Genomic DNA, 220,548 nt, shown 5'->3' on the forward strand with positions numbered 1-220,548 from the left:
AAATCTTAAAAATCAAGCCTGTATCCCCAACATCTCATAAGTCTTCATTATTGTACTTGAAGCAACTCCAAATCTCCATTTAGACTTGAATCCTGATGTTCCTGTGGCCTGTCAAAGTGAAATAGAAACTTATAAAATGATACTGGGAGAGGATGAGGGAACACCACTAGAATCAATAAACAAGGAAGCATTCTGAATTAACCCAAAGTGATACACAAACAGGGCCAAAAGAGGACTAAAAGTACAGTGTTGACATGCAAAGGGTTGCCTTCTGCCATTCCTAAGGAAGGGAAAACATGCCTACCATTTAGAATTTAGAATGATTGATAATTAACTTTGGTTAGCTAATACTTATTCTCAGTGGACCTCAAGGCTGTGCCGTTCACAGAATGTTTTGCGTCAATCATCCCCTTGTGAAATCAGTGGAGTGCCACTGGAAAGGCTTAATTTTTCTTAGAAATGCAATCTTGCCCTGAGGGGTACAAGCCTTTGACCAGTGGAGGGGGGTGGTCAATGGGAAGGCCATGGAATGGCTGGATGGGTCAAATGTACTAGAACCAGAAGAATTAATCATTTCAGTACGGAAAATTGGCTTTTGAGTTTGCCTCCCCAACAGTAAATCAGCTTTTTCTAACCTGGTAACTTCCAGCGTTTACTGGATTAAGAACCCTGTTATTTCCAATCTGCAGGACCAAAGGCAGATGTGGCTGCACAGTATGGGACTTGTAGTCCAATGTGTCTGGAAAGTGCCTGGTTTTCAGAAGGCTGCATTAGACTTTACTATGACTAAGTGACAATAAGACACAGCTCACAATGAAAAAAATGGCCTGTTTTTATTACACTTAAACTGACATTCAGATCCCCTGTTAACTGAAGTTCAAATATTCATTAACTGGGAAGCACAAGACCTTGACGAAATAATAGTGGCCTCCTAAGTCTTGGGATACAACATAAGCAGAATTAAGTGGTTATTATCTGATCCTGGTCCAATAATAGGATGTGTGGAAGAGAGGAAAACCAGAACAGGTTTCCTTTGCTTGCTAATTATGCATTAGCAGACATTATGCTAATCTATGATTTATTTAACTATGGTTTATTCACGATGCTGAGGTTCACACGTGTTAAGCCAAAACTAAACCAACCCCACTGTAACTATGTGTGTGTGAAGCCATTCTTACTGTAGGACATCATCAAAACATAGTTAAGTATTTTGAAAGCCTAATGATTTGAACAAATGTTTAATGTCTTTATTTAAGTCCTCCTATGGGATTTAAGGAAGGTTAATTTTGGGTAAGCTATGAGTTGATATAATTTTGTATACACACAATTATGTCTTTGCATGTCTGTCTGCCTGTCAATCTATCATCTACCTATCATCTGTCTAATAAAAATGTAAGGAATGTGTACATTTTACAGAACTGGGTGTTCAGATCTCAGTATCAGAATTTTGACCATTTAAAGAGACAGCTTAATTGGCACCACAGAGATTCCAAGCTTTCATTTCTTTTTATTTCTTTGGCTACCAAGACAGGTTCCAAAGTTTGGGACTGTGTTGCCTTTCTCAACTGACCTACTGAATTCCGGATCCTTAAAAGAACCAGGAAGTGAATGAAGATGCATTAACAGAGTTATAGGCAATTCTTTGGCAGGGCTCTTACCAGCTTGCCACAAGGGGAATCTTAATCCAAAGAGATGGGAAAGGGAGTACCTGGTGCTTGAATACAGGATGTTGGGAGGTTTATCAGCTCCTCATGCCAGATAGAGAATATACATCCCCAGCCCAAACAAAATCTACATGTTCTCAAGGGAGACTGGGCTTTATCATAGAAGCATAGAGAGGCTCTAAATTTTTATATTTACTCCATCTTCCCTTAAGGCAGGAGGCATGCTGGCCAGGGAATTCTGGGAGTTTAAGTCCATGCATCTTAAAGTTCCCAAGGTTGAGAAACACTACCTTGAGCTGTCAGAGCAGAGAGATGCAGATGTTACATCATGCCATGCCTCCATGTAGGGGGTTTTACACGACTTCCATCAATCCCCTTGTAAACTGGCATGACATAATGGAACACCATAATGGAAATGTTATATTCAGTCCATCTTCCCTTGAGAGCTAAGGGAAGGTGGACTGAATATAACATTTTGACAGCATTTCTACAGTAGAGAGCTCTTCCTGCAACCAGTCAGTGACCTGGATAGCTCATAAAGCTAACCCATTATATATAGAAACCTGTAAAATGTGAAGATCTGTGAGTTTAATTCCCTGCAGATCAGTGTTTCTCAAACTTGGCTGGGGAATTCTGGGAGTTGAAGTCCACATGTCTTAAAGTTGCCAAGTTTGAGAAACCCTGCGGTAGATGTTCAACCCCAGAGAATAACATCTGGCTATCCCTGAGTCTCAATGAGGATGAAACCAGTCCCATGGTGCCTCCTGGTGGTCAATGTAGGTGAAAATAAACATAGGGAGTTAGCCTCATTTCTCTTTTCTTTGCTAGACATAGGAAGATGCTAAATCCTTTAAAATCAGGCAGAACAGCAGAAACCAGTGTTTCTCAACCTTGGGGACTTTAAGATGTGTGGACTTCAACTCCCAGAATTCCCCAGTCAGGGAATTGAAGTCCACACATCTTAGAATTCCCACAGTTGAGAAACACGGGCAGAAGCTGTGGACCAAGGCAGTGAAAAGAGGGCTCTATGTTGCTATCCAGAGCCTGTGATTAGAGTACAATATGGATGTGCAAAGATCCTATAGGATGTCCAACTAATTGAGACAGAGTGAATATCTGTTTCAAAGGAATTCTAGTCCTGAATAATTTTACCTTCTTATAATGCTTTCCTGAACCATCTCCTCAAAATCTTAAGTTCGGTAGCATCTTTTCTGACAAACACATTTTATGAAGAGGTATGAGCTAATAATCGATGCACCTGAACACACATGCACAACCAATAAGTCATGATTCATAAATCACATTAAAGCAGAAACCATAGCTTACAAACCACAATGGTTGGATTCACACATACTAATGCCAAACCAAACAAGCCATGTCATGGTTAGTCCACATCAAGAAAAAAAACTAGTTCTTACTGTCTTCTAATGAAACTGTGTGGTTTCTGACTATTACGTGACTAAAGGCACATTTTAAAAAATCAGCACAGATTTAATGCATCAGAAGGAATAGAATCAGTGCAAATGTAGTAACTGTTTGCCTTTTTCAGGACAGAAACTGAGAGTGCTGAAGAAGTCATGACATTTGTTGTTGCGCTTTAAATTGCGGGGAAAATTGCCAAAATGACAAGTTCATAGCAAACAGCCCCATCTGGTGGTAGATTGCTTTTTAATTGGCCCATGCTAGAAAACCTTCAGCAAAGGATCGTTACCTTGTCGTGGTGCTGGAGCTTGAGCACCTCAATGATGCCATGAGTTAAACCGTGAAGGGCCACCCAAGACGGGAAGGTCATGACAGAGAGGTCAGACTAAATGCGATCCCTGGGGAAGGTAATGGCAACCCACCCCAGTATCCTTGCCGTGAAAACTAAATGGATCAGTACAACCAGAGATATGTCGGTATACCATCGGAAGATGAGACCCCCAGGTCGGAAGATGGTCAAAATGCTACTGGGGAGGAACAGAGGATGAGTTCAACTAGCCCCAGATGTGATGACGCAGCTAGCTCAAAGCCGAAAGGACAGCTAGCAGCCGACGGTGCTGGTGGTGAACGGCGAATCCGATGTTCTAAGGATCAACACCCCATTGGAACCTGGAATGTAAGATCTATGAGCCAGGGCAAATTGGATGTGGTTATTGGTGAGATGTCAAGGTTAAAGATAGACATTTTGGGTGTCAGTGAACTGAAATGGACTGGAATGGGCCACTTCACATCAAATGACCACCAGATCTACTACTGTGGACAAGAGGACCACAGAAGAAATGGAGTAGCCTTCATAATTAACAGTAAGATGGCTAAAGCAGTGCTTGGATACAATCCAAAAGACGATAGAATGATCTCAATTCGAATTCAGGGCAAGCCATCTAACATCACAGTGATCCAAATATACGCCCCAACCACAAATGCTGAAGAAGCTGAAGTAGAGCAGTTCTATGAGGATCTGCAGCACCTACTGGACAACACGCCTAAAAGAGATGTTATTTTCATCACGGGAGACTGGAATGCTAAGGTGGGCAGTCAAATGACACCTGGAATTACAGGTAAGCATGGCCTGGGAGAACAAAACGAAGCAGGACACAGGCTGATAGAATTTTGCCAAGACAACTCACTCTGCATAACAAACACTCTCTTCCAACAACCTAAGAGACGGCTTTATACATGGACTTCACCAGATGGACAACACCGAAATCAGATCGACTACATCCTTTGCAGACAAAGGTGGCGGACATCTATACAGTCGGTAAAAACAAGACCTGGAGCTGACTGTAGTTCAGATCACGAACTTCTTCTTGCACAATTTAGGAGCAGACTAAAGAGATTAGGGAAGACCCACAGATCAGCTAGATATGAGCTCACTAATATTCCTAAGGAATATGCAGTGGAGGTGAAGAATCGATTTAAGGGACTGGACTTAGTAGATAGGGTCCCGGAAGAACTATGGACAGAAGTTCGCAACATTGTTCAGGAGGCGGCAACAAAATACATCCCAAAGAAAGAGAAAACCAAGAAGGCAAAAGGGCTGTCTGCTGAGACACTAGAAGTAGCCCAAGAAAGAAGGAAAGCAAGAGGCAACAGTGATAGGGGGAGATATGCCCAATTAAATGCAAAATTCCAGAGGTTAGCCAGAAGAGATAAGGAATTATTTTTAAACAAGCAATGTGCAGAAGTGGAAGAAGACAATAGAATAGGAAGGACAAGAGACCTCTTCCAGAAAATTAGAAACATTGGAGGTAAATTCCAGGCAAAAATGGGTATGATCAAAAACAAAGATGGCAAGGACCTAACAGAAGAAGAAGAGATCAAGAGAAGGTGGTAAGAATATACAGAAGACCTGTATAGGAAGGATAACAATATCGGGGATAGCTTTGACGGTGCGGTCAGTGAGCTAGAGCCAGACATCCTAAAGAGTGAGGTTGAATGGGCCTTAAGAAGCATTGCTAATAACAAGGCAGCAGGAGACGACGGCATCCCAGCTGAACTGTTCAAAATCTTGCAAGATGATGCTGTCAAGGTCATGCATGCTATATGCCAGCAAATTTGGAAAACACAAGAATGGCCATCAGATCGGAAAAAATCAACTTATATCCCCATACCAAAAAAGGGAAACACTAAAGAATGTTCAAACTATCAAACAGTGGCACTCATTTCACATGCCAGTAAGGTAATGCTCAAGATCCTGCAAGGTAGACTTCGGCAATTCATGGAGCGAGAATTGCCAGATGTACAAGCTGGGTTTAGAAAAGGCAGAGGAACTAGGGACCAAATTGCCAATATCCGCTGGATAATGGAAAAAGCCAGGGAGTTTCAGAAAAACATCTCTTTCTGTTTTATTGACTATTCTAAAGCCTTTGACTGTGCGGACCATAACAAATTGTGGCAAGTTCTTAGTGGTATGGGGATACCAAGTCATCTTGTATGCCTCCTGAAGAATCTGTATAACGACCAAGTAGCAACAGTAAGAACAGACCACGGAACAACGGACTGGTTTAAGATTGGGAAAGGAGTATGGCAGGGCTGTATACTCTCACCCTACCTATTCAACTTGTATGCAGAACACATCATGCGACATGCTGGGCTTGAGGAATCCAAGGCTGGAGTTAAAATCACTGGAGGAAACATTAACAATCTCAGATATGCAGATGATACCACTTTAATGGCTGAAAGCGAAGAGGAACTGAGGAGCCTTATGAGGAAGGTGAAAGAAGAAAGTGCAAAAGCTGGCTTTCAGCTAAACCTCAAAAAAACCAAGATTATGGCAACCAGCTTGATTGATAACTGGCAAATAGAGGGAGAAAATGTAGAAGCAGTGAAAGACTTTGTATTCTAGGTGTGAAGATTATTGCAGATGCTGACTGCAGTCAAGAAATCGGAAGACGCTTAATCCTTGGGAGAAGAGCAATGACAAATCTCAATAAAATAGTTAAGAGCAGAGACATCACACTGACAACAAAGGTCTGCATAGTTAAAGCAATGGTGTTCCCCGTAGTAACATATGGCTGCAAGAGCTGGACCATAAGGAAGGCTGAGAGAAGGAAGATCGATGCTTTTGAACTGTGGTGTTGGAGGAAAATTCTGAGAGTGCCTTGGACTGCAAGAAGATCAAACCAGTCCATCCTCCAGGAATAAAGCCAGACTGCTCACTTGAGGGAATGATATTAAAGACAAAACTAAAATACTTTGGCCACACAATGAGAAGACAGGACACCCTGGAGAAGATCCTGATGCTAGGGAGAGTGGAAGGCAAAAGGAAGAGGGGCCGACCAAGGGCAAGGTGGATGGATGATATTCTAGAGGTGACAGACCCGTCCCTGGGGGAGCTGGGGGTGTTGACAACCGACAGGAAGCTCTGGCGTGGGTTGGTCCATGAAGTCACAAAGAGTCGGAAGCGACTAAATGAATAAACAACAAAAATGCTAGAAAACAAACATATTTGTATCTGACTTTCAAGGCACTTAACGGAAGGAACAAATTATAGTTAAGGAGTAAGGCATTTGCTTTCATGCTGATGTGGCCAGATTTAGTAATACCTGGATTATGTATTAGTTAAAGCTAATTTTTTAATTCTACTATTTTTAGATTTTTTAAATTTTTATTCTGCTATTCAATTAAAAAGCTTCCAGAGTAGGTTACTTTTAGGCTGTAAACTGGATCCAAACAATACTATATAATAAATTACAATTACTTTAGTTAAAGAGTGGTGTGCAATGGGGGATGTGTGAGATGGCTGAGTGGATTCATTTACTGGATTTCTGTGGTTTAGTGGGTCATATTCTTAACCCATGAAAAAAATGGAAGTCATGTCCACCGACTTGCAATGTAAAGATAAAAATGAGGTGCTTGGGAGGCAGGGTGCATAGCACAGAAGCAGCCAGATCATCTTCAAAAAGTCTAAACAAAGACATGGCTAATACTTTAAGGAAATCTCTTTCTTTTCTCTGAAGGAATTTCTCATTCTGTCTTCATCTTGTGCAACTCTGAATCTTACATATCTTGATATTTCTCAAATAATAATAATAATAATAATAATAATGCATTAAACCTGTATGCTGCCCAACTCTCAGTGACATTATCATCATCATCATCATCATCAAGTCCTAAGGAAAACTCAGCATGGCAGGTGCTAATCTTGGCTGATCTCAACAAGCTAGCTGAGATCCAGTCAGAAGACATCTGGAAGATGGCACTAATTGCATATGGCCTCCAGGGAAGAAACATGGATGAGCCCATAATGTCATGAGTTGTTGAACCTGACTTGAAGAAGGCTTTCTCAACCAGCTACCCAGCCTTGGCTGATCTTGACGAAGTTCAGCAGGATCAGACCAGCTTAGGACTTGGATGGGAGATGCCCAAGAACTATAGAATAGACTGGGAAAGCTTTATTTTTACCTTTATTTATATTATTTATTATTGTATTTTTATACTGGGTATTTTATGGTGGTTGTTTTTAATTGATTATTGTAAACCGCCCAGAGTCCCCTGACAGGAAGAGATGGGCAGGGACAAATGATGGATGGATGGATGGATGGATGGATGGATGTGAAAAAGCATCCCAGAATGCAGCAGTGGCAAATCCCTTCCATACTGCTGCCAAGGAATCAACATGGGAGCACCATGCTGCTACGAAGCCACCAGATTAAGTTCAGTGTCAGGTAATCTGTAGGTCATATTGTTTGCTGAAAAGAGTCAACATTCTACATCAGTGTTTCTCAACCTAGTCAACTTTAAGACCTGTGGACTTCAATTCTGGGAGTTGAAGTCCACAGGTCTTAAAGTTGCCCAGGATGAGAAACACTACTCTACATCAATAGACTGTGATTTTTCCAACAGCTTTCCTAATTAGAGCTTAAATTTTCCTCTGGAGATTGTACTGCAAGAGAGTTCATCACAGAATAGCAAACAATGATCAATTAAACATCAGTGTTACAGCTTCCGCCACTGATAATGCACTCCCATAAGAAGGTACACAGTCCCTGGAAACTTTCTTCGCTTCATGCTCGGTAATGGAACTTCTCCACGATCCCTTTACTAGTGTGCTTGAGGGGGAAATGAAGTCCGCTTGGGAGACTCGGAAGTGACGCATACGACTCCCAGAATGCTCTGGCCTTCCTTTTTCCCGGCGGTAGCGGCCGTCTTAAGGTGAGCTATATGGCGCTGCGCCGCGCCTTCGGTTTTATCCGTAGTCGTGGACCGCCATCCGGTGATGAGCCCCACTGAAGTTGGCCCATACGGAGAAGGGAGGGGTTAAGATGGACGACCGCTGCGGTATTTTCATGTTTTAGAGCGGGGAAGAGGGAAAATGGACGAGTGAAAACCGGGGGAGGGGGTATTGTGGAAAAGTGCCCCGGATGGAGGGGCGATGGAGGAAACCATTCCGTTTGGCTGATGGGGGGGCATTTTTGCAAATCATTTTTCCCCCTAAGGGGGAGGTCTCCTCACAGTTTTGCAAAAGTAGAGAGGGTGGGGGGCAGGCATAGTTTTGAAGAAGGGACGTTGGGATCCCTAGGGCGACGTTAGGGCGCTGGGGTGCCCGAGGTGTGGCTGAGTTACAGCTGTTCAGTATTGCTCCTCATGGATTCTGCCGCCTGGAGCTCCTGAAAGTTGCCGTTTAGGAACGGGGAAAGCTACAATTTTCTCCTCCTCCCGCAGTGGAAAAGGGACAAAGATGCATGAATACAATCTGGAGCTTACAGGAGTCGTTGCTCCTGTTGCTTCTGGGGAGTTGAGGATTGGGTCTTTCTCAAGTGATGATTTGCAGGGCTGATGGATTATAAATGCTGCGGTCTTCATGGCAGAAAGTAGATTTCAAGGAAATCTGGGTGAGAAAAAGAGCAGAATTGAACTTGTTCTTTGGAATTGGTGTCTTTTGCAATGCAGATCTCTCCAAGTGTTGAACTAATTGATTTTGTAGTTCGAAATAGGACTGGTTAGTGGTGTTGGGAGAACAGAGGGAACGTAAACTTTTTGTGTAAACCTTTTGTGTAGTCATACGGTCTGCTAAATCTGAGTTACTCAAGGGCAGGTGTGATGTTTGCATAACAGGCTGCAGAGAGAGAGACTGTTTTATAGTTAGTGTAATAGATTGGGTCACAAAACATGCTAAGACATTCATTCATTCATTAAAAAGGTTTATATGGCCTCCCAACTCACTCATGGTGACCCCTGGTGCTTACAAAAATAAAACCCCAAATACAAAACCCACTACACCCCACCCGCCTGGTGGCAACAGCACATTGAAACAAGCCATTTTATGGGCTCCGCATCAACCTGGGATTCCCAGCCCCACTGGCCAAACCATGTCTTCAGGGCCTTTCGGAAGAGTATTAAGGTGGGGGCCAATCTTATCTCTGCAGGGATGATGTTCCATAGGGAGGGAGCCACCATGGAGAAGGCCCCCCTTCTTGGACCCACTAGATGGACCTTCTTAAAGTGGGGGGGACCCATAACATACCCCACCTCTCCGATCTGATGGGAGGAATGGATCTAATATTCAGATAGGAGGTCACAAAGAAATCTTATGAGTGTTGAATTTTTGACTGAGAACCAAAGAAAAATCTTGGAAGAAAACTGGCAGAGAACCAGCATGTTGTCAAGAAAATTACATGGATGGATCCATCAAATCCCCAGAATCCAAGTTTAATTTGCAGGCTGTCCCTAGTGTAATGTGCTGATCAAGCTGTGTTATAATTTTAATGATATTTTGCATTGGCTCAGCATTTAAAATAAGGGCAGAAGAACAAGGGTAACTATTTATCATTGTCTTAAAAACGTCATTGTTGCATTTTAATTCATTGCATTTAATTAAATATTCTGATTCTAGGGTAATCAAATTGAGATATAACAAAGACTGAAATCTGTTTCACATTGTGTGTGAGTTGTTAGGGGGGAAGAGGGCTGTGTGGGGTGCTTCTTGTGGTAAAAACAGGCTGCACTGATGACTTTCTTAGGACACCTTTGGATGTAAATAATGAAAACACTATGAATTCTGAGCAGCTTTTTTCCTAACAGCGCAAGAAGGCATAGATAATTTACTATTTCAAGTCTGAAATACGATTTTTCCAAATTTTGCTTAGGTGAGCTCTGAAAATGGTCCGCTACTCACTCGATCCAGAGAATCCCACAAAGTGTAAGTAGCATTCTGAAGAGTGTATTTCAAAGGTTTCAGTCACAGGACAAAAGAAGTTTTATTTTTTGCTTGTTTTCTTATTGCAGCATGCAAGTCAAGGGGTTCCACTCTTCGCGTCCATTTCAAGGTATGTTAATTGGCTCTTCCCCCTGACAGTGAGGAATGGAAGGAAGTGTATATTTTGATGGGAGTACATTGTGTTAGATTGCGTTCAGTCTCAGCAGTAGTTCCATTCTCTCACGTGCCAGAAGGCGCTGTGGAGATCCCTCCTGTCCATGGAGACTCTTCACTAATCGGCAGCCCTGGCTTTTGTCCCCCAGAGACATCATTGGTGGGCAAGCTCCATAACAGATGAGATTCTCCACTACAGATACTGGACTTGTGTATTTGGAAGGTGACAAAAGGGGCAGGGCTACCACAGCAGTGGCTCTTCCTCCCCTTCTGCCTCTCTTTTGGCCATTGCTTTTATTACGTGCACCTTCCTTCCATCCTTTATTACTTGCACCTTCCATCTTCCACTACTATTGTTATTTGGGGGGGAAAAGTCTTTGTTTGTCTTAATACTATAGTACCTTTATTGATTTTCCCATGGTCGGGCAGCCTATCAATGATGATTCTTGCTCTGTTTGAAATTCTTGGTACCAACTAATGTGGGGAATAATTGTTTATTTGAGGGGCAGTGGGGAAGTATGTCTTAACTGCAGTGATGACCATCTTAGGACACCTTTGGATTTCTCATGAAAACAACTAAGTGGATCTGAGCAGTTGCTTCCCTAAATAATTTTGCAATTAATTTGCAAAACTAGTTTGGGGCTTCAAGGTTATAATCCATGTGCCTTTTTGAAAAATAGACAATTATGCAGTTATCATAGTATCTATCATAGAGTGTTTATTTGCAAATGATATATCGTGAAGTTGGAATGGACCATGGTGGGCATCTAGTCCAACCCTCTGCTCAGTGCAAGATCCACTAGAACATCTCTGACTGATAACCCTCCAGCCTCTCTTTGAAGACCTCCAGCAAAGGAGAGTTCACTGCTTCATGGGGCAGCCTGTTCCACTGGCTGACAGCTGGTACAGTCAGAAAGTCCTTCCTGACATCTAGCCTGAACCTCTTTCCTTGTAGTTTTAATTCGGTGGTTCTGGCCTGCCGTCTGGAGCAGTATTGAATACAGATAGTCCTTGTTTAGTGACACAGTTGGGACTGGCAACTTGTTTGTTAAGTGAAGTGGTCGCTAAGTGAAACCATAACTGTTTATGATCTTACTTCAGCTTTCCTTTGCTTTACAGACCTATGAAGGTTGTAAATGTGAGGACTGGTTGCAAAGTTACTTTTTATCGCTGTTGTAACTCTGAATGTCGCTAAATGAGGCAGTCACTAAATGAGGACTATCTGTATGTCAACTCCTTTTACCCTTTCCATTTTCTTTAGAACACGCGTGAGACTGCCCAAGCTATCAAGGGTATGCACATCCGGAAAGCCACCAAATACTTAAAGGATGTGACTCTGAAGAAGCAGTGTGTTCCATTCCGGCGTTACAATGGTGGAGTTGGCAGATGTGCACAGGTATGGGTCTCAAAAATTCGGGTGTGTGTCTGCCTGTGCAGGTCTGAGTTAATAATTTCAGGAGAAATTCTCAAAGGGCGTTAATTTCAAGTTGTAGTGATGAGAATATCAGTAAAGTTAACTGAAAAGGCTGACAATTATTGGTATCTTGTTTAGTTTCAAAGAGTTCACGAAAGAACTTGTAGGAAATAGAAGGTATTTATTTGGTGCATGTGGTAAAACTTTCTCTGGACTGCATTGTCCCTTGTTTGCAGACTTTCATTGTTTACAGCTGGGTTGCTGAGCTGGAAAGATAAAGGCAGATATATTATTTGGATTTTATATAAAACCTTAGTATCGTTTATCTCTTGCTAGAGTAACTGTGAACGCAAAACATGAATGCTCTTGAGTAGATTCTCTAGTTATAAAGCTGTTTGGATGTGATGTATTTAGAATCCTTTCCATTTTCCCCTACACATTTTTAGGGTTGCTGTGATGACTTTCTTAGGACACCTTTGGATTAACCATGAAAATAACATTGATTCTGAGCAACCTGTAAAAGCAGAAAGCATGAGAATGTGTTTATTGAAAAGAAAATTTACACTAAATTTGTCATCTTTCAGGCCAAGCAGTGGGGATGGACCCAGGGCCGTTGGCCAAAAAAGAGTGCTGAGTTCCTCCTGCATATGCTCAAAAATGCTGAGAGCAATGCTGAGCTGAAGGTAAAATTAAATGCAGGTCATTATGCCACTTTTCATGTAACGCTAACTATGTTGTGACAGCTGGGATTTTTTATAAACCAAAAGCAAACGGATGCAAATATGATTTAGTATTCTATGTGGACTGAGTTGCTAATGTGTGTTCTCAGCTCTAATGGAGATCCACTTCGTTTTGCATCAAGGTTCATTGGGGACCTGATAGCAAGGAAGAACATAGTTATAATCCATTCTCTGGGGGGCAAGGAGAATTCAAGAAGGAGGATATTGTTTTTCAGGTCTTTCTCAGTTCTGGTATCTTGAGATTCTTTCTAACTGCAGTGCTTGAAGCTAGGAGATCTACTTAGATTTTTGCTTAATGGAGCAAGTGAGATAATTCCAGAAGAGGATTGCAACCATGTTGAATGGGAAACAAAGGGATATATTTTGTTTGGTGAGCTAGGTGATAGAGAAGGAAAGATGTATGTGGCGTAGAACTGACCTTAAGGGAAGGATTGCCAAACATGAAATTGAGGGAAAATTGGCTTCCAGATTTTGGAGAAAAGCATGATCATAGGGACCTTTGGAATCACTGGTATAAATGACCCTAAGCTATCACAGACTATAACTAAAATGTATCATTGAAAGAATTTCATTCCTTTCTGTAGGTAATTGTGACTGCTTTGAGAAAAGGTATGATTTAGTCTGAACTAGGGGAACTGTTGCTAATGGTTGTAAAGAGAACTTTCCAAAATGTTTTTCCCCAGGGTCTGGATGTTGATTCGCTGGTAATTGAGCACATCCAGGTTAACAAAGCCCCGAAAATGCGCAGGCGCACTTACCGAGCTCATGGGCGCATCAATCCTTACATGAGTTCTCCCTGCCACATTGAGATGATCCTCACAGAAAAGGAGCAGATTGTCCCTAAACCAGAAGAAGAAGTTGCTCAGAAGAAGAAGGTGAGAACCATCCTACCCAAGAACCTTTTCTCAGCGTGCGAAAAACCAAAGGTCACTTTGGTATACTCAGTAATTAAATAAAGCCGTTTAAATACATTATTAATACAATTTTATACATGTTGACTCAGGTGAATCTATTAGATGGGCCATAATTTATTGTCCACATGTTTGGACTTGCAGATATTTTTCAGTCAACAAAATGTTGCTGTGTATAGACAAAATGTGTGTGCAGTGCAGTTGGATTCATTGTTCCAAAGGTCTGAAGGTTCACAAATGTAGTGGTTATGAAGTCTAGTAGAAATGTAAAAGTATCCTCTCTCTAATTTTATACATTGATATCAAAAAGAATTTAATTTCCATTTTTTAAATTCTTCAGCATATTCAGGGCATGAGCCTTGGTTTAGGATTTTGGCCTGTAACAAGAATCAAAAGCCAGGGATCCTCCTTTGCATATGAACACATGATACGTGGAACTGTCCTGGTCTGTGTGTGTTCTAAGGCTGGGCAGGAAAGACCAAATGGGATTGGTTGACTGCATGCTTGCTTGCTTGCTTGTTGTAAGCCAGCAGTGTGAGGAATTCTGGCTTGATGTGATACCGAAATGCATTACGTGGCTGCCTTGATGGCTACTGTTACGGTGATAAGCTTTTGCAAATGCATATGATTGTGGTGAATTGGTACCGATTTGTTGTATTATCTATTTTCCAGATATCCCAGAAGAAATTGAAGAAGCAGAAATTAATGGCTCGGGAATAAACAGTGATGCAATTTACAAATAAAACTACAGTTTGATTTAACACACATCTCTTTATGACTTACTTCTTTGCGATATCTTTTCAGACAAGATTATACTTCACAGATTTCAAGCACACTTTTAATTGAGCTTACCTGAAATGTCATGACGTAGATAAATGTAACAGATTTTTCAAATATACCTGCACTGAAACGGTATAAAATACTGTTTTCCTGCTTCTGGGATTGCTCCTAAATGTGATAAATTGGCTGGTGAGTTGGTTGTTAGAATATTTGGCCAAACACTTATCGTTTATTTCCTTGTGATAGAGCGCCAATATTTCATGAAACTAGAACTGTTATAATAGCACAATCCTGGAGGTGAGGAATGGGTACTTCAGCCTTCCCATAAGAGTGGTAGAGTGTTTTTCTTTCCAGCTACATGGAATGCAGTATTTGCTACTGGATCTGAATGGCTGGATTTATGAATCATGCTCGGCTACGAGTTACTGACTAAGCCACCAAGCTTTATTCACACGTTATGCTTAGTGGTTAGTCCTGGTTTGCAAACTACAGTGGCTCCAAATCAAGTTTTCCTTTAAAAAATACTGCATTGGATCCAGCAGCAACTGTTCCACCAGGAGATACAACCCAAGAGTGTTGTTCAGAACAGCGCAGAGGGTTTCTCCCCTTCAAAGTTTTTTCTCACATCAGAAGCTGCCAGCTGAAGTCCAGCCTGTGAGTAGATCATTGCCAGTCTTCCCCAGGGCCTGCCATAGACAACCCTGTGGGTGGTTAATAGTCTAAAATTGCTCTTCGCTCCTTGAAAACTTCGGCCAAGACTGCTGTTGTATATATCCTAAGAGAAGGATTTGTTGGAGGACTTCTGAACAGGCGTGTACAAACACATTTTTTTTGCAGCAATGTTTTTTGAGCAACCTCAACAGTCCTCCCAGAGACGATAAATAATGCAAGAGAATCTGACTGGGATATGCAAGTAGCATGTTCAAAAGATAAAATTAACAGGACTATTAGAGATTATTTATTTGTTAATAAACGTGCAGGATTTGTTTTAGTACATTCCAGAGTTTCAAATGTCCTTCAGGTTTAAGACTTAAATGATGGCTCCTTTCAACACTAGCTGCAACCCCAAAGACTCATAAACGCATTGTGGCATGTGTATGGCCATTGATGGATATGTTGCTTCGCTAGCACTACTGAATCGGGGATGCAATAATACGGATGCAGACAAGAATAGCTTTTTGTTGCCTTCTAATGGCCAGCTGACTTTTTGTATCCCAGATGTGTGAGCCATAGATTTGCGGCTCAAAAGACAGCGTGTTTCTCCCATGTGGAACTTGGTCTAAATCAGTATTTTTCAAATGCTAGCTGGGGAATTCTGGGAGTTGAAGTCCACACATTTTAAAGTTGCCCAGATTGAAAAACACTGGTCTTAAATTAACAAAATGGACATGGGGCTGCAGGGATGTTGTTGAAGCTTTGCTATAACATTTGAACAGGACTGCTATACTGTGGATAACTCAAAATAGCTATAAAAGCTGCAGCCAGCTACAGTGACTAATGTGAAGAACCTAAGGAAGGGATCCAGTTTTCAAATACAATTTTCTTACTGGGAGTCTAAAAAAAACCCTGCTTTACATTCTCTTATAAGAATTGAATGTGTCTATAAATACTGTATGGTGATCAGTAGAAATGCCAGAGGTGGGAACATTCTGTTGCACTTCTGTGTTGAGTGAAGCTGCCTCTGGATTTCCTTGTGTAATTCATAAAGATGGGGTAATCCTCAGAGCTCAAAACTGAAATACTTCGGCCACATAATGAGAAGACAGGACCCCTGGAGAAGATGCTGATTCTGGGGAGAGTGGAGGGCAAAAGGAAGAGGGGCCGACCAAAGGCAAGATGGATGGATGATATTCTAGAGGTGACGGACTCGTCCCTGGGGGAGCTGGGAGTGTTGACGACCGACAGGAAGCTCTGGCGTGGGCTGGTCCATGAAGTCACGAAGAGTCGGAAGCAACTAAACAAATAAACAACAACAATCCTCAGAGCAGGGAAGCATGCCTAAAAAGAAAATGGGATATCACACTTGAGGAATATGCACAGTGATATCCTTACGGTGCCACCTTTTAAATACGTAATTCATATAAATATACCAGAATCTTAAGAATTGGGAGGGGTTGTAAATGCCATTAATTCTACCTCCGTGTAAGAATCCATGAGAAAAGGCTGTCTATCTGATTACGTCCAGCAAAAATGGAGGCACTGTTATTCTTAGAAGTTTTCTGTAGCATTCAAAATCTGCTTTCTTGTCACTTAATCCATGATCTATGTGTCCTGTACACTGGGATGACAGAACAAGTGTTTCCTTTCTGTGCAACATCTTTTCAGGATTGCAAGAGTGGAAAAATTACCCCCTTGAACCAACTCACAAATCTTATTGATGGTCCTCACTGTTCTCTTAACATGTTTCAGTTTTTCTCAATCCATCTTAAAATACAGTGCCCAGAACTGGACATGGCACTTGAGGTGGTTTGATCGATGTAGTGTGGACAACACAGCTTCAAATTTGTGTTACAAGCATGACAGAGTGGAGAGAACTGGGCAACTCAGACGCATGCAGGATCAGTTTGCATTGCAGGAAATTTGTGTCAAGGTCTTCCTGAATGGATTGAACCAAGGTAGTGCTTCAGAATGCCCTGGGCATATAAAATGCCCTGGGTACATCCTAGGATCTATACTAGATTGAGAGAAAAAAGGAGATTCTGAAGATCTTTTCTTTTTTTCCTAGTTCTTTGTCTGCATAGAGCAACATGTTTTACTGGCTGTAAGTACAGATAGTCCTCGCTTAATGACCACAGTTGGGACCAGAATTTCAGCTGCTAAGCAAAGCTGTCATTAAGTGAATCAGACCTGATTTTACGACCTTTTTTGCGGTGGTGGTAGTGAAGCGAATCACCGTGGGTGTTAAGTGAACCACATGGTCATTAAGCAAATCACACGGTTCCCCATTGATTTTGCTTTCCAGAAGCCATCTGGGAAGGTCGAAAATGGCAATCATGTGACCACATGATGCTGCGACAGTCATAAATGTGAACTAGTTGTCAAGCACCCAAATTGTGATCATGCGACTGTGGGGATGCTGCGATGGTTGTAAGTATGAGGACCAGTCGTAAGTTGGTTTTTCCAGCACTGTTATAAGTCCAAACTGTCACTAAATGAATGGTTGTTAAGTGAGGACTACCTGTAGGAAGAACTACAAAATAAATTTGCATCTGTTAAGCTTCATTTGCAGCTATTCTAAATTCCAAGCCTCCTCTGCCATTATTCTAGGCTCCAAACACAGCAGGAAGAAACCAAGAGCTATATTCGTCATTTTCCCCGTAAGTGCATGAGATTTTTGCTCAGAACGACCACTTTAACAGGCTGAAAACCACTGATTTCGCTCTTTCAGCAGCAGCATGGCGTGCATTATTTTTTTTTCGGGTTTTTAAGGAGAAGCCCTTGCTCGCTGCACAAAAATACTGAGACACCCCAGATAGGAGGAGGCTTAGCCGGCACAGGCAAGGAAAAAAACGTGGGCTACAGCCCGAGGAAGAAGGCAATGGCAAACCACTTCTGAAAGACCTTGCCAAGAAAACTGCAGGGACTAGTCCAGGCAGTCACCAAGAGTCAAAAAGCTGACATACAAAAATGTCCCCTAATTGTTACTGGCTGCAAAGCCAACCGCCTTGAGCCCTCGCAGGGGCCCGAGCTCCCTCTGCCTCTCGTGTCATGGCGCCCGCCGCAGGAGGAGAAGCGGCAGGGCGGCCTCTGTCCCTTACGTCTCGCGCCGCCTGCTCTCCCATTGGTAGAGTTTCTTTTCCGCCTTTCCCGGAAGTGAAGCGGCTTCCCTCTCCCCGCGGGAGACGTTGGAGATTTGCGCAGGTAAGTGCGGCGCGAGGCCGTGGGGCTCCCGCGGGGCAGGTGCGCGGACCGAGCCGCCGTTCCTTCTTCCTAGCGCCTTCTGGCTAATTCCTCTCTCCCCGAAGGCAACACGAAGCCCCAAACTCATTTGCGTATTTTTTTGAAACTGTCACCTTAAATGTATGGGGGAGTGCGAGGCTTTCCTTTAAGACAGAGGTTGCCTTCAACCACTGGAAAGACCCCAGTTAGAAAGCTCATCCCTGCTGGTATTATATAGCCTTTCAATTAATAATCCATTAATAATGGTTCATTAATGGTTCATTAATGAACTATGTCATTAGTTCATTAATAATGGATGATTATAAGGCTAGGTAGAGAAAGGGTGTTAGTGGCAATGCTGTCACGAACTCACTCATTTTGTTTGGTGAGGAGCATAACTTGCTGATGTGATGGACTACAGTTTTCAGAATCTGGACCAGTGTTTTTCAACTTTGGCAACTTTAAGATGCTGGCTGGGGAATTCTGGGAGTTGAAGTCCACCCATCTTAAAATTGCCAAGGTTGAAAAACACTGATGACTTTTTTCCCCTGGATGTTGGTGGGAAGCTAATGACAGTAAAGGTTAAGCCTTCCTTGATTCCTGGTGAAAATGTAGGCATGCCCATAGAGTTTTACTGGCAACAGTATGGAAGTTATTTTCCAATTATCTTCTTCCAGGATGTTTTTTCTACTTCCTAGTTTAGCCTACAGCCCTGGGGGTTTCCTGGTGGTCTCCCATCCAAAGACTAAGCAGGCCAGGTTCTTCTTGGCTTTTTTGAAATCTGGCTTGAGTAGAGAAGAGTTTCACTTACTGTGATGCTAGTATGTGTTTGATTTATTTCATGATTCTCTCCTCCAGTTTTTCCCCAGAACAAAAACCTTGTGAGGTAGGCTGAACTGAGAGAGAGAATGACTGCCTAGCATGACAAATGGGTGAACTTGAATCTGGGTCTCCCAGGCGCCAATCTAACATCTTGGCTGCTCTTCCACAATAGCAGTGCAGTGATAAAATACAGCATAAATAAATGCGTTGATATTTGTTTAACCTAGGAGTTATTATAAGACACTGGAAGGACCTTTCTGTATTTGATTTGTAGCAATGGATTGATGATACACAGTGATTGTCAGCTTTTGAATTACTCCTTTTTGAGGACTTTTTTGCACTTGAGTCAATGGTTTTATTTATGATAAAATTTCCAGACTCATTTTCTTTTCTTTATAAACAATTATGCATGTACGGTACATTTTTCATCTTCTTTAGTATGATATAATGAAATAACATTTTAAAATCGAGAGATTACCCATGGAGTAAGCATGCTTCTAAGTGATTATCTCAGGTTTGGTATAGTTAACTAATTAAAACTGCAATTCTCTTTTCATGTAGCTGGTACGTGGCTCAGCTTTAGATAAAACACCTAGCAAACATGAATATGAGCAAGCTGTAATTAAATGAGTGCGTTGTCTCAGTGCAGCAAAGGTCATTGTTGTTTTCAGCAAAATGCAAATAAAAGGAGTATTCTGACACTCTGTAACAGTGTCTTATACAATATATTTGCATTTAAATATATGAAAAGCAAAACATTTGAACTAGTTACGATCTAGAACCCCAAAATGGAAGAAGAAACTATTCATGATCATTTAGAACAAAAACAGCAGTTGTTTTCCTTGGGGAGAAGTTACAGTTAGAGAGAAGTGCCTGTTTTTAAAAAAACTGGGTCACTACTGTCACTGGGTCACTACTGTCCCTTTACAAAGCATTGATTGACAGGTCAGCAACCTCCTAGAATAAACTATAACTAATCTAAAATAGGTCATGGGTTGCCAGAATCCAACTCTGTAATCCCTACTTCAGACTTAATCATTTTATGCCATACCAATAATGCAGCCAAAGGCCCTGTGTGTGCATGAAGTCAAGAAGGCCGACACAACTGCACAATTGAAGCCCTGCACCTTTTTACATGAATTACATAAAAATCACGTTAAAAAATCACCCGGTCACCTCCCCAGAGATGCCCCTGTAATGGCCTGAAAACATAGTCAATAGAATTCAAGATATTTGTGTTGAGATGTAGATGCTATAGTTTCTGCATTTGCAAATGAAGTTGAATTTATTATTATTATTGTTTTAATAACAATGTCCCATCTACTATTTCATATACAATTGAGACAAGCTGAATTCAAGCCAGTGGAGCTCTTGGATAAAAATATATTACAAAGTGCTCTGTATTTCTAATTATATTAGGCAATGAAAATATGACTTCTGTTTGGGATTAGATTTCTCTCACCAAATTATGAGAATATATTTATGGTTTTACCCATATTCACTAGTCTGTGCACTTTTAATGAACACTAATGCACCCCATTAGCTTTGCTACTTTGTTGTTGTTCTGTAATAACTGACAACAATTGTCAGAACAAGAGAATGTGGTATTTAAAAGGTTTGCTGGGTCACCCCAGTTTATGCTGATCCTGGGATGTGAATGCATGCTGAATTGCTTTCCCCGGTCTGGTGCAGCCCAAATGGGTAGGACCAACTTACAGAATCCCCCAGCCAGCATGGCTGCCACCTAGGGGGTTACAGGAATTGAAGTTCAACCTATGTATAATGCTTCCAGTTGGAGAAAGCTGTCATCCAAACAGAGTTGGAAAGTGTGCCCTCCCCACAACCCGAATTGGAGAGGATACACCTAGTCTACAGAATGGTTTCAACTTACGGTGTTCTGTTCACTCTTCCAGCACATTTTTAAAGCCACGCTCAGAAGAACCATGGTTTGTGTTCCCTGCATCGTCATTCCAATTCTGCTGTGGGTCTATAAAAGGTTCCTGGAGCCGTATCTCTATCCCTTCATCTCTCCTCTCATTAAACGCATTTGGCCGACGAAAGCAGTGCAGGAAACGCCAAAGCAAGACCAATGGAACAGCTCTGGAAATGGGTGTGATTCTTTTGAGCAGGATTCTTCCAATGATCAGCCAGAACTTTATAAAGTAAGCATTACCCAGGCAAAACGTGTGTGTGTGTTTTGAAACAGATAAGCGATTCATGTGGCTTTGCTAGTTATAAACAAATCTTGCTTATGTGATGCTCTCATTTTGACACACCAGCTTCTCTGTTTCCCATCCTCCTGCACGAGCCATGCATTCCCTGGAGTAAAATACTATATCCTGGAATAGTCATGGGAAGAAAAGGAAGCTATTCGTTTTGAATTTTACTCTGGGATGATTTTTAAGCTTGAAGGTCTTGGCAGCAGTCTCACTCCCTACCCCGTGGTCTTTGCTCTGATGTTCCCATCTTGTGTATATTTACCTATGAATATTCCCCTTGGAACAGAATAAAGATTGCCTCTAAGTCAAGGAAACAAAAATGCTGCAGAGGATTGGAAAAAGCTTGGCTTTGCAGCGGATGTGGTTGCAGCTCTGCACACGCTTGGATGCTTAACTGTCCTGTTTAAAATGCTTGTGTGAAAGCAAATACCACTGTGCTTTAGGGTGAGGTCTAGCAACATGGGGCCTGTAGGTGCCAGGATGTCTGGCTGTGCCTAAACAGTGCTCGAAGTCTCCAAAATAATACTATTAATAATTAATAATAATTAGTATTAATAACAATTAATTATTAAATAATATTAATAATTAATAGTCCGTGGAGTGGGCTGAGCCACTGTTAAATTTTCTTTGTCAAAAACCAGCTGAGCCACATTTTTTTGCCATTTTGTAAAAGGGTTGGGTTTTAGTGTTTGAAGGGACAAAATGAGAACCATAAGCTTTGCTGAAGTTGAAGGTGCTCAGTGTACTCTGCCCCATCACCCCCGGCTCACTTTTCCTTTGGGGAGCTTAAAAGATAAATTTTTTAAGCCGGCCAGGCCCCCCCACACACACACACACACGCTGAAAAATTGTCCCTATCTGCTCAGGTGACATCACTAGGCATGCCTTGTGTGATCCATAAAGACTACCCCCCCCCAAATGTTTTCTATGTCTACAAGGAGGTTACCTTCTCTGGTTTTAATATATTTCCATTGGTGGGCATGTGTGGCTGCAGGTAAAGTGGCTTAAAGGTATTAAAAAAGCAGTATGTGATAAGAAAGTTATAACACTAATCAGTGATGAATCCAACCCATCTCCCCCCCAAGGCTGTCTTACACATGATCTGAAAGGGACTTGATCCTTCTAGGACCAAGAAAAACATCTTAGGGCTAACTAGTCACCATTCTGGTTTTTCTCATTCAAAGCTCTGACAGAATGAATGTGCATTTAAAAATCTCTTTCTTTTCCCCTCCCTCCCTGTCTTTCAGACCAAAAGCAATGGCATTGCAAATGGATTTTCTGGAAGTGGGCCCAAAGAAGACTCTGACAAAAAGACAGATTAGTTATGCTTCTGCTGTGGGGTCAAGGCTGTTATAAGAAATGAACTGACAGTGTTGTTCCCACTTGGGTATTTTACTGATTGCACATTTACCTGAATGGAAATCTGGAGTATGTATAGATACCCATCCACTCACTCAAGGGAGACTTGGAATAATTCTAGCTCTGTCACTGAAAAAAAAATTAATATATTGTCTTGCTGTTGTTGAAATTCTGGGTGGCTGGAACCGTTTCCAGTGCAGTGCAACTAAAGAGTGTTAGCAATTTTAGTCTCCGTATTTTATTAAAACCGTCAATGTCAAGCTTGCCGCTTGTTTCAAAAACTTTCCTGAAACTCTGTGTACGTGGCTACTCATAGGTTGGTCTTTTAAAAACTAAAAAAAAGCACTGTAAATATTTGAACACTAATAGTAAATATAATGGTAGTTACTAGCTTGCTGTTTCTAAATTCACTTTTGCAGAGCTGTCCTAACCGATTGTTTGCTGGTTCTTCACGGTGGTAGAGAACAAACTTTTGAAAAGCAGCTTTTACTCATTGAGGAGACAATGCCAATACAGTAGAACAAAGGGGAAATGTCCTTTTTTGGTGTTTTTGAGCTTCTAAAGGTTGAAAAAAGCTAAACCCAATGAACAACTCTTTATGCAAATTCCTGTATTTTGGTAAATAATAACCACCTGCCTAACATTTAGAATAACTCCCAAATCTGTAATACCAAATAAACCTGTTTATTGTTGTATTACTTTCTCTGCAATGTAAATTTTCATGTTGGTGCATTCTAAGATCCATGTATGTTTTCCACACAGTAACAGGGAAGTTGCATTTCTCACGTGAACTAAAGATAACACCTTAAAACAGTGTTTCTCAGCCTTGGCAGCTTAAGATAGCTGGACTTGAACTCCCAGAATTCCCCAGCCTGTGCTGGCTGGGGAATTCTGGGAGTTCAAGTCCATACATCTTAAAGTGACCAAGGTTGAGAAACACTGCCTTAGAATATGCCCAAGAATCCTTTTCAATTCAAGGCATTTTTCTGGAGAATGGGTGGGTGATGTGGGAAAAAGTCTCTGGGGTAGAGAGCTTATTATTTACTTGAGAGTTCCATTTTAGTGAATCAGGAGACTCTTTAACTGACTTAGAATTTGAATAAAGTGTGAAAGCAATATATATATTATGTGCTGAGTCAGCAATGATTCCCCCCCTTCCTTCGGACACCAAAATTAGACACTGATTTTAGGTTACACCCCCCACCCTCCAAAATTAAGAGGAGACAATTGGGTTGAATTTAAATAACTCCCCTTCCTGCAGTTGTACTGTTCTTTTTTTTTTTTCAGGCTTGTTGTCCATCTTGTACTGTTGTACCAATAATGGCATAAGAGCACAAATCTCCTATTTGTGCATGCAATGGATATTATTTTTCTTTATTAAATGTATATGCCTCCTGATACCCAATGACTCTGGGCACTGTGTTGAATAGTGCCATGCAAAATAATTAGGTTAGCTGCAGATGTAACAGGCATTTCTGGAACTGGAAAAGTGGGCCAGGCGGAGGTGGGGGTGAGTTAAGAAATGGCAAATTTGTACAGCATATGGCTTTTCGGTCTCCCAAGTGAAAGATGATGTCAAGTAGGTAAAGCAGCTTCTCTGCTGAAATAAGAAACATTTACTAGCTCCAGTGGAGCAGCTTCATATTCTGAAAACAGGACCTTCTTTCCACTCACAAATATTCCTTCCTTGAGATTGATGAGATACACTCGGAATAATCTGGAAGTAACAGGCAACAGGCCTTAGAAACTGGCACAAACATGAAGCTGTTTCTGAAAGGAATATGATTCTGAGCTTTTTCTAATGATTGCAGTCCCAACTGTTGTTATTTTAACCTGACTTTTTAAAATATATAACTCAAGGCGGCGAACATACCTAATTCTTCTGCCTATTTTCTCCACAAGAGTCCTGTGAGGTGGGTTGGGCTGAGAGAGCGGGACTGGCCCAAAGTGTTCAAACCACCTGCCTTTCAAGACATGACTACCTCTATGGCAACATACAAGGGCAAAAGCAGCAGCTCAAAATCGCACCCAGAGAGAAAGCGTCTCCCTTCCTCAGCTGGAAAAGCCCAAGGGAGGATGCGGGCAAGATAAACCATAATGCGGCTTAGATTCATGTGTTGTGTAAAGTAAGCCAATTGCAAACAGTGGTTTACGGGTTGCTTGTTGGGGGAATCCAGACGATGGCTTGGCACGACGGGTGAACACTGGGGAGAGGAGGAAAGACGTGGCCGCCCTGAGACTGGCCTTGGCCTGATCCCGCCGGCCTATTATGTTCTGGGTTGTGTTCAGATTTGTGGGCAAATTACTCGTCTTTTAGCCGCATCAAGTTGCCCCTCTGTGAAATGAGCTTCACTTGAGACAGAAAACGGTACGTCTGAAGGGGTGGGCTCGCGGTCGCTGACCAGCAGGTAAAAAAAAGGAAGGGAGGAAAATCCAACCCCTATCTGCGCAGTCAATGCTCACGAGGACTTCATTTCCCGGCCTGCCGCTTCGGTTCCACGCCTCTGGGCGGGGCCTTGGAGCACGTGATCCCCCAGGACTCCGCCCCTTCCCGAGAAGGGAAAGTGGTGACGACGTGAAAAGATGGAGATCGCCGACGGAGGGCGTGACTAGAAACGGGTGCGCGCAGAGGGGGGATCTGAGCGTCGGGGGCGCGCGCGGCCGCGAGCCAGAGGTGGGGACGCACGACAGGTCCCTGAGGAGACCCGGCGGGACGCGGAGGGAGGGGGGAGGGTGCACCGCCTTTTTCTTCCCCCGGGAAACCGGAGCCGGTGAGTCGCTGCCGCCGGAGGGGCTTGTGAGCGGGGTGGGTGTCCTCTTTCTGCCCCGCTGGCCGTGAAAAGGTGGGGCGGGGGAACCCGGGCAATAGGGGAAAGGCAGCGAGTCAGAGGGACCGGGGCTAGCAAATGCCTGCAGCGAGGGAAGGAGTCCCGGTGCCTCCCTGGCGGTTCCCCAACGCCTCTGGAGGGCTCCACGGTGGGGAATGTTCTGTGATAACCCCTCCCCCCCGGGTTCCCACGAGCTCAGCGGTGTTTATGTGAGTCCAGGCAGAGTCTTTGGCCAACCTGGGTTTAGGGCTTCGTGTGCTACGTGAACTTAAACCGTGGTGAAGGAAACCCTGACTTAGCACGTGTGGACGCAGCCCCTGTTTCACCCAGCAGTGCCCAGGGCCCTAAGCAAGCTCCCCGTCCCGTGCAGGGCAGCCCAGGCGGGGTTTACACCCTGCATGATCCAAAATGTGCGTTTGGCTTGACTTGGGGTGTTGGGTCAAGCCAGGCAACTCTTTATTCATCAAACCATGGTGAAACCACTATTTAACTGGGTTTACTGATAGAATTTGCATTTCAGGTAAGGTAGCTTGATGTCATTGCTGTAATCCGTTCTGTTGTGATTTGCTCTCATGGGATTGCTCAGGGCTGTTCTGCTTCTGAAAGGCTAAATATAGCAGGAATTTAAACATAATCAGGAGCTAGGAATCTGAGAATCTTTGGGGAGGGCCACAGAATCCATATCAAAGAAAGCTAAATTGCAAACTGAATTTGGAACTGAAAGTCACAGCTAAGGCAAGCATGGCTGGGCTGCAAGGCAAGTTAGCCTGTTTCACATAATGTGCTAAAACGTAATTGGTTTGCTTGGTTTGGGGTTAACATAATTGTGTGAAGTTGGCAACTATGGGATGTAAATCATTTAGACTTAGATTTTCAAATCTGGTCACTAGGTTAGTGTGCTTTGTAAACCCAGTTAATTCCAATTGTGAATTCAAATGCTAGTTTCATTGTCCATGATACATCCACCTGGAGCTGGGAACTCATATATCAACCCCAAGAATAGAATAACTGCTGTTGGAATCATGGCCTTGTTTTATGCTAATTCTTTTATGTATTCTATATGTAAATGGAGCCCCAGAGAAAAGAGATTTTTGTGGCAAAGGTTAGGTTCATACACCTCAAAAGCTATGATATGATATGTAAATATAATCCATTACTGCAGTCATATTGGCTAAAATGTGATTCAGTTCAATGAGTCAAAAATTAAACAATTGAATTAATTCTGGAAACTTGAATTAGTTTGTATGAATACAGTTGTTTTATTGAGTCATTGAGGTTGTGGGAGATTTAATTTCTCATCTTGGTATGCAAATCAACTTAGTTAAGTCCAGGTTAGAGAGCCAGTTTGGTGTAGTGGCTAAGGCATCAGTCTAGATACCGGGAGACCATGTGTTCTAATCCTGCCCTAGGCAAGAAGCCAGCTGGGTAACATTGGGCCAGTCATTCTCTCTCAGCCCTAGGAAGGGGGCAATGGCAAACCACTTCTGAAAAACCTTGCCAAGAAAACTGCAGGTACTTGTCCAGGCCGTCTCCGAGAATCGGACACAATTGAACGGATTAAAAAAAAAAAGCAAGTTAATGTGAATGCAATATGTAGCCATGGTTAAGCAGAGAAATCATCCTTTTGCTTCCTTCTTAAATGTAGTTGGGAGAAGATCCCTTATATCAGAATCAGGTCTTGGGTGGAAAGGTTGCCTACTTCTGTACCACGGAAGAAGTGGGCAGCCTGCATATGGCCTTGAACCTCCAAGAGTTTGTCACGTACAAATAGGTACATGTATGTTAAACCCCTGGTTGGCTTACCTTACCTTCCTGTTCGTGTTACCCATCCCTCCCCAGTCAGGTGAGAATTCCATCTCATCCCTCTGATGATGCCACTTTCATGAGCCGTATAACCCTAAGCTGTTCCAGTATTGATTTTTTTTTTTTAAAATATGGCTCCTGATTGCCAAAAAGTTGTATGCCCCATGTTCAGTCATTTCCTGCCTTGTGGCTATCTTGAATTATATGTCAACACATGTATGTAACATTTTCTGTTCTGTAGTATTTCTTCTGTTTCCCTTAATAGTGGGAAGAAACAATAATTATACTGCTGAGTTGTATAATTCTTCTTGATCACCTAATGCTTTTTCTGGATGATTAGTGAAGTATTCCTCATATAGGCTTGCAAATATAGAACAGCCTTCATACGCTCATGAACTAAAAAGTTGCTTTAACCAGTAAATGCTTTTTAATTTTTTGTACATTTCTTTCTATGCTACTTGTTCATTTCTGTTGTTGATCCTTTTTTAAGATTCTTTCTGGAAATCTTTATTTTAAATTTTAAACTTGAGGTTTAATATGAATCTTCAGGTCTCTATATACTTCTCACTTAGGAGAATGCGGTGTGACTCTTATGTTCTCACATTCTTATTTCATTATCTGTTCTGAAGAGAGGTTATACAAGGACAGAATTAGTTGAGTCATTTGACCGTTTAAATAGAAAAGATATCTGATTTTACATGATTACTTTGGATGTTGCATCTGTGAGACTAGAAATCTTCTTTTGCAATTATTGTTGTGAATTGTCTAAAAATAGCATTGGATCTTGGATTAATGATTTCATCCTTTAACTAGGAGTGCTGGTATGCAGGACAGTGTATAATGCAATGCCTTAGAATTTCATACTGTACCAATAGCAGTATGAAATTGATTAAACAAAACAACATTCAGCTATTTTCACAGTGACCTGGGTATCCATTTTTCAGCTACTGCAGTGTTACTTCCACTGATGGCTGAAAATGAATTGATTCCATCAGTGTAGAATTAATTTCTACTGTAGTTGCACCGAAAATTAAAGCAAGGGATTCAGAAATGTATAGAATGTGCCTTTTCTTAGTACATTCATGTAATGCCTTCTTTCTCAGAAACCTAATAGTGCGTATGGCAAGATAGTTTCCACACTTTACCCCTTGAGCAGCACTGTCGCAATCTGACTTCTTCAGAGGATATTGTGAGGGTCATATTCCTACACTAGGAGCTTCCAATTGTGTATGACACAGTGATTAGGATTACTGGAAGAAATCTAATAACTAAAATGTAGGAATGATAAAGCCAGAGGCGAAACTGAGGCACATTGTTAAGGGGAGTAAATACAAGCTTTGCATTGTATAATGTCTACAGTTTGTACATTGAGTAGGAAATACCTTCTAAACTTTTGTCAGCTGTATTAGAAACAATGCTTGTTGCATAATGTGAGAATCTGCAAGCTGTGTTAATTAGTTTTTCTCCTTTCTGCTGGCTCCTTGATCTCAGAGGCTGCAAACAGTATTTTCTTTGAGACATGAGAGTCAACTTATTGTCATAGTCTTTATATCTTTGGAATAAGGTTTTAAGAACTACATGCAATTTGAGAATGCTTTTCAATATTCCCCTTAATAAAAATTAAAGCAGGCTTATATAATATGTACGGTTAAAACCTCTGTCTTTTCTAGCATTGTCCTAACAGTCTGGACTAAGAAATAGAAGCATTTTTATTTCTAATGTTCTTCTTACTACCAAGTTAGTACATAGTATACATTTATTTTAGGGAAAGGAAACTGCTTAGTTCATGTTCAAATGTGTCTTGAATTGTTACACAAATACTCTCTACATTTCAGTTCCAATATAAAGCCTTAAATATATAATAATTTAATTATGTGCCATCGATTCCTCACACACTAAATGTGTATAGAACACCTCTTTTCAAATTGTTAAAACAGCTGTGTCTTTCTCCCAAGGCTGCTTTGGACATCTGTTTTTCACTGTCTTCACATGTAAAACCATTTCACTCTGTATGTATCAGAGCATCTCTGATACTCTGATATTCATCATTTGTATTGTGTGTTTTTAAAATAATTTATTGTCCCAATGTCCTATATTTTATAGACTTTCATATTTTTGTGATTTTGTGCAACAGTGCTGCATTCTGCTATGCCATACAAAATAAGTAAAATACCCATAGTATTCTAGCTAAAGAGGAAAGTGGTGATAAAAAAGATACCTGGGTAAAGAATAAAGTCCAGCACCAGTAGATGCTGGTAAAGGCATGGTCCAAAGGGGAGGGAGGGAGGGATGGTAGACATTCATTCATTCATTCATTCATTCATTCTAGAAAGTGACATTGACACAAGCTAGGCTGCTTGTTACCAAGCTCTTCCTAATATCTTACACCTTCTCATTTGTTCAAGCACTCTTCCTTGGACAAGCTAATACTAGCTGTCTCCACACATCACACTCAGCCATGATAAACTGTGGTTTGTTAAATAAACACACAACTGTTTCAGTTCACAACACAAATCCCATTATAGTTTAATTCACAGTATGTGGGCATAACTTATTACCTTCCTTGCTGCCCTGAAAGTTGTCAACTAAACCATGGAAATCATGTCAGACCTCCAGGGTCCTTGTTCCCTCTAAGGACTGGAACTTGGTGGTGTACAGATGTTCACTAAATGTTCATTCCTCACTTGCTGCAGATAAATTTTTGGAGACCAAAAATTGGATAATCCCCCCTCCCCCCATCTAGTCATTCTGGCAGAAATGACATCCACAGGCCCTGCAACTGGTTGCCAAGGATACTTCACTGGCATTTATGTGGCTTCCTAGCCAAAATACTCTACATGACGTCTTGTTGCAGCACCATGTTTTCTATCCTAAATAAAACAACACCCCAGAGGAAGGAAATGGGTTCATGACAGGAAGTATTGATTGATTCAGCATGGCACTTTTATTTAAGGATGGTTTGTTCAGGAGTATCACTCTAACCTGACTATCATCTCAACCATCTCAACCATGAAGAAACTTCTGCAGGTGAAACTTGAAAGTTGTGCAAATCCGTTGACAAGTATATGAAACACTCCTTTTTAAATCATTTAAGCAGCTGCTACTTTTTCCAGATTTCTGTTGCTTCTTCAGAAGCTGCTCCCTGCTCTGTCTGTGCCTGATGCTCAATGGCTTTGCTGGGGGAAAAATGAAACCGCTTCCTAAGCAGCTATTTAGGCCTGTGAAAGTCATGACTGCTTGAATTATTTGAAAGAAGGTGACTTTGTAGATGCCCCTGTGAATTTGTGGAGGGTTCTTGTTATCATAACAAGTTGTCTTAGATTTGGAATGATTTTTTTTTTTCATTGTTTTAAACTTTGGGCTTTTCTCTTACTATAGTGGATCAGTCACTTTTTTTCCTGCTTTGAAGGAAAAGATAACAAAACCCAAGCCCCCTTTTTCTTCTGACTTTACTGATAGAGAAACAGTGGAGAAGGAGGCAAGGACAGGGCCGCAACTAGCGGGGGGCAACCGGGGCATGTGCCCTGGGCGCTGCGCTGGGGGGGGCGCCAAAATGAGCACTGGTGGGGTGCCAAAATGGGCACGGAATCCATGTTTGCCCTGGGTGACACAGACCCTAGTTGCAGCCCTGGGCAAGGATCCCTTAATACCCATGTTTCTCAACCTTGGGAACTTTAAAATGCGTGGACTTCAGCTCCCAGAATTCCCCAGCCAGCCGTGCTGGCTGGGGAATTCTGGGAGTTGAAGTCCATACATCTTAAATTTGCTAAGGCTGAGAAACACTGCTTTAATATGATGCAGGTTGTATTTTAGTTTGCATTTCCCAGTCTGTGCCAAGCTGGCTGTGAGATCATAGGGCTTTTATCTTATATGTATGGAGGGTACCAAGTTGGGAAATGTTGATTTAAATAATGCTGTAAAGACTTTTGAATCAGAGATTTCTCAGTGAAAAGACCAGTAATGGATACATTTTCTTGAAAGTTAGCTTGCCTACCACCCTTCTTAATCTTGCCCCGTGTTGGGAAGCTTTGAGTAATTTGGTCTATGGCAGTGGTTCTCAACTGCTCATATCTGACACCCTGCCTGTCACTTTGTCTACGAATCTGGTTCCCAGCAAAATAGAAACAGAAAGCCCCCCACCCACTTTTTTTTTTATCGTATGGCATAGCAGTTTGGTGTTCATGCTGCTTTTATTCTTGCTGGGAAATCCTTGTGAGGTCCAGCAGCCAGATGTGTAGACTGTTTAGCTGTGACAAGTCACGTTGCCTGGGGTGCACCACGAGGAGGCTGGACTGCATTGCGCTGAGTTGGGCTGAGAGAGAGTGACTGGCCCAAGGTCACCCAGCCGGCTTTCAGGCCTAAGGCGGGACTAGAGCTCTCATACCACGCCTGATTGGCTCTTGGGCTGAGAGAGGGGGACTGGCCCCAGGTCACCCAGCTGGCTTTCATGCCCAAGGCGGGACTAGAACTCTCCTACTACACCTGATTGGCTCTTGGGCTGAGAGAGAGTGACTGGCCCAAGGTCACCCAGCCAGCTTTCAGGCCTAAGGCGGGACTAGAGCTCTCATACCACGCCTGATTGGCTCTTGGGCTGAGAGAGGGGGACTGGCCCCAGGTCACCCAGCTGGCTTTCATGCCCAAGGCGGGACTAGAACTCTTCTACTACACCTGATTGGCTCTTGGGCTGAGAGAGAGTGACTGGCCCAAGGTCACCCAGCCAGCTTTCAGGCCTAAGGCGGGACTAGAGCTCTCATACCACGCCTGATTGGCTCTTGGGCTGAGAGAGGGGGACTGGCCCCAGGTCACCCAGCTGGCTTTCATGCCCAAGGCGGGACTAGAACTCTCAGACTCCAGGTTTCTAGCCCAGCACCTTAACCACTAGGCCAAACTGGCTCTCAAAAGCCGCCTGCATGGTGTGTAAAACATGTAAGCTAATAATAGGTACAGCTGGGCTTGGCTGCCTGTTCTGTGTTTACTGTTCTCCCACTCTTTCTGTTAGCTTTATCTGTAGTTGTCTGATACGGCAGGGAAACGTAAGCAATGTGATCCTCTGTGGCTTCAGAGGGCTACCCTTCATAGCTGAGATTCTTGAATAGCTCACATCCTGCGATACCGTTCGTTAAAAGTTGATTTCAGTTGGATAATGAGGCTCTGACTTTCTTCTTTAAAGATACTTTATGAGAGCTTATATAAAAGTAGCCTGTATGTAGGGGATATAATTTGGATTTGAACTGACTGATGAGAATCTGCGTGGCTTGTAGTTCATTGGGGAAGCCTTGGTGCTTTGAGAATTTCTGTTTCAAAGCAGAGTTACTCCATAGGATTGTTTTGGGGATGGCGGAGGCTCTGCGGTCCTTGTAGAAAAGGCAAAATATGCAGATAAAGTGAGCAGGTAATGCATACTTTTACATTGACTGTAGGAAGAAGAGGAACATTTTTTGGTTTCAATTTTCTGTAATCATCAGTCGCCAGATTTTCTTTCAAATGTTTTCTCACATTAGCAGATGTTGGTAATCTTTTCTCCTGCTGGCACCTTTGTTGCTCAACAAGAAGCGTGTTTTTCATAGCTCTGTAGATGTTCTCTGTATATCACCACTTTAGTTCTTGGTTCAAAACTTGGGATCTGCTTGATGATGCCCGTAAGTCTTGTGAAACTAGAGAGGATCTTCCTGCTATCATGGTAAGCGTTCATGCCAAATAATTATAGAAAGCATATAAAATGCTAGCACCCAAAAGCATTCTGTCCTATTCTAAACAACAATTAAGTTTGTGCTGGACAGGAGTAGACTTGCATGGCATTGTACTTAAATGTTATCAAGATTTGGAACGCAAAGTGGAGTAGGCTTAACAACTGGAGGCAGGAAGACGGTTCGTTATTTATTTGCTTGCTTGCTTGCTTGATTTCTATAGCCGCCCATCTCAACAAGTGACTCTGGGTGGCAATTAGAAATCAAGACCTAAGTCCATCCTTAGCCTGACTCTGTATGAAGGGTTGCCTGATTCTGTGTGAAGAAAATTCCAGATGGGAATGCGCCCTCTCCCCCAGCAGTCCTTACCTTATGTTTTGTTTAATCCTTTTGGTTACTCCTGCACATCATAAAGTCATTGCTTTTCTGAAAAGTTAGTCTTTGACTGCAATTTTTCCTATTTTTTTGTTCTAATTTTCCTGGCTTTACTCAGGCTGTTCATCATGGCTGTTGACTGCCTTTGTCATGTCAGGCTCCTGTGCAGGAATGCAGCAGATCTTAGAGAGTTTCAGGTTCTTGACTTCCCCGGTACCCTCCTTCATATCAAGATAGAAGCCTCAAAGTATAATGCCGTTGCTGCGTGAGCTGCATTGGGTGCTGGTTTGCTTCCGGGTCCAATTCAAGGTGTTGGTTATTACCTTTAAAGCCCTACATGGCATGGGTCCAGGCTATCTGAGGGACCGCCTCTTCCCCATTGCAACAGCCCATCCCACCTGGTCGTGCAGAGAGAGCATGCTACGGACCCCGTCTGCAAGAGAATTCCGTCTGGTGGGGTCCAGGAGGCGGGCCTTCTCTACAGCAGCTCCCGCCCTTTGGAACATCCTTCCCCCAGAAGTGAGGTTGGCCCCCTCCCTCCTGGACTTCAGAAAACAGCTGAAGACCTGGTTTTGCCATCAGGCTGGGAGTGCGGGGAGGAGTAGCCATTCATGGGGTTGGCTGATTCCCTAGTCCGTCCTTCGACCAGCCTTACCGGCTTATGAGGTGAACTAGATCTGCCATTACTTTGATTATGTCTTTATATCTTTATTGATTAATAGTATTATTTATGATTTTTATTGAATTTTAAACTGTTTTTATTGTGAACCACCCAGGATCCCTCCTTGTGGGGGAGATGGGCAGTGATAAAAATGTTACAAACAAATAAATAATGCCTAAGGAGACTGGAATTCTTCAAGTCTGCATTCAAAACTGAACAATAGCAGTTGAGTGTCTACCAGGTTTCTCTTTTCTTACACTAGTTTTAGGTTCTTGGGTGTTTGTGGAAGGAAAATATTAAAGTCTTTGCATTCTTTTTTTCCCTCCTGTAAAACAAAAACTTGGTTTATTCCAGACTGCTCTTCATCTTTTAATAATAGGTATCTCAGTGGAACAGTCGAAGTATGGTGTTTATGGCTTCTCCATCTCTGGAGGTTTTTAAGAAAGGCTGGACAGCGACTCCTTAATTTAATAGGTTGAATTGGTTGAATCTCTTTTCCTGCGCATTGCAGTAGGTTGGACTAGGTGATTCTTTCATTTTTATATTAGAATAGGAAGTTGTACAATAGTCTCTGAGAAACTGGATTAAGACCTTTTGAGCCATTGTGCCAAAATATGAAATGCAGTTAGGGAACATGGGAAAGAGATCATGTCATATCTATTTTAGTGAGATTTGACCACTTGGATGTTACTACAGTAATAGAAAGGTTTTTGTTTCTCATTAACATCTGTGCGGGGAGAGCACATGCATTTGCATTTCTAGCAGCATTTTGTGGGATATTAGGATAATCAATGAAAGATGGAATTAGTAGCATTTCAGTAATACCTATGCATCATTTTTTTCAGAGTTTAACATTCTCCTTGACTGACCTACCCTGAACAGTATTGCTGAAATAGATGATAAAATAGGCTCTGTAGTAATGGTAGTTTTATTAATTCACCATAACTCCAAATAAGAGCTTATGTGTATGCATCAATCTGTGTCCCGTGTGTCTGAATATTTTCACAGATACGTTGGAAGATTGTGGCACCCAGAGGGCATGTCATAATGAATTTATTGAACTTTGACATTAATGATTTTTTGACTGTAGATGAGAAGTTGACTTTTGGGGGTAATTTGTCTCTTTGGCTTGTGACAGATGACAGTGAACAGAAAGCAGATCAAACAGAAGTTTTAAGACAGGTATCTTGATTCTCATTTGAACAATTTTATGGTTGAAAGTCAAAGTGATATTGTGAATGTTTTATACGGCTATATTTATTTTCTCTGCATGCTGTTTGCTGCATACTGTTTCCAATGTATTCTGATAATGTCATGGTGGATTATAGAGTAGCCTAAAAATATCCTAAATATTTTAAAAATATTGTAGGCTTAGGAAAGTAAAAATGTATGACATATAGAAATACAGAAGATAATTATTAGCCCACACAAGTTAAAACACTATTGCCCTTTGGAATAAGTTACCCCCGGAGGTAAGACAGGCCCCCACTCTCCTGACCTTCAGGAAGGGGTTAAAACCTGGTTATGCCACCTTGCTTGGGGTGGGAGGGGGGATAGCCATTCATGGAGGTGATTGGCACCGTGATGGTGCCAGCAGTAAGATCTTGATTTGCCATCTTGGATTTATATTTTATATTTGTATGTTTATAGATATATTTATATGTATATTGTATCTTTTTAGTGATATGTTATTTTTATTATTTGTAAACTGCCCAGAGTCATTGTATATGAGTTGGGTGGTAGAGAAGTTCGATTAATAATAATAATAATAATAATAATAATAATAATAATAATAATATAATAATAATAATAATAATCAGACTTAAAGAGCCTGTTTATTCCAGTGGCACCATTAAAGGAATGGAAATCCAGAATATTCAAGCAAAGAGGAAACCAAGTATTTTCAGTCAAATATGAACACAAACTTCATACTGAAGATTAACATTAAGAAAAAAAAATCTGATGCTTAGCCCTTTACCCCTGCCAGAATCATCTGTTAAGTTATCAGTAAAAGTAATGCTCACATTTGCAGATCTGTAAAAACAGTATTCAAGATAAATATGTCAGAGTTGTAGCTGATACGATGAATCTAAGAGGCCTAAGAGCTCTCTGCATCAGTGTGATGTTGCAGTAATTGCACGTAATGTTAGGCTGGTGTTGCAGATAAGCCTTGCTCTCTTTTTCAAAATATTTTTATCGTAAGAAAAAAGAAAGGAAACAAATCTGCATCACTAATATACATCCCTTACATCCAAAACAGAACTGGTGTTACATATATTGATATAATGTTATATACTTATGAACGTTTTAGTTTTTTTAGCAGTAAGAATTTAGGGGAAATTAAGCATCCAAAATAGTGTATGGAATCCAGAATGCTAAATGGATATAAACTCCTAGAACAGCAGGTTTTTGGATGTAGTGGTCTTTACAAATTTAGCCTCTGATTCTTAGTGTATAGTTTGGATTCAATTGGGTTCAAATATACGGTATACAGTATATTTAATTTACAGTTCTTGTTGTACATTTTAAACTAAACTCTTTGCAGCTTCTCTTTTTTCTTTTTTTTGGCCTGAGTTTGTATTCCTTGGTATCATGAAGCAAAGAGGAGACCTAAAAGATGCAGGATGTTAATCAACACATTTCAATCACAGGGCTTTTTTTCAGAGATGTTGAATCACTTTATTTAAGAAATTGTTCATCTTCCATGTAGGCAGCCTGTTGTGCACCAACTAATTTTGCAGAGCACCTTAGCAAACAGGTTTGAGATTGTAAAATTAAGATTTTTGGATTGCAGTCTAAAGCAACTGGTGAGCACTCAATTGCCTGTCCATGTCCTATGCTATCTGAGAGGATTCCTCTGTCGGACTGAGTCCATTGTCTCAAAGAACAGTGTCACAATTTTGAAATGTGTTAAGTAAATAAAATAAGCCAGCCCTTGTTATTTTCACTGTATTTGAATTGTCTCCCTCCCTCCATTCTTCATTTCTTACTTAAATGTCCAAATTGTAATTGCTGCAGGAATCACGAAAGAGTGAGGGTTCAGTAATCCTGGGAAAAGACACAGCTGTTTTAAAGAGTTGCACATAGGTGCTACGATCATGCCTTCATGTGCTCCTAAGTAACTTTTTGGAACAGTATTTGAAAGTGTGGAGTCCTTGGTGCTCTGTGAGCCTGGTTTCATTGCCAGACTAGGCAACATCTCCAGTGTGAAGAGGGAGTGGGCCTTGCTCTCTGTTTATATAGATTGGCTTGCCCTACTTGTGTTGGTGGGGGTGTTGTTCTCTCCTTGGGAGTTCCTTGATTGGGCTGTTGTTTGCTGTTTGGTTGATTGACTGAGTTAATAGTTCCTTGATTAGGGTGTTGTATACTGTTCGATTGTTCGTCTGGTGTTAATCCTAGTGTTGATTTTTGCATATCTGGGTGTTGATTGCTGGCAAGGGAGTGTACTGGTCTTTTGGCTTTCCTACTGTCTCTTTTGAATGGTGTATAAATGTTATTTACCTCTATGTGTCTGCTGATGGCTGCTTTGTCTGAGTGCCAGGCTTCCAGGAATTCTCTGGCGTTTTTGGATTTGGCTTGGTTTAGGATGCTCCCAGTTTCCCAGTTGAAAGTATGGTTGAGTCTGTCCATGTGTTGTGAGATTAAGGAGTTCTCATCATGTCTTCTGACTGCTAGTTGGTGTTTGTGGATGCGCTCTGCTAGTCTTCTGCCTGTCTGTCCTACACAGTGGCTGTTATGGTCTTTGCACTGTATGTTGTAAATAACTCCTCTTTTTTCTTCTTGGGCTATTGGGTCTTTTGGGTTACTTAATATGTTTTGAAGAGTTTTAGTTGGTTTACGTGCTACAGTGATGCCATGTGGTTGTAACAGTCTGTTGGTGGTTTCTGAGATGTTTCTGATGTATGGCAGTGTTATCCTTTTCATAGCTTCTATTGGTTGGGTTGTAGTGGGTTGGGTGGTGAGGCACTTTTTGATAAAGTTGATCAGGTATCTGAGTATTTGAAACATTAGATAGCCCTAGCATTAAAACTGTTACTTAAGTCATAGTTGGTGTATGTTTTGGTTATGGTGGCAAAGGCACAAAACTTCTAATTTGTTTACTGTATTTGTAAATAAATTTTTTAGTCTTACCCATGCCTATGAAAATTAATTCCTGATAGCAATAAGTAGGATTTTTTTTTAATGCCAGTGCTATATGATAGATATAGTTGAAAAAACATTTTAAAAGGCGGCGGTAGCACACCATTTCTTTATTGTTTCAAAGAAAACTCATGGAGTTGAGTGCAATTTGCAGAAGTGTTTTCTTTTTTAGCTTTTTGAAATGGCCATATTGGTGGAATTAATTGTCTTCTAGATTAGAGATAGGATTCAGGTTTGTACATTCTCATGTAATTTTCTACCAGGCTGCTGAGGTCTACCAGCCTGAGCTAGATACAGAATGGTGGCTAAAGGGATGCAGTTGATTTTTTGTGGAATCCCTTGAGTCATAGACTTGAGATAATTTCATATTTACAAATCTATACAACAGATTAGGGATTACTACAGAAAACCAGTATTGCCCAGAATTGCCAAGATTAGTTAAATGCAAACAATTAACACTTGCTTACTTAAAGCAAAGAAGATTGATTATGTGCCATTAAGTCAGTGTCAGGTCCAAGCAATCACACAGATAGACCTTCTCCAGGATGATTGGTCCCTATCTTGGTCCTTCAGATCTTCCAGTGATCCACTTACCATCCTCTTCTATCTCCTTCCCACTTTCCCAGTATTATAGACTTCTCCAGAGAGGTAGATCTTCACATAATATGTCCAAAATACAATAATTTGAGCGTGGTCATTTGTGCCTCAAGTGAGAACTCTGGATTGATTTGTTCTGTGGTCCATTTGTTTTGTTTTCTTGGCCATCCACGGTATTCCCAGGAGTTTTTTCCAACACCCAACTTCAGAAGCATCAATATTCTTTCTATCTTACTTCTTCGGGGTCTAACCTTTGTTCAGATAGAATCTTACAGGGAAAACCATTGCTTGCATGATTCTGATCACTGTAAATATAGACATGTAAGAGCATCTAAGGCCTGCATTGCTACTCTACCAAGTGCTAGTCTGCAGCATATTTTTTTTACCACAAATTCCTTTGCTTTTTTTTTTATCCTAAATGGCAGAAGCTATCCACTACTTCAGTATCTTCATTGTCAGTTCTAAGGCTAGTGGCTATTCCTGTTGTTATTAATTTGATTATAATGAATTTTAGTTCCATTTTTTCATTGTGCTCCTTCACTTCCAGATCATCTGCAGTTTCTATCAGAGTAGTGTCATCAGCATTGCCCAGGTTATTGAGGTTTCTTCCTTCAGTTTTAAAACCACACTCAACTTCTTCCAATCCAGCTTCTAGATAAAATGTCTAGTACATAGACATTCATTGTTTTATCTTGCAGTTTTACTTGCTGCTGTAAAAGAGTTGGAAGCACCAGCTACTCTAGGATAGACCTCCCGGAGGTATGCTCCTAGACCCCAGTCTATTTTTCTACTCACCCCTGATCTAGATGATAATGAAATGTAAGTAGGTGCAGGAAACCAGAAGTATTATATTTATTCAGAAGCAAGCATGCACAGTTTTTTCTGGGCTGAGGATGTGCTGGGGCCCACATTCAAAAAGTAGAGGATAAAGCCAGGAAAAATAAATAAATTTAATTCAAATTAAATACAGTACAATCAATATGATCACTCTCTACTCTTAAATTTTATAATATCTGTTGTCATATTAAAATACAATATGCTAATCATGTTTGTAGCTCTCCTGTGGATGTACCCAAGGTTTTGGGGCCCATAAGTAGCGCTGCAGCCTCAGCTGATGCAACTTCATTGTACAGTATGAGAGATGTAGGTGCTGCAGTGGATGTACCTTTTAAATTAGCTTCTAAAATTCCTTTATAGACCTTGGCAAAAGGTCTTTGACACTTTCATATCAGTGGCTGATGGTAATGTTTGTATTAGCATTAAACTGCTTGTAACAGGATGCATTGGTGTGTAAAGAAAAGTTACTCATTAACTGACTAGCAGTTCTGGATGGATTGTGACAATGATTCTTTGCGCACATATATTTTTTAAAATGATTAACAATGAAAGCTTGACATTGCTGTTTGGTTAACTTCATAATACCCATCTTACTGTTGTTGTCATATTCTCTTCTAGGGGAAGACTGAAATTCACCAAACAAGACAATCTGAAATTCTGAAGGTAAAAAGCTTTTTGGGTATCTAAAAAATTAAATGATATTCAAATAGGATGTTTTAGTATGAGGAACGTCTGTATGTTGTTACATTGAAACCTAGGCATAAAATAGTGTGTGGTTACCTGCTGAAATGAAACATTTGGTTTCTGGCTCTCTTTGGGCTTCCCAAATTTACTGTTGGTTTTGAGCTCCAAATAGCCAGGCCACCCTTTTGACCCATACCACGCTGTACATCATACTTCACAAAAAGCAAATAAGTGAATTTCCCATCCATATTCTCCCCAAAATAATTTTTTCTGTTAATTTAATCAGTTGGAATAGTATTAGGTTTAATGTTATGCTTTGCAAGAGGTGTGCCAGGATGTTGTTGTTTGTAAGGTTTGTGTACACACTTATGATTAATTTGCATCCCAAAGTAGTTTAGAGATCTTCCTCATTGTTCCAGATACGTTCTTGAACTTCAGATATTTGCTTCCTTCTGTACCTCACCCAAAACACGATGAGAAAAATACAGCAATTCTTGCTTATCTCTTGTATCACATTTAAAAAAAGAAGCAAAGCTTTATCCCTTCAGCTTTATTACTGCACAGAAACTCACTTTGGTTCTTTGCTTTCCTTTACGTGGAAGAGCATTTGAGAATCACATAGACCATAACTGTAGTCCATGCTGGCACAATGGCATTGGAATAATTCAGAACAGAGTGTCTAAATAATATATTTTTAGTTGAAAATCACCGGCTTTGTGCCTTGATTTTTTTGTTTGTTTGTTTGTTTCTCTTTCCAAGAGAATTTGTGTTGGTGAACTCCGAGGACCAATAAGCCTTCATTAAATATTTATTGAACATAATAGTATTGAATCTTCTTCCTTGGATGATCTCAACTGGACACTGAGATTAAAACCTGGATGTTTGCTTCTATGATTTAACAGATAACAGTCATGCTCTCAAAATTGACATTATGTTAAATACACAAGTGTTTTAGAATTACAATCCGTGTGTTTGGTTTGGATATAAAATCCATATGACAGTGTTCTAGGAATTCTTTGGGGGGTTGCATTTCCATCAATTTCATGCTTTCAGGAACTTCAGATATTTTAAAGGATAATTCAAGAAACGTCTCTAAGTCTGCCAGCTAGCTAATCTAGTTAAGTGCTTGCATATCCCAGAGGCATGGATTCTTGACCGATGGGTAAAGAGATTAATTGTATGATCTCTGTCTCTCTTTTTTAATCCACACATTTTCTAAATTCCAATTAAATATGACAAGCTTTTGTTCTCTTTTATGTTAGAGTATTTATAAATGACAGCCAAGAATCTCTGTTGTGAATAGAAGAAGGAGGTGTTATTAGTGAGAAGGCAGCACACTCGACTCTGCCGGTGAGATGCTAATTTCATCTGGCATGTACCATCTCTGAATAAAATACATTTTTTCTACATACTTGTTTTGTTCATTAACAGTGCAGTCCTGTTTCTACCTTCTCAGAGGTATAGTACATTAAATTAAATGAGACTTATTCCCAGACTCTTACCTGTAGGCCAACCTTCCCCAACCCAAATATTTTGGGATTATGAGACCCTAAATCCCCTGATAACATGGTTGTTAATCATGCTGCTTGTAAACCCACATTATTTGGAGAAAACCAGGTTAGGGGAAAGTACTGAACAGAACTGAAGCATAAGACAAAGATAATAATCCAAGGAACTATGAGTATTCTTGGGTATCTCAAGCAGTGCCCTCCAGAGTAAAAGGAGAGGTTCTTCTTCTATTGCCAGTGGCTGTGCTTTACTTTTCAACCACAGTTGAAAGATTCTGCAAGATTTCCTGCAGGCCCACAGGCATGCTAGAAAAAATTCTTTGAATCCTAGTTAAAAAGTACACTCGCCTGAATGTTAGCTGCTCATTTTCCAGTGGTTTTCTGTTACAAAAATTGGCCACATTAACATGCAAAGATAAACCAGGTTTCCTGGCTTAAGTAGCATAGCTCCTCACTGAAATTTCACCAAGAACAGTTAGCTTATTGTGATGCTGGAACGCGGATCTCAGTTTGTTCCTTCCAAACCAACACAGATTTGTAAGTCAGTAATAAACCCTAGGAAAAAGAAAGCTAGGGAATAAAAATAGTGGCCAGTTGGTTATTGGAGAATGGATTATAGAGTTCTGTGTATTAAATGTTCCTTTCTGCTCTTGGTTTTTGAGAGTAAATTCAGTAGGCTTTGAGCTAAAAAGTAGCTTTTCTGATGGTAGGATCCTGTGTTCTTGAGCAAGCTTTACTTTATGGCAGTGTTTGTTTCTCAACCTTAGCAACATTAAGATGTGTGGACTTCCCCATGCTGGCTGGGGAATTCTGGGAGTTGAAGTCCACACATCTTAAAGTTGCCAAGGTTGAGAAACATTGGTTTATGGTATTTAAATGATGTTTCAGTGATTATTGTCTTACTACTACTCCTTCCACTGTCATCTTAATTTTTAATTCATAGAATCATAGAGTTGGAAGAGGCCATTTAAGCCAATGAATGCAAACCTCTGTTTAGTGCAGGAGTCCAAATTGCATTCATGACAGATGGCTGTTGAGCTGTTCTTAAGTCTGGAAGTTTTTTCCTAACATTAAATTGGTATTTGCCTTCCTGTAACTTGAATCCCTCATTCTTTGTCTTGCTCTTTGGAATGAGAGAGAATTAGTCTTGACCTTTTTCTGTGTGACATCTCTTCAGGTATTTGAATAGTGCTATCATATGCCACTCGGTAACCATATCTCAAGACTAAATGTACCAAGATCTTTCAATCTTTATTTGTAAGACTTGGTTTTTAGTCCCTTGATCGTCTTTGTTGCCTTACAGGTAGTCCTCGCTTACTGACTGCCTCGTTTAGCAACTGTTTAAAGTTACAACAGTGTTAAAAAGCAGCTTTGTGACCAATCCTTGCATTTATGACCATCACAGCATCCTGCAGTCCTGTGATCGTCATTTGCACGCTTCCCAACTGGCTTGCGACAAGCAGAGTTAATGGAGAATGCAGAAATAAAATCTCAAGTCACAGTCATGTGATATTTTTCCATCAAGTTCTTTCACACTGCTATAATCTGTGGATTTGGGTCTCTGATTTGGTGATCTGCGTTTGTTGTTTTATCATGGTTATTTCTATAGCTCTTTGCATGTATTTCCATGCATATGTGATGCTGTCACTGTATTTTAAATTCCCTCAATCTCTTTGTAGGCTTTTCGTCAGTGACGTGAAACTGGACTGGATTAATGAGAAGATGGGAGCAGCAAGCAGCAGCATTAGTGACCTTCCGGAAAATGAATATTTAAAAAGACTGTCAGGCCGAGAGGCGATCTCTGAGAATGACCCATTTTGGAATCAGTTGCTGTCTTTTAGCTTTAATACCCCAACAAATAGGTAAGTGTTACACATTTAATAATGACATTTAGTAATGACATTCTTGGGTTTTCTAGCTAGTTAAACGAAAAGCCAGTGTTTTTGTTTAAAGGGGAGGTTTCATAGCTCTCTGTTTGCCGATGAGCCTCCTGTAAGACTGCTCAGCATAAACTTATCCAGAGGCCATGGTGTCTTTCACATGCCTTCCTTCTTTTTCTCTTGTAGGAAGTAGGGTTCTGGCATTGCTCTTTGGCACATGGGAAAGAAGGTTGATGAAGTAATGGGTGGGGAAGAATCCTGCTGCATCTCCTCATGGTGGTGCTTGGTCTTTAAAGAGGCAGAACCCTTCTTGGATAAAGGCCTTGTAACTAGCTGGTCAGAGCAGTGGCATTATTCTTTCTCCTGTTCGTGGCAATTCAGGTCATCACCAAAGAGGTTTTGGTTAATTGATATGCTTACCAAATATACTTGCCCTAAATTAAGTTGGTGGATATCTTTGCAAACCCTTTTGGACAGGCAGTAATGGCACTCTCAGATAATTTAACTAGGAGTAGTTGAATAAGTTAACTAACATTAGAATGAACATTGCCTGCTTTTCTTGGGTATTCAAGAGGTTCTCCTCTACATCAAGGCTTGCAATAACTTTCTTCATCCCAGGAGATGACGGTCAGTCAAGGAGGTGAGGTTGCAGAATTTCCATTATTGCATTTCCCTGAAAGAACAGTACCTATGCCTGTTCTTCACATTCGCTTTCTTTACATTAAATTATGATGAATGTGGAGAAATGTGTGTGGAAGTTTTTTTTTTTTCCTTCCTTGCTAGAACCCAGGTTGATCCAATGAATGGTTAGTGGAAGGTTTTGGACTGATAAAAGGAAGTATTTCTTTACTCAATGCATAGTAAGTCTGTGAACGTCCTGATGCAAAATCATTTTGTGTGATCACTGAAGTGTGTAGGAAGGGTGTTGTTTATTAAAGTGCAGCCTGCAGATTGATGGTTTCTTGGAAGCAAGCCTGCAGCTCTTCAATTCCACACACCCCCACATTTCAGGATGCCAGCTGTGTGTTTTAGGTGTTAACTAAAGCCAGTCCCTTTAGATCCTCCCTGCCTGAGTGTTAAAGTTACTTTTTTTCTCCTTCTGGGGCTATTACCTTTTTAAATGTGTGAGTTTAATGTTACTGAACTATTTGCTCTTAGTTTTGACTGTTTCCTGCTTTCCTGATAATTTTTCTTGATATGGGAAGCTTTCATCCTATTTCTTAATATTTCTTATTACTCTGTGAACAAGCAAATATCATTTGTATTCAGTTCAGGGTCAGCATGTCTCAGTGCTCAATCAGTATTTAACAATACTTTTTAAAGTATAACTTGAGAGTAAGAAAGAGTCAGAAAAATGTCTTGAACGCTAGATGGTGCTGATGTATGGCAGCTGAGCAATTTAGTTTTGTAGTGGATGTTTCAGTTGCACAGTTAAGATACCTCAAAAGTAAATTGTTCCCTTGATGAAATGCCACAATGTTTTCAAGCGTTGCAGTCATATGTGTGTATGTTTTGCTGCTTGTACTCAAGCTGGGGTATCTCCTCAGCACACACACTTCTAATGAAATAGATACATGTGCTCTTTCTTATCTCTCCTGGTTTAGCAGCCAGCCATGCTTTGGCATCTGAATGGTTTGCAGACCTGTTCTGCAGGCAGACCACAGTTTGTCCTCACCCTGGAAGTGTTAGAGGGAGGGGAAGGATGGGAACATACAAATAAAAGGTTTATTCACCTGGCACTAAACCGGAGTTGGCACTCAACCTGTGACTCTACAGGGTTTTTTTCTTGCATGCTCTTAAAATTGCAACAACCAACCAGCCAGAAATGGGTGCCCAGTATCCCTCTGTTTTTCATAGGGAGGTGGGGGGGGGTAAGATATGTGAGCCTTCCCCTTCCTCCACCCACATACAGACTTTGATGATGTTACAGCTGCATCCACAGCAGTCTCAGCTGCTTCCTGAAAGAAGTGTGGCCTCTGGGTGCCAAACTGTTACTCACCCTTTCGCTGAATCAGGGTTTGGCATTCCATCTGAATCACCCTATTTCGTTGTTCTGTTTCCCTGAAAACTTCCAAAGTTTTGCTGTAAATGATTGTATTTGCCATGCTGCATGCTGCATGGTATGTATGGGAGCCATTCTTGCTGAGCAAGCTTGTTTAAACCATGATAGTTTCCCAACATAACCCTAAGCCTAACCAAATCTTCCTGACCATAAGCAAACTTTCTTAGTGCCTCCTGGAGATACCAAGCCTTATAACAGTAATCATTCATTTGTTCGTTTTTTAGATTAATCTTTTGCCTTTGTATTGGGTGCTACTTTGTGTATGCTGTTCTTAATTCCTGTCACATTGCTTTTTGTCTCAGGTGGACCTGTGACATTGCTAATAAGTTGACCAAATGACTTGACCAAATATACAGTTTATTAAAGAAGGCAAGATAAAAATATAATACAATAATAATAAATAGGAGGAGGAGAAAGAACAGGAGGAGGAAAGAGGAAGAAGAAATAGCTATTTTACCCAGTGTGTTTGTATGAATCAGTACAATAGAAGCAGGGTAGGACTCCTATGTAATAGTGGCTTAGTTTTTCCATCCATCCATGGTATCATGGATGCTACTGATAGGATGAATTTCCTCCTCCTTCCTGCAGTTCCTGACACTCCAGTTTTGCTTTGGAGGGTTCAAGTGCATGAATAGGGATATACCCTGAAGGCAAAAAAACAGGTACCCTCACAAGATTAAAACTCTGCTTGCACAGGATTAAGAGATTCTTGACAACTGACTTGCTGATAAGAGTTCATACTCAGTTTTTTGTTTTGTGACAGGTCCCTTTTTTAGATATTAATTGATTCACTGCGTCAAGATACCAAGTCCTTTCTCAAACAGGGATGGCCAGGATTCATTTAATTCCCACTTGCAATTCAACTGTGGCTGATACTGTAGGAGAATCTTTCCTTCAAGTAAATACCAGGGTTTGGTGATGGTGGGGAGCTTCCCTCACACTTTCTTCTGTATTACTTTTATGAAAGCAGCATACCATTTTTAACACAGAATTGCAATTTTTGAAGCGGTCTCTTACTACCTTGTGCATTGAGCTGAGCTTCTGCTTATTTGCCCCTCTTTAGTGGAGACAAATGTTTCCTGCAGGCTCTCCTGATGCTAGCGTGCATCATGTGTGGACCTTGCAGCCAAAGCTTTAAGTGGATATGGGCAAGAAGTTTTCTTTATTGTTATCCCCCTACTTCCCTTCTGAAGGCAGCATATGTTAACAGCGCATGAAGGGTGGGAGGAAGGATGTACGTTGCTTCCCCCTGTCCTGTAGTTAATGTATTTGCTGCCCTGAATCCCCAAGAACTCCTGGGTCTTGATTCCTTTCATGGCATATTTGCTCTTGCACAGGTGTGTGTTGTTTTCTTGCTGGAAAGTATCAAACCTAAAGCAGAATTTGCTAAAAAAAAAACAACCCACTATGCTTCTCTTAATACGTACTCTTCACTTTGCTCTTTCCCCCCAGTTTTTACAGATGGGGTGGTTGAAGAACAGTATGTCTGACCTCTTAATGGAAAATCATAAAAGTAGCTACGTTTCACGTTGCTTTAATACAGGAGTTTTTAAAGAAAGTGTATGCAATAAATTATTGGTAGCTCTTATACACTTCATTGTTATTTTCCTGCGGATAGTCTATTACAGTCTATATATTTTCATATGACTGTAGGGAATAGGGTAATTATTGTATGTGTGTGTGTGAGAGAGAGAGAGAGAGAGATCATAAAGTAAGTGTAAGTAAAGCAATACAACATTCATGGAAGTTATTTTGAAAGGCACATTTTCTTATTTAAGGCTAAAAGTGAGATAAGACTAGGATTAAGTTGAGATGCTTAAGTTATTTGTTTTTACATACATAACATTTAATAAAAGTCCTTTATTAAGGGGGTTACATAAAACAAAAAATAGGTATTTAGGTTCACCTTTTTCTGTGGTGATGTCTGCTCCTGTCTTAAAGCAACTGACTACCATGTGGACAATCGCCACACATTTTGATGCCTTTAGACTGCTTGGGTGGCTGTTGGCTTGGCTTATGAGCTGTGTAGAGATTGCAGGGAGTTCAAGTGTGACTTCTGGACAAAAGGATTCAGAACTATTTCCTTTACGACAGTGCACAGATAATAGAAAAGTTAGTTGTGCCTACTTATCTTAGAAGACAGAAATGATTGACTAGGTATGGATGAGGAAATGCATTTTTCCTGCCTGGATAGTGGGAGATGGAGAAGGCAATTTTTTCTCCTTTTGAGTGAAAAAGCTAATAGGAAGGAGTGGTCCCTGCCCTGTAATAGTGGGAATGAACCAGGAAAAGGACAAGGCTTTTGAAATGAGGAGAGGGTAGAAGAACGTAGATCTTGGCATTCGTTATTTATATGGATTTGTATAGAAATGGCCGCAACTTCAGTAAAATTGTGTCTGGTGACGTTTTGTTGCAAAGAGGGAAAGAATATTTAATTTGGGGGGGGTTGATAATTGATAAACCTTGGTCATTTATTGGTCGCAGATTTACTTTGACATTACCTGGCAGGTGTGAGCTTGTTCAAACCTGTGTTCCAAAGTCCGTCAATTCATTCTGGGAAATGTGGCTTCAAATTGCAAGGCAAGGTAAAATGTTGGTGTCAGTTTTTAACTGTTGCTTAATTTAACCTCATTTTGTCAGTTTAGTCATTTACTGCAAGTAAATGTTGGGAAACATTTAATGTTAAGAAACTCTAGGATTATAGCTATCATAAACTGTGCAAAGATTTCCCAAGAACAGCACCAAATGCCCATCAGTTAGCCAAAGAATTACTTTATCACAAAGAATGCAATCTTGTATTTTATATATATAAAACAGAGAACACATAGTCTTTGGAAACTATCTTTTAGGCCCCCCTCACTTTGGCGAACAAGAATGACTTCTCTGTGGATGAATATCGGGATCCTTTCCATTCTATTTCTGTGCATGTTGGCAGGACACTTTTATCTTACCCTCCAGTCATGTTGATTATGAGAAGATAGGCATTTTTAGCTCTTTGTTGTCCAAGAAGGAGGAAGCCATGACATTATTTTTCCAGTAGGAGAAGAGACTAGCAGCTCAGGACTGTGTTGTCAACTGGGCAAATGATTAATCTGTCTTCCATGCTAGTTACCTGGGAGGAATGCTGTGGTGTTTGTTTCTCAATGTCTTCTTCTGTCAATGTTGGTAGTTATAGGAATGACTGTGTAGCAAATACCAAGCATTTATTTATTTATTAGTTAATCAAATTTATCACTGCCCATCTCCCCCCAAGGAGGGACTCTGGGGGCTTTACAATAAAACACAATTAAAACAATGCAATAGAAAACTATAGAATAAATATAATACATAATAAAATATAAATATGATGGGAACCCAATGGCTAAAAGTTCTCTATAAACCCACAAGTAAAACAGGGCCATTCTAGGGAGCTAGCCATTCCCAGAAGTGACTGTTCTCCCTCCCACCCCAGGCATGGTGGCAAAACCAGGTCTTCAGCTGTTTTCTGAAGTCCAGGAGGGAGGGGGCCAACCTCACTTCCAGGGGAAGGATGTTCCAAAGGGCAGGAGCTGCTGCAGAGAAGGCTCGCCTCCTGGACCCTGCCAGATGGAATTCTCTTACAGACGGGGTCTGTAGCATGCCCTCTCTGCATGTCCGGGTGGGATGGGTTGATGTAATGGGGGTGAGACGGTCCCTTAGGTAACCTCGACCCATGCCATGTAGGGCTTTAAAGGTGATAGCCAACACCTTGAATTGGACCCGGAAGCAAACCGGCACCCAGTGCAGCTTGTGGAGCAAAGGAGTAATATGTGCTGATCTCGAAGCACCTAAAATCACTCACACAGTTGCATTTTGGACCAGCTGTAGCTTCTGGATACTCTTCAAGGGTAGCCCCATGTAGAGCGCATTGCAGTAGTCTATATGAGAGATGACCAGGACATGAGTGACTGTTCGAAGGGCCTCTCGCTCCAGGAAGAGGCGTAACTGGCACACAACACAAAGTTGCACAAAGGCCCTCCTAGCCACAACTGCCACCTGCTCTTTGAGCAGGAGTTGTGAGTCCAAGAGGACCCCCAAATTACCTACCGGGTCTGTCTGGGGCTGTGCGACCCCATCCAGAACTAAAGATGACAGTTTCCCAGATACTGAGGAGCCATTAATCCACAGCCACTCCGTCTTACCAGGGTTCAGCCGCAGCCTGTTGTCCCCCATCGAGGCACCCACAGCCCCCAGACACTCGGAAAGGGTGGTCACGGCATCACTTACTTCACCCGGGATGGAGATGTATAATTGAGTATCATCAGCATATTGATGATACCTCATCCCATAGTGACAGATGATCTTGCCCGGTGGTTTCATGTAGCTGTTAAAAAGGAGCAGAGAGAGTACCGAGCCCTGCAGCACCCCACAGAGTAAGGGCTGTGGGCTGGATCTCTCATTCCCTATCAACACCAACTGGGACCAGCCCCAGAGGAAGGAGGTGAACCAGCGCAGAACCATGCTGTCCACCCCCAACTCCCTAAGTCGGTCCAGAAGGATACCATGGTCGATGGTATCGAAAGCCGCTGAGAGGTCAAGAAGAGCAAGGATGGAGTATCTTTTGTCTTTAGTGCAACCAGACAATAAGAGAAAATTGAAGCAGGGCTCACAGAGTAGGGGGCAAGCAGGAGAATAGCTGTTCAATACAACACAGAATGAAGGTTATTTCACATATCACTTTCTTGATCATGAATGCTGTAATATGACTTGGTCATCATAGATAATTATACATTAACCTAACTTTCCTCCAACTAAAATTTTCCGTTGGAGCTAATTCATAGCTGATAGTCTTCCAAGTATGAAAGTTACTTGGATGTTACATGTCCTTTCATGATAGAGATAGATGAGCAGGCAAGCAAGATATTTTCAAGTTCACCAGCAGTTCTGCAGGCCTCTCCTTCTTGGTTATGGATGGAATCCTAGTTTTCAAAGTAACTCTTAGATGGGATGTATTTTCATCTGAGCAAAAGATGAAATGTCAGCAAAATTGACATGATGTGATAAAAGCATGTTGACTCCCATTATACAAATCCTTTGGTAGCACTCATTTTTTAGGTTGTTTGGCAGTTCACTGCTGATTCCCTGCATTGTGGTTAATACAAGGAAGTGAACAACTGAAGTTTACAATCAAGAAGGCTCCATTTAGACTTCTTGTGCTGCTCATGGATATATGTATTGTACCCTTATATCAGTCTTGGCCCCTCACAACTATATAGACATGTCCATGTGGTTTTCTTGGCAATAGTTTTGGAAGTGGCTTGCCGCTGCCTTCTTCCTGGGGAGGCAAAAAAGGTTAACAAAATAATGATTAAATACTTTATATGTGTCTATGGTCTTTTGCATTAGGGCAGCCTATTGGAGAGGATATTTACGCTTCCTGCAGTAAGGTACTGCTTACGTGTCATTCATTGTTAAGGTTAAGTCCATAGTGTCTTTGGTCTTTAAGTCTTGGATTGTTTTTTTAAGTCAGCTATGTCTCTGCTAAATACACTTCTGTGCTTGGAAAATACCATATCGCCCCTGTTGCCGTTAATTTTTTTCAAAATCAGAAAGCGGTTTGAAGTTTAACAGTGCCATACTATGGGCTAATGAAAAGGATCTGTACTGAAGGAACTTGTGTCTTGAGCTTGGTACTCAGTCATTTTAATTGAGCAGTACCTTTGTAGGGGTTGTGACGCACAGGAAACGTAATAAATATGAAGTGTTAGTTTGCTGCTTTCATGTCACTTCATGAATCTTTGTAGATGACATATGGGTTTATTTTCTGTGCAAATAGGTAAAATAGTTCATTGACTGTCTTTGTAGCTCTCCCAGAAATCAAACACATTTTCCAGCCGTTTTTCTCCTTTACAAAATGTAGTCATTATTATTGCATGACAGTTGACTCTGCATTTTGTTGGAAAGTTTGCCTTTGGTTCCCAAATAGAGTTGTGTGTTGGCATCGCCCTGAAGGGATTAGTTACACAGCTCTTAACAGTGGGAGTGTATTTTATCTTAATTGTCCACATATACTGTGATTTACATGTGTGTAAGCAACTCGTTCATAAGTTGCTTTTGTTGTTGTTTATTCGTTTAGTCGCTTCCGACTCTTCGTGACTTCATGGACCAGCCCACGCCAGAGCTTCCTGTCGGTCGTCAACACCCCCAGCTCCCCCAGGGACAAGTCCGTCACCTCTAGAATATCATCCGTCCACCTTGCCCTTGGCCGGCCCCTCTTCCTTTTGCCCTCCACTCTCCCTAGCATCAGCATCTTCTCCAGGGTGTCCTGTCTTCTCATTATGTGGCCAAAGTATTTCAGTTTTGCCTTTAATATCATTCCCTCAAGTGAGCAGTCTGGCTTTATTTCCTGGAGGATGGACTGGTCTGATCTTCTTGCAGTCCAAGGCACTCTCAGAATTTTCCTCCAACACCACAGTTCAAAAGCATCTATCTTCCTTCTCTCAGCCTTCCTTATGGTCCAGCTCTCGCAGCCATATGTTACTACAGGGAACACCATTGCTTTAACTATGCGGACCCTTGTTGTCAGTGTGAGGTCTCTGCTCTTGACTATTGAGATTTGTCATTGCTCTTCTCTCAAGGATTAAGCATCTTCTGATTTCCTGACTGCAGTCAGCATCTGCAGTAATCTTCGCACCTAGGAATACAAAGTCTTTCACTGCTTCTACATTTTCTCCCTCTATTTGCCAGTTATCAATCAAGCTGGTTGCCATAATCTTGGTTTTTTTGAGGTTTAGCTGCAAGCCAGCTTTTGCACTTTCTTCTTTTACCTTCATGATAAGGCTCCTCAGTTCCTCTTCGCTTTCAGCCATCAAAGTGGTATCATCTGCATATCTGAGATTGTTAATGTTTCTTCCAGTAATTTTAACTCCAGCCTTGGATTCCTCAAGCCCAGCATGTCGCATGATGTGTTCTGCGTACAAGTTGAATAGGTAGGGTGAGAGTATACAGCCCTGCCGTATTCCTTTCCCAATCTTAAACCAGTCCGTTGTTCCGTGGTCTGTTCTTACTGTTGCTAGTTGGTCGTTATACAGATTCTTCAGGAGGCAGACAAGATGATTTGGTATCCCCATACCGCTGAGAACTTGCCACAATTTGTTATGGTCCACACAGTCAAAGGCTTTAGAATAGTCAATAAAACAGAAAGAGATGTTTTTCTGAAACTCCCTGGCTTTTTCCATTCTCCAGCAGATATTGGCAATTTGGTCCCTAGTTCCTCTGCCTTTTCTAAACCTAGCTTGTACATCTGGCAATTCTCGCTCCATGAATTGCCGAAGTCTACCTTGCAAAATCTTGAGCATTACCTTACTGGCATGTGAAATGAGTGCCACTGTTTGATAGTTTGAACATCCTTTAGTGTTTCCCTTTTTTGGTATGGGGATATAAGTTGATTTTTTCCAGTCTGATGGCCATTCTTGTGTTTTCCAAATTTGCTGGCATATAGCATGCATTACCTTGATAGCATCATCTTGCAAGATTTTGAACAGTTCAGCTGGGATGCCGTCGTCTCCTGTTGCCTTGTTATTAGCAATGCTTCTTAAGGCCCATTCAACCTCACTCTTCAGGATGTCTGGCTCTAGCTCACTGACCACACCGTCAAAGCTATCCCCGATATTGTTATCCTTCCTATACAGGTCTTCTGTATATTCTTGCCACCTTTTCTTGATCTGTTCTTCTTCTGTTAGGTCCTTGCCATCTTTGTTTTTGATCATGCCCATTTTTGCCTGGAATTTACCTCCAATGTTTCTAATTTTCTGGAAGAGGTCTCTTGTCCTTCCTATTCTATTGTCTTCTTCCACTTCCGCGCATTGCTTGTTTAAAAATAATTCCTTATCTCTTCTGGCTAACCTCTGGAATTTTGCATTTAATTGGGCATATCTCCCCCTATCACTGTTGCCTTTTGCTTTCCTTCTTTCTCGGGCTACTTCTAGTGTCTCAGCAGAGAGCCATTTTGCCTTCTTGGTTTTCTCTTTCTTTGGGATGTATTTTGTTGCCGCCTCTTGAACAATGTTGCGAACTTCTGTCCATAGTTCTTCTAGGACCCTATCTACTAAGTCCAGTCCCTTAAATCTATTCTTCACCTCCACTGCATATTCCTTAGGGGTATTAGTGAGCTCATATCTAGCTGATCTGTGGGTCTTCCCTAATCTCTTTAGTCTGCTCCTAAATTGTGCAAGAAGAAGTTCGTGATCTGAACTACAGTCAGCTCCAGGTCTTGTTTTTACCGACTGTATAGATGCCCGCCACCTTTGTCTGCAAAGGATGTAGTCGATCTGATTTCGGTGTTGTCCATCTGGTGAAGTCCATGTATAAAGCCGCCTCTTAGGTTGTTGGAAGAGAGTGTTTGTTATGCAGAGTGAGTTGTCTTGGCAAAATTCTATCAGCCTATGTCCTGCTTCGTTTTGTTCTCCCAGGCCATGCTTACCTGTAATTCCAGGTGTCATTTGACTGCCCACCTTAGCATTCCAGTCTCCTGTGATGAAAATAACATCTCTTTTAGGCGTGTTGTCCAGTAGGTGCTGCAGATCCTCATAGAACTGCTCTACTTCAGCTTCTTCAGCATCTGTGGTTGGGATGTATATTTGGATCACTGTGCTGTTAGATGGCTTGCCCTGAATTCAAATTGAGATCATTCTATCATTTTTTGGATTGTATCCAAGCACTGCTTTAGCCACTTTACTATTAATTATGAAGGCTACTCCATTTCTTCTGTGGTCCTCTTGTCCACAGTAGTAGATCTGGTGGTCATTTGATGTGAAGTGGCCCATTCCAGTCCATTTCAGTTCACTGACGCCCAAAATGTCTATCTTTAATCTTGACATCTCACCAATAACCACATCCAATTTGCCCTGGCTCATAGATCTTACATTCCAGGCTCCAATGGTGTGTTGATCCTTAGAACATCGGATTTGCCGTTCACCACCAGCACTGTCGGCCGCTAGCCGTCCTTTCGGCTTTGAGCTAGCTGCGTCATCACGTCTGGGGCTAGTTGAACTCATCCTCTGTTCCTCCCCAGTAGCATTTTGACCATCTTCCGACCTGGGGGTCTCATCTTCCGATGGTATACCGACATATCTCTGGTTGTACTGATCCATTTAGTTTTCACGGCAAGAATACTGGGGTGGGTTGCCGTTACCTTCCCCAGGGATTGCATTTAGTCTGACCTCTCTGTCATGACCTTCTCGTCTTGGGTGGCCCTTCACGGTTTAGCTCATGGCATCGTTGAGGTGCTCAAGCTCCAGCACCACGACAAGGTAACGATCCTTTGCTGAAGTCATTACTTGCTGAGTAATTTGGGCCATCCATTTTTGAAACTGCTCTATAAATCTTTATATTCATGTAGACATGTATGATAACTCCTTTTATTTACAATGCTGCTGCTGTTTTGCTTTTTTATCTTCGTTTTTTAAATTCTGTGCTCTCTTTCCCTGTTCTGTTTAATCAAATAAAGTCCCCCTCAACATTATGGGAAGTATTATGATTATACCTTATTGGAAGCTATCATAATGACATGCTTTCATCTTGATAACTTTTACTTAAGTATCATACTTTGGTTAAAGAATGAATAAAAACAGTTTTTCTTCTTTAAGTATAACATTTGTTTTAACCTAAAAATAATTCAATATGCCAGCAATGAATATGGGAGAATCTGGAACATGTTAGAATGTATAAGACTCTAGGAAGGGAGTCTGGATATATGGCCTGGATATATCTTGTAGCCAGATGCACTAAATAATATTTTACTGTCTGTATCCAAGCCATTGATTGGGTTCAGATATGATATTGAGCTCTGATTTGTTTAACTACAGTTTATTGAACAAATTAAACATACTAAGCCATAATAGTTTGCAACCATGTTATGGCTTATTGTATTGTGTGAATCAGGCCATTGCTTGAAATAATATTCAGAAACTGAGGCAATCTTTATTAAAGGTATAATGCAATCATCATACAGTTTTAAAAAGTCATTTATTTAATTGCTCATTATATTGCTTTTCTCCATGAAAATGCGTGTTCTTTTCCTAGCTTTCTATGACTGTCCTTGTTAATACATATCTTATAAAATGTTTGTAATACTATTATTATTAAAAATATAATTTCAACCATGGTATTTAGAAACTGTGCTTACCTGGTTATCAGTGACAATAAAGCAGCACAATATTTGGGTAATCAGCTAATCTAGGACAAGCATCTACTTTGCCAGCAGGCTACTTGTGGCTTGCCACCACCAGCTAGCATCTCCCATGCTAAAGGATTAGTTCCCAGCCCTGTTGCATTACCCAAGTTGGTGCACAATGTACTTTCTCATGAGTCAGTTTGTCTTCAAAATCAAGTTGGAAATTACCTTCCTGTAAAGACTGCAATGTTGAGTGCTCTTGCCAAGGTCTTCTGAGCCAGAAAATATTGGATGGAGAAGTCTGCTGGCAAATAGCCCTACGGGTTTGAGTTCCTATATCCCTGTGGGTCCACCAGAAACGACACTTGTTTCTGATTCTTAAAAGACAGGAAAGCTATTTTGTTCTGAAGTATACCCAGAGATGCTTGTTAGCTGAATTATTCTGGGTTGGAATATGTCTTGATCACCAGGAGCCAGCTAGAGTGTTTTAAAATGTGGAGTGAATTAGGGAAGTCCTGATTTTTACATTGAGGAGACTGTGATGTGTGCTCATTCTTTTTTCTTTTCTTTTCTTCTTTCTTTCTCCTTTTTCTTACTGTTTGTTTTTAATTATAGATGTCTGCTTCTTGAGTTAAGAAAAAGGACCACCTAGGAGATGAAGCTTTAACACTACTTGTGTGTAATCAATAGGATGTTTTAGACTTCCTGGCTTTGTATTCATATCCCATCCCACTGCTTCTGCCCCGTGTGTGTGTTTATGTGAGAGAGAAAAAGAATAATCTTTGACATGGAGTGACTCCTCTCAGATGGGTTTGCATGATCAGAGACTTCTATTATTTTTGGTGGTAATTCTAGATTTATTGAAGTTATTCAGTGTGAGCTACTGTGGTCTCTCAGTGACTTGCAGTACATGTGCTCAGCAGACTCAAGGATGCATTCTTTTTCTAGTGATATGACATGTTATTTTTAACCCACCAAGTGAGATATGGGCTGCTTGCTATGCTTTGCAGCCTTCCCACTTGCCTGAACATTTCTGGAGAGGCAGAAAAAATGGCATAGCCTAAGCCCTTGGCATCCTGCCTTTCACTTTGGGAAATGGCAAGTTGTGAAGCTCTGCCTGAAGCAATGATCCATTGGGCAAGTCCAACAGCATCGGTCAAGTGGTAGACTGTAAATCAACGTAAAGCAGGAAAAACGTTTACATTAAATTGGTTTAAATTGTTTTAATAATATAGAATATATAAAGATGTCAGTTCTACTTTTTGAAAACTTGCTTGCCAAAATAGAGGACAATATTGGAGCAGATATAACTGCTTATTAGAAACAGCCTTATTTTGTTCTGTGTTGCTGTTTTTTTTTCCTCTCCCAGAAGCAGAAACAAATGCCTGATATTTTTTTTTCCATGTTACACTTGATAGTTGAACTTTTAGAGGAGTGGCATAGAAATAAATATCACTGAAATTAGACCCAAGCAATTTCTTTTGCTCCTGTAGTAAAATTAATGGAGTTGGTACCATCTCTTGTAAGCTTAACAATAGCCATAGCCAGTGTCTTCACAAACTACATTTCTGCAACTATTTTTTGGTTTGTTTTTAATCGTATGGCATAGCAGTTCGGTGTTCATGCTGCTTTTCTTGCTGGGAAATCCTTGTGAGGTCCAGCAGCCAGATGTGCAGACTATTTAGCCGTGACAAGTCACGTTGCCCAGGGTGCACCACGAGGAGGCTGGACTACATTGCACCGAGTTGGGCTGAGAGAAAGTGACTGGCCCAAGGTCACTCAGCCGGCTTTCATGCCTAGGGCGGGACTAGAACTCTCCTACTTTGCCCGATTGGCTCTTGGGCTGAGAGAGAGTGACTGGCCCAAGGTCACCCAGCTGGCTTTCAGGCCTAAAGCGGGACTAGAACTCTCCTACCATGCCTCATTGGCGCTTGGGCTGAGAGAAAGTGACTGGCCCAAGGTCACCCAGCCAGCTTTCAGGCCTAAGGCGGGACTAGAACTCACAGAGTCCTGGTTTCTAGCCCAGAATCTTAACCACTAGGCCAAATTGGCTCTCAGTGTGCAACTATAATGTGCTGTGAAAGCACTTAACAGGATAGGTTAAGTACAACAATCATAAAAATAATCTACCATTAAAACCTAGAATATTCTTCAACAATTGTACTTCCTTTAGAACATAGCAAAAATTTTAAAGACACTTGTAAGATACCACTAAGTCAGTTAAAATTATTCACTAGCAATAGATCAGTATTCTACCCAATGGTTGCTTCAGCAGCTGCTAAGAAACTCAGCTATAAAGTAGCCTTTCCATAGCCTAGGGTAAGCTAGCAGCCCTGAATTCTAGCAGCCGCAACCTCCAGTCAACACTGTCGATGTGTCTAAGTAAAAGTCCCATTTTTGTTGCTGGCTTCTCACTTAGAAACAGTTTTCAGGCACTGTACAAAAATAAGATAATAAAAAATTGTAAGCTCCAACGTTCTTTCAGAAACCAACATGCATACAGTATGTAGGGGAATCAAAGGATGAAGAGGAAGGCCAACTGATTATTTATTATATTACATTTATATGTCATGGTTTCTTTAAAAGGTAAAGGAGGCATACTTTTTTTTAACCCATAACAACAATCTTCTGAAGTAGGTTGGGACTGCGGAGCACTGATTGGTCCAAAATGTCCAGTGAGCTCCATGGTCAAGTATAGATTTGGGTTTCCCAGTCTAACATCATAATCACTAGACTCCACTGGTCCTCTCACAAAAAGATATGTTTGTAAACACAAACACGGATTTCCAAAATTCTCCAGGGAAAACTACTTACGATTCATGCAAAATATCCTATTCTTCTAAAACATATATAGCCATTTACCTGGCTTGACTAGGACAGTTGGGTTCAAAGTCTGACCCTTTTCATCTGCTTGCAGAACGTATTATGAGATATGTAGGCTCTGGTTATGGTTGGGCCTGCTAGGCAGAGACCTGATGAGCAATAGACACAGCAATAGTAGTGTTGGCAGCATGAAGTCTTTTTGCTGAACAAAACAAGGACCTTTTGCTTATGATGAACTGATACAGAGAGAGAGAACAAATTGGTTGAGAGATATATGAAAATCTGCATCCTGCGGCTGGCTCTGTCTAACCCTATTTCTATATTATTTCAGGAAGGTCAGAGGCCAATGAGCTGCTGGCCACCACCCAACAAATACCATGTGAGCTACTGTGAAGACTTATCATGTACAATATAGTCAGAAAGCAGTGTAAAATATATCAATGTAGGAGTACAACTTGTCCCCTATAGTATTTCTATTTGGTATTCTTAGAAATTTGCATTGCTTTACAGCTCATAAAGTCCTCCCTGATGTTGAACAACAAACCCCCCAAAGTGTGTAACACTTGACTGTTAATCTACAGACGGAACAGTAGATTGCAGATCTGTGAGAGGTATGAAGTTATGGTAGTGTTTCAGTTGTCATACCTTTGGCATATTCATTCCCAGAAATCATAGCTGATACGTTTTCAGAAATGTCTGAGAGCCAAAATGGAGGTTCCACTGACACACATGCATAGGTGCTGGCTAACACAAGCCATTTTATGGCTATACATATGGTCTGTCTGGGGAACATGAGCAGGTGGGAGGCATAAGGGGTTTTAGATCTTCTGCCTAATACTCTGTGATGCCCCTTCTTGTTTGCAGGCGGGGTGTGTGTGTGTCTGTTTTTGTTTTTTTCTAGCTTGAAAAACAAATTGGAATAGCTAGAGAGCATTTGCAGGGAATAATTACTGGGTAGAAAGGGATGTCTAATCCCTCTCTGTTCTTATATTAATGTAATCCGTAGCTCTGTCTTGAGGCTGACTGGATGTCTATGTGTGTGTCTGTGTGAGAGTATATGTTTTTCTGTATCATAGCACAGTGTGCCCTTATTCTCTATTTTTGACACTACTCTAGCTTCCTTGAAGTATGGTAACTTGAAAAATCAGTTTGTTGAATCTTATTCCCATAATGCTTTGCCTTGAGGATGAGTGGAACAGCCAGACCACCCTGAAATGCATTGGCTTTCTTGTGTGGATCCCTAGAGAGGTTTGAACCTCAGCCTGCATGTCAAGTATATCTACCAGCATGGAATCCTGTTGAGAACATGGAGGGATGATATATAATTATCCCATGAGTAGGCAGACTGGGAATGTACAAAAACATCATTGCATGAGTAGATACTTGAGCTTCAGGATGGCTCTCAAGTGGATTTCCGCTGTATGCGTACTCTGACCTTTTGCGGTGGTTTTGATTGCACAAAGTGGGTGGCAAACAGCTTACCCTAATCTTGGGAAGAAACAGCTTCTCGGCACTGGCGTTCTTCTGACCTCTACTTGCTGGAAGCACTAACAACAGCAAGTAATGCTGTTTATAGCAGGGAAGACCCTAACATATTCTGGACAGTAATTTCCAAAATAACTAAGGGTTCTTTCCACATTTGCATGAAACAGGTTGATTTCAGGTAAAAAATACAAGATATGTGAAGGCAAAACATGAAATATGAAGAATGGTGTTGCATGTCATAATGGGAAAAATATAAATATTATATGCAGCTTCTTGGATCACTTAAGAAAAATGGCCATTGGTGACCATGATTTTATTTCCTGATGACTGCTTGCACGTTACAAGAGATACCCCTTTCTGCTTAATTCTCCATGTGTTGATGAACATGAAGGGAAGACAGGTCCCTCATTTTGTGCTGGGTGAGAAAACCAGAGCAACCTACTTTCCCAAGGCTTCTGGCCCATCTTGAGAATTTGGGTAGAGGGCATTGGTCTTGCCTTTAGAAGTATTTGGAAGCAGCTTGAGAATATACTCCCATGAAAATAAATGATCTTCCCCTCTGAAGTTTGAATTCTGTTGTTAGGAATCTGTTGTTCGGAAACTGAGTATTGGGGGCATCATATAAAAATGAAAGATTGGTCTCTGACATCAGCAAATAATGAGTGGTTACCAGAATTGGCTAAAATTTGGACTTCTGCTCAATAGGTAATGTTGTTGCTGTTTGCACAGTTGTTGTTTTACAATCACAATTTTTTTAGCAATTTCAGATTTGATGAAATAAGATACAATTGTTTGCAGTTTTTTACCACGTGTTTAAACATTAGCAAAGCATCTTACTGTTATTTGTAATTGTGAGGGAGATGGGCGGTGATAAAATTTGATAAATAAATAGTATTCTAGGGCCCTTATTTCTATTTCTGAAGTGTTTTCATTGTTTTCAAGATAGAATCTAAAGCAACCATTATCCATTAGCCCATTGCTGTCATGAAAAATGTTGTGGGTCTTTGATTATAAGCTTATGGGCAGGCCCTGTCATATGCTTAACTTTTGTGCAGGACCTAAACCTTGCGGACGTACATTTCTGCGGATAGAATAATTTATTGCAAACTTGCAGAATCCTAAAACCAACAAGCACACAGAAGCAGTGATTTTGGTCAAACAAGCAATGCTTTTAGCCACAGTGGTTTATCTATATTAAATGGTATTGACTCTACTGAGCAACAAGGATGGCAACCTTAAAACCAATCCTTTAGAATAAAACCTTGGTGTAGATGAGGGACTGATCAACTCACTTCTAAACTGTGTTGAAATGGGCAAAACTAGCACTCAGACAGACAATGATGATGGTGGTGGTCAGGTTAATAATGATGTGACTGTCACTCTTCTGCCTATATTGCAGAATGACCAGAGCATAAATTCACTTTAAACATGGTCAAAGCGATACTGTATAAGTTGTTATTCTCCATATCTAAAATGTGTCCTAATAGACTGCCTGCTTGGTATATTTGGGTGTAATTTTTAAGAACCTGGTAATGGTATCAATGGGGGTAGGGAGTGGAGACAAGATGGTGAACATGGTGTCATGATCTAAGCCCTGCTCCTTTTGTATGTGGACCAATGTTGCCTGCACATACAAAAGGGGTGGGGCTTGGCTCATGCTGCTACATAGCTAGGTTCATGCAACACACAGAACTCTAAACCTCAGATAGTGAAACACAGTTGTTGGGTTCATGCAGTTTCTGGACCCAAACAAATAAATAGCTTATGTGTTGGCCTCATTCCCACCATATACTAAGTGTGTGGCAAAGTTCCTCCAGCAGTACACCACAAGCTGTCCAAGCCAATTTTAACCACTCCAATAATGTTCAAGTCCAGTGATATTCCTATATTCCTTTCTTACTTGGTCTTACTGACAAACTATTTGGCCAATATAAGTGACTATCCCTTGTTGCTTTTTACAACGTGAAGACCCTGTGGTGTGATCCTATTGTAATTAGGTAAATGGCAATCCCTAGTTCAGCACAGCTGATCTTGAAAGCAGGATACAATCTGTTCATGTGGGAGACCATTGAGAAATGCCAGGCGTATGGGCTCGAACAGGAAGTTGGAAAAGACAACAGCAAATCAAAGTCTGTGTTGTTGGCAAGAAAACTACATGTCCAGAAGCTTTTTAAGTAGCAAAAATAAGCTGTTTGATTACAGCCCCTTTTATTTTGGTTACATGATATTATCTAGCATCCAAAATGGTATTATATTGGCCTTGTTTCTGTTTATGCTTATGTCAAAGGACATAAGCCAGTTTTTTTATTGTCACTTACCTTGAGCCTTTTAGTGAGAAAGGACGTATTTTAGTGAGAAAGAACGAACTCATCAGTATGTTCAAGGCTTCATTGTTTATTTATTTATGAAATTTGTCTGACCACCTGACACCATCTGTATTGTAGGTGGCTTACAGAGCCTGTATATTTAAAACTGTACAAATCAGAATAAAATGATTAAAATTGGGTGTACGGATACAAAGCTATGAAATCACAATTGTGAGAGAGGCAGATAGACAGATAGATGGAATCCATACAGTCATGCTGATTCTTGGAGACTGCCTGGATAGGTCCTGGCTGTTCTCTCGACAAGGTTTTTTGGAAGTGGTTGGGCATAAGGTGGGATTAGAACTCACAGTCTCCCGGTTCCTAGCCTGGTGCCTTAATCTTATTGCCTATATATATGTATTCCTTAACACCTATTTAAAGTGATATAATCAGTACCTTAAGGAATAGTAAAAGTGGCATTGCTAATTTAATTAAACCCCAAAAGGCCCTCTGGAAGGTCTGTGTTTTCTGCTGCTTTTGGAAGGCTGTGAGGGTGTGGCTACCTGCATTTAAGGGGCAAGCTATTCCGGGGGGGGGGGGTTGCTACAGAGAATGCCCACCGTTAGGCCCCCTCAAACCATACCTCCTGGTAGGTGGGATCTTAGCAGATCCTTTCTACTTGTGAGGGAGGTGAGTAGTTTTCCTTTAAAAAAAGCTGTGTACCTGATTGATGGTGAATTTCCACCAACTCAAGAGTGCCACCTCTAATAAACATTTTTCTTTTGTTTTCAGTGCCGAGTTAAAAGTTTTGGAAGAAGCTTCTGTGTCAGTCTGCAAGTCTTTAGGTATGATGCTGCATTCAACTTAGCATTTCTTTCCATGCTGTTCATATTGTCAGTTTTCCTAGTAAACTGCACTGCTTCTCTATAACTCTTTGTATTTGTGATGCATTTAATATCTCCCATCTGTGGCCTGTACACGAGATTTTAAAAACCACACTTTGTTTTCAGGGCTTGAAGTAGTCATATTGTGCCCGCATGTGCTATTTGAACAAAAAGTTTTCACAGGTTTTTTGTTTATATTGCATGCTGTCACAGGAAGTGGCTTGGGTGCAGTTATATTAAGTTCTAGTGGAACAGGTTGTTTTTCTTCTTTCTCTTTTAAAAAAGGATTTTAATGCATTTATTCAAAAGATAGTATGTGTAGGAGGTAAAAGCAGAAATGGAACATGAAATTTGCTCAGTAATTGGTGTCAAATGCATCTTCAAAATGTTGAATTTTGACCCTGTCTAAAATCTACATTGAATTTAAACTTGAACAAAACAGTTGGCTTTCTGAACTGTGCTACAGTATATTGATTCAGGTCGATAGTTTTTGAGAGACTGTGACTTCGTCTAAACTTTGTGAAACTGTCTGAAATGCCAGAAGTAAACATAGGAAATGAGGGGGTTACTATCAAAAGGGCAGCTCCGTCTTGAATTTTCCCTTTTCCCCATTTAGAGCATATCATCTCATCCATTTGAGATGTGGCATCGTGATGCTTGTCTGATGGCTAAACATCTCCTGGTATGCTTGCCCATCAGTCTATGGATTTTTTTCCTTTTTGTAACTTAATCTTGAGCAAATTTACAAAGAAAGAGGTATATTCTTTGTTAAGTTTGAGTGCAATTCCTTGGTAAGAGTACATAGGCTCACAGTCTTCACACTTTAGACTAGAAATAAGCATTGTAAAATCTGAAACATTATCTAACATGTCCTGCTCTTCTTCCTAGTGGAGAATAATCCTCGGACAGGAAATCTTGCCTCGCTGATAAAAGTCTTCCTTTCCAGAACCAAAGAACTAAAAATTTCAGCAGAATGTCAGAAGTAAGTATGTTATTTTACTTGCTGATTTTCGTTACCGAAAAACACGAATACCAAACCCAACCCTGGTTGAAACACACACAGTTGCTGCTGAGGGAGCTTGCTGATGGGCTGGATAATCACTACAAGTGCACAGCTAGCTGCATTTTATGGAATTCTGAGTCCCTGTTTAATGCTCTCAGAGATCCTTCCATCAAAATTGCTTGGAGGAGGTGATAGGTTTCCTATTTACTTACTTACTTACTTACTTACTTATTTTCTATCCCGCCTTTATTATTTTTATAAATACCTCAAGGCGGCGAACGTACCTAATACTCCTTCCTCCTCCTATTTTCCCCACAACAACAGCCCTGTGAGGTAGGTTGGGCTGAGAGAGAGCAACTGGCCCAAGGTCACCCAGCTAGCTTTCATGCCTAAGGCGGGACTAGAACTCTGACCCTCCTGGTTTCTAGCCTGGTACCTTAACCACTAGGCCAAACTGGTCTCTACGGTTTTGTGGCAGGAAGCATGAACGTGGGGTAACATTTTCTAAAACCAAGAAAGGCAAAGTAAGTATCCCCATTCACAATTTCCATTTTTTTAAGAAAAAAGGGGGGGCAAATGCTTGATTCTGTCCATCTGTCTGACATAGCCAGATGTACTTTACATAGTTCCCCCATCTTCTGCAGCCCTTGCTTTCTAAAAATGTAGTTGCTGGCCTCCAAACGTTTATCCCTTTGACTAGTATTACAGCATGTTCTCACTCTGTTAATTAGCCTGAATGAGCCATGCTGGTGACATCAGTAACCTAAAGAGTTAGACAATAGAGTTGGATTCCGGCCCACGGGACATTTTCTGTCTGATAATTCCAAAGAAGGGAGGTGACTCAGTAAGTTTTTTGACAGATGATGGATTATAGAAAGCCACTTGCAAGTGACAAGCTGGCAACACTGCAACATTATGAAATTATACCCACACTTAATATTTTTAGTTTGGGACTGTAGCTAGCAAGAATCCCCTTCACTCATTGTCTGGAATTCAATACTTTCCTGTTCAGTAAAACATCTTGCATGTTTTGGGGACAAGGTATGAAAAGAGTGCAGAACATTTTGGGGTTAGCAAAAGGAGTTGGCGCTTGGCAGTCCCATTGTAAGCATTCTCATAAATCAGTTGCTGTCTGTAAAGGTCAAAACCAATGACAGGGAAATCTCCATTTCTCACAGCAGGAAAAGCCTGTTTGTAAACCAGGCAGGGGTGCAGAGGTCTTCAGAAGTGTGGCTACATGGCATGGGCTAGAAAAGGCAGGAGGAGAAAGCCCAGGACTTCAACCTGGGGACTGACACATACAGAAGGCAAGATTTGAGGATGTTGTTAGATAGATCACTTCTTTGCCTATGTGGCTTCCTAATTTTATGCAGTAAATCTGCTTCTCTGATCTTCTGCCATCTGCTTGAGAATGTGAAGAGAGCAATTTTCATACCTGGTACAAAGTCTTGGCAGGGTCCCTTTAAAAAATGGCTGCCATAGTTGAGGAAGCTGGCCAGAAAATGCCTATTTACCAGAAGACAGACGTGCTGCCCCCGAGACATTTGCTTCCACCACTTAGCTTACCTTTTGTCTTTTATTTCTTTTTAAAAGGCAAACGCTCCCCACTCCCAGTGGCTTACGGTGTAAATATAGAAGCATTAAAAACCATATATAAATAGGTACACACCAACACAAGCATGCACATTACAGTGCATTCACATTGAAAAAAACAGCATCAGCCCTTAAAAACCTAATAAAAAGATAGGCCTTAAGCTTTCTCCCAGCCTGCAGCAGCTTCAGTTCCAAAAGTAGTTTGCTCAACAATGAAAGTTACGCCATGGGAAAAATAGACATTACTGTTGAAGAGGTAAGAATATGGGGACTAGCAGCCCTGCGGTCAACAGATTTGTTAATATAAATTAAAATAGGTATTAAGCTCTTTCCTTCCTTGTCTCCAAGGCAGAGCTATTTCCTTGTTTGCTGAGGCTGGAAAAGAAAAAAATCTGTTCTAGTGCTTCAGTCCTACATTGTATAGTTTGTGATTCGAAGCTGTTGAAACTTAGAAGGGTTTAAGATAACAATGTGACAAATTTATAAATAAATTTAAATCCAGTGCTTTATCTCTTACATTATGACAGAAAAAGAGACATTACATTTCCCCTTCCTGCCCCAGCAGAATGGGAAGATCTTTTGGTAAACTTTGTGTTTTGATAGGTTAACCAAAGTAATGGTTGCGTTTTAAACATATTCTGCCTTTTGGGGGAAAAGAAGGAAATTTAAGGCACAGACGTCCATTTTGCAGTTCAGAACAATTAATTAGACTGAAGCTAATTTCCTTAGCAATTAGTTGAGACAAATTAAAACTACCTAAGCATATTCAGTAACATTGCAATTCTTACTATTGCCCATGCTAATACTTTATTGGGTAGGAGCACTCAGGGTTTTTTAGGCTCAGAAGATCTTGGTTTTAACTCGAGGTGAGGTGATGTAATGTAATTAATACCTTGAATGCATTTCTTGCTATATGTTTGATTGGTACATATGTTTCTCTTCCAGCCATCTCTTCATCTGGCAGGCTCAGAACGCTCTGTTTATTATTTGCTGCCTGCTGAAAGTGTTGATCTGTCAGATGTCAGAGGAGGAGCTGCAGCTTCATTTTAGCTATGAGGAAAAAACACCAGGCTCTTACGGTAAATATTGAACCTTTCTAATGGAATAAATGGCATCACACCTTAGCTGAAAGGTTTAACTTACTGCAGAGTGTTTGTTCTTATGTTTCCCAGTTTGGTGTTTCACAATACATGGTTAATATATCATTTTATCATAAATATAGTTGTACGCAAAAGGTGAAGCATACCTGGTCAGAATGGATGTTTCAGTGACTCCCTGCAGCAGTGTTTCTCAACCTTGGCCACTTTAAGATGTGCGGACTTCAACTCCCAGAATTCCCCAGCCAGCACAGCTGGCTGGGGAATTCTGGGAGTTGAAGTCCGCACATCTTGAAGTGGCCAAGGTTGAGAAACACTGCCCTACAGGGTACCTCGAGATATGAAGAAATTGAAACAGGAAAGTTTGGTATTTCAGCAAAACAGTGATCTGAAACATAGCTCCAACTCTACCATGAAATGCTTACAGAAAAGAAAGATCAAGGTTTTAGAATGGCCTTCACAGTCCCCAGGCTTGAGTATTACTGCAAATCTGTGGGAGGTCTCAAACATTCAGCACATGCAAGGAGACCCAAGAGTATTTCAGAGCTGGAAGAGTTCTACAAGGAAGTTTGTGGGGGGGGGGTGTCCAAAAGAAAAAATAAAAGGATTCTTAGCTGGCTGTAGGAAATGTTTCGCACTTGTTACTTTTGACATGGGGCGTTACTAAGCACTGATTAAAAGAGTGTTCACACTTCTGCATCTGCCATAGACATGGTTTTCTTACTTTGAGCCTGTGGACAACTGCTCATAAATAGTATGTGTTTAACTTTGCAGAAATATGTTTCACTTTGTACGAAGTAGAGGTTGTGTGAGCTTCTGTTAGAGATTCTTTCAAATATATAATTTGACTAGGGGTGCCCACGCTTTTGCATATAATTGCATATATAAAAAGTGAAGTACAATTTATCTCCATTATAGCTCAACTCTTGCTATCCTGACAACAGTAATACAGTAATGCTTTCTGTATTTTGCATTGCCTTCTTCCAGTCTAGGCACAGCCTTAGGATTTCTGAGTGGTCTCCCATCCATCTGCTAATGAATCTGCTGCTACTTAGCTTTGAGATAGGCTAGGTGTTACTGCCTCCTGCAGGGTAGCATTCTTGGTAGGCCTAATTTTAGAGCAACATATTTATTTACAAGAGAAATATATTAGCAGATTGTGGGCAGGTCCCAAGATCAACAAAAATAAGTAAAACATTATCTTACTGGGGAAATCTCTACCAGACCTTAAATCAGATGAATGTTTGGGTATGCTCAATTGGCATGAGTGATTGGCTGACTATAAGGGAAGTAAATGAGAACCAGAATAGGGAGGCTGGAGTAGAGTGGAACTCCATGCTGTGTTGTTTGCGTACTGATCTCCTTACCAGTTGGGTGACCATCAGTCTGGGTAGATTTTTCACAATCCATTCATCTGCAGATAAAATTAAGCATTTCTTTTGGAGGTACGTGTATGTCTGTGCAATAGTATATTTGAGGGAGAAGCAAGCTTTTGGGGCCTATTTATGTCCTGGCAGAGAAAAAAGAAAGTATCTATCATGTTCTGGATTCAGTTCAGCGCTGGCCAGCAACTCTATCGAAAGAAAGGACTTCTTCAGACGCCAGATAATTTAGCTCTGGAAGCTGCTGCCACAAAGTGTGGTAAGAGCTAGCCGGTGAATTAGATGCGTTCAAAAGAGCATTCGAGGAACTGATAGAAGATATGCCTATTAGAAGCTGTTAGTTACGACGGCTGGGTGGAACCACCAAGATCAAAACCAATAAGCCTTTGTATATCAGTCGCTGAAGAGCAGCTGTCTCCACAACTGTCCTGTGTCTTCAGGAAGACCTGGCTGGCTGCTGCTAGAAGCAGGCTGCTGCGTTAGATGGCTGTTGGCCAGACCCAGCAGGACCGTCCTGTAGGATCATCTGTGGGGCCAAGCTTACCATCAGACCTTGTCCCGCTGTATGCCCTGCCTAGAGATTGCCTACCTTTAGTTTTCCAATCCAGTGAGGTGTCCTGCTCCTCTCAACAAAACATTTGCGTGAGCTCTGGGGGCAGTGGTTCCTTCTTTTGGCCTTCCCAAATTGTAAAATCATCCAGTTTCCCCTTTGAGCAATTGCCGATAAATATGAAGAGAACCTGGGAAGTTAGTAATTCTTTGCTAAAAGCTTACTAGCCTCCTGTAGCGGCCTGCAGTTAGTTGCCTGCTTGGATGTTTATATACAATGAAGGCCCAAGGCAACAGTAAGAAAAACAAGACAGTTGCTTTGTGATTTCCAATACTGTGTTTTATTCCAGATGCCTTCTTTTATTTCCTTTATCACGGAAAACTTTAAATATAGTAGACAGGCTAGAGATCTTACTCCCACCCCATTGAGCGTGACTATGCTTGTTCATATCTGACTCCATCTGTTCATTTATAGATTGGCTCGTTAAGCCAGTCTTTGACTCTTGCTCAAATCACAGCACAGAGGAGATCCTTTAATGTAAAGTGAGCATCCTTTGGATGCCAAGATGCCTTATTTATTAGCATCCTGAAAACACAACAGGAGATCTTTTTTTTTTTTTCCTTGTCATTTAAAGAGATGTTGGTAGAAGGATGTCACAGTCAAGTCACTGAAGCCAGTATATTCCACTGGATTTTTGTGGTCATTCCCACTTGGTTTCTTTAGGAAAGAGAGCGTGGAACATGGAAGTGTTTTTCTCATGTTTCTCAACCGCAAAGTTAGTGCCGTTACTTTTTGCCTTTCAACGTTTCTAGGAAGACAGTTGTGTGCAGCAGAGAATGTGGCTCTGGAAAATTATATTGGGAGAGGTTTGAAAAGAAAGGTGCAAGAATATATTTTTAAGCATTAGAATATAAAAAGTGGGAGGGAGTCTACTTCCTATAACTCCTGTAATAATGCAACTTAAGGAATTATGAAGCAGATGGTAGAAAAATAATACAAATGAAAAAAGTACTTAAGCCAAAAATCTGGCATTCAGGAAAAAGAATTTTTCACCAATGGCAGCATGTCAGCAAATGGAAATCTTTGGACTGTGCTTTAACACTGCCAAATAGAAAACTTGCATGTGGTGCAGGATCTAAAGCAGAATCCATGATATGGGGCCTCAGATTTCCTTTCTGCGTACTAGGTTCTTCCCACGTTGAGAATAGATTTTCTTAATCTTAGTGAGACAGTGAATGTCAAAGACTAAAACACCAAACAGGGTGGTTTTGATAGGAAAACACACAAGAGTTGACTTCCACTGAAAACAGGTGCACCACTTATGGCTTCTGAGATTGCGTGCAGAACTTGACGTTGGGGCATCTTTTTCACGTTAAATAGTAGCTACATCTTTCGCACAGGAATGACCCTGCCATCAATCACCATGTTTTAATAACATCAAGGTTGATTCCTGCAAAACAATATTTTGTTGGGTGCTTTCTTGTTGGAAAGTCTTTCAAAGCTCAGCTGGGATAGAACCACAGAAGAAAGGCGGCTGAGTGGGATGGCAAACAGGCATATATTAAGTCTGTTCTTAGGGAGCAAATGTGAGTCCCAGTTTCGTTTTCATTTCTGAAGCTGTAAAACATTTGGGAGTGGAAACTTGAAGGCTAGTTCATCAGTAGAAGCCCTTTAGAAGGAATCTTGAACCCCAGAGGAGAGGTGGAGGAGGACTTAGGAAGAAGGCTGTTTGGGATAAACCCAAGCATTCTAATGAAAGAAGAAAATTCCAGGCTGGGTTGTATGTCAGATGAGATTCGTTAACTTAAAATTTGTCCTTAATTTTGGGAATCTGCTAAGCAGACTCCCCAAGCTGGCATCCTCCACATGTGTTGGGATTACCACTTGCAGAATTCCCAGCCCGCATGACACACAAGCCTGTTCCCCCTCCCTAATTTATAACTTACAATAACTGTTTTTCTTTACCTCATCTACTAGCTCTAATCAGTGTTACATTCCAAAGGTGGGAGAGTCATTAACTCCCCCCCCAGTCATTAAGAAATATTTATATTCTTTTGTTCCAGACAAGTGAACACTTAGAGAATCATTCCTGTTATTCGAAACAGCAAAACTTTCAGTGCTAAGTTGGTTGAAGAAAGTGACATTTATTTGCCTTGTTTAATAAACAATATAACATCTTTTAAAAAGAAAAAGGTGCTTGTGTGTGGTCTATTGGTTTGGAGCGGGATCCAGAAGCCAGGAAATTGGAATTCCTCTTTGGTGTGATCTCTGCTGCACTGTGATCTTCTGCCAGCTGATTGTTTCCTGTTTTAGTTTACCCTTCTATAAAATTGGAATAATTTCCTCTATTTGGGATGTTGCAAAGCTTGGATAATGATGGCATATAACCGTCCCTTTGTGCTAGGACCTAATCCTATAAACTCACTTGCACTGAAAAGCTCCCCCAAAGTGTGTAAATATTGTGGATGCAAATGACTGACATGTCCCCAAGTAACCAAAATGGAAAGGGGGGAAAAATAGGACCTTGTTGCTTTTGGATGAAGTGAGGCAGACAAACAAAAGCAATTGGATTTTAAGGCTTTTGCTTAATGGCTGGGTTGGAGAGAAAGGTGCTTCTCAGGAGCTTATTTTGTCAGCTGCGCAATGCTGACCATTTTGTGCAGAAGGGCTAAGCTGAAATAATTGCTAATTGCGTCTCAGTTGGCCAGTTGTACCCACTAAGATCACTTGAGCTGAAAGTCTTCAACCTTCTGATGCCTCAGACCTGCTTGGCAAAACGAAACAGAGAATCTACTTTATTTTTGAATAACAGACATTTTTTCTGCATATACTATACCTTTTCTTTTTCTTCAATTTCACTCATCCTTACCACCTTAACAAAAACTTAACTAACGACCACTTCTGTTTTGGGACATATGCTAGTTATAGTTGTGATGAACAGATGAAAATTGGTCAGTTTGTATATCCCAAATGCAATACAAATTTAGCCTAATGCACCCCCTTTTAAATTTCCATATCCACATTGTATTTTCATTTTTCCCTCAAAACATTACAAAAGAAATTTATTCTCAACTGTTGGTGTTTCGGACTTGGGAAGACAAACTTTACTGCTTTGAATCATTTGTTCTCATCTAAGTCTCTCGACACTGTATGCTGAGATCCATAACCTGAAATCAGGGTATGCCACAACCTGTTTTTCTCTAGATTTACACCAAAATGCAAGGGATTCAATATTGTCTGATACCCATATGGACCACTTTACTTCTTTGAGTATAAGTACTGCAATATTTAAGTCTGAATAAACTATACTTAAATTATTATAGCCTGAATAAACTACAAACCAGCTGTTTGACAGCTGGTTTGGAATTGTAGTGACTGGGAACAAGATCCGATTCTGCCTTGGGCAAATTTTCTTGGATAAGTTAGTTTTGATTCTTTATTCTGAAGAGTGAGAATAATACTTGCTTGAATGGGAGCTGAATGACAAAACAAAAAGAATTGTAGATTACCTTGCTGCCTCATTTTCTTCATTTTCTTCTTCCTTTTCTACCAAAAATGTCTTCACTAGTTCCTTTCCTTCCTTAAAGTTTAATTTATGTATGATACAGGCTTTTAACCAATTTCTAGATAATCTAGAACTATTTTTTGCCATTTATGAGATGTAATAGTAACAATCTGAAGACATGGAATTTTTAATTTGATTCAAATTCCTGGCCTATATTTCAACCTGCTGTTTTTGAGCCATTTTTAAAAATACCAAACCGTGGAGAATTTGAACTTCAGTAAATGGGAATCTGGATGAAATTTGTCCCATTTGCCTCTAAAAGATTGGAAGCAAGAATACTGTACTAATGTTGAAATATCCAACAGCATTTCCTTGTTTTCTTTTAGGAACTGAATGTGAAGATCTTATGGAAGAATTACTATGCTGCCTCATTCAGCTAATTGTTGAGGTTCCGCTTTTGTAAGTAGATTTCTTATCTTCTGTTTCCACTTGAGTTCCCTCCAGATTGCATTGGGATTGGGATTGCAGTAATAACAACATTGGGATTGCAGTACCAATAATCCCCAGGTGTTATGGCCCTATTAAAAATAAGGGAAAATTCTTGAGCTCCTGGAGAAAAAGCAGGATATAAATCTAACAAAATAAAAACTGGCCCTGCTAACTGAGAATTCAGGATATCTGGAGGTGGTAGGGATAGCTGTTTTACATAATAATGGTTATAGGATATGTATTTTAACTCCTTTTTTCTAAGAAGTACTCCTCATTATTCCAGAATTCCATAATGTTAACACTAGTTAACATTATAATAGCCAGATTTATACTAGTCAGACAAAAACGTAGAACAAATTACATTTCTGTTGGATCTGCTAAAGGTTTGCAATGTCAGGAGCTGTTTCTGGATGTTTAGGCTGTGTTCAAAGGAGAATTAGATACCCAGATCAAAAGATACCCAGAAGGAGCAGGTTAGGGAACAAGAATAAAAGATAGTGTTAATGTGCCCCACCTGATACCAATCAGGTAAATTGAAGTGCTTTAATATTGAAGTTTTAAATATTGTTTGCATGTGCCTCAGGATTAGCACGATCTTTATTTTACTATACTGTCCTGGGAAAAGCTAAGTACATGGAAATGAATCTGGCCTTAGTAGGACTTTGGCCATGTCAGCCTAAGGAGTCACTTGATCTTCTTTCTATCTCAGGCTGAATTTTCTTAGCCTACAGTAAACTGGCCTGATAGCTACTTTTGATTTTTGTTGCCTCCTCATATAAGGACATATAACTGCACAAATTTCTACCAAGAAATGGGCAGAACTTGTTTTGGGGTTCTTATTTTTCTGAGTCAGCATTGAGATTTCATATTTCTCTTGCAGTTTTTTAATATTTTATACTGCTGATTGCCCATTCACTTGGATGCTGTATAAGCATTTGGCATTCTGATAAAAGCACAGTTGTGTGTGTTTGGTTTTTTTTAAGCACTGCTCTCTTGAAACCTAATTCTGTCATCAGTTTGTTAATTTGGGGGCAGATGCTGTCTAATGAATTTGTGACATGATTTAGAGAAGCCATTCTGGTTATGCAAAGAGGCATTGTTTGTACTTTCTGCAAGAGTGGTAACTTCTGTCTGTGGCAGATTGCTGGGAGATGCTGGGAGGTAAAAGGGCTGAGTAATATAGACACATTCATAAATGTGGCAGCGCAGGAGAATATGGAGGTGAGCCGTAGCTAGACACTCAATTGAAAACAGTCTGCAACCAGAGTCAGCTCCTATAAAAATCAGTTGCCAGGATCCTGAATTCTATAAAACTGGTTTCAGAAGCCTATGTTTAGATGATTTTTGGCCAGGAGTGACTCATCCTGTCAAAAAAAGTCTCCATTGCAGAACAATGTATTTTAAATGCAGTTTTGATGTGGAATATGAGGCAGTTGTTCAAAGGCAGGCATCAAGTCTTGTGTGTCTTCCTTAAATTCACAAATCACATTAAGCCATTGGCTGGTTTGTTAATCGAATCTGTGTCTTGCATGTGGACAAAGTAATCGTGGCTTGCTTGGCCAATTCCTGAGGCTCTTTTCCTTCTATTTTAGCTACTCTTGCCATAGATCTTGATGGATTCATTAAGAGTTTTGAACAGCACACAAAACCAAACTAGGAATATGTCACTATTTGCACATCGTGCTAAGCTATAGTTATAGTCACTAAGTCAGTCACTAGCTAGGATTTATTGCACTAAAGCAAACCATTGTTTATGCTAAGTGAAAAGCAGACAAAACACATGATGGTTACCTGTTGGATTCATATGACAAATGAAACTAGCAGGAAATTGTCCTTTCTGCTTCTCATGTTGGGATAGGCTCTGCCTCAAAGCTGAAAGTGAATTTTGATCCATAATTAAATTCACACCAGCAAAACTTGTGTGTTGGATTGCTGTCCAAGTGGTCCAAATGAACACTTTTCTCTAATTAAAATGCCCAAAGAGGGGTCTTTTCTTAGTCTGAGACTGAGATTAAGACTGGACAGTGTCCAGGAAGCCATCTAACATATAGAATAATTAAATGACAAAATTGGGGAAGCTATCACAAATATGATGTGCACATTCTGGATTGTACCAAATAGTTTAATGTATTACGTTTGAATTTGAGGTAACAGCTATGATGGTTTGTTATTTCATATATTTAGTTTAATATCTGAAGTATATTATAGTATAATGTATCTTTAAGTGTAATTGGCAATTCAAAACATGCATAAGAGTCCTTAAAATGTCAGAGACCATAGCAGCTTTTGTTTGACTTATTTATATCTCCTTGATATCTGAACATGTATACAGGCATGTTTGTCACTTTCACTTCAGCCAGCCAGAATTATGATTAATTAATGGAGAGGGGGACCATTGGAGAACAGAACTCCCAATTTTTCAAGATTCATAGCCCACAGAGCTAAATTGAAGAACATTAATAGATCTCTGTCCCAGAAAATAACAGCTAATTTTTAAAAACTGTATCTGCCAACAGCTTGAAACTTTGGAAATCTATACAATAAATGCAAAATTGCTTTAGCACAAACTCCCTTAAGCGTAGATGCCCTTCCTCTCTCAGAAGGAGAGGGGATTAGAAGCTTCCCATTAGAATGAATAGCAAGCCATAGTTTGTTGTATCAAAATTCAACTTACCATGTTTACCACATGGTACTGCATGCCACGATCAGATGCAGCCACAAGCTGTATTTTTTCATTAACCCAAACAGGAAAGTTCCAATTTCCTCACTTGTTTAAAAACAAAGAGGAAGATAAAAGTATGCAAGTTAAATTTGCTCTTGCTCATAAGAGCAAACTATAGTTTGACATACCGTTTGAAGGCACCCAGTCGGTATGAGTAAATCCTGCTGCTGAACGAGATGTTTCTATTTGTTTTATCGAATGACTGACTTGGTATAAGAGTGGAAACATTTGTGTTTTGCCTCATAGAATAATCCATTGAATGTAATTTTGTGTGACTTACACATTTTAAAAATTTTTTTATGGATGAATATAAATATAGGTGGGATGAGAAATAGAAGTATTGAGTGTCTGAGGTTTGTCTGCAGGCCATGGAATGACTCATAAGCAAGACATCTTAATTCCTTTTTGTAGCTGCTGAATCCACTCCCTTCCTTTCTATGGAGGTGGGAGAATTAACTGGGAATATTTCCTGTTCTTTCTTTCAAAAAGAGGATGGCAGAAGAGGTCACTGTTGGGCTTTTGCTTTCAATTATTTTTTAGAAGTAAATTGAGAAGCTTCCTAAACATTTCTTAACAACCATAACTAGTGTATTCTTTGCATGCATGTTTGCAATTAGTGGGTGTTAATTTGGGGAGAGTTGCCAAGAGGAAAGATCACGTTCACCCGAAGTTCACCAAATACTTGGCTTTGCCTTTCAGTATTCTGAACTGGCTTATCCTCTTTGGCAACTTGTCTTTCACCTTTCTGGCCAACCCTCGGGAAGTGTGGCAATCAAGCCCTCTTCCTTTATTATTTGAATGTTGAAGCTTGAATCAGTCTCTTCTGGCAATGTTCCTAAATTAGCGAACTTTTAACCCTTAATGCTTCCGGTGAAATTTTACTTGGTAGCAGATGAAGAGTAAGAAGTGGCCATTGTTCAAAAAGCTGACGTGGGACAAGTCTATAGGTCAGTGATTCCCAGCAAGGGTACCCAAATATTGTTATCCTGCAATTCTTATCAGCGCAAAACATCTGGGCATCCAAAGCTGTGAACCACTGCCATAAACATTGCAGAGCGTTGATGCCATTTTGGTATCGCGTATCAGCGAGGCTGAAAAGTCTAAGATAAAAAGTACTGAGCGCACAATTTACTCAAATCAAGAACCAGATAAGTCCTATACAAGGTGCAAAAAAGGGCAGCCAAATTGATTAAAGGGCTTGCTTCTGAGGCAAGACTATAGTGTTTAGAATTCCTTTTTTTCTTTAGAGCAAAGGTAAGTAAGAGGAGGCATGGTGGACCCAGATAAAATCCAAACTTGGATTTCAAACCTCTTGAAGCTAAATACGCAGAGATTCAGGACTTCTTCACAAAGGGCAGAGCTCAGCTTCCAAGACACATGGAATGGGGGAGCCATTTAGATGGTTTTAAAGGGAAACAGGACAAATTCATGGAGGACAGGGCTCTCAGCGGCTTCTTGAACACCTCCAGCATCGTAAACTTGCCTGCTTTGAATACCAGATGCTAGGATGCAGTCGAGGGAGCGGTTACTGCTCCCCCACTCCTACTTCTGAACTTCCTGGAGCCGATGGTTAGCCGCTGTGGGATATGCTGGGCCAAATCAGCCACAAATGAAAAGCACAAATTGACAAATGCCCTTCGTAATATTGAAAGTACTATAATCTATTTTATATTGTTAAGGTTTTAGATTATGAAACACTTCTATGGGTGTCATATTTTCTCTAAGTGTAATTTTTTTTTGTGGGGTGGGGGGAGGGCCAGTTTGGGGTAGGGGTCAAGGCACCGGGCTAGAAACCGAGAGACTGTGAGTTCTAGTCCTGCCTGAGGCACAAAGCCAGCTGGGTGACCTTGGGCCAGTCCCCCTCTCTCATCCCCAGGAAGGAGGCAATGGCAACCCACTTCGGAAAAAACCTTGCCAAGAAAACTTTAGTGAGTAGGCCAGGTGACTGCCAGGAGTCAAGACTGACTTGAGGGCACAATAAATAAATAACTCACTAACTCTAACTAACAGGGCCCTTTATTGTCTTCAATAACTCACTGGCAATGGCTCTGGATTTTTGGTTGGGGTCTTTTCAGCTCTGCCTAGAAACACCAAGGATTAAGCTAGGTGAACCCCCCTGCACCCTCCACATCCTGGTTGCTTGTGTATGAAGGCTGGTGACTATTCAAAAGCAATGGGAAGCAATAACAAAGGTAGACATGTAAGGTTATTGAATGGTGTGTTCTTGTTGATTGATTGATTACTTGCAATCAAGTCATGGCTGACCTTTAGCGACCACATAGATAGGTTTTTCTCCAGCGGGATCTGTCCCCAACCTGGTCCTTCAGGTCTTCCAAGGGTGCCCCCATTGCCACTGTAATTGGGTCCATCCATCTGCTGCTGGTCTTCCTCTTCTTTTTTTTCCCCTCCCAGGGTGTTCTTAACTCATTTCTTACTTGTAAATACATGTGGAAGAGAGTCTGTGAATTCATGCTGATGAGATTTGGGGGCTTTTCTTTGTCAGGGACTCCTTTGAGCCAGGTTCATTGCAAACATTATGGCAAATATTTGCAGATAATAGGGAAAAAGGCAGTTAGTAAATATATATTCATTGGTGTTAATTAATGCTTTATGTCTTCATTTGTTGCAGAGACATTACATACAGCATTTCGCTGGAAGCTGTGACAACTCTTGTCGTTTTTCTCTCCTGTCAGCTTTTCCACAAGGAAATTCTGCGGAAGAGCATCATTCATAAGTACCTTATGCATGGCCGATGGTAGGTCAGACTATAGTGCTACTTTGTAAGTAGGTAGTTTTAATTACTGGAGTTTAATGAGCATAGCACTTGCATTTACCCTGGAAAAGCAAATGCTTTTATTTAGCTATAAGTTAATTTGTGCTCCTGAAAGATCTCCCAAGCTGATAACAAACTGACTCTCTGGGCAATAAGAACTATTTTTACCTCACCTAAACAACAGGTTGTTAAATAAATATGCTGAGATGAAACTATTGTATACAGTTCCACTTCATAGATGTGGGATATGTAGTGAATTTGAATGGCTCTGCATTTTTAGAGCAAGTTTTAGAAATTCGTTATTTATAGCAGGAGCAGGAAGCCCATGGTTCTCTAGATGTTTTAGACGTTAGCACTCATCAGCCTGAGCCAGCATGGCCAGTGGCAAGAGATTGTGGGAACTGTACTTCAAATATTTAAGAGGCACCAGGTTGCTTAAGCCTCAAGTTTCAGTTTGCAGTAAGGTATTTATCATTTCCCTTTCTGAGACTCTCTGGAGAAAGGGCATTTCAGTTTTTAGAGTTTACTAGAACCAGGATGAGAGCAGGCTGTCCCATATATGCAAATTGGTTCTGTCTCCAGTGCTGTGTCCCCGTGAGTCCTTTGTATCACTTTCCCATGTAACAGAACAAATGGCGGCAAACTTTTTTTATGTTCCAAAGTGGTTTCTGTATATAAAAAGGTCATGGGAAACTTGTGCTTATTTTCAGAGTTTGCAAACTAGCACCCCCTTTTAGCATCCTAGTTAAAAAAAATTAAATAACACAAGCCTTCTTCAAATTCAGAAGAATCAAGAGTGTCTAGTAGGCATCAAATGAGAGATTCCAGTTTGAGATGTATCTCTTGGTGATCTGTTTTCACTTTGAAAAAAGTACTTTTAAACTTTTGCATTTTAGATAGCTTTGCAAAATAGAGGGAAATGAAAGGGATGATTTGAGTTCATCCTAGTGCAGTCACAAATCCACCTAAACTTTCGGCTCTTTTGTATTGCCAGTCTCTCATACACCAGCAGACTAGTGAAAACCTTGTTATATAACTTCATCCGACAAGAAAGAAGGCCTCCTCCAGGTTCCCTTGTCTTTCAGCCAGAGTCAGAAGGAGGGGGACTGCTTTATGGAATTGCATCAGGAGTAGCAAGTGAGTCTGAATTGTGCTACTGTTGCCTGTATCTATGACTATCAAACATTCAATGCTTTCATTCGTGTGTGTGTGTGTGGGTGTTTTGGGAGATGTCATATGTCTAAGCTAGGTATACACTTTTTTCCCCTTTCAAAAGAAATAGAATTGGCACCTTTTATTACCCCCTGGAATCTGTATCTGTATGTAATTTCACTCCTTTCCTACTAGCCATGGAGGCGGCTACGACAGCTAACCCTCAAGAAGTTTCAAAGAGCAGAGTTAACAGGTATTTATAGGTTCAGTCCCATAGATCCTGAACTCTTCAACGGCGATACCAAGTGAGATTTTCAAGCCTGTGATTCTGGACATGTCAAGTATCCTACTTGCGTTGCTTGTTCATCTCCTTGGTAAATCCCATGAAAAGATACTGTAATTCATCTCAAGAGCCATCCTTTTGTGAGCATTTGATAGTCGGTTTTGTTTCATTGCAGTAGCAGCTGCCTGTCCAGTTGTATGTTACTTTCTATACAGTGTCAGCACATGCCTAGTCTGATACACTGATATAAAATGTATGGACCGGCCTTCCCTTCAGTTGTGATAGAAATCACATTTTGGTCTACCCAGCCTCTTTGGGTATTTATTTTTCAGTATGAATCAATTCCATGTCTGTAGGGAATGCTAACAAGCCCTAACCACAGTGCTATGTGTGTGGTACAAAGACCTTCATATGTATTTTATTTCCTCTTTTTCTCCTCCCTCTGTGTAACTCTCCTGCAACAAAAAAACAATTAAACCAAATTGTCTGCACTTCCTCTCTGCTAAAGACCCCACAATGAACTAAATGCTAATCCTAAACACATTTGCATCCTTAATGTTTTTCTCAAGGCAATAGAAAGCAGCAAAGAAGAGTCCTGGATGAACTGAGATGCAAGTATTATGCATCTGTAGGTCTAGATTATTGGGTTTAAGTCAGGTTTACAAAAAATGCCCTGTAGCTTTGGAATAATAATAATAATAATAATAATAATAATAATAATAATAATAATTTTATATGCCACCCGACTCCCAGCAACTCTGGGCTGTTTTAATTTCAAGTAGATAGTTGAAGAACATAATGACATTTTGTTTGGGCTAGTTAGGTGCCATTGAGTTGAGTCTAACTACTAGTAACTGCATTAACAAATGTGTGCCATCTCAATCAATCAGCAATAGCCTACAGATCTTCCAAGTACTCTCTCTCTCCAATAATCTCTTTGATCCTCCTCCATCCATTTTATCTGTTGTCTCCCCATTCTTTTATTGCCTTCAAGCCTGCCAGGCATAATCACCATTCACTTGCATCATATGCCCACAACATGTGAGTTTTTGCTTGCAGATTATCATCTCAGGGAATCAGTCTGATTGATTGGTTCTTGATGCAGTTGATGATACGCTTGGTAACAGTCACCAAACACAAGGTTTGAAAGTGTCAGCCATCTGGTTTAGTGTTCACCTGTCAGAACTGTACATTACTGTTAGAAACTTCATTGCTGTCGTTCTATTTTTTTGTCATTGAAATGTCCTTGTTCTTTATGAATTTTTCTGAGTTTGTCATTGCAGCATTATTAGTATTCTATTAATCCAAATGAATATTACTGCCTAATCAATTGGGTGTTGACTTCAATTATCTGGGATTTTGCCAAGGACCTAGAAGTCAGTGAGGTATCACTATGAAATGCATGCTGTTCCAAGTAGGCTGATCTTCGCAAAATTAATGGTATCAAGGGCAGTAACTTCAAAATTTCTAAATATTTGGTGAATCCTTTTGGTATTGCATCAAGAGCTCCAGATACAATTGGTATTACAATCCATTTTTTCCTCTATAGTTTTCAATCTTGAAGTGCAAACCACAATATTTTTTTTTATTTTCTCCAGTTGTTTTTCATCAGTTTGACTATTTCCACATCTTCTTTTCTATAACAGTCTGAGGTCTTTATTGTTATTGTTATATCTGTCTATTAACTGAAGTTCATGGAATTACCTTCTCCCCAAAATTTAAATTCCTCTTAATGGGTTGTGCTCCAGGTCCACATATAAAAGTGTGGTAGATAACATCTTTATGGTCTTTTAAGGCTAGCAAAATTTCTTTAATCAATCAGGCTCACTATATAATTTGAATACTGGGTTTCGTAGTAATGTGTTTGAGTTTTTAATGGTCTTTGTGGTTGCGTTTTGAAAATCTCCAAGAAAACTTCTTTTATGAGATCAGTGCATACATTAAAAAAAGAAGTTATTTCCTGGAAGAGTTGGTTCCCAGATGGATAAAGATTTGGGAGATGGTTCTGCAGGCTTCTCTGTTATCACTGGAAAAACCTGCCTTCTTACCAGACAGCCAGGCATACTCCACCCTAATGTACACTGGAATATTTTGGTTCTAAATGGGAAATAGTTCAGTTGCTGGAATTTTTGTAACTCTATGCATTCTTTTCAATAAATCTTGCTAAAGAGAGTCTGTGAGAATCGTGCTTGGAAAGAATCACTTTCAGTTTTAGGCAGCTCCCAAATAGTTTGACATTTACTATTATTCATATCCTATTTTTCCTTCAAGAATCTCTTCCCAATTGCTCCTTGAAGGATCTGGTCTAGGAATACATTATTCTTTAGCTCCCTAGTTTTAGCATAATATTTTAGAAATTGTAGCATAAAAGCTAAATGTTCTCATCTGTTTATTCACAGCTGGGTTTTTCTCTTCCACCAAGGTGCTTCTTGTGAATTTGCAATGGTATTTAGGATGACCTTACCTGTATTGGAGAAGCCCTTCAGGGTTTGGGGGCTGCAAGGATCTGTGCCTGAAATTGGCAAACTTTTCAGGTACCAAGAGTCATTGCACAATCTTGCACAATTGTGCTGGTGCCAAAAGAAAAAATAAATTATTAAAATGGGCAAACTTTCAACAGAATTTCCATGAATGTATTTCCTTGTAAAGAACAATACAGTAATGCAGGAGTCTTCTAAAGTACCATGAATCTAAAATCTCATGATGTTTGGCAATCATTTAAGATTTCAACCATTTCTAATTTTCTTTTAAAATGTTTCTGGAATGCTGTAGCAACTAGGGATGCCCCATTGGCTATTCCTTTCCTGGGCAAACCTGCAGAATTGATATCTGGTGCTGGATTAAGGAGGAAAAGGTACAGGGTAGACTGTTTTTAAGAGCTGGGTTTGAAGTAAAGAAGCTTGAGAGATGTGGCCATAATGAAGTAAGTCTCCCATCCCCTTTAATCATTAGGTAACATTGTGTGCAAGGAAGCTTGTAATCTACTCATGTAAAGTGCTATCTTTTGTAAAAAGAAATTCAGGAAGTACTTTGCTCAGCTGTGTTCCAACTGAATTTCAGGTTAACTTACAAGAAAAGTTTAAATTTGACCATGACAGTGTGTTTGATTCTCCTCATGGAGGCAGTAAAAGAGCATGTCTTTGTCCTTTGGAATAAAACTTCACTGAGAGACATATGAAAGGTCTTCATGCATTTCAAGTATAGAAACTGTGGGTAATCCTGCTTGCGGTTCCCCACTTCTGCTAGGTGAAGGGGTGTAGGGTCAGCAGGTGCTGTTTTTCTGTTGCTGTGCCCGCTCTTTGAAACAAAAGCCAAGCTATTTTGGAGATGCTTTGGGGCATGAATTAGCACCATCAGTTGCTGATCAGTTCATGTGCAGTTGGGGGTTAGCAATTTTTTTTATTTGTATTTATTTTTATAACTATACTGTGGATGTTCAGTGTTTATTTCTGGATGTATCGTAAACTACCAATACTTTGATTGCAGCTTGTATAAGTCAAATAAATAAAATCTAATGAATTTGGAAATGGATGGGGAGGACTGTCTTTACTTCTGCCCTCCTGGGTATATCTCACGGTATCAGGGACTCATTTGTACTTGCTTCTTTCCTTTTCCAAGCCTGGCACCATGCTTCTGCCATTTTTCTCAAAGGGTTCAAAATGATATATCTAGCAGACAGCGGTCTGGGTTCTCTACCTGCCTATGCGATTTCAAGCCCTGGATCACTTAGGAAAATCCTCCATGAGACGCAACAGTGGGTTTTCTCTTTCTGGGATGGAAATTGTGGTTCTTGTGAATGCCAGATGGCATCACAACTCATGGGTTTTGCAGGTAAAATCCTGTGGCACTCTGGGCACACCAGTCCAATGAAAAAATGTATTCTGCTTTTTCTAATCTCAGCTCAGGCTATGCTCCCTGCATAGTTAAAAATTTCCCTTTCTTTGAAGAGTAACTTACCTTTTTTCCTACCTCAAAGTAACTAAAGGTTCTAGAAAAAAAAATTGTTTTATTTTTTCCACAGAAAATGTTTCAACTTACCTCACAGATGATGCACATTTTTCTACACAAATAGCAGTGTCCTGCATCAACTGATATTTGGCAGTTTTTTTCAGGAAAAGAAATTATTCCTGTGCTGACTTTTTTTAAGAAATCCGATTTTTTTTCTAGTTCAGAATTTTCTAAAAAAAACAACAACCCTGCTGCTGCTTCAAAGTGACAAAACTCCCTCCCCCACCCCCGTCAGTGAAATTTCATGGATAGCTTGATCGGTGATGGGTTGACTGCATATTTAAATTGAATGTTTTAAGATTTCTTGTAGGGAAAAGTGTTTAATACTGAATAGAAATGGCAGTGTTTCTGTTAAGGTAGATATTGTAATTAAATACATGAAACAGTGCTTTGAAAATGATATTGGTGAACATACTTTTAACTTGTGTAAGGTAGTGACATATGCTGTAAAACTGTAGGTAACAATTAGTGCTGGCCCAAAATGGGAGTGAAACCCCTTTTTTCAGTGGGGTTTTTTTTAAGCTAACAAAAAGAAGTCAACATTTTGCCTCCATGCTGATTTTGTATTGTGATGACTTTGGAGCCTCAAGTGTTTATGCAAGCAGGGTATATAGGTGACAATAATTTACTTTTGAATAATAACTTGATGTAGTCAAATCCAACTGGCCACACCATGTGGCTTTGTTATCATGCTTGCAGGTGATTAGCTAGATCATTTATTTATTTTTATTTATTTTTCAAATTTTGCCACCGCCCATCTCCCCTGAGAAGAGGGACTCTGGGCGGTTCATATTGCCAGCAGGAAGATCCAAACTGGGGATAGGGGTCAGGATTGCTCCAAAGCAGATGCAAAAATAGGAAAAACAAAAATGAAAAGAAGAAGGTAAGACAAGAACATCTTAGGCCTCCTAAAACTTATTTTTTCCACAAAAATTCAAGCCGGACCTTTTAAAAGAGTGTACACTTGTTCTTATCTTGAAAGAGAACCAGACTCCCAATGTTGGGATGCTAACCAAGGGACATGAGTAAGTGGTTTCCTTGTGGTCTGAAGGCTGGTAAGCTGCATGAAATCCTTTTGGAATTTTCAACCTCGAAATGATTTGGGTGACTTTTTTCGTTGGACATGTTAGCCAACATATGCTATAAACTTAGGTTTATCTTCCCAATAGTATGAATATTGTCTAGCATATTCACGTGCCTTTTTTCCCGTTATCCTGTAGATGCAGTTCCCCACTAATCCAGCTGTCTGCTCTTTGGAGTGGTGCACATCCCACTTTATAGCCCAGACCTTGTGAGTTTGCTTATAGGCTTGCCAACTTTGTACATCCCATGTCTTTGGCATGGACATGTTATAAACATTCAAGCTGAATCAGAGATTCCTGGAAATACTCAACTGGCGACATGGAGTTACTGCCACAGGAAAGTGTTTCTCAGCAGCTTCCACATGGGCAGTGTTACTTTTTAACAGCCCCTCCCCACGTGTGTGCGCGCGCACGCACACACATTCCCTAAGACCAAGATCGCAATAAGTATTAAGAAAAGTGTTCAGATAGAATTGGGGCAACAGCTGTGACAAGGAAGGGAATTTATCTTAATTTGCCTCTTTGGATGTGAAGGTTTGAGGGAAGTTTTCTTCTTTTCCTCTTTTCATTTTTGTTTGTTTACACACACAAAGGCCAGGTTAAGCATGTAAGAAAGTCTCTGGCTTCGACATTTATTTCTTTTAATTTAGGTCAAGCTGTTAGCAGGATTATAATAAGCAACGTTATTTTTTCACCGAAAGTTTTAAAAGAACCAGCTCTAATGAAATGTGTTCTGCCAAGCTAGAGTTTCCAACACAAGGGTTGTTTTTTTTAATAGAACCTCTGATAAATGGCTGTTTTTCCTTTTGAACAAGCCACCAAAAACATTTTTTCTTCTGTGAACGTTTGCCCAGCCAAATTATCATAAGACTAAAGCAGTGTTTCTGCACTTAACAAAATAGCAGTATCTGGATGAAGCTAACTACTTAGTTGTGAGAGATTAAATTTGATCACCTCCTTTCCAGATTGGTCATTATAGAGAAATACTGTAGATCTGGGGTTTTATGTGGCAACAACTAAGTTGGACAAGTTGACCTGTTGGTTTGTTCAGTGACATTTTTGGGGTGAATGGCTTGGAGCAAAATGACACCATGATGGGAACAATATAAGGTAGTTTCACAGCTTGTGGTATGGTACTAAAGGAGACCTGTCTCCTACTGAGACATCCTTAAGACATTTTTCCTGAGTTACAGCTGTCCTTATACTTTGGCCTCTGACTCATCTGGCCAGTACTAGTACCTTCCTTTGGGAAAACTGAGTGAAATCAACATTAAATTCCTTATCGTTAAGTGAAAAAGCCCAGTTGTGGGCCTCTGACACAAGGTTTTATTGAAGAACTGGACAAAGTATTCTGTTGCTTAGCCAGTGTCCTAATGTTCTGGCTAAAAGGAGGCTTTTTTGTTTCATTGTCCTGGTCGTTTTCAATTTTCATCTTCTAGCTACTGAACTGAACTCTATTACTCCTGCTGAATAGTAAACCTGGTTAGGATCATGTACTTTATCTTCTTGCACTTCGAGGCTTTTTCTCTTCACATCCAATTCAAGCTCCTTTTCTGTATGTAAATCTCTTCCTATTCTAGGCCTCAAGAATCTGGCTTCCATCAAGGATACGATTTTTCCATCTATATGGGTACACAGTGGGCTCTTCAGACAAGGGAAAGTTTGCACTGAAGGTCTTCTGCAAATAAAGCATTGCTGCCCTGCAAGCTTGTGTTCTCATTAAAGTCGTCCAGCGTTCAAGCCTTTTCCCTCAGACTTTTTACTAAGTGTCTTTTTGGATTGAATCCTGCCATTCTTATTTAGCTTTCTTTCCTTTGCCCTTTGCCCCTCCTTGTACATGGAACTTCCTTCCTCTTTTGTCTGACTTGCATCCTTTATTTCCTTTTAAAGAGGGCCTGAAATGTCAGCCCTCCTGACAGTTCACCTTGTTCTTTCCTACTTGGTTACTTTTTTCTTGAGTTGCTTAGTCAGAGCAAATGTACACAGACTGCAGCAGCTTCTGTCAGGCTCGCATTTGTGAGATTCTTCCAAGTTTTACAAATGAGCGAATCATGTTTCAGCCAGCCAAGCTGTGTGGTAACCCATGGTGTTATATACATGCATACCCATCCCTCAGTTCCTTCTGGAGTGTGCCATGTTATGCAAAGTGCAGAAAAGGAGTAGGAAGTAGTAATAACTTAAAGCTATAAGATCAGAAAAAGAAAAGGAAGTAAGCTAAGTCTAGTTTACAACAACACCATTCACTGCACTGTACTTCTTGTTATCTTTCTATCTTTGCAAACCACCCTTGGTTCCACTGTGTCTGTACACTGCCTCATGCGTTACTTTTTGTTCTCTAAACGTCTCACTTCTCCCTTTTTGATGATCTCATCATTCAACTATGACTATCTCAGTCTTGCTCTTCCTCTTGACCCATTTACTCTTCCATCGTATATTGTTTTGCAATTTGGATTTCATTCATACTCTCTCTAAGATCAAAACGCCTTGGCGTACTTTTTTGAACAGTCATTCACTTTTGTACGGTCATTCAGTGCACATTCATTCTTGATGCTATCTCTCCTTGTTTTAGCACACATACTTCGTAAGTACCCTGCTTTCACTGCATTCTTTTATGTTGCTCTGTGACATCCCTCTCTCTCCCTTCCATATAACCAATTAGCAGAAGCACACTTTTACCTATAGTCATTTTAATTTATTTTGACAAATGTTCACTGTTTGCAACAGACCGCGTGCTACCCAGGACCTTTCTGCCAGCAAAATCCCTCTGCAGGTTCTCTCCCTCTTTTAAACTTAACCATTCCTTGCTCTGATTATATTCTTTGCAACTTGTCCTCTCTATGCACAGTATACATGCATCCTTTGTCATATTTGCCATTGGCATAACTCGACACACTCTGGGGTACATTGTAACATAATTCCTTTTATTCTGTTCTAAGCAGCTTCCCCATCTTCTTTCCTTATGACCACTTTCCATTTGTTCTCTTGGGAGATTAATCTTTTATTTTTTCCTGCAGGAGTCATATTTTCTTTTCCTATACTTCCTAAAGCATTTGGTTTCATTTCATTTACTTCCTTTGCTTCCATGACCATGTCTTAATTATTTTTGGCTCTCTGAGTGTCCTCTCTTGTCCAGTTTCTACTCTCTATACATTATTCCCCTGGATTGCCCTAATTCAAAATTTTGCTTCATGTTTCCCAGAGCTCATTCTGGGTTCTTCCATTAGGTAGTGTTCTGAAACCCACTAAAGATATGCATGATGATCAAAACAATGTATGGGACTGGGAGATGATGGAAGAATTCTTGGATATCACAGGATCCTCTTTTAAAATAGGGAGCAAGGTATCTTGCTTCAGAAAACATTATCTTACTCCTACTTGTTGGTGTGATCCAGATTAATGCAACTAAATGTGTTTCAGTTACAAAAACGAATAGATTGGAACCACTCTGTTGTTACTGATATGGCTGTGGGCACTCTCTGTCTGCAGGCAGCCTTAGGAAAACCATCACAGTGTGGAACATTTCATCCTTTGTTGCCTTGTAGCTGAACCATGTATTTGGGATGGATTGTATCATTCATTTTGTATTTTAGTCCCAGGAGGTTAATTCCAGACAAACCCATCAAACCCTGTCTTTTAGTTTCCAAACTTTCTTGGCCCTGAATTGCACCCCTCCTTACTGGTAGATACACCACCTATGTACAAACATCAGTTAGCAAAAAGAGCCCTGTGATATAGATCATAGTGTAGCTGCAGAGGCTGGATCAAAATATATTGGCCCGTTCCATTGGAGACCACAGCATTCCTTTTAGATTAGTCAAGTGGGCAGATGAACTCTGGGTGTTGCTACGATGGGAATTTGAATTCATAAGCCAGAGAGAAATGGCAGCGTAACCTTCCTGATGCTGCAGATGAGGCCTTCGGGGGAAGCCGATAAGTTTCTTGGAAAAGCCAGTGAGAGATCATTTTCCTTCCTTGGCCTTCCCTTTGACTGAGAATGTCTGACAAGATTGAGCAAGAGTTTTTCTCCAGATTGCCCTTTAACATTGTCGTCTTTGGTACCCTCCATTGAACCCCTGGGCAATGAAGAAAAAGGCCAGGCAAACCCTACAGATACTGTATATCCCGGCTCTTTGCTTCAACATTATCGACGAAACTGTGAGGGAGGGCACCTAGAATGGCAAAAGATGCTTTAGGTCTGTTGCTTTTCTTAGAATAATCCTGAAGTGATTTTTCAGATAATTCTATTAATAGTTTTCTCTTTATTTCCAAGATGAAGATTCTGGGTTGCTGATACTGCTTACTGAGAGTCCAAGTATTTTGATGCCTGGTCGTCTGTTTTGGTGAAAAATACATAGGGAGGCATTATTTAGAATATGCGCTAGCTAGACCTCAGGAATTTATGCTTAGCAGTTAAGGTCTAAATGGAAGCTAGGGACCAACCACTCTAGCTTAGCTTTCCCAACATTATAATTTGACTGTCCCATTTGTCCCATTTATTTTTTTTAAAAAAAATTCTGGACTCTGCTCTCTTTTTAATGTGTTTTTGACCAGGGACAGCAAAATCACTCTAACTTGTAATAGCTCACCAAACCCCAATAAAACTTAAGCTTAAAGCCAATATATACTAGTTACTTAGAACTTATATCTGAGATGTTTCCAGCCTGGCAATTTTGGTGTATTTCTGTAATTCTGGGTCTGTGAGGTAATTGGCTGAGGGAGACGACTGTAAAACTCTACAAACCCTTAGAGATGTTCACAGAACCCAGGGTTCCCTCTTGAACAAGCTGGTCTGTTGAATGAAAAATTTCCTGATGATTCAGGAAAAATACTTGGCTCTTCCCTTGTTCTGAACAGCACTTAATGGCCTGTTGGCAAATAGTGAGTAATGGTAACCTTGTTTTGAGCTTACAGATGGATTTTGCATCAATTGTGTGCCGCAGACTTTGGCTGTCTTTGGAGACAGAAAGCTACAATGTTTAGAGCAGGATTTCTCAACCTTGGCAACTTGAAGATGCATGGACTTCAACTCCCAGAATTCCCCAGCCAACCATGCTGGCTGGGGAATTCTGGGAGTTGAAGTCCACACATCTTCAAGCTGCCAAGGTTGAGAAGCACTGGTTTAGAGTGTTCTACTTGGATAAGGAAGATTTGGGTATGTATTCCATCTCAGCAGTAAGGTCACTTTTGGCCAGTTGCATGTGCACACCTGAGATTCTGTATATAACATCGTGCTTGGTGAGGGGGAAAAGTGACATGACCTGTAAAGATTAATTTGGGCTCCTTGGAAAAAGGTGGAGTACGAAATTCAGATAATACATTTGGATAATACTTTCAGATGGAACAAGGCTTGTCTCAGTTTCATTCGGAGTCCCATAAGCTATCTGCCTTTAGAAAGGTTCTTGTGGCTCTTTCACCAATAATTTAACTAGGCAGAAAAAAAGGTAACAATTTCCTTGGCAAACATTTAACCAGGCCAGTATATGTTAATAGGAGGTGAAATCTTCAAAGTACTGACTGTAAAAGGGACCTTGCTTGCTCAAATTGCTGTATGAATGCAACTGCTTTTTCTTACTTGAAAAGAAATAATTTTTTTTAAAGACATCTGTTGGAAAGGAAGATAGGATCCTCCTGGATTTAGTTTTTCAGGCTGCTTGACTAAATAGGTACCAGGAGCTCTTCTTGCAACGTCACATTAAAGGCAGGTGTTACTCAGAGACTCAGTAGGGCTGACTTCTGGAAAGACACGCAGAACTTCTGCTTGAAGCCTGTAGTTCTAAACACACTAACCGGGATGTAACTTCTGTTGAACACAATGAGATGTTTTAAATAAACACGTGTTGGAATTGCACTACTAATGATAAGGACAGAGCTAAGTCAGCTTTATTCCAAGTATCATGTTGCCAAGGAGGTCAGGGCATCCTTCAATGTATCTTTGTAACCTCCTGATCTAGAGCACAGAAGTTGTGTTTCCCAATATTCACCAAAATTACTTTCCTGAGTGTGCAGTCAGTCCAAAGTCCAAGGATGCCCCTGTTTCGTTTCCAGTTATTCCATCACTCCAAGAAATAGTTATTTTTATAAGAATAACTAACATTATACTTTTTCAGAAGAGATGGTCTTTTCACACATCATTCTCCCTCAGCTCAACCTGCCTCACAGAGTCGTGGTGGTGGTGGAGGAAATGAGAGGAAGGAGTGCTGTGTTGCTCCCTTGAATCCTGTATAAAAGAAACTTATAAATCAGATAAACAAGGAACTGCAAATGGAGCTTCCGGGTGAGGAATGGAGAGCTAAGATATCTCTGCTACAGCTAAAACCAAAGGACCAGTAGACAGACCAGTTCCACAGAATCTTTCCAGATAAGGAGAGGACAGGAGGTCACCCACTTGTTCTCCTGATATGCTCCTCACAAGGAGACTGCAGGACAGCGGTCTCCTGCAGGCAAATGATCGCCATTTGCAACCTTCCCTGCCGCCTTCCCCAGGAAGTCACTGGGGAAGCCAACAGGGAACATCGCAGGTTGCTGGGCTAAGTCTCCCCCACCCACACACCCTCCACAACCCCTCTGTGCTTGTGCCACACTGGCCACTCATGCACCCCCGCTTGCCCTTCCTGACCTGCGCCTCCCCACCCCACACAGCACTTGTTGCACACCTCTGCACACCCTTCCCAACCTGCGCTGCTCCCTCTGCACACCCCTCCCAACCTGTGTGGCGCCTTTCACACACTCCCTCGTAAACTCCCCCACCCAGTAGCAACCACTTACCTGCCTACTGGCCTGGGAGTTACAACTTCCTGCTAGCTTCCCCACTGATTTTGGTTATGGGGAGCTGGCAGGACTTCCACATTGCTTACAACTGCATCACTTAGTGATGGAAATTCCAGTCCCAGTTGTTGTCGTAAGTTGACTACCTGTAGAGGGAACTAAAGATTCCAGGCAGAAAGAGAAAAGGGGGGGGGGAAGTGAAAAGCCTGTCTCTTGTCTTTGGTCAGCACTGGAACTTGCAAAATGACAGAAAACGTTATGATGTTTGAAATATTTCAGGAGATCTTTGAAGAATGGGATCAAAAAATAGAAGCTTCAGTCTCAGCAATGATGCACGTTTCTATGAATAGACTATATCCAAAAGGTATTAAAGAAGAAATCATTGATGTGAAAGAGAACATCTTGGAAGATTTACAAAATAAAGAGATGAAACAATTTTTTGCCTGGTGCAGAAATATCAGAATATAAAAAAAAATGTAGAGATACTGGAAAATAATAAAAGGACTGTAAGATAGAGAAAACAATTAAAATGGAAATACAAATGACAAGCCAAGAGATTGGCCTGGATAAGGACTTTTTACTGGACTTACAAAAGAAGGTGGTTAAAGCCTTGAAGAAGCCTTTGAGATGGGAAAAAGAAAAATTGAAGAGGGATCAAATCCTATGATAGCATCTGAATGAACTAAAGATTAGGACTGTTAGAAGCAAAAGGAAGGAGGACAAAGTTGGTTTGTTTGATCAAGGCTAAAATAAGACATGTTTGTATAAATTTGGGATCCCTGTATGGGCTTTTTGCTGACAGCAGGACTGAAATGTTAATGATTTATGGATTTGGATATGGATAAGGGATGCGGTATGGGAAGAAGAGATACTTGCATGCAACGTTATAGAGGGTGATGAATTATTAAGCCTGTTCGTACTTGTTGTGATGAAGATTGGAAGTTACTCCTTCAAATGTTTCTTTTTTTCTCTTTTTTTCTTTTTTTCTGTACACCTTTTATTCTTTTTTCTTTATTCTCTCCTCTCTCTGAGTTTAGCTTGCATTTTCTTTTACTGTTGCTGTCAAAACTTTCAATAAAAAATTATTTAAAAAATAAGGACTTGCAAACATAGCTGTAAACATCTGTTTTAAGGTTCTCTGTTAGTCACACAGGCCTTTAAAGTTGGATGTAATATGAATATAGGGCAAAGAATAAAGAAGAGAAGAATTCCATACTTTTAAAATACTTAGAATTCTGAAGGGGAGAGAAAGCTTTTTGCAAATACAAGACATCTTGAGATGTCTTTCTCATGGGAAATGGCACTTCCACTTATCCAGTTCTTGTGATTTGCCTCATACCATTCTATTACACAGATTCTCCTTATTCAGTATTCTTAGGGGTTTTTTTTAATTGGCAAGGGAATGCATTGCATTTATGAGAGGGGGAAAAGGTCCTGTTGTGCGAGCCAAGTTCCATATAGCAATCTCTAGATCCAACTCATTTTCTGTATTTTATTCATTTGTTTGATTTGTAGATGCAGTTTGCAAATGTTTCATTTTGCATTGTTTGACTTGCTGATGCTTTATTTTACCTAATGCATTTTTTCAGGTGGTAGGAAGGTAGAGCGAAGAAGGAAAAAGATGACATGTATTATATCTTAGCAGGAAAGAGAGAAAGAACACAATTGATGGATCAAAATGTAGGGATTTTGTTGGGAATCTCCAGTCCTGCTCTGTGCCAGCTTCTCTTTTCCCCATCCTGTTTAGTTTCCAAAATTAATTTAAAGAAACGCTGTTTCCATATGAGAAAAGCATTGCAACCATACCAGTTAGAAGCCTCGGTTATAAAGGTAGTATTTTGGAACAGTGTCTGATGCCTTTGCAGCTCTATTTTCATTCTACCTGTCTTCCTTTTACTTGCTTCCATTCTCTTTTTGCTCAAACTTAAATACCCCCCTTAATTGCTCAAAAGGTGTTTACTAAAGTGTAAACAAAAGCACCCTTGATATGACCATAGTTTTGCTTGGCTATGTTTTGAGAGTTTTGTTCTGAGGTTAAACGTTTTTATTTTGTAATTATTTCAATTTTAAGGCTGCCCAACTTCACAGCCCACTCTGGGCGTCTTACAGATAAAAATTAAAAGGAAACAAAATATATCAAGAAGAAAAAGACAGCTAACTGGAAAGTTCCACTGCAGTCATCAAGTGCTTCAGGGAAATATATTTGCTTCATCTTTCTGGATCATGTTTGTGGTTTTGGAAAACTTGCTTTGTTGAAGAACATAGAGAATGGTCTGGACACACCAAATGGTTTAATATTTCAGAAGCTGAGCAGATGGGCTTGATCCGCAGGTTGAGATGGAGGCCACTAGGAATCTCATGGAAGAGTAGGAGGTATATAAAATGGGTATATATAACAAGTTTTCTTCTATTGCATGCATTTTTTGTTTATTTACATTCTCTGTTTAGGATTTAGCACGTTATTCTATGGAGTGCATTCACATGTGGGTAGTTGCTGCTTTTTCAACTTACACTAGACTTATTTCAGGCGGCTGGAGTACCCCCAGAGGTGCCTTATTGGAAGAATACAAACTCTGTTGTCACAACACAAACATTCATATTTCATGACTGAATAAGAATGGCAGTCCCAATACATTATTTGTAGGGTACATATTCATGGACTCCTTTTGATGTTCTTTTTTAAAAGGCTGATCACTTCCAGCTTCTGCAGCTTAATATAAGAATGCATCGCCTCTGCAAATCCCTCTTGGTAAAAATATATCTGGTTAAAGGACATAAGAATAGCCCTGTGGGATCAGGGCAACTCACACAGTGGTGTTTTTTGAGTGATCCTAAGCAGGAAATGGATATATACCTCCCTCCTGCCATTGGTCTTCTGAAACCGATGGAGGCTTTCTGCTTGTCCTTCATGAAAGTATCAGTGTTTTTAAAGCCATCCACAACTTGTAATGTGACCAGAAAGATTGAACCTGACAGTCTGTCCCAGTGTTCTCAACCTTGGCAGCTCGAAGATGTGTGGACTTCAACTCTCAGAATTCCCCAGCCAGCCATGCTGGCTGGGGAATTCTGGGAGTTGAAGTCTACACTTCTTCGAGTTGCCAAGGTTGAGAAACACTGGTCTATCCAAATGTGATTGCATTTGCTCCCTCTCTTTCCCCAAAGTTTCTTCCTACTACAAAATTGCTATTGTCTTAAGCAAGTATGCCCAACAGTATTTTGTAGGATAGGATGGAAGTAATAGAGGTGCCAGAGCTGTTGAGAAAAAAATGGTGCTTTCTGGAGAGGCGGAGTAAAAAGTCTTTCTATATAGTTCCCTTACATATCCTCTGTATTTCTGCAGAATTCTTTGCATACTTCTAACAAATCTGCTTCACTGAATGTGTTCAAGTGAAGTGTAGATAGCCATCTGGTGTAAATCCTGCCCTGAAGGGTTGAACTCTATGATCTAAATGACCTCTTCTACTGTATGCTTGTATGATGTGATTAACTGGTATGATGTGTCTTGCTTAAATCCTCCTTGCTTGATCTCCAGCAACTGTTCCTATCTTATATGGCAATAGATGAAGGAGCTCATTCATTTTTCTTCATAGTTATAATTTAAGTTGTTTTTATTGGACTTATCCTTGCATAGCAGCAGATTTGTGTCTGTTGTCCTATGTTTTGTAGCCAACTACAGCATTTATATAATTGCATTTAATAAAGCAACGTTTTTTTTAAATCAGTGTAGTTCAGTTGCAGCCATTGGACCAAAATGTTTTTTCCTATATTCCTGTTTGATGTAAAGTTTTGTTTGCATAGCTGGGCTTGTACTGTTAGTTTTATTCTTAATCCCTGTTGCCAGTATCCATTAGCATTATGTTTTGCCTTCTGAAAGTCACATGAGCTTATGGAATATTTTCAGCAGTGCTTTGATTTGCCAGAACTTTGCATGACTGAAAATTAAAGAGCTGCATTTATGGAATGTGCGATCTTTGGAAAGTTCTGTTATGAGGGCATCTTAAACTATAAATTAATGGATTTTAAATTCAGTGAAAATTAAATAGATTTTAGAATAAGCCTTTGCCAACTAATGCAGATGGAAGATTTCAGAATGAAGCTTGTAACTTATGCTTGGCATGTAAAGATTGCAATTATGATTTTCTTATTACTTCATTCTAGTTAGGTGAAAGATGAAAAAGATAACTTTCTGAGTTGTAATTTACATTTCTCCTTAGTAGCATGTATAGTACAGACCATAACTTCCTCTGTAACATGTTTCTACATCTTTAGACAGTAACCCAGTTCTATCTCTGTACAGAAATGAGAGTTTCAGTTTCCGGATCGAACATCAGGTTGCTTATAAGTAGGTATGCTTTTGTTACTAGGGCTCTGCAGAGTTACAATTGATTGGAGTGGCCTATAAAACCTGCAAGTCATAAATAGATGTCCTAAACCCATATAGAAAAGTAAGTTTTATTATTCTATTTTGTCAATACATCCAAGAAATACCATCCTGCTTGTAAAATGATTTCAGCCAAAGGACTTACTTGCTTAATAAAGGTATTTCTTGCGTTGGCTTCCTATTGCCTAACTGCCAAGGTTATTCACGCTAAGTTGAATAACAACACAATATGAAATTGGAAAAAAACAAAGTAAAGCCAAACATGTATAGAAAAAGTTTTTAAAACAAAGTAGGCACAGAGGACCCCTGGGCATTGTTGCAGAAGGAGTTCGTCTTGGCACATGTAGTTGATTGGAGTAGCAACTGGGCAGCTGAACTGATTTCCTTCTGAGAGGATGTGTTTGCATACATGGTATATAAAATTTGTTTAACAGAGAAATGTAGTTGGCTAATTTTTTTTTTAAGTTTCTTCCTCTTGAGGTCATTAGCGTCTCAGAAGAGCTTCTCTTAAAAGGCTTTAGAAAATGGCCAAAATGTCATCCTAATAAGAAACCTGCCTATATCCTCCAACATTTAATGGTGTTTACATTATGAAGCTTGAAATTATGTGTTAAAAGTGACAGGATGAACCACTCCTTTCGGCATATGTGATTTTAGGAGCAAAAGGGATTGCCTTTGCAGAAGAGAGTGAGAGAGGGGGGGAAAAAAACAGCTAGAAACAGAGTTGGCTGGTTAGCAAATATGTCCAGTCAGTCAGGAAGCAAGCATGCCAAGGCTCAGAAGCTGGAACCTCGGTCTAGCCTTGCTGGTGCCACTGATGTGCAGGGGTCGGTCACAAGACCTCACTATCTTAACTCACCCTGTCAGCTCTCCGCTCAAGCTCTGGAAACCGCATGCCAGAGGATGCATGATCCAGACAATTTGGCAGAGATACTGGCTTATCCGTTCTCTTGCATGATGTTAACTGAAACTGACAATAGTTATGTGCACATAAGGAATAAATGTTGAGAGTGGAATGACACTGATTATTTTCTCCTACTAACTATGTAAAAATATTGTGGAAAAGCAAACTCTTTGCTCAAGAAGCCTTGACAGCGTTCATTTAGGGAAATACAGTAGAAGTGACCTTCACACATTCTAAAAAGTGCAGGTTTATTACAGTGAAAATGTTTGTGTGTGTGTGTGTTTAGATCAGCTCCTGCCATCTACTGGTTTCCAGTTGTGCTGTACAAGTTGGGGAAGGCTGGTTTAAACTTTCCAAGGGAAGACCTGAGGCATTGGACAGGACCAGAAAGATTGGATCGTGGAGTTTTCTGGGTAACTTCAGGCTGGTCATGTTTCTCAGCCCAACCTCACAAAATTATTATGAGGATACAGTGAGAGAGATCCTAATGTGCAACTCCTTGAGCTTCTACAAGAAAGATGGGATATAAATGTAATGCATAAAAAAACTTAGACTGCTGTCAATTTGAAATTACGTTGTGTGTCAGAATCCAAGATAGGCAGAGTACGGCTTAGATTAAGCCAGATTATTTCCTTCCCTTGTGTTATGAGGAAATAGTCGTTATTTCTGTCTGTCCAACCCATGGCAATCTTGGCCAGTCCTCCTTCATTCTGCCCATTTAATTGATACAAGTGAGCAGAAGTGAGGGACATGCATTCTAGTGGCTGGTGTGATGCCATATGTGGGACAAGAATAAGTCTGGGAAATTTTATTTTCCGGAGGGAAATATAATCATTCTTGGAAAAATTACATTCCTCAGATCTGTTGAGAGAGGCAGACTTGGTTGAACTGGATAAGAGAAACTGCAGGATTCTTTTTTTATCTCAGATGTGGAAGTCATAGTGCTTAGCTTGTGCTTGAGCTCAGAAATGCAATTATTAGTGACTTCTCTCAATTGATAGCTTAATCAGGGGGCAACAAACCACTGTGTAATACCATGCAGTGGGATGGATGCCTATAAATAGAACAGCTCAGAATGTTTGCAAGAGTTCAGCTTTGTCACTTGAGATCTTACACTTTGGTGTTTTCACCCAAATCTCTTGAGATTTCAGGTAAGAACTCTGAAAACTTGAGAGATTTGGCAACTTCCCGAGGTCTGGGGTGTTAATTTCAAAAATAAAACTTAATTGGGGGGTTCTGTGGACAGTTTCAAATAGATGTCACACATATTGTGTGCATAGGTGCTGTTTGCTGACCCTGTGGACTAAGTTGAATCTGCTCTTTGTGTCTCCCACCTGATTTAGTAGTTTAGGCAGTCATTGGCTATCTGATGGAACAGCCACCTTTCTGGCAGGTGTGCTGTTCCTCAGAGTTGGCTGGCTCCTACTTCTAATTGCCTAAGTAAACCTGTAGTAAAGGTAAAGGTTTCCCTTGACGTAATGTTCTGTTTTGTTGAAGGAACATACGTAGTTTTCCAAGCATGAAGGTAAGCTTAGGCAAGAGGGAGGGAACCATGTAGATTAATAAAGAGACCAAGATAAAAGAAACAGAAAAGAACCTTGGAGTTCAAGGATCTAGCCCCTGTTCTGTGCAAAATCTTTCCTGCAGGGTGGATGTCATTCTGGACAATTCCTTTTTACTCCAAAAAAGCCCTTGGTGGTGGTTTTAGCATTCCTTACAATTCTCAGGTCACTTGATGAGGTTTCTTGACAATATCCATACTTCTGGAGCATTTTATTGTACCTTCCCTCTTCTCTTTCAGCTTTTCAGAGAATTCTTCTCAAGAATACAGATTATTTCCATCTTTGTACACTTTCTGCTTACTGCAATGCTTTGCAGTTGTGCTTTTAGTAATTCAGGTAGCCTGTGCGAAACTTAGAGACATCCTTATAAATAAAGATGAGTCTAGAGGCTGTTGTTTTTCCTTGTAGCATGTCAGTTTACTGTTTTTTTCCTAAAGTAAAAAAAAATGCACATAAAAACACACAACTCAGATACAAGCTGGAGGAAATGCTTCAGAAATTATGCAAGCATGGCACCTCTCCGTTCTTTATGAAAGCAGTCCAACTTTTTCCAGCCTCCATTTGAAAAAAGGGTGCTATGACCATAAAAGTTGCATTTCTTTTAACGAATGGATTCCACATAGGCAGAAAAATAAGATGGGTAGCCTGGTGGATTCCAGGGAGGCTGCAGCAGGAATGTTGCCTAATCCTGCTGTAACTGACATGTCAGCTCAAAGCATAGTTTTAACCAAATTAGACTTCTAATGCTAGACATAATTCTTCAAGAATAAGCCAAGTTTCAAAATCATGGGTCAAGTTCTTTGTAAATGTGGACTGGTCTCAGGATCATTTAAGGTCAACAAAAGTTTCCCCATTAGTATAGAAACAGTGATATAACACGTTTTAAGACAGGGAAAGAAGCTTGTAGAGATGGCCAGGTACCACTTTCTCAAAATAATAATTAAAAAAAATCCCCTTCACTCTGCCTCCCTTTCCATCCGAGAATCACTGGACCTACCCAACGCCATCTCAGTCTCAGGTTTGGCATAATCAAACTGAAATGCTGTTGCTATTTAAGGCTTGTAATAATTACATTTAAATCTCGTCCTCTTGGCTTGAAAACTGTTCATGTGCTAATATCTCAAAGCAAAGCCAATCTACAAGCATTCAATTATTTAAAACTCTCTTAATTTTGCCAGACTTCGTGTAACCAGAAACGATCCTGTCACAATTAGTTTTCTGCTGTCCTTTTTCTGGATTGCCAACTGGTGTTGGTCAGTTATCTTTGTTGAATGCCCTGGTTTAAGCTTGCACATTTAACACCGTACAGAGCTGTAAAACACTGTAAAAGCTGTTGGAAAACTTAGGACTTCTTTTGAAAACAGTGCAATATTGCTGTTAGCCTTTGTAGCTTCTTCAGCGTTGGTACTAGAGTAACAACAATTTTATATGCCTAAGTATTTATGAGGAAGAATTCACATATCATCCCACCTTGTAATTATGATACCTGGATGATGAGAGAGAGAAAAAAATGGCCTTCCTTGATATATCTATGCTCCTATTTGTTCCCTTGCCGGGGGAGTCCACGTGCCTCAAGCAGTTGGACAAATTGGCTTCAATGACGGCACGCTGTGTGCCCGTGAATGCCTTTTCAGTCTCTTTGATCTTCGCAAAACTGTTTGCCACCAGAAGGAGCGTAACCCAGAGGGAAACCTTCAAGGATTGACATAGCCAGGAAACTTGGCTCCTGTTCCTTTTCTGACATCTTGCCATCTCATTTCCTTCTCCTCCTCGATTTCTTTCCTGGCGTGTTAGCAAGTTGTACATTTGTGTATGTGTTTAAATGGTGTGTGTGTGTGTGTCTTTGTACAGCGCCACTGATAGTCATGGTGCTGGGTACAGAATACAAGAGAATTGGTCTCTCCCTCAAGGAACGTCAATGCAAATTTTAGCACATGAGAAACGAGGAACGGAAGCCAGAGCAAACAAGGAAAGGAAAGGTGAAGCTTCAGTTAGGTAGTCAGAGAAAATTGCTCCACCTGAAGGCCTTCTCAAATCTAAAAGGCCCACAAAAATGGTAACCATACAAAAATGTGCTTTAAAATCTTTAGTGACCTTGTCTTTAAAACAAAACCAAGCCAAGCCTCTCCCCCTCCCAATTTCTCAAAAACTTCTGCCCCCAAATCCTGCCGCCCTTTCCCTTTTCACAGGAGACAAATGATTCTGCCAAAGTGAAGGGAGGGATTTTTAGCACATTTTTAATCTCTTCCAGCATCCCGTTTCCCACAGTGGCCAGCCAGTTGCTTCCATTTTCGAACGCAGTGGTTTGGCAACTGGGTCAGCTTTTGATACACAACTATGGGCCAGCTTTGTATGCAGTGCAATTAAGTATTTCATGGTTACACAATTTTCCAAAGAAGTCATCATTTATCATGTCTAATTCTAGCAGTCTCTAAAATACTGTTTTCAGCCATGAACATTTTATATATAAAATTTGATCTCTAGTTGGAATCGATTATCTGTGGGTCCTGGAAATAAGGTGGTCAGAATTGACCGTTGCAGTAAGAGAGTGAAGGTAAGATAAGGATGTGTGTTCAGAATGATAGCCTTAAAGAAAAATTGTGGGACTTTTAATAGTTTACCCTAGGTTGGTCCGATATATTTGTTGAACATTCAGTTGGTATGTTGTTCTTGGTTCAGGAAAATGTGCTACAGATAGTCCTTGACTTACGACGTTCATTTAATGATGGTCCGAAGTTACAACAGCCTCGGAATGGGTGCTTTACAGCCTTTGAAGTGCTTCCGAACATTGCAAAACATTGTACCACCCCCGCAGTCACATGATTGCATTTTGGGCACTTGGCAGCCCGCTCACATTTACGACCAGTTGGCACATCCCACAATCATGTTTTGCAACTTTTTTGCTGTTTTCCGGCAAAAAATGCCCATTGGGGAAGCTGAATTCCCTTAACGACTGTGGTGATTCACTTAAAAACCGCCGTAAAAATGGTTGTAAAATTGGGTCCAGTCATGCAGTGACTCAGCTTATGGCCGCAATGACTTAGGGTGGAAATCCCGTCCCAATTATGGTCGTAAGTCAAGGACTACCTGTATAACCTTAAAAAACCACACAGATTCTAGCATGTGTATTTTTGCAGAATCAGTCAGGTAAGAACTTCTAGACCAGACATTAGCAGGTGCCTGAACTGAGGAAATAGATGGAGAATAAGAATCCCTTTTTAGCTTTCTTCGTGCAGAATTTACATTTTGAAGGGAGATGTTGTCATGCTTCTAAATTCAACGCTTGCATCTCTGTTGTCTGTATAATTAATAAACTGCCAATGCTATGCCTATGGACTGTGTGATGAGTCCGTTCTAGGATGGCATAGTTATCCTTGGAGGTTGGATTCAGTTTTTCATCTCCTAGGCATGAGCTCATTTTCACCCATTTGCATGGCAGTCTCCCCCTCCACTGAGTTTACATGAAAAGTTACCATACATACTTCTCACGTACACATTTTGTATGCATTTTTTCTGATGTGTACCTTTCACAAATTTCTTGCAATATAATGTTAGAGAGGGGCTCATGCTGCTGTCCAAAGTGTTTGATTTCCATTTCTCAAAGCCCTTTGCCCTTCATAAAATACAGCTTGCTTTTCTGCACGTGAGGAAAAGACATGAAACTGATAGGCTGAGCAGTATGTTTAATATACCATGAAGACCTTACTAAAAACCTGTGTAACAAGAGTGTGTGTTGGCTTCTGATAGGATGGGGTGACACGGCTTTGCAATCTGCACTGTGATCACGGCATCCAGAGAGTTGCTTTATGTTCATCTCTTGCCGTGTAATGGGAAAGCAATATGGTACTTGGTGGGCTTCTTTCTTCATTTCCAGATTTGCAGTTTGGAATTGAGCATCTTAATTCAAGGGAGGCAGGGCTGAGCTTGTAGCTGTGCTATGTAATGAACACAGAAACATAATTCAGCTTTTTTGGAGGGCCATATTAGGTTAATTTTGAAGCTATAAAGACCACGTTTGCATGTTTTTCTGTGAAAAGAACTAGTGTGTTGTGAAGAAGGGTAGTTTTCTGGATGAGAAAACATGCCAACCAATTATTGTTCCAAAATCTTTCTTCTGTTCCATAGCTACACTGTTCCATATCTATAGATATGCTGTTCCATACAGTTAGGTAAAGGTAAAGGTTTCCCTTGACGTTAAGTCCCGTTGTGTCCGACTCTCGGGGGCGGTGTTCATCTCCGTTTCAAAGCTGAAGAGCTGGCCTTTGTCTGTAGACAATTCTGTGGTCATGTGGCTGGTATGACTAAACAGAATGCTGTTACCTGCCCACCGAAGCGGTACCTATTAATCTACTCACATTTGCATGTTTTTGAACTGCTAGGTTGGCAGGAGCTGGGACTAGCAATGGAGCTCACCCCGTCACACAGATTCGAACTGCCGACCTTCTGATCAGCAAGCTCAGCAGCTCAGCGGTTTAACCTGCAGCGGTACCACGTCCCACTTCCATACAGTTACAATTGCAAATTAAAAAGTAAAAAATAATTAATATATTAAATTCAAAATGCAAATTCAAAATGTAAAAGTACCAAGGTAGAGCTGAGTGTTTGAAAAAAAAAAAAACTTGTGTGGCTTATTCTAAGGCAATGGATGTATTTTTGAGAATCCCAGGCATACCTCAATATGTTTCATGTAGTCTCCTATAGTCACCAGGTTGTCTTGCTCCATTTGTGATCAGTTACGAACTAAGTAGATTTATTTCTTGATTTGTATCCTACCCTTTTAAGGAGAGTGGGGCAACATGCGTGGAAAGCATTGCAACAAAATAGGTATAATAACTGGCAGATAGAGGGAGAAAACGTAGAGGCAGTGACAGACTTCGTATTTCTAGGCGCAGAGATTACTGCAGACACTGACTGCAGCCAGGAAATCAGAAGACGTTTAATTCTTGGGAGGAGAGCAATGACAAATCTCGATAAAATAGTTAAGAACAGAGACCTCACACTGACAACAAAGGCCCACATAGTCAAAGCAATGGTGTTCCCCGTAGTAACATATGGCTGCGAGAGCTGGACCATAAGGAAGGCTGAGCGAAGGAAGATCGATGCTTTTGAACTGTGGTGTTGGAGGAAAATTCTGAGAGTGCCTTGGACTGCAAGAAGATCAAACCAGTCCATCCTCCAGGAAATAAAGCCAGACTGATCGCTTGAGGAAATGATATTAAAGGCAAAACTGAAATACTTTGGCCACATAATGAGAAGACAGGACACCCTGGAGAAGATGCTGATGCTAGGGGGAGAGGAGGGCAAAAGAAAGAGGGGCCGACCAAGGGCAAGGTGGACGGATGATATTCTAGAGGTGACGGACTCGTCCCTCGGGGAGCTGGGGGTGTTGACGACCGACAGGAAGCTCTGGCGTGGGCTGGTCCATGAAGTCACGAAGAGTTGGAAGTGACTGGACGAATAAACAACAACAAACTAAAAACGTCATACCACATTTATGTTCTCTAAGGAAATGTATTCTCACTTCATCTGTTCAGTCGCATCTGACTTTTAGAGGCTTTACAGATTAGTTCTTTCCATTCTTTCTGATGTTTTACAACTTCATTTAATGTTTCTAGGTTTAAACCAGCATCTTGCTTGACGGTGTCTATCTAGCATGTTCTTTACAAGCCTCATTTTCCAGCACTTCCAACCATTTCTAGCATAATTGATTTTAAATGCGTGACGTGACCAAAATAAGACAGATTTAGTTTGGGAACCTTTGCTTCCAGTGATACTTCTGGCTTGATGCTGTCTGCAGATAAGTTTGTTCATTATTTTTGCTGTCTAAGGTTTGCACAGTGGCCCTCTCCAAACCCATAATTCGAAGGAATCCAGTTTTCTTCTTTCTCTTTTTTCTGTCCATGCCCTGTGATTGACCTACATTTTTCAGTTAACCTGGAAGAGAGACTGCTTAGACAAGCTAGTTCTTCCTACTTACTCTTGCCAGCTGTGCATTCACAAACTTCCAGCTATAACTCCAATTAGATAATTATTTCCCTCCTTTGCACGACATTTAATCCATTAATATGTAACCCTCCTTTGCTGGTGCCTAAACTAAGCAATGCCAGGGGTGGAGGAGGAAAGAGAGGTTGGAGGGCCATAAAACTTGCCCAGTGAAAGCAAGCCCTTGGTGAGTCAAATTGCAGGGACCTCTCATTAATTAATTTTCATTAATTAATTTCATGGTCTGGTGTACCTAGTGGGACTGAGTTCTTTTGAAATTTGTGTGCCGTTCCGTAATCCAGTCAACATTTACAACGTGGCTTTGAGTGTCTCTTCCTCTTCTAAAACCAGCCTGTACCTTGGGCAGCTCTATTTCCATGACTGGAGCCAATCATTGTGTGATTTTCAAGGAAGTTTTCTAGTGTGTAATAGCAGGGCTATTGTGCGGTAGTCAAAGCAGTCGCACTGTGGCTTTGGAATGAACACTAACATTTTCCAGTCTTTTGGCCATTCATTAATGACCCACATTCTTTGACATGGTTTTGTAATTGCGGCTTTTGGTCCTGATTGAAGCAATTCTGATAGAATGCCACTGGTTCCAGGGGCTTTCCTCTTTGGCAGCTGTTTCAGTGCCCGTATTATCTCTTCTTCCAATATATTTGGCTCTGCTACGGATTTCTGTTTGTTACGCGACTGAAGAACTTTACTATTAATATACAATTCTTCAGTCTATTTCTTCCGCCTATTTTTGTTTTGCTTCTGATAATTCAGTTCTTCCCCATCTCTGCCCCTTATTTTTCTTTTTTGTGCAGTTAATTTTTTTGCGTCTGAGTTTTTTTTATTAGGACAAAAAGATTTTAGTATGTCCTTTTTGGTTTCTCCCCTCCATTTCTTCGTAATGCTCATTCCAGTAATTCTTTGTCTTTTCGAGCTTGATGTTGAAATTCCACATTTAGCCACTTTGCTTCATCTCGGTTACTTATGGCTTTAGTTTTCTTCTTTGTTTAGCAGTTTGGATGGTTTCTTCTAACAACCATTTCCTTGCACTGGGTTGGGTTTTTTTTTTTTTTTTTTTTGTATGGGACATCTTCACAGCTGGTTCATTGGTACAGGTAGTCCTTGGGTTATATCCATTCATTCAGTGACTGTTCAAAGTTACAACATCACTGAAAAAATGAACTTATGTCCAGTCCTCCCACTTACGACCGTTGTGGTGTCCCTGCAGCCATGTGATCAAAATTCAGGCGCTTAGCGACCCGCCCACATTTATAACCCTTGCAATGTCCTGCAGTCACATTCTCCTGCCCTGCGTGAACTGCCTCCACTTCAACTCCCCACACACACATATCTCCCCCATCTCTGCCCTTTTGCCCACCCTGCACAGCGTGGCTGAAATGAAGAGGCCCTGGCTGGCCAGGGGAGCCAGGGGGAGAGTGGCCAAGAACTGGCTCTTTTCCTGGCCTGTGCCAGCCAGTTACTCTGAGGACAGCCCTGATGGTTGGACTCTTTCTGCTCTTTCTGCTAAAGAATTTCTAGGCTGCTGGCAGTGGTGAAATACAGCAGCCTCTGCATATTGGCCATGCTGTGCAGGGCAGAGATGCGGGGGAGATAAGCAGGTGGGGGAAGTTGAAGCTGGGGCAGTTTACACAGGGCAGAAGTGTGAGGTCCTTGCCTACCAACTGTGTAGTCCTCACTTAACAACTGCAGCTGGGCTGCTGGGACTGCTGTTGCTAAGCAAAGCAATCACATGAAGTTTCGCTTAATGGCCACTTCACTTAGCAACGGAAATGGTGGTCCCAATTAGGGTTGTAACCCGAGGACTACCCATAATGTTTTTCATTTCTTCCCACAGTTCATCTGGTTGTTTTTCCAGGAAGTTAAGCAAGTTGAATCTGTTCCTTCCTTCAACTGCGTATGGACATACAATTTCGTTGATACCGTATTTCCTGAGTGCTATGTTGTTTTTGATGTTGCAGAATTTGAAACGGACTTTGGCTGCAAGTGGTTGATGATCCACACCACAGTCTATATCAAGTAGAGATTTAATAGAAATAATAGTTTTTCCATTGTTGGCTGCATAAGATGTAGTTAATTTGGTTGCAGCACAGTCCATTTGTTTATGTCCATGTGTACAAGAGGCAATTGGATTAAAGGAATCATGTTTTGATGGTCCTTAGCTGTTTTTCTTGACAGAACTGCATGAAGCAGTCACCTGTTTAGTTTCTTTCTCCCAAGCCAAGTGCGCCAACAATTTCTGCTTCTTTGTCTCCAATTTTGGTATTGAAATCTCCAATTAAATATACTATATCTCTTTAGCATTTGGTGTAGCACTTCTTGAACGTCAGCATAGAACTGTTCTATTTCTTCTTCAGACCCATCTGTTGTTGGGGCATAAATTTGGAAATTTTTAATTTGGCATTCAGCCTGGATTCAAATAGGCATTGTTTTGTCATTTACTGCTCAGAAACATCACACTGATTTGGTAATTTTCTTGTTTCTTCTCTGGGATACTCCATTCTTCTGATGTTGTCATTCCCAGAATACTGTACTGAGTGAAAGATGTGGTGGTGCTGTGGGTTAAACTGCTGAGCTGCTGAGCTTGCCGATCGGAAGGTCGGTGGTTGGAATCCACATGACGGGGTGAGCTCCCCGTTGCTAGTCCCAGCTCCTGCCAACCTAGCAGTTTGAAAACATGCCAATGTGAGTAGATTAATAGGTACCGCTTCGGCGGGCAGGTAACGGCATTCTGTTTAGTCATGCCGACCACATGACCACGGAAGTGTCTACGGACAAAGGCCAGCTCTTCGGCTTTGAAACGGAGATGAGCACCACCCCCTAGAGTCGGACACGACTGGACTTAATGTCAAGGGAAACCTTTACCTAATCCAGTTACTCTCCCTAATCCTGAGAATGCCTATCTTGGCCTTGTTCTTTCTTTCTTGACAATAACCAGTTTTCCATGCTTCATGCTTCATACATTCCACATGCCAGTCTTGTTCATTTTCTTCCAGTGCAGACGATTTCTTTTGTCATAGACTTCATCAACTTTCTGGAACTCCAAAGGGATTTCCTCTTCTGCATCATCATTTCTAGGCCACTCCTAGCATTGCTACTTCCCTAGTAACATGTGTGATACCTGATAGCCTGGGGGTCCCACTTTCCAGTACCCCCTTTGAGCTTTTCTTCAAGAACCTTTCCATAAAGCTTTGGTGATAATACTGGAGGAGGTCACCAGGTGAGGAAATATTATTCTAACCTATATGGAAAGAAAAAACTTATACACTATATTAGAAATGGCTGGTAAAGTCATCTGAATAGAGCAGTGTTTTTCAACCTTAGCAACTTTAAGATGTGTGGACTTCAACTCCCAGAATTCCCCAGCTAGCCTTGCTTAGAATATATGCTAAGTCATATATTGACTTAGAAATCTTAACCAGTAGCACTGAGGTGACTACATCCTATCATGCAGACCAATTTTAATTTAACTCATGCTTCTAGATTTGCTCAGATAGCCACTAGGTGGTTAAAAGTGTCATGCTGACACAGCTTCACTTCTAGCTGTTGAATCCGTATTGTACTATCATAGGAGAATTGGTAAGGGATCTTTTCTTCATCCTTTTTAACAGGTACGGTATCCCCACATAATACTGTGACTTGCTTGTGGATATAGGTTGCATGCCTACTTAATTACTTATTTAACATGCAATTACATATGCTCTTAATGTTCAGATGAATTCCATATTGGCTCTTGGTTATTACTGATCAAGCTGCTCGGCTGTATTAGGATATGTCTAGTCTCAACTTGTATAGAGCAAGTTTTCTTTGAGTTGAGCTTCATTCCTGGTGACTACTTGGACTCATCCATGTAATTTTATTGGCAATAATACCAAAGAGGTTTGCTGCTGGCTTATTTCAAGAAGTTTTTTTTAACTTTACTAGTTCTTAATTTTTACAAAATTTCATTTAAGCTCAGCAAGTATTAAACCAAGTATTCAAGTATTAAACCAAGTTGACTTGAGAAGTCTAAAGCAGATATTTTTCTCTTTTCATTTAGCTGGCCTGTGGACAGTCTTTACACTAGGAGGTGTGGGAAGCAAGCGAGCTCCTCAGCAGGAAGTGTTGTCACCTCTTGCTAATCAAAGTCTATTGTTGCTGCTTGTGTTAGTAAATCTGACTGATGCGCCAGATACACCCAACCCTTATAAACAAGCTGTTGTGTCATTCAAGAACACACAAGGTATGTATATGCTTAAAAGTGCCAATTTACTGGAAATTTTCCAGAAAGAAATTTTGTCACTCTGGATTGAACCAAGAAGCCAGATATACAATGTCGACTTGCCTATGGGTTTATTGGCAAAGCATGAATTATTGAAGGGTGAATCTATGTTAAAATACTTCTGTCTCCTGACTTCTACCAATTTGAGCTAAATTATGGCTTGGTTAAAGGAAAGCATCACAAAAAGTAAGAGTCCAGGGCTATTCTGACTTCTTCACTGAACTACTCTTTGCTTGGTTGTATGTAAGAAATTGTAGTGTCTGTCTGCTCTGGAAGAGTTGCTGTCTCTCTTTTGAAGTAGGTGTATCTGGTGTGATCTGGATCCTCATTTATTAATGCAGGCTCAAGTTGCCTCCATAGCTAGGAGCGTCACTTGCTAGCTATGATGGCTTCTATACTCTGGTCACAGTGATTCATACATTGGTGACTTGGAATTTGGGCCATTACCATGTGCTATATGTAGGTCTATCTCTGATTCAGAAGCTGCAGCTAGTGAAAAATGCTGTGGCTGTTGCAGAACAGGATAGTCCACCATGAATTCACGGCACTCATTTGAAAGAACTGCATTTGCTGCCTATATGTGACAAAGAAAAATCCAAGATTCTTGTAGTGACACCACCACCCAGTGTGGCTTTTTACCTGGATATCTGATAGATGGCAGTTAACAGAGGGGATACACTCTTGAAATTTGCCAGTTATTAGGTATGTGTCAACCCAAGAGGAATTGGGTTTTCAATGCAGGTGTCACTGTCCTGTTGTTATTGCACAAAGTCTTTTAGCATCAATTCAAGACCTATTTGTTGATGTTGTCATGGTTCTGTTTGATGGTTCTAATATATGTAATTTTGCCCAGTTTAACTGCAGTGCACTTTAAGATTACTTTTGAAGAAAAGAAGGCTACTTTTTTTTTTAATTAAGTCACAATGTGGGGATAATTGTGTCATAAGTCATATATTGGAAATGTACATAAAGAGTTCCATTTATATGTTGATTTAAGGATGATGATTTAGAAGCATGTTACATACAGTATGTTCTGGAGGCACTCACTGAGCTATGTGAATGTGACTTCTCTTGGGGCGTGCAGGTCAAGGACTGCATCTTGTAAATAAAGCACATGGTCTTCAAAATTAAACCTTGCTTGTAAGATAAATGAAGAGTGAGCATACCCTGAGAAAAGTTGGTGGTTTGGAAAAGACTCTTAAGACTTACCCCACATGTTGATTTTCCCCATAAATTTCCTTCCCCTTTTAGATTTTTTTTCTCTATCTGGATATCAAAATGGGAATTAAGCTCTGCTGGTGGGGAATGGTTGAACAGCAGGCAGTTTGCAGGGGACGGTCATTGGTTGCAGGAATTTCCCCACCCTCTCAGTTTTATTTCTCCTACCAGCGCCCTTTCTGTCTGTGCATTCATCATAGTTTAGTAAATAAGAGAAATATTGCTGAAATAACATGTAGTTCCTCCCTGGCCTGAATCAGGCCATTGGTCTTTCTAGTCACAAGCTGCCTTCTCTAGCTTGGATCAGCTGTTCCAGATAATCAGCATGCTCACTCCTTGATAGCCTTTAACCAAACAGAACAGAAACTGAGTCTGTGCAGCCCTGCTTCATGTAAAATCTCACTGGGTGATTCACAGTTCTTTGTTGTTTAGAAGGTTATAAAATTGTTTCAATGAAAACAGATTAGATTCTGTATTCTAAATCACTCTTCAACTCTGTTAACACAAAGTGATTTGCAACCACATCAGTACCTCCTATGAATACAGAGCCAATAAATAATAAGTAACTCCCTAAACTAATGGTGACGGTCAGAGCCTCTGAAAAGGGCAAGGCTGAAGCTTCTTGGTCTGCAGGTTGAAGGCTACTGAGTCACACCATGAAGGCTAACTTCAGTTTATTTGACCAGATGGGAAGAAGGGTAGAAAATCAGTGAAACAGATTGTATTTACACTATATTTGATGTTGTTTGTTTCCTTCCAGATAGCACAGCTTTGTCTTCACCAAATCCTCATGCTTTCCAGATCAATTTTAATAGTTTATACACCACATTATGTGAACAGCAGAACTCTGACCACGCAACCCTCCTCTTGTATACTCTTTTGCATCAGAACAGCAATGTTCGAACATATATGTTGGCCCGAACAGATATGGAAAACCTGGTAAATATTTTGTTCTGTGTGCGGCTGATCAAGTACAAAAATTTAACGGAAAGTCTTACTTGTGAAATGTTGGTTCTTGAATTGCTGAGAGAACTAGACACCAGAGAGGAACTGCTTCCCTGAAGTTAAATAATGCAAATGAAGTGGTTATAGCTATTCTAATGGTAGCAGCTGATGGATTTTAGAGTAGGTGAGGATTTGGGGATGCTGGGTATGTCCAGTGGTTAAGGAGTTTGGTTATGACTGGACCTGAGTCTTGATCTCCCCATTCTCAGCCATAGAAGCTCACTTGGTAACTTTGGGCCACCCACCTCACAGGAATGGAGATCCCCATGTAAGCCACCTTGAGCTCCTGGAAGAAATACGGGATGTAAATCTAGCAAATAACTCTCATGATCTACTCTTTCTATACAGTTTTATTCTGCACGTTTGAACACACTCTTAAAACCGTTGCTCTTCTCTCCTTTTTGGGGACGCAATACACACAAAGGTGCATACACAGCAAATCATGATCTGTATTAATTAATGGGAATTTTCAGGCAAGAGCAGACTCCTGAATTGTATCTCACTAATAAATAAGAACTCTACCTAGTCACTTCAGTAAGTATAGCTACAGGAGTGTGGGTAGCATCCCGATGCTCTTGTTTTCAGTAAATAGAATAATCCAGGGGTTCTCAGAGTTCCTGGGGTGGGGAGGGTCTTGAACATCTTGGAAGGAGTATCTCAGTATTATTTTTAAAACTAATTTATGAGGCTACCTAACTCGCCATGACTCTGGGTGTGTACAAGTTAAAGCAGAACCCAGTGCACTAAAACAGATCGATGATGGCTATAACCAGAGAAAGTTAAACAGGCTTGCACAGGTAAAACAGGGAGCAGGGCCCTGAACGATTCTGGGGAGATGGCTTAAGTTGTGGATCTAGCCATCTATCAAAAACATCCACCAATCATAGTTTATGTATTTTATTCACAATCCCATTTATCATTTTAGCAAGACACAGTCTCAGAAAGTTTAAGAATCCCTGTACTTACCTATGGCTAATATAAAGACAAAATAAGTCAGGTTACATGCTTGGAAGGCAGCAAATAATTTAAAGATTTAATAAAGCACTATGTCTGTTTATTCAGTTTATAAGGCCACCCAGCTCCATCATGACTCTGGGTAACATACAATATTAAAGCAAGACACAACAAGACAAGACACAAACAAATGTCCAGAGAAAAATAATACAAACTTTAGCAAACTAGTCAGCACACAACATGTTTATGAGGTTGAAAGGTCAGTACTCAAGAAGCATTTCAGTTACAGGAGAAAAGTAGGTAGGCCCAAATAAATTGCATAGTTGTTACTCCTTGACTCCCCAGGAGTAGCCAAATCACATCTCCCCATAGCCTCCTAAAAGCACTTAGCAAAAAGGTCCATTCACAACAACCTGTAAGAGACATAAACTACGGCTACCCACCTAGCCCTGGTAAATTGAATAGTGTGGGGGTTGGTTCTTGAGACTGGATGTATTTAAAAAGGGAGAAACTGGATGTTTGTGGAAGAAGGTTTAGTATTTAATCTTGCTTGCAGTCTGTTTTCATGCTGAGATTACAATAGGGGAAAAAAAATCCTTAGTAAATTCCCTGCCTCCCCCCAAATAGGTGACATATCAGTGTAGCCACAGAATTCAGGATATCGGGGGTTTGCCTGTTTGATGTAGACCCTCATGACGACTTCCCCCTTACCAGTGAAGAGCAGCTTGTCAAAGGAAAAAATACATTGTGAGGTCAGCAGCTCTCTTTCCAGAGAAAACTGGTGTACCCATCAATGCAAACCTAAGTGATCAAGTTTCCTTTTTGCCCCTCCTTATTCATTTGTATATTTGCTCCATGATTTTACACAGAAAAGTGATTCAAACCCATCCCCGCACCCATATTTATTTTTATAATCCTTCCTGCTAAGTATCCCAGACAAAATGTGCTGGGTCATTTCCTGGTTTCTGAGGCATACTTTATATTTTGCCAGTTTGGCTTTCTCTGGCTTACTTTTTAAAAATGATTGCAAATGTAGGTTCATTACAGGTTGTCCTCATTTAGTGACCATCATTGGGACCGCAACTTGGTTGTTAAGCAAAGCGGTTGCTAAGTGAAACCGTGACTGTACTTATGATCTTCCTTCGGCTTTCCTTTACTTTACAGACCTCCAAAGCTCATAAATGCAAGGATTGGCTGCAAAGTACTTTTTTATCACCGTCAGAACTGTAAACGGTCACTATACAAGGCAGTTGCTAAACAAGAACTACCTGTATGTCTTTGGCAGAGCTACACTTGGTGTTGCTCAGGTTTCTCCTGAACTTTATTTTGAATGGAACCATCCTTATCTATTCTTAGCTATCATCCTTTCCAATTAACTTCCAAAGAAATATATCCATGAACAATTATTATGTCCACCCTCCCTTACATACACAGGGAATGAGCAAATTCCTCTATAATCCAACTCTATGACTGTCATAATTAGGGGACAACAGTCTGCTGAGAAAGAGAATAAAGAAGGAATGATGCTTGCAAGGTGGCTGATAGTTGGGGGTCTGGCTGATGTGGTACACCTGCGGACCTTTTGCAGCACACTAGTGTGGTTGAAAACTGCTATTCTAAGTAATAATATTGGTGAAACATTAAATTTTATGCACGTTGATAGACAGACATATTGAATTAGCTGTACTGTATGGTGGAGATACAAATTGAGATTTAGATATTTAGAGAGTTATGCTTCTTAGCACTACAGTAAATAATTTTTTATTACTAGGAACTGAATTATAAATTTCCACAGGAATTTATTTACCTTGGTTTGATTTTTTTTCCTGGCAGTTGAAAAAATATTTTGTCCTTTGTTAGTTGACGTTTGGTGCATATGTGTTTTTAGATAAAACCAGGAGAATATTAAAGCCTTCATTTTTGTTCTGGGCATCCTAATATTATTTTACATATGTTTCTAATTTTTTCCTCCTTGAGGTTCTGCCAATTCTTGAGATTCTGTATCATGTCGAAGAAAGGAATTCGCATCACGTTTATATGGCACTGATAATTTTGTTAATCCTTACTGAAGATGATGGCTTCAATCAATCCATTCATGAAGTTGTAAGTTATGTGTATTCAGAAGGCATGTATGATAAATTGAACACAAAATAATCAGCAAAAGTCCATCTTAATGAAGATGAATTTAATTTTTTAACCCATGTGCATGAGAAGGATGTCTATTTTCTCGATACAGCTGTTTTTTATGAATTCTCATTTACTTTTGCTTCTTGTAACTTTTATTCCATGTCCACTTTTTAGGATGTATTAGTTACTTTTTAACAGCATTAGTTAAATAAATATCAAAAGTAAAGAAATTTCGCAAGCTTTTGCCCAACCCTGCATTATGACTGCAATTGTAAATGCAATGATACAGAGTTGATTGTTCCACTGAAAAATTAGTCATGACCAGCTTAAATTCTTTTGATTTCAAAGTCCACTTTGTATCATTTACTAAATGTGAGACCAGCTTTTTTATATTTGGTTTCTTTAAAACCTTGTTGAGGTGAAATCAGAGAGCACTGACCCTCTTTTTACATATATTGCATTTTAGTTTGAAATAAAACTGAAAATATAGAGAACTAAGAACACCATTGAAATAACAATACAGGTAGAAGGATTACTCAAGGAAAAGAATTGGAAATTAATAGCACTAATCCAGAGCAACTATAAAAAACCTTATTGATTGTAAAACCTTTGGATTTATGGAACTAATGTCATAGTCCTTATATATTCCAGCCATGTCTTCTGCTTTTATTGTTTAATGGAATAATTGATCAGGCAATAGGATGCTCTGTCACACTTTGCTTAGGTGCTCCTCATTGTGGGAATGAGTAGAAAGCGATCAGAAGTTTCAATACCCTATCCGTTTTAAAGGAAGAAGAAAGAATAAATACGTATTTATTTATGCAGGTTGAGTGGAAGAACACTGGGGTGAAAGTTCGTACGGTGTATGTATCGAAGCTGCTTCTTTTATATCCCTTTTTGGAAAGGCTAGGAATGAGTGAGTCCTCTCCAGAAGCTGCTTTGTTTGCTTTAAGCAGCTTTGAAAGGAATCAGCTTTTGTCCTGTGGTCAAAGATAGAAAAAATAAAAATAATCCATTATTCAGGTTGGATTTTCCATCCCCCCTTTCTGCTATACACCCTCCTATTTGGTTGCCTGTTAAGAGTCCTTGAATGTGTTTTCCTCTTGTGGCTTTACATCCCCCATTTATTGATTGATAGTTCAGATTAATTTTAGTAAGTACCATTTTACAAATCACTGATTATATGGGCTCTTACTTCAGCTTCCTCAAGGAAGCCACAGAAGCTTTCTTACGTGCTCAGATTCTTCTTTGAAATAAAATGTGGCTTCAGGTTCTTTGTAAAGATTTGAAAATACAAGTTCTTCCTGTCAGTGGCTGCACACAACCAATGATCCAAGCCCCTGTTTGTTTGTTTGTTTGTTTCATTTATTTACTGTGGCTGATGTGCTGCTCCAGTGAAAAATGATGCTGAGTACCTTACAGCTCCAAATCTACTATGCAAATTAAAAGCAGAAATACAACACAGATAGAACAAAAATAACCAAATCTAGCCAACAATAATTACCATAACTCTCTTCTCCAGGAAGGAGTATCTCATACCATCTCTTCAAAATCTCCTGGAAGAGCAGGGTCTCTGCTTTCCAAAATCCTGGCACTGTTGGCTGGAGCCTTACTGTATTAATATTGGGAATGATCAATGTTATTTAAAATATAGTAGAGCTTAATTTTCCTTGAAGAGGGCTTCTTTGTTGCAATTCTCATCCTAGAAGTGGATCAATCAATAAGCAGGAGTCAAATTAGTAGGAGGAAATAATTTGAATCAGGCAAGCTGATTCTCTACTCTGCTGGATGCATCCACTAGTTAAGGTACTTTAGCAAACAATAGTTGCTGTGTAAAAATAACACTGTGTCTTTAAAAGCACATTGATGGTCTGAGATGAACATGACATAACTATCCTGTCTTCCATAAGATCATTAACTCTTCCTCCTTTGCTTACCTTTCCAGAATCATGTTAACTAAGTTGCAGAGAAAATGCTATATCCTTCCCTCCTGAAATGTTTCAAGGGAAGGGAGGAGTATGCTACAGACATTACGCATGAGCAGAAGGTAGCTCATAGTGCGCTGGTGATTCATTAGTTTAGTGTCTGGCATTCTTGAAAAAACTGAGAGCAGCACATTTCTAATGTTCATCTGTTAAGCAGGAGTGCACAGTCAGGATGGATTAACAAGAGTTAGTCAAATGTTTAGTTAAACACATATGAGAGTTTGTGGAGAGTTCCTGTTTATATCCTCTTGCTCAATGAATGTAAAATCTGTTGGTGAATTACAGTCTTATAGTAGATGAAAGTAAGCCATACAAGAGTGAACTCAGCTTTTCCTTTACTGTAATTTTCCTGTAACTCTTGCACGTGAAGCAAATACGTACTGGTTCTTTACCTTCAGAGCTGTTTATTATCATGGTGTCTTTTTGGACCTGGAATTAACTTGTAACACTGGGAATGAGAGAGGATTGGTGGCGTCTACAAGGAAGGGCTGAGACATCAGAAAAATTGAAGCCCTCACAGAAAGATGGCTGAGATCCAAGTCTGCTGAGTTGTATGGTAGACCCTCAGGGTACCAGGAAGTTGTAAGGAGGCCTGGCAGAAATTGGCAAACAGTCAGTTCCAAGATGCAATGGAGGAAGGACAGTGAGTGGAGGAAAATGAGTGTGTATGAGATGGATCACAACTGGTTAGGAAGGACTGTGGGGAGTATGATGAGCTAGGCAGGTTGGATACGGTGGGATTCAGAGCAATGTGAATGGGAAAGAAGCAGGTCAGGGAGGAGGAGGAGAATGGTGGTAGGAGGTCAAGGACATATCAGCATTCAGGACATCAGTGTGGTACCAGAGAGCTGGTGGAAACAGTGGCAAGCAAGCCTGTTGTAGGAGCAGTTTTTGTTTGTCTATTTATTTAATTCTTTTTATGGCAGGAGAGCTAGATACAGGGGTGCATTTATTCTGGCACCCCGGTCATTTTTGTAGGTGTGAAGGCCATCCAGAAACAGGCAAGTGGAGTTACTGGGAGGACTAAGCTGCTCGACCTGGGCCTTTGGCAGGTGAGCAGCCAGGAGGGTCCTGGGTTTGGGTTTCCTGCAGCAGTCATGGATCCTGTTGGGAAACTGAGGTAGCTGCATAGGTGGGGTTCTGGTTGGAGTTTTGCTATCAGGAAGATCTTCAGTTGGAGAGGCATCCCTAAAAGTCTTGGGAAACCCAGTTGAAAAAGGGATTGAACTAATGAGATCACCCAGAGTGAGAGAATGGAAAAGAAGATGAAATTCTTCCACTTCTGTGCTTAGTTAGAGGATGGAAAAGAATGGTGGAAAATAGGTGGAAGAAGGTATGTAAGAAGTGGATTGGACTAGTTAGAGTGACTTTGCTAGATTACCAGCCTGCTTGAATATTTGTGAAGTAAATGTGGGATGGATAAGGGAAAGTGGTTTATCCATAGGGGACATGACTCTGGTATGGCTTTGGCTACCATGGAAGAGATGGGAGAGGGTCCTGCCAATAACGTTTTGCTGGTGATGAGTAGGGAAAGACATGACTGGAGGCATTGGGTGTATGGTATAGGGTACTACCAGCCCAACTGCGCTTGGTTCAAGTGATAGGATGGCTTGGGGTCTTGGCCATGAATGAAGGAGTGGACCTGAGGTGTATTGCCAAAACCTGGTTGGGTGAGGATAGTAATATCACTTTCTTGGAGATCTGGCCTCCTGGGTTACAAGTCCTATGTCAGCTGCAGTGCCAAGGCAGAGCGAAAGGTAGTCATGATCCTTCAGGACAACTTGGTGGTGACCAGGGAGGGTCCCTGCTCCATAGGCAGTAGGTTGTGAATGCTCGTATGTTGTGCTGCTCAGAAGGGACAGGCTAGGTATCTTGCTCCTGTACTGCCCACCTTGACACGTGGTAGAACCTTTTCCTGAGCTTTTGGAGTTTGTTTTGGAGCACCTCCAGCTGTTGGGTTTTGTGTGTGTGTGTGTGTTAGAAGCACCTACCAAGGCGCTTCTGTATTGAGAGGATTTGCTGGCGACGTCACCATTGCCCAGGGGACGCCCGAAGGGGCTCCTTTCATGTCCCTGTTATTTTCCCACCGAAGTGGTACCTATTCATCTACTTGCATTTGCATGCTTTTGAACTGCTCACTGCTGGGTTAGCAGGAGCTGGGACAAGTTGACGAGAGCTCACTCCGTCAGGCAGCCCGCATTCTCGGATTTCGAACTGCCAAGCTGCCGACCTTAATGGTCCTCTGACTCAGTGTCTTAACCACTGAGCCACCGCAGTCCCCAGCTGTTGGTGTAGAGGAGTATCAATTGCCATGTTTGCAGGGATGGGAGGTGAGGGTCCAGGAAGGCTCAGAAGTTTGTGGCCTCCATGACAAGCATCAGTTTATCCCAGCTATTCTTGGGCTTGACTCAGCAACTTCAACTTGCTCATGAGCTTACCTGGTGCTGCTAGAATGAAGTCCTCCTCTCTCTCAACAATTTTCCCTTTGTGGGCAGTGTTAAAGAGAATGTGCTGGGGTTGCAGCAGTACTGCTCCCTAGGGGAAGTAGATTATCTAGATCCTTTTCAGTCAGTTGCAGATCTGGGCAGGGACCAGAAACCACATATATTGCTCTAGTTGATGATCTGTGTTGAGATTTGCATGTGGGGAGTATATAGGTGGTCCTCAACTTACGACCGTTTGTTTAATGACTGTTTGAAGTTACGACAGTGCTGAATAAAGTGACTTGCGACTGGTCTTGCACTTATAACTGTCGCGGCATCCCCACAGTCACATGATCAAAATTTGGGCACTTGACAACCAGCATGTATTTACGATGGTTGCAGCATCCTGGGGTCACGTGATTGCCTTTTGCGACCTTCCCAGCCAGCTTCAGACAAGCAAAATAAGGGGGAACTGTGTATTTCACTTAATGACTGCATCGCTTAGCAACAGAAGTTCTGATCTCAATTGTGGTCATAAGTCAAGGACTACCTGTACTCCTCCTGGTCCTTTTTAACCTTCATAGTGGCATTTGATATCATAGATTTCAATTCTTTTGGACCACCTGGAAGAATTAAAATTTGAAAGCATAGACCATCCTGAGTAAGTGGGTCCAGTTGGGGGTTGGGAAAGACAGGCTGAACTATTGATTGCTCCCTAGGGGTGAGGTTGACCTCTCTCTCTCGCCTGCTTTTTAATGTCTACATAAAGCTGCCGGGAGGCATCGTCTGTTCCGGGTAAGGGTGTACTCAGATATACTTCTATACTCTGGGCCGAGCCAAAGATACCTTGGAAGTCTTGGCCCAATATCCGGAGGCTATAAGGATCTGGATACGGAGAAACAAGTTAAAAGTTGAGTTCCAGCAAGATGTCCCTGTTCTCCAGAAACCATCTTGTACTCTGTCAGCTGCAGTAGTATAACACTCCTTTGAAGAAGCAGATACACAATTTGGGGAATCTCCTACACTCCAAGTAGGCGAGTGGAAGCCGTGGTTAGTTTGTCTTTGCCCAGCTTTGGCTGGTCTTCCAATTGTGGCATAGTACAGCTACCTTCACTCTTATCCAAGTAGTTATGTTAAACACCCAACACCATCATGTTTTTCTTTATTTTCTTTGCTGCTGGAAAGGTTTCTATGGTCCTCAGACATTGACAGCTTTGAAGAGGGTGATTGGTATTTTAATTTTAAATATTTTATATTGTAATGGCTCATACCTAGAGGTTTCATTCATCACTTCTCCACCTTAGGAAATTGGGAATCTGAATTGAGAGCATGAGGTTCAGTTGTCAAGGTCAATATGTTCCGTTCCTCTCTCTCTTTGCAGATATTGAAAAATATTACTTGGTACTCGGAACGTGTGCTTACAGAAATTTCATTGGGGAGCCTCCTGATTCTTGTAGTAATAAGGACCATTCAGTACAACATGACAAGGACAAGGGTAAGTTTTGTCATTTGGATTTATTTCAGGTAGAACAGATATACCATTTTCTACAGTGGCAACCAAAGTTCCCAACAAAAGCTAATATTGAATGAAGAGCCCTGTCCCGGGGCAATAATAAAAGCCTGAAAAATGTTCTTTATGAAGAGCTAAGGAGGAAAGAAATCTGAAATGAAGCCCCCATGTTGTAATACTCTACAGTAGTATTTCTCAAGCTTAGCAACTTTAAGAAGTGTGGACTTCAACTCCCAGAATTCCACAGCCAGAATGCTGGCTGTGGAATTCTGGGAGTTGAAGTCCACACTTCTTAAAGTTGCTAAGCTTGAGAAACCTTGCTCTACAGAGATGAAATAGATACAAATGAGGAAAAAAATGTTGGAAGTGTCAGTTGTAACCAAAACACTGAAGTTGATCAAGAAGTGAAGAATATAAATGCTTGACTTCTAGTAATTGTCTTCTTTTTCTCCCATTGGATACATGAAGCTAACTTACACAACTAGGCAACTAGTCTGTCAAATGCAGTATGGTTTGTAATGCCGAGGAGCTATACTCCTGCATTTTGACAAGTCTTTCTTAACTTGCTTCACTGCAAACTAATAATGACTAAAGCAGCTTTTCTCAAACTTCTGACCCTGGAGGAACCGTTGAAATATTTTTCAGGCCTCAGGGAACTCCTGCACATTCAGGCTCAAAGATAGGCCAGAAGTTACATTCGCCTCATGTGTAGGCCTGTATATATGCATTAACAGTGTTCTTAAACTAAAAATAAAGTTTTAATGTGAAGTTGACCCAATTTTTTAATAAATAATTTTTTGAATAAATCGTGCTCTCCCAGGGAACCCCTGGTGACCTCTTGTGGAACCCTAGGCTTCTACAGAACCCTGGTTGAGAAACCCTGGACTAAAGTATTCATTTGTCATCCGAACTATTGTCAGCCCCACTAGGCAGACCAGACCAAGAAATCAACTCCACAGGAAGGCTAAAACTACTTTTATCGAGAGTAGCTATAATAACAGAATCTTGCAAGTTTGATTGTGTTGTACTTTCTCCTACTACTTATAGTTCAGTGAATTAGGGAGGTGTTTGAGCCACTTTCAGTTGTCATCAGGCTGTTACGGACCTAAAATATGATTCAAGAAGTTTGGATTCTATCATTCCAGTTTAAAGTGGATCCCCTTTGTGTGGAATATTGTATGGCAGTTTGCAATTAATAAGGGAAATGTGCTGTTATGAGCCTTAATTCTGGGGGCTAAGCTACATTTCCAAATAAAATAAACATTAAAGCTTGAATTATAAGGAGAGCCACTTTGCCTTTAGATGTTGATCAGTGTTAATGAGCTTAGCAACCCCTCCATAAAAGACCTGAACATATTGAGCTGGGATGACTTGAGCTGTCAATGAGACTTCCCTCTAAAATCAGAACACAACTTTGGTCGGTTTTTATTGCAACTCTGCCTCCAGTAAACAGATGGAAGACTAATGAATTATTTCCTTTTGTCAGGCCTTGCAGTATGCAGGAAGGATAATCTGATGTGTGTATTTTTTCCCCACCTCATCTCTAACAGGACAAGTACCTTCATACAAATTGTCTGGCGGCTCTCGCCAATATGTCGGCACAGTTCCGCTCCCTTCATCAGTATGCTGCGCAGAGAATCATCAGGTAAATGCAAATCTTGTACAGAATAATTCAACTAGCTTTGTTTTAAATTCAGAAGGAAAGAGACTTGAATCTTCAATTCCTAAATTTAAATAATGACCCTGGAGTTCTATTCGGCTTCACGGAGTCTAGATTAAATGTTTATGGATGGCATGGACGGCAAAAACTAGTATCACTTACCCTGAGAAAAAGCAAGTATTTGGTAACATGTTGGGAAAAGAACTATTTAATCAGTATTGAATAAAGGGATGTACTATTGAGTTACATGAAGTAAGTGTGATTGTTACAGATGGATATGACTCAAGGGTCCTACAGCAGAAGATATTTTGTGATTATATGAAGCATTTTATTTGGACTGATGAAGCTGCTTGATGTCCCTTCTCAACATTTTAAACTTGGTTTTGAGGAATTTGTTTTATGTGATTTGCCTGCCCAGGGAGCCCCTCCCTGTAAATCTGCTTTGGGAAGACCGGCAGTGTCCATAATTATTTTGTGCACGTTCCATTCCTCACTACACCTGCATGGTCTCACTGTTGCCATAAGCCAATGCAGGGGTGTCTGTGTGACTCAGAACAGAGAATTTAATACAATCTGCCTTTCAGAAAAGCTTGTCTGTACAAGTAATCTTAACATGGAACCCAAAGAATTCAGAGTTCCTTAGTACAAAGCTTGAATATTGCTGCTTCCTTGGTCTTGTGATTGCAGAAATCTGAGAAAATCTAACTTACACAGTTAAAAAGGGGCCAGATAATACAGCTGTTCTCCTTCAGCAAGACCAACGTGTTAATGAATAAACAAAACACTCTTCTTTTTTATGACCAGAGGTCTATTTGCATATTGTAGAAATTTAAAATGCTTGGATCCCAACCCTTGCTGCCCTCCTGCTGTCTCTCTTTCTCATGTCTTTGAACTCTTGACTGTCTTTCATTCTTGCCTTTTGTCCTGTTTGCTAAGTCTTCCCAGTTAGATAAGCAAATTCTTTCAGGCCATTATTTCCCTGCAACATGTGTGATGTCAGAACAGAACATCTCCTTACACCCGAATTCTGTTCCTTCTTCTAAACCAAACAAGTCCTCCAACAATATGGTCTCTCTCAAGAGAGCTTTCCTTGGAACACATGGTAGCATTTTTAATAACATCCTGGGTTGATACTTAGGATACTCGTGAAAAAGCGGTGAGGTTCATGGACTACATAGCTTATTTCAACCATGCTTTGTTGAACAGGCCATTGTGGCTGGATACCCACATTGCATTAAATCTAAAAAGGCAGAGTTTACAAACTACAGCAGCTGGGTTCTTGTATCACACTAACTAAAATCACAGAGAATCGCATTATAACATGATGCAGGAAACCAGCCAGTCACTGCTGTCTTCCACTGAGTTCTGCAAGACTATTTGCTTAGTCTCTAGAATTCTCTTCAGGATGTTTGTTCCCATTTGGCTTACTCTGAGCATTAAAATCCGTATTTGTTTCTCTTAGCGTTGCCACTTCTGTAGTAAGTCTTTCTCATGTTTATATACTTTTGTACAGTACTGTATTACGTTTTCTTAGAAAAACCACACACCGAAGCTATAGTTTCCGCCTAGCATCTGAACAGAGAGAGAAACAAGGGAACGCTTGTACCTTTATGTTCCAGGCCTGCTGATGGACAGCGTGGGCCTTTGGATGACTGGGCCTTGTTAAACAGCTTCAGTGCGTTTAACTTATGAGTAGTGCAGGGGTATTTAATTTCTTGACCACGGTCTTTTTTTATGGAATGGAAGCCTTAGCTCTTCCCTGGATACCAGTGCTCACACAGCTATGAAATAAAACAAGATGAGATATGTCTGAAAGTGTGTCTTTGGGTAAATGATTTTGTTTGTGCTGTGTAAACCCTAGCAGAGAATATCTTAGTACGATCTTCTGCCCTAAGGGATGTTAATTATTGTACAGAAAGACAAGTAGTCATGATTAAATCTTTCAACTCCAAGCAGTTTTGGGGATGACACTGATTATTTCTGTCCATGTTTGCTTTGAACCTGCATTTGGGACAGAAATCACCTTAATGAATAATCTGTGCTGAGGAATAAATGGGGGAAATGCACTCCTACTGGGTTTCTTGGATCTCTTAGTGGCTTTCATCATCATCAGCTATCATTTCCTTCTAGACAGCTTTAGATTGTTATCAGATACCTTACTTCCTAGCTTTATTTCCTGGTCTGTTTTCAAGATCAAAACTCTTAATACATTCAGGGGTGGGAGAAGGGAAAATGGCACATCACAGAAAGAGACTTTTCTGATTTATGTTAGAAGATTAGTAATTAGTTCCTGTATTGGTAACCACTTAATACAGTCTAAAAATAGTTTTAATTGTGTTTTGATCATGCTTCATTATAACAGAATTGATATGTTGGACCAAAGCTATAATTCTTTACAGGGGCATTCACAGCAAACTGTATCAATGCCAGATTGACAACACATGTGATGATATCAGCAAGCAAGTGTGGCTCTTACGTAGTGGCACCCTTAGTTTGATGCGAGTACGTAGGTCATGGTAATGATGCAACATGGATTTAATCATTTGCCCGTGGTTCTTTATCTGAAGTGGCCAACTCCAAATAATGTTTCTGTATTACAATCACACAACATCACCTGACTTTTGAGAGTTCGCTGGGAAGAAAAGCATGGAGAGAGAGAGGATTATAGCACGTAAGCAGACTCTGGACAAAATTGATGAGCAACAAGGATAATTTTAGATTTTACAAGACTGCAAAGACGTAATGATTTAGGTGAAGGAAATTCCATTCAGCTTAGTTTTAGTCCAGCGCTTTGTTTTGTTTTTAACTACAATAACTATGGCACTTTCCACTCAAAATCTACTTAACCGTGGAGCTAACAAGAGAGTAGAGGGGCATAAATCAACCTTCACCAGATATTTTAGTAATTCCTGCCTAAATGCACTTGCTGTGGAGGCCTTTTTGAAAATCTTCCTCTGAATACAGATTGCCAGTATTTTTTGCCATTAACAACGTTGATGGAGTTGTATAAATGTATTTCTTTTTGGTCAGTTCCTGGCTATGAACTACCAAGTACCATATGACTTAGGTGGCCATGTCCTCAAACTTTGGCATTTTTAGAATAATTATTAAATTGTTTTTATGTAAGAGTGGATAACATCTCAGTCTAAAACTATAATGCTATTTACTATGTGTAGTTTGCTAAGTGTGTTTTCAGAGCTAAGAATATGCTGATGGCCTTTTTATATGCTTAGTTATCCCTACTGAGCAAATGATATGGCATAGATTATGGTGCTCATAAAACAGCAGAGTTACTTAGGACAGAGGTTAAAGAATTAAATCAACTAGCCCTTGCCAGAAAATATTGAAAACATTTTCAAATATTGAAAATAGGTACTGAAAAATAATTTTTACACTCTTTTTAATGCATATTTCAGAAATACTACATGGATAACTAACCTTTAGCCTGATTTAAGCAGCTGCCTGTTTCAGGGGTCTGTCTTCTACTATGGGGCTCATGGGTGCATATGAAATTTAAGAGCATCACAACTGCCATTACAAAATGGCTGCAGGGAAGGCCCGTTTACAGAATGACTGAAACAGAACAGTTATAAAATTCCCAGCTTCATAGAAAGGCAAACTTGTGAATCCACAAGATAAGTAGGTTGCCCAAAAGCGTGAATTGCAGGATGCAAGCTCATTTGAATCTAGTTCTCTCTGTTCCAGGATCAGCCCCAAACTCTTTTTCTAACTCTTATACCTTACTCCCAAGACTTCGCACCCCAGTCACTCCTTCCCTCCCTGCCTCAAGTCTTCCTATTGTTTTCTAAAGTTTTCTATGCCCGTACTCAGATCTCCTGATACCATTTTTCTAGGTTCTCTCAGGCTTCCTCAAGTCCACCGCACAAATCACTGTAGGTGGATGTGGGAAAGGGAGGTATTTTGAGAAATAATGGTGACAGACAAATATAGATGAATATTTCACTTTGAAATAGTTTCATCAACTGGGAAGAAATGAAAGAAAGAAACTGGGAAGAAATGATTCCGTGGATCTCATGTCTGTTAATTAAAACAAGTTGTCTTAGAAGCACTGAAAGATTTATTGGAATAGTCCCCCTGTTCGAGGGGAGATGGGCGGTGATAGAAATTTGAACAATAAATAAATAAAATAAATAAATAAATGACTTGATTGTAGAACTCATGATTGTGACGCTGAAAAACAAAGGGCAGCTCAAACAGATTTTTCAGTTCTAGTCAAGAAAAAAGCTAGGATTAATTTGCCAGTTATATTCATATTAGAGCCATAACAGTAGAAAAGCAGCTTCAAGAAGTAAGTCCTGAGAGCAGGAGAGCTCCTGTCTCCTGCCCTCTTCCAAAGACAGTCCTGTGACTTGGTTGATCTTGTTGATCCATCTTACCTATTGCTGTCCACTTCTTTTACTTCCCTCAACTTTGCCAAGGATAATAGTTTTTTACGGCCTGCCATCAGATTGCATCACATCCCGAAACTATGTGAGCTTTGGTTTGCTGATTGTCATCTCAAGGGAGCAATCCGTCTTCATTTTATCCAGGACTGGTTAGTTGGTTCTTCTTGCATCCCTAGCCACCTTCGGATTCATAATTTAAAGGCACCTGTCTTTCTCAGTGGGCAGCTTTCACAGAAACACATTGCTTTAGCTATTCTGATCTTTGTTGTCATAAAAATATCATCCTTCTGGATCTTGTTCAACTTTGTCATTGTCTTCCTCTCTAGAATTAATCTCTTTATTTTTCCAGTTTGTGCTCCATCTTTATATATTCTTGAATCCAAGAAAACTTTCACCACCATCATTTTTCCACCATGAATCGTAAGCCCACTAAGTATGCTGGTTGGTGATATTTTTGTCTTTTCCATATTCAAGATTAATTAATTAATTTATTCGATTTATTCGATTTATTTCTTTGTTATTTATTTGATTTCTATAATGCAGATGTTTCATTTTCCAGTTTTACTTTCTTAGTGAACTCTTCTCAGTTTTCTTTGCTTTTGGCTAGCAAAGCAGCGGCGTCTGCATATCTTAAATTGTTAGTGTTTGGGCCTCCTGTTTTGATTCCAGCTATCATTTCTAAACCTACCATCATAACTGTATAAATTAAACAGATAAGGGGCAGTATGCATCCTTGTCTCACTCCCTTTTTTATTCTGATTCACTCTGTACAGAGATAAAAACTCATTACTCCCCCACCCAAAACACATCTTATCTTCCCACACAGACGCATACAAAGCTAGGACAAAAAGAAGCGTGTCTTGGCTTTGATGAGCAAAAAAAATCTGCTCATAATATGGGAAAGGATTTTTTTTTCCTCTCCAGGGCTAGTGGAGCTCATCTCACCAGAATACCAATCTTTGCTCTCTTCCTTAGTCTGATGACAGGAAAGTGAATTAATCTTTAAATGCCTGTTACTATGATCTTTATTATGGTTTCATTTAGACCAGTCTACTCACAAGCCATAGCTTATGTGAGGCTGCCAAATCAGAATGTCAAACTATGACGTGAAGCTGCTTCATCAACCACAAATTGCACTGATTCCAATTTGCATTTACATCAAAATTCATAAGCCAGAAAAAGATTACAGTTGTGGCTAACACTCCAGGAGTGTGCTTAAGTGAGAGAGAATGTAAGCAAATAGGCAACTTGATAGAGTTATCACAATCTATAGTTTGTCATTGATGGCTGAAAGTGAAGAGGAACTGAGGAGCCTTATGATGAAGGTGAAAGAAGAAAGTGCAAAAGCTGGCTTGCAGCTAAACCTCAAAAAAACCAAGATTATGGCAACCAGCTGGATTGATAACTGGCAAATAGAGGGAGAAAACATAGAGGCAGTGAAAGACTTTGTATTCCTAGGTGCAAAGATTACTGCAGATGCTGACTGCAGGCAGGAAATCAGAAGACGCTTAATCCTTGGGAGAAGAGCAATGACAAATCTCGATAAAATAGTTAAGAGCAGAGACATCACTCTGACAACAAAGGTCCGCATAGTTAAAGCAATGGTGTTCCCCGTAGTAACATATGGCTGTGAGAGCTGGACCACAGGGAAGGCTGAGAGAAGGAAGATCGATGCTTTGGAACTGTGGTGTTGGAGGAAAATTCTGAGAGTGCCTTGGACTGCAAGAAGATCCAACCAGTCCATCCTCCAGGAAATAAAGCCAGACTGCTCACTTGAGGGAATGATATTCAAGGCAAAACTGAAATACTTTGGCCACATAATGAGAAGACAGGACACCCTGGAGAAGATGCTGATGCTAGGGAGAGTGGAGGGCAAAAGGAAGAGGGGCCGACCAAGGGCAAGGTGGACGGATGATATTCTAGAGGTGACGGACTTGTCCCTGGGGGAGCTGGGGGTGTTGACGACCGACAGGAAGCTCTGGCGTGGGCTGGTCCATGAAGTCACGAAGAGTCGGAAGCGACTAAATGAATAAACAACAAATAGTTTGTCATATGAACATATCGGAGGATCTGATAATATCCTTTCAAGATGGTGCAGATTTTGGCCAAGTAGAACAATATCTAAGAGGTATTCCATTTTATATGGCAGGTTAAGGACCTTCCATATCTTATGCAAAGCAGCTGATTTCAATAGGAATAAATATCGCATCTGTTGCTTATTTGGGAGTAAATGTGTGAACAGTAAGAGCTATATTATACAACTCAAGATGAAACCTTCCACAGCTGAGCTGCCTAATGAGGGCTGCAGTTGATTTGCTTGTTCAGAAAGAATTGCATTTCAGATTGTTGTGACCTGAGTTTGTACCAGCTTATACGTGCAAAAAAATAAAATATGAGTTCTGATATGATCTCTTAACAGCCAAACCGAAAGGAATGGATGAGAACATACTTTTTTCCAGTTCTGTAGTATGATATCAAAAAGTAAAATAAGATTGATAGTGTAATTGAAAATAACAGTCAGGTATGTATTTATGTATTTATGTCCATGGATTTGGAGGAGAACAGATCAAGCTGCAGAGAGATATAATTATGCTACTACTGAGCTTGTCAAAGGAGTGCTTTAGGCCCTTAATTGAACCATCTTTTCGAAAATCTGGTCTTGACCGCCTACAGAAGACCAGCACGCATAATTCTTTCACTGTCTTTTCATCTCAATTCATTGTTCATTTGACACCCATTGAAATTTACACTTTTGCTGTTTTCCAGTAGATGTAAAATATCCTCCTATCAAGTTAATTATGTTTCAGGATGAAGTGTAATTGGTGCCCAGTGATTCCCACACTGTAAGATATGTGCAGATAGGAAAACTTGGTGAACTCTGAGTTTTGCCAGAACTGGTGTAAATAATAAATGCAAATAATATCTCCCTGCCGTTTTGCTCTCACCCCACCTTCCAGCTAGTTTGTTATGCTCACACTATTCCAGTAATGCAGGGGAATGGCACTGTTCAACTATTCCGAGTTTTTATTAAGCTTCAGGGAACGTGATAGGGAAGCAATAACACATGGCAACAAAGGAGAATGAAAATGTGTTTCAGAATTTGATGAGATGCGCAAAATAAAGTAAGAAAAGTAAATCGAATTACAGTCACACCACCCAAATAGCGTGTGCTGCTGAACATAAGCTTAAGCTCACTATGACAGTCTACCTCTGTTGAAGGAGTCTAGAGCTTATTATTGGATTTCTGTGTCAAATAGAGCAAAATAGTAATATAGTAGTGGAAAAACTCATAGCAAGGTCTGTAGGAAGACTACCTCTTCTCTCATGTTCCCCCAGGTGCACTCTTCCCTACGGTCTTATCAGCTAGTAATCATTCCTTGAATAATACGAAGGGGAAGAACCAATGTGTGTTAATATTGGCCCTACAAAACAGGCACTACAAAAATGAATGCAAATTAATGTCTCTTGTTCGGGTAGAAAATTATAGTTTCAATAAAACCTGTAGTGCTCTCCTCTTTCATTTCTTTGAAAGATGGACAACTCATAGTTTTTGCCAAGGTCAGCTTCCATGGAAGTGTTTTATTTTTAGCAGTGGAAATTAGTTTTTCGTCTGGCTATTTTTATACGTTCATTTCAGAGATGTTATTTTTTTCCTCTTAAGATTTCATTTATTTATTAGAGAGGCTTACATGCCACCAATTATTATTCTCTTCTCTGCCATAATGCCAGAGACCCACGTAAACTGGACCAGGTCTGTGCTGAACGGTGCTGATTAGGCGCTGGGAAGAGAAGATAGTTTAGATTCTTATAGGACAAGGTGCTCCCTTAGGAAAGGAAAAGGAGGGGCTGCAGACATGGAGGTGGCAAAGGGGGAAGTCTCAAAACACCCAGGAGGTTGATGGGAAGAAGCCTAGAAATCAAGGTAATGGCTGGCAGCTGAAATGAACTTAGCTCTAGTGGCTGTTGAAGATGGACTGTTGGCTTTAATCCAGAGAAAGGGTGGCTGGTGATCCTAAAATCGATCAGGTGGTGTATGTACTGCTGAAAGCTCATTAGATCATAAGTCCATGGAATGTTCAAGTGGGAGGCCCAGAGAAGCTCACTGAAGAGGAACATCATGGAACAGAATTAGTAACCAATACAGAGGGCATAGTGGGGGTGTGCCAGAAGATAGAAGAAAAAATTACCAAAGGTGTACTTATCAGAGGATCGCCAGCTGAATCCAGGCCAACTGCCAATTCATGTCACTGAGAGAAATGAAAAAGTGCCAATAAGTTTTGCCAAGCTCTTCTGTTCCCTCCAGATAGGAGTAGTATTCATTATTTGTATTTATTAAATCAATTTATCAGCTTCCCCAATTGCTAAGGCAGCTCCAGGTGATAAATAGCATTTTAACATGCATGTTAGGTACAGACATATAATAATCTAATGTCATAACTTACTAAGATATACATGCTTAGAGGGACTAGAACTGCAAGTTAGAGGCAGGGGGGGAAATGCTTAACTCAAATTGCTGCTGTCTAAATTATTTCCAAAGCAAGCAGGGGAGAGGAGCTGTTCATGAAAGCAGCTAGTGAGGCATGAAACTAGAACTGAAACTGCTTTTCGTGGTCTTTTAAGTTAAATAAGAGGAAAAATGGAAATATTATGTGGCACTTCCTCTTCCAGTCAAACCCTTTGAACCCTTAAATACACTCTGTGACCCCACCCTTCAAAACAAAGATTTTCAGGGTGACTTGTAAGGTGTTTCAAATCACAGTTTAAAATATGTGCCAGTATTCATGACAGTCTTTTTTAAGTTGAAGAAATATAGGTTAGAAATATAGCTGTTTGTTTGGAAAAAAAATCAGATGATTTCATGGTGGTAAATTATCCTATCCCGTCCTGATTCACATTAGTGTTCAAGATCTTTTCGCCTGATTTTTGTCACCAGCATTAGAAGGTGTTTCAAAACTACCTTACTACTAGTTGAGCTGTGGTGAATCTTGTAAGCTAATCAGCTACTCCTTTTCTGGAAAGCATAATTGCACATAGTAGAAAGTATTCTAACAAGGTGAGATGCCTGTTAAAATAAGGACTGAATATTATTTAAATATAATATTTAAATATGACAGCAACTATTGACCAATTGTCGTAACAGAAGAAAAGACCTTCTAAGAAAACTGAATCTAATTAAGGTATTCTGCATGGGACTCTTTATTTATTTATCACAAAAACTTCATCCTGCTTTTAAGCTTGTTAAGCAATAATATTTTCCCCCTCTGTATTAAATCCAACCGTTCCGCTACATAATCAGAATGACAGTAAGTTTGTGTGTGGAACATATGGAGCTGAGGTTTTAGGCTACTATCTGTCGTTTCCAGCATGGAAATACAGTTAAACGTGGTTTGAGCCTTGTTAAATCTTATGCAGATTCAGAAATTGGCATCTGGTAGGATATTAATACATTCATTCTCCATCTGGTGTACCTAGGCATACTGCATTCTATTACAAGGGTGTTGGAATCAGGAGTGTAGAAGGCTAAAGGTTAGACAGATTGCCCAGATAGGTGGCCTCTCAACATTGGACTTCAATGTCTGTGAAACTATGCACAATATCCTGGCAAACTTCTAGGCCCTGAATTTCTCTTTTGTTTTTTAAATATGACAGCAACTATGAATTTGGTCCAGAACTGTTGCCAGGGCTGACTTATATTCTGTGAAATGTATTAATGCCTAACATGCCTGCAAATACTACTAATCTTTGCAGTTGCCAAGTGGCTCAACTCTGGATGCTTGAAGGTGACCTCTGAGACATAGTTTGAAAATTAGAATTTTTCTTTTGTTAGTATTTGTGATGAGGAAAAGGTGGTATCATGTAACAGAGAAAAGAAACTTTCAGTACAGAAACTGTTTAGTTTCTTTAGTGTTTAAATACATTGTTTTTATGGATATGATTTGTTTGGCCAGCTTTCCCCAACCTTGGTGTCTTTAAGATGTGTGGACTTCAACTCCCAGCATTCTCCAGCTAGCATAGCCATTGCTGAGAATTCTGGGAGTTGGCATCTACACCTCTGGAAGGAGCCCAGGTTGGGTATACAAAATCAATGACATAAAGCAAGTTGAATATAAGCTTTAGTATCATTAAAAGAGAGCCAGTTTGGTGTAATGGTTAAGGTACTGGGCTATAAATTGGATGGCCGTGAGTTCTAGCTGGGTGACCTTGGGCCAGTCCCTCTCTCTCAGCCCCAGGAAGGAGGCAATGGCAAACCACTTCTAAAAATCTTGCCAAGAAAACTGCAGGGACTTGTCCAGGCTGTCTTCAAGAATTGGACATGATTGAATGGATTAAAAAAAATCATTAATACTTCCAGGTACATTTCTATTATTTTATAAGAAAGAAATTGTACTGTCTAAATTCAAATCAGTATTCTGGTGATGTTATGTTAAACCAGTTGCAATATTTTCACTGTCTTTAAAAGCAACTCATGTAGAAATGTCTGCAACAATCCAATCTGGATGTTATTAGACCATGAATGATGGGGGCTAGTTCCAACTTTTCACACACACACAGAAAAACTGTTTATTTTAATGGATTTTGATGGTGGTGCCTTGATAGTTCCTGGTGGATGTATGCCGCCTGTGAATCGCCCACCTCTGCCATATTCCAGCAACCATGTGTTTAAACATATCTCCACCTTTTGAGATTAGCCTTGCAGTAATAACTAGAGTTAACTACTTATTAGTAATAAGTTAAAAATGCCTTCCATCCAGTAACCATAAGGCATCTTTAAATATGATGGGGGGACTCCATCAAATGAAATGTCTTGAAAGAACAGTAGGACAGTCTTCCCCAACTGCCAGTCTACCACCTGATATAAGTCATTCACAAAGGAAGTTTTGATCTCAGAAATAAATTGGATCACGCTAGAAGGATTAAAACAGTTTCATCTAGGAATACCAAGAGCAGTAATACCAGTACATACTCAAACACGTGAATCAAGTAAGATGTTTTATTCAGGATAGTAGTTATTCAGATTGCTTGGATCAAGAGTAGAGTCCTAGAATAAAAGTCTTGCTTCAGTCACTTTAGTAACTTCTCACTCTGAGACCTTAATCACTGAAGACACACAGCATTTACATTGAGATTAAGATAAAGGAACGGCAGCATACAAATGGAACAAGTAAACTCCCCAAATAAGTTATCCTTGAAAATCTGAGAGCAAGCTAGTATGACATGTAAAACCATTCTAACCAGTTAATATGAACATGCAGGCCATCTTATTGGCTAGCTTCAAATTTCATGTATTGCTAACTGGTTTATGGCATCCATTCCAGGTTTGGGCAACGCATTTAAGCATGGTTAAGGAGCTGCATGCCATGATAACCAACCAGAATGATTTAAGATTTCCAAACTTGCTTAGAGATAATGCAGGGCTTTAGAGATATGCTGAGTGGTACAGAGAATCTTGAGAACTCAGATTGTCCTTTTTTATGTTTGTGTTGGTGTACATTTGGGAGGATGTTAGCAAATGATCTCAGGCAGCTGGTCACCTGGAAACTGATAGGCCTTTAGAAATAGCTTTTTACGGTTACTTGGTCCTCTGAAAGAGTGGTCTTCAGATTATTCTGAAATTGTTTGCGTATTCTCCAGAGAAATTGTTTTCCTATTAGTTTGGCTTGGCTGACTTTGAATCCTACAGAGCAGTCGTTCGAGAACATAAAAGAATTTTTAATATTTCTTTTAATAAAACAGATTGAAGTATTTTATTTTCTAATAACTCTTCGGATTTATGCAGCACATAAACCTGGAAAAATTTTTATCCACTGAGAAGGCATTAGAGATATTTTATTAGTTTCATTATCTCCCCAAATGGCAGAGTTTCATCCTTAAGTAAGAACAACTGTTTTCAATAGGAAAACTCCAAACCACACGTATTGATTTCCCAGGCTCCAGTTACCCAGACATTCCAAATGCTAACTTTTTAAATGGTGATATCAAACATTTCAGTACATTACTGCCACATAGCTAGAAATTAAGTTGACTGTTTGTAAGAGGAAAATGTGCAGCCCATAATCTTCTGTGGGGAGCACATGTCTCCGTGCCTCACTCAATTACGAGGAAAGAGGAATGCTGGTTGCTTTGGGGTCTAACTTGTCTGACGTCTCTGGGGGAATGTATTATTTTTGCTTTAATAACTTCCTTTTCATTGATTTAGTAATAAAATGCAGATATTAAATACACATTTTCATTTTTTAAAAAACAAAACCACTGGCTATTTTAAAAAGAGCTCTACAGAAAACATGATCATTGTACACTATTTACCAAATGTGGAGTTCAAATCTGTTCTTTTCTCTTTTTTTTCCCCTTGTGGGAGAAATCAGGACAGTTTGATAGCAGGGTTTTAAAAACCAAAGTCAAGTCAATCTCACATTAAAATAAACATGACATCTTCTGAAATTGGCTGTGGGTTCTGCTTTCATTGTGAGCAGCAAAAACTGAGTAAGGCAAGATCAGTTACTCCTCCTGGTGCCTTCACAGAAGACTCCAGAACATCTTTGGGCATTAGACCCAATGTGTATTTTCATGGGCAGCTCACACACTGACACAGGATAAACTACCACTAGACTTCAATGAACTCACTCCTCATAAGAGTACATGCTAATTGTATAATTATTTTCTGTGGGAGATGATCTAGGAGTGTCACAGATGTTCTGGCAGCTGAGGATGCCACATTGCCAATGGTTTTGGACAAGGAAGAGGAGAAAGGGTGTTTCCAAATATGATTTTAATTTATAATCATTCCTTTAAATTGGGATCATTTTAATATATTTACAAAAAATAGGTGACAAGACGGGAAAAGCACCAACTTTAGGTTAGGCAGTTGTCTGTCTTTCATAGCCCTCTGGGGGATTTTATTCCTATCAGGAAAGGAACAGGACATCCCAGTCATGTCTCTGACTCTGTTCCCCATCCTTATGTTTTCCACTGAAGTGTTTCCTCTCTGTGCAACACTTTGCTTTGTTATTAGAAATAAAAGATGACTGTTTTCCATTCCTGTTGAAATTAAAAAAGCTGAGCCTGAGGAAATTCTACATTGAACCTGGGGACACAGTTGGAACTGAAGTTATCCCTGATAATCCCAGAACTTGGGGTGAGAACACAGCTCCACTTGAGCTTAAAGTGTGTCTCATTGAACTTGGTGGGAGTTGTCTGTGTCCAATAACCTTGCCCTGAATTCAGTTGTGGGTTTTGATCCTGATACACTTTTGAGGGGAATCAAATACAATATGGCAACCATTTTTAACTTGATGCTGTCTGCATTGGCTCACTGTTATGGAGGTGAGGTCCAACACAGTTGGAGAGAAGGACAAAGTCAGGGAAAGTAAAACCAATAAATAACATTTATTGTGAAGCTTCTATTTATGAGATCCAAAGACAGTGGAATTTGCTGTAAAACAAGACAAACCCTCCAGAATTCAGAAGCCATATCCAGGATTCACCGGCCCATAATTCCCTAATTACTGTGGCAAACTGGCTTATTGTTAACTGCTAAAATTCTAGCAGCTGGTGGGAAAGCCTCAGAGCAGTAACAGAGGACTGAACTTGGCTTTTTCATTTCTCTAGTTGAAGATGGCAGCCTGTAGAAAACCACACAAACTGTATGACTGTTCCCATAACATTTTATATTACATCTTGGCACGAGTGCCTTTGTCTTCAAGTTGCATGAGAAGGTGGTTTGAATTTTTTCTTGAAAAGTAAAATCTACAAACCCTGGTGTGTTTACACCCTGCCAAAGCCATTAGCCTCCTTTCCTTCACTAATGAAATCATCCCGGATTGTTGCATAGATTAATCCACTCTTTCTGCCTTTACCACTTTTTGATTTTTTTTTTTAAGTATTGCTTTGCTCTTTGACATCTGCCACTGAACTTTGTTTAGATCATGTTTGGGTGCAGCTTTCTTAAAGGAAAATTCCTGTTTCTTGTTTCTTTTCTGTTTTCTTTCTTTTCCTCCCTTTACCCTTGTTTTGCAGTTACACCTGCCGCCACTTGCGGAGATATGTCTATGTCTTGGACAAATTGTATTTCCCCCGCCAATCCCACTGCTCTACGCTGGAGCATTGCTTCTCGAGCCTCAGTGACAATGGAGAGGAACTGTTGTCTTTAACTTGTTCTCACATTCTCAGATCCTATGCTTCCAGGTTATTAACCTCTGCTCTCCACTTACTGCATGCTGCATGCCATGTGTGACCAGCCTGTGCATGAAAAAGGGGACAAATGGGGGGAGGCTGGGCGGATTTGGGATTGCCAGTAACTTTTTGCTAACAAACCAGCCGTTTGTATCTTGTAACACACAGTATAAAAGGCAAGCCAATTGTGGTTTCACACTGAATAAAGTGTATGTGGGGGGGGGATGTCCTTTCTTCCCAGAAACTGAGCGTAGATTTCCTTTGCAAGCATTTAATATTATTCCTTTCACATATCAACTTCATCTCCATCTCCATCTCCACACTAGTTATTGTCTGACAAATATAGGGGGAAATAGAATTGAACCCTTCACATAGCTATATTGTATACTATATTGTCTATATTATATGACTTATATTTTCAAATCATGTAGAGAACTAGTTATTATTTGGGAAGTCCATATTTTCATTCCCCTAGAAATTTTCTAGGCAATCTTAGGATTCCCTACAACATAGTCAGAAAGCATCGCTTTAAGTTGGGTGAGATATTATAGCATATATGGGGTTCCTGCTAATAATAGCAGTCTTCTTTCTTTTCGTTCCCCAAAACAGCCATGTTATGTATTTCTTCACTCCAACCAGTTGCCACCTGCGGGGGAAAGGAAACCCACAATGTGACGTCAGGTGTAACCACATGGTTCAGTATAATTAAACATCACCCCACACAGATGTGTGTGGATAAAACCCACACTGTTGGCCCCCTTCCTTTCACCAGCCACATGGAGTCCATTATGTAGGACCCTGATTTGTGTGCAACTGCTCATCTGAGCCATTCCTTGCAAAACCTCTGTGATAGGAATGCCAAGTGAGCAGAGAGAGAGACTCAGCTGGGGTAAGCTAGTGGGAGCCCTGCATGTGTATAACATCAAAAGTAGACTAGTGTAGGGAAATGAGACTTAAGCCTGCCTGTATTATTTGTTCTTTTCTTAGTCAACCGAAAAAAATAGTCATGGCTGCAACTTGATTGACTAGTGGGTTGAATATAAGGCTTGGCACAGGCCAGCTGGCTAAATTTCAATCCCAATTGGACACCCCCCCTTTTTTTTTTCCCTTGAAGCCCCCGGAGTACTTGTTTCTTCTTTCAAGAGATGAAGCCAAGAGCCTGGAGGAGCATGAAAACATATTAAGCAAATCTTGTGGCACTGTGTTTTTTGGTCTTGCTTTTATGGAACTGTTCTATTAGTCAGATCCAAAGATGTGGTCAAGATTTGGTCAATACCCAAGTAGTACTTTTTAGCAGGGTGGACTATGAAACAATTGAATTAGTACCAAGTGGGTGCAAATGGGACAGTCCATATACACTTAATTAAATGGTTATTGCCCAAAATTAAGATAAGCAAATCTTTTTTAAAAAAATTAATGGTATTATTGAGTCACCTTTCAAGTTTGTGGAAAAGCTTGAGGTTATACATGCTAAAAGCCACCCCCCCAAGAACACAGTACAGTATAGTTTCTCCAAATAAAATAGTGCATTTAAATTCATGCTACACTCACTGCACATTCTTTAATGTTTTATGATTGGTGCCAAGAATTTTGGGAGAGCAAGGGAAAAAATTGCATGACAAAATTTGACCAGAACATGGAGATCATCCAGAATGGGAACAACAGTATTCTGACTATGCAAGCATATAAGGCACAGAGACCACACAGTAAACATAAATAAAACCAGCTTGATTGTCAAGGGAAGAAGGAGGAGAAAATGTGGCATGCAATTTAAAATAGTTTCCTTTGCTTAAGAACAAAATGAACAGTATAGTTGTCTATAAAGAAACTTTTTTTTAAAAAAAAGTCTTTATGGCAGATGAAAATTTAGTGGTAAGAAAGAGATTATCAAACTTCAGATTAAAACCAGGAATAACAAACATCTGTAGGAATGAAATTTGATTGAATTTATCTAAATTGAGGGTGGATTGGGAAACCATCCTGAAACCGGAATGAAAATTATTTTCCGGTATAAGTCCGTATTACCTTTCTATAACTGGTACAATCCAGATATGGTGCATTTTGGCTCCCAGAATTCCCCATTGGCATGGAAGGAGGAGGGCATGGAAATACCAGGTTTGAGAATCGGGTCACTATATCCAACTGCTGCATGTCAGGCTGCACTTGGCCAAGCTTGGCTGATCTCAAAAGGCTGAAGGATTAGGGTGGTAGGCTAGACCAGGAAGTCAGAAAAGCATATTGGAAGAAGGCAATGGCAAATCACTTCCACATTCTTGCCCAAAGAAAACTAGATGGGCATATCCATGTAATCATTAGGAATCAAGCTCAAGGGGTGGGGAGGGGGCAAAGGGGGAGAGTCTTTTACCTATTTTAGCTGCTTAGAGGAGGAATCAGAAATATTTGCATTTCTAGTAACATCAAAATAACAGAGCAGAGTAGGTACGAAACAGCATTGCATCAGAAGTAAACTTCTGCCTATTAAGTGACTGAATGTATCAGTAGCAAAATAATAAAAACTGTATGTATTACTGTAGTTTTAGACATTAAAGCTCTGGGTAGAAATACAAAGTATGTTGGCAGTTCATGTTTCCAAACCCACATTTCCTGACAGAACACTAATGGAAGGCGTGTCTTGGCAAAGAAGGGACAGAACAGAGAAATCCGTAACTTCCTTCACATCTATCAGTCATACTGCGTTTAGTGTTTGGGGGATTAGACTATTAAAAAAGGGTTTTGAGTCATTATCAGGAGAGAAAAAACCAGTTCTCCTTGGCAAGTGCCATTTCCCCTTTGCGTTAGCTTGCAACTGCTATCTGCTTCACACATTTGAATTCCTCAGTTCAAGAACAAAGTGGAAGCCACTAGAGCTGGCTGGGGAATTTTGGGAATTGAAGTCCACACATCTTAAAGTTGCCAGGGTTGAAGGACACTGCACTAGAGCAGTGTTCAGCAGGAGAACCAAGTTGGCAGATTGGTACGTTCCAGATGTCCTGGCTTTCAGTTTCTATCAGCCCTAGTCAATTTGGCTATTGGCAGAGGATTATGGGAGCTGTAATTCAAAACACTCGGAGGATATCAGGTTGCTTATTTCCCTGGATCACACTCTGAGTAGCCAGATAAGAGTTTGCACTTTCCCTTCCAGCCTTTGCAATCTGCTGCTAAGACAATAAATGGTATTCCCATTCTTGCTTGTTTTCTTTTCCACACAGAATGATCTGCTTCCATTATCAGACTGTTTAAAGTAATTCAGTGATTTCTTCATGTATGTAACAGATAGTAAGCAGCACAGAAGATAAAGTCTGTTTTGAACACTAAACAATTCTGTTTACGTAGTTCTGCCTGCCTGCCTGAGAACAGGAAAGGGTTTTTGAAGAGCCCAGTGAACCCAACTAGGGCAGTGACAGAGAAACTGAATAGAAAGTTTTTAAAGTGTTTTGCTGGTGGATCAGTTGATAGGTTGTCCATTTTGTGAGCCATTGAGACAATCTTAAAACTTAAATTTAATCAGTGGGTTGTTGTGGGCAGTATAATGTGCAGTATGTCCCAGACAACAACGCCTGTTCATTGGGACGTTTCATTTGTCATTTCTAAGAGCAAAGTGCGTACGTTGTTAGTCTACATTTCAAGATGGCAGTGCATTTTGATACTTGAGGGCATATGAAACTGGCCCAGATACATCCCATGGACTTGGTGTGGCAAAGGACAAAGGAACATATTTGTAGAATGGCAGGGTGAGGAAAGGTTATGTAGATGTTAGAACAGAAACAGATAAGTTATGCATAAATCTCTTTAAGGGTCTCTCTCATAATTGTATGCCACATTTATTACAGTGGATTGGGTCCAGATTTAGACATGTTTAAAGTAGACCTAGAGAGCCAGTTTGGTGTAGTGGTTAAGGCGTCAGGCTAGGAACTCAGAGACCGGGAGTTCTAGTCCTGCTTAGGCACAAAGCCAGCTGGGTGACCTTGGGCCAGTCATACACACTCAGCCCTAGGAAGGAGGCAATGGCAAACCACTTCTGGAAAAAAAAACACCTTGCCAAGAAAACTGCAGGGACATGTCCAGGCAGTCTCCAAGAATTGGACATGATTGAACGGAATTCCAATTTAGGACTATTTTAACTATCCTTATGAACCAGGACAGTAATTAAAATGCTTTTTGGTGGGTAAGATTTAATTACACTTGCCCTTGCCCCTGCAGTATTAAAATGTGTTCTTTCCAAGATTTTATCAGGGATATATTAATACAGATAGAAAGCAGTCATCTGTTGCATAAGGTCTAAGTATGAAAAATCTGGATCCAAAAAAAAAAAAACATTTGCAGTAACACCTATGCACCACAAACATCTTTATTGAACAAATGTATAAAAACAGATCATTGAATTAATTTTTCTCGGTGTGCAGTCTTCAGATTCTACTGAAATATTTGCCTGGGACCAAATAGTGAAATTTGCTTCCATAGCACCCTGCGGGCATTACCAGAAAAGGAGCGATCCCATCAAATTACTTTAGTAATGCAACTTCCTAATACACCACAGACTCATTCTCTCAGATTTTTTTCTCTGAGTGATTGAAACAAAATCGTGCCAGAGGCAAGGTATGAGATTATATTTTTAAAAAATACTCTATATTCATTGCTTCACTTTCTGAGTGACAGACCATTTCTGCTAAAAGGATTTTTTTGATCCAAAATGTGCCTGAGGTGTGGTGGTTCAGCAGCCTCTCGGCTTCCAGTGTCCCCCACCCTAAGCGTCTTGATTAGGCGAGGTGTAATGAGTCTGGGCCAGCATTCTCTCTGTGGCGTTCGATTAAAAGCCCTCCCTGTCCTGGAGGCTTTGGGTGAATAACAAAAGGAGAAAAAAGCAAAGAGGAGTCCGATTTCAAGAGATCCAGTTCCACAGAGCCTCACTTTCCTGATACACTTGTTCGGGCTGATCTTCCCAGCGCTTCAGGTCAGGATTTTGCCATGTCTGCAGTGGAAGCAATTTTCATCCTTAGGAGCAGTGCAGAGATTATGTACCATTCAAGGCAATTTTGTCCTGGCATAAAGATTATCATCACTCTACTGTGATTCCTAAAAGGAAATGTGCAGCAGCTGTTCCTTCTATTCCTTTGTACATGCACAGATGCTCAAAGATGAAGGCACATAACATTTATGTGATACTCCTTGTTTTTTTTAAAAAAATGCAGGAAGGTCATTGTCATTGTTCGTTTATACCTGTAGGTGATACTAATGATGATTATAATAATTTATTAAATGTATATGCCACCCGACTCCCAGTAATTCAGGGTTACGTTTCCCAGGCCAGTTGTCCTCCGAGTATGTTAGAACTACAATTCCCAGAATTTCCACGTCTTGCTTTTGATCATGCTGGATGGGAATTCTGGGAATCATAATCCAAATACATCTGGATGGCACTAGGTTGAGAGAGGCTGAATTATAGATTTAAATTCCAGAGGAAGGTCATACTGACACAGGTAGTCCTCACTTAATGACCACAACTGAGATAATTTCAGTTGCTAAGTGAAGCGGCCATTAAGCGAATCCAATCCAATTTTATGACATTTTTGCAGTGGCCATTAAGCAAACCACATGGTCATTAAGTGAATCACGCAGTTTCCCATTGATCTTGCTTGCCAGAAGCCGGCTGGGAAGATTGAAAATGGCAATCACGTGACCACAGGAAACTGCGATGGTCATAAATGCGAACTGGTTGCCAAGCGTCCAAATCATGATCACGTGAGGGCAGGGACGCTATGACGGTTGTAAGTGTGAGGGCCAGTTGTAAGTCAGGTTTTTCAGCACCATCGTAAGTCTGAACCATCACTAAACAAATGGTCATTAAGTGAGGATTACCTGTATGCCGTATTCCCAAGAACCCTGTAATTATAAGCTCACAGATTTATTCTGTCATAAATATTTGTGCAAGTAGGTTCTAGTCCACGGAAGCTCCTTCTACTTAAATCTGTTTAAGATGTTTATTTTCTGTATCCTAGAACAGCCATGCAGCCAGTATCTTTCCCAGCTTCTGGAATGACACCTTGGTGTTTTTTGAAAGTGTATCTGGAACAGTCCTCTTAAATGTGCTGTATAAATATATAAACCATATCTTTGCAATTTAACTAAATCATATATCTTAGAATACTTTATATTCCTAGGAAGTTATAAATGGAGGGATCCCAGCCTTGGATGTTTCTAATCTGCTTCAGTTTGTTTAGCTAGTTTCTTTTTCATTCTTGAAATGAGATAGAATATCAGAAAATGGGTTTCTTTAGTGAAAAGATTCTGAAACCTTGTTAGAGCCCAGGTATTAAGTCAGGGATGGGCATTATGTGACTCTCCAGATGTTGCATTGCAATGATTCCTCATTGTTGAGCATGCTGGATAAGACTAAGGACGGTAGAATTAAACATCTGAAGGTCCACCCATTAGACACCGCCCAATTAAAGCTAAGCTTTCAGGTAAGTTTGAAAGCACGGCCTGTGGCTCTTGGCCTAACTCCAGAGCCCTCAAAAAAGATGTAATAGCTCTCCTTTTATTTCTACTTGGAAGAAAAAGAAACTATTATGAGAAAGAGAAAAAAAGAGATGTCAGAGGAAAAGGAAGTGTAGGAAGGTTAGCATGCATCCACTTGTGGTACCAATACAGGAGGGGATGTGGCCCTTGCTAGAAAAAATTGTCCATCCCTCATTTAAGGTGCATTTTTAATTCATTAGCTGAATGGCCATAGAGCAAAGAAATATCAAAATCAACAGAAACTCTGTAATAACGGACAGGAAGAAAGTCATGCAAGCGATTGAGTTTCCTAGCTAGCTTCCGCTATAGCGTGAGTGGGTCAAACCCAGCAGAGTCTGGTCGACATTGTTGTGGGTGACAAACTGCTGTATAGAGATGAATTGAAGAAACAGACAACGCAGTCAGGGAACATAGCAGTAAATAGGAAGATAGAATCCTAGGCTCTGGTAGCATTACTGCATCAAAAATATTGCAGCCTCCTTGATATTTTAATACATTAGTCTTGCAGTGGTTGATCACTAGGTGGGAAGCTCACTAACAAGCAGTTTGTAATTTAAAGTACTTCCTGGCAGTACTGTGCAGTTTTCCGTGGATGCTTCTTTTGCTCCAGCCTGCCAAGAAATTGGTCTTTCCCTATCATAACAATGCATTTCTGAAAATTGAAACTAATCCAGCTTTGTGTTTTAAGGATATGGGGGTATAACGATATTAATGCCTGTTCAGAAAAAAAAACATTTTTACAACAGTCTCCCTGGTTGTATTTGTGGAGCAGCAATTTCCGTTAGCATATTAATTTCTTACAAAAATGTTTATTCAATCCAGGAGTTTGACAGAAAAGCAAATTTCAGTATTGTTGTAACCACCTCTCTACCCCCGTAACAATTTGTTCTTTTGTGGGAGAGACATGAGCAAGGTAGTTGTTATGTAACTACTCACTGCACAAAGTGGCATTTACTGATCTCCTTAGACTAAACATAAAGTGAAAATCTGTATTAAACTGGGGCTGTGATTACAGCATGCAGCAAAGCATTTCAGTTACGAACGTGAAAGCAAAATTCAGTCATTTGTGAACGTCCACATCAGTTCTCACCTCCTGAGTACACCACGCATACCTCCTATTTGGTAGGATGAGGGCAACAATATGTTGGCTTGCAACGTAATCTCTAGATTAGAGAGCCTAATTTGCAAACAGTATTTTGAACATGCTTGGAATAAAACTAGGGTTTGATTCTTTGTTGGAGGAAAATTCTGAGAGTGCCTTGGACTGCAAGGAGATCAAACCAGTCCCTACTCCAGGAAATAAAGCCAGACTGCTCACTTGAGGGAATGATATTAAAGGCAAAACTGAAGTACTTTGGCCACATAATGAGAAGACAGGACAGCCTGGAGAAGATGCTGATGCTAGGGAGAGTGGAGGGCAAAAGGAAGAGGGGCCGACCAAGGGCAAGGTGGATGGATGATATTCTAGAGGTGACGGACTTGTCCTTGGGGGTGCTGGGGGTGTTGACGACCGACAGGAAGCTCTGGCGTGGGCTGGTCCATGAAGTCACGAAGAGTTGGAAGTGACTGGACGAATAAACAACAAAAAAACAAAATTGGTTCTGCTTGGCAAAATGGCCAAAATGTGCCCAAAGGGTCCAGTACCAGTCTTACTAGCAGGAAGTGCTGCAAGTGGCACAGTACAACTATGGCTGGTAGCCTAGGCTGTATCTTCCCAATCTTACTAAAATGCATTATAGGGAAGCCTCAATTAATCAAAGCCACGATGGGCTGTGGCATTCAACATCTGTAGGACCATCTGGTGATGACCATAGCATGTGAAATGTAAGTTGCCATGTAAGTAGAATAGATGGTAAAGAGCATCAATTAACAAATGGAATGAAAGAGGAAAATACCTTGGGGTGTTTATGAATCTAAGAAAAAGGGGAAGGATGTAACAGTTGTAAGCGAAGGTGGTTTAATCTTGTGAAGTGGAGTTGGTGAAAAAATGCAGAGAAATGAAGAAGTAAGTTTAATTATAAATAAATGATAGGAAGTATGAATTGGTTTTGTTTAGGTGGTTCTGAAAGTGTATGAAAGTAGCAATCCATCGGTTAGGGATAGTTGGTTGTCACCCTCCAGTGAATGGTGATAAAGGTGGTAAGAGCCAGATAGGAGGTTTTGGAAGAATGGTGCATCATTCTGAATGAATGCAATCTAGGGGAAAAATGTGTGGCAAATAGATAGGCGGGACGAGAGAATATAGGAAAGATAATAGAGCCATTTGGAGACCCAATAACGAAGGAAAACAACTGAGTATTTTTTTGTTGTTGTTTATTCGTTCATTCGCTTCCGACTCTTCGTGACTTCATGGACCAGCCCACGCCAGAGCTTCCTGTCGGTCATCAACACCCCCAGCTCCCTCAGGGACAGGTCCGTCACCTCTAGAATATCATCTGTCCACCTTGCCCTTGGTCGGCCCCTCTTCCTTTTGCCCTCCACTCTCCCTAGCATCAGCATCTTCTCCAGGGTGTCCTGTCTTCTCATTATGTGGCCAACGTACTTCAGTTTTGCCTTTAATATCATTCCCTCAAGTGAGCACTCTGGCTTTATTTCCTGGAGGATGGACTGGTTTGATCTTCTTGCAGTCCAAGGCACTCTCAGAATTTTCCTCCAACACCACAGTTCCAAAGCATCTATCTTCCTTCTCTCAGCCTTCCTTATGGTCCAGCTCTCACAGCCATATGTTACTACGGGGAACACCATTGCTTTGACTATACGTACCTTTGTTGTCAGTGTGATGTCTCTGCTCTTAACTATTTCATCGAGATTTGTCATTGCTCTTCTCCCAAGGATTAAGCGTCTTCTGATTTCCTGACTGCAGTCAGCATCTGCAGTAATCTTTGCACCTAGGAATACAAAGTCTTTCACTGCTTCTACATTTTCTCCCTCTATTTGCCAGTTATCAATCAAGCTGGTTGCCATAATCTTGGTTTTTTTGAGGTTTAGCTGCAAGCCAGCTTTTGCACTTTCTTCTTTCACCTTCATCATAAGGCTCCTCAGTTCCTCTTTGCTTTCAGCCATCAAAGTGGTATCATCTGCATATCTGAGATTGTTAATGTTTCTTCCAGCGATTTTAACTTCAGCCTTGGATTCCTCAAGCCCAGCTTGTCGCATGATGTGTTCTGCGTACAAGTTGAATAGGTAGGGTGAGAGGATACAGCCCTGCCGTACTCCTTTCCCAATCTTAAACCAGTCCGTTGTTCCGTGGTCTGTCCTTACTGTTACTACTTGGTCGTTATACAGATTCTTCAAGAGGCAGACAAGATGGCTTGGTATCCCCATACCACTAAGAACTTGCCACAATTTGTTATGGTCCACACAGTCAAAGGCTTTAGAATAGTCAATAAACAGAAATAGATGTTTTTCTGAAACTCCCTGGCTTTTTCCATTATCCAGCAGATATTGGCAATTTGGTCCCTAGTTCCTCTGCCTTTTCTAAACCCAGCTTGTACATCTGGCAATTCTCGCTCCATGAATTGCCGAAGTCTACCTTGCAGGATCTTGAGCATTACCTTACTGGCATGTGAAATGAGTGCCACTGTTTGACAGTTTGAACATTCTTTAGTGTTTCCCTTTTTTGATATGGGGCTATAAGTTGATTTTTCCAGTCTGATGGCCATTCTTGTGTTTTCCAAATTTGCTGGCATATAGCATGCATTACCTTGACAGCATCATCTTGCAAGATTTTGAACCGTTCAGCTGGGATGCCGTTGTCTCCTGCTGCCTTGTTATTAGCAATGCTTCTTAAGGCCCACTCAACCTCACTCTTCAGGATGTCTGGCTCTAGCTCACTGACCACACCGTCAAAGCTATCCCCGATATTGTTATCCTTCCTATACAGGTCTTCTGTATATTCTTGCCACCTTCTCTTGATCTCTTTTTCTTCTGTTAGGTCCTTGCCCTGGCTCATAGATCTTACATTGTAGGTTCCAGTGGTGTGTTGATCCTTAGAACATCGGATTCGCCGTTCACCACCAGCACCGTCGGCCGCTAGCCGTCCTTTCGGCTTTGAGCTAGCTGCATCATCATGTCTGGGGCTAGTTGAACTCATCCTCTGTTCCTCCCCAGTAGCATTTTGACCATCTTCCAGCCTGGGGGTCTCATCTTCTGATGGTATACCGACATATCTCTGGTCGTACTGATCCATTTAGTTTTCACGGCAAGAATACTGGGGTGGGTTGCCATTACCTTCCCCAGGGATCGCATTTAGTCTGACCTCTCTGTCATGACCTTCCCGTCTTGGGTGGCCCTTCACGGTTTAGCTCATGGCATCATTGAGGTGGTCAAGCTCCAGCACCCCGACAAGATAATGATCCTTTGCTGAGAGGAGTATTTTTTTAAAAAAATTATTTTTATTTTTTATTCATTTATTTCATTTTATTTTTATTTTTATCCCACCTTTATTATTTTTAGAAATAACTCAATACTGCAAACATACCTAATACTCCTTCCTCCTCCTATTTTCCCCACATTTTCTATCCCATTTTCTATCCCACCTTTATTATTTTTAGAAATAACTCAAGGCAGGGAACATACCTGTTACTCCTGCCTAGGAAAAGTTCTGTCTGTTTCATATATGAGGTTTAAGCATACATTTATGCATACATATAGATGGCCAATGAATAAATACAAACAGAAAAGCATGATTGATTTGATTGTTTATGGTAAAAGATTGACAGAATTACTGAAGGATGCAAAAGTGATGAGATGTTCTAAATATTGGACAGGGTATGTTTTGGTCGTGTCAAAGAGTAAAAGTCATAAAGGCTGTGAGAATGTTCAAAAAATGGCAAGGCTGCAGCTATCAGTGCAGTAACTGGAGAATTCATTAACAAAAATGAAAGTGGTTTACTTATGGAGGGGCTCTGCATCTTATTTCACATGTGTGAAGACTTCATCTGTGCCTGACAATTGGAAGAATGCCATTACTGCTCCCCTACAGAAAGGGAACGGTAGCAAAAGTAGAGGCAGAAACTATGGAGAAGTTATTTTAATAACTGTGCCTGGGAAAGTGCTTGACCGAATTCTGGGTGAAAGGGTGCAAGACCTGACTATGAAAAAAGTTTGGGAAGTGTGGTGAGGCTCTCAGCTGGGCAGGGAGTATGCAGAGCTGAGTTTTGCTCTTCATCGTGACACTAAGAAATGTATGAATGTGAGAACATTGGTTGAACATTGGTTAATCCAAGGAAAGTATGATAATGTGAATAGGCCTAAACTGGATTGCTGCAACAAGGAAAGACAAGCAAGCGTTTTTTTTCTGCACCTTTACTGTTTCAGCAATTGGCAGCTTTTTTCTGATCTTGTCTGGCAGGGATGTCCACAGGTTACGGTCCAAAAAAGTCAAGATTGTGCAAATCTCTGCCTGAGTTTATATGTGTTGCAATTCATATAAAAACCAGGCAGAGCTTCAGTTGCACCATCACATCTGCCATATTGACTTTTTGGTCTATACTCTGTAGACACCCTGCAGAAGCAGAGTTGGGCCTGGTTAGTATTTGGATAGGAGACCTACAAGGGCTGTAGACTATCCTGGGATGTCAACAAACATCTCAGAAAGCAGCAGTAGCAAACCACATCCATACAGTGGCCAGGAAAACAACATGTGAAAAGTCCCATGTCTATGCATTCACAAGGAACTGAGCTCAGTTTCAACCCAACCGCCTTCTCCTTTTTCTTGCATGGCCTAGGGTTTGTTTGTTTTTTTCATCCATAGGAGTCTCTGCCTGGGCACTTGTTCAGTCTTCAAACCCAAAGCCGTGTCATACTGAATCTGTGATGGCCATCTCTGAAGTGGGCCTAGGTTTCTATAATGTTGGCTGGTATTTTTCTTTATTATTATGTATATATCCCTATGTTTCCTTCGGGCACAGATAGGGATCTTCCCTCACTGTATTCTCAAAGGAAGAATCCTGTGGGGTAGCTTGAACTGAGAGAAAGCAAGTGTCCCAAATCCACCTGATGGGACTTGAACCTGGATGTTCCCTGGTTGCTGTCCTGCTGTTTAATCACTACCGCTATATTGGCTTTCGTGTCATTAATATAAATAAACTATTAATATTATGGGGAATGACTCCTGTAGAATTCTCAAGATTTCAGGGAGTGGCTGGGTAAACCTTTTGTATCTTTAAATTTAGGGGTAGAGCATTTTTATGGGAGTACTTTCTTCCATCTCCTGCCCTCTGGACAGATTTTGAGGATGCACAATGGAAACAATGCAGTGGAAAAACAGATTCAGTGAGAACAAAAGTTTTGTTGACCAAAATTTTCCATGTCTCAGGCTGCTGCTGAAAGCACAAGAACAGCATAGATCTGCTGTTTAGAAACAGAGCGATTTTCTCTCATGCGGGTCTTGCTGGATGTTAGAGCTGCTGATTACGTTTGGATATTTTATTGGACTGCTTATCACCTGTAGAACCCCAGTTTGTTTCAAAGCTCCTAAGTCTAATATTACTTTCAACAGAGAAGCCAATGGGTGGAATAGAATAATGTTGCTTGCTTTCCCAGAGCAGAGCCAGGTCCTGTAGTGGATATCTCCCTTCCACTCACTCCAGAGGCAAGGCTAGAAATTTCTGGCATTTCTTCCTGTGGATACCTCTATCCCACTTCCAGGCCTCCCTTTGAAAAAAAAAAATAGCCTGTTGGCTTCATCAAGGACTTCTTCAATCTTGGAATGCCAACTTTTTCCTTTGTCTTTCTTCCTCTTCTCCTGCCACGTCCCCGAATATCAGGACTAGGGACATGATGGTGGGCAGGGAGCAGATAGCAATTTGCTGTCCTTGCTATGCCATTATGCACGGTACTGCAATTTGGGAAGTGTTATTCTTTGTGGGTGAATCAAGAAGACCAACTTCTGTTCTTGTGGATGAAACTTTAAAGATGTGAATTGTCTCTGTGTTTCTTTCTTGAGTTATATCTGGGCAGAGCATCTGCTGATTATTGTGTTTTGAACGTGAATAGTACATTTACTGATTCTTGCCATTTTTGAGGCAAGAAACACGCAACAGCATAATGTAATCCCTAAAACAGACTTTATCGAGTTTTTAAAAGCAAAGCAAATCCCCAATCTCTTCCTGAAAAAAGGACAGAAAAAATGAAAAGATGCATACTAAATAGTGTAATGTTTTAAATTTATTCCAGTTCCTTGTTTACATTTCAAGCAACTTAACATTCGTGTTATACCACTCTGCAATGCAGTGTTTGGGAATGTGTGTTCTCACAGTGGTTTAAGAAGCATAGATAGAATCTTAGCAGGACTGAAATAGGAGGAATTAGTACCCTTTACATTGAACTCTTCAATCTTCTGAATATGTATATTGGACTTTTAGCATATTAAACAACAAGGAAGAATCTGCTGCATTTTTCAACCTTGCCTTTTATGTGGTCCTGCCTTTAAACAGTGTTTCCTTTCCCAAGTAAGTATCTATGTGATCTGTTGTGCTGGTTCCCCACCACCACGCTTGTCAATTTCTGCCACCCTTTCAAATGAGCATGTTTTCACTTCCTCCTGTTTCTGCCATCACACCTGAAAAGGAGATGTTAACTAAAAAATGTGGGACATGAATCTTTTCCTTGCCCATCAGATTCTGGGATCAGTCTTCATGTACTGTAGTGTATAGTAGCCAGATGTTAGGACCTTGCTGTTAAGTCTGGTTTTGCATAATAAACTGAAGTTGTGAAATGCAGATGTGAAGTTGTAAAATTGAATGGAATATCCCCTGGCAGGTATATAAAGGCCTTTGCTTTTCCAAAGCTATGGCTCTTAAAATGCTTGCTATAGTTGTAAGGTATAAATATGTATATCTAGCATTTGGAACCCATTTTTGTTTTGTCATTATATAAAAATGCTGACCATTAAATCCATCTTGGATTCCCATTGAATTCAGAAATACATTCTTTCTCAACTAACAACAACAAATACGATAAACTTGTTGATGGATTGATTTGACTTGTGAAAGAGTGACTGTTTTCATTTTAAAGTCGTGTTTTGCTTATTTTATTTTAGTTTTTCAGAGAACATACCAAGTTTCTTCTATGGAAATGAGATGAATTTCCACATAAATGGAATACAGTGTCAATGTAATTAGTGTGTCCCTTGGGCCCCAGACTTTTTGTCTTAACCTCACAGTGATAATAAAGATGGAAAAAACTTGCATAGCCTTGGTAGCATGAGTCACAAGGTTCTGTTGCTCTTTCTGGCCAACTTTTTCTGGAACTTTCTTTTTACCACCTTAACCTGATCCAGTTCTCACTGCAACAGCAAATATTCAGAATTGGTTGAGGAACACTGCAGGTACCTTCGTTTGTTTTGGCAGTTTTGTACACTTAATCTCCTAGACCTAGTTAGGAAATTGGAAGTACCAGGGCTGCAAAGAACAATTGCCCATCTTTTGATAAAAAGAAAGAATCCTTTAAACATGACAAATCTGGCTCCCACAAGTTCTTGAGTATAGTAGGGTAGTACCCTATCTGAGGTATGCCTGGTTAGCAGCAGTTCAGACAATGGTACCATCAGTAAACAGTTCACAGGCATTGCAGATGGTGTCCAAGAGCAAGTCAGGAGAAAAGTGAAATTGGCAGCTAGGGACCAGTCCAAGGTCAATCTAGAAAGTGATCCAGGAGGGTTTTTTTAGGTTTAGGGTGCATGGCAAGGCAGAAGCTTACTGACAGTTATTATTTCCTGCATAATAGAGTAGAACTGAAGGCTTCTGAGTTTGGATTAGTGAGACAACACCTCACTTTCAACTGTTGACGGTTGAATCCTTCAGGCAGATCTGGGGAACTGGGCTCTTGAAGCATGTACCCTGTCTCTAGGCTTGTTCCCTTACCCCCCGCCCCACCAGTAATTTTTGGTTCCTCAGATGACTGGAGGGAGCCTGCCGTAAAAACTGTCTAAGGAATCAAGTCGTCACTGGCATATTCTTGTGCGAAAAGCTACTTTTACATTCTTGTACAGTATATTGTTCCTTAGCCTCTTACTTTAGTCCAACTAAAAAAATCAAGGTACATAATGCCTACTGCATTCCCACAATCTGTTAAGGAATTTATCAAATCAACAAATGTGATAAGTTGGTCTGGTTAGTTAGTTAGTCTGCTGAATAAGTCTGCTGGATAAACCCATGCTGATTTCTAGTAATAACTACATTACTTTCAAGGTGCTTATGGATGGATCTTGTTATGATCTGTTCTACAGTCTTCCCAAACAACATCCTTTTTGAATACAGGAAAATTTACTTTCCCTGTTTTACCTATTAAATTATATTTATCTTTCTGAATGAAGAGCTTAACCTCCTTTTATTTTACATTGACTAAGCACAGTGTATAGATAATAATGGTTATTACTTTTATGAGTCAATGCTGTTTCTGAATTTTCTCATTGAGTGGTGTAAGAGACCTCATTTCAGCAGCAGTCCCAAGTCTTTATCTGAGATCTTTACTTCGGAGTTTATTGGTAACTTTAGTGAACCACTTAATTTATGGCATTACATATGTAGAACATGCACTGGAGTAAAATAATTTCTTGTGAGTTGTTACTTGAGGAAAAGGGAAAGTGAAACAGATCCTTTGTTCTCCTGTCGGTCTTATCTTCTGCATTATGTGTCTTAATTATATCTTGAACAATTACAAATTATTTTTTTTTTAAAAAGCTTGTTAACCTTTGGAGTGAATTGTTTGGGAAGGTAAAACACGCTTTGATCGGCCTGTACTGAATAACATGAAGAATTTGTTCAAATGAATAGCTTCTAAATTATGCTGGTATTAAGCCTTTAAAATGCTATGCCTCTTTCACAAAGAAAGATGTGGGAATTGCATTTGTGGTTTGTGAATATCTTCTGTTGTTTTATATAAGATATCTATTTCAAACTACCATGTGCAAGGAAATAAATAAAATATATCTTTGTCTTTGGAGCTATATACCTTGTGATATATGGACCTCAAGAAAGGGTAGCTGCAGTCCATAAAGCAAGAACTCAAGAACAATCTTGGAACTTCTGTTCAAGTGTCTGGAAATATTCAGGAATACTCTAAAGACCATGTGCTGATAGTATAGCTTGAATACGCTGTGTGTTCTTTTTCTTGGACTTAAGCATAATTAAGATAGTATTCATATTGATGCACAGTAAAATGGAGATTGAAGCAATAAGTTTAACTATTTAACTGGTCCTCCTGGTCCATGTTCAACCGCATTTCTCCTGCAAAGCCACATTTTTCTTTCTAAAACTAATTCTCCATCCCAAGTTATACTGACACATACACAGTGCTTTGCATAGTTTTCTTGGTAGCTTTTGGAAGAGACAATGAGGCTGCAAGGGTGTCCAGAAAGCACTAAGAAATCAGTAGCATTTCTCAAGTTGGGAGAGAACAGTGGCAATCCTTCCTGAATGACTTCCTGAAGTGTGGAAGCACTTGTAAATCTTTTTTTCCAACTTTCAAGAGTCCACACGTCTTAAAGTTGCCCAGGTGGAGAAACACTGGTCTACAAAGCTCACCATTTTAAAGGTTGCATATGGATGCAGAATGAGGCATTGCTGACAACTGTTCACATTGAGCAACTGGTAGGCAGTGTAACTAAAGGAAACTGTAGCAAATGTTTTCATTTTTCAAGAAAGTTTTGGAGGGTTCAGCAGAGATTTAAAGTAGGGCTGGCTTTTTAGTTAGAAATGTTAGCATTAACCCTTCGTGCCACATAAATAATCTTGGTGCAATTTTTTTATTTGTTTATGGTAACTGGTTATACTTTTAAGCCGCTAAGAGTCCTAAGATTGTGGCAAAAAAAGTCAGAATTAATGCTCAACTTAATAGCAGGGGAAATGGGAAATTTCTTGAAGAAAAAGGGCTAAAGAGCAGGAATTATCCCTTTAGTTTGAATTGTGGTTCTGCATGAACTTATATCTGCAATATAATCACTCATTCTTTCTTGCCGTCCAAACAAAATGTTTGTTTTGTGAACTACTCTGGAAATGTTCTGTTTTCAAAATAAAAATGTCCTTTGTAGAATTCAATTTCTGAGAATACACTTTGTAAACTTGGTGTTGTTGTTGTTTTTAGTTACCTCTGCAGGGCAAAGTTTCAAAGAGCCTATACTAAATTGGCAGCCCTGTTTCATAAAAAAAAGAGTGCCTTTCATCAATTCTTATGAAAACAATATAATTGTTTTTCCTTCCCCTCCCCCCCCTCCAGCTTGTTTTCATTGTTGTCAAAAAAACACAACAAAGTTTTGGAACAAGCCACACAGTCTTTGAGAAGTTCCCTGTCTGCTGATGATTCTCCACTTCCGGACTACGTGAGTATCAAATATGATGTTTTAAGGAACAAGTCAAAATAACATCCCCTAGGTTTGTAGAAGTCTATCAAAGGGCGTGACAGCCCAGCAATGACCATCGCCAAAATATAGGAAGTTTGGCTGGTGACATCATGTCTGAAACTCACTGAGGAATTAAAGGGAAAAAAAACCCCACTTGCAAATTGGAAGATGAAAACCATGATGATTCTTAGCAAAGATATTTACTCTAGCTTTCTTATCTGGAGCATCTGCACTTCATTCCCATTGCAGTGGGATTGTCAAGGGAAGGATGCAGAATGATTGAACAGTGAATCTCCTAGTATGCCTCTCAAGCAAGCCTCTGTCCCTAGGTAGCAAAAGAACATGTTTGGTTTCCAATTTAGTATTGAGAGCCAGTTTGGTGTAATGGTTACAGCACCAGGCTAGAAACTGGGAGGCCGTGAGTTCTAGTCCTGCCTTATGCATGAAGCCATGTGGGTGATTTTGGGCCACTCTCAGCCCTAGGAAGGAGGCAGTGGCAGACCACTTCCAAAAATCTTGCAAAAATACTGCAGGGTCTTGTCCAGGCAGTTGCCAGGAGTCAACATTGATTCAAAGGCACAGGAAGGGAAGAAACCAACCAACCAACCCATAATAATTAGTGTTCTTCACAAAAAAAGGCAGAAATTGAACCGCCTCCAATAAAATATATTAAAACATATTTTTAATATAGCACATACCATAGTTCTCTTAGCTTTTGAATATTTTACAGCTTTAATTAATATATTGTCCTGATACAGTAGTGGGACGCGGTGGCGCTGCGGGTTAAACCGCTGAGCTGTCGATCGGAAGGTCGGCGGTTCGAAACCGCGCGGCGGGGTGAGCTCCCGTTGCTCGTCCCAGCTCCTGCACACCAAGCAGTTCGAAAACATGCAAATGTGAGTAGATTAATTGGTACCGCTTCGGCGGGAAGGTAACGGCGTTCCGTGAGTCATGCTGGCCACATGACCCGGAAGTGTCCTATGGACAACGCCGGCTCCAAGGCTTTGAAACGGAGATGAGCACCGCCCCCTAGAGTCGGACACGACTGGACTTTACGTCAAGGGAAACCTTTACCTTTACCTTTACCTGATACAGTAGTTAAATCCAAAGTAGTTAAATGTGTTTTAGTGGAAATACACATTGAGCAAAGGGGTTGGTCCCCATGGCCCCTTCCAACACTAAGATTTTATGTTCTTTGCTTGGTGAATTAGACTTTTTTTTCCTCCAAAGAAATTATGTTAAGTCTTAATGTAATGCAGTAGCATCCTGACTGGATTCTGGCTGTGCTTAAAAATAACATTTAGGCATGACTAGAATGTGCATCCCAGTAAAGGGAATACAGTGCTGAGAAAAATATCTGCCTTTGCAGAAGCATTCCAGTACATGTTTAATCTAATAGTCCATGCTCTGTTTTTTTAAAAAAATCATGTAAAAATTATATGCTGTCTTCCCAATCAGATTTTCCAAGGCTGCTTACGTAACATTTTAATAAATAATCTTGGTGCATTTCTCTATTTGTTTGTGGTGAATAAATTGTGTTCAGATTTTTTTTTAGATTAGATCTTAGTACCTATGGATTTAGTATCTTGCTAGCCTTGAAAAAGGGAAATGAAAACTCAGGAGAAAAGGGGGGAAAAGTCCTGGTTAATGGAAATGGTAAAGGTAGAATTTGACCTCACTGGCTAGCTCACATCGGGACTAAAACCACAAGAGCAGTCATCATAAAAGGTATGTTTTAAAGGCAAGATTTGGTTCAGAATTTGCTTGGGCACTTTTGGAAATATCTTAATTCATCTCGGCCTTCTTTGAAGGCTGCTTGTCTTACCTCAAATTGGAGGGGGGCACATGGGGGGGCTCGCACATTCAAAGCAGGATTGCTGCCCCAAGTCACTCCTGCTGTGCCAGGACAAGCTGGCAGCAAAAATCATGAGTTACTACAGTTGCTGCTATAACAAACAATGATCCAAAATAAATCTGAGAGTGGCTGACTTAGCAAAACTAAGCAAGTTTATCCTTCCCATTAAAAATATGGTTTTAAAATGGATTGTGTTATCGTCTGTTTTCGATGAGAAGGTTTTATTTTATAAAGTTGCAAGGTTCTAGCATTGTATTTGATGCATAGGTTGAAATGCAATTATTAAAAAATGATGACATGCATTTCTTGGTTAACTCTAATCCCAATGAAATCATTGGTTTTATTTGGCAGGGAGGGGAAGCGCTCCACCCAAATTTATTTATCATTTTAGGGAGTCATGGCACTGCAGAGTTTGAATCCGCTGACACATTTTGTAGAAGTGTTCCTAAGTAAGTGACTTGTACGTTTTCAGAAGGAAAAGCAGTCGCAGTTCTGTAAGCCTTACTGAAAGCAGATCGAAATGCAGCTGAATAGTTTTTACCACCCAGAAATACTTTGAGCCAAGATGCTGTTCAATTAATTTCCAAACCTTTCTCCAAAATGTAACATTGGAGACTTGTAAGAAATTATGAATATGGTGAGCTACGGGGATGGTTTATAACAAAAAACTTTCCACTTTTTAGCATATTGGAAGTTTTCTCTGTTGCAAAGATATGCTCACTTTTAACTGCATCCATACAGTTTTCTCTTGGCTACTTCTTTAAACCAGGAAGGGCAAGGATTGGGGTCTAATTCACATCTTTAAGCTGAAAAATATCTATGACTTCAATTGGACCTGTACCAATTACGACATTTAGGTCAGCATGGAAACAAGCACAGTGTTATTCTTATAGGTCACAACCAACTATTAAGTCATTTTTATTTATTGGGGGGCATGGCCAAATGCAGTAAATTAGACCACCTCTTGAATTATTTGGGGCAAATATGAACGCTGGGGAAATAGTTTAATTGTGCCCAACACTACCACAGAGTAGGCCTCAAGATGAGCTGGAGGCTGTGTTTGTTCAGACTGTTCCCAGGTTTTCCGTCAACATGAAACTTTGTCCCACTCATTTCTTCCCCTCCAGTTCACAAGTTTGGTTTTTCTTAATGAGAGAGGTCATTCAGAGGCGATTTTATCAACTGCCTGGACCAGTTTCACATTCCAAAGGTCAATTGTGGCTTTGAAACATCTTTTGCCAAGATTACAGGAAAACCCCAAGGACTGCCAGGAAATCTTTCAGATCCCCCAGTCTTCTGAATCTTACATAGAAAAATGAATGAAGTAACTTAAATTGCAATGTATTTAGCTTGCTTGTATTTGACATAAAAAGAGTGTTACAAATTTGGAGAGAGTAATTCACTGGAAGATCACTTCTTTTAAGGGTTCTCGGATTAAAGCTACTTATAGTAGTTTGTAGCTATTCTATTAAGCCCAACCTAGGAAAACTAGAAGCGAAGGTGGTTTGTCTTTTCCTGCCTGAAGCCCAGAAATACTCAATAATATTCTGTCAGACCTGGAACACAAATGGAACAAAATCTAATAAAAGCTATAAATTTATAGGAGCCAATCAGAGAGCAAAAACGAAGTGGGAAAATCAAATCGGAACAGAGTTGCAGTAACTGATCAGTATAGAAAGACTGCCTATAGAAACAAAAGAAACAGCTAACTTAAAACCCATCAGCATCCTTCAAAAGTTTTCTTGAAAGCTTTCTTGATGTCAAGTTTTCATAAATACTTCTTTTTTTTTAAAGTTTAACTAATATAGATTTGAAATGGATATAAATGATTTTGGTAGATAAAAGATTTTCATTTTGCTTTCAGTCTTGCCCAATCTCTTGGCTTTGAGATGTGTTGGACTTTAACACTAATAATCTTCAGCTAGTATGGTTTTGGTTCTCTGAGAAGTTCAGCTTCTACCTGTAGGGCACCTGACTATTGAAGGCTGAGCTAAGCTTGTTAACCATGTTAATCCTCCAACTGATGTAGTTACAGTAAGCATTTCATTCAAATATAAACAATAAAAATGCCAAATCTGAAAAAGCTGCTTCTTCAGCCCCTAGTGAGTTTCAGTTTTCAAGCAGAGGTAGTCCTTGCTTAACAACTATAATTGGGACCAGCAACTCTGTCACTAAGTGACATGGCCATTAAGTGAGATATGTGACAGCGACAGGCTTATGACCTCACTTCTGCCATGGTTGTTAAGTGAGACATCATGTGACGCAACTTGTGATTTTATTGCTGGCTTCTCTATTGACTCGGCTTGTCAGAAGCTGGCTGTGAAGCACCCAAATGGCAATCATTTGACTGTGGGACACTGCGACGGTCATAAATGCCTGGCGGTTGCGAAGTGCCCAAATCACGATCACATAACCTTGGGAATGCTGCAATGGTTCTAAGTGCGAGGACCGGTCGTAAAGTTACTTTTTCGGCACAGTCATAACTTTGAATGATTGTTAAGCGAGGACTGTCATGAGTAAGGATGGCGAGCAGGGGGCTCCCATCCAGACTGTTAAGCGCATGCGTAGCACTGAGGAATTGGTCAGCCATTCAAAGAGACACAGATCGGGACCGCCTTAACCTTTGGGGTTTATATGTCTGGGTTTTCCCACGCTTCTTCAGTTTGTTAGGATTTCTGTTAAGTACTAGCAATAAATATTAGAGACCAGTTCCTTGTCTCAGTGTGTTTCCCGGCTGTTAGGACAAGGACTACCTGTATACCTGTTTCAAAAGTATCCATTATCCACCTTGATTATAAAAGTCATTATTTCTACTTTGAGTCTCAGTGGATAGCAGAACCAAGCTGGCCTTGTCTTATGTAGTCATTAAGCTACATTGAGCATGGTTTGTTTTTGGATGGGAGACCTCTATAGAATACTTGGCTGTAAGCTAGATTGGGAACCCCCCCAAAAAAAACACATTGTGGAAGAGGACAGTCTTAAACCACTTTCATAATTGTTGCCAAGAAAATTACACAGTTCTGTCCATGCAGACACTAGGAATTAAGCTGGACTCAAATGAAACTCATTGTATCCCATCCCAAGTAACATTAAGATGCATTTTCCGTAATGCATGTATGAGCTTTGCAGTTTGTTCCAGAAGATGAAAAGACATGCACCTACATCTGTCAAAATGTAGCCAGCCACTTCAAGCCTCAAGTCCAATCTCAACTACAGGTAGTCCTCGTTTAACGACCACAGTTGAGACCAGAAGTTTGGTTGCCAAGTGAAGTGGTCATTAAGCGAATCTGACCTGATTTTATGATCTTTTTGCAGCAATCATTAAGCGAATCACCGCAGTCATTAAGTGAACCACGTGGTTGTTAGGTGAATTACTCAGTTCCCCATTGATTTTGCTTGCCAGAAGCCAGCTGGGAAGGTTGAAAATGGCGATCACATGACCATGGGATGCTGCAACAGTCATAAATGTGAACTGGTTGCCAAGTACCCAAACTGTGATCACGTGACCGCAGGGAAACTGCAACAGTTGTGTGTGTGAGCACCAGTTGTAAGTCAGTTTTTTCAGCACCACTGTAAGTCTGAACTGTCACTAAACAAATGCTCATTAAGTGAGGACTACCTGTAGTCTACATAAAGTTTGAAGAATGTGTCCAGTTCTTTGAGTAAAGTGGATCGATCTATTAAGCATATGAACCAAGTTAAAGTAACCTCTTTGAGACTCCATTTGCGATGCATCTGTGAACATGGTTGGTTTCCCTTCTTCTTCCTTGTTCCTTAGAACATCCTTAGACTGAACATTTGTTTGCCTCCTATGCAGATTTGATTGTATGGCATGGAAATGTCAGGAGCATTTCACATCCTTCCTGGGAATCAGAACTCCAAATAATTTCAGATATGTAGTTTCTGGGTGAGATGCTTTCCTCTTTTTCCAGCTAATACTCCCTCAAGAGCCGATGAAAGCCCCCTTCCCCAGTTTAGATTCATCTTAGATTTGCCTATGGTAAATAAAAAGCAGCTGCACGTTTCAGCATCTAACTCTTGAAAAACCTTAAACCCCTCAAGCATCATCTGGAAATAATATAGCTGGTAAAACAAAGCTAAGAAGAAAAAGCAATGTTTGTTTTATGTGGGATGAATGACTTTAGTTGGGGTCCTTCTAATTTGGCCATTAGGAGGGTTATTAAAAAGGAGTATTACAAAGGTGGTTTCCAGAAAAAGATTGTTTTTGTTCTATCTTGTTATTATATTTGATTATAGCCAAAGCAGTAAGTACTTTATAAATAGCCCTTCATTTCATTCCCCCAGCAGAGAAGCAAAAGACCAGTAATCTTACTGTCTTTATGCATTGGTAGATGCTAAATTGCTCCCTTATATTACTTAAGTTCCTTAAAGCAAATTGTATTTTAGAAGTCATATTTAATTTCCCCTTACATGTTTTGGTATATGCCCTGTGTTGCTGAATGATAGCACAACTGCATTAGCTGTCTTTTAAATGAACTAAACATTTAAAAGTTTTAGGGCAAATATTATACGTTTTGAGGGAGCCCTATGATTTTCAGTATATTTAGATTCTAGACAATATGTTGCAAACATTTGTCTGGGGTTACTAAAGAGAGAGCTGTAGGCTCACTATCTTCAATAAGTCAACAGGACTGTGGGATGCCTGGGCAAATGGTAATGCAACTGGAGTGTTAAAATACTAATAATTTTAACATTTTTTTCAAGAGAAAATGTTGATGGGATGTAACCATACCTTTCAAGACCACTTCGTAACCAGTGGCCCACAAATAATGGGCAATCATTCAAATGTTGTGGGGGTGGGCATTCCTCCTCCGCCGCCGCCGCTGCCTCTTTTGGACCGAGAATGTCATCACTGAGCTGGTCAGAGCTAGAATCGGTAAGGGAAGATTGTTTCTGGCGTATTTAGCTCTATAGAGATACGTAGGAAACTAGAAGCTGATGCACTTTAAGAGTATCTCAAGCATGCAATAGATGTGTAGTTATGATCTAGGTTTCAGGTGTGAAATAAGGGAGAGGAACCCAGCTCTCTGGTTAAGACGGGTCTGTTCTTTGCATCTGTTGAGAGACATATTATAGCTGCTTTGTCTGAATGTACTCAAGATGAGCTGAGACTAACCACATATAACAGTTTGAGATGGTGGTTTTGGTCAGCAAGACACTATTTATTCACTAAAAATGAAACTAGAACAATGTACTCATTTTCTCATCGGCTACCAGTTATTCCAGTAGCTTTAAGTATCCGCTTGTGGTTGAGGGGAAAATGTTTTAGAGGTAGCGTTTCTAACAGTTTATCTGTAAGGAAGATTCATGATCTGAGTGAGTTAATACATGAGATTTGCATCTGATTATTAGCCAGATTTTTAATTGAATGATGATATAGAGAGCTAGGACAGTATAAGAGAGGCCTTCTTCAGATACTGCTTTTCAAGATACATGTTTTGTGTCTCCCAGGTACATGGATTGGCAGAAGCCTGGGAGTTTTGAGGGTTCTGCACGGGATCTCAGGTGTTCCTAGCACTGCGCTCTTCTGGACAGAGAGCTCTGATGCTGCTCCTGGGATCTGTTGGAGCCATTCTCCCAGCTTGGGAGCCACAGCCCCGAGTGCTGGTGATAGATCTAGCAGTGCCAAGTGACAGCAACATCAGGAAGAAAGATCATGAGAAGCTGGAGAAGTACGAGGGCCTGAAGGAGGAACTAGAGAGGATGTAGAAAGGGAAGGCCAAAAAGGTCCCAGTGGTGGTAGGGGCCCTTGGGACTGTGGCTCCCAAGCTGGGAGAGTGGCTCCAACAGATCCCAGGAGCAGCATCAGAGCTCTCTGTCCAGAAGAGCGCAGTGCTAGCAACACCTGAGATCCTGCGCAGAACCCTCAAACTCCCAGGCCTCTGGTAGAGGACCCCAGGTTGAGGAAGACACAAACCACCCATAGGGGTGAGAAGGGAATTTTTTATATATATTAATACACAACAGTACATAGAACAACACGTAACAGACATACCTGCAGTGCCAAAAGAAAGATATCACAGCATGTGTATTATCTTTTGGGGCAATTTTGACTGAATGAGGGGGAAATAGAGCTGACATTTCAACTTAGAACAATCCCTTAAGCATACACTCCATGCAGTCCCATCCTCATCCTGTTTGGTGTGCTTCATCATCCTAGAATCCACACAAAAGAGGAAAAGTAAGATAATATAACCAGAAACACAAATGTCTAAGCCTGTATAGGGCCTGGTTCCAACTTTCCTACTCACACTATCTGTAGGGTCTTCCTCCTTATCTTTTTCCCACCATTTTGCTGGATCAAGGAGGAAGAACAGAAACAGCACATTGTTTTGCAGCAATTGCACAAAATTTCCCACACAATAACTTTTCTACATACTTGCTGTGTGCATGGCCATGCTAGCCTGCATAGGCATGACATGACTGTGCAAACAGCTACTACACACACTTGCTGGCCTCCCTACGGCACACGGTGGTAGCTGCTATGCACTTCCAAGCAGTGTTACTGTGTCATGGCTAGGTCTCGCTAGGGTTTTGCTTCATGCAGTTTCCTATCGCTTCTTGGGGAGGGGGGCGCAGAAAGTTTGCTCTGTGCTTTAGAGTTGTGGTTGCAAGTGCATGACAATATTTATTTTTTATTTATTCATGTCAGAAGCATCACAATTAAAATAAGGCATACTGTAAAACATAGAATTTAAAATGTAAGGTATAAAAGTTAAACAGATCTTGCCCAGAAACTGGCAACATTAATTGCATTCTGTCACGCTGCCATGAGGTCCTCAAACGTGCGTTGATCAGGGCACAGAGGACAAGTGTACATATGTGTTGTTGTCTGTGTGTCTCCACATTCACAAAGGGCAGAGGCCACTGGATAGCCCCATTTGTTCAGAGTATCTCTGGATCTCGGGGGACACGAAAGGAGCCTCCTCAAAGAATGTGCTGTTAACACATTTGGGCGTCCCCTGGGCAACAGCTTATAGCTGGTCAGTCCTTTCACTCCTGAAGCATCCAAAGTTTAGTGAGGTGCTTAATCTCACCTCTGTGTGACAAAATGTGTAGCCCACAAAGGACCTTTTCAGGGCCACAGATGACAATATAAAGAAGAGTGTTATATGATCCATTTATGTATTATTATGTATTTATTATTATGATCCACAATGAATCTCTCCCTTCCTCCAATCTTGCATATCTGACTGCATTTCTGAAGTGTTGTAGTCACTCTAAACTCCATATATCCAAAATCAAACTTCTGGTTTTCCCAAACCCTTCTTTCTCACCCATGATTAAACTTGCCTATACAAGTAGTCCTCAAGTTACAACAACAATTCGGGCCAGAATTTCTGTCACTAAGCAATATGGTCATAAAGTGTGACATCATGTGACTGCATTGCTTAGTGGCAGCAATCTCAGCACTTCTGGTTGCTGTCGTTAATGGAATCCCACCCGTTGTTAGGCGAGGACCCACCCCAATCCAAGCCACTACCGGCTTGGCTTCTCTCAGCCCCAAGCCTCGGAAGGAACTGCCTCCTCTTCAGCACTCCCACCTGCCTGTGTCCCTCCCCATCTCTGCCCTTTTGGCCACCCTGCATAGTGGCACTCTTCGGCAGTGGTGGCAATGCTGGGGCTGAAGTAGAGGCCCAGGGCCTTCAGCAGTCTCAGCCATCTGCCACCATCCCTGGGCCTTAAGCCCCATGCCACAGCCAGCCACCTCCATGCCACAGCACAAAGCACAGCCACCCCACCGTCCTGCACCCCGCAGGCCCTGCTGTACCCAGCTGATCTTCACCGTCTTCCACTGCTGATGAGGCGCACCAGTCTGGCCCTATGTGAGGCAGCTGCTGGCTGCACCACGCCTTCTTCCCAAGGCTCCTCACACCGTTCTCCAAATAGCATGCACCGTTCTCGTGCTGCTTCAGAAGGCCTGAAACATCACAAGAAGGCCATGCCCACCATTCTGCAAATCATGCGTGCCATTCTCGCAATGCTTTGGAAGGCCTCAGGAGCTTTCCAAAGGCTTTCTGAAGCAATGTGAGAATGGCACAAGCGATTTGGAGAATGGTGTGGGTGGCCTTGGGAAGAAGGCCTGGCGTGGCCAGCAGCTGTCTCCCATAGGGCCAAGACAGGCACACTTTGTCAGCAGCAGGAGGAAGACAGCAAAGGTCAGCTGGGCATGGTGGCAGGGCAGTGGGGGCTTTGTGCTGTGGCACTGGGGTGGCTGGCTGTGGCGCAGGGCTTGAGGTGGCACAACTCAGTGGCAGCACTGGGCCTGAAGTAGAGGCCTAGGGGTAGTGGTGGCTGGCTGAGACTGCTGCAGGACCTGGGCCTCTACTTCAGCCCCAGCATTGCTACCGCTGCTGAAGAGTGCCACTATGTAGGGTGGCTGAAAGGGCAGAGATGGAGGGAGATGGGCAGTTAACGGGTCCCTGCAGTCGTAAGTGCGGGTGGGCTGCCAAGTGCCTGAATTTTGATCACATGACTGTGGGGGCAGTGGTATGGCCATAACTTCAGGGACCGGGCGTAAGTACCATTTGTTCAGCACCACCATAAATTTGAATGGTTGCTGAATGAATGGTTGTTAAGCGAAGACGACCAGTAATTGTGGCTTTGACTTATTCCTCCAGATCCTATATTCAGTTTGTAGTCAAGCTGTGTCCCATATCACATAGCCAAGATAGGTCATATTATAAAAAGTACTGTCCATGCTTAGACAGAGAGGCCTTAGACCAGCCTTTCTTGGTGTTTTGACCCTGGAGGAACCCTTGAAATATTTTTCAGGCCTTGGGGAACCCCTGCACATTCAGGCTCAAATATAGGCCAGAAGTTACAAAATTATTATATCTATTTCATGTGTAGGTCTGTATATATGCATTAATATATACAGAGTCCTTGTTATGAGATGGGCGGTAAAAAAAATATGACAAACAAATAAATAATAGTGTTCTTAAACTAAAAAAAAAAATGAAGCTTACCTCTTTAATGTGAAGTTGACAGAATTTGAAATAATCTTTTAAATAAATCATAATCTCCCAGAGAACCCCTAGTGCTCTCTCATGGAACCCTAGGGTCCCATGGAACCCTGGTTGAGAAACCATGGCTTAGACTATAGAGAGGCCCATGCCTTTGTCCTTTCTGAGATTAGGCTGTTTCTGACTCCATTCTGAAGACCAGCCTCTACACCATTTCATCTTCATTCAGAGAGCCAGAGGATAAGGAGACAGTGAGTTTGTCAGGCTTCACACCAAGTATGGCTCTAAATCACAACTCTCCAATCACTTAACCCCCTACTCAAGACTTGGCTTATTTGGCAAAAGGCTCACAGGAAGGACTCAATGTGATTAGTGTCTTCATTACAGACAAAAATGTACAATGCAAATACACACCAAAGTTTGGTCACTGCAATATGCTGAAATCAAGATCCTATATAAGTATATGTCAAAGTTCCAAAGTTCAAATTCTGGCCCTTATACCTTTATAGCTTTAGATTTCATCTATACAGGCATAAGGGTTCTTTCGAGCCTAGAAATCCCTGATTCGTTCCAATCTCACCGGCTTCATTCCTTATAACTTGCACAAGGAGGCATCTTGGATAGGTTGGTGTGCTGAGGATTAGGCTGGTGTTCAAGCAGCCTTGTTTGAGTCATCAGGGCCGACCAGAGCCAGCTGTTCTCGTATCGAGGTTGGAAGATTCTGTACTGAATGACCTGACTCAGTGCAGTTCAGCACTAGGACAATGCTCTGTGACAGTCCTGTCTTTTGTGCATTGCGTTTTGCTTCAAGCTGTGAAAGCCTCTATGGAGACCTTGACCCATGCCAAGAACAGGCAGTGCTAACTGCTGTGAATTTTGATTGCCAGTAAAACTACTTAGTTTGAACTTGGACAGCAATAAGGCTACAATTTTGACAGTAATAAGACTTCTGCTGACTTACAACCTTGAACTACTTGCTGTCGGACTGTAACTTGAATGGCCAGAAGCTCTTATTACAATAAGAGTTTATACTCTTGTTGTTTATTACTACCTGCTCTGAGCATTAATACATAAGCAACAGAGGCCATGAACTCTGAATCCTTGTTATTCTGGATAAGGTTGGACTCTTCCAGAAGGAGCAGGTCCAGGATCTGTGGCTTCTCCAGGACTTGCAGATCCTGCTAGAGTAGCAGGTGGAGGCCATGGGCAGAAGAACCTTTGACCAGATACAATTGGTATAGTATGTGGCAGTTCTTCAAGCAGAATGCCCTGGCAACAATCACCTTACTTCCTCATCTAACACTTGAACTGCTGCCTTTAAAAACTATCCAGAAGCTACAGTAGATAGAAAATGCTCGTGTGCTGACAGATAAAAGTTGGTTAAGCAGAGCAACACCTCTTCTTTGATTAATGTACTGGTTATTGTAGGTTTTCCAGGTACAATTCAAGGTTCTAGTTATCATCTGTAAAACTCTTTTGGGCCTGGGTCCTTGTTACTTTTGAGATTATGTTCTCCAAGTTAAGTCTGTCCATCCTTGAATCAGAAGGCATGCTGTGAATTCTTACTTCCGATGAGGCTAAAGCAGGCCTTCTCTGTGGCTGCCCCATTCTTAGGAAACAGTGTGCCCCACAAGGTAGGGATGACCTCTCCTTGTTAACTTTCGGGAAATAAATATGATTTTCTTTGGAAGGACGGATGGATGGATGTTCTAGTTTTTCACTGAATAGATCCCAATACAATTTTTTTCATTGTGTTGGACTGAAGAACTCCATGCTTCTGGATTTTCTTTTCCAACCCTCATGGGTTAAAGTTCTCCTGATCAAGTTTGCCAGACTTGTTTTGCTTGACTTTCTGAGTTGCAATCCTCATATCAACAGTCCATCATCCAGAGAATATCGACTATAATCCCCAAAACACAGTCTGTCCTGTATACACAGTTTCCAAAGCCAATTATTCACTTGCAGTATTCGAACACCGTCTGAGCCCCGAGGTTCTTCTGCTTTCTTTCCAGAGCTTTGGAGTCTGTGGTGATATGGTTGTAGCTGCTCTTAGCAATATCAGCTCATGGGAAAAAAATTAAAAATATCACAGACTTGTATCCTTTCTGCTACATTTTCTTTTGCAGTAGTATATTCCTGGACCGGGAGGCTCTACTCACTGTCACTCATGCCCTCGTGACCTCCCGTCTGGATTACTGCAACGTGCTCTACATGGGGCTGCCCTTGAAGAGCATTCGGAAGCTTCAGCTGGTGCAGAATGCAGCTGCATGGGTAGTAAGTGGAGTCGGATATTCAACACATGTAACACCGCTGCTATGGGAGCTGCATTGGTTGCCAGTGTGCTTCCTGGTGCAATTCAAGGTGCTGGTTGTCACCTGTAAAGCCCTTCATGGCTTGGGACCGGGTTACCTAAGGGACCGCCTTCTCCCAGTTGTTTTTGCCCGTCCAATTCGATCTGGTAGATTGGGCATGCTACGGATCCCGTCAGCCAAGAATGTCGGTTGACGGGGACTAGAAGGCGTGCCTTTTCAGCCGTAGCACCTGCCCTCTGGAATATTCTCCCCTCAGAGATCAGGATGTCCCCAACCCTGTTGGCCTTTGGTAAGGCCGTGAAGACCTGGTTATGTGCCTGGGCCTGGGGCCTCGAGTGTGGTAATGGTCCCGTTTCTTGGTTGTATTGACATCTTACTTTGTTTACTTGGCAGCCATGTATATTTATTTTTTATTGTAATTGTTTTTATTGTAATTGTTTCATTGTTTTATGGTTTTTATTGTTGTGAGCCGCCCAGAGTCACTGGTTGAGATGGGCAGCTATAGAAATTGAATGAATGAATGAATGAATGAATGAATGAATGAATAAAACAGAGGACCCTATCATAGCTATGTATTACAATTCAGGCTATATGAACTGTATTTTTTTAATGGGGCAGCCTGTCAAGCCCTCTGAGGCTGGCAAGCTCGGAAAATAAGAAACACTTTGATTTCTGGAATGATCTTTATTGCTAGTAGGGTAATATAGCAGAATCTTGAACACCTACCAAAGCAGTTCTCCAGATCAACTTATACCTAGCCTAATTAAGGCAGAGTTACTCTCAGTCTCTTTCTCACACTTCCCCCACTCCCCTGGAATAAGATATCTTTTCTGTAATAGTCCTACTCCCTCTCTGTGTTCCCAGAATCTGCTAGACATTCCATCACCCAGGCCTACAAGAGAAGTGTTTTTTTAAATGGTCTTTACTTGTAGGAAAGTTCATTTTGCAGATAACCTGAAAAACTTTGTTGACTAGCTAAAAGCACTCTAGAATGGGAAGGCACTTGTGTCTGTTTCCAAATTGAAACTGGGAGTCCAGAGGATACGGTACACTGAGGAGTAGCAGATCCTCTTGACCTCTTCTCAGTTGCCCATGCTCACTTCTCATCTGGCTGGTCAGCAAACTCAAAAGAGGCCAAGAGTTGGGCTTCCTGGGCAAAATGGGGTGGCTGTCTCCTGCAGTTGGTTGGATTTGGCTATAATTAAAAGGCAGGAAATCGATATTTTTATTGCTTATTTTCTCCTATGGAAAATGGGGTTTTCCGTCTCAGATTCTAAAATTTCTCCATCAGGTTTCTGCAGCTCAAATTCAGGAAGACAAGTTGTTCTTGAGCAGGATAACGTGTTCAGCAGGATGAATCTATAGTTTTCCATCCTCTGCTTTAACAACTTGAGAGAATAAAAATATGCCTTTTTATGTTTTGTGACGAATGGCAACAATCCATATGGCCTAAATGCTACACAGAAAACTAGAATGCGTTGGGGGGTTAGGGGAAGGGAGAGGGTTAATCTCCAAGCGACTGCTGCTTCTGTAGGTAGTTCTTTTTTATGTGGTATTTCTGAAGAAACTAGGTTGACTTGAAACCCCGGTTGCCTCAGGCAAAACTCAAACTGGTTGCTGGTAATTTTTGCTTTTCCTCGCATTAGGAGAGGGGGAAAAAGAAACACAGCTTCGCCATGTTTGCCAACACACCCTCAGCCTGGGGAAAATAAAGAAGTCCTCAGGATCGTGAATTTTTCCAGTTCCCACACTGTTCTTTTAGCTTGTTTGTGTATCTGAATCACAGAGGAACTCCTGTTGCACTGCTCTGGGGTTCAAAAAATATTTAGTTTTTCTTGAAATATGACTTCCATTGTCATTTTTTAATTATTATTACTGCTGTGGTTATCATTTGCATTGTACTTTGTTTGTTTGTTCTGATTTTTTCATGTTATGGCCTGTTAATAAAAATTCTCCAGAAAGCTTAGCCTTGAGTTCTTGCTTTTAACTTGGGAGACAGCAGTCATCCCAGACTGACAAAATTTCTTTTGAGGATAATTAAGTGGCTCCAAAGTGGATCTGCAGAAGATAGTGTGGTGGTTTTGTCTCTCATGCATGGAAACTACACACTTAACTCTGTCACTTTTGAAAGCACGTATTCAAAGGTAGGGCAGTATAGCTTCCAGGCCAGTTCTCATTACAGCACTTGAAGTGTTTAATTTGCAAAAACATTCATGCGTCTTTTCCTGGTGCAGAAAATATTCTCATAATCACTTGAAGGAAAGATAATATGAATTTAGGAGAGAGGAAAGAAGGAAGGTCAGATATTCCAACAGAAGAGAATATATGTGGCTCAGGGTTGAACTGTGGAGTCCTTGGTGCTCTCTGAGCTTGGTTGTTTGATTGCAGATGTTGCAATACCCAACTAGGTAACATCAGTGCGAGTAAGTGTGACCAAACCCCACACTTACTCGCACTGATGATGTTACCTAGTTGGGTAATGAAACATCTGCAATCAAACAACCAAGCTCAGAGAGCACCAAGGACTCCCACAGGACAGATATTGTCTGTTTTTTCTATCTTACAAATAGAAATTCTGTGCAGTTCCCAACTTCTTCATCTTGTCAAAGTAGGGTTGCCAAATCTAGCATAAACCCATCCTGGACATTCCTCCCACTCCATAAATGTGTTACACTTGTGTATGTATGTGAATGTACGTATGCATGGCCACACTCCAAAAAACTATGCTGCCAAGACAGGAAAAAATAAGAATTCAGTTAAAAACTACTGACTAAAATGAGTTCTCTATAAAGTCAGGTAAGCCTTTTTTAAATTAATTGATCACTCAAGGAAATAAGCACACACTGTCTTTATCCCTGAAACAACAGAAATATCAAGAAAGAAGGAAAGATGGAGAGGGGATGAAGGGAATGGAAAGTAGGCTTCTCCCAAGCAACTGCTAATCTTCAAAAATATCCATGCTTTTTGGCAGCAATTTGCACCGCCTGACTATTCTGTTGTTTTCAGATGCTTCATCTGTTTTTATCAATGAAAGTAGGAGTATCCCCTCAGTTCACAGGTAGAATTGAGGAAGAGGAATAATTCTATCCACTTACAAATTTGTGATACTGCTTTTTACAGACTCCTGGTATTCATACTAAGAGAGTTTAAGCCTTAAAGATAAGCAGCATGTTGTACCACCAGGTATTCCACATTCCCAAGAGGACGCAAGAAGGTTAAGATAAACAGATTTATTGCAGAGAATTAGGAAGCCATGCATACAAGATGTTCTGTGACTAACAGCACTCAGAAATACTGCCCCACATATATTTTCATCCAGAGTTTAAATATTAGCACTCTTCTTCCTACCTTTTTGAATCCTAGAAACCTCCTATCATCTTGTTTACAAAATAGCTTTTTCTGAGATGAGAATCAAAAATTCTCACCTCACTATTTCAAACCTTATTCATAGTAAGAAGATTTTACCCTTAAGAGGAGACAGTGATTTCAATAACCTAGAAAGGTATTGGTCTCCCCTTCACTGGATGTGTTCAGTTGGAGGCCAGACAGCCATCTGTCAAGGATGATTTAATTTGGATTCCTGCCCTGAGCAGGGTTTGGACTCAGTGACCTAAATACTCCTTTCCAGCTGAAGAATTCTATAATTCTTACTATATATTACAAAAACTTGCATTCTGGCATAAATGTGATCTTTACAAACTAGATGTGACAATTCTAGGTCCATGTATTTTAATGTGGTTTAGACTGATATTATAGAAAGTATGAACTATGATCCCATCCATTTAGGCAGTTAGATAATCAGCATCAGAAGCTTAGTAGAATGGATGGATTCTTCCAATTCTTACTTAGTTCACAGCTTTTTTTTTCCATAGCAGCAAACACAGTTATACAGTTTCCCAAGTGGCCTTTAGAATGCGTTCGTATATCCTTCCTTCAGGATTTTTATTTCTTATTTTTTGGTGTATCCCTTTGCAGTCTTAGCTCCCAGTCTATGAGACAGGAAGCTGAATAGCGTCACAAATGTTTATGTGTATCAGAATCTGCACTGGATTCTTATCCAGCATTGAACAGAATAAACTTTAAAAATAACAGGCAATGTCACAAACAGCACTTATTTTAAAACAATGGTATGTGCCTGCTATCAAAGTTCTCCAAAGTCATCGCATCTTTTCCTTCCTGTTTGTACCTTGTGCCTTTAGGGACAAAGGATGACAAATATGTGAAGAAGAACTCCTGAATTTATTGTCTCTACATGAATAACAAAAATAGGACATCATAGTGAAATATGTTAAATTGATATTAATGTCTTCAGTAGGTTCTATGTGTAAAAATATAGTTTAAAAGTCAGTTCTGCACCTTCAGTTAATAAATCAGTCTTTGTTACGGATATGGATCAGCATAATTATTACATCTGTATTCCCAGTGATTATTTTAAACATACTTATTAATATAGTCATCTCAGTAGATACATGTTTCATTCCTGAGCTACTATTTGATGCTTAATTGTGACTTGGTTTGTAAGAAAAGAAAACCACATAGCAGTTTTAAGCTGAAAGAAGGGCTACTAAAATGTCTTGGGCTGAGGTCCCACTTCTGTGCAATTCATTCTAAAACAACTGATATGCATTGCGAGCCAGGATCTCTGGTAGACCTCTTCTTTCAAGGGTTCTCCAGTAAGAGGTACCTTGGATGGGCCACCACTGCTTGGCCTGAATCTTTTGGCACACCCCAGCCGGTTCAGCTGGGAAATTCTTAGCCCTTTAACAAGAACTTCTCCCTTCAGCCCAGCCCTTGGAACAATATCAAGGAAGGTGCTTCAGATCTTCCTGCCCAAAGGACAGAAAACAGAATTTGCCAAGCCTTGTGCCATTCCTGAAATCCAAGCAATAGCTGAGTAATGGTGAAGATTTGTATAAGATGAACGTTCTAATGAAAAATTTGCTTTTTAAACCTGTGGGGGCAAATCTTGAGATATCAAAAGGAGTTTATTAAGAAAAGGGAAATATAGGAAAACCAAGGGAAGGCAACAGTCACATGTATGGAATTAGAATTAAAATCAATACAGTTGGGGTTTGGCACAGGTTCTGAATTCATTGTAGAAGATGATGTAAGTGAAACCATCAGGCAGCCCTGCTTCTTGTTCCTGCCTGTCACCCTCATTTTTCAGAATATGGAGAATAATTCAAAAACTATCTCTTTGGGGGACTGACTGTTGCTTTTCCCAGTTAAGGAAAAGGTTCCATCAAACCCCTGGAGGCCAAATCCAACTTCCTAATGACCCTGTAATGGAATGATAACTAGTTTTCATTACAGGTAGTTGTGTGATTGCATGAAAAAGATTACATGGGAGAGAATTGGGGGAAAATAAAAGATGAAGAGTACTTCGGCCTCTTACCATAGAGTCAGTTTATCAGATGCCACTGCTACCCGTGAACCACAGTTGCCATACCAGAACAGTCAAGGAGTGTCATGCCAACTAAACTTATATTGATGTAGAACATTCACTCATTTATCCATGTTTCTGTCTTTTATATTTCTCAGTAAAGACATGTGTACTTGTAGTCCCAATAAAGTCATTGGCCATAGTTCAGCGTACAATTGTTTTGTCCTATAGGCTTATCCCTTGCTGAGGTTTAAGGTCGCAGCCCAAGGCTACATTGAATTATGGTCACTCAATTCAGTGGCAGTAAATAGTGAATTAACTTTAACGTCTACTGTATATTGAAGATTTGAAGGTGTTGATTAAAGCTTTTCAATATAGCCTAGACTTCATTGTTTCATTCCTTTACTTAATTCATAGTATTGCCTTTCTCTTGCTTGATTTTCTAATGTAGCAGAAGTAATTAACCTGTTCATGGAGTATTTGTGTCTTCCTTTTTTAGCAAAAAAAAAGGCATTCCTGTAATCATATAGAATGAGTCAGGGAAACTGACAACATTCAGGGATTTTGTATTCCTAATTGCTGGGAATGTACAGTGTAACTAAGAATTAATAATGAACTCATAAACATACATGGACATCTCAAAATGCCACAGAATTCTTAAGGCTGCAGACTTAAATATTTACTGCTGCAGATCTAAGCCCAGTAAGGTTTACCCTTGAGTAGACATGCATGAGGTTAGTTTCCTAGACTGTTCATTTGTTTTCTGCCTTCTCATTTATGTAATTTTCTACTTCATTAATGTTTATAGCAATCTTTCCCAACCACTCCAAATATTTTGAGTACAAACCTATCTTCTCCAGCCAACAGAGATGACTTTATGGTATCTTGAGGAGGAATGTTAAACTTGGTAATCCATTTCTGATCTTTTAAAAATGCTTAACTTTTGCCATCAGATACATTAAACATACATCGTTCCCCATCCAGTTACTGCCGCAAGCCGATCTATGCTTCCAAAATACCATTTCATATTTTTCCATTCCTACTTATCTCCTAAAAATGTTTTCCTCTGGTAGCTTAGGTTTTTTGAGTGGTTGAAAATGGAAATTGCTTACATAGTAAATTCCAGCAAATAAATCATTTCTTTTCTGCAGTATTAATCTCTGTTAACATGAATTTACACCCCACCCAGCTCCAAAGATTCCAAGTAGTTTACAGTAGGATCAAGGATATATACATAGACACACACACATACGCATGTGCCCTTAAGGTCTCGGTAAGTTTTTTCACAGCACCCCGCGGTTCCCAAACTGTGTTCCAGGGCACCACAGCACACAGTTTGGGAACCGTGGGCTTAACAGAAATAATAAACTCACAGGGCACCCTGGGATATTTTAAATTTTCGAGAGAAACACAGTGATACTAGGCTAGTAGTTTCTGTGGTGCACAGTTTGGGAACCACGGCCCTAAGATGTTTATATGTGGCTTAGAGAATATTTGTGGTATTCCCGGTGCTCTTTTGCTTTACCTGAAATTGTTCTGGCCTTCTGTATGCATCTTTTTAATCTCCTAAAAGGTTCAAAACAAATACTACCAAATATGAATGGTGGTCTGAAAACAAGCCATGTTCATTGCCATGATTACCACCATCGTACTTATTATCTAGTTCGTGTTCCATGTTGAGCTTAGGTAGACACACATGTTCATAAGCTATAACCCCACATTTTAAGGCCCCTTCAAATTTCTATTTCCACCAGATTAATTTTATAATACTTACCAAAGGGGGGTGGGTGGGACTAATTTCCCAGGAATGAGCTTCAGGCAGTAAACATCAGGAATTCATTCTTCTCATAGTTCTTGCAGATTTTTTTCTAGAAAATTGAGCATATTCATTTATCTGTGTTTCTCCCATTTTAGTGTAATGTTTTCCACGTGCTGTCCTTCATGGGAAATACTACAGTCCTCATGCAGAGGAAGACTTGATGTCAGAATTCTCACTTCCATAAATTACTTGTGTACTGAAAGATTAGTCCATGGAGTCAAGCATGCCACTGAATATCAGTTGCTGGAAAGCACCAGCAGGAGAGGGTTGCTGTCATTCCTGGCCTGCAGGCTTCCAGGAAGGAGATAGTTGGTCACTGTGGGGAACCATCATATTGCACTAAATAAACATTTGGTTTGAACTAGTTGGGCTCCTATTAACTTTTAAGATAAATTACCTTAATACAGTTCCTCTGACATAGTAGCATATCAGGACACTGCCTGGAGCATGTTTATGCTTACTTAGTTGATCTATGTACTGTAGTGGAGAGAATGAATCTTTGCTTTATATTTCCTTCTTTATAAAATCCTCCCTTTCTATTGCAAACACAATCCCAAACTGGGTTTAAAGACATTTATTTAAAGACATAAAATTTAAAGACATCCAGACTTGGCATTGGGATCATCACAAGAGATCCTAGTTCAAATTAATTCTCAAATTGCAAAGGAGGTTAGCTCTGAAGGGATTATTATTTTTCTAAGGTATTTTGTTTATCTTGAAAATAGCGTAACATTGTCTGGAAACAGTACTTTACACATGAATAAATTTAGCTACGTACGGACCCTGCTGCAGAACTCTTACCACTGAAAAGTTGCCTGTGAAGACAGATTACACATTAAATTTAATATGCAGTACATTTGCACATTTCCTCTTTCAATTTTCTTCCCCCACATCAGTTTTACTGAAGGTTTTACCTTTTTTTTTTTTGCTGAAAATGCAGGAAATTCAAGCAGTGCTTTTGAAAACTTCCTAGAATGATGACAAACAAGATGCATATGTTTCTCCTATAATAACCCAAAGCAAATAAAGCAAATTATCTGGTACTTTCTAATTAAGCCAAGTTTTGTTTTGTTTCTTAAAGAAATATCAGTGCCTGGCAGCAATAATTGGCTGGGTAAAGGTATAGATGCTGAAATTTAATCCAAACAACATGAAAATGCTCCTGGTTAGGAAACTGATTCAGGAATAGGATTTCAACCTGTTTTGAATGGGATAATGCTCCCCTTAAAGGATCATGTCTGCTGTATGAGAGCATTTCTAGATTCAGCTTTGCATGTGGAAACTCAAATGGTAAATAGACCTAGGAGAGTCTTGCCCAGATTACATTGGTGCTCTGACCATGTTGCTCAAAGTCACTCTTGGCCCAGCTTATGGGTTAGTAGCAAACATTTGGAGGTGAATTACAGCAACACACTATAGCTGATTTTATTTCTAGAGCTAAGTGATCTCATATACTGTATATGACTTGATATGCTTATAGTAGATTCTGCTTACCTTGGAGGTACTTTACACAAGTTACTCAATAATCTGTGAGTTTGCTATGTTTATGAAGTGGATACCAGAACCTCACATTCAATCAACCTGCCTTAGCTTCCCTTTTAGAGAAGGGTTTTGCACCTTCCTTTGTAGGTTCTAGAGAACTTCGTCACTTGTGCAAAGAAGTTGCTTGATATTTTAGAATTTGTCTCCAAAATCAGGGAGGGCTGGCACCTAAACACATACAAAGAACATTTGGATAGCTATCAGAACTATCGTTACGATTTCATAGTTGGAAGCCAAGTGAAAGTTTTGCAAGAGGAGTGTTCACAATTGTTTCAGAAGCCTAAACTATGAAGTACCAAAATGCCAGTCTAATAATATATCTTTTCACATGGATAGCAGCTGTTGCATTGAAGGATAATTGGTAAAACCTTCCTTATTTAAGCCTCTGTCTTGAGGAGAAAGCCCAATTCAGTTGTTTTGCAGCTGGGTACAAAAGTTACCGTACAGGAAAATAAAACATTTTTAGTAATGGTGAAATGTTTTTATAACTTTGTTTATATCTGCCCTAATGGCATGTGTATACTCAGAGATGCCTCAGCTTTGTACTGATGGTTTAAGACAATGAAAAACAGTGTTTTTCTCTCTGTTGACAGTATTTTTGCCATTCATATATACATTCTGTTCTTGACTTTCTGCTTGTTATCCATCCTGTTTCTTCCCATTTCCAAAAGTCCAAAAGGAAACTATTAGCCTTCTTATAGACTAGCTGAAGAAGGGGAGTAAATTAGCTCTGTTTCTCCTAAAGCACCTTGCTGCATTTCTACATTGGGGGTGGAAGAAAGGAACATCCCACTCATTTCCTTCTGCAGAGTAGAGGGTAAAACTCCCATCTTGTCTCTATAGCTTCTTAACTCTTTTGCATGCAGTTCCTTCTGCTGCCAAGGATATTATTAAAGGCAGTGGTCAGTTATTCTACTGATCAATTTGGAAGGCTTGCCCTTAGAGATTTATGGAATTCAACAGATTCCTGAATGGAATAGGACTCTACTTGCTGCTTCTGTTGAGGAAGGGTCATCTGAGGTAACTAGATGTTAGTAGTGAACAGAACTCTATCTTTTGATGATTTTCAAAGAGGAAATTTCAGCTTGAGCAATTTCCCCCATTTTTTTATTTTTATTTTTTTATTTTGAGTCAAGTGTGGACTCCTGGTGACTGCCTGGACTAGTCTCTGCAGTTTTCTTGGCAAGATTTCAGAAGTGGCTTGCCAGTGCCTGCTTCTTTCTTCCCCGTTGCTACCATTATAATATCCTAAACAGCCCTTCACAAAACCAGGCACTTCTGGGCACAAAGCTGGTTTATTCCTGGGCACTTAAGGCCACGGTCAGCTTATTTTTCCATAACGGTTTTATTATTTATTTAGCACTGAGCCTGCTGGATACTAAAAGGATCCCATAGCAGTTGGTAAAAAATAATAAAATACAATTACATTGGGACTGCTTCTGGTGCCCTTATCGAGAAAGCCCTGATGACCTTCCCAGAGGTGTAGAGTTTGATGGAATTCACGTGCATTTATTTGCAATTGCTGTGTTAAGAGCTGTCCAAAAGGCCACATACAATTGCTTTCATTTCTAAAAATAATAAAATCAGTCTGTTGAGCCTTTTGAGATAGATGACTTATTTAATTGCCAGGCAAATTAATTTTGCTGAGAATAGAATATGGGAAAGAAATAAAGGTGTTACGTTGCATCAAAATTATTTGGTCTGCTAAAAAGTTTAGTTAATTTGTTCTTGAATGCTAACCTAGGGAAAAAAGTAACGAAGTATTCTAATATCTATTGTACACATATTAATATGTTCTGACTAATAATATCTTTCTTTGTTTCTTGTAGGCCCAGGACTTGAACGTGATTGAAGAAGTCATTCGAATGATGTTAGAAATAATCAACTCCTGCTTGACAAATTCCCTCCATCATAACCCCAATTTAGTGTATGCACTGTTATATAAACGGGATCTCTTTGAGCAATTTCGAACTCACCCTTCTTTCCAGGATATAATGCAGAACATAGATCTGGTATGTGCTTGTTATCCTCTGTGAAAATACTATTTACATCTTAAAATAGCTACTTTCATATAGATACACACATAGACACACATTCTTGCATTATAGTTGCTGCAATGCCCAACTTCCTGATCCCATTGAAAACCAATTCTGGAGATTATTCCCCCACCATAAACGCATGCATGTGGTAGAGTTGTATGTTTGTGTGCCTGTATGTGTGTTTGTTCCTTTGAGACAGAGAGACACAAATGCGCAGACACAAACACACACGGTCCTCTTGTTCCTGCTAAACAAACATATTCCAAAAAAAATTGTGGGAATGGGTTGACTGGAAAGGGAAGGAACAAGAAGCAGAGAAGGGAACAAAATGAATGAATGTGAATGAATGAAGATAGAGCAAGGGGAAGAGGTAGTTGCATCTGGAAAGAAAGAAAAAAGTAGGAAAACTCTCTTGCAAAGAGTTACAGATAGTCCTCAGTTAACGACAGCAGTTGGGACTGGAATTGCCCTCACTAAGTGACAAGGTCATAAAGCATGACATCACATGACCACACCACTTAGCAATGGCAGTTCTGGCAGTCCCAGTTGCCATCATTAAGCAAATCCCACGTTGTTGTTAAGCGTGATGTCACCATTTGCAACCTCCTGCCGGCTTCCCCATTGACTTTGCTTGTGGGAAGCCGGCAGGCAACGTTGGAAATCGCAATCACATGACCATGGCTCGCTGCAATGTCATAATCATGAACCAGGTACCAAGTGCCCAGATTGCAAACATGTGACCACAGGGACGCTGTGATGGCCGGAACTCCAAGGACTGGTCATAACTACCGCTTGTTCAGCACCATTGCAAGTTTGAACAATCGCTGAATGAATGGACATAAGCCAGGGACTAACTGTAAAATTAACCAGCAAGCAGTCTGTCCCCAGCAACAACTAATCTCAAAGGCATCCATGCTTTTCAGCCGCAGTTGAATTCCACACATCTCTTTCCATTCTGTGGTTTTCAGTAGCTGCTTCTATTCTTATCAGTAATTGCAAAAACATTTTCTCCATTCTTCAGGGGTCAATGGAGAGGAATAGTTCTATCCGTATCGAGTATAATTTTGTGACGTTGTTTTTTACAGGCTAATGGAAACCACAATAAGAGGATTTTAACCCTTAGAGTCAGAAAATAGTTTAAATTACCAAAACTGATGGTGGACTTCCCTTCACTGGGTGTGTTCAGATGGAGGGGAATGGGGATGCTTTAATGTGGATTCCTGCGCTGAGCTGGAATTAGACTTAATGCCTTAAATAACCCCTTCCAACTCTGTGATTATGATTGCAGAAGTGCAGTTCATGGGCACTATCCAGAGATTAGAAAATAATGGAGGCTCTGCTTTTAGACTAACAAACTATTGAACCTGACATAAGCAGAAAGAAATATGCAAATTCAGGCACCAGTTGCTCTGTAATGGCCATTACCCAGAACAGAATGTCAATAAATAAGATCCTCTCCAATCTATAGCCCCTAAAATGAGTTTTACTGGACTGAATGTCATTGGGACTGTGGAACTACTGTTGATAGGCCTGGGGAAAGAATTGAAAAGTTTTCATTCATCGTGGTACTCTTTGGGTTCAAGTTTATGCAGTCTGTAAAACCGACCTTTCAGAGAGGACAGAAATATCTCTATTGGATACAAGGGCAATGGAATTTGCTAGCCCTTCAACAGGCCTCTTCACTTGCCATCTTTCAAAAGCTTTCCAAGACCTCTGCGTTTAAGAAGTTTCCACTAAGATAGTTCTTAGCTGTTGTGCTTCTTTCTAAATTTAGCTGTCCACCTACTAGATATATCTACATTTTTATATTGTACTTTTCATTCTACAAGAAACTACCATTAAAATTTTTACAGAAGTGGTGTATGATAGCTGCTTCCATAGGAGAATTTAAATATTTTTTATACTGTGAGAAACCTACTTTGGCAAAAATGCCTCCACATTTCCTTGCAGAGAAATTGATAGGAGCCCTGTCAGTGTCGTTGATAGGGCCCCTGATTGCTTCAGCCTTATAGCAGGAGAGGATATTTCTTCATTTGTTGCTCCAAATGGTAATATTTATTTATTTGTTTATTTATTTTTCAGGCCCCCTATTACCACAATTAATAATTAGTTAGTTTTTTTATTATTACTGTTATTATTAATATTAATATACTGCTTTATCTTCTGAAGAGCACCTAAAGAAACATATAAAAATAATGCAGACACACAATTTTAAAATGAGTAAAAAAAATGCTTTATCAGTTCCTCCAGCCAAACTGTAGGAATATAATATATTTGATTACAAGCATAGTTGTTAACATCAGTTCATTGGAACAAATAAATCCATGCTTATTTATTCAGTGAGCTCAGAGGAATTATAACAGACAAAAAGAAGTCTTAACGCTCTCAAAAAGCTAGTCAACAAGTATAACAACGACTGGAAAATGCTAGATCTACATTAAATGTTGGAAATCAGAATTTATTAATGAATTCTTGGCAGAGATGTTTCAATAATGCAGTTTGTCAGTTGTCACTATTTGATCAACTGAATTTATAGATATTTTTTTCTGAAAAGCTGTTCAACAATGTTTTCATATGTGTTCGTTTAAAATAGTTTCTTCAAGCTTTTCATCAAATGATCAGCATGGGAGGTTTACATCAAAATAAAAGCTGTTATATTAAAACCAGCATAAGGACAGTATTACAGTACAGAATAACAGGAAAACAAAAGAAAAAGTAACAACATTAGCTATTCTTGCCAGGCCTCCCAAAGTCCTGTGAAAAAATAGAATTTTGACTTGCTACCTAAAACCCATCAATATGGAAACCCACCAGCCACCTTCCAAAGGGAGTTTAATAAACGTGTACCACAACTGTGCCTGGATAATGAGAAACATGAAATTAGAGTTGAAGATTGTTAAGATATGCTGGATGGGACAGTATATGACTTTAAATATCAACATCAGCACTTTACATTGGACCTGGAAGCTAATACTGTACAGCAGCAGATTAATATGTTCTTTCTGGTCAGAGTTCATCACCCTACTGCCATATGTCTAATTTGTCTTAGAAAATACCAACAATTACTGCAGAGGTAGGGAGATGGATCTAGCCTGGATAAAGTCCAGATGTGCCTCCCCTCCTAATACTGCGTTTAATGAACTTCCCTCTATTACTCTCTGTCCCTGGACCTCAACTATTGCTCTGCAGGAAAGACCAATGGCATACTTGCTCCCAGTATTCTGTATAGAGATGATCTAGACAAGACAAGTGGACAGCCATCTCTCCCTGTCTGTCAGCCTTACCAGGTAGACCAGACAGGAAACATAACCAGATAAGCTAATTCTACTTTACTGTAAATTCTGAGCCTCTTGCCTCACCGATTATGCAGCTGCGGGCTATGCTGTCTCTTATCTGATCGTTCCCTAGGCAGCATCTCTTCGCCCTGTCTCCCAAGGTCTTTCCCACATACCATTACATTGCCTCACCTACCGCAGGGTGGTTGCCCACCATGTTTCTTCAGGATTGTGCTCATGGCAGCAAAGGCCCCAGGGGTTGTGCCCACTGTACCTGAGAGGCAGCCTTCCCTAAAGATAAAGGGTGAGATGCAGACAAAGCAGAGTGGATCTTGCCATTGCTAATGAAGGAATGTCAGCCAGATCAGCTTCACCTGTGCCCTACCTTCTCCCTGAGGGGGAAGGATGAAGAACAGACAGAAAGCAACTGAGGAGGAAGTGGAGCAGTGAAGAGCGGAGCAGGGCTTAGGAGGAGGTCCTTTTACTTGGAGCTCTACCGACTGACTATGCTGGCCCAATGGTCTGTGTGTTCCCCATCACAGATTTATTGTAAAACAAAGGGGATCCCTTGTTGAAGAGATTTCAGTCACCCTGCTGCTGAATAAGAGACTGTTCCTTTTCAAGTCTCTGCCCGTGGTCTTCAGATGATGCAGAGAAAAAAGACAAACAGTAGAAAGATACGCTATGCACCTTATATTCTTAAAGCTGTGCGTAATGTTATTTGCAGAATACATGAATTACGCTTGCTTAGATTTGTGGGTTTGAGCTGTAACAGCTCTAATATTGTGCAGATAAAAAACATCTGGGTCACTTAGTAACCAAGGCTAGTATGAATTCTGTTTTCATTTATTGCTAAAGTCTGTTCCAGAACTAAATGGACTCCCCTTCTGGGGAATGTGATCAGTTTTTTCTTCCTGGCAGTTGTGAATGCTGGACTGAAGTCATGCATGTTGTAGAAAGTTGGCTATTTCTTTTGTTGTGTTGAGAATTTTCCTACTAGATAAATCAGTCTGATAGGCAACAGCAACAAAAAGATCTCTGAAAGTAGAAGGGAAATCTAAATAAATAAGTGGTGAAGAACGATCAAACCTTTTGCTACTGTTGTCAGTTCGCTTGTAAGGATGCCATTGTACTCACAACGCAGATGTATTGTTTTTAAATGACCTATGGGGATTTAACAGGACTTGTTGGGTTTAAAACAAGGAAGGTAGTTGTAGTCCTGAGCAGCAGATACCAAGGAGTAGCTTTAGAATTGGAGACACCCTCCAGTTGTTCAGCCATTGGCTGTACACAGTTGTGGAGTCAAGCTGAGCAAGGCTGATTGACTGTCTTTTCAGGGGCAGATACATTATTGAGCTTAAAGGACCTGGAAAACCTCCAGTTTCTATCTTGTTTCTGCTGTGAAGTCTCTGACTTGGTTGCCTTCTATTCAGGAGCCCATTTAGCTTGAGGATGGCTCTAACAGTCTCCATTTTGTTCTGGAAGAGGTTGGGGTTTTCCAACGTTTTTCCTCATGCAGAGAGACAGACTCCAAAATGTTCCTGCGCTAGTAAGAGCCTTTTTTTTTTTTTTTAAAGATAAAGAAGATGGTGAGGCACAACTCCAAGGCACCATGGAGAAAGTTCACCATCAGAAGTCACTTAAACAAGAGCCTGCCTTCCATCCCCTCTCCCACCTCATAGCATTATGGTAGCTAAGCATTTGTTTGTCCGTTGAATCTCCATTCCAGAGCAAGAGGCTCTGCATGCTTTCTTCTTGCCAGCAAATGCAACTCCACCAGAAAGTCATCAGGATGTGAGAGTGCCTGAATCCTAAAAGTCAAGGATCTGAGATGGAGATGATAGAAGCAGCTAGCTGCTCAGAGGCTACTATGAACCCTTTTGCAAGATCTCCCAGGAGAGTTAAGAGTTGCTTTGTCCCAGTTTCTCCTTCCAGAATGGGGAGAGTGACTTTTTGCTTCTACCATATCACCCGAATGGGAAAATCTGTTCAAGTATCAGCCAGGATGTTTGTGTGTCTGTTGGAAAAAAAGAACAAATTTGGATTGGCTGGTGGAATGGCTTCCTTGAGTTCCTTATCTGCTAGAGAAAGATACAGCTGGGCATTAGGAACCTGAAACAGATGTAGGAGATAAAAATGCCTACTCTTTCCCCTTGGAGGTTCCGTCATTTTGTGGCAAGTGCTACTTGTCAAACAGCATTGGGGGGGGGGGGAATGTGTGCTTCTAATTGGTTGCTTTTAACATTTTTGAAAGAAATTTGTTTAGGATTTGCAGTAGGGAATGATTAGTATCAGCAGACAAAGTTATTTCACTACTGATAAACACTTTTCCTATTGAATTTCATTTGCTTTGCACTTTTAAGCTTTTCTCAAAAGCCTTGGGTGCTGGCCTGAACAATCCTGTCCTCCAGATTAGGGAGGCAGTGTCTGCAGTTGGCTTGCAGCAATGGTGTGTCTCATTTGAATCCCTGAATAATCAGACCATCAGCTCTCTTTTGTTTTACTAATAGCAGCCGAGTTGTAAAGGCCTAATTAGGCTTAATGGCTCCAGGTGGGTGTCTAACTCTTGAGTACAAAGGAATCTCAAGCAGCAAACCATTTCCAAGTCCTTGAAGGAGATTATTAAAGGAATGTTAGCACCCTCAGTGACAGGTCCAATGTTCCTGTCTATTTGATTTCTCAAGGTAATGTGTATATTTCGAGACTTTGCTAGACTGGTAGACGTCTCTTCCCTATAATACCCTGAAAAAACCCAAAGTGAGGTAGGTATTGTAGTGGAAGTTCAGCAAGTCCAAACAGAATTCACCATTTTGAGATGTGGTTACACTACTCCTGCGCTCCTGGGTTGACTTGGGATCATGCAGTGCAGGCCGTCAAGGAGTGCAGCCTGCTAAAATGGCGGCATGGGTCTACTGGGATTTTTAAAAATAATGACGTACGTGTTAATTATCTAGGAAAATTGGGAAAGCAGTTGATGGCTTCTATAGTGAAAAGCAGCAGATGTGTACATGATGCTTTAGAATAGTTTTCCAACATGCTGAGAATTCTGGGAATTGTAGTCTCACCATATATAGGAGACTTCTGGTTGGGGATGGCCGCTTTAGAAAGAGACATATATACACGTGTAATGGATGGAAGGAATGCAAAGAATGGTCATTGTAGCTTGCAAGGCAGGGGGAGGGTTCTGATAGGATTCAGAGCTGAACAAACCATCTTTACAAGAGATAATTATGGGTTTATTTGGGGTTCCACCCATACTGCTATATTGTCCTCTGCCATTTATTCAGTTTCTTGCATAAGATGTTTGTTGCTTGTCCTCAGGAAGCTTACCTTTTTGTGAATGTGGTGTTTGATGCTGATCACCATTTGGGGACATGACCCCCCCCCAACAACTCCCATGAAAATCATTTTGTGACAAAGTAATTGTTTTAAGAAACTAAGAGTGGTAGTACTGTATATGATGGCAGTATGCACTAAGTTTCTAAAGCAGTAGAAAGGTAATCATGACTAAGATGGGATAAGATTTGAATGGGGGACATTGTGGGTATCCACAGCTTAATCTCTTGATCACTGTGTTATACAGATAGATGGACATTTTTGGATCACGACCATCAAACAAGATGCAGATTTGAAACAAATAATACTTAAATTTTGGCTCATTTAGGTTATGAATATTTAGTATTATTTTTAATCTAGCATTCAATTATATAGTTGACAAATATCAATGAAGAAGCTACTCAATCGTCGTCATAATTCAGTTGTGCAGATTTCAAATTTTGTTCTTTAATCTGGTTTACAGATTCCTGGCATTGCTTAATTAAACCATGTTACTTTGCTTATTCCCCGCTTCATTCAAGGTGATCAGCTTCTTTAGCTCACGGATTGAGCATCCTGGAGCCGAGCTGTCAGTGGAGCGAGTACTAGAAATTATCAAACAAGGAGCTGTTGCCCTACCCAAAGACAGGCTCCGGGTGAGTGATGGCAACACTAACTTTAAGAGTACTTCATCTGTTTTTCAGATTACTAGCATAGTCTGTTGCAGTGCTTCTCAACCTTGGCAGCTTTCAGATGGGTGGACTCCAACTCCCAGAATTCCCTAGTCAGCTGGCTAGGGAATTCTGGGAGTTGGAGTCCACCCATCTGAAAGCTGCCAAGGTTGAGAAACAGTGGTCTGTTGTATATAATTGTACTGAGTTCCACATGTATTTGTGTTCAGTTATCTGTTGGATAATTAATCTATAATATGTTATGCAAATAACCTGGATAAAAGAACAAATGATTGTGGGACAAAATAACCATTTGCCTAATCTTACACTTTTTAAAGGGCCCTACTGAATTAGGTTTTATTTGACTGTATGTGTAAAAATTTTATGACTGTATCTTTAAGAACTGAAATTGTACCAATCATAGTACTTAAAGCCATGGGAAGAAACCTAAGCATACTGTCAAACAAAACCTCACTGAAACATAAAATAATGGCCTAGATCGGTTATTTTTCCCAGTCTCTCATGTGGGTTCAGTGGGAAGTGGACGTAATGATTTTTAAAGAGCGTGTGCATGTCCAGGATGCAAAATGCATGACACAAATGCAGAATGTATGGCCAGCTGCTGAATTGCAACTAGGATAGACTTCCCCATTGTTTTGAATTGCAGCTCCTGAACCTCCGTTGTCTAAATACGGAAAGACATGAGATTGGGAAGGGCTGGGCTAGATTGACATGCTCTAGCTTTTTTTTCATTTGTGCATTATGTATGGCTTTAGCAATGAACAGGCATGCCATGTAAGAGAGGAGAGAGAGCATGGTCTTCCTTTCCCATGATATGTGCACACAGGGGAAGATAGTAATATCCAAAGCAAGTGAAATAGGGGAAAAAACACCATTTCTACCTAATTAAAAATCTTGAATAAGAGGAAACATATTTAAACATAACCACCTCTATTTATATGGGTTCCTTAGCTACAATTAAGGCAAAATTTGTTCTGAGGAGGAGATAGAAAAATTCCACAGTCTCATAATTGTAATAGAGTTATAATAGACCCGTGACATTTGCACAAAAGTCTGCTATAGTGTCATTGTTAAAGTCTTTAGTCTAATAACACATTTTGTTCTGTACTTCTTTTATGGGAATATTTCAAGCCTGTCCTATAGGAATACTATAGTTCTCAAGGTGGACTCTAACCAGTAAAACAAGTTGACATGTAACTATGGAATTTATACAATCCCTAGGAACATGGAATTCACTCTCCTCCACATACAGTGATGTATAAGGACAATGTAAGAGAAAGCATGACTAAAATCACCATACAATTTTAATTAAAACAGCATCCTGATAAAACAACAAAAAGCAGCAACTAACATAGCAGTCAGGTAAATCCTATCAACTAATTGGATTGCCTGGGCAGACAATAAGGTTTTGTGGTGCTGAAGATACTGAACATTTGGGAGTATTTTTATCATATTTGGGATAATGCGCAGAGAAACCTTCCTTCCTTGTTTTTACATCATATACCCAAAGTCCTTAAAAGAAAAGTTTCTGCTAACATTTGTAAGGCATAAGGTAGATGACATAGAGCAGTGTTTCTCAACCTTGGCAGCTTGAAGATGTGTGCATTTCAACTCCCAGAATTCCCCAGCACACATCTTCAAGATGCTAAGGTTGAGAAACGCTGACATAGCAAGAGAGTGTCAACTCTTTAGGGCTCTGTAGATTAACCCTAGTACCTAGAATTGGGCTAAAATAGGCAGTCATTGCAGTTTATTGCGATTGAGTATGGTATGATTGTACCTGACTATATTGCTCATAAAGCGTGGAGTAGAAATGAAGTTTCTGGGACAGCCACCAGTAGAAAACATTAATCTAATCCAAAGGTCATTCAAGATGAACCATTGTGGCCAGATTACCTTTGTTCATGAACTATTTTTGTGGGCAAATCAACCATCTTCTGCTATTGTGCCATATAAAAATATAATACATGTAGCTGAATGTCCAGGGAAAAGCTGGATCAAAAAGCATCTCCTAAGCTGGGTAGAGAGAGATGCATCCCCATTAGATTAGGACACATACCAAGTTAGACATAGGAACTCTCTACCTGTATGCACATCAAATTGAGATTCCATTACCACAAAACCCCATAAACCCCATCGTGGGATCAACAGTTACCCCTTAGGAAATGCAGGCAGGTTCAAATAAGCGGGCATGTTATTTAGAGTAACATCATATACAGGAACACACTGTAAGTTAAGATAACAAGGACTTGCATTTGTTTGGATAATTGAGAAGAGAATGTTTACACTGTAAATGTAACCAAAGATACTTGAATGCCTGACTCTCAGCTTGCTGTCCCACTGAACATATGCGGCATGTGATTTTCTTTCGTTTTGTTGCATATGCCAGCTCCACAGTTTAGGGTGGACAATTACAGATGCCTAGGAGGGGAACTGCTACAGTTCTGATCCCATAAAACCGTTGTGCCGTTCTTTCAGAAGCATACGCTACCACCACAAACCTTTAAGGTCAGATATATCAAAGCATGCAGCTGAGAGGGAAAAAGCAAATGCATTTGACAAGTTCTTGAGAATGGGAACATGAGTCGGCATCTTCACCTGACTGCTGTTCAAGATAAGTGCAGTATAATTAGCTGTCAGTTTAAAGTGCTGCTGGCTGCGTGCGGTGTCGGGCAGGAGAAGTCCAAACTGGGTAATTAACTGCCTTGGAAGATAGCAGCAGGAGCCAGGAGATAAAAAGGCAGGTGTTGAAATACCCGGCTCTTAGATTTTTCCTTCACCTTGTGGGAGGAGATAAATGAAGTTAATAGGCCTGGGTGGTGGGGTGGAGGCGGCAGCATTCAAAGATAGAGCTGTCGCCTTCTTAGACAAGCAGCCCACATTTACAGGCTTTCCATTTTATTGCAGAAGATTATGAGGAGGAGGCACTTGAAGATCTTTGCGATTAGTCCAAGCATTGGTCTTCCTTGTTATCTTTTCTCCCCCTCCCCACTTCCAAAGTTCATAGTCACTCCTCCCCACCTAACTTTGGGTGAAAGGATCTCTAGTTTGAGCATTGGGCCTCAGAAAAGTGAAACCATGTCTGGAGTCTGGGAGTTATCTCAGAATTTTTGTGGAAGTTAGCCAGATAGCTGCCCCCCCTTTTTTTGGAGGGGGGTAATAAGTGGGATAACCTGTTCTGAATGCCAGACATTATTAACTGGAAGCTTATGTTCAAGTTCATAGAATATATAGCATTTAAGAGATCACATTCAGATGCTTTTGAAAGAAACTTCCTGCCAGTTAATCTATTTGAAGAGAAAACATTTATTTTATAAACGGTTTTCCCCTGTTGAGTTTTCGAGTTTTATTTCATAGTGCATTGCTTAGGGGGGGTTTGTAATTATTATTATTCCTTTATGTTCCCACATACTACCCAGGATGCTGTTTCATTGTCCTTTGCCTGCATTGTGTGGAAAAGCTAGTCTTAACAGCAGAACATTGAGGTCTGTTCCTTAAAATCCAAGCCTAAGAGGGAAAGGAGGAATTGTGCTGTTCAGTTCATTTGTATGCAAATCCTCTTTCCCTCCGGCAGTCCAAAATGCTGGCTTTCTTTTTTTTTCCCAGTAGATGGCTGCAAATGCACTAAATTTTCAGGGGAAATAGCCCCTCCGAAACAAGCTACAGGGATGAATAACCAGAGGAGGCACTGTGATATTTAGAACTAGTAGGCTCTTAATCCCAAAATTAATATTACAGAATGGGCATACAATTCCTTTGGATAAGACAACTATGCCAGCTCTACGAGAAAGCAAACATTCATGGTCATCAAGCAACTGGAGCGATAAGACATACATTTTCTTAGAAATTGTGACTTGGGAGCGCAAAAGTATTGCTCTCTTCTGCAGGGGAATCACAGTTTGGAATTTTGAAATGCAAGTTTGAGAAGAGATGGCTAAAATTTAAGCCTGAGCAAAGGGAGCATTAATTTGAGAGGCACAACAGTCTAGTGCTCAGTTAACTTGGTTCATGGGTTCATGGAATGATTTCAAGAAGAATCTGAATTAGCTCTGCTGGATCTGCCGAATTCTTGAACTGGATGATACGTCTCCACTGGTCTAAATTCCAAGGCAGGATGCAAATAGAGCTGCTAGATGGATTTATTTTTCTAGTTATACATGGTCTTTGGGCAATTTATAATCTCTTTTTTGGGAGGGGGCATCTTTCTCTTTTACTTTTTAACTGTAGGTCACCCAGGCAAGTAGGCACACAGACCTGGTAGACTTTAATACCTGTCATCTGGTCTTTTAGACAAAACTCTTAGATCTTCACAGGATGTGTTAATGCAGAACCCGGATAAACATTGGGTATAAATACTCTAATTTGGTTTCCTTTATTGAATTGGGGTTGGACTCAGTGGCCCCTTACTACTCTATAATTCTCTGTTCATCATATTTCTGAAATCTAAACCTTCTTAAAAGATTAAACAGGCTAGAAACCAGGAGACTGAGAGTTCTAGTCCTGCCTTAGGCCTGAAAGCCGGCTGGGTGACCTTGGCCAGTCCCTCTCTCTCAGCCCAACCCACCTCACAGGGTTGCTGTTGTGGAGAAAATAGAAGGAGGAAGGAGTATTGGGTATGTTCCCTGCCTTGAGTTATTTATAAAAAAATAATAAAGGCAGGATAGAAAATAAATAAAATAAATTGCCTTTCAGCAAGTGGTTATATGGAATATCCACAAAATGAATTGTACTTTCATTTCTAGAGATTTGAAAATGCCACCAACATACCCAGTAAAATATCTCTTCTTGCCAGTTTTCTGAAAAAAGTTTTTTTTTAAAGGTCTCGTTCATTCCAAGGATTAGTTTATTTTGCTGCTAGAAAGAGAAGTTATTTTTCCACATAAGGTCCTAGTTACATTTAAGATTGGTCAAAGGGTTGCTTGATTTAACAGCAGTGGTGTTTATCATGGCATCCACAACCCCTGTATGATTCTGAAAGCGAGATCATATGTGTTGAAATTACCTTATTTATATATTATTCTTAATGTTTGAAAAGGGGGATGTGCACTCTTACCTCTCCCCAGGTATCCACTGGCCCTGAAAATACTCCAGTGCATATTTCAATAAACATGGCTATAGACTTCTTCAGAGAAGGGGAAGTCCCTAGATGGGCTGCAGGGAATTCATTTTTAAATTGTGACTAAACCAGAGGATTCAAAGCACCTAAGTTCACTTTTATATTGTAGCTGTCAGTCAGTTCTGGAGTTAAACAATATTCCTGGCGTCATTTAGATCGAAGCATGAAGCGTGATCTCTGTCAGTGTTTCTCAACCTCAGCAACTTTAAGCTGTGTGGACTTCAACTTCCAGAATTCTCCAGCTGGCTGGGGAATTCTGGGAGTTGAAGTCCACACGGCTTAAAGTTGCTGAGGTTGAGAAACACCAAACTATGTTATAGAGAAGAGGTATCAGATAGCGATAGGGGAATTACTACTCGGGAGGAAGAATATTAAGGCACCTTACCAGCGCTGCTGACTAATGCAAGAAGGAATGACTCAATTTATTTTACCTGTCATTCTGGCATTAAAGCTGTAAAATGTCCCCGTGCTTCTCTGGCACCCTTTGGTCCCTGTAGAAAAAGGACTGTAAACCCAACTTTTCCCTCTCAACATAGGCAAAGGCCATTAGTGAGACTTCCTTGAATTTCTGCCATGAAGGCTCATTCATGTAGTGTCACATTTTTACGGTAAGCAAGCCACAGAGTTCTGTGACAGAACATGATCACCCAGCTTTTCTGCTTAGGGAGCTCTCCATAAAACCTTTTTCTTTGTAACTTAACAACCTTATTTTTGTCCCGCATCCAAGAATGTGAAGAGTTGTTGCTTAGCATTTTGCATAGCAGCAGCTAAGCCACCACTAATGGTTACCAAGAAACAAGAGTTTGATCTTTAGGAAATATCATATTTATTTACATTTAATCAACGTGTATACCACCTCAGTCATGAAAGCAAATAATTGGGTTCCTTTTTGCTTAGGGGAAACACACACATGGGTGCCCTGTAAGAAGAATTTTAGGGGAGTGCCCCTAAAGACAGTCTTGCAGTACTTTGTGCCACAATTTCAATTTATTACAGCCCAAAGGCCCAAATACTTTATGCCACAAGCTTTTCCCACATCTGATCATGTGGGCTTTAGTTGCCCACCATTCGTGCTTCAATAAATGAGTTAACCAGGAAGGCATCACAAGAGTCTTATTTTGTTTGCTTGCTTATTTTTCAGGATGGATATAAACTATGATGCCAAAAAAAACCCCCCAACGTTCACTCCTAAATGCAAAATTCTCCCACTGAAATGATAAAGCGGCATAGCTAAAGCTGCTGTATTGTACCTTCAGCATATGGAATGTGTTACTGCAAGATGCTGTGATGGCCATGACCATGGATAGCTTAGGAAAGGATTCCAGATGAATATATGGCAAATAGTGTTTTCTGGGGTTGCTGGACATAGTAATAAAAGGGCACCCTCCTTGTGTTAGGCATATAGCACTGGTTTTCTCTGCTTGTGAAATTCCTGAGAGAGCTGCACTTTTAAAACATTTATTTTAAAATAAGTACCAAAACAACAAAAACCCTGCATCACCAACAGAGAAAAAAGATGAATAGTGATTATACAGTGAAAAAAGGAAACCTAGATATATTATAGTGACTAGGTAAACTAAACATGACAAAAGAAAAAAAACAGAAAAAATCCATGTCATAACTATAGAAAGAGGGACGCGGTGGCGCTGCGGGTTAAACCACTGAGCTGCTGAGCTTGCCGATTGGAAGGTCGGCGGTTTGAATCCGCGTGGCGGGGTGAGCGCCCGTTGCTCGTCCCAGCTCCTGCCAACCTAGCAGTTCGAAAACATGCAAATGTGAGTAGATTGATAGGTACCGCTTTGGCGGGCAGGTAACGGCGTTCTGTTTAGTCATGCCGGCCACATGACCACGGAAGTGTCTACGGACAAACGCCGGCTCTTCGGCTTTGAAACGGAGATGAGCACCGCCCCCTAGAGTCAGACACGACTGGACTTAATGTCAAGGGAAACCTTTACCTTTAACTATAGAAAACAATATAAAATTAATGCAATCCTTACATTTATTCTTCAATCTAGACCATATACCAATCTACAGTGTCATCTTCTAATTTGTAGAACACAGGAGATTTTTCACAACTAGATAACAAAGTAATTTCCTGGATCTTTTCCTTAAAATCAGGAAAATAAGTTTCTTTCCAGGTGCATCAAATTATCCTCTTTGCCATGCTCCAAGCCCTACAAAGCCAAAACTCTTGATGAGATGATGTAATCTGTATAAGAATATAAATCCTATATAAATATCAATCAATTTAATGAATAATTAAGGCTAACATCACACCAAGATCCTTAATTGTAATATTTCTTCCTAGCTGAAACATCTTCTTGATTAGCAGTAGTTAGCCAAACAGCAAACCAAAGGAACTGTAGATGTAGCTGATGTGGTAATTCCTATCTTCTGGTTCAGCACAGAGGCCTTAGTCCACCAGAATAGCATGATGAATTTCCATGTAAGTGGGTGTCATTTTGTTGAAGATACCAAGTTTGTTAGCATATTTTGCCATCCTTATTGTCTTATTATATGTGCTGTGAGACAGGAAGGTAAACATGTTTTCATAGAGTTAATGCCACATGCATTCTTTTCAGATGCACCTGTTGGTGTGGTGGTGGTGGTGTCGCCATAAGTGGAGTAGTTTAACATAAGAACATATGCTATGAAGTGCCTGAAGTTATAGCGGTGTTCTTGTTTTGAACGTCTTCTCCCTTTGGGTGGGCAGGCAGACAGACCAACAGACAGCCAGATACCATTTGAAGCATTTGTTGTTATTTTTGAATTTGAGGTTTTAATGGTTTACTATGGTAGATTCCAAAACAGAGTCTTTAGATTCCTAAAATAGAGTCCAGCTATCAGCTCCTTCACATTGAAAGCTTCATCTGTGTTTTTGGCAGGCTAAAAACTTTATCCAAAGTTTCTTTTGTCTCCAAACTTTGATTTCTTAGATAACATTTCAGAATTGATTTCCTTTGTAAGGGGTTTATTTTTAAAATGCATCCATAAGAAGTACAGCTAAAAGCACACTTGTACTCATTCATGTTCTTGAAGTGCAGTGGCTTAGCAGAGCCATATAGGAAGTGTATCCCAGTCCCCCTGGGTTTTTAAAGGGCTGTCACATGTGCGAAAAGCACTCATTGTTCTTCAGCAAGAGCTCTAATGGAATCTGGGCCTTCCGACGTCCTCGCTCGGTGCTGCTTGGCTCGGCAGTGGGAAGCGAGAGACAGTCTGGCTCCGTCAAGGAGTCTTTCAGTGGTGTCTGTGCCCTCCACGGTTCCAAAATCTCTGCCTGGCTTTTCCCACTGGACCATTCATTTATCAGGAAATGAAACTGGTTACAGAATTCCTTCTGTTGCCAAACCTCACTGACGAAATCTGGTTTGCTGTTAGCTTCAGAAATTACAGAGTGCATTCGCTGGCTCAGTCGTGCTCTGAAGTTCTCTTCTGACGGGCCTGAAAAGAAGCCCTGTTCTGTTGAGTTTGAGAGAGGAGCTTCAGCACGTTTGCCTCGATATTTACTCTCCAAATCTAAACAAAACTGGGGAAGTCATGCCCCTGACAGTTTTGACTCAGAAGCTGGGGGTGGGTGGGGGTGATTTCTTTGGTATTACAATGGAAGATGTTTCTTCCTTGAAACTGGAATGGTGTTGCCTGTTTGTACAGTCTTCTTAGCCAACCTGGGATTCTTTTGCTGCTCTAACTCAGTGGGCATGGGCTACCAAAGCAGGTTGTGCCATGAAACAGGTGATCTTGTTGATGCTAAAGCTAGATAGTGTGTTTAGTTAATATCTTGTAATAAAGGGCACCATCAGGGCAACTGCTAGTTAGGACAAGGGCTAAGAAGGCCAGCATGATTGATGTGTCATGCACATTCAATAGCTGTGGTTCTTTTCAACTCTGGGGTAGATGGAGGAAATAAAATGGGGTTCAAATTATTTTAGCCCGTGGATTCTGAGCCTGGTAACTCTGTTTGCAAAGATTGAAATTTTGAAAGGTTGCAATTTTGGTGCAATAAATGCTATAGAACCTTTGCTGAATCTTTGCAAGTATGGGGCTAGTTTGTCTGTAGGAAAACCAATAGATTTCCATGTAAAAGCTAAAATAAAATCATCAAAAATTATAAAACAATCCTTGTTTTACCAGTCATGAGTAGAAAAATTGCTTCCTAAAAAAATGAGGCAGGATGACCAGTTCTGGAAGCCATTTGTAATAGTGTGCATTACAGATCAAATCATTTGCTATCCGTTCTGGGTTAAGTACGTGCAAACAGTATTATTTGTGAATGGCACATATGTATAAATCAGAGCTTTTCCTGGAAAGCTATGCATGATTGGCAGCCCTGTAGGTTTGGAACCATTCATAATGTACATATATGTATGCATTTTGTCCTTCACGGTTCCAAGGGAAAGAGAAAGAGAAAGAAACCACACAGAGACACGCATGCATACATGATGCATCCCTAGATACAAGTGAAATGCTGGTTTCAACATCTGCAAACCATTCTATAGTGTGCGTAGCCTTTGTTTCAGGAGAAATTAGGCAAGCAGTATAAATATATTGTAAATGAAAAATAAAGGACTAGGAAACATTTTTGGATTTTATCACTTATTTGGCACTGAAGTCTATGTGCCAGAGAGCTCCAAATCTAAACCTCTTTCCTCAAAGTCTGGCATAAAATATAGTCTTGCCAACAGGGAATTGTTTCAGTGGCTTGATGTTCTAATGCAGCCCATGAGGTATAATGTTAACTACTTTTGTTACTTTCCAAAGAAATCCAAAACCTGTGTCCAGTATGAAGCTAATATACTGAAGTTAATATGCTGACTTTTGTCTTGGAAACTGCTTTCAAGATAATCACTGATGGAAGTGAGATAGATGGTAACAGAAGACAGGGCCTCCCATGCACTAGCCCCTTATTAGAACTCTTAAATCTTGTAGGCTATTATCTTTTAAGACAGACACACCAATGCACCTGGCATTCACTTGATTCATCCAACTACTGGAGTTTGCCATACTTCCTTGTTAAATATATATTCCCTGAGAAAGATAGCTTATCTTTTCTTAACTTATTTTTCTTGCAAGGTATCAGCTGCATTTGTATGCAGTGATAAGTCATATTTCCTTAGAATTTTCAACTATACAAGAACAATTATAAATGTTGGGGGGTTACTCAGTTCCTTTCATTTGAATCATCCTGTCAGCTGAAATGGCTTACCTGATGGCTTTGTGGGCAATTTATTGTTATGTGTGAATCAAAAACGACCTTATTCATCCATTAACACATCAGAGTAAGAAGCTGGATTTCTTCTTAAGAAGAGCACATCAGGAGTTCTTGAGTTGCATATGAGTTTCCCTGAGCTGCTCCTGCTGGAGGAAGAATTGAGCATGCTGTGCTCTTTCCCAAGTAACTCAGAATATGATTTACCATAGTTTCATAATGCATAATTCAACAAAAACAATAAACCAGGACCCCAGCATGCAGTGCAGTGATTAAAATGTGGAATTAGTTAGGGAAGCCCAGGTTTCAAGTCCACCTGCAGGTGTGGAAACTTACTGGGTGACATTAAACCAGTCACGCACTCAATCCAACCAAAATCGTAAGTCACGAGGATGAACGAAAAAGGGATGCCCACATAAGCCACCTTGAAATTTGGGAGAAGAAGCAGAGTTTCAGTCAAACAATGAAATTAGTTTCATTTTTAAAATGCAACTTCACTACTTTTATTTTAATCTACTCAGCATAAGTCCAGAAATGAATATATTCCAAAGCAATCTTTACAAACATATAGTCGTATTTATTTGCCTTGTCCTAGTTTAGAGGCTTAGTTTTGAAATAAATGTGCACTGAGCATTGGTCTTCCATAAAACAATTGGAATTCTGATTCCCTTTATAGTCCTAATTTGTTGCATTATCTCAACTATTTTTAACCTATTGTACACTCTTGTCGATGTTCATTTCTATTTTGTCTGCCTGCTATTCAGGGCATTGCTAACCAACTGTTCATAATTTCTTATAAATTGATTATAACCATTAATGTAGGGCTAAGATGTCATAATTTTAACTCTTATTTCATCAGTTTTATAATAGCTTGCATTAATCCCCATATTTTCCTTCCCTCAAAGAGCTTTATTTAGTTTTCATCTAGTCTTATGATCTGTTCCTGAAACCAAGCTATTTTACAGTCATGCTGAAGTTTTGGCTTGTTTATTTGGAATGACTCAGTGGAAAATTAAGGCTCTCGTAGCTCAACCTCTGCTCATGCACTTGAGTTCATCTCCCTAACATTTGCTTTTGCAGTTGGCTACTCTGTGACCCACTGAAGATGCTCAGCTGTCTTGTTTGCTGCTTCCTGTGATTTACAGAGGTCTCACAAGACCAGTCCTTGTCTGGTGCCAACTCTTGGCCTTGTTCAGTCTAGACCCTGTGGGGATAAAACCAGTTAAAATGAAGGCTAAATGAATGGTTCTGTCTTTCCAGGTAATCATCCATCATGGCATTGTTGAAAATAATCCAATATCATGTTTTCAAAGTTCTGGCTATTAAAAACAAATTTACATGCTTTTCTTCCGTATCTGAAGACAAAATAGTCCAGAGAGATGAGGCATTTTCTGAGAACGTACACAGAGGTCATATTGTCTTGGTCCAGCCCCGTTATCTCTCTACTTCCTCAAGCCAGAAAAATATAGGAGGCCTCGTTTTTGCTATAGATGAGGTAATTATTGCTAAATAGAGACCCTTTCATAATTATTACTAGTTCATAATTTCTATAAATCTCACTGTACATTTAACTTACTATCCTGAATAATGTTTGCACGATGATCCTGCAGGGCAGCACATGAATATTCTCATTTTAAATATAGCCAGTATTGTAAGTTCTTAAAGGCAAGTGATTTTTAAAGATGAATTTCAAACAAATATATTTCCTTCCCTATCACTGTTACCTGTGTTTTCTGAATTTATTATCATCTCTAGAATAAAGAAAAGAGGTGGACTTGAACATGGCAAGGGTGGTCCACAGAGGAGACAAGATTGTTTTTTTAAAAAAAGAAAAAGAAGAAAAACCATTTTAAGTATTCTTAAATTCCTAGCTCAGTCTTACATAATCACAGGAACATCATTGGTCTGACATTTTCCCATATGGGAAGACATGCAGCAAGTTTAAGCACATAGACTATTCTGCACACTATAAAAAAGGCTCAACCTATTGAAAATTTGAAAGAGTTGATTCTCCAAGCCTGGGTTTATTAAGAACATAGTTTTGATCATACATTGATTCAAAGAAAATGATGGGAGTAAAGCAGTAATAATGTAGTATTATATTATATGCAGAGTGAAAAGTAAACGTACAATAGCAGAAATCGTGGGAGGACATTTAGTATTGTTCAGGTTTGCAATCACCTTTGCAAAATTGTTAAAGATAACTGCATGTAGTTTGGGTTTTGTGTAGATAATAACTCAAATCCATAACTTTCTCAGAGTTCTGCCTCTGTTCCCTATCGTCTGGTATTTCTAACCATGTTTCCTTTATGGTGCAAGAATCAGAAAGCTCTATGGATTTGGTGCACATGGCAATTTCTCCAAAAGGATTAGTTAGATTGATTAAGCTAGATTCTAGTTGCTATGACATCCCTCCTTGAACATACCCAGATGAGGCAAAAAAAAAAAAAGAGATCTCTTCTTTGCAGGCCTTTAATTACAAATTTCTGCCTTAGAAGAAAGAAAAAAGGCATCTTCGTTCCTCAGGTGTCAGTATTTAAAAGAGCAGGGTTTCCTGTCTAGGTGATGTAGTCCGTAGATCCTTGTTAAAACTGAGTCACATACACAAAATTATTTATCCTTTTATAGCTTAAAAAGGGTGGGTTGATGCTTTCTTTAAGCACGAAGAAACTCAAGAAATTAAGTTAGTTGCACAAAGGTTTAGAACAAGAGATCTACAGATTTGACTAGCCTTTATTTCTGCTTGGAAGTCATTGGCAGATGCTGAAGAATTTGGGAAAAAGAAGCAGCAGATCTCATCCCATCTGATTTTGGACAAGAGAGAAGCAAGATAGATTTCTTACCATTCTGTCTGCTCTAAATTGCAGTGCAACCATGAGCTGCTGAGTTCCATAATCTTGGATTTCTGGAGGCTTAACAGGGTTGCAATGTCCCAATCTTTTAACTGATTAAAAAGGGGATTCTAATTATTCAGGCAACAGGTTTTAAGAACAATTTTATTAATTTTTAGCAGAAGCTCTTACAAAAACTGGAGAAGTTGGTTATAAACTTTAAAGAAGCAGTACCTGTTCCCTCTCAAGGCAGATTCCTCTTAAGTTATATTTGCTATAACTCCCACAGATGCATTATCTGAAAACAAATGATAGTGCTTTTTCTGTATCTTAACTACTGTTTATTGATATCTAGATTGGCTTGATTAAATGATTATTATCTAGGAGTTATTTATTCAGTCAATAGGGTTGATTATGGGCCATAGGGGGAATCCATTTGCAAACCTGAATCCTCCAGATTAGGAAAGGCAATGCAAGAGAAAACCTGAGACTGTAGGGCTATAAAGGAAAGTTTCAACTAGCTAGATACGTTATATGAAGTTGGGAAGATCTAAGATGGGTTTGTTAGTCTTTGACAGAATTATTGCCACAGAAACGGTACCTATGGATTAATTAGTGGAACACAACTCAGTTGACAATAGCACATCACTTGGTATGTGTATAGTGGATTTTTGCTGCCCCGGTTTGCCTAGCCTTCCCTAGTGATTATTCCACCTTCCTCAAGTTTAAGTGAGAGTGTACCACCCAAGTCTGTTGGGAAGAGAGTCCCCAATCTCAAGAGCAGAATTACATGCAAGTTACAGACAGCAGATGATCGCATCATTCATGAAGGTAGCCTCTGTCCCATTTGCTACCATGATGTGGGATTCATGGTCACATGGCTGAATAATAGGAGGTGTGCCTCACTGAATGCCTAAATCTGTGGGGTACTGGTTTAAAGTAGCAGTTCAGTTAAGAGACACCTTAGCAGTCATCTCCTGATATAACAGGCCCCATGGACCACACATCTCTATACATACTTGCAAATGCATACACACGCTAAAAAAAATGAGTGTCATAAAATGTAGGACTACAACTTTGAATAAAATTATATTATTTTAATTTAAGCAAGACATGTTTGTGTTTTTAAACTGTAACATCTGTTCAGTTGTATGAGATATATAGCATTTTCTTAGAAGTCAACATTCTTTTGGAAGGAGCAGGGGACAGTTTGTTCTGACGTTGCCCTGGACGGAGGCTGGAAGTAGAGGTCAGGAGACAAATGCATCGAGTCATTGCTGAATTTTATAAACTCTTGGGACTTCTCCCAATTCTGTTTTGAAATTTGCATGTCTGTGCTGTTGCATCCCTAGACTTCTCTGAACCAATGTGTAAATAGGCTCTGAATCAAACTCTAGCGTATTCTTCTCTGAAGAAAATGGGTCAGGCAGAGATTATCATCCTCTTTCCACTGCTAGGAAAAGGAGAGAAGATGAAGTTCTTCAGAGTTCATCATTACTTCAGTCTTGTTGGCATTCAGTTTTGTTCTGACTTGGCCACATCAGGTCCCCTTTCATGGCCAGACGCTGAGTCATCGCAGAGGCTGCAAGACGTGGGTCATACAGAAACTCAGGAGACAACTCTTTGTCATTGGGGCACTTGATGGGAGCTTATTCAAAGCAGCTCCAGCATCTTTCCTAACAGCCTCAAATCCATGCTTTTCTAAGTGGGGTGGGTAGGTGGCTGTCCCAACTGTCATGCCACTCTGGGGCATCCTTTCTAACAAGAGGCTCTATCTTTGAGGGGCTTAATTCAGATATCATGCCAAACTGTGTTATGTGCATCCCATAGTTAAGAGCAGACATGATGATTTGAGCTGTCAAGCATATATTTTAACACTCTGTCTATGCATTGAATTCCTACCTGATTGGCATTAGTATATAATGAAGGTCAGTGCTACAAGTGTTCTCATAATCCATACGGTCCTTATAGCAGGCATCCTTCTGTGGCTAATTGGCTGAGCTGACATGGATGGTGCCTAGTCAGCTGGATATGAATATTTTAAACAATTAAAAACATGCTCAGATGAAATGTTCAGTTCCTAAAGAAACTAAACTGGTCTGCAGTCTAGCTTTGGCAAGTGAGGGAAACATCCTTGGTTTGGCTCAGATTAAAAGCTACGCAGAGGACTATAATGACTAAGAAGAGATCTTGGCAACCAAGAGGCAGGGAGACAGGAACTGGAAGTATATGAAATAGATGTCTTATTTTGGTTGAGGAGTCTGAAGGAAAAAGGTCTGGAAAATGAGATGTGTAGGAAAAGGGTATTGGAAATGGCAAGTTGATAATTGTAAGGGGTTGCAAGGGAGAATATTATTTGTAAAGCAGTGCAAGAGTGGCAGGTCAAAAGGCAGGATTACAAAAAGTGAGACAGAATAGACTACTGTTTCTCAACTTTGGCAACTTTCAGATGTGTGGACTTCAATTCCCAGAATTCCCCAGCCAGCAAAGCAGAGCTTCTCAGTTCAGGAATGGGCACAATTGGTGCACAACACAAAGCTGTGTGAAAGGCTTCCTGGTCACAGCTGCCACCCATTCCTCAAACAGGAACCATGAGAACCCCCAAGTTGTGCATTGGTTCTATCTGTGCAGTGCAACCCCATTCTGAACAAGAGAGAGGGAATCCCCAGAACCGGGGGGGCTCTAAAACCCAGATCCCCACTCAGTGTTGCTGGGGTCGAATTGAAGTCTGTTCTTCCCCATCCAGATCCCCACAGCCTCCAGGCACAGACAGAAACTTCATGGAATCACTGGGGTGGCCAGAGTAGAGATATAAAGCTGGGCATCATCAGCATACCGATGATACCTCACCCCATGTCATTGGATGATCTTACCCAGGGGCTTCATGTAGACGTTAAAACAGGAGTGAGGAGAGCACCAAACCCTGCAGGACCCCACAAATCAGGGGTCGTGGGCTTGATATCTCCCCTCCCCTCTTTAACACTAGCTGGAACCAGCCCCGAAGTTTGATAAATGGGGAGCTTGAACCTTGGCAGCAAAATTACGTTGATTGAAACTTCTGCTGCCACCACAACCCTGTGACTTGCCTGAGGACCCAGTAGCAGTTTATGGGAGCTGAATTTCACATCCTGAGGTCTACATTCAGCCAACGTTTGAGTTGCAAGTTTTGGTCAAAGACGTGATGAGCAGCACTTGAGCTATTTCATCAATTCTCCTCAGGTTACCCAATTGTCATCCTAATGCGTCAAGATCCCCAGTGCCAGAAAGTCATTGGAATAGAAAGTTGGGTGGATGAAGGCAGCCTCTCTTATCTCGCTTTCAGTAGGTCACTATGGGAGATAATGAGAGAAGAACAAACCCCACATGGAGACTTGCTAGCATCCCATGACTCTGGAAAGATGCAGCAATGTTAAAATAACAAAACACACCCAACCCGGCCCGTAAGGCATGCTTTTCCTCCATCGCTATCTGCCTGTTGTTTCGGTTTGCTTTGCTTTGCTTTGCTTGCTCTCTCAGAAAAACGAACTCCCAAAGACTTTGCTCTTGTTAGACAGTCTCATTTCTCTGAACAGAAATGCATGTTTGATTTTTCACCGAGCTTGACGTCTGCCCTTCTGAACCCAGGCAGCAATTCCCTGTTTGCTTCTGGGACCTTCAGTTACTTAAGAAGTGAAGTGGGTCAGCCAGCCACGTACATTTTCCAATACACAAAGATTACGGAGCCAAAGGTCTGCTGCCTCTGTCGGGGCGTTAGTCAGCATGTCCTGAACTAAGACAGATAAGGACCCACTTCCTAGGCTGCCCTGATCAGAAAGTTAACAGCTGGTGACACTAAGTCTGTCTCTTGTTTCTTAAGTCATTGTTATCATCTTGTAATATTTACAGGTCTGGCTTGCTCAGATTAAAACGTCCAAAATCAAGAACGCCTCCCTTTGCAAACTTTTGCAACGGCTTGCCCCAGACGTTGGCTTTGGGGAGGGTCTTTGCTCAAGCAGAATGGGGGAGGTCGTGAGGAGCTTGGTACAGCCTTCAGGCGGCTTACACAAGGGGAGGGAGAGGCCCACTTTGGCTTCGGTGGTGCCAAGGCTGCAGCCAAAATGGGTCCCCGAGAATCCTTTCTTCTGCAGTAAATCTGGGAGGGAGGGAGAGAGTGGGTAGGGCAGGAGTTTCCTCTGGCAGATCAAGGCAGAGAGGGGGTGACACAGGCTGCATGTGGTCTTTATGGGTGCTGATGAGGGTGCCAGGTGTGACCTTTCCCCGTCTTGCCCAGAGCCCCATCGGCAGTGGCTCGCTGGGCCCTTTGCTGTGATGTTCCCTGGAGAAAGCGTGTCTGGAGTCTCTCCGTCAGAGAAAGCTTGCACGCTGACTCACGGGCCACTCCTTTAGGCACCCTCCACATGAAAAGGACTTTTTAATGCAGCCCAAAAACAGAAGCTATTTTTAAATGAGAAAAGAGCCTTTCAGCTTTCAGAAGACATGTTTGCTTAATCTCTGAAGTGTAAATGTGGTGAAACGGAGAACAGTCCCTGGTGCGCTCAGCCCCGGAATTGGTTTGGGCACACATTCTACCGGCCAGTGCTCTTCATGTGGCTGGGCTCCGTCTCTCGGCCTTGACGTGGGACTTGGAGATGCACGCGGTGGCATTGGAGGGAGGGGGAATGGAGGCTGGAAGCAGGGGGCAAGAGAGGAGGGGCTCAGCAAGGCTCAGTTCCCTTTTGAAGCTGTGATTTGAAAGTAGGTTACGTTACACCGTACTGAGCCGCAGACAGCATCTCTGCCGGGCCCGGGCACATCACCGTTGCACAAGGTGCTTTCTTGTTTTCTGCCACTAAAAATTGATCCGTGCTCAGAGGCCAGGGCTACTTTTTCTCAGACCGCGTAACTCATTCTCAGCATTGCGGTAAGACTGTGGCCACGCTTCATTTCATCCCTTTCTTATTGAACGTTGAGTCCCCACATTGGGGCAAGTGACAGAATAGGCTTGATTTCATTTTGCTCCCTGCAAAAGTCTCTTTCCAAAGCTCATTCAGACCTCTGAGGAGACCGGTCTTTCCCTTATGGGGTGGGGATGACGATGAAAAGAGGTTTGTTTACTTGCTTGCATGTATGCATGTTTAGTTACAGAGTTCCCAAGCCGCTTTGCATTATTTCTTTCCAACTTCCCACTGGGTTAGAAAGAATAAAGAAAACAGCCCAAAGAACTCCAGAATCTTGTCGAACTGGGTGAATGATTAATAACGATACGGCAAGTTTGGTTAAACAGGTAAATATAAAATAGCACATGCAGCAGCGCAAAACTGCAATGCAAAGTTCAGGCAAAATGTTGATGCAGTATGGTACAGCTGTGAAAAAATAAGAATCAAACAACAGCTGCCGGGATCATGGTGCCTTTCCGTTGGCAATATTATGTTCAGTTCCCTTTGTCGCACCTCAGAAACAAGTAAGTGAGAGATGGAAGAGGTGCAGAAAATGATTAGCTCACATATGAGAGAAGGTTATAACTTTGGGGTTCTTTTAGCTGAGAAAAGGGTTGGTTTTAAAAACAGAAATGATCAAAGTATATAAAAGAAAGATACATGGTTTTATGGAGAAAGTGGATTAGAGAAAAAACTTCCCTTATTTTCACAGTATTCAAGACGGGAGATGCAGTGAAGCCTGTAGTACTGCAATTTAGAGGGCACTAAAAGGGGAAATCAAACACATTTGAGTAAGAGAAGGCTATTATTGAGCATTAGATTAGATAAATCTCCCGGATAAGAGGAGGGAGGGAGGGGGTGCCTGCACGTAATTTTATCCACTAGGCAAGCAAAGAACTAATTACATGAAGAAGCATTCTCAAGTTGATACCCTGCACTGGAAGGAGGTTTTCTTTGTTGTGTTCCTGAGTTTCCAAAAAATTTTATCTTGCTTCATTTATTAGTCTTTTGGTTTTTTACCCACAAGAGCAAAATCATAACCACACAAAGAAACGTTGACAGCAGAATCAAAGCACAGAACATCCTCCGCATTTTCCCTGTTTGTTTTCCACCGAGCAACTGTTAAAAGTAAGAGGTCCTGCTGCTCTGAAGGAAAAATGAATGTCAAATGTTTTGTGTGAACTTCTTGGGGGTGAAGCTGGGGTTGGGGGCGGGGGTCCAGAATCATTGCATCAGAGATGTTTTAATTGATTTCTGTGTCAGTCTTGAAGTGCAAAAATAATTGTAGGTGGGCCTGTTGAACTTTAGACAGCATTTTTTCCTAAAAGAAGAGTATACCTTATATAAATATAAAAAACAGTCTATTACTGTTGGTCTTCATCTGTGTACCTGGAGATCTATGCATGCCCAGACTGTTACATTTTCCAACAAATAAGGATTGTTTACCTGCACAGTTATCACACAGACTTCTGCATGTGCACAAAAACCACTGGATTATGTTGATAAATGTCAGTCTTGCAAAGACAATTTTGGGTTGGGAAATGCCCACGTTTTGCTTTCAAGCAGTTTATGCGGGATTTATGGTAGTTTATCGGAACCCATTTGGTGCAGTGGTTAAAGACAGTGGCCTAGAAACTGGGAGACCATGAGTTCTGGTCCTGCCTTAGGTTGATCTTGGGACCAGCCATCTGGGTGACCTTGGGCCAGTCCCTCTCTCTCAGCCCCAGGAAGAAGAAGGCAATGGGAAACCACTTCCAAAAAATCTTGCCAAGAAAACTGCAGGGACCTGTCCAGGCAGTCACCAGGAGTCAAGACTGACTCAAAGGCACAATAATGCCATTTGTAAAACAAACTAAATACTTGAAGAAAGCAGAAAGTGGTCTAGATGATAATACCTAAAATCTGGCTGTATAGTTTTGTAAGGGTTTGTAAGAGTTTGTATGATCCATATAAGGCATTTTATTTTGAATGAGACAGTGAATCTACACAGCATTGTACCCTTTATTATCCTCTGGTACCTGAGATGCTTTTTTCCTAGAGATGCCAAGGTTCAGGGCATTTTAGCACCAATCTCACAGTGCAGGGCTTTCATAAGAATCACTTATCTAAGTCAAGGCACTGATCTTTATTCGCTGTATAAAGTGTTGGCATTTCTATGAAGAAACAGTGAGTAAAAAAAAAAGAGGATGTTTTTGCTGAGAAAGCTTAAGCTGCTCTTCCACACAAATCCCTCACAAGGGAGCATTTGATTTTGGTTTCATGTCAATAAAAGTTGTCCCCAGCAGTTCCCTGATAGATTCCTCTCCCTTTGTGTGATAGGATGGGATGACATGTGCAGTGGCTCAGTTTTTCATTACAGGAAAATGCAGCTCTTCAGATTACTGTGTTTTCAATTTTTAATTCCCCAAAATAAAAAAAACAAAAAAAAAACCCCACAAAGGGATTATATTTATCTTCCAGAGCAGTCAATCACTTTGTGTGCTTAATGGGGTCACAAATGCTTCAGCGAGGTTGGGCACTAAACCCCACATTTATGCCTTTTTTGTCAGTAATTTATTGCTTATTTGTTTATTGGTATCCTGTCACTTTCCTCAGCTGTTTCTCCAAATACCTCCCTTGAGACGGAGGCCTCCTCAACATTTTTTGTCACATAGCATAACCATTCTTTGCTGGCATAAACCCATAACAAAATTGTTTTAATTCCCTCCCAAAAATGACAAAGCATCAGTTTATTTCCCAGCGTTGCCCCCATCCTGTGCCATAGACCCGGAGCATCCAAAACCTCTTCCTCATTTCCCACACGGCATGTTCTTTTGTCTGTGTCACGTAAATGCACAGTTCTTCTTTTCCTATTTTTGCTATGAAGTTTTTCTCTATTATCTATTTACATCCCTTCTTTTTTAGGGTTTCCCATTCAGAGCATCACTGAATACTGTGCATTATAAAGCATATGGGCATTCTTTTGCTGATAGAAGTAGAAGTAGATCTAATAAATGGATTTATTTCTCTATTTTATGCAAGTCTTCCTTTGGAGGTAATTAAAATGTATCTATGTATCTGTTTGCCTGCATTTGCATCAGGCTTATTCATACGACTTTACACAACTACCAAAATATGAAACTAAACCATACACAAAATTACTGTAAAATAATTCTTATTAAATATAACTATTAAATAATGTTAGCATTCAAGAAATACTGTTTATTGTTCAGTTTACTGCTGGCCCTGTAGAAATGAAATTAGGATATTAATATCCTGATCGCTTTCAGGCTATCCTGTTCTTTTTCATCCAATTTGGAAAGGAATGTAGCATCTCAATATGGACAGGATCCAGTCAAAATAATAAAACACTTCCAAGTGCTATTGGATTCCGTGGGAAAATGGGAAGCTCATGTGTGTTCACTTTCCCCACTGAAATAAATGAACTGAAAACATGTTCAGCTTTTCCATAAGAAACCTGGTCTTGTCCCTTTCTCTTCAAAACTGTGTTCTATGTGGATTAGTCCCACATAAGTGTGCCCTGAATTGCAGGCTTGGTGGGCTGTCACCTTACGCAATTCTTATTTTGTTCTGTAATACCAGCCTAGGAGCAATATACTGAACTTCATTTGGTTAGCAGGTTAACTTTTATTTGTAGCCCAGGTAACTTGGTAATGGCCTATCTGACCTCTTGAAAGTTCAGTCCCAATACATAATTTATATGGCACATTGTAAAAATAAAAAAGCAGATTTACAAGAACAAGTTGGTAACAGTAAACTCCTTTCCAAGTGTTTCATGTCTGTAACTTGACTTATATAACTGAGGCTTCCCCATGGCTATGAATTTTGTTGTTTATTCGTTTAGTCGCTTCCGACTCTTTGTGACTTCATGGACCAGCCCACGCCAGAGCTTCCTGTCGGTTGTCAACACCCCCAGCTCCCCCAGGGACGAGTCCGTCACCTCTAGAATATCATCTATCCATCTTGCCCTTGGTCAGCCCCTCTTCCTTTTGCCTTCCACTCTCCCTAGCATCAGCACCTTCTCCAGGCTGTCCTGTCTTCTCATTATGTGGCCAAAGTATTTCAGTTTTTCCTTTAATATCATTCCCTCAAGTGAGCAGTCTGGCTATTTCCTGGAGGATGGACTGGTTTGATCTTCTTACAGTCCAAGAAGAGGCACTCTCAGAATTTTCCTCCAACACCACAGTTCCAAAGCATCTATCTTCCTTCCCTCAGCCTTCCTTATGGTCCAGCTCTCGCAGCCATATGTTACTACAGGGAACACCATTGCTTTAACTATGCAGACCTTTGTTGTCAGTGTGATGTCTCTGCTCTTAAGTATTTTATCGAGATTTGTCATTGCTCTTCTCCCAAGGATTAAGCGTCTTCCGATTTCCTGACTGCAGTCAGCATCTGCAATAATCTTCGCACCTAGAAATACAAAGTCTTTGACTGCTTCTACATTTTCTCCCTCTATTTGCCAGTTATCACTCAAGCTGGTTGCCATAATCTTGGTTTTTTTGAGGTTTAGCTGCAAGCCAGCTTTTGCACTTTCTTCTTTCACCTTCATCATAAGGCTCCTCAGTTCCTCTTCGCTTTCAGCCATCAAAGTGGTATCATCTGCATATCTGAGATTGTCTATGAATATGAATATATGAATATGAATGAGATTGTCTATGAATATCTGAGATGGCTATGAATAGTTACATTATATTATCTAATATTAATTTCTAAAATCTACAAAAGGATTTGGCTTACATGTTGAATGAGAGTGGAAATTACCTACCATATTTCTCCTTCCTTTATTTATAATATTTCTTGGGATTGGGGTCAATCGCCTTTCTGCTGTATATGAATGTTTTCCCCCTGGATTTTATATTAGCCTATAGGTTTTTATAAATTGTCATAATACATATCATTCTAATAGAAGAGAATATATGTAGCTCAGGGTTGAACTGTGGAATACTTGTTTGCTTGCAGACGTTTCATTACCCAACTAGGTAACATCATCAGTGCTGGTGAGTGTGGGGTTTGCTCCTGTTAATGTACAGTCGCTTGCCCTGCCAGTGTCGGTGGGGTGTGGTTTTCTCCTTGGTAGTTCCTTGATTATGTAAGTATAATTATATAATTATAATAAACAGGTGGTATTCCTCAACCGAACTAGGAGGTGGGGGGGGGTTTTTTTGAGCTTCGTATATTTTCATGTATCTGTCATGATATGGTTCGTCCATTTTTAGCAAAGATGTACCCAGAATAGTTAAACTCTATAAAGCAATGGCCCAGTTGAAAAACCAGACTTCGGTTAAGCATATATGGCCAGTGGCCTGTTGGTGTTCCTGGGAGAATGGTCCCAAGTCTGGGTAAGGAATTCCTAGGGTGCTATATAGCATTAGACCCATGTTACTTCAACTCTCTTGCATCCAGGAATTGTGATCATGTGGTCTCCTGTGTCGTGCTTCAGTTAACAGAACAATGGACTTGGGAGTTCTTCGTTCATGTCACTGCTCAGCCAGAATCCAGCCTTTTCTCACTTTGCTGCATGGGAATTCCATGCAGTCCCAGCCTATTTAGCTGGAAGATGCCAGCTTGGGAAGGCTGACATCGTCAGTCAATCAATCAATCAATCAATCAAACAAACAATCTTAATGAAATTAGATACTGACTGTACTGTAGATGTTAAAATTCCCATGAATATTTTGACTGGGTATGGTAGATTCGCCAATAACTATGCCATAAATCAATAACAAAGAGCAGCAGCTGAAGGGTGTGCTGGAGCGAGGGGGTTGATCTTTGCTAAATTTCCAGATTGCCAGAGAGCCCTAGGAAAGTTCCTTCGCACAAGGAGTTTTACTGTCTGTGGAATCTTTCTCCTGCTTCTACATAAAGCCAGCAACCCCTTAAATGAGAAAACCCTGGAAACTGTTCCCGAAAGAAAACAGTGGTGGGCTCCATTACTAGCTTTCCGACAAGCCTCAGTCACTGTTTCCTTGTACCCTCAATCATAATGAGCTACGCAACAGTGAGTCTGGAGATAGAGCAGCAAAAAAAGTAGTTATGGAAATCCATGTTTAACTCCAGTGAGTCTGTAGCATAAATCGTGGAGGGGGGTGGGGCAGGGAGGGAGTTCCTCTTTTTCTGGTCTTCTGCTTTAGCATTGAGTCTGGAGTGCGAATCGTTCCTTTGCGTATCAGCAGCTCCAGTTTTGTCATGCAGTATCTGTAATGTGGCTGCTCTTGTTAGCCGAAATAGGCAAAGAGGTGAGAACCATTTGGAACACAAACAGAACTCTTCTGCCAAAATAAAATAAAATAAAATTATTTGGAGGCCCAGAAGGCTAACCATCCTAGGCTTAGGAAGTTGATAGCATATTGGCATACAGGAGGAGAGGAGATAAACAAATGAAATGGACAAATGTTTCTTCGAAGAAATACGCCATAATGGCTTTCCACTGCTTTCCTTAACAGTTGGAGTAACTCACAGAATGCACAGCAAATTCTGCAGGCAGCCAAAGCACCCGGTGTTCTTCACAGATGACAGAGCTGCTTTTCTCAAACCAGAGTTTTCAGTTCATGTATCCCAGCACGATTTCTTCTGGCTGACATCTAGGGGAATTTCCACTTTCTAGGAGCCATATTTATCAGGAGCTGGCGTACCAATGTGGTGTGCCCTAAGGATATACTAGGAGCAGGAATTGTAAACTACTTAAAGGAAGATTTGGAGGGGGGGGGTATGGTATGTCTGTATAAGGGACGGGTGGCCATGAGCCTGGTTCTTTAAATTCATTTAGCATTCAGATTATAATGAGTTGCATAGCTTGCCTGCAGATGAAAGTGGATAGATCCTGCTTTGCCTTGTAAATTTCCACTGCTCTGCTTCGTCTCTCTTGACTATGAGTTTTTCCATGGTTGATGTCTCGTCTTTTAAGTCCAAAAAAGGCATAAAGATATTATCAGACAGGCATGGCTGCATACCATGCGGACACTTCAACCGAAACATCTCCCTGTTTTTGTGGAGGCGACTCTCTGTCGAAGGTGGGGGGTGGGGGGAGGAAAGTGGTACAAATACTGCTTGTGAATCCTACAGTGGGGGAGGAAAGTACTTATAAAGTTCAGTAGGATATCCAGATTAACTAATATTCTTGAAACGAGAATGGCACAACCATTCCAGAAAATCTGAACCATTGAATAACACTCCCTCCCCTCATTAAAAGAAGCCTGCTATTTCCAGAAATTCAAATATATGGCTATTGAATGGTTTTGCCCAAATCATTCAAAATAAATAAAAATTACAGCTTTTTCCAGCACACATAAGTTTTCCCTTTCTGTACCTTATTTCCTTCTGAATATCCTAAAAAAAAAAAAAAAAAAAAAAGTGCAGACTAGTCCTTGGTAAAGCAGCCATGAAGGCCTTGGAATAGATATTCAGATGCCGTGATGTGTCTATACCTATAAAGATCAGAATCGTGCAAGCCACAATATTCCCTGTGACACTCTATTGAAGTGAAAGTTGGACTTCAAAGCAGCAAGATAGGAAGAGTATTGACACTTTTGAACTTTGGTGTTGGAGAAGACTCCTGAGAATACCGTGGACAGCCAAGAAAACAAACCAATGGATCATTGAACAAATCAACCCAGAGTTCCTATTCGAGGCACAAATGACCAGGCTTAAATTATCCTACTTTGGACACATTATGCAAAGACCCAGCTCTCTGGAGAAGGCTCTGATGATGGGAAAGGGAAGAAGAGGGTGGATGGACACATTTACAGTCGCAATGGGAGGCACCACTGGAAGATCTAAAAGACCAGGTTAGGGACAAATTGTCATGGAGAATATCTATGTGGCTGCTAAGGGTCGACAATTATTTGATGGCATGTAATCAACCAAAAAATCCTTATATCAATGAACCAGAACTCTAGGTTGTCCTGGAATTAATTGCAGAGAGGTATTAAGATTTCACAATGGCTGAAAAAGGACTTTAATTGTTCAGTGTAAGAGGGACCTTCATAGTGGATCAGATCGAATACCAAAATTAACTGAATTGTAGATTCTGCAGAACAGAGAGCAGTGACCCCTTGACAAAGCTTCTCCGTAGGTCAGGAAAAACAAATGGGTTTGCAAATTAGTCTTCGTAACATTCACCTAGAAGTGTTTGTCATGAAGATATAAGAGAAAGGCTTATTATTTTACCCATCAGCTATATATTCACATGAGACTGGTAGCGGAATGGTGCCCACTATTCTAGCAGAACAGTGAGATGATCCTTGTGCATATACTGCTAATCAGATTGAGGACCCTCCAAATCTGCAATCTAAACGGTACGTAAGGGACCTGAAATTTAGGTAGTCTACGTTTTTCATGTTTCACCATATTATACGTTGTCACTGTCTTCCATTCTGGCCCTAGGTTAACTTGCCAGGAGTGTTGTGGGGAGGGGGAAGAGAAGTAAGCTGCTGACTCCCAATGCTATTTCTCCTTTTCATGTGAGTGGAGTGGCAAATGTCCTAAAACAGGCGTCTAGAATCAATAATGAACCAGATGGTGCTGGCAAACAGAAACTTGTTAGAGCCAAGGCAGATGTGTTGATGGTTCATGACTCAAGAGATCGGGGTGTTGAGTTCAGCGAGGTTGCGGTGAAATTACTAGACCTTGCTATCTACACCCAGGTGTACCTATCATTGACTACTGTACCTTCTGCATCTCCTGCTAGGAAACAGTAGCCCTATCACAATTAGGTAGGCCCAGCATTCATAGGGCAAGGCAGACTTTAAAGGGATAGCATGGTTTTAAGTTGTTTACGAGGCAGAGAAGACTAGGCTGACATGGAGAATTGCTCCAACGTTATACTGCCTTTCAGATAGGACGTTAAATACCTGAAGCTTTGAGCCTCCCCACTTGCCACTCCCAAATAGCTCAGTCTTGGTTCAGTTGCTTCTTTGTGCAGCCCAGCTCTCCTCCTTGCATTCTGATCCTCACATGGGGCAAGTAGCATTCCCATGGGCTAGATGGAGGAGGCTTCAGATGAAGGTCTGAATCAAAAGAGTCCTTCTTTTGGGGGAGATGGGCGGTAATTAAATTTGAATAATAAGTAAAAAATAAGGGCAAGAAGTAATGGGTCCTCACACCTTCTCACCATTGGTGCTAGAACCAGTATGCCCTAGGTCTAGCTGCCTGAGTGGTCGTCCTCTGAGTGGTCTTCCACTTCAGCCAAGTAGAGGAATTTGGCCACCTCTGAATAGTTCTTCCCAGTGCTTAAATTTGATTGGTGCCCATCAAATTTAACCATTCATTGTCTAAAGTTCTAGAGTTTGAATAGTTTAGACTGAAATTGCCTAGAGCCACATGGGTTGATCCAGGCTCTGCTTCCACCTTTAAAGATTAAAGCGGTGGCTGCTGGAGACAAGGCATTCTCAGTCATGGCACCCAGATGGTGCAGAGATATGGGGGGCGGGGGGCATCATTTGTTGAGTTAAACAGTGCTGAGTAGTGTGGCAATGAATACCAGCTGCGGCTTCTTCAATCTGCTACTGCCGTTTTATTTAAAGTTAGTTTCGTTTTTCTCTTAATATGTCTGAATTTCTTATTATTGAAATGTTACCATCGTTCCTTTGAGACTACTTTTGCAGAAACAAAACTCCACTGTAAAAATGGAAGTGGTCTTTCACAGAAGCTATAATCAAATTCAGTGTTTCTCAACCTTGGCCACTTTAAGATGGATGGACTTCAACTCCCAGAATTCCTCAACCAGTGTGGCTGGCTGGGGAATTCTGGGAGTCGAAGTCCACTCATCTTAAAGTGGCCAAGGTTGAGAAACACTGATCTAACCTTTAACACACCCCAGTGGCATTTTGATTCTAAGCCACATCAAATCAGCCTTCTCCAACCCAAGGCACTGCAAAAATTGGCTGGGATGTCAGCTCCCAGAATTCTTAGCCATCCAGGCTGGAGTCATTACCAGCCGATCTGGAAGGCCCCAGGTTACAGAAGTCTTCATTAAACCTTATGGAGCAAAGCCATATGTGATTTTCTCTTACTAATTTTGAGATTTTTCTCTTTTTTTAAAAAAATACTTTTTTTTCTAAATGCACTAAAGCAGGGAAGCAATGTCTGTCTCTACAATGCATCTGTTTGCAGAAACTTCCTGTGGTTGTGCATCCGATCACAATCTTGATGGCTCAGACAGTCTGGTAAACTTTGGACCCGTCTCGCTGCGTGTCCCAACCACCGGCTCAGACATCTGAGACAGGGGAAATCTCTGTGGTTGATTAAAGGAGTAATAATATTACGAAGGCCTGGGACCTAGGCTGGCCTAGATTTGTTGGATCAAAAGTACTTTTGACTCACGTGCATGACAGCAAATATGCAGAAGAGTTTCAATTTGGAAAGAATATGTTATATTGATTGCTTCTTTGATGTTTAGGCTATACTGTTTTAATGAAGAAGCAGCTGTTTTTGCTGATTTCTCTTGTCCAAGAAGATCTCCTAATGATGAACTGTAATCCTGTACATTTGCCAAAGGTTTGTGGCACCCTAGATCAGAGGTGCCCAAGGTCCATCAGCTTGAGGATTTTGCCGTTTACAATGCTCTAGGGACCCATTTTTCCCCTTAAAACTTCTCCCCCCAATGAAAAAAAAAAGCCCACCGTCTTGGGGATAGTACAAAATAGATGCTGGTGCCAGAGGGTCCATGTCATAGCACTATGAAGAGAAAGTCTTCTGTTTCCTGTCATTGTGCAGATAATACCTAGCCCTTTTTTCAGGGCACAGCTAGGCAAGACTGTCTTACGGTTGGGTCTCTCTCATTTTTAAAGGGGAAAATGTTGCCCAGGAGATACACTTCACATGCCTGCTATGAAGAGCATGGTTAGCATGAAGAGAGAAATCCTCCCCACATCAGCATTTTTCCATCTGACACGTCTGTGTCTTCACAGGTGTACATGTTACAAGTAGGGATGGATGTTTTTTTAAATTATCTGCATTTTTTTCAAACATAAACTCTTTTCATTCTGTTTGCACATCAGAGCTTGGGGGATTGATTGATTGCAAAAGACTTCATGAGCATCTATATGCATTTTGTGCCCATGGTCATGTTTGATTTTTGTGTACATTTTTACTAATACGTGGATTTTTAAGCATTTCCCTCTGCTATGTCTACATATTTTGAGGTACAATTTTCTTTAATGCATATTTTTTTAATTGGAGTATTGTATTGCAAAATGCAGAGAAATCTGAAGGCCCAAAGAATTACAGCTTCCCACTTTGCATTTTGGTTTAGAAAATGCAATTTAGTTTCCTTCATATTTAAATATGAATTAAACCCAGTTTCATCCCTATCCATGCATGAAATAAAGCATCTAAGTACTTAAATTTCATAAGTGATATAGTTGGGCAAAAAGTTATTGGAGGTCAAGAGGCTGTTTTCAGAGGTAACTCCCATTTACATTTATCTTTTTAAAATAATTCCATAATCCAAGATTTAGCCAAAAGAAATCACTTTTTGTCACTTGGTTTTCAATGAGGAATGGTAGGCACACAAATGAATATTTTTTATTAGATTTGGTGAGCTAAAAGAGCACTGTATTAATTTGCACACACAACCTCTACATTGTCGTAGAGATATAAGGAGGGGTGAGCATTTTGACTGCCAATAATTACTCGTCACAAGCAACCAGCCCAGGATACGTTCCAGTCTAGGAAAATGTCTGATAAAATCAGTGACTCCATTATCATCTGTCAGGTGCTTTCCATCTTGGAAAGTGAGATTGGCTAGAGTTCTCCAGTATTTGACACCACAGCAAGGGTGCTTTTTCCTTGTTTGGATAGATCTGGAATATATATTGTATTTACCACAAAAATACTAATTGGTTGGGTTGCACAATACTACAGACCAAATTAACATTGAGTTGAGTAGCTGTGGTTGTGGGGAGCCAGTTCTCTTTTTTCTATTTATTACTTATTAGAACATATTTATTTATTTATCATATTTATACAGCCGCCCATCTCACGAATCATGCTGATTGAGATTTGTTAATCCATGTTTAGGATTTAGTGTATTGCCTGAACCCAACCAATGTGCTTCAGAATCAACCTGTCTTTTTTAAAAAGAACAAAATTAGGAGGAGAGAGAGAGATTGAGATCAACATTCTTCTTCTCCATTTATTTTTCTGGCCACTGATGATCATTTTGTGTCCCTAAATGTGTCTGAGCAGTAGGCAAAGGTAGCACATCTGCTTTGGAATTCATCATCCTCGGGGGAGGGACCCTCTGATGTAAGCACTCTGCAGGCATGGTCCATCTCTAGGAGTGTTTCAGACAACTCCTTTAGGCAACCTCCTAGCAAAAGTATGAAGAAACATGATTTGACGGTGGCATCTTTTTCAAGGCTTAATTTGGCCCCGAAAAGGGAACGAAGTATTTTTTAAATGAACAGATTAACTTCTAAATTGGTCTGAAGTGATTGGGGGTTCTTTGCATAAAAGGTACATGCATTTATGCTTCGGATTTGTGAACTGTATATTCTGAGTTAAGTCTCTGATGAGTTCTTAAATTAGAACAGAACCCAGGATGTCATCAGACCTTTTCTACTGGAATCCAAGGGAGTTGCCATGATTAAATCACACCTTTAGAGAGAATGTTTCTAGAGTCAGCAGTTCCAGATGATGTGCTGGTCTTTGGGGTTGCCTTTTATAGGTCATCCTAGACATAATTATTGAGAATTCAGTGTGGGCTTAGTATATCAAAAGCTTGGTGACTGTCCTTCACAACCAGATGAGGGACTTAGATGGTGATAATGCTTTATTTAGAGCAGTGTTTTTCTCAACCTTGACAACTTTTAAGAAGTCTGGACTTCAACTCCTGGAATTCCCCAGCCAGCATGCCAGCTGGGGAATTCTGGGAGTTGAAGTCCACCCATCTTAAAGTGGCCAAGGTTGAGAAACACTGATTTAAAAGAAGGGCTTTGTATACCATCTAAAGAAAGTGACTTCCTTTATCTTGGAATTCAATCCCACAAGAGTCTACATTCTGGCTTCCAGGGACCAATATTAATGGCAAAAAGGCTCAAGGTCTTTACTAACATTTCCTTGCTTAAGTCACAGTATGACTACTTATCCTTAGATTCCTTTGCATCCTGGTAAGTTGTAAAGTGGGATGTAGTTTATCCTTCGAAACAATTGCTGAAATGTGGCTTTTATCTGAACTCCTGCCAATCCAGTGACACAGACACAATATAGAATTGAGAAATCAGATTAAGGAAAGAATAAACAGGAAACAGAGAGATGCTCAGTAATGTTTCTTTTTCCCTTTAAGTCCATTCCCGCATAAAGAAACAGGCATAATTCTTCCTAAAGTTGCCAGAAAACCGATAACTGCCCCTTTTTTCCAGTCATTGCAAATTTGGCAGTCTTGCCACCTTTGAAGAAAAACTGTCTCAAAGGTACAGAGGAAATGGCTGTTGGCTCCAGACCAGGGAAGAGCAGGATGTGAAGTTTCTTCTTAACATTTTCTTCCAAGTGGTGAATAATCGCCCATGGGTGCAGGGTGTTTTGCAAAGGATAGAGTTTGGGCAGAGTTCACAGGATGCTGGAATGGGATGCAGAAGCCGAGCAAGAACTGAGGCAATGCACGCGACTCAAGGCTGGTTGGTCCTTCTTCCTTTTCCATAGACGATGGGGAAGTATTAGGAGAGTGAAAGGAACTCTAAATGCTATGCTCCACCTGGAACATGGAACAAACCTGTTCCATGGCAGTCAGTCCCTTCTTCACTTTCCAGGTTTGCTTCTAAAGTACCTGAGGAATCCATCAAGACTTGCTCTGTCACCAAACCTGGCTTCCTAGAAGAAGCTCTTCAACTTCTCATCTCCTTGAGGCCTCCCTGTTTTCTCTGCTGACCCTCTTCTTTCTCCTTTGCAGAAATTCCCAGAGCTGAAGTTCAAGTATGTGGAAGAGGAGCAGCCCGAGGAGTTCTTCATCCCATACGTCTGGTCCCTCGTGTACAACTCTGCCGTGGCCCTTTATTGGAACCCCCAAGATATCCAGCTTTTCACCAGGGATTCGGGTTGAAAGGCAGAAGGAAATGCAAGTTTATCTTGCCAGACCCTCTCCTAGAATGTGTCCTTTCCATCTGAGGTCTCCTAAGAAGGATGCTTGTTACTATTGTACAGTCCCACTGTTGTTTTCTTGGGGGCATGTTAGAATCTGGAACACCACGTGAACTCCAATAAGATTATATGCTAACCTTTATCTATCTATTTGTAAAGCCAAGAGCCAGTTTTTCCATTGGCGCTGGCTGTTGGGTTGGAAGCACCCGATGCGAGGTGAGATATCAACAGCAATCAGCTTTTGGAAAAAAGAAAAATAATGTAAAGTGGGCAAATGTGAGAAAATATATTTTGTTTTGGGAAGTCAGCATTTGCAAGTTGATTTTCTTCATGTTTTCTATAAGCGTGTCTGCACATCTCCTCCCCTTCGGGCTTTTGCTGTGGGCTTCAAACTTGATCTTTGCAGTGCTGGTTCCCCTTTCATGCTGTGTGTCATGGAAATGTCTAAATTAATCTTGTGGCGTTAATATTTTCAAAAAAAAATGCTTCATTTTGGAAGGCACTAAAAATGGCATTCCTCGCTCTCCGTATCTAGAAAAGTCTAAAAAGGTTAAGAGCTCACACTTCGTGGTTTCAAGAGTGCTATTACACAAGTTGATTTCTCCAAAATTTCACTACTTCTCAACCCCCCAACACACGCACACACACACATACTTCTTAAACTTCTTTCAGATAAGTTGCAGCTTAAAATGCAATTATATTTATTTCCATCTGCAGATGTAGAAATAACTGCAGAGCGTATGACTTCAGTTTTGCACAGAGACAGATTTGGGGATGCGGCAATACGAGCACTGAGTCATCAGCTTTTTAAAAATTGAAAAGTGGACTGATAATAGGAGAAATATTTGATGCAGTGTTTGGATTTTCTTTTTCTTTTATAGCTCTTGGTCAAATGAGCTGAACTCATTATAAGATTTCCTGCAATCCTCTCCTTCAAATAAATGACTGTTGACTGCATACTGTGGAAGAGTCAATGTTTGAAAGGGGCAATTTGAAATGACAAATTAGAACAGTTGAATATTTTTCCTGAGCAAACCTCAGCGGAACAGCTGATGCTGGAAATGGCTGAATTCTATTACTTTTAGTGGCTGTGTGAGAGAAGGTCAAGCTTTTTGAGCAGGGCTGTGCCGCACTTTGGGAAAAAAAATTTGGGGCATGCAGGGGTATGAATGTAGCAGCTGTCTGCAACTCTTTAAAGCAGCTTTGGCTTTTCTCAGGCTCTTACGCTGCCTGCGGCAGCTGCCACATCAGCCTGGGAAAAGACCGAGATGCTTTAAAGAGTTGCAGACAAAGTGTGAGTTCGTCCTCTAAAGCACCCTTAGAGGTGAATGGAATCTGGAGCCCTGATCGCTAGAGCGGGATTTCTCAACCTTGGCCACTTCAAGATGTGTGGACCAACTCCCAGTATTTCCAGCTGACCGGGGAATACCAGGAGTTGAAGTTCACACATCTTAAAGTGGCCAAGGTTGAGAAATCCCGCTCTAGAAGGCCACCTTGGTCTCAAGTTCTCTGCCAAAACCACTCAGGAAACAGGTTCACATACTTCCAATTGTTGAGGGTTGAAGAACAATGCTCCCTCTGGAGTAAGAATGCTATTTGTGTTTGAAGTGTAGGACAGCTAGCTTAGGACTGGAACAGTCCAAAGTAAGAGACTTATACAGAAGTTGGGGTTTGATATAATTGCCCCTTTGGAGCAATACAAAAGCTTTGTGATGTATGGAAACTGCAATCCAAGACAGGCCTATATATTTGTTTCTGGCCTTTACAATATGAAGCACCATCTTCGGGAGTCCATCTTGGGAATCCTATAAGGTTGCAATTTCCCCTTAAGGAGAAAGTTAAAAATGAACAATCCAGTAATTCTCTTTAGTTTACTCTTGTTTTATGAGTAGCTAAGTAAGTAACTCCCAAGAATGTGTTTTCATTGAAAATATCCCCTTTTTGATTACCTTTTCACAACATTGAACTTCCAATCCAGACTGTGGAACAGGGTGAAGTAGCCACCATAGAGGGAAGATTTTGAGCTACTGTGAAAGCCTGCAAATCACAGTTTTTTATTTGTTAGTTGCATTTATTTTATTTTATTTTAATTATTAAAATACATTTTCTCCAACCAGGTGCCTTGGCAATTGTTAGCTGTGTTCTCAGGGTTTTGTTAAATCATTACAGGCAACGTCAGCGGCCCTGCTCTCCACATTGCCTTACGATTTATTGAAGCAGAATGTCTTGTGATCCTTCTTAGCATTTGCAGTGTTGGCTAATTTTTGCACTGCACTCACCTAGTTCTTAATGGCAAAGCTATCAGCACATGATGCAACAAGGGTTTGTTCTTCAACTGGCTTGTTGGAGAGCCCGATGTTGAGGAGGGCTGAGAGGGAGGGACCAGCCCAAGGCCATGCCTAAGGGGCAACCCCAGCTTGGGTCTCCCCACTCCTAGTCCAGCACTGTCACCCCACAGCATGCTGGTTCCATCTTGAGGCAAATAGAAGATCCCATCAAAGAAGTGCCCATCCACTGCAAATGCTACATGCCACTGGTTATATTTCTTTAATATTTTTCTCAGTAGTACAGGTAGTCCTTGGCTGATGACCATTTGTTCAGCAATGGTTTGAAGTTACAACAGTGCTGAATGAGGAGACTTACAACCGGTCCTTGAAGTTGCAGCCGTCACAGTGTCCCCACGGTCACTTGTTTGCCATTTGCAAGCTTCACTGCCGGCTTCTGACAAGCAGAGTCAATGAGGCAGCCAGCAAGACCTCGCAAATGGGGATCACGTGACATTGCGCCTAACAGCCATACGGGATTCACCTAACGGCCGCAGCTGGAACTGCCACTGAAGTCAGCACAGTCACGTGATACCGCGCTTTATGACTGCATCCTTTAGCGACAGAGTTCCCAGTTCCAATTACCATCATTAACCAAGAACTACCTGTATCCTTGAAGAAGGGCTTTGCAGTAGATCGATGTTTCTCAACCACAGCGACTTTAACATGCATGGACTTCAACTCCAAGCGTGCTGGCTGGGGAATTCTAGATGTTGAAGTCTGCACATCTTCAGGTTGCTGAGGTTGAGAAACACTGCA

General features: G+C 40.6%; 3 protein-coding genes and 3 non-coding genes across 8 annotated transcripts; all 6 read left to right on the top strand.

Annotated features, from left to right (window-relative positions):
• The first annotated feature begins 8,231 nt into the window (after window positions 1-8,231).
• Window positions 8,232-14,284, top strand: RPL17 (ribosomal protein L17). Its single transcript, XM_063295834.1, has 7 exons — window positions 8,232-8,300; window positions 10,235-10,287; window positions 10,374-10,414; window positions 11,720-11,854; window positions 12,457-12,555; window positions 13,296-13,487; window positions 14,196-14,284. The coding sequence occupies exons 2-7, from the start codon at window positions 10,248-10,250 to the stop codon at window positions 14,241-14,243; spliced, it is 555 nt and encodes a 184-aa protein (XP_063151904.1). The 5' UTR covers window positions 8,232-8,300; window positions 10,235-10,247; the 3' UTR covers window positions 14,244-14,284.
• On the top strand, window positions 10,088-10,155 carry LOC134492655 (small nucleolar RNA SNORD58). Its single transcript, XR_010067510.1, has one exon. It is a non-coding gene; the product is annotated as a small nucleolar RNA SNORD58 (small nucleolar RNA).
• LOC134492654 (small nucleolar RNA SNORD58) lies at window positions 10,986-11,053 on the top strand. The gene has a single exon (XR_010067509.1). It is a non-coding gene; the product is annotated as a small nucleolar RNA SNORD58 (small nucleolar RNA).
• On the top strand, window positions 12,321-12,386 carry LOC134492653 (small nucleolar RNA SNORD58). The gene has a single exon (XR_010067508.1). It is a non-coding gene; the product is annotated as a small nucleolar RNA SNORD58 (small nucleolar RNA).
• Window positions 14,285-18,076: 3,792 nt separating the features above from the next.
• On the top strand, window positions 18,077-23,280 carry C2H18orf32 (chromosome 2 C18orf32 homolog). 2 transcript variants are annotated; one of them, XM_063295835.1, is made up of 3 exons: window positions 18,077-18,164; window positions 20,918-21,166; window positions 22,471-23,280. In XM_063295835.1, the coding sequence occupies exons 2-3, from the start codon at window positions 20,948-20,950 to the stop codon at window positions 22,543-22,545; spliced, it is 294 nt and encodes a 97-aa protein (XP_063151905.1). In that variant the 5' UTR covers window positions 18,077-18,164; window positions 20,918-20,947; the 3' UTR covers window positions 22,546-23,280. The 2 variants fall into 2 exon arrangements, with proteins under 2 accessions (XP_063151905.1, XP_063151906.1); XM_063295836.1 differs by lacking the exon at window positions 18,077-18,164 and adding an exon at window positions 18,320-18,409.
• Window positions 23,281-25,211: 1,931 nt separating this feature from the next.
• DYM (dymeclin) lies at window positions 25,212-218,422 on the top strand. 2 transcript variants are annotated; one of them, XM_063295837.1, is made up of 19 exons: window positions 25,212-25,353; window positions 40,129-40,173; window positions 43,382-43,564; window positions 63,183-63,235; window positions 64,163-64,256; window positions 66,816-66,949; window positions 72,791-72,863; window positions 78,245-78,370; window positions 79,383-79,525; window positions 108,562-108,744; window positions 110,762-110,940; window positions 113,938-114,063; window positions 119,877-119,990; window positions 121,556-121,650; window positions 136,086-136,253; window positions 153,978-154,080; window positions 177,829-178,011; window positions 185,171-185,284; window positions 217,278-218,422. In XM_063295837.1, exons 3-19 carry the CDS (start codon window positions 43,425-43,427, stop codon window positions 217,425-217,427), a joined length of 2,178 nt encoding a protein of 725 aa, XP_063151907.1. In that variant the 5' UTR covers window positions 25,212-25,353; window positions 40,129-40,173; window positions 43,382-43,424; the 3' UTR covers window positions 217,428-218,422. The 2 variants fall into 2 exon arrangements, with proteins under 2 accessions (XP_063151907.1, XP_063151908.1); XM_063295838.1 differs by lacking the exon at window positions 136,086-136,253 and having other exon boundaries at window positions 25,213-25,353.
• Window positions 218,423-220,548: the final 2,126 nt, after the last annotated feature.

This window comes from Candoia aspera, chromosome 2 (assembly GCF_035149785.1).
Source record: "Candoia aspera isolate rCanAsp1 chromosome 2, rCanAsp1.hap2, whole genome shotgun sequence".
Taxonomy (NCBI): Eukaryota; Metazoa; Chordata; class Lepidosauria; order Squamata; family Boidae; genus Candoia; species Candoia aspera.

Bases quoted from the DNA above. Each gene is read 5' to 3' on its own strand.
- RPL17 (XM_063295834.1), top strand. From the start codon at position 10,248: ATGGTCCGCTACTCACTCGATCCAGAGAATCCCACAAAGT. The intron at 10,288-10,373 runs GTAAGTAGCATT...TTCTTATTGCAG, and splicing joins TCCAGAGAATCCCACAAAGT to CATGCAAGTCAAGGGGTTCC. The intron at 12,556-13,295 runs GTAAAATTAAAT...GTTTTTCCCCAG, and splicing joins AGAGCAATGCTGAGCTGAAG to GGTCTGGATGTTGATTCGCT.
- C2H18orf32 (XM_063295835.1), top strand. From the start codon at position 20,948: ATGGTTTGTGTTCCCTGCATCGTCATTCCAATTCTGCTGTGGGTCTAT. The intron at 21,167-22,470 runs GTAAGCATTACC...CCTGTCTTTCAG, and splicing joins ATCAGCCAGAACTTTATAAA to ACCAAAAGCAATGGCATTGC.
- DYM (XM_063295837.1), top strand. From the start codon at position 43,425: ATGGGAGCAGCAAGCAGCAGCATTAGTGACCTTCCGGAAAATGAATAT. The intron at 63,236-64,162 runs GTATGATGCTGC...TCTTCTTCCTAG, and splicing joins GTCAGTCTGCAAGTCTTTAG to TGGAGAATAATCCTCGGACA. The intron at 121,651-136,085 runs GTAAATGCAAAT...CTTGTTTTGCAG, and splicing joins GCTGCGCAGAGAATCATCAG to TTACACCTGCCGCCACTTGC.